The sequence below is a fragment of the Carcharhinus amblyrhynchos genome, chromosome 2, assembly GCF_965287045.1.
Source record: "Carcharhinus amblyrhynchos chromosome 2, sCarAmb.v2.hapA, whole genome shotgun sequence".
In the NCBI taxonomy this organism is placed as follows: Eukaryota; Metazoa; Chordata; class Chondrichthyes; order Carcharhiniformes; family Carcharhinidae; genus Carcharhinus; species Carcharhinus amblyrhynchos.
The window spans coordinates 32,803,380-33,067,049 of NC_137325.1; the positions used below are offsets into that span (position 1 = coordinate 32,803,380).

Consider the following 263,670-nt stretch of genomic DNA (forward strand, 5'->3'; position numbering starts at 1 on the left):
ACGGATCTTTGGGAAACACCAGTCAATACTTCACAATTGACCTGAAACCCCCAAGTAATCATTCTAATTATCTTATGCCTATCTTTCATATCTGTCCCATTTATATAATGTATGGTTCTTGCCTCTTTTCTAACTGCCTTCTTTTTTGAAGAACTGAAATCAATTTTATGATTCTTTTTGTCTGCAGCTAATACTCTTTTTTAACCACTCCCCATTCTGTCTTTCTGATCACCCTTTTAACATTTCTACATAGTCTCTCTCCATCCATTTTATATCTGACTCTTGATTCTCTAAGTCCCAGTTCATATCCAACAGATGTTGAGGAAAGAGTCACACAAAAGTTAAAACCAAATCAGCTAAACATATTTGCAGGATTAGTCTCACTGTGTAACCCCAGTAAATGCAACTAATAGGATTTAGCATAGACAATATTTTCTATGAATCACAACTATTTGCATTGTGCATTATTGTGGTGTTGGTACCGTAATGCATTTATCTATACCAATTGATAGCAAATCAATTTCACAATAAACATTGCAGCTTCACTTGTGGTTAAGCACATTGAGAAGTTTCAATTCATCTGTTGGATAAAATTGGCTGCATCAGATACATGCTTTTGCAACTGGCTATGATACGAGTCTTTAAGCTTTTTGCCCATGAGGGCCACTTAGCTGCGTATTATGCAGATTTCACGAAATTGTGCTGCTGGAAGGAAAAGCTTGTGAGAACCATCGACCTCTATGCCAGAATTATCAAGATGTGCTCCTGGAATGCAAAACTCCACGCAGTGTACATAAATTTGTATAATCTATCATTTAGGGTTTAATGGATGCTGTTATTAATTTCCTATATCTCAAGCTGCGGAGAAACAAAGCATAGAATCATGGAACGTTAAAGCAAAGAAATATCGATGATTTGATCATCAGGTTTGTGCTACTGTTCACCTCTACCTCTTCTCCCCCTATTTCTATGTCCTTTATTTGTTCTAGGTTCGAGGGTGGCACAGAAGGTTTTTTTTCAACTCGACCTTTCTAGTGTCAACCTTCATAAATTCATCAGGTTTCCCTGCAGTTGGTGCTGACTGCGTGTGACTCGCACATTGGAAGTGTGTGGCACTAATGTCACAATAGACATAATGCAAAAGCACTAAATGGTAATACAAGTGTAGTTTATGATCCCCACAGTAGGTTGTCCTGAATTTCATTAGCCTCCCATATAACTGCAGCCACGAAGGTGATGAATCAATTCACCCTATGTGAAGACAAATGTATTGTTTTAATACATTTATCGACAACAGACAGGTTAACACTGCAGCTGGAATTTTACCATCCTGCCTGCCAGGGAAATTGGAACGGGTGAGGGATGTAACATGGAATCAGGTGGGATTTTATGATTTTGGGACGAGTGAGGTCATAAAATGCCACCCTGCATCTTTCCTTAGGGCTTTGGTGCAAAAACGTTTTGCTTCAACTGACCTTGACAACCATGAGCAATGTTGTACAGATATTGTATGCTGTCCAAACATCGTCCAGAAGGAGCTACTGCCGTTCTTTTGGTGGCTACCTAATAAAGATCTTTTGGCACAATTCGACTGGTGTTTCTAGGATAGTAATGTCAGATACTGTGTCGTGGAATGGTGGAATATATAGTACATCTAGATGTCAAATAACATCAACAATAGGAATGTTTTGCTTGACTTTATTCTCCTCTGTGGAGCATTGAATGCTCTTTCTGTGGTTTGTAAAATTAGAATGTAGAAGTTCAGAGTAGCCCAACTTTAAATTAAGACATCACCTTTTGATACTGCAGCACAACAGCAATAGCTATCTGTTCCATGTGAACAATAAAAATGCATCAAAGCAACAACGCAAAATTGTGACAATATGGGAGGTTTTCCAACATACCTGCTGCTCTTCAATTTGCACGAATAACACGTGTTCAAATATCAATTTTGCAGCTAGCAACAAAAACAAATGTTAAATAAATTTCCAACATTGTGAGCCCACTATTGTACATTCAATCCAGCACTGGCTTTAAAGTCAAACAGCAAATGACATTTGCACATTACTAATGTGCACACTTCCATTTAATTTTGCCACATCAACTGTTATTCTGTAGCTGTCGGGGTTGACTATTGGTTTGCTCTCTGGAGAAGGAAGCTGGAAGTTCTGGTCCTAATTCATCACCACACTGAAGGTCTTTATGAAGAACTTCTATTCAACCAAACACAGGCAAAAGTGGGAACACTACTCGCCTGCCAGTTAGAGCATGTTACTATTCCATCAGATGTATCATTATTATAGTTTAACGTTTCAGCCGATTTCACATTGAGAACTCAGAAAGACATCAGGGACAAGTTCCCATGTTCCCAAGTATAGAGGACTATACTTCACTGATGTTCACATATACATGTCCAATTCTGATCATTTTCATCTGTGCTTTTCTTCAGCTTTAGAATATGAACACTTTGCAAGTGTGAGGTGGTCCACTTTGGTAGGAAGAATGGTAGGAAGGACTATTACTTACGTGGCGAAAAACTGCAGCAGGCAACGGTGCAGAGGGACCTCGGGGTCCTTGTGCATGAGTCGCAAAAACCCAGCCTGCAGGTGCAGCAGGTGGTCAGGAAGGCGAATGGGATGCTGGGATTCATAGCGAGGGGGATTGAATATAAAAGTAGGGAGGTCTTGCTGCAGCTGTATAGGGCAGTGGTGAGGCCGCAGCTGGAGTACTGTGTGCAGTTTTGGTCGCCGCACTTACGCAAGGATATTTTGGCCTTGGAGGGAGTGCAGAGGAGGTTTACTAGGCTGATACCGGAGCTGAGGGGGTTGAGCTATGAGGAGAGGCTGAATAAACTAGGCTTGTACTCGTTAGAGTTTAGAAGAATGAGGGGAGATCTCATTGAGACGTATAAGATGATGAATGGGATGGATAGGATAGAGGTGGAGAGACTCTTCCCGCTCAGAAAGGACAGTAGGACTAGGGGGCACAGCCTCAAGATAAAGGGGGGGCGGTTTAGAACGGAGTTGAGGAGGAACTTCTTCACTCAAAGGGTGGTGAATCTCTGGAATTCTCTGCCCGTTGAAGTGGTGGAAGCTGCCTCGCTAAATATTTTTAAGACGCGGGTTGATGGGTTTTTGATAAGAGAGGGGATTAAGGGTTATGGGGAGAGGGCGGGAATGTGGAACTGAGCCAAGACAGATCAGCCATGATCTTATTGAATGGCGGGGCAGGCTCGAAGGGCTAGATGGCCTACTCCTGCTCCTATTTCTTATGTTCTTATGTTCTTTACAATTGCTTTGATTATCGATTCTCAGACTGTATTAAAGTGGCACCAAACTTTTGATTTACTTCTGAAGTCTGTTTTCCCACTTTAAATCTGGTTACTGTCGCTTTCTTTTTAATCCAGAATACTTCATCTGCTTTTCCCTTGAATTCTCCCTTGTTCAGTTTCTTTGTCTCTGTTCCCTTGACTTCAGTCTTCCTGAGACATTCTTCTGTCCCAGTTCCCTGGTTGTATGGACTTTATCTGGGAAGTTTGCCTTCTTGTAGCCCCCTTTCCTGTCCAGTTTTTCTTTAAGCTGGGCTGAAAGATATTTACTCTCCGGCATTCTATCGCCAACTGTAAATGAATTCAGCTAAGAACAAACCTGAAAACTACTCCAACCTTAAAAGGGGCTTCAGCGCTGATAACTTTATGCTTCTGCTGGCTTCGATATCCTCTTTACATTTTAACTTCTCCAAGCACAATAGATGCATAGTTTGGATGGAAACCAAAACCACCACACATAGCACAGCAGTTATCACTGCTGCCTCACAGTGACAGGGACTCAGTTCTATTCTTGGGTGACTCTGTCGAGTTTCCTAAACGCCCTGTTACAGCAACTTAGCTCTTTTTCACTGCACAATGCTAGATTTAAAATAACCTGTTAGCTAGTTGCTCCTCAATATACTGCTCTAGAAAAAAAAACCTGCATACATTCCAAGAATCTGACCTCCATAACATTAGTAATAATAGGTTCATCCAGTTTATATGTAGATTGAAATCCTCATGACTACTGTATTATAAGAACATAAGAACATAAGAAATAGGAGCAGGAGTAGGCCATCTAGCCCTTCGAGCCTGCCCCGCCATTCAATAAGATCATGGCTGATCTGAAGTGGCTCAGTTCCACTTTCCCGCTTTCTCCCCATAACCCTTAATCCCCTTGCCTACCAAAAACCTATCTACCCGCGTCTTAAATATATTTAGTGAGGTAGCCTCCACCACTTCAACGGGCAGAGAATTCCACAGACTCACCACCCTTTGAGTGAAGAAGTTCCTCCTCAACTCCGTTCTAAACTGCTCCCCCTTTATCTTGAGGCTGTGCCCCCTAGTCCTGCTGTCCTTTCTGAGCGGGAAGAACCTCTCCACCTCTATCCTATCCATCCCTTTCATCATCTTATACATCTCAATAAGATCCCCCCTCATCCTTCTAAACTTGAACGAGTACAAGCCCAGTCTATTCAGCCTCTCTTCATAGCTCAACCCCCTCAACTCCGGTATCAGCCTAGTGAACCTCCTCTGTACTCCCTCCAAGGCCAAAATATCCTTGCGCAAGTGTGGTGACCAAAACTGCACACAGTACTCTAGCTGCGGCCTCACCAGTGCCCTGTATAGTTGCAGCAAGACCTCCCTACTTTCATATTCAATCCCCCTCGCTATGAAGGCCAGCATCCCATTCGCCTTCCTGACCACCTGCTGCACCTGCAAGCTGGGTTTTTGCGACTCATGCACAAGGACCCCCAGGTCCCTCTGCACCGTAGCCTGCTGCAGCTTTTCGCCCTGTAAGTAGTAGTCCTTCCTACTATTACTCCTACCAAAGTGGATAACCTCACACTTGCCAACATTGTATTCCATCTGCCAGGTCCTCGCCCACTCGTTCAGCCTATCTAGATCCCTCTGCAGACTTTCCACACCCTCCGCACAATTTGCTGTTCCACTTATCTTTGTGTCATTATCCTTGTTAAAAAATCTCTAATTTCCTGATTTATACTGTGGTTTATATTATCACTGCTGTCTGGTGGCCAATAAAGAACTCTCAGCAATGTTTTCTGCCCCTTGCTGTTTCTTAGCTCCATCCATACTGATTCTACATCTTGATCTTTGGAACCAAGATCATCTCTCATGACAGTATACAAATACCCTCTTTAATTAACAGAGCTACCCTACCACCTTCTCCCAGCATCCTGTCCTTTCTGAATGCCAAATACCTTGGATATTCAGGTCCCAGCTTTGGTTTTCTTGTAGCCACTATACTATTTGAAGTTAAATTCCAATTGTATTCATTTGAAACTTTAACCATACTGGCAACAGGAGACAGTTTGGTGAAGTAACTCAGGACATTTTAATAAAGTGTAAATCAATGCTTATCAAGACAGGGCAGGACTTTACAAGTACACTACTGTTCTTCCTTTCGGGTTTAGCCTTGGATGCAGGTTGACATGTGGTCTCTGTTCTTTCCCTGTAACTTCTGTTTTTCTGTGGTCAGCAGGCTGTGCAATTTCAAACTTGCTGTGCATCTTGGTTAGTGAAGACTGCTGCTTATTAACTCCTTCCAAGCCACAACCCACTGCATGATCAGCAATGTAATGACACTTTGACCAGCTGAAATAAGATGAGGCTATCTCCTTATCGGGCGGCACAGCATCGCTCACAGCGCCAGGGATCCAGGTTCAATTCCAGCCTTGGGTCAATGCCTGTGGAGTTTACACGTTTTTCCCATGTCTGTCTTTGGGTGCTCCTGTTTCCTCTCATAGTCCAAAGTAGTGTGGATTGACCATGCTAAATTGCCCTTTAGTGTCGGGGGACTGGTGGGGTTATAGGGATAGGCTCTGTGGGGATTGTAGTCAGTGCAGGCTTGATGGGCCAACTGGCCTCTTTCTGCACTATAGTGATTCTATGATTCCATAAATGGTCCCTTAGTGTCTCACGATGTATAGGTTGGGGGTTGGTTAGCAGAGAAAATATGTATGGTTACGGGGATACAGTGGGGAGAGTGCCTGGATAAGATACTTTTAGAGAGTCAGTGCAGACTCAATGGGCAGAATAGCTTCTTTCTGCACTGCAGGGATTTTATGGATTAATGGACATAGAAAACACCTTTTCCCAGCAGGAATCAAACTCTAGGTTTACCCTTCCTTTTTGTACACAAAATTACTAAATTAAGCCCACTTAAAACTATAGCCATTTCTTATATTTATTAATACAAATATATATCCCTTAAAACTACCTCTGTTTTCCTGACATGCTGCAGTATTAAGTTTGGATTCTCTATTCCTTCCTGCCACATTTCCTTTGCCCATATTGCTACCCGGCTCTATCATCTTTTCATTTCCCTTCAATTTATCACAACTCTCGTGATCCCCCCCCCGGCCCATTACTTAGCTGAAAGCTCTCTCTATTGCCCCAGTTATACAACAAGAACACTAGGCCCAGCATGGTTCAGGTGAAGATTGTCCCAGTTGTATGGCTCCCCTTTTCCCAGTAATGGTTCATTGCCTACAAAATGAAAACCATTTCTTCCATTTCTCTTTGAGTAACGCGTTCATTTCTCTAATCTTAATTACTCTACGCCAATTTGCTCATGGTTCAGGTAATAATCCAGAGGTTATAAATTTAAAAAACAATCTACAGGATGTGGGCATCACCAGAGCAAGGCCAGAATTTATTGCTCATCCCTAGGTGCCCTTGAGCTGTCTTCTTGAACTGCTATACTCCATGTGTGAGTCAGATTAGTACATGACTTGGAGGGGAACTTACAAATGGAAGTGTTTCCATATATCTGGAACAAAGGGGTGGGATTTTCTGGCCACACTTACAACAAGGCCGGAAAACCCTGCCCGGGGTCAACAAACCTTTCCACGGTCTGTGTCCCACCCTTGGCAGGTGGGATGGGAAAATTCTGCTCAAAATAAGCAGGTAACTTTTGCCCTCTCTGATGCATCACCATGTCTGTAACTCATCCTCTAGGTCACTGACTCTGAGCTGAAGCTCCTTGAACTACAAGCACTTACTGCAGTTGTGGTTGCCATGGATCACATTGCTGTCCACTATTCCCACATACTACAGCCACAACACATTACCTTCCCTCCTTTCCTTGTATAATTTGTTTTACTGAATTAATCTATCATTAACAAATACTATTCCAAAAAAAAGGTTTACCACTGGTAGTAAGCCTTATTATTAATAAAATCTTCCTAATAAATTACCTGAGTTTCAAATGATACCTATTTTAGTATTTCAATTCATGTTATATTGACCCTGATTAAAATGTCTTGGTTTAGATAATGGAAAAGGATTTCTTTTTCTCTGAACAGAACAATTAGTTGGAATCCTTCCCAGGACTTTAAGATACAAACAAAACTGAATAGCGTGCATAAAAGAACTGGATTAATCCTTTCATCACCATGGCCACTTTATGGCAAGTGTTGATGCCAAATTTACTTACAGACATCGAGTATTGGTTCTGCTGAGCATTTTCATGTCACATCTGATTTTGGTGCTTCAACAATGTCAAAGTTTACAGTTAAACCTTTCCATTGGTTGGGAAATTGACCTTCAAAATTTGTCTTGAGATAAAATAGAGCTGAATAAAATAAAGCTGCCTCCACCTCCCTACTATGATTATAGAGGTTGGAAGCCAGAGAAAGAAAAGTCAGTGAAAAAGTTGAAGGTTGAAATAAATAGTTAAAAAAGCATTGCTGTATGCAGAGTATTTATATTTCAATATAAAATAATCATTTGGATGTGGAATTTAAAGAAGGACTTAAATTATATACCTTTAACAACCTCACAAAGCATTTTACAGCCAGTTAAATATTTTCGCAGTGTAATCTTAATGTCATTTCAGCCACACTGCTGCCTGTAGGTCATAACTGTAGACAATGAAATGTTGACCAAACAAATATTTTTAGCAGTATGCATAGATCATAGAATCCCTATAGTGTAGAAAGAGACCACTCAGCTTATCGTGTCTGCACTAATTACATGCAGGCCCTTATCCTGTAAACCCACATATTTACCCTACTAATCCCCTGACACCAGGATCAATTTAGCATACCCATATGTGGTTAACCTGCACATCGTTGGACCATAGGAGGAAACTAGAGCACCTGGAGGAAACCAAAGCAGATAGGGAGGGAATGTGCAAACTCCACACAAACAGTGACCGGAGGCCATAATTGAACCTGGATCCCCAGTGCTGAGGCAGCACTGCTAACTATTTGCCACAGTGCCGCCCGATTCTTTGCAAAGCAAAAACATTTGTTTTCTCTTCATTCATAGTTTGTGGGCAACACTGATCGGCCAGTCCTAACTGCCCTTGAACTGAGTGGCTCATTCAAATATTTCAGAATCAACCACATCACTGTGGATTCGGAATTACTTGCAGGACTTGCTGGCAAGGTGGATAAAGAACTGGGTCGATCAAAGAAGAAAGAAGGTAGCAGTGGAAGGGTGCGTTTCTGAATGGAGGGCTGTGACAAGTGGTGTTGCTCAGGGATCAGTGCTGGGACATTTGCTGTTTGTAATATATATAAATGATTTGGAGGAAAATGTAACTGGATTGATTAGTAAGTTTGTGGACGACACAAAGGTTGGTGGATTTGTGGAGCGATGAGGACCATTAGAGGATACAGAATAATATAGATCAGTTGGAAATATGGGTGGAGAGATGGCAGATGGAGTTTAATCTGGACAAATGTGAGGTAATGCATTTTGGAAGGTCTAATACGGATAGGAAATATACAGTAAATGGCAGAACCCTGAGGAGTATTGATAGGCAAAGGGATCTGAGTGTACAGGTACACAGGTCACTGAAAGTGGCAATACAAGAAGGTAATCAAGAAGGCATACGGCATGCTTGCCTTCATCAGCCGGGGTATTGCATTTAAAAATTGGCAAGTCATGTTGCAGCTTTATAGAACCTTAGTTAGGCCGCACTTGAGATATAGTGTTCAATTCTGGTTGCCACACTACCAGAAGGATGTGGAGGCTTTGGAGACAGTACAAAAAAGATTTACCAGGAAGGTCCTGGTATGGAGGGCATTAGCTATGAGGAGAGGTTGGAGAAACTTGGTTTGTTCTCACTGGAGTGACGGAGGTTGAGGGGAAACCAGATAGAAGTCTACAAGATTATGAGAGGCATGGACAGAGTGGATAGTCAGAAGCTTTTTCCCAGGGTGGAAGAGTCAATTACTAGGGGGGATAGGTTTAAGGTACGAGGGGCAAGGTTTAAAAGAGATGTATGAGGCAGATTTTTTTACACAGAGTGGTGGGCGCCTGGAACTCCAGGGGAGGTAGTGGAAGAGGATACGATAGTGATTTTTAAGGGGCATTTTGACAAGTATATGAATGAGATGGAAATGGAGGGATATGGTCCCCAGAAGGCTAAGGGGTTTTAGTTAAATTGGGCAGCACGGTCAATGCAGGCTTGGAGGGCCAAAGGGCCTGTTCCTGTGCTTAATTTTCTTTGTACTTTGATTGACCAGACAAGGACAGCAGGTTTCTATCTCTAAAGGACATTAGCAAACCAGATGATTTTTTTAATGACAATTGTTTCATGGTTATCATAGGACTTCTTTAAATTCCAGTTGTTTATTGAATTCAATTTTGCCATAGTGGGATTTGAACACAAGCCTCCAGAGTATTACCATGCATCTCTGGATTACCAGTCCAGTGACAATACCACCACACCACTGCCACTGCCATCTGGGAAGGCAGATACTGCCTTAGAACAAAGAGCAAAGAACAAAAACAGCCCGGGAAACAGGCCCTTGGGCCCAATGAGCCCGTGCCGTCATCCCAATGCCACCAGTCCCCCCCTCCACCCATGACCCTTGTCTAATGTTTTATGGCCATCCACATTGAGGGAAACTAATTTAGGGACAATTTATTCCTGCCAATTAGCCTAACAGCACATCTTTGGGGTGTGGGAGGAAACCAGAGCACCTGGAGAAAACCCACGCAAGCACGGGGAGAATGCGCAAACTCCCACAGACACCGGCCCAAATCCATGTGTCTGCACAGCAATCAGCGATAGTCACTGAGCTGTCGTCTTGCCCAGTATCTGGTCCAGTTTAGGCACACACTAACGACATGAAGCACTAGGCCAATCTGGAACAACCAAGAGCAGCCCAAGTACGGCCCATTGCGTGTATGCCCCTCGTTGGACACAAGGTGGACCGACTTAAAACCTATGAATGAAAAAGAGAAAAAAAAATTATTATTGTACCATATCCATTTGCCTTACCAGGGACGCCCCAATGCAAATGACCCTTATTTAAAACAATCTCCTATATCCACCCATCTCCAACCCAGTCATGTGCCTGTCTAAGTTACTCTTAAATGACTCTAGCGTGTTTGCCTCCACCACCTTACTTGGCAGAGCATTCCATACCCCCACTACCCTCTGTGTGAAAAACCTCCCTCTAATATCTGTGTTATACCTCTCCCCCCTCACCTTAAGTCCATGGCCCCTTGTCCTATGTGTCTCTATCATAGGAAATAGCTTACCTCTGTTTACTCTATCTATACCCTTCATAATCTTATATACCCCTATTAGATCCCCCCTCAGTCGCCGTCTTTCAAGGGAAAAGAGCCCCAATTTATTCAATCTTTCCTCATACCCCAGTCCTTCCATACCAGGCAACATCCTGGTAAACCTCCTCTGCACTCTCTCCAGAGTTTCCACGTCCTTCTGGTAGTAAGGCGACCAGAACTGTTCTGTACAACTGCAACATTAGACTCCAGCTCTTATGTTCTATACCCCTTCCTATAAAGGCTAACAAACCATAGGCTTTCTTCACCACACTCTCCACTTGCACTGCCACCTTCAAAGACTTGTGCACTTGCACCCCCAGGTCTCGCTGCGATTCTATACTCCTTATGGGTTTACCCTTTATCATATAACTCCCCTCTACATTATTCCGGCCAAAATGCATCACCTCACATTTATCCGGATTAAACTCCATTTGCCATGTATCTGCCCAATATACCAGCCTATCAATATCCCGTTGTATTGCCAGACACTGCTCCTCACTGCCCGCCAATCCGGCCATCTTGGTGTCATCAGCAAATTTGCTGATCACACCACCTACTCCCTCTTCCAAGTCATTTATATACACTACAAAAAGAGGTCCCAGTACTGAGCCCTGCAGCACACCACTAGTGACAGACCTCCAGCTAGAAAAGGACCCCTCCACTACTACTCTCTGACTCCTCTTTGCAAGCCAGTTCTCCACCCATCTAGATACCTGGCCACGTATCCCATGAGCTTTAATCTTCTCTATCAACCTACCATGAGGGACTTTGTCAAACGCCTTACTGAAATCCATATAGACGACATCAACGGCTCGTCCTTCGTCAACCGTTTTTGTCACCTCCTCAAAAATTTCTACCAGATTCGTAAGGCAAGACTTCCCCTTTACAAAGCTTAGTCTTATAAATGAGAATCAAGTACAAAATGAGCTGCAGTTGACAATTTAGAGGTACTGCTATATTTCAGTAGCATGATTTCCTCTATTATGAATTAAGCATGGACTTGCGTTTGGTGTGTGAAAGTGCTTCCAATACAATTAATTACTTTGAAATACACATAATTAAGTAGGCAAATACAGCAGTTGTTTTCTTGCACAGCAATTTTCCATTAAACGATATCTTGGTGGTGTTTGATTTAGAAAAGAACATTAGCCAGGAGTCTGGGGTAACTGCCTGTTCTTTGGATTGCATTATTATATCAAATCACAAATATTTTAACAACAAGAGTTGAGTGCACTATCAACTGAATCAGGCTGCCACTTGGTTGAGCTGAGGAAGAGCATAATGACTGCAGTCCCAATGTCAGATTTCAGACAAGGTTCCACAGATGCCAGTAATATACAACAAAAGCTCTGGCAGATGTTTCCTATGTAACTAAAAACAAGCACGTGGCAAAAGTGATTTTCTCATGTCCTGTTGCTGCAAACCAATAGTAGAAAATTCTGCTTCCAATTGGAGAACTTCAATGTGCATCCCAGTTTAAATAATGGGAATGCTTAATCCAGTGCAAGAAATTTACAAACAATAAGACACTCAACAACTGAGAACGATTTGATTTTTGCTGCCTATATTTTTAACATTAAAGGTACTTTAATCAAACATGAAAATGTTTACTTTATCCTCATTTGTTTTTTGATAGGCAATGCTATGGAAGAGTTCATGATTGAATTTTAATGATACACATATTACTTTCAGCATGGAGTTTGTGTGTTTCATTGCTAATTGTTCAAGATATTGTAGGAATAAAGTGCATACAGCCCCGAGAGGAGATCTAGCATCTATGCTCTCTTCAAATACCAGTATAAAAGTTCCCTGATACTCTAAAAACAATTAATCTTCCTTACATTCCATTATCTTATCAATAGTTTTCATTTTCCTTGTTTTCCCCTGATCTTTCCAAAGTCACTCTGAGGTACAGTCCACAATGTCACTCACCTTCAGGCACTCCAGCCAAGTGGTTAGTCATCATTCATGAGTGTTGGCCAAATAGCAAAATGCTTGCCTCTTGAATCAGAAGATTGGGACTCAGCAACTCACTCCAAAACTTTAATTCAGGTTGATGCTCTCAGTGCAGTCCTGAGGGACCATCAGCACTAAAGGATGTGCTGTTTTCTCAGATGAATGTAAAAGATCCCATGTACCAAGTGGAAGCATAGGAAAAATTATCATAGAATCCCTACAGTGCAAAAGGAGGCCATTTGGCCCATTGAGCCTGCACTGACAACAATCCCACCCAGGCCTTATGCCTGTAACCCTACATATTTACCCTACTCATCTCCTTGCCATTAAGGGGCAATTTAGCTTGGCCAATTCACCTAACCAGCAAATCTTTGGAGTGTGGGAGGAAACCCATGTAGACAATATACAGACTCTGCACATACAGTGACCCAAGGAGGGGAGGTTTCCCTGGTGGGACAATACCTGGCCAATATTTATCCTCAACTAATAAAACAAATATAAGCAGATAATCTGGTCATCATCTGATATGTGAGGAAGCTTGCTGTTGTACAATTTGGCTGCCATGTTTCCTGCACTGCCACAATGACTACAATTAAAAAAGTACTCAACTGGCTGTGATGTGTTTTGGGATGTCCTTTGTGGAATGAGTTATTTAAGTGCAATTCCTTTGCTTTCTTTATATAAGTATCCAATGTGCACGGTCAGGCACACAAAGTTATCTGTATTTGTACTGTTGAATACTATATGACGATATTATGCCTTTGAGAAATATCTTTTTCATCATGTATCTTGTGCATTATTTGTTTTAGCAATCAGTCCTATTCACTGGTGCCACTTTGGCTGTAGCCAACAGCCCCTGTTGATACAGCAGAAGCATAATTGTTCCTAATTGCTGGAATGTTTGTTTTAGTCTGGGTTAATGCTGTTGGTCATTTTAGTTTTTCACCTGAGGTTTTTCAGAGTAGGGCTTGATTAGGTTGACCGACAGAAAAAAAATCATGTGATTGGGCAGGATGAGACTTACACAGAGAAATCAAGTCAGCTGCTGCTTGGATCTTCAGAAAGAGGTAGCTTTCTCTGTCTTGAACATAAAACATTACAGCGCAGTACAGGCCCTTCGGTCCTCGATGTTGCACCAACCAGTGGAACCAATCTAATGACCCTCTAGCCTAAACTATTTCAATATTATCCATATGCCTATCCAATGACCATTTGAATGCCCTTAAAGTTGGCGAGTCCACAACTGCTGCAGGCAGGGCACTCCACAACCTTACTACTCTACTTTCTCCTACTCTCTCTGGATTTGGATCCTGGGACTGCCAGGAAATATGTCATTTTCTCTGGAAGCTGCTGTATGGAAATCAGGAGACAGGTGTCTTTCTCTTACTCTAAAAGGCTGGAAACCCCTGTGAGCTTATTTGTTCCTTGTGCTAACTGATTCTGAAGAAGGATGTTTGTTTGTGGGGCTAATGCTTACATCGAAACTATAGAGATAGCTAACTGTTAAGGATTATACCTTGTTATGATTAAAATATTTCAATTGGTAAAAGTTATGATAATTTTTTTGGTTATGTTTTAACTGTGTTGTTAAATTTTGTTTTAATTAACAGCTAGTTAAATAGAGAAATGAAGAAAAGCTTTCAAAAAGTTAAGTTAAAAGAACAAAGAGAAACTGCCTTTTTGAAGCAGAATACTGCTCAGGGAAGTCAAAGTCTTCTTGGTTCTTCAGTTGGAGACTGAGTATCTGAGTTTGTTTAGAAATTCAGATGCATTTTGCAATTCAAGATAAAGGAAGCCTGAGAGGTGGAAAACTTGGTGCTGGATTTCTTGTTAAAAGTGGAGTGGAAAGCTTTGTTCAAAAAGATGGTTAAAAAACCTGGAATGGATTCTTAATGCAAACAGCTAATGGAAAGTATTAACATAAGAACATAAGAAATAGGAGCAGGAGTAGGCCATCTGGCCCTTCGAGCCTGCCCCGCCATTCAATAAGATCATGGCTGATCTGTCGTGGCTCAGTTCCACTTTCCCGCCCTCTCCCCATAACCCTTAATCCCCTCTCTTATCAAAAACCCATCAACCCGCTTCTTAAAAATATTTAGCGAGGCAGCCTCCACCACTTCAATGGGCAGAGAATTCCAGAGATTCACCACCCTTTGAGTGAAGAAGTTCCTCCTCAACTCCGTTCTGAACTGCCCCCCCTTTATCTTGAGGCTGTGCCCCCTAGTCCTACTGTCTTTTTTGAGCGGGAAGAGTCTTTCCACCTCTATCCTATCCATCCCATTCATCATCTTATACGTCTCAATGAGATCTCCCCTCATTCTTCTAAACTCTAACGAGTACAAGCCTAGTTTATTCAGCCTCTCCTCATAGCTCAACCCCCTCAACTCCGGTATCAGCCTAGTAAACCTCCTCTGCACTCCCTCCAAGGCCAAAATATCCTTGCGCAGGTGCGGCGCCCAAAACTGCACACAGTACTCCAGCTGCGGCCTCACCAATGCCCTATACAGCTGCAGCAAGACCTCCCTACTTTTATATTCAATCCCCCTCGCTATGAAGGCCAGCATCCCATTCGCCTTCCTGACCACCTGCTGCACCTGCAGGCTGGGTTTTTGCGACTCATGCACAAGGACCCCGAGGTCCCTCTGCACCGTCGCCTGCTGCAGTTTTTCGCCACGTAAGTAATAGTCCTTCCTACCATTCTTCCTACCAAAGTGGACCACCTCACACTTGCCAACATTAAATTCCATTTGCCATTTCCTGGCCCATTCGCCCAGCCTATCTAGATCCTTCTGCAGACTCTCCACACCCTCCGCACAATTTGCCTTTCCCCCAATCTTGGTGTCATCAGCAAATTTCGACACCCTACACTCGGTTCCCTCCTCCAGATCATCTATATAAATGGTAAATAGCTGAGGCTATTTTTTGAAAGAAGATATTAAATTATCTCTTCTTGGGAGTGGAGTTTGGAAACACTCATGTGACAATCATCTAAGGGGATTGTGAGAAGAAATCCACAGAAGATTGGCTTCAAAGTGGGGTATTACCATTGAAAACAGTACATATTTGTGAAGCTAAAGGAGATTAATGGAGCGTTGTATCATAATCAAACATATTTCATGTTCAAAAACTTTTCTTGTTGCTAAAACCAATTAGTGGTCCCATGGCTCAGTTCCACCGTGTTTTCTAAAAAAATAAAAGTTATGATCCTTTGAGTCAGGGTTTCATTCTGGACCATCCAGTATCAGCACTTGGATAATATTAGCATATGTAAAGCACCCAATGTTACATTATCAACCAGTGTACGTATGTGTATAACAGAAATAGACAAGAAGACTACATGTGCCAATTTGAGCTCTATAAATTAATAGAATATTAACTACTTAAAATTTATTAGTATCACAAGTAGGCTTACATTGACACTGCAATGAAATTTCTGTGAGAATCCCCGAGTTGGAACACTCTGGCACCTGGTCGGGTACATAAGAACATAAGAAATAGGAGCAGGAGTAGGCCATCTAGCCCTTCGAGCCTGCCCCGCCATTCAATAAGATCATGGCTGATCTGTCGTGGCTTAGTTCCACATTCCCGCCCTCTCCCCATAACCCTTAATCCCCTCTCTTATCAAAAACCCATCAACCTGCGTCTTAAAAATATTTAGCAAGGCAGCTGTGCCCCCTAGTCCTACTGTCCTTTCTGAGCAGGAAGAGTCTCTCCACCTCTATCCTATCCATCCCATTCATCATCTTATATGTCTCAATGAGATCTCCCCTCATTCTTCTAAACTCTAACGAGTACAGTGTTTTTCGCCACGTAAGTAATAGTCCTTCCTACCATTATTCCTACCAAAGTGGACCACCTCGCACTTGCCAACATTAAATTCCATTTGCCAGTTCCTGACCCATTCGCCCAGCCTATCTAGATCCTTCTGCAGACTCTCCACACCCTCCGCGCAATTTGCCGTTCCACCAATCTTGGTGTCATCAGCAAATTTCGACACCATACACTCGGTTCCCTCCTCCAGATCATCTATATAAATGGTAAATAACTGAGGCCCCAGCACCGACCCCTGGGGCACTCCACTAGTCACCAACCGCCAATCCGAATAGCACCCATTAACCCCCACTCTCTGCCTCCTATTTGACAACCAATCCTCTATCCACGCTAACACCCTACCCCCAACTCCATGCCTCCTTACCTTCTGCAATAACCTCTTGTGAGGTCCCTTGTCAAACGCCTTCTGAAAATCAAGAAAGACCACATCCACCGGCTCTCCTCTATCCACCGCCCAAGGCACATCCTCATAGAACTCCAATAAATTTGTGAGACACGACTTCCCCTTAACGAAACCGTGCTGCGTCTGCTCTATCAAGCAATTCCCCTCAAGATGCCTCGCTATTTCCTCCTTGATGACGGATTCTAACATTTTACCTACAACAGATGTTAAACTAACCGGCCTATAATTCCCTGCCTTTTGCCTACCACCCTTCTTAAACAACGGCGTAACATTAGCCGTTTTCCAATCTTCTGGCACTTTCCCGGAATCCAGCGACGTTTGGAAAATAACCACCAAGGCATCCACTATCACCTCCGCCATTTCTTTCAGAACCCTCGGATGCATTCCATCCGGTCCTGGGGACTTGTCCACAATCAGCCCCTCCAGTCTGTCGAGCACCGCCTCTCTAGTAACAATAATGTCATTGAGACCCTCCAGACCCTCGGGGTCCTTGTGCATGAGTTGCAAAAACCCAGCTTGCAGGTGCAGCATGTGGTCAGGAAGGCGAATGGGATGCTGGCCTTCATAGCGAGGGGGATTGAATATAAAAGTAAGGAGGTCTTGCTGCAGCTGTATAGGGCATTGGTGAGGCCGCAGCTGGACTACTGTGTGCAGTTTTGGGCGCCGCACCTGCGCAAAGATATTTTGGCCTTGGAGGGAGTGCAGAGGAGGTTTACTAGGCTGATACCGGAGTTGAGGGGGTTGAGCTATGAGGAGAGGCTGAATAAACTAGGCTTGTACTCGTTAGAGTTTAGAAGAATGAGGGGAGATCTCATTGAGACGTATAAGATGATGAATGGGATGGATAGGATAGAGGTGGAGAGACTCTTCCCGCTCAAAAAAGACAGTAGGACTAGGGGGCACAGCCTCAAGATAAAGGGGGGGGCGGTTTAGAACGGAGTTGAGGAGGAACTTCAGGGTTATGGGGAGAGGGCGGGAAAGTGGAACTGAGCCACGACAGATCAGCCATGATCTTATTGAATGGCAGGGCAGGCTCGAAGGGCTAGATGGCCTACTCCTGCTCCTATTTCTTATGTTCTTATGTCCTACCACCTTTCCATCGTTAACACCCGGCAAATTATTCACGTTCTCCTCTGTGAAGACCGAAACAAAAAAGTTATTCAAGGCCTCAGCCATTTCCCCATCCCCTACCACTAAGTCCCGCCTCTCATCCTCTAAGGGTCCAACGTTCACCCTAGCCAGCCTCTTCCTTTTTATATATTTATAAAAACTCTTGCTATCCTTTTTTATATTAAGCGCTAGCCCAGCTTCATAGTTTCTCCTACCCTTCTTTATCAACCTTTGTTGACATTTAAACCTCTCCCAATCCTCTTCTTGCCCACTACTCTTAGCTACTCTAAGCGCCTCCGCTTTTAATTTAACACTTTCCTTCACCTCCTTCATTATCCACGGCTTATTACCTCTCCTCCTACGGTCCTTTTTAACCATCGGAATAAATTTCCGCTGAGCACCAAGAAAGATCTCCTTAAAGATCCTCCACTGCTCCTCAGCAGACCTACCTTCCAACGCGCTCCCCCAGTCCACATTCGCCAATTCTTCTCTCATCCTATCGTACTCCCCTCTGTTCAAACAAAGGACGCGTGTCCGGGAACCCACTTTCTCCTCCTCCATCTGCACCAGAAACTCCACCATACAATGATCACTCTCCCCAAGAGGATCCCTCACCACAAGGTCCCTAATTCTACCTGCCTCATTACATAACACCAGATCCAAGATAGCTCGCTCCCTCGTCGGCTCCAACACACACTGTTCAAGGAAACTATCCACTGAGGGAGAATTTAGCACAGCCAATGCACCTAACCAGCACGTCATTTAGACTGTTGGAGGAAACTGGAGCACCTGGAAGAAATCCCACAGACATGTGGAGAAGGTGCAAACTCCGCATAGCCAGTGAGCCAAGCTGGATCCCTGATGCTGTGAGGCAGCAGTGCTAACCATTGTGCTACTGAGCCACCCCAACTTTTGGGGGGTGGGGGGAGGGGCTTGGGGAGAGAATTGAGAATGGCAACAACTTAAAAGGACGAGATAAACCCATGTAACCAACAAAGAATTATTTTAAAATACCATGCTATTGTGCCTCCCCTCCAATTCGATTTTCAAGTTTGCTGACGACACTACTGTAATGGGTTGGACCTCAAACAATGATGAGACAGAATACAGGAATGAGATAGAGTATCTGGTGAACTAGTGCAGCAACAATAATCTCTCCCTCAATGTCAACAAAATGAAGGAGATTGTCATCGGCTTCAGGAAAGGTAAAAGGAGAACATGCCCGTTTATATTGTTAGCGCGAGTGGGCGAAATGACCACTACGGACTCAGGGTGAAGTTCAATAATGGCACAGCTTTATTTTCTTTTTAACGTCGATGGAGAAGCACAGTCAGGACATACCATCGGACTGTCCCGAAAGCGCTCTAAAGACTCCCCCACAACAGGCTACAGTTATCCCTGAACTTCACGTTTCAAATGCTAATCCTTTATTTATAGTATTTGACTTCAGCCATCCTGTTTCGATGTTTGACTGTTGGAGCAATTGTTTTAAGTGTGTTAATTGTTTTTGTCTGGTTGGTTATCAACGGTCTAGAATCTGGGGTTTGAACTATAGGTGTGTCATTGATCTCAAAGAGGCTTGAGGCACCAGTGACGTTTCCTTAACTATGTTAATTTTAGGTGTCACCATGGGTTGTTTGACTGGTTTAACAGTGCTGATTTTGATGGGGTGGGGATGTGTTCTTTAATTTAGTGCCTGTAGGTTGCACCCTATCCAATTTCCCTTATGTGCTAGCCCTTTTCTAAAAGTACGCTCTTGCCTACTGATTGGTGTCTGTTAACTTTGTGATTTTAGTGGAGGGCTCGGAGGATAGCTTTAGTTTGCTTCCATTTTGCGTGCCCAATTTCATAAAATTTGTGGTCTAATAACAATATCAACAGGGTTGAGGTTGAAAGGGTTGAGAGCTTTTAGGTGTCCAGATCACCAACAACCTGTCCTGATCCCTCCCCATGCCGACACTATAGTTAAGAAAGCCCACCAATGCCTCTACTTTCTCAGAAGACTAAGGAAATTTAGCATGTCAGCTACAACTCTCACCAACTTTTACAGATGCATGTAGAAAGCATTCCCTCTGGTTGAATCACAGCTTGATATGGCTCCTGCTCTGCCCAAGACCACAAGGAACTACAAAAGGGTGTGGATATAACCCAATCCATCACGCAAACCAGCCTCCCATCCATTGACTCTGTCTACACTTCCTGCTGCCTCAGCAAAGCAGCCAGTATAATTAAGGACCCCGGACATTCTCTCTTCCACCTTCTTCCGTCGGGAAAAAGATACAAAAATCTGAGATCGCATACCAATCAACTCAAAAACAGCTTCTTCCCTGCTGTTGTCTGACTTTTGAATGGACTTGCTTTGCATTAAGTTGATCTTTCTCTAGACCTTAGCTATGACTGTAACTCTCGTTTCCTTCTCTATGAAAGTTATGTTTTGTTTATAGTGCTCAAGAAATAATACTTTTCACTGTATGTTAATACATACGACATTACAAATCAAATGTAGTAAATCTAAAGTAGAAGCCATGTTAAAAGAAACTCAAGTTTCAATAATTTGTATTATTGTTAAAACATTTATTGTACAAGTGCAATGTGGACAAGATATCCGGAGATGTAGAGAATACAGAGTAAAAATAAGCAAATTTAATTTAGAGTATCATCAGTATTTTCCCTGACAGTGTCCAAACCAAAACTGTTCAATAATCCATGTCGTACATTAATACAAAGGATTCCATCTAGTTAATTAGCAGCAGTTGTTCAGTGCAGCACAATAACTCAAGCAAATTAGATACACATTGACTGATACAATCAGTAATGTTTTGAAAGAATGTGCTTTAAATGAGGTGTTTGAATAATGTTGCCCAAGCCAACAAGAACTGAAGGAAAGCTCAGGTACATTTTCTCAATCTTTGGAAAGTTTAGATACTGAATTGAAGTCTCTAAATAATATGAGTGTTCAGGTTCTCAAGGAAAGATGAAAATTGAGGCCTTGAAAAAGACAACTTTTGATTAAAAGGTAAAGAACAAAATGATTTAGAAAGTATTTAAATATCACACATGACAAAAGTGAACATTCTTGTTTTTTTGTAAATTTAAAGCTACTTGGGATTGCTGATTGTGACCAGCATACTTCTCCCTTCAACATTTCCTTTTACCTTAAAATGACTATTGTAGCCTTGAGTTACATCTGTCCACCAAACATCACTTCTTCTTGCAGCAAAATCTGGTGAAATGTTCCTAATGCAAGGCTGAAATAATTACCTTTCCTGTTTTGCATTCAATTACACAATCTGGTAATTATCTGCAGGAGGCTAGAAGTCCACCTGGTGATATTTCAATATGCCTATTGGGAAAGCCAGGTTTGTGTTTAACATCAGCAGTAACTAAGACAAGCTGAACCAGACTGTTCTTAATCTTATCACACTCATTCATTTCCCAACTGAGCTTCCAACCAATCTTCTTATTACCTGCCTCTATCTCAATACATCTTCCGTCAACATCCTCAGCCAGGACTCTGCAAACTCCAAACTCAGACATGCTTCAGAATTCAGGAGGAGCTCTCATACTTGACTCAAAATGTTAACTGTTCCTCTCATCACAGAAGCTGTCGGATCTGCTGGCCGGAATTTTACCGCCCTGCCTGCCTTGGGAATTTTAGCGGGTGAGGGGCGGACCATGGGAAGATCCGTTGACCATGGGCAGGATTTTATGGTTTACGGACGAGCGAGGCTGTAAAATTCCACCTACTGAGCATTTCCAGCATTTTCTGTTTTTACTTAACAGCAAACTGTTGTTACAGGCAAAGAATTGGTTTATTTAAACACTCACACTGCTGTTCTGGGACTAACTCTAGAAAGTGTTGATTTAATGAAAAGATTCCACTTGGAATTCTGGGTTTTTCCTTAATAGTTGTGAAGTAAATCCACACAGCTATATTAGATACAGTAGGTATACCGCTACACGTACACACTGTTCAGTGTTTTTATTTTCTCATTATCATACATTATTTTCCAGCTTATGTAAAATTTGTGGATTCCAATAATACAAATTTTCAATGATAAAAATTTTGCCTCATGTCAGTCTTGAACAACTGGAGTAATTTCCCTCATGCAGTAAGAGCAACATGGTGGTACAGTCATTAGCACTGCTGCCTCACGCACTTAATTAGTCTCGGGTGACTGCCTGTGTGTTGTTTGCAAATTCTCCCCATGTCTCTGAGTTTCCTCCCACACTCCAAAGATGTGCAGGTTATGTTGATTGTCAATGGTAAATAGCCCCTTAGTGTCAGGGAGATTAGCAGTGTGGAGTTACAGGGATAGGGCTTGGGTGGGATTTTTGTTGGTGCAGGCCTGATGGGCTGAATGGCCTCCTCCTGCATTGTGGGGATTCTACGATGGAATACTAATACTAATAATGCTACTGGTAATCAATAATATTTTGAATGTGTGTGTTTCAAAAGATAAATAACATTCGAATGTATTCACTTTTAAAATCCTCTGATAGCTCTGTTGGGGGAGATGGGAGAGTTTATTTTTATAGCTGAGAATACCATCTGTAAAATGCCCTGATCTTTATGGAGCCTGTTACTGCCTCTAGCAGTCCTCACCCCACCACAGTGACGGTGTAAAACGCTTCCATTCATTTCGCTTCCTTTTAAAGAGGCTAAAAATTTGGAGAGAAAACTGGTCTGTGCAATCTGAGAGATATACGCGTTTTCTGGCACAGTCAAATTCTGGTAAGATCACCCCCAAAGTCTCCACTTTGAGCTTGCATTATTTATAGCACAATAGCAAAACAAATGATATTTGGGTCAGGGTCAGAGCTCAGTTGGCTCCCAGAAGTTTCTTTGTAGCACTGGCCAAGGAACTAGGAAATGCAATACTTAAATCCTATTGCATCATCAATGGGAAGGTATCATTAAACAGTGTAATATTTTCAACCAGGCATTTCATTCTCAATGTAGGCATTGGAATTGATGAAAAAGGTTTGCGCAGGAAGCATGCATAGTTACATGATTATGTTCAACGATTTATGATCATGAGTAAAAAGCACATCACTGACATTACAAAGTACAATAATATCATGATCCCCAACATTTCCACAATAACATACTGAACAATTAATAAACTGTTTTAAGCTATTCATTAGTGTCACAAGTAGGCTTACATTAACACTGAATGAAGTTACTGTGAAAATCCCCTAATCGCTTCACTCTGGCACTTGTTTGGGTACACCGAGAGAATTTAGTATGGCCAATACACCTAACCAGCTGGACTGTGGGAGGAAACTACAGTACCCAGAGGTGGACTATGCAGTTCCTGTACAGACAGTGACCCAAGCTGGGCATCAAACCCAGGTCCCAGATCACTGTGCCACCATGCCACCCTAACAGTCACATTCACAATGTGCAGTTAATTACTTTTATTTTGTCAACTTGCTGCACAGATTGAGGATGCTGCTTTAAACATAATGTCACTGACCTTCCCTTTGTATTCAAGCTACATAGTGCAGCTGACACGATCATGGTCAGCATTGCTTGACCAGTCTTCTCTCAGCTATGGGCTACATTCCTGCTATGGAAAACTGTGGGTTATATTCTTGACTTTGGTTAATCTAATCATTTTTTATTTTGCAATCAAGTGAAAATAGAAAGGTGTTGAGGATAGCCCACGGTCAGTAACTCGACAAAGGATCATCCAGGCTCAAAATGTTGGCTCTAGTCTTTCTCCACTGAGGCTGTCATACCTGCTTTGATTTTCCAATAATTACTGTGTTTGTTTGATTCCAGCAACTTTTTGCCTTCATCATTTCAACCCACACCTATTCAAATATTCCACTGTTCTTATGCAGTGAAGATGACACTTGGAATAGTTTGAGCACTTCCCATGCCTTGGCAGCCACCTGTCTCAACAGACCACCATTGACGAGGCGATCCAACACTGGATCAGCTGTACCCATTCATCCTTCTACAAACTATAGCAGCAAGTGTTTGACGTCAAAGTTGACAAAAGTCTTGTATACAGAACGGTTATTGTCACGCTCTCTTGTACTACAGTGAGAACTAGACTGTGTACTGGTGACGCATCGGAGAAATTCCATCTGCAATGCCTCTAATGCATCTTCCAGCTTTGATGGGAGGACTGTCAAACAAATGTGAGCATCCTTATTGAAACCAGGCAGAATGCTTGCAAAATCAACTACAATGGATCAGCATTCCAGGGGAGGACAAATAAAACACTTCAAAGATAGTCTGAAGCTTCTCTTGAAGCACAGCGGCATTGATAAAATTATAGAAAAAGTTTGAAATGTCCCCTACTTGGCACTTCATGCTGATCTATTCTGCCCATCCAAAAGGACAACTCCCACACACAACTTCAACACAAATTCCACCTGGACAAATGAATGGGAATCACTGGACAGAATAAACAAGTACCTGGTCTCAAACCCAACAGCTGTCTGGTTTCAACTTTCCAAGGAAAAAGTAGTCCATCCTCAACAGGCTCAGGAATGGCCACTGCCCCCTGCTTGGCCAACCTCCAGAGATGGGGCATTAGTGTCATTCCCCCTATGTGCCTGTGGGAGAGAACTAACAATGCACCACATCATTGAAGAGTGTCCAATCCACAGCCTCAGCAAAAGCCAGTCCACACTCAGCACAGCAAGACCAGAAAAAACTGTGTGGCTTAGGGATTTCACATTTGCTAAATAAATTACCATTAATGTTTGGGAGGAACTTGTTACCAATCATTAAAAATGATGACAACTTGTCCAGCAAGCTTTCTTACAAATTAGGAGGAGTAGGCCATTTGGCCCCTTAAGCTATTCAATAAAATGAAGCTGCATCAAGCTTCAAGTCCAAACGTCACGATGATGGCTGGCAGCAAAGGAGAAATCCCATTTCTTCCCTCCCCCACATGTTGAAAGATGTGCAGTTGAGAATCAACAAGTTCAGTTACATGAAGCCCCAGGAACTTGTGACCCTGCATAGAGGTCAACCTCAAATCGAGGAACTGTCAACGGCAATGACAGTTTAGGTAAACTTACAGCTCTGTCAGGGAGGCAGTTCTAGGATTCTGACCCAGTTACAATGAAAGAACAGCAATATATTTTTGAGTTAGGATGAGGTGTGATTTGGAGGGGTGCTTGCAAGGGATGACAGTTCCTTGTGCCTGCATCCCTGCTCCTTCTAGGCAGTAGAGGTAGTCAGTTTAGAATGTGCCTTTTGCTGCCACTGTGGATCAGTGGTGGAAGGATTGAATGTTTAAGGCAGTGGATGGGGTGCCAATCAAACAGGCAACTTTGAGCTTTTTAAATGTTGTCAAAATTATACTCATTCCAGCAAATGAAGAGCATTCCATTTTAAAACTTTACTTCCTTACTTTCATACTTGATGACTGGCTTAGAAAACCTTGGATCCTGTTTTGCTTTTTTAAAAGCTGCCTTCTCAGTTTCTTCTCCCATCTGAAAATCCTGTGTACACCCTCAATTGTAACATCACCATTATTCCCAAAGAAACTGGTGCATTAATCCAGTGCTTTATACTGCTGAGCCACACTATCACACAGCCTCTCAACATTCTACACAACACGTGTAAACTGTATCTTCAGTTGCAGTCAAATATTCACAATTCTATATTTTCATGTCCCTAAGAAAGCAGAAAATGGATTCCAGGGATGAAAGAATGTTCCAGCACAATAATTTCTGAATATCCTCTGTAATCACATACATACTGTGGAAATGAAGACAATTTCTAAAATGAACGAAAATTCCAGTGCAGTCTGAATTGTTCACCACTAACAATTATACAAATAAAATGGTTTCTAACAACCTAATGACTGACAGATGGAAAATATAACACTAGTAACAATCCATTATGAATGCCAGGAAGTCTTAAATGAAAACAATTATTTTATGAAGTACATTTAACAAGTGATTGATATCTATATTGAGACTAAAATACAGTCACAAGTTATTACGGCACAGAAGACACCCATTCAGCCCATTAAATCCACGCAGAGTGGAGTTTAAAGGGAATGTTTTGGTTAATCAACATATTTTCCAATCAATGTTTATTCAACCACTGGTTGCCAGTACAGTCCTATTTAAAATATACTGAATTAACGCTGGAGGCAAAATAGGTCAATCAGAAATTCTGGGTTCCTATGTTTAATCCTTATGTAAGTTACACCCAATTTGTGGAATTGCCCATTTCATGAACTGGGCACTGAAAGGGCAACGAAATAGGCCGCTTGATTGTTTGTTTCATTAAGTGGCCAGTGCATGAGTCTGAAAATCTTATTTGTGGAATTGTTGCTCAAGGTTGTTGCAGTATGCAAGCTTAACATCATGCACCAAGCGACTCAATAATAGAATGAATAATATAAATTTGGGAAAGAAAGTTTATTGCCAAACTGGTGGTTGGTGGAAGGTGTAAGATTTCATGCAAATTTCAAAAGGATCAGTTTATCGCTCTATTATACATGGATGAAAATATGACAGCATTCACACCCCTGTAGAATAAGTCTAAAAGCACAGAGATCTATACTAACTTAACTCCAACAAACACTGAAGCTGGGTGATTGCATTAAGAGCTGTTGTTTTGTGGTCTGCTGAATATGAACAGAAGGTTATTATTATCCTTAAGTGTGGGAAAACTGGACTGAAACGCTCAAGAATATCACATCCAGAAAACTATCATGCTTACACGTCTATGCAACAAGCCCACACTGAAACTGGCCATGGTGGTAAAAAGACTTACAAGAAACTTTCTGAAAAATATGCAAACATTCCATGATCCCTGATAGGGCAGTACATTTGTTACTGATAGAGATGCACCTAAAAGCATTGCAGGCAGGAGACAACAGCTGGGGTGGTTGTGAGACTCTGTTTGTCAACAACTTGAATGAATGTGGACAATCAGGCCTGGTTGACATGCAGACCTATGAAGGGCAAGGCAGAAGCTACTGTTTAATACTGCACTGCATGGAACACCTAACCAAATTCCTCAAAGGTGGCACTGTGGCACAGTGGTTAGCACAGTTGCTTCACAGCACCAAGGACCCAAATTTGATTCCAGTCTTGGGTGAACGTCTGTGGGGAATTTGTATGTTCTCCCCGTATCTGCATAGGTTTCTTCTGTGTGCTCTGGTTTCCTCCCACAGTGCTAAGATGTGTAGGTTAGGTGGATTAACCATGCTAAATTACCCCTTAGTGCCTCAAGATGTGTAAGTTAGGGGAATTAGACATTGTAAATATGTGGGGTTACGAAGATAGGGTGGGGAGAGGGCCTAGGTAAGATACTCTGTCAGGAGAGTTGATGCAGAATAGTCTCCTTCTGATTCTATGATCTTCTATGACTAGCCATTTCATGAAATGGGCAGTTTCACAAATTGGGTGTAACATATAGATTATCTATATCCAAAGAGTAGATCAAAAGCATAAGGTGTAACATCCAGTCAATCACCAATCTGCTGATCAAGATCATACTTTGGGGCAACTAGTATTGTTGAAAAGCAATATAATAGTAAACAATATAATATATATAATATTGTTTATTATATTACTTTTCAACAATACTAGTTGAACTAACCAATATCTATAGGATAGATATTGCTATCTCTATCCTAGCCTACACAATGTCCGATTCATTTGTTACCTCTGTCCTTCATAATCTATTCTGTAATCAGCTGGTTACTCAATAAATCCATAAATATATTCCCTTGAATGTGAATATAAATTTGACGCAAGCGTTAACATGTTTAAAATAAATCACCCAGCACCTGCGATATAATGGCAGATAGAGGAACATAAAACTAATCATCAACGGTACTAATTTCTAGACTCAGAACAGTATAGTGGTACAAGAAGCAACTACATTGTTTTGTTAATAGTTTAGCACAGTGTAAATGATTAACAAGTTAATTTTCTGTCCACCTCAGTGGGATATATTCTCCCATGAGTGTTATGCTCCCATGTGAATTATATGCCCACCAGAATATTAAAATAAATACATTTCTCTACTACAAAATATGGAAAATATACAAAATAAAGCATTAATTACATTTTTTAAAAGGTGGGACATGTGCCCAGATCCCTGGTGAGCAATCCCTATACAGTGTTCAGTATGTCCAATTTTACAACCAGTAATACAACACTGCTTAAGACCTTTACTTTTGCCTCTACACAAATATCTTCTTATCTGCTTACACAATCCCCAAACATAATTAAAATATAATTACATTGCAACAGTAGCACACAGATCCAGAGTGTGACAAGAGAAGTTTTTGGGGTGAAACAAGGGTCAGGGCCCAAGCTGACTCCAGCAGTTCACTCAGAAATCAGATCAAGATTTACAAGACAAATTTGGAATTGGTACAGAAGAACACTATTTAACACCGATACTAGACATGCAATGTAAATGTAATTTGGTTCATCTTTTCTCCAATTAGAATAGAATTAGCTCCCTTTGGCTCTCCTTAGACCTGATATCATTTTTATTCCCTTTCTTTGATTTTCCTTTCAATGTATCAGTCACATTGCAATTACTGATCAAAAATAGATAATAATACTTTATGTTGTGTTTCACCAATGAGTAATAGATTGTGACAAACCTTTCCTTGAATTTATATTTGTTCCATGAATTGAATTATAGATTCTAAAATATACAAAATATTTCTGCAATTTCTACCCTTTAATGACTTTTCTTTCAACATTAGATTAATTATTACACTCATTTTTGTATCAAATAAACTTCAGCTTATCTAAAACTCTGCTATCTCTATCCTAGCCAAATGTCCGATTCATTTGTTACCTCTGTCCTTCATAATCTATTCTGGATTCCAGTAACAAAATGCAAAGTTTTTCCCTTGCATTTAAAATCTATTCATGTGTCCTTTGAACTTCTAGCTTATTACCATCCCACATTCCCCTCCCCCACCTAGGCAGCTGTGCCTTAAACCAACAAGGCTTTAACTCTGGAATTCCCTCAATAAATCTATTTGCTTCTTTATATTAAGACGCGCCTTAAGCCCATCTATTTGATTAATCTTTTTACCATCCTCTGTAATACCTCATTCTTTGTCTGGCATTCACTTTTATTTTACTACGATTCTGTAAAATGCCTTTTGGAGGCAGTGGCAGCGTTCCTGACTCTAAAGCAGAAGGTTGAGGTTCAAGTCCCATTGCAGGACTTGATGGCAAAGGTAGGCACAATCAGAAGATTGAGTGTCAACCTGCAAATCTTTCCAACATATGTCAACGACAGGTAGTAACAGGAGGAGACATCCCTGGTCAGCCACGAACTTTGGATCCTCTACCATCACTATCCATAGCTCCAGACTACAATGTGCATATAAAAGTGCATGCTGCCGCAGCAACTCGGATTCCCTGAGTGAACTGTAACACACCACCACCAAAGTGCCTTTGGGTTTGTATCTACAGTAAAGTACAAGATTATTTTCTCTATATTCCTCACCAGCAGTTATTTTGTCAGTATTCAATGCTGTTACATTTTCAATATCAACAGTGATTTTTCTGTTCAATTCCTACTTACAATACTTGGGAGTATTTTCATCATTGTCATAATTAACTGGCACAGTAATGCCTCCAAGGCTAGATTCCTTTTGGGCTCGAATGGCCTATGAGAACTAAAACAAAGTATCCTCTGTTTCCTATTAATAATAAAATCAACACAGTATTCCCCTTTACATGAATCTTAACATCTTTGGCTTTCATTGTAGCTGTAAATCTCAAGTGGTCAACCTTTATACCAAATGCTTTCTGAAAGTTATATAATGTCCAGTTTCCTAACCTCACTAATTAACTGTTCCATCCTCAAATGCCAATAAAATTTGTTAAACATTAGTTTCCATTCATTGGCATATTAACTTGGATTAAGTTGCTGTCTTAATAAAACAGTGTTTGCCCACCATAGTTACCACATTAACAGTTGATCATTTCTAGGATTTTGCACAAGATTTTTAAAAAACTCAATTTTCTCCTCACACTGCCCTGTGTCTGATCTGCTTCTTAAATATTTTTTAAATGCATTCCGCTGTGGTTTGGTGCTTTTTGATCAAGCAGCTCAGAGTTCCTAAATTAATATTCACTTGGTGGCCTCTATTTTCTGCATGAAATTGGATGCATCCTGTTGCTTTGTTGCCTGCTTGAGAATACTGCCAATACTGTGTAGAAACTAATTTGTAGTTCCATCATATTGACAGCCTTCCTGTTGCATCCTTCGGATGGGGTACCAATGAAGGAGGCACTGAGCAGGCGGAAGAGAGAGAAAAGAAAATAGAGGTTGCTCTTCCACATCTTCTAGCCGGTGATTGCCCAACATTATTGACAGGGAGTGTTGGCCATCCATTCCTTCACTTCACTCACAAATGCTGCTCAGCACACAAATCAAGAAGTTAAACATGAGAAAAAACCTCTCAATGAGATACAAATTGGAGGACAAGGGAAGCAGCTAACTTTTAAAAAATAAGATGAGAAAACATTGTTCAATCTAACCACTGACAGTTTCCTTTCAGAATAGAAAAAAAAGAAATGTGGGACCATGGAAATTCTTTCTTTTCCTGGCCTCTTGTACATTTGGACCTCCTATCATTTCAAAGGAATGCTGCACTCATTGTTTTCAATGTCAAAGAAACACTTGTTATTCTTAATGTGCCATTCTGGCTGAATAGGTACTTCAGACTGAGACAAAGTCCTCGGTCTTAACCACCGCTCCATGCACTGGGCCACCAATGGATGACTGTTGACCTCAAATTTGTTAGCAAATAAACTGTCCCTTTGGGCAAGCCATTCCAGATCTCCCAGTCCATACACACAAATGCTGCGAACGTAGTGACCTGAAGGAAACAAAACAGATGAAAAAGGCAATTTATGTACAGTGATAGTTTTAAGTTCTATATTACAATTTTACAGTCACAATTCAAAAATTAAACTGCATTTGTCTCTGACCTAGAAGATGAAGGACAATTACTGTCAATGTTAATCAACAAGAACAAGACTGAGGTACGAGAATTCAGCAAAAAAAAAATCGAGGTCAGTCGTTTTGGGAAGGCACAGTGATAACACAAGGAAAAGCCTGCTCACACTGTTTAAACTGCCTGCCAACCACCTGACAATATAAGGTACAAAGAACAAAAATGTCCAGCACAGGACCAGGTCCTTACCTTCTGCCCTTCAAGTCTGCACCAATCATGATGTCTGCCTAAAACCGTATGCACTTATGGAGTCTGCATCCTTTCATTCCCATCCTATTCATTTATTCATCTAGTTGCCCCTTAAATGCCGCTATCATACCTGCTCCGACCGCCTCCCCAGGCAGTGCATTCCAGAAATTCATCACCCTCTATGTAAAAAACTGGCCTCGCATATCTCCTCTAACCTTTTCCCCGTGCACCTTAAACCTATGTTCCTTAATACTTTACTTTTCTACCTTAGGAAAGAACATCTGACTATCCACGCTGTCCATGCCACTCATAATCTTGTAGACCTCTATCAGGTCACCCCTCAACCTCCATCATTCCAGTGAGAACAAACCGAGTTTATCCAATCTCTCCTCATAGCTAGTACCCTCCCGACCAGGCAACATCCTGATAAACCTCCTCTGTACCCGCTCTAAAGCATCCACATCCTTCTGGTAGTGTGTCGACCAGAATCATACACAATAGTCTAAATGAGGCCTACTAAGGTTCTGTACAGCTGCAGCATGACCCAATTTTTATACTCAATGCCCCGACCAATGAAGGCAAGCATGCCATCTGCTTTCTTGACCACCTCATCCATCTGCATTGCCACTTTCAGTGATTGGTGGACATGTATGCCCAGATCTCGCCACCTGTCAATACTCCTAAGGATTCTACCATTTACTGTATAATTCCTACATGCATTGGACCTTCCAAAATGCATTATCTCACACTTGGATGGAGAAATGGCAAATGGAGTTTAATCCAGACAAATCTCCAACTGGTTTATATCTTGTTGTATTCTCTGACAATCCTCTTCACTATCCACAACACCAATTTGTGTGTCATCTATGAATTTACTGATCAGATCAGCTACATTTTCCTCCAAATCATTTACACATACTACAAACAACAAAGATCCCATTCAGAAAAGCACTCCTCTACTGCTACCTTCTATGGCTAAGCCAGTTCTATATCTATCTTGCCAGCTCTCGTCTGATCCCGTATGACTTCACCTTTCATACCAGTCTACCATGAGGTACCTTGTCAAAGACTTTACTGAAGTCCATGTATACAACATCCACTGCCTTTCCCTCATCTATCATCTTCGTCACTTCCTCGAAAAACTCGATCAAGTTAGTGAGGCACGATCTCCTCTTCACAAAACCATGCTGTCTATCACTAATAAGTCCATTTGTTTCCAAACATGAGTAAATCTTGTCCCTAAGAATGCTTTCCAATAATTTCCCTACCACCAATGTAAAGCTCACCGGCCTATAATTTCCTAGATCATCCCTGCTGCTCTTCTTAAACAGAGGAACAACATTGGCTATCCTCCAGTCCTCTGGAACTTCACCTGTAGCCAATGAGGATACAAAGATTTCTGTCAAGGTTCCAGCAATTTCTACCCTTTGCTTCCCTCAGTATTCTGGGTTAGATCCCATCAGGCCCTGGAGACTTACCTATTTTAATGCTTTTTAAGACACCCAATACCACCTCCTTTTTGATATCGTCATGACCCAGAATATCTACACACCGTACCCTAAGCTCCTCATCTATCAATTCCCTCTTTTTGGTGAATATTGAGGCAAAATGATCATTTAGTATCCCGCCCATTTCCTCTGGTTCCATGCATAGATTCCCTCCATTATCCTTGAGTGGACCAACCCTTTCCGCGGCTACCTTCTCGCTCTTTACATACATATTAATAGTAGGTTACTGTTTTCAATTTAGCTTGACATGTCTAAAGATTATGTGACAGAGGCTACATAAGAATAAACATACATCGAGATTAGAGAGAGCAAACAGGCCAACGGATATAGTGGATGTGCTGGATACTCCTTACACAATGCTGCAAAGTTGTTAGTTGTACATTTATAGTGCTTAATCATAAGAACATAAGAAATAGGAGCAGGAGTAGGCCATCTAGCCCTTCGAGCCTGCCCCGCCATTCAATAAGATCATGGCTGATCTGTTGTGGCTCAGTTCCACTTTCCCGCCCTCTCCCCATAACCCTTAATCCCCTCTCTTATCAAGAACCCATCAACCCGCTTCTTAAAAATATTTAGCGAGGCAGCCTCCACCACTTCAACGGGCAGAGAATTCCAGAGATTCACCACCCTTTGAGTGAAGAAGTTCCTCCTCAACTCCGTTCTAAACCGCCTCCCCTTTATCTTGAGGCTGTGCCCCCTAGTCCTACTGTCTTTTTTGAGCGGGAAGAGTCTCTCCACCTCTATCCTATCCATCCCATTCATCATCTTATACGTCTCAATGAGATCTCCCTTCATTCTTCTAAACTCTAACGAGTACAAGCCTAGTTTATTCAGCCTCTCCTCATAGCTCAACCCCCTCAACTCCGGTATCAGCCTAGTAAACCTCCTCTGCACTCCCTCCAGGGCCAAAATATCCTTGCGCAGGTGCGGCGCCCAAAACTGCACACAGTACTCCAGCTGCGGCCTCACCAATGCCCTATACAGCTGCAGCAAGACCTCCCTACTTTTATATTCAATCCCCCTCGCTATGAAGGCCAGCATCCCATTCGCCTTCCTGACCACCTGCTGCACCTGCAAGCTGGGTTTTTGCGACTCATGCACAAGGACCCCGAGGTCCCTCTGCACCGTCGCCTGCTGCAGTTTTTCGCCACGTAAGTAATAGTCCTTCCTACCATTCTTCCTACCAAAGTGGACCACCTCACACTTGCCAACATTAAATTCCATTTGCCATTTCCTGGCCCATTCGCCCAGCCTATCTAGATCCTTCTGCAGACTCTCCACACCCTCCGCACAATTTGCCTTTCCCCCAATCTTGGTGTCATCAGCAAATTTCGACACCCTGCACTCGGTTCCCTCCTCCAGATCATCTATGTAAATGGTAAATAGCTGAGGCCCCAGCACCGACCCCTGGGGCACCCCACTAGTCACCAACCGCCAATCCGAATAGCACCCATTGACCCCCACTCTCTGCCTCCTATTTGACAACCAATCCTCTATCCACGCTAACACCCTACCCCCAACTCCATGTCCCCTGACCTTCTGCAATAACCTCTTGTGAGGTACCTTGTCAAACGCCTTCTGAAAATCCAGAAAGACCACATCCACCGGCTCTCCTCTATCCACTGCCCTAGACACATCCTCATAGAACTCCAGTAAATTTGTCAGACACGACTTCCCTTTAATGAAACCGTGTTGCGTCCGCCCTATCAAGCAATTCCCTTCAAGATGCCTCGCAATTTCCTGCTTAATGACGGAGTCTAACATTTTACCTACCACAGACGTTAAACTAACCGGCCTATAATTCCCCGCCTTTTGCCTGGCACCCTTCTTAAACAACGGCGTAACATTAGCCGTTTTCCAATCTTCCGGCACTTCCCCAGAATCCAGCGACGTCTGGAAAATAACCACCAAGGCATCCACTATCACCTCCGCCATTTCTTTCAGAACCCTCGGATGCATTCCATCCGGTCCTGGGGACTTGTCCACAATCAGCCCCTCCAGTCTGTCGAGCACCACCTCTCTAGTAACAGTAATGTCATTAAGACCCTCCATTCCTACCACCTTTCCATCGCTAACACCCGGCAAATTATTCACGTCCTCCTCTGTGAAGACAGAAACAAAAAAGTTATTCAAGACCTTAGCCATATCCCCATCCCCTACCACTAGCTCCCCTTTCTCATCCTCTAAAGGACCAACGTTCACCCTAGCCAGCCTCTTCCTTTTTATATATTTATAAAAACTCTTGCTATCCTTTTTTATATTAAGTGCTAGCCCAGCCTCATAGCTTCTCCTACCCTCCTTTATCAACTTCTTTGTCAATCTTTGTTGACATTTAAACCTTTCCCAATCCTCTTCTCGCCCACTGCTCTTAGCTACTCTAAATTCCTCCGCTTTTAATTTAACACTTTCCTTCACCTCCTTCGTTATCCACGGCTTATTACCTCTCTTCCTACTGTCCTTTTTAACCATCGGAATAAATTTCTGCTGAGCACCAAGAAAGATCTCCTTAAAGATCCTCCACTGCTCCTCAGCAGACCTACCTTCCAACGCACTCCCCCAGTCCACATTCGCCAATTCTTCTCTCATCCTACCATACTCCCCTCTATTCAAACAAAGGACGCGTGTCCGGGAACCCACTTTCTCCTCCTCCATCTGCACCAGAAACTCCACCATACAATGATCACTCTCTCCAAGAGGATCCTTCACCGCAAGGTCCCTAATTCTACCCGCCTCATTACATAGCACCAGATCCAAGATAGCTCGCTCCCTCGTCGGCTCCAACACACACTGTTCAAGGAAATTATCCCGGTAGCATTCCAGGAACTCCTCCTCGAGCCCACCTCGTCCAACATGGGTCGACCAATCAATATGCAGATTGAAATCTCCCATAACTACTGCCGTCCCATTCCTGCACGCCGCACTTATTTGCGTGCTAACAGCCCGCCCCACCTCCAGATCATTATTCGGGGGCCTATAGATGACACCCACCAGCGTCTTCCTCCCTTTGCTGTTCCTAATCTCCACCCACAACGATTCCACGTTCTGCTCTTTGGCTCCGATATCATCCCTTGCTACCACCTTGATACTATCCTTAATCAGCAGAGCTACGCCACCCCCTCTTTCCTCCTGCCTATCCTTCCTAAACACTTGATAGCCCTGTACATTCATCTCCCAGTCCCTGTCACCTTGCAGCCACGTCTCTGTAATGGCCACCAGATCGTATCCATTTGTGTCGATCTGCGCCACCAGCTCATCCACTTTATTCCGAATGCTTCGTGCATTCAGATAAAGTGCTTTCATCCCAGCCTTCACCTGGACCCTATTTGCCGTAACGCCACCAATTGGGACATCCTCGGCCTCTTCCCTTACCTGTACCCTATCCTTAACTTTGGACCTCGTAGCGTCACCTACCCTCGCACCCTCCCCCCCCTAATTAGTTTAAAGCCCTGTCTACAGTCCTCTTTACTCGATTCGCCAACACTCTGGTCCCAGCACGATTCAGACCAACCCCATCCCGCCCGAACAAGTCCCACCTACCCCAATACTGGTGCCAATGCCCCATAAATTCGAACCCATTCCTCCCACACCAATCCCTGAGCCACCCATTCACTTCCTTTATCCTGTCAATCCTACGCCCGTCTGCACTCAGTTCAGGCAGTAGCCCAGAGACGACCACCTTGTCGGTTCTACTTTTTAATTCCATTCCCAGCTTCTCATACTCCCTCCCCAGATCCTCAGTCCGCACTTTGCCTACGTCGCCGGCACCCACATGTACTACAACGACCGGGTTCTCACCCTCCCACTCCAGGTTCCTCTGCAGCCCAGCTGCGACATCCTGTACCCGAGCACCAGGCAGACAACACACCCTTCTGTGCACTTTGTCATTGTGACAAAGGACAGTGTCAATACTCTTCACCCCACTATCTCCAATCACTACTACGTTCCTTTTCCCCTTCTCTTTGCCTATGTCCTGCTGCATCACTGTACCGTGTGCAGTTTGCTCACCAACCTCACCTGCCTCGTCCTCTTCCAGAGTGGAAGCAAGAACCTCAAACCTGTTATGCAGATTAAGAGGCTGAGGCCTCCGCTCCTCACCCCCCTTCCTCCTCCTCCCAGCAGTCCCCTTTTGTCCCTGACCCTTAGATTTAGCCAGTCTAGGGGCACCCTCTCTCCCCTTGATGAGCCTCAGTGTCTGTAGCTCAGAGGCCAGCTCATCCACCTTGAGCTGGAGCTCCTCCAGCAACCTGCACTTACTACAGACATGGCCACTGGGAAGGACCCTGGGGTCTGCCAGTTCCCACATCATACAGAAACCACACATCACATGCCCCTCCATTATTCACTGTAATTTTTTATGGGGAAAAAATTTTTTTCCTTGTTTCTTGCTGTAGTAGTTTTGAAAAAAATTTTTTTTCCTTGTTTTTTTTCAAACAAACTCACCTGGCCTTTTTTCCTCCAAGCCCTTTTTGATATTAAGCCCTATTAACTCACTCTGCTTCCCCCTCACTCCGCTGCCCGCTCAGACGCTGCCCGCTGTCTACACCAGGCCTCCTTTTAAATCTGGCGCTGATTTAAAGCAGGCTGGTCCACAAATGCCTTTTCACCACACCCTCAGAATTCTTAAAGCAGTAAATACAATAAATAAATGCTTTAAACAGTTCTACAAAGAGTAAAGTGCTTTAAACTTATTTTAAACAGGTTTTTAACAGGTAAAATCTTAGCTCTCTCTCAGCTCCAGCAAACAATGGAAGGCTTCACCGTGTGGCCAGATGCAGGTGGTGGATATTAACTAAGAGTTAATTTGGATTCCTATAAATAGGAACAGATTGAAACTGGGGTGAGAGTTTAGGAAGTGTTTACAATTTAGTCTGTAAAGTGTACTGTGAATGAAAAGTATCCAAAGATTGGCTTCTGTTTTATCATTCACCACTGGACTTTTTGAATTTTAACATGGCTATAATGGAGAGCTGATGCAAGAGCATGGTTGGAAACTAAACAATAAATTTTCCAGACAGAAACTAAAATCCTAGTGGTCATTGTAAACGGTAGAAAGAAAGTACACATGGCTGGGTTACTCTGTAATGTTCTCAAAACCTGAACCACAGCACTAGTAGAAGAATGAAAGGGACATGCAGACACAGGTGGCATTGCCACCAAAGAAAAAAGCAAGGTATGTCCTCCGTCTTGTCACTTTACACAAATAATATTTAGTGAAATGGATGTCAATTCATTGGATCGTGATGAAGACTTGACTTTCTGTTTGGAAGCTCTTGGATAAAGTTGTAGGAAAGTTATATTGAAAGATCTGTTAAATACCTATGAGACATGGTCAGAATTTGATAAAGAGTTCAGAAAACAGCAATAAGAACAGAAAATGCTGGATAAACTCAGCAGGTCCAGGAATATCTGCTGAGGAAGTAACAGTATTAACATTTCAAACATTAACACATATCTTCCTGGTTCCCCAGTGTTGCACTTGGAGGGTATCCCAAAGATGTGCCGAGGAACCCCTCTGGGAAGTTCCCATCTAAGTATTTACCCAGCAATTGTCCAGAAGGGCTAACTTCCCCTGGACAATTGTGTTGGGCTGGGAACCATCAACAAAGCAATTTAAGTCATTAACTTTGGATGGTTGCACTAGTTTTACATTTACTGTTACTCTGATGGGTTAGAAGGGGGAAAAAAAACACTTCAAATTTTAGAGTAAGTTTATTAAACATCCAGACTGAACCCTGCCACCCACAACCCCCTCCTCCCTCCACGCACACCTCAACGTCCAGGGAAACCCCCAACTGGGCACCCCACTGATCACGTTATTTCCACCATCTCTCCCCCACCCCACCAATCCCCAAACTGAATGACTTTCGAATATGCCACTGGCAATTGATCTTAACTGGGAATAAATGTCCGAGGAGTTGTATTACATGTCTGCTGTCGCAAATATAATTCCTGGGGCAAAAGTAGTTTCCTTTAAATATGAAATTTTAGATTCAATAGTATGCATGATTGGTTAAATAGTTATCTTGTTTCACTAAATAGTGAGGGTTGGCACAAGGTCAAGCATTGTAAAAGTAATACTTGTTTCAGGTTTGCTGGTGACAATACATTGAGGTTAGAGAGTTGGTTTACTCCAGCCATTTTATATGGAACTCTCTTTTATAACTGTATACATAGCAATGCTGTTGAGTGAATGATGCACGAGCAAGGTACAAAGGAAACTTGAAACAGAGAATGATAAGACAATTAATTTTGGAAAGTTGGTGATCTACAGCTTATCCAGTCAGGGTGTTATCAAAACCTGTTGTTTCTCAGCCGGTTGGACATGTAACAGCACTGGGTGATGAGGTAAAAAAAAATTGTCTGAAATTACATAGGCATTTTTGCTTCATCTTGTCAAAAGCTCTCATCTTGAACACGTTCAATTACTGACCCCTACAGCCATCTGGGACAGAGAATTCCAAAGACTTGCCACCCTTTGAGTGAAGAACTTTCTCTTCTTCTCAGCCCTAAATGACTTGCCCCTTATTGAGACCATAAACCTGGTTCCAGACACTTCCAGCCAGAGGAAACATCCTTCCTGGACTTGACCTGGTTGAGCCCATACTCCAGAGAATAAAGGTCTAGTCTATTTAATCTGTCCTCAGAGGACAACCCCTCCATTCTAGGAATTAGTTTGGTGACTCTTTATTGCATTCTATTGCAAACATATATCTTTCCTTAGATAAGGAGACCAAAACACACAATATGCCAGGTGTGATTTCACTAAGGATCTATATAATTACATCTTTACGTCAATACTCAAATCCTCTTGTAACAAAGGCCATCATACATTTGTTTTAACTGCTTGCTGTACCTGAATGTTAGGTTTCAGTGATTCATGAAAAAGGATACGCAAGTCCCTTTGAAAATCAACATTTCCCAGCCTCTTAATAAATACTCTGCGTTTGTTTTTCCTATCGAAGTGGATAATCTCACATTTCTCCACATTGTATTCCGTTTGTTAAATTTTTGTCCATTCACTTAGCCTCTCCAAATCTCTGAAGCCAGTTTGCATCCTCCTCACAATTCTACCTCATATCACTTGCAAACTTGGAATTATTAAGTTTAAGGTTTTAAAGTTTATTTATTAGTGTTACAAGTAGGCTTACATTAAAACTACAATGAAGATATTGTGAAAGTCCCTTAGTTGCCATACTCTGCCACCTGTTTGGGTACACTGAAGGAGAATTTAGCATGGCCAACGTACCTAACCAGCACATCTTTTGGACTGTGGGGGGAACCCACACAGACGTGGGGAGAATGTGCAGACTACACACAGACAGTGACCCAAGCCAGGAATCGAACACAGGTCCCTGGCGCTGAAAGGCAGCAGTGCTAACCACTGTGTCACCAATTATTACATTTAATCACCTCATTCTAAGTCATTGATACAGACCGTGAATAGCTGAGGCTCAAGCACTGGTCTTTGTGGTCACTGCCCGTGAACCTGAAAATGGCCCATTTACTTCTACTTTGTTTTCTGTCCATTAATCAAATTCTCAATCCATGCCAGTATACGTCACCAACCCCCCACCATCCCACGTGCTCTAACTTGGTTTACTAACCTCGAGTGTAGAGCCTCATCAAAAGTTTCTGAAAATCTAAATATATCACATCCACTGATTTCCCTCATCTAGTCTGCCAGTTACTACATTCACAAAAATATCAAAACCAAGAGTGTTAAACATGATTTCCCTTTCAGAAATTCATTAATTCTGCCCAATCCTTGCATTATTTTTTAAGTGTCCTGTTATCACGTCCTTATTTTAGCATTTTTGCGATGACAGTGTTTTTGTGAGAAACTATATATTAGTTCTTTAAAATGTTAGCCATTGCCTATTCACTGCCATATCTTTCAACATAGTTTCCTAATCCACCACACTAATTTTCCCCTCACACCTTCATAGTTTCATTTGTTTAGCTTTATGACCCTATTTTTTGATTCAATTACATCACTTTCAAACTTAATGTGAAATTGTTTCATATTATGGTCATGCTTTCCTAAAGGCTCCTTTACAACAACTTAGCTCTTTTTCATTGCACAATGCTAGATTTAAAATAACCTGAGACCAGTTGGTTCCTCAATGTACTTCTCTAGGAAAAATACCTTGCACATATTCCAAGAATTTGACCTCCATAACATTAGTACTAATTAGGTTCACCCAGTCTATACTTGGATTGAAATTCCCATGATTACTGCACTATCCTTGTTACAAAGACTTTTGATTTCCTGATTTATACTGTGCTTTATATTACCACTGCTGACTAGTGGCCAATAAAGGACTTTCAGCAAATGTTTTCTGCTCCTTGCTGTTTCTTAGTTCCATCCAAACTGATTTCACATCTTGGGGGAGCCAATAGTCTAGTAATATTATCGCTAGACTATTAATCCAGAAACTCAGCTAATGTTCTGGGGACGCGGGTTCAAATCATGCTATGGCAAATGGTGGAATTTGAATTCAATAAAAATACCTGGAATTAAAAATCTGCTAGCGACCATGAAACCATTGTCGACTGTTGGAAAAACCCATCTGGCTCATTAATGCCCTTGAGGGAAGGAAATCTGCCATTCTTACCAGGTCTGGCCTACATGAAACTCCAGACCCACAGCAATGTGGTTGACTCTCAAGTATCTCGGGCAATTAGGGACAAGCAGTAAATGTTGGCCAGCCAACAATACCTATGTCCCATGAATGAGTAAAAAAAATCTTTGGAATTAAGGTCATCTCTCACTACAGTATACTATAGAACATAGAATATTACAGCGCAGTATAGGCCCTTCGGTCCTCGATGTTGTGCTGACAGTGGAACCAATCTAATGAGCCTCTAACCTAAACTATTCCAATATTATCCATATGCCTATCCAGTGACCATTTGAATGCCCTTAAAGTTGATGAGCCCACTACTGCTGCAAAATACCCTACTAATACCCTCTTTAATTGACAGAGCTAAATAACATCCTTTTCCCAGCATTCTGTCCCTTCTGAATGTTAGGCACTCTTGGATATTCAGGTCCCAGCTTTGGTTTTCTTGTAGCCACTATACTATTTGAAGTTAAGTTCCAATTGTATTCATTTGAGACTTTAACCATACTGGCAACAGGAGATATTTGGTGAAGTAACTCAGGAAATTTTAAAAAGTTGTAATCCCCATTACTTCTGCTTCTTGTGGTCAGCAGGCTCTGCAAGCTTCATTTCAAGCTTGCTACGCACCCTTGTCAATTAAAGCTGCTCCTTATTAACTGCTTCCTACTCACAACCCACTGCTGCCTCACAGCACCAAGGACCAAGATTCAATTCCAGCCTGGATGATGTCTGTGTGGAGTTTGCACATTCTCCCTGTATCTGTTTGTTTCCTCCCACACTCCAAAGTGTGAGATTAGGTGGATTGGCCAAGCTAAATTGCCCCTTAGTGTCCCAAGATGTGTAGGTTAGGGGATTAGCGTATCCTGCTAATAAGTGGGCCAGGGTAAGATAAGTGTATTGGACAGTCAGTGTAGACTCGATGGACTGAATGTCCTCCTTCTGCACTCCTTCCAGAACAATGTGCCCAGGTCATTTTCCCTTCTGGACATGTTGCAATGTCTGTAGATTAGCCTCCAGTTTGTTAACACTGATTCAGAGTTCCTTAAGCCACAGGCACTTACTGCAGATATGGTTTCCATGGATTGCAGTGGCATCCAGGGGCTTCCACATGCTGAAATCATGATCCATCACTTGTCTGGCTATGCTTACTGTGTTAATCAAATTTGTTTTTCGTAATTGTAATTCCCTTCTTCACCAAATCCCCTCACTCACCAAATCCCCAGCTACACACAGTGCGCACTCAGGCAGCACTCAGTGCAGACAAGAAGCACTCAGAGACCCTGTGGGGATAAATCATTTAGAATGGCGATGAGGAGAAATTTCTTCATTTACAATGTGGTGAACCGATGAAATTATACTAGAAGCCAAATTACTAAATGTGTTTAATGAGGAAATAGCTTTCTAGACTCCAAACGTGTCAAGAGGTATGGGGAGAGCACTGGAGTATGGCGTTGTGATCGAGGATCAATCACAATCATGTTGAATGGTCCACCCCTGCTCTTATTTTCTATGTTTCTATGTTCACACTGAAAAATAATGAGTCAGCTCTGCCACAGCTCAAAATCCAGTTTAAGATAGCTACCTACCTAGCTGGAATTGAAAATCTGTTTTAAAAAAAAAGTTCCAAATTATGCTGTCTGCTCCATTCTCTAGGGTGAGATTTGAGAGGCTGGCTAGGGTGAACGTTGGACCATTAGAGGATGAGAGGGGGGACTTGGCGGTAGGGGATGGGGAAATGGCAGAGGCCTTGAATAACTTTTTTGTTTCGGTCTTCACGGAGGAGGACGTGAATAATTTGCCGGGTGTTAGCGATGGAAAGGTGGTAGGACTGGAGGGTCTCAATGACATTATTGTTACTAGAGAGGCGGTGCTCGACAGACTGGAGGGACTGATTGTGGACAAGTCCCCAGGACCAGATGGAATGCATCCAAGGGTTCTGAAAGAAATGGTGGAGGTGACAGTGGATGCCTTGGTGGTTATTTTCCAAATGTCGCTGGATTCCGGGGAAGTGCCGGAAGATTGGAAAACGGCTAATGTTACGCCGTTGTTTAAGAAGGGTGGCAGGCAAAAGGCAGGGAATTATAGGCCGGTTAGTTTAATGTCTGTTGTAGGTAAAATGTTAGAATCCATCATCAAGGAGGAAATAGCGAGGCATCTTGAGGGGAATTGCTTGATAGAGCAGACGCAGCACGGTTTCGTTAAGGGGAAGTCGTGTCTGACAAATTTATTGGAGTTCTATGAGGATGTGTCTAGGGCGGTGGATAGAGGAGAGCTGGTGGATGTGGTCTTTCTTGATTTTCAGAAGGCGTTTGACAAGGTACCTCACAAGAGGTTACTGCAGAAGGTAAGGGGGCATGGAGTTGGGGGTAGGGTGTTAGCGTGGATAGAGGATTGGTTGTCAAATAGGAGGCAGAGAGTGGGGGTTAATGGGTGCTATTCGGATTGGCGGTTGGTGACTAGTGGAGTGCCCCAGGGGTCGGTGCTGGGGCCTCAGCTATTTACCAATTATATAGATGATCTGGAGGAGGGAACCGAGTGTACGGTGTCGAAATTTGCTGATGACACCAAGATTGGTGGAACGGCAAATTACGTGGAGGGTGTGGAGAGTCTGCAGAAGGATCTAGATGGGCTGGGTGAATGGGCCAGGAACTGGCAAATGGAATTTAATGTTGGCAAGTGCGAGGTGGTCCACTTTGGTAGGAATAATGGTAGGAAGGACTATTACTTATGGGACGAAAAACTGCAGCAGGCGGCGGTGCAGAGGGACCTCGGGGTCCTTGTGCATGAGTCGCAAAAACCCAGCCTGCAGGTGCAGCAGGTGGTCAGGAAGGCTAATGGGCTGCTGGCCTTCATAGCGAGGGGGATTGAATATAAAAGTAGGGAGGTCTTGCTGCGGCTGTATAGGGCATTGGTGAGGCCGCAGCTGGAGTACTGTGTGCAGTTTTGGTCGCCGCACTTACGCAAGGATATTTTGGCCTTGGAGGAAGTGCAGAGGAGGTTTACTAGGCTGATACCGGAGTTGAGGGGGTTGAGCTATGAGGAGAGGCTGAATAAACTAGGCTTGTACTCGTTAGAGTTTAGAAGAATGAGGGGAGATCTCATTGAGACATATAAGACGATGAATGGGATGGATAGGATAGAGGTGGAGAGACTCTTCCCGCTCAGAAAGGACAGTAGGACTAGGGGGCACAGTCTCAAGATAAAGGGGGGGGCGGTTTAGAACGGAGTTGAGGAGGAACTTCTTCACTCAAAGGGTGGTGAATCTCTGGAATTCTCTGCCCGTTGAGGTGGTGGAGGCTACCTCGCTAAATATTTTTAAGACGCAGGTTGATGGGTTTTTGATAAGCGAGGGGATTAAGGGTTATGGGGAGAGGGCGGGAATGTGGAACTGAGCCACGACAGATCAGCCATGATCTTATTGAATGGCGGGGCAGGCTCGAAGGGCTAGATGGCCTACTCCTGCTCCTATTTCTTATGTTCTTATGAAACCACAACCATCTGCCATAGAGTCATGTGTGCTACCAACTAAACCCTGGCTGGCACTTACACAATTGAAGGTGTAGTTTCTGCAAAGTGGTGACTGACATACTTGGCGGATCTATCTATAAGTATTGTAAACTTCTGATGATTCATTCGAATCTCTTTAACCTCCTGCTCCCTTCGCAAAAATATTTCAAAATCTTCACAACATTGCTGCACTGGAGAAGGTTTGGGGCGTGACTGTGGGAGAAGGGAAACAACAATGATTAAGATTTATAGAGAAGGTAAGGGAGGGGGAAGAGTATCACCAGTTACAAGAATTATGAATTGGAGTTAGTCAGCTGCAATGCTAACATAAAATGATAAAAACATTTCCAAATCTGACAGTGTGAACAATCTGCGAAAACGAACACATCCAACAGTTTTGGTGAGGCATATAGTTTTGCATCCACCCAAAGCTGGTTGTGAAGATTAGTGCTTCCAGAAACAGCCCACCTTCACTTAAGTATCACACAAAATTAAACCAATCTCTTCAAATTTTTAAACACAACAAAAGTAATAAGATCTCTGCTTCATGTAGATAATGTTAAAAGACAAATACCAGCTTTAAAAGTTAGAGTCAGTAGAATTCATATTCAACTTGACGCCCTCGTTTATTTGGGTCCAGGTTAAGAGGAACAGTCAGTCACTTTTTATTATTGTTCTTTAGGTTTCGAATATGACCAAAGCTCTGTGGCTATGCAATAACCAAAAGTTCCTGAGAAAGCTGTGCACAGGGACCTTTGGTTATTGCATAGCCGCACAGAGTTGTCATGGGCTTAGATAGAGCAAATTAAATAAATACAATTCTAAAAACAAAAATAGGTACAGTACATGGGGAACCTAGAAAGCAGGGCACAGTTTAAAAATAAAGTCTCTCATTTAAGAGGGAGATGAGGGTCATTAATCTTTAGAATCCACTTCCACAAAGAGCAATGGAAGCTGGGTCACTGAATACATTCACTGCTGAGTTAGAAAGGTTTTTGATTTACAATTCAGGCAAGGGGATTATGGAAGAGCAGCAAAGTAGAGTTAAGGACACAATCAGATCAGTCATTATTTTATTGAATACTGGAGCAGGCACGATGGGCTGAATGGCCTACCTCTGCTCCTATTTCTGATGTTCTTATGTATGGTGCACATGAACATTCATTGCACAGTGGCACGCACAGCTGCCTCACAGCGCCAGCGACCTGGGTGTGACTCCCAGCTTGGGTCACTACCTGTGCGGAGTCTGCATGTCTACCACACCAACCCCACCCCCCACCCATGTGGGTTTCCCCCGGGTGCTCCGGTTTCCTCCCACAGTCTAAAAGACGTTCTGGTTAGGTGCATTGGCCATGCTAGATTCTCCCTCTGTACCCGAACAGGCGCCGAAGTGTGGCAACCATGAGATTTTCACAGTAGCTTCACTGCAGTGTAAACCTGCTTGGGACACTAATAAATAAACTTAAAACCTGAAACTTACACAGGATATTTTCTTCCATTTACACTTCACCTTGAATGTGGAGCATGAATGAGTTCAGTAAAATCATCTAGAAGATGCACCAGTTCACATTAAGCTTCCCCACCTCCATTCAGTTTCGGTACAAATTACCCCAGTTCAGTTGAGAAGCCTATTGGTTCAGATGTGAACAGTATCGACTTTCTGACTCGGTATGATTTTGTATCTTTGTTGAAGAGGAGCTCCACCTTGTGATAGAGTTGGGAGAAAAAAGTCCTGCCTGACTATTTGACATAAAGAGAGATCAACTTTCTGTTGCGCAGCTGAGAATGTCAGGAGTGTTTTCAGCTACTAATTTAGGTAGGCCTGCTAGAGAAATCACAGGAAGTGGTTTGCCTGGGCTTTCGTCATACTTGAAATGAATAGAAAATACAACACTTTCAACAAATGCCTACGTTTTAAAGGTGAACATTATACTGGGGAGAAGTGCTTGCTTTTGGTGGATTTGGATTTTCCTGCACTTCAAAAATCATAACCAACATTCCAAGGCTTCTGCCAAGCATCTAACCCTGTGATCGCAATGGAACTCACCACTTAAGGCACCTATTACAGGGTCAATATGAGTGACTCCACTAACAATCATACTTAAAAGGTAATCTTCTTGAAGCAGATAAGATCCAGAGGGGACTTTGATAGAGCGGATACTGGGAGGATGTTTCCACTTGTGGGAGTGTCTTGAAATAAGAACAAAGTTTAAGAATAAGAGGCTTCCCTTTTAAGGTGGAGATGAGGGGAAATTCTTGCTCTGACAGGGCCATTAGTCTGTGGAATTCTCTTCAGAAACTAATGGAAGCTGGATCATTGAATTTATTCAGGGACTGGAGGGGGGCAGAATGGAGTCGAGACCACAACAAAATCAGCCATGATCTTATTAAATGGCAGAGCAGGTTCAAAGGGCTGAATGGCCTTCTCTGAGTTCTACGTTCCAATGTTCTATTACTATGTTACTAATCCAAAATGTCACATCTACCAAGAGGCTACTCTGGTCGGGAGAAAATACCCGAAATTTTGACTTCTAAACTAAATTAGTGCCATACTTTTCAAGTAAAGAATTTCTCCTTAAAGTAATGTTTCCTATCTCTGGACAATTTTGTCCCCTTTACCTCTGACAGGCTGTAAACTGTAGTAATTCCATAGCTGACAGTCAATAATATCTCACCCAAGAAAGATGTTTTTGTCCCATCCTTGCCTCTCCAACATGTTTTTGACTCCTTGTCACAAGATGTGACTTGTGGAATGCCAGTTACCCTCCTACATCATGCCCACGTGGTCATTCTCCATGTCAGTCTTGACAAGCATGGCATAGCTATACACAAATGGGGCAGCACTCCAGGTACATCCCATGTTAATACATGGGAATTTCCTACAGTGGACCCTGGGTTGATTTTCTGGGGAGAGAATTAGGCATACTTACCAATGCCCCAGTTTAAAATCAAAAGATCATCTGGTAGAAACAGAGTGTAAGACAGCACATCTATCCTTCTGTTCCCTTCTCTTTCCACCATCACAGTATTCAACTAGCCCTGAAATAATCAGAGATTTTCCTTACACTGCCATGTGTCTGTATCACATGTTGATCAAACCTTGTGTGAAAGATTTCCTTACACAAGTCCAAAATTTGTCTTTTCCTGCTCTGCTCCCTTGTCAGCTTGTTGTGGTTTCAGTTTAGGATTTATAAGCACCATATTCTCAGGAACTCTGTTCAGCAATGTTGACATTGGCACCAGGTCAGAAAATGATCTGGCAAAGTCTATTTGGCTAGTCTATTATATTTTCAAATTTTATAGGAAAAAGTAGATTTCCCATTTTGGGTGCAGTTTAATCTTGAATGATTCAACTGAAATTGAAAGCACATACAATGAAGTAAAAAGTGCCATTCATATGCAATTTTCCATCCACAGCTAACCATCATGATTATGTGTGGCTCCAGGTATGTGAAGAAAGTGGATGCATGGTGAAAGCAGCAACCCTATACCAAAAAAAAATCTAAGGGATATATCAGAATAGGGGATGAAAAACCATTCCAGCCTTAGTAAAGATTCAAAGGCACTACAACCTATAAGCTGCATTCAGCAAGACTAAAGGGGACAGCAGTAGACCAAGACCTAATTCCCTATTTAACATGGAGATGCTGCTGCTTTGGACGATTGTAGGGACTGTGGCACTGTTTTGCAATAAAAGTTCCACCCCCATTTTTCTCAGTTCTGCCACCTCTGGACATGATTTCTCTAATGCCCACCATGCTGCCTGCCCAGTCCCCATAAATACTTCGGGCAAAACATCTGCTCCCCTGAGTCAGGAAAATTCCCAACTCCACAAATCCAAATTGGGAAAAAGTGCTCGGACAGTTGGATTTTCATTGGGGGTTCAAATGGGAGTTGGACCCACCATTGCTAGAAACAATGCAGAAAACAGGCTGTCTGAGACTCCCATCTTGGTTTTGTCCCAGCTGGAAAGATGAACAGCTCTCTAGCCCTCACACCTCACCCCCCACATACTCCTCAACCATTCTAACTCATGCCTCCTCATGTTCCCCCATACACTGCCCTTGGCCTCTCATACTTTCCATGCCAACCTGTGGACCCTACTCACCAGCCATGGCCCTTAATAGCCCCTATGCTAACTTAGTGTCAGGACGCATTTTGGACATCCCTTTAATGAAAACTATATCTGTTGAAGGCAGCTGCACTTTTACACATGCAGCTGCTTCTGTTCCTCCCTTTCCCCAGCAAAAGTTAATGAGCGTAGGGTTTGAGGGTGGGGCTTCTGGAATTTGGGCACTGGCACAATTTTGGCTAAGGTGTAGAGCCCTTCCATTCCTGTGAAAGTTGATGTCCTAGTCCCGAACCTAGCTAGCCATACCCTGTCCCTGGGTTAAATCCAGATCTGAAGAATTCAATAGTTCAATCATACATTTTTTCACCTATAGTCCACTGGGGCTGGGCACTGTACAGTAAGCAGAAATTTTGATGGATTTTCCAATATTATACTTAATATAGTGCAAAAGCAAACCATTTGACCCACATGGTCTATGGTACTGTTATGCAGGAGCCTCCTCCCACCCTCTTCCTCTTTGTCAGATTAACCTTCTATTCCTTTCTTCTTAAAGTTTATCTAGCTTCCCCTAGCATAAATAATATTATGAAGACAGGAGTACACGGTCAGTTCCTTGAGCCTGTTCTGCCATTCGATGGGATCATGGCTGATCTGTATCCTATCTGCTTTAGCTTTGTGTTCCTGTGTACATGTGATTAGCAGAAATCAACCAATCTCAGATCAAAATTATCAATTGAGCCAGTATCTAAAGTGTTTTTGTGACTGCGTCCCACATTTCTACCACTCTTTGGCTGAAGAAGTGTTTCCTGACTTCTCAGTCAAACAACCTAGCTTTAATTTTAATGTTCTCTTCTCACCTTAGATTCCCCATCAGCAGAAAAAGTGTCTCTTTATCTTCCCTGTCAATTTCTTTCAAAATCCTACAAAAAGAATTCATTTGCCTTTTTGCTTATATTTTTGTATCTGACTTGTACTTTATCTGATCAATGCACATGGAGTCTTAATGGACCTTCATGCTTCCTAACTTTTTCTCAGTTAATTAAAATTCAGATCTATCCTTTTTTGGTTCAAAATGGATAACTTCACACTTAGTTGCATTAACATCCATCTACAACAAATTTGACCATTCTCTTATCAATGATTCCTTGTAATTTTATCAATCTCATCTATATTATTTACTACATAAGTAATTTTTGAGCTGTCACCAAACTTGGATATATGGCTCTCTAAAGTGTTATCCAAGACATTCATAATTTAATGAATAGTTAAGGCAGATCCTTGTGGGACACCACTTGGGGTGGGATTTTCAGCCCTGCAGTGTGTTTCATCCCACTGGTGGACTTCCAAGCCCACCGCTGTCAATGGGATTTGCCATTCTTCAACCCTCTGCTGCTGGGGAATCCGTTTCAGGGGATCGCTGTCAGCAAGACAGGAAGATCCTGCCGGTGGAAATGGCTAGAAAATCCCACCATTGCAGTCTGAAAGGAAGAAAGCAACAAACCTATTATCTCTATGATCTGTTCTTCTACAATCAGTCTGTGTGCGTTTCTTCCGGGTGCTCTGATTTCCTGCCAGTCAGAAAAACGTGCTAGTTAAGTGCATTGGTCATGCTAAATTCTTCCTGTGTACCCAAACAGGCATTGGACAGTGGCGACTAGGGGATTTTCACAGTAACTTCATTGCAGCGCAATGTGAGCCTACTTTTACTGTTTTAAATAAGGATCAAGAGCCTTGGGGCGTCTCTGGGAATCAATTGATTCCTATGGACCTTCTAACATATTTTCTGGCTCACTTGTTTTACTTGTGAGCTTCTGGGGATTCCCTTAAATGTTTGCATAAGATGTGCACGTTATTGAAGTTTTTCTCTTTTAATCACAGGTGCTTTGGTCCGCCTTGTTGTCCAACCAGGGGCATACACGCGGTGGGTTGTGCGAGGGCTGCTCTTAGATGTTCGAGAGTAGCCTAGTGCTTCACATCAGTAGTGTACACTTAAACTGGACCAGTCGACAGCTCAGTGACTATCACTGTTTGCTGTGCAGATACATGGATTTGGGCCAGTGTCTGTGGGAGTTTGCGCATTCTCGCCGTGCTTGCATGGGTTTTCTCCGGGTGCTCTGGTTTCCTCCCACACCCCAAAGATGTGCTCTTAGGCTGATTGGTGTAACAAATTGTCCCTAAACGAGTCTCCCCTCAATCTGGTTTCCAATGTGGAGTGCCACAAGCATAAACAAGGGTCATGGGTGGAAGAGGGGACTCACAATGTTGAAATGGCGGCGTGGGCTCATTGGGCCTGTTTCCCATGCTGTGTTGTTCTTTGTTCTACTTGAGACACTAATAAAAAAAACCTATCCAATTCCCTAAACAGGTGAATAATTTGCTTTCAATTTCATGACTGTTACTCTTAGCGAACAATCTATTATGTTGAATCTTATTAAATACCTTCCGGAAGTCCTTTTTAAATTACACCCATAAACATTTTCATCTACCACTTTGGCTGCTTCCTCAATAAAATAATCAATTTGTTAGACGTGACCTACCTTTTACAAGTTTGTCTTGGTTCTATCTGACCAACTTCAATTTCTCTACATGCACACTTTTAACTCCAGATTTCAAATAAACTGCCCATATCAGATATTAGATTAACAGATTTATAATCATCTCATTTTTTTGCTCAACTTTTTAAAATAATGATGTTACATTTTCAATCTAAAAGAACAATTTGTAAATCAACAACAGCTTTTGGAGATAATGACTAGAAACACTGACTACTTCCTCACCTGCTTCTTTAGAAATTCTGGGCAGTCCCTTGTTTTTGTCATCAGAATTTGTTACTGGCATTACTTTCCTGAATACTCTTTCTTTACTTTAACTTTCGTGAGTTCAATTCCTTGATTCACTGTTTGCTTTCCTGGAATGTCAGGCACATTATCCTCTTTCTGAAGACTGACACGAAAGCAAGCATTCAACAAGTCTGTCTCTTGCTTTTTACATCTGCAACATTAGACACATTTGTTTTTAAAAGAGCTGATATTAACGTTGATTTTTTTTTCTTTGTATTCTTATATAACTATTGAAAATATTTTGTATTAATTTTGATATCCAAGTTTCCTTTTGCAGTTCTTACAATCTTTTCTGTTGTTCTTTATATGCCCCCCCATCCACTTCTGGGTCTATACTATTATTTGAGCTTTTATTTGTTCCCTATTTTAGTTTTATGGTACCACTCACCCATTTTGTTGACCATGGCAGTTTTGTGCAATCCACATAACCTGTGGAACGTGGGAGTAAACAACACCATCTGGAGAGAACATGCAAACTCCACAGAGTGACCCAAGGCTGGAATTGAACCCAGGTCCCTGGCGCTGTGAGGCAGCAGTGGTAACCTCTGTTCCACCGTGCCGCTCATCGAGGGGTACATACTGGTGCTGTATCATTATTCTGAAATGGCCTTGATGATTCACTCCAGTTATGCCTTAACTGGTGTGACAGTTTAGGTGGAATTTTCCCATCCCACCCGCAACAGTGGGCGGGACAGAACCGTGCAAAGGTCTGTTGATATTGGGCAGATTTTCTGGTCTTGGGGCGAGCACGGCTGGAAATCCTGCCCTTAGTGTTTCAGAACCAAGGCATTGTAATAGGGTCCAGGAGAAAAGTGACTTGCACCTCAAACTATGTAAATGCTGCAATACATTATGAGACAGCAGGACATGACCAAGGCTGCAGTACTGTGTTTACAGCAATGCAATCCCCAACACATGTACATTGTTTCTGTACTGCACACAATCATTTGGGTCTATGTTAGCATCCTGTTTCACATGAGCCACCTCCTTATGATAGCGTGCTCCACATTCTTACCATAGGCTTGGGTAAGGATGTTTCTCCTGAATTTCCCAGTGGATTGAATAGTGACCATCTTATATTTATGACCTCTAGCTTCAGGCTACTCCACAAGTAGAAGCAATTCTTTTAAGTCTACCTTGTTGAACTCTTTCATTATCTTGAAGACTTCTTCCAGATCACCCCTCAGTCTTTCCTTTTCTGGAGGATGCACCTTAAGCTGTTCAGTCTTTCTTGAGTTCAGGCCTGGTATAATTCTTACAATCTTTCCGTATCTTCTGTAAGGCCATTATTCAGATAGTATGCAGCCTCCTTTTTTTCCTACCAGATGCACCACTTTCTTATCTATATTGATGCCAATTACACACCTGTTCTCTTTTTTTTAAATGGTTCTCATTAAAAGTATACTTCCTCTGTATACCTCCCAATTTGGTGCCTCTGCAAATTGTACTTCCCACTCCTGAGCTCAAATCATGAATGTAAACTGTGAGCATCACTGGTTCCAACACCAATCCCTGTTGAACACCATCTCCCACCTTTTTCAATGACTATCCCTGCTCTCCGTTTTCTGTTTTGTAGTCAAGTTGCCATCCGTTCTGCTTCTTGTCAATATGCTCTGACTGTGGATTTAAGTCTATTATGCAATACCTTACCAAAGGCCTTTTGCAAATCTAGATCTATTACATCTATTGCAATACTCTTTTCTACATTTTCTGTCACTTCTTCAATATGGCCTTCCCTTTTGAGATCCATGCTGGCCACTCATTTTTTTATTACATATTTTGAGTAAAGATTCCACTATCTTTCCTACCATTCAACTAAAAGTTTTATAATTCCATGGACTTGTTCTAATTCCTTTTTTCAACCTAGGAATAATAATAGTTGTCTGCCAGTCAAAGACTCCATTTTCCTTTCTAGTGAATTTGAATTCACTAAGGTACAGCAAAAAATTCCAAAGCTTCCTGGCTGAAGAGGGAGAAATTCAGATAAGGAAGAAACAGTGTAACACATGTCAGGTAGAAAATACAATTGAGAACCAAGCAAAATACAGAAGGGAGGTGAAAAAGAAAATAAGAGGGATAAGACTGGCAGCCAACATAAAGGGGGATTCCAAAGTCTTCTCTAGGGATATAAATAATAAGTAGACAGTAAAAGGAATATTGGAGCTGATTAAAGACCAGAAAGATAATTTACACATGGGAGCAGAGGACCTCATGTTAAATGAATACTTTGCATCTGTCTTCATCAAGGAAGCAGTTGCTACTCAGGTCATGGTGATAGAGATGGAAACTCTGTCACTAGAATGGTTCAAAATTGATAAGGAGGCGGCACTGGATAAACCGTCGCACTTAAAATTGACAAGGCACCGGGATTGGATAAGATGCTGCCAAGGATATTGAAGGAAGAGAGAGTGGAAATTGCAAAGGCACTGGCCACAACCTTCCAGTCTTCTCTAGGCTCAAGAGAGATGCCAGATGACTGGAGAACTGCAGATGGTATACCCTTTCCAAAAAAGATTGCAAGAATAAGACCAGAAATTACAGAGCAGTCAGTTTAACTTCACTGGTGGAGAAGCTTCGAGGAACAATTATTCTGGACTGAATTAATTATCACATGGAAAAACATGGGTTGATTCGGAGAAGCCAGCATGGATTTCTAAAAGGAAAATTGTGTCTAACGAACTTGGAGTTTTTTTGAGGAAGTATCAGAAAGCGTTGATGAGGGTAATGCTGCTGTGCGAATGGACTTTCGAAAGGAATAGTTCCACACAACAGATTTGTGAACAAAGTTATAGGTGGAATAAAAGGGCAGTAACAACTGGAATCAGAAACAGTGGAGTAATAGGAAACAATGCATAATGGTTAATGATTATTTTTCAAACTGGAGGATGATTTGTATCGGGGTTGGCATAGGGATCCTTGCTTTTCCTAATGTTAGAGCTTGGTGTGCAGGGGACAATTACAAAGTTTGTGGATTATACAAAACTTGGAAGTATTGTGAACTATGAGAAGAGGAACCTGGGTGTACAGGTATATAAGTCGTTAAAGGTGGTAGGTCAAATGAAGAGAGCAGTTAATGAAGCAGGTTTAAATATCAACAAAGAATGACAAAGAAGTTGATAAAGAAGGGTAGGATAAACTATGAAGCTGGGCTTGCACTTAATATAAAAAAGGATAGTAAGAGTTTTTATAAATATATAAAAAGGAAGAGGCTGACTAGGGTGAACGTTGGACCCTTAGAGGATGAGAGGGGGGACTTAGTGGTAGGGGGTGGGGAAATGGCAGAGGCCTTGAATAACTTTTTTGTTTCGGTCTTCACGGAGGAGGACGTGAATAATTTGCCGGGTGTTAGCGATGGAAAGATGGTAGGAGTGGAGGCCCTGAATGACATTATTGTTACTAGAGAGGCAGTCCTCAAAAGACTGGAGTGGCTGATTGTGGACAAGTCCCCAGGACCGGATGGAATGCACCCAAGGGTTCTGAAAGAAATGGCGGAGTTGATAGTGGATGCCTTGGTGATTGTGGATGCCTTGGTGATTATTTTCCAAACGTCGCTGGATTCCGGGGAAGTGCTGGAAGATTGGAAAACTGCTAATGTTACGCCATTGTTTAAGAAGGGTGACAGGCAAAAGGCAGGGAATTATAGGCCGGTTAGTTTAACGTCTGTTGTAGGTAAAATGTTAGAATCTGTGATCAAGGAGAAAATAGCGAGGCATCTTGAAGAGAATTGTTTGATAGAGCAGACGCAGCACGGTTTTGTTAAGGGGAAGTTGTGACGAATTTATTGGAGTTTTATGAGGATGCGTCTAGGGCGGTGGATAGAGGAGAGCCGGTGGATGTGGTGTTTCTTGATTTTCAGAAGGCGTTTGATAAGGTGCCGCACAAGAGGTTATTACAGAAGGTAAGGGGGCATGGAGTTGGGGGTAGGGTGTTAGCGTGGATAGGGGATTGGCTGTCAAATAGGAGGCAGAGAGTGGGGGTCAATGGGTGCTATTCAGATTGGTGGTTGGTGACTAGTGGAGTGCCCCAGGGGTCGGTGCTGGGGCCTCAGCTATTTACCATTTATATAGATGATCTGGAGAAGGGAACTGAGTGTATGGTGTCAAAATTTGCTGATGACACCGAGATTGGTAGAACGGCAAATTGTGCGGAAGGTGTGGAAAGTCTGCAGAAGGATCTAGATAGGCTGGACGAATGGGCCAGGAACTGGCAAATGGAATTTAACGTTGGCAAGTGTGAAGTTGTCCACTTTGGTAGGAAGGACTATTAGTTACATGGCGGCAAACTGCAGCATGCAACGGTGCAGAGGGACCTCGGGGTCCTTGTGCATGAGTCGCAAAAACCCAGCCTGCAGGTGCAGCAGGTGGTCAGAAAGGCGAATGGGATGCTGGCCTTCATAGCAAGGGGGATTGAATATAAAAGTAGGGAGGTCTTGCTGCAACTGTACAGGGCACTGGTGAGGCCGCAGCTGGAGTACTGTGTGCAGTTTTGGTCGCCGCAGTTACGCAAGGATATTTTAGCCTTGGAGGGAGTGCAGAGGAGGTTTACTAGGCTGATACCGGAGTTGAGGGGGTTGAACTATGAGGAGAGGCTGAATAACTAGGCTTGCCTTGTTAGAGTTTAGAAGAATGAGGGGAGATTTCATTGAGACATATAAGATGATGAATGGGATGGATAGGATAGAGGTGGAGAGACTCTTCCCACTCAGAAAGGACAGTAGGACTAGAGGGCACAGCCTCAAGATAAAGGGGGGGGGGGGGGGGGGGCGGTTTAGAACGGAGTTGAGGAGGAACTTCTTCACTCAAAGGGTGGTGAATCTCTGGAATTCTCTGCCTGTTGAAGTGGTGGAGGCTGCCTCGCTAAATATATTTAAGACGCAGGTTGATGGGTTTTTGATAAGCGAGGGGATTAAGGGTTATGGGGAGAGGGCGGGAAAGTGGAACTGAGCCACGACAGATCAGCCATGATCTTATTGAATGGCGGGGCAGGCTCGAAGGGCTAGATGGCCTACTCCTGCTCCTATTTCTTATGTTCTAAGGCCAACAAATGAACACTGTCTGGAAGCAGAGGTAGTTTTAAATTATCTTTGTATTGTTGTATATTAAAAATAAGGTAGAGATTCAAGTGAATTTATTTTAAGTGTTTCTGTGCAGGATAGAGTAAAACTCTAGTTAGATTCATATTAAACAAAGGTGTTTGCATTGTTGGAATACTGAAAGAAGGGTTGAAAATCCTGGAAGAGGATCCTTGCTGAAAACAATGACAGAAGGTTTTGTTTGAAAGAGGATTCTAAGGTGTCTTTTATAGAGTGGAGTTTGGAAACTTGTGTGGAAGCTGGAGTCACGTAAGACCAGTTGGCTCACAGTGTAATCATCATATTGGGGCATTTGAGAATGCAACAGAAGTTCAATTAGGGTGGCACCTGGTTTTAGAGAGGAGTGTGTTTGAGTACCGTTAGTCTGTTAGTTTACAGGGACTGTACATTTACTGAGGACATTATACAATAAGATATAATTTGTAACTGTTTTCCTTAAAATCTGCATACATTTGTGAAAATAGGTGGGAGTGAAGGAGTATTGTACTGCAGTCAAACTTTTCATGTTTCATATTTTTTCTATTGTTAAAAGCTAATTGGCAGTCCTCTGACTCTGTTCACCATGTTTTCTTAACGAAAGTAAAAGTTACGGTCTTTTGAGCCAACCTTCCCATCCAGTAGTAACATCAACAGGGATCATAACTAAATCTTCCAGACAAAACTGCCTGGTAGCTGTTTAATGATAAAAATTCAGTAATATTACTCAAAGCAAGACTGCTGTCACTTTACTAAAAGTACGCACACAACTTCTAAAACCCAATTTCATTCTCCTGTGGAAATCCATGAAACTCAGAAACAAGACAGCTTTCTGAAGCCCAAGACTTCTTTGACTTGACTGGATAGCTGATTCAAACATCACACCTTCTTCCAACACAGAACCAGGCTGTCTTGCCCACAGCCAGCATGACCCTGATCAATATCTTTTAAGTATCCTTTATCCCTTCCTTATCAGATTCCATTGTCCTCAGTCCCCTTTGAACTTAACTTTTCCAAAATATAAACATTTTTCACGTCTTTCCTGTTGCCCCCACATTTGAATCAAATAAAATTTAATAACCTTCCTTTGTTTACTTATGAAACTTCTATAAGATGTAAAAGCTTTTTATTCCCCTTTGAAATTTAACAGCTGAAAAAAATAAGACCCTCTCTATCTCGTATGCAAATTTCTAAACTTTACTCAAGTCCATTTGACCCTCGCTTCATTACAAATGCATGCATTTATCACTTCCACTCCTTTTCATCTCTTGGGACAAGCTGTCTCTAATAACCTTTTTCCCAACTTAATTTTTTAAATAGACTTCTTTACAGAATAAGACAATATTCCCTGAAAAATATTTTTTAAAATAACATCCATTCTTGCATTGTGACAGTCTGACCTGCCAATTTCAGCCTTCATGAAGCACTGAAAAGTCATAAAACTAACCCTCTGTTTTGTGTTTCCAGTAATCTGTCATGCCTCCTGTGACTTTAACCCCTCTTCTGTGCACTTGCTGATCCCACAATGGCACTGCCGTGGATGAAAATGAACTTTCTCATCTGCTGTACTGTCAAATTCACTGTATACCACCCATTCTCAATTTGTCGCTTTAAAAGGCTCCAAAGTTTTGAAAACGATACTTAGTCCCTCTACCACAGTCATTCCTGAGGGTTATAATTCCAGCAAAGGTTCCTTGGAGATCATGAAATCATCTTGTGAAGCAGAAGCGCGATTGCCTGCGGTTCAGTTGGGCATTTAAACTTATTAGTGTCCCATCTGATTAAAGGTCACGATAGCAGCTGCTACCTTGAATATCTGCCAGTGTATGCATGTACAGTGTTTTTCAACCATGCAGGATTTCAAATGGATGAGAGTAGGAGGTATTGGGGATTCGTTCAACAACGTTTAGAAGTGAAGGGTCAAATCAGGACTTTTCAGATGAAGAGGGACATTGGGGCTCATTGTTCATCTTTGGATGAGGGGAATGTAGTTTCCGTTTTAAAGCTTATTTATTAGTGTCACAAATAGGCTTACATGAGCATTGGGATGAAGTTACTGTAAAAATCCCCTAGTTGCTACGCTCCGGTGCCCATTTGGATATGCTAAGGGAGAATTTAGCATGGCCAAAGCACCTAACCTGCACATCTTTTGGATTGTGGGAGGAAACCGGAGCAGCTGCAGGAAACCCACACAGACACAGGGAGAACGTGTAGACTCCACATACAGAGTGACCCAAGCTGGAATCGAACCCAGGTCCTTGGCACTGTGAGGCAGCAGTGCAAACCATTGTGCCACTATGCTGCCTGTAGAGGAGGAAGAGCAGAAGGTTGGAGATGATCACCCATTGCTAGACCCCACCATGTTGTGGAAGTGTTTCCATCGCAAAGTTTTATCCTGTGTGAAATATTACAAATTAAATCCGGAGGTCCACACCCACTGACCATCACTCCCCCTCTCTATGCACTTAACAGTCCTTCCACATCCATTGCACATATGCTAACATTCAGTGTGAAACAAGAAAAAGGACAGTCTGGCACTTAGTGTGGAGTAATGGACAAGACATGGAAATAGTGCTGAACAATAAATGTATTCTGGTATTATCAAAATGCCCATATACCCTCACTGAATTACAATTTCTTCAACTTCTGCTTCTTACTATTGCTAAATGCCATGTCCCACGTGACATCAGCAAAGAGACAGGCTGCTCAGATCCCTGCCTTGATTACGGAGATATTTTTGACCTACACTAGGGGTCTACAATCTGCAACTCCAAAGCTGCAAGTGGCCCTTTAACATCTCACTTGGGGCTCGCAATTTTTTTTCAGTTGGATCACAATGTGGGGGGTAGGATTAGTAAGTTTATGGATGACACAAAGATTGGGCGGGTGATTAACAGTGAGGCAGAGTATCTTGGCTACAAGAAGATATAGACCGAATAGTCAAATAGGCAGAGAAGTGGCAGATGGAATTTAACCCTGAAAAGTGCGAGGCGATACACTTTGGAACAAGTAATTTGACAAGGAAGTATTCAGTGAACGGCATGACACTAGGATGTTCTGTGGAACAAAGGAAGCTTGGCCTGTGTGTCCATAGATCTCTGAAGGCAGCAAGGTATTTTAGTGGGCTGGTGAAAAAGGCATATGAGACACTTGCCTTTATCAACCAAGGCATAGATTGCAAATGCAAGGAAGTTATGCTGGAGTTGTATAGAACTTTAGTGAGGCCACAGCTGGAGTACCAAGTGCAGTTCTGGTTGCCACATTATAGGAAGGATGTGATTGCACCAGAAGGGGTGCAGAGGAAATTCACCAGGATGTTGCTTGGGCTGGAATATTTATATTATGAAGAGGGGTTGGATAGAAGTGGATTGATTTTGTTGGAGCAGACAGGGGGTGGGGCACAAGATTATGAGGGGCATGGACAGTGTGGATAAGAAGCAGTTGTTCCCCTTAGTTGAAGGATCAGTGATGAGGGTGAACAAGTTCAAAGTGAGGGGCAGGCGGTGTGTGTGTGTGTGTGTGTGTGTGTGTGTGTGTGGAAAGAGAGAGAGAGAGAGAGAAGATATAAGGAAATACTTTTCTACCCAGAAGGTGGTGACAGTCTGGAATGCACTGCTTGGGAAGGTGGTGGGGGTAGACTTGCCTCACGTCCTTACTTCCTTTAAAAAGTACCTGGCATGTCATAATATTCAAGAGTAAGTGTTGGTAATGGGATTAGGTGAAAGGTCCGATGTTTCTCACGTGTCACTGCAGACTCGATGGGCCAAAGGGCCTCTTCTGCATTGGGTGATTCTATGAGAAAAGCCTAAAACCAAATCAGGAAAAGTAAGAGATATGTTTTTACTGTGGAGTTAAAAAGCTAATCTTTATGCTGCATTTCAAAGTTTCAAGTGATTATCTTATCATGGTGCTCTAGATAAACCTGTGCAACTGGCACTGCTACACCAAGATTGCTTCATTGAACAGCTTTTATGATTGTGATCATTACTGCTTCCAATGTAGCAGACCCAAGAAGTTATTCTGAATCTACTCTTACATTAGGTCTGTTTTAATTTTTTTTTTCTTCTGAATTATAGAATCCTTACAATGCAGAAGGAGCCATTTAGTCCATCAAGTCTGCACTGACCACAATCCCACCCAGGTTCTAATTCCATAACTCCACACATTTACCCCGCTAATAACTCTCACACATGGGTCAATTTAGCATGGTCAATCAACCTAACCCACACATCTTTGGACTGAGATACTGCTGGATAAATGAGATAGATAAATTTTATTATATGTGTAAATGGTACACTCTGCCAGAGGCACATCATGATTTGCCAAGTCTTCAGTTTAGAATGTTGACCTTTTGATTTGCAATTTCCAACAGCTTCTATTTTAAGCAATTTGTTTGAAACAAAAACTCTTCAAGTTAAAAATAAAGAAGGTTGTCAACTCTTGGTCTCCACCCTCTGCGTTTTAAAGTCCTAAGGAGCCTCACAGCAAACTGCTTCACCTTCATGTACGCAGGACAGGTTATACTGTGTATATTGAGATGAAAGCATGTCAGGTGTTGGTGAAACATTTAAATGATGAAGAGAGGTTGGATAAAATTGGGTTGATTTTGTTGGAGGGGCATGGGGTGGAATAGTGTTCCCAATTCCATATGTTCCTGTGCCATTATTCAGCTGATTTTGTTGGCAGGGCATGGGGTGGAGGAGAGTTCCCAGTTTCATTGGTTCCTGTGCCATTATCCCTACCCTGGATCACTGCCATATCATTCTTGCTGCTCTGCTGCAGACCAGGTGGTGAGGATCTGTGACAAGTTCCAAGGCCATGGATAAGGAATGTGCTCCTGTTTCAGGTAGACAAGGTGATATCCAAAAATATGCACAGCTGTGACTAATTTAGTAACTTGTTTAAAGCAATTCCATTTTATAACCCGCTCACTGGATTTCCCACGCAATTCCTTCCCACTCACCCTTCCAGCATGGAAACTGCCTTCAGATTAATATAGAAGCCAAATTTAAATGCAAGTAAAGTTTGATATAACTAGATATCTAACATTTCAAAAAGGTATTAACTGCTGCAATAAACACTTACCGCTTGTGCTAATCGAGGTCAGAACAGGCTCGAGGGGCTAATTGGTCTACTCCTGTTCGCTACTAATCTTCCAACTTTAGCAAGGAGGTTACTCACAGGGCAGGCGTTCAAAGGAGAGAGGGGGCTTAGCAGTATAAAAAATTGGTAGCTGACAGAAGCTGAAACAGACCTAAGCCAATAGCAGAATCAAATGTATTATTTAACTGACGTAGGTTGAAGTCCAGTACATAAATAAAGAATGGACAAATTTACTATAGGAAGAGCAAAGACAGAGGTTATCAATGAGCACTCCACATAGAGCTCCCAGTAAATGAACACAAGAACAAAGCTGATTTTAGCAAAATCCTCCACTTTAAAACCAACACAGCACCTGGCTGTTTACTATCAATAACAGACCAAACTGGTATTTCATCCAAGTCTTGCACACCTCAAAATGTTCTCTCCTGGAAAAAATCCAAGTTTTGGATTTATAATCAGTACATTTTATTCAAACCCTCATGATAACCACTACATGGAATTATCAAGAGGTCCAGATACTGTGATCAGCATTTCCACAATTATCCACCATCATTATTGTAACTTCTGGCAAAAAAAAAGCACCAGTAATGCTGGAGTAATATGCTATGAGCATTAATGTTGCTGCAATTGTATGTGAGTTTACCTTTACAACCATTGTGGGTCACTTGAGCCTGGTCCAGCCATTTAATTGACCTTACATTGCCTTCCCACTCTGCATTGGGATCAGCTCCTGGTGCATCTGTTAAAAGGAAAAGCACAACTTTGTTAATTTGAAGTAAATATGTTTCCCAATCATGAAGATGCCACTTCTGCAGATTTTTCAAATAAATCCTATTCGGTCATGTCTTGGTAGATTGGAAGTGTATCACTGTAATTCCCAGGCTTGGTCTGCCATTATAAATCAAAGTACATAGCAACACTGTACAATTGGAGATTGATTGTTGTGCATGCTCTGACAACATGCACTTTGAAAAACAAACAAAATACTGTAGATGCTGGAATCTGAAACAATAACAGAAAATGCTAGACAATCTAAACAGGTCTGACAGAACCTGTGGAGAGAGAATACAGCCAATGTTCTGAGTCAGGATGATATCCTGGACACTAATATAATAGGCACTGACACTGCATGTGCAGGGAGTACACCCTTTGTATTTGCAGTATCTACAAATACAACCTATCTTAATTGGAACATGAGATAAAACATCAAACTTCCAATGTGTGTGCAGAAACCCTGAGTTATCAATTCTGTTCATGTTGCTAATTCATCACAGTGAAAAAGTAGCAGTGCCAAGTAAATTGCATATCTCAAAAACAGAAAATGCTGGAAAATCTCAGCAGGTCTGACAGTATCTGTGGAAAGAGAATAGAACAATATTTCGAGTCAGGATGACCCTCCGTCACAGCTGAAGATGAGGAACATTTACACTGTAAGGGGGGTGCTGTAAGGATTCCGATCTCTTAATGGATATTTGTAGCATCATTCTCAGCCTTTATCATCATCATTTACATTCCCTTTGTCATCTTGTCTATGCCATTCCTAACAATTACAGCACCTCCCCCCCCAATATTGGAAACAGATTCTCTTTACCAACTCTCTCAAAAGCATCCTAAGTGAACCACCTCAGCTTCTCCAATGTTTCTCTTGCTTCCCTTTAGCAAGGCCTCTGACAAGGTACTGCAGGTTGTTGCATAAAGTTAAATATCACAGGATCCAGGATAAGATATCTAAATGGATACAAAATTAGCTTCTTGACAGAAACACGAGGGTGGTTTCAAACTGGAGGCCTGTGACCAGCGGTGTGCCTCAGGGATCAGTGCTGGGCCCATTGTTATTTGTCATTTATATTAATGATTTGGATAAGAATATAGGGGGCATGGTTACTAAGTTTGCAGATAACACTAAGATTGATGGCACAGTGGACAGTGAAGAAAGTTATCTCCAACTGCAACGGGATCTTGATCAATTGGGCCAGTGGGTGACAAATTGCAGTTGGAGTTTAATTTAGACAATTGTGAAGTGATGCACTTTGGTAGGCTGAACCAGAGCAGGACTTACTCAGTTAATGGTAGGGTGTTAGGGAGAGTTACAGAACAAAGAGATCTCGGGGTACATGTTCATAGCTCCCTGAAAGTGGAGGTGGACAGAATAGTGAAGGCGGCATTCGGCATACTTGGTTTCATCAGTCAGAACACTGAATACAGGAGTTGGGACATCTTGAGGTTGTACAAGACATTGGTAAGGCCATAGTTGGAATACTGTGCGCAATTCTGGTCACCCTATTACAGAAAAGATATTGTTAAAACTAGAAAGAGTACAGAAAACATTTACTAGGATGCTACCAGACCTTGATGGATTGAGTTATAAAGGAGAGACTGGATAGACTAGGACTTTTTTCTCTGGAGCGTAGGAGGCTGAGGGATGACCTTATAAAGGTCTATAAAATAATGAGGGGCACAGACAAGATAGATAGTCAATATCTTTTCCCAAAGGTAGGGGAGTCTGAAACTAGAAGGCATAGGTTTAAGGTGAGTGGGAAAAGATAAAAAAGTGTCCAGAGGGGCAATTTTTTCCACACAGAGGGTGGTGAGTGTCTGGAACAAGCTGCCAGAGGTAATAGTAGAGGCGGGTACAATCTTATCGTTTAAAAAGCATTTAGATAGTTACATGGGTATGATGGGTATAGAGGGATATGGGCCAAATGTGGGCAAGTGGGATTAGCTTGGGGGTTTTAAAAAAACAAGGGCGGCATGACAAGTTGGGCCGAAGGGCTTGTTTCCACGCTATAAACCTCTATGACTCTAAGTATTGGACGTGACCTTGAGATGAGCTTCTGACCACATACTGTAAGATTTAAGAGTTATTTCTGAGAGTGCAAGAAAGGTAGAATTTTATTTCAGAATCACATCTCTCACAATTGTGTTGACATTTCAGAACAAGGTTGTGACCTCAGAAACAGAGCAGCCAATACCTTAGTCTATCTGTCAATTAAGCAGTTCAATATTCACCTGACCAGAGTCATTGAATTCTAAATTTCAAATCCTTTCACTGTACAACCCTAGCAACACTGACCAATATCTGTAACCTTCTCCAGTCCCACAACCCGCAAAGATCTCTGCATTCATCTGATTACACTCTCTAGAGCATCCCAAAATGTATTTGCTCCACCACTGATCCTGATTAGCTGCCTAGGCCCTGAATTCTAAAATTCCCATCCTAAACTTTGCGGCCTTGCCTATCTTTCGTTTAACATTCCTTAAAAACCTACCTCTTTGATCAAGCTGTTGCTTGATTGTTTTAATGCCCTATGTGGCTTGGTGTCAAATTTTGCTTTATAACGTTCCTGTGAAATGCCTTTTACTATGTTAATGGCATTAAATAAAGGCAAACCGTTGTTAATATAACTTTGTTGCCTTTGCACTGTGCTCAGCCAATAATAAAGCTAAAGATCCCATTTATTAAAAAGTCCTCAATATGCTTGGTTAAATTCAAAAATTTGTGTATTACCCCCACAGTCTCTGCATTCTCATCAAAACTATACCATTCTGCACACAACTAACTTCAATTTTGCTGTAACAACAGCAAGATCAATAGCACTCAGTTATTAATGGGTAAACCTGACAGCATATACTGCCAATCTGCACATGCCAAGTTAAAAGTGAAAATTAATTATCAGAGAAGTTCTGCTCCAAAGCAGGGTGTGCTGTTACAGTCCTTGCCCATAGATAGAGCACTGAAATCACTGAATGCTGTGAAATTTAGGCTACTTATCAAGGGCACTGATTGAAAAAATTAGGGCTATTAAATTAAACAGTAAATTAATTCTTATAAAGTATAGTGAGCAATAATTACTGAAGTACCTTGCTGGCCCTGAAAACATATGGAGAGACTCATTATCTAGGAAGAAAAATAATGTTGTCAATTGTTGAAAGATATAACCTGTTGTCATTTTATTTTTCTGTCTCCTCTAGCATGCTACCTTAATCACATTTCAATTTCTGAACTGTAATTTTTCTTCCTGAAAATAATTTAAATGTTACATTTCCTGATTTTTTTTTAGTAACTGCTTAATACCTTGTATGGTTCATTGAGTTTCTGCAATCTGATTGGAGTTCTATTGTTGCTAGTCCTGGTCACATACCACAGATCCTCTGTAGGGGGCACTGCTGTGAAGCACACGCCAGATTAGTAGAAGTCGGTTGAAAAACATTCGCATGATATCTGAGAGAAGGGAATGGTGAAAGCTGTTCCCTCACCACAAAGCTAAAATCTAAGCGATTATCTCCATCTCCATTTTCAGGTTTGCTGATGACGCCACCGTGGTGGATTGGATCTCAAACAATGACGAGTTGGAGTACAGGAAGGAGATGGAGAATCTGGTGAAATAGTGCAACGACAATAATCTCTCCCTCAATGTCAGTAAAATGAAGAAGATGGTCATCAACTTCAGGAAATGTAGTGGAGGAAAAGCCCTTGTCTACACCAACGGGGATGAAGCAATTTACCATTTATATAGATGATCTGGAGGAGGGAACCGAGTGTAGGGTGTCGAAATTTGCTGACGGCACCAAGATTGGTGGAAAGGCAAAATGTGCGGAGGGTGTGGAGAGTCTACAGAAGGATCTAGATAGGCTGGGCGAATGGGCCAGGAAATGGCAAATGGAATTTAATGTTGGCAAGTGCGAGGTGGTCCACTTTGGTAGGAATAATGGTAGGAAGGATTATTACTTATGTGGCGAAAAACTGCAGCAGGCGACGGTGCAGAGGGACCTTGGGGTCCTTGTGCATGAGTCGCAAAAACCCAGCTTGCAGGTGGTCAGGAAGGCGAATGGGATGCTGGCCTTCATAGCGAGGGGGATTGAATATAAAAGTAGGGAGGTCTTGCTGCGGCTGTATAGGGCATTGGTGAGGCTGCAGCTGGAGTACTGTGTGCAGTTTTGGACACCGTACTTACGCAAGGATATTTTGGCCTTGGAGGGAGTGCAGAGGAGGTTTACTAGGCTGATGCCGGAGTTGAGGGGGTTGAGCTATGAGGAGAGGCTGAATAAACTAGGCTTGTACTCGTTAGAGTTTAGAAGAATGAGGGGAGATCTCATTGAGACATATAAGATGATGAATGGGATGGATAGGATAGAGGTGAAGAGACTCTTCCCGCTCAGAAAGGATAGTAGGACTAGAGGGCACAGCCTCAAGATAAAGGGGGGGCGGTTTAGAACGGAGTTGAGGAGGAACTTCTTCACTCAAAGGGTGGTGAATCTCTGGAATTCTCTGCCCGTTGAAGTGGTGGAGGCTGCCTCGCTAAATATTTTTAAGACATGGGTTGATGGGTTTTTGATAAGAGAGGGGATTAAGGGTTATGGGGAGAGGGCGGGAATGTGGACTGAGCCACGACAGATCAGCCATGATCTTATTGAATGGCGGGGCAGGCTCGAAGGGCTAGATGGCCTACTCCTGCTCCTATTTCTTATGTTCTTATGTTTAAGTGGAAACGATCAAGAGCTTCAGGTTTCTAGGTGTTCAGATCACCAGCAACCTGTTCTAAGAACATCAGAAATAGGAGCAGGAGTAGGCCATCTAGCCCTTCGAGCCTGCCCCGCCATTCAATAAGATCATGGCTGATCTGTCGTGGCTCAGTTCCACATTCCCGCCCTCTCCCCATAACCCTTAATCCCCTCGCTTATCAAAAACCCATCAATCTGCGGCTTAAAAATATTTAGCGAGGTAGCCTCCACCACTTCAATGGGCAGAGAATTCCAGAGATTCACCACCCTTTGAGTGAAGAAGTTCCTCCTCAACTCCGTTCTAAACCTCCCCCCCTTTATCTTGAGGCAGTGCCCCCTAGTCCTGCTATCCTTTCTGAGCGGGAAGAGTCTCTCCACCTCTATCCTATCCATCCCATTCATCATCTTATACGTCTCAATGAGATCTCCCCTCATTCTTCTAAACTCTAACGAGTACAAGCCTAGTTTATTCAGCCTCTCCTCATAGCTCAACCCCCTCAACTCCGGCATCAGCCTAGTAAACCTCCTCTGCACTCCCTCCAAGGCCAAAATATCCTTGCGTAAGTACGGCGCCCAAAACTGCACATAGTACTCCAGCTGCGGCCTCACCAATGTCCTATACAGCCGCAGCAAGACCACCCTACTTTTATATTCAATCCCCCTCGCTATGAAGGCCAGCATCCCATTCGCCTTCCTGACCACCTGCTGCACCTGCAAGCTGGGTTTTTGCGACTCATGCACAAGGACCCTGAGGTCCCTCTGCACCGTCGCCTGCTGCATTTTTTCGCCACATAAGTAATAATCCTTCCTACCATTATTCCTACCAAAGTGGACCACCTCGCACTTGCCAACATTAAATTCCATTTGCCATTTCCTGGCCCATTCACCCAGCCTATCTAGATCCTTCTGTAGACTCTCCACACCCTCCGCACAATTTGCCTTTCCTCCAATCTTGGTGTCATCAGCAAATTTCGACACCATACACTCGGTTCCCTCCTCCAGATCAATATAAATGGTAAATAGCTGAGGCCCCAGCACCGACCCCTGAGGCACTCCACTAGTCACCATCCGCCAATCCGAATAGCACCCATTGACCCCCACTCTCTGCCTCCTATTTGACAACCAATCCTCTATCCACGCTAACACCCTACCCCCAACTCCATGTCCCCTGACCTTCTGCAATAACCTCTTGTGAGGTACCTTGTCAAACGCCTTCTGAAAATCCAGAAAGACCACATCCACCGGCTCTCCTCTATCCACCACCCTAGACACATCCTCATAGAACTCCAGTAAATTTGTCAGACACGACTTCCCCTTAACGAAACCGTGCTGCGTCTACTCTATCAAGCAATTCCCCTCAAGATGCCTCGCTATTTCCTCCTTGATGACGGATTCTAACATTTTACCTACAACAGATGTTAAACTAACCAGCCTATAATTCCCTGCCTTTTGCCTGGCACCCTTCTTAAACAATGGCATAACATTAGCCGCTTTCCAATCTTCCGGCACTTCCCCGGAATCCAGCGACATCTGGAAAATAACCACCAAGGCATCCACTATCACCTCCGCCATTTCTTTCAGAACCCTCGGATGCATTCCATCCGGTCCTGGCGACTTGTCCACAATCAGCCCCTCCAGTCTGTCGAGCACCTCCTCTCTAGTAACAGTAATGTCATTAAGACCCTCCAGTCTACCAGCTTTCCATCTCTAACACCCGGCAAATTATTCACGTCCTCCTCTGTGAAGACAGAAACAAAAAAGTTATTCAAGACCTCAGCCATATCCCCATCCCCTACCACTAAGTCCCCCTTCTCATCCTCTAAGGGACCAACGTTCACCCTAGCCAGCCTCTTCCTTTTTATATATTTATAAAAACTCTTGCTATCCTTTTTTATATTAAGCGCAAGCCCAGCTTCATAGTTTCTCCTACCCTTATCAACTTCTTTGTCAATCTTTGTTGACATTTAAACCTCTCCCAATCCTCTTCTCGCCCACTACTCTTAGCTACTCTAAACGCCTCCGCTTTTAATTTAACACTTTCCTTCACCTCCTTCGTTATCCACGGCTTATTACCTCTCCTCCTACGGTCCTTTTTGACCATCGGAATAAATTTCTGCTGAGCACCAAGAAAGATCTCCTTAAAGATCCTCCACTGCTCCTCAGCAGACCTACCTTCCAATGCGCTCCCCCAGTCAACATTCCCCAATTCTTCTCTCATCCTACCATACTCCCCTCTGTTCAAACAAAGGACACGCATCCAGGAACCCACTTTCTCCTCCTCCATCTGCACCAGAAATTCCACCATACAGTGATCACTCTCCCCAAGAGGTTCGTTCACCGCAAGGTCCCTAATTCTACCTGCCTCATTACATAACACCAGATCCAACATAGCTCGCTCCCTCGTCGGCTCCAACACACACTGTTCCAGGAAACTATCCCGGCAGCATTCCAAGAACTCCTCCTCGAGCCCACCGCGTCCAACATGGGTCAACCAATCTATATGTAGATTGAAATCCCCCATAACTACGGCCGTCCCATTCCTGCACGCTGCACTTATTTGCGCGTTAACAGCCCGCCCCACCTCCAGATCATTATTTGGGGGCCTATAGACAACACCCACCAGCGTCTTCCTCCCTTTGCTGTTCCTAATCTCCACCCACAACGATTCCACTTTCTGCTCCTTGGCTCCAATATCATCCCTTGCTACCACCCTGATGCTATCCTTAATCAGCAGAGCTACACCCCCCCCCCTTTTCCCTCCTGCCTATCCTTCCTAAACACTTGATACCCCTGGACATTCAGCTCCCAGTCCCTGTCACCTTGCAGCCACGTCTCTGTAATGGCCACCAGATCATATCCATTTGTGCCGATCTGCTCCACCAGCTCATCCACTTTATTCCGAATGCTTCGTGCATTCAGGTAAAGTGCCTTCATCCCAGCCTTCACCTGGACCCTATTTGCCGTAACGCCACCAACCATACTCACGCCCCCTACTCCCTCTATTATTGGGACATCCTCGGCCTCTTCCCTTACCTGTACCCTCTCCTCAACTTTAGACCCCATAATGTCACCTACCCTTGCACCCTCCCCCCCCTAATTAGTTTAAAGCCCTGTCTACAGTTCTCTTTACTCTATTCGCCAGCACTCTGGTCCCAGCACAGTTCAGGTCTCTCCAAGCTGATGCTATTGTTAAGAAAGCCCACCAATGCCTCTACTTTCTCAGAAGGCTAAGGAAATTTGGTATATCCAGTATCACTCTTACCAATTTTTACAGATGCACCACAGAAAGCATCCTCTCTGGATATAGATATTCAGAAGTACTGATGTGATATAAATAGTTTAAGTGAGTGGGCAAGGGTCTGGCAGATGGCGTATAATGTTGGTAAATGTGAGGTCATCCATTTTGATAGGAGTAACAGCAAAATGGAGTATTATTCAAATTGTGAAAAATTGAAGCATGCTGCTGTGCAGATGGTCCTGGGTGTCCTTGTGCATGAATCACAAAAAGTTGGTTTGCAGGTGCAGCAGGTAATTAAGGTGGCAGAGATGGAGTTTAAAAACAGGAAGATTATGTTGCAGCTGTATAAGTGTGATGAGGCCACAGCTGGAGTACTGTGTTCAGTTTTGGTCTCCTTACTTGAGAAAGGATATACTGGCATTGGAAGTGCAGAGGAGATTCACTAGGTTGATTCCGGAGTTGAGAGATTGGCTTATGAGGAAAGACTAAGTAGACTGGGACAATGCTCATTGGAATTTAGGAGAATGAGGGGACATCTTATAGAAACATATAAAATTATGAAGGGAAAGATAAGGTAGAAGCAGGAAGCTTGTTTCCACTGGCAGATGAAACCAGAACTAGAGGTCATAGCCTCAAAATAAGGGAGAGCAGATTTAGAACTGAGTTGACGAGAAACGTCTTCACCCAAAGGATTGTGAATCTGTGGAATTCTTTGCCCAATGAAGCAGTGGAGGCTACTTCATTGAATATTTTAAAGGCAAAGATTGATAGATTTTTGAACAGTAATTCAGGATTATGATGAGTGCCAGGTAAGTGAAGCTGAGTTCATGAAAAGATCAGCATGATCTTATTGAATGGTGGAGCAGGTTTGAGGGGCCAAATGGCTACCTCTTGCTCCTACTTCTCATGTTCTTATGTTTCACAGATTGGTATGGCTCCCTCTCTGACCTAGACTGCAAGAAACTACAAAAAGTTGTGAACATAGCCCAGCCTATCACACAAAGCAGCCTTCCATCCATTGACTCCATCGACACTTCCTGCTGCCTCGGAAAAGCAACTAGCATAATCAAGGACCCCATGCACCCCGGAGATACTCTCCGTCACCTTCTTCCATCGGGAGGATACATCAGTCCGAAAACACGTACCAATCAACTCAAAAACGGCTTCTTCCACGCTGCCATCAGACCTTTGAGTGGTCCTATCAAGTATCAAGGTGATCATTCTCTTCACCCCATTGGTACCTGCAATACTATATTCTGCACCCTCTCCTTTCCTTCTCTCCAATGTACTCTAGGAACAGTATGTTTTTTCTGTATAGTTTGCAAGAAACAGTAATTTTCAGTGTATCCCAATACATGTGACAATAATAAATCAACTTAATTCATTCATTTTCAATATATAAAAAGGTAACGATGAGGTAAAAATAGCCATTGGGTCACAGGAAAATGAGGCTGGTGAAGTAATAATAGGAAACAAAGCAACGGCAGAGGAAACTGAATAGTTACTTTGCATCAGTCTTCATGGTGGAAGACACCAGTGGGATGCCAGAGCTCCAGGAGACTCAGGGGGCACAGCTGAGTGTAATGGCTGTCACTAAGGAGGTGGTTTTGGGGCAACTGAAAGGTCTGAAGGTGGATAAGTCACCTGGACCGAATGGACTACAGTCCTGGGTTCTAAAAGAGATAGCTGAGGAAATTGTGGAGGCATTGGTGGTACTAGAAGACTGGAAAGTAGTTAATGTAATACTGCTGTTTAAGAAGACAGGGAGACAGCAGACGGGAAATTATAGGCCAGTTAGCCTGACTTTGGTCATTGACAAGATTTTAGAGTCCGTTATTAAAGATGAGGTTGCAGAGTACTTGGAAGTGCTTGATAAAGTAGGAACGAGTCAGCACGGCTTTGACAAGGGGAGGTCACATCTAACAAATCTGTTAGAGTTCTTTGAGGAGGTAACAAGGAAGTTAGGTAAAGGAGAACCAGTGGATGTGATGTATTTAGATTTCCAGAAGGCTTTTGACAAGATGCTGCATAGGAGACTGTTAAATAAGTGTCCATGATGTTCAGGGTAAGATCCTGGCATGGAGAGTGGATTGGCAGACTGGCAGAAGGCAGAGTGTGGGGATAAAGGTGTCTTTTTCAGGATGGCAGCTGGTGATTAGTGGTGTGTGCCTCAAAGGTCAGTGCGGGGACCACAACTTTTCACTATATACATTAATAATTTGGAGGAAGGAACTGAAAGTTGCTAAGTGTGCAAATGATACAAAGATATGTAGAGGGATAGTATTGAGGAAGCCGGAGGGGCTGCAGAGGACTTGGACAAATTAGGAGAGTCAGCAAAAAAGTGGCAGATACATTACAATGTGGAAGTGTGAGGTTATGCACTTTGGAAGGAGGATTGGAGGCATAGACTATTTTCTAAATGTGAAAATGCTTAGGAAATCAGACACACAAAGGGACTTGGGAGTCATTGTTCAAGACTCTCTTAAGGTTAACATGAAGGTTCAGTTGGCAAGCAAATGCAATGTTAGCATTCATGTCAAGAGGTAGAATACAAGAGCAGGGATGTATTTCTGAGGCTGTATAAGGCTCTGGTCATGTGGAATATTGTGAGCAATTTTCGGCTCCCTATTTAAGGAAAAATGTGCTGACCTTGGAAATGTTCCAGAGGAGGTTCACAAAAATGATCCCTGGAATGAAGAACTTGTTGTATGAGGAACAGTTGAGGACTCTGGATCTGTACTCATTGGAGTTTAGAATCTCTAAACTGTCTGTGCTTTATATGCTCTGTCTGAGGCCAGAACTCTCCATTCACCTGACGAAGGGGCTAACCTCGAAAGCTTGTGAGTATATTATCAAATAAATAGGTTGGACTAAAACCTGGTGTTGTCAGACTTTTTACTGTGTTTACGCCAGTCCAACGCCATCATACCCACATCATTAAATTTTATCTGTCATGGTCTACCCACTTCACCACTCTCTGACCCCCTGAAGTCTGTGCCTTTCCATATAATCCCCAACAAATTGAAATTTGTCGTTTATCCAAATCCCACTCATTAATATATATTGAAAGTCCCAAAAATCAATCCCTAAGGAACACCACTGTTTCCTTTCTTCAAATCTGTAACTGCATTAACCGCTATTTTCTAACCTTTTAACCAATTTTGTCTCCACACTGCCACTGTTCTTTTCATGAGCTTTATTTTTGCTAACACATTTATTATGTGATACTTTGTCAAACACATTTTGAAAGTCTATAAACACAGCAGCACTATCAGGTTTAATTTTTCTAACCTTTTCTTGAAAAATAACAGGGGTATAATGTTTGGAATCCTCCAGTTTTCTCGCATGACCTTCACATCCAAGGAGAATGGGTGGAATATGGCCAGAACCTCTTTAATTTCCATCTTTACTGTCCTCACCAACCGAACATGTATCCCTTCTGAACCAGCCGACATTTATATTTGAAAACTGCCATCCCATTTCTACCCATTTTTATCGTACCCAATATTGCTGTAGTACATTACATCTGTCTTCAATGAAGAATAGGATGTTGCCAATTTTTTTAGCAAATCAAATAGACTAAATAAAACAAACTGAAGGACAAAATAAAAGGAGTGGCCCCTTAAAGGGGGGGGGAACCGCGCAAAAGGAAAATGCGTAAAGGAAACTTAAAACATCAAAGTAAAATGTGATTAACAGGGTCAATAACACACTCCAGTCCCTGCAGTGCCAAACATGGAAGGCCTCAACTGCACCTGCGGACACCGCATGCTCCCTTCTAAAGGCATCTAGCTGTGAACGTAGCTGTGGTAGAGAGGCAAACAATAGGATGTTGCCAAAGTGTTCATTTATTAACCCAGCCCTCTGGCTTCAAATGAAGCTTGCCATTATCTTCCCTATCTAGCCCCAACCTTACTTTTTGCTACAAATGTGCTTGCAAGACAACCTTTAGGGTCCCTTTAATGAAACCCTATCTACCAACAAATTTCTATAGACCCACATAAGGTCACATTTCCATCATCAGATCAGGTCACAATTGCTGAACACGTCATTTGCTACAGAGTCCTATTATTTCACAACAATTGAGCAGTATGAAAAAACATGCAAGTCTGCATTTGACACAGAATTGCATCTTAAGAACTGGGTGGTATAGTGGGCTGAAAAAATTCTTTTAGCTTGGGAGCCTGAGATAAAGTTCAGTCAATCTTACAGCTGCTTTAAAGTGTTTATACCCTACAGGTGCTTAATTAGGAAAGATTCGACTTGGACGCCAGTAAGGGCAGGTACAGCAAAAACCGACTACCATAACTGATCAGGGTACAAGAATTGCTAATATGGGAAATCGAAAACAAAAATTACAATGGGGGTGGACCTTCTTGGGCATTGTAAAGAGAAGCACATTGTTGGAGCAAAGCGTAGGTCTCACCAGATGTGGGAGTACATCATTAACCGGCATTTGAATCATCTGATGAGCAAAGAATTTCCTCAAAAAATTTTAAATAATAAATTGTAATCCAATACTTATAGTCTATGTCACCGATACATTAGAAAGGAAAGGATAATAATCTGTGCGTGTTTATATTCTTGAGAATATTGACTGAAGGCATTTGCATTGATATTATGTTGTCACTGTATCATTTGCTCGTATTATACTGATATACAAATAGTCTGTTTTGTATTTGTAATACAAAGAACACAATCCTCTGAGGGCCTAACAAAAGCTCTCAATTTACTCTTGATGGAGTTGTTTGAATTGTTCTAGGAGTTGTGTGTCAAAAGTGGAATCATTTTGCTACATGTGGTCTTGGAATGATATACACAATAGAATCATGCTGCACTGAAATCATTTTTGCCACATCAAAATTTCTACCTCTTTCCATCTCAGATTTTCTCCTTATTTCTCTTGAATTACATCACGCTGCAGTATGCCTCTGTGGACCAGAACTTCTCATCTTTCCCATTATGTTGACCAGTCTGTCTTTTCCCATTAGTGCTAAGGACAACCTTCCCGGGCAATAATCACTGGCTAATGAGAGTCAGCAAGGTGAATAGAGAAAACACGACTTCCCCTAGAGAGCTCACCTGATGAATGAGCAGCGCTCCGAAACCTCGTGCTATCAAATAAACATGTTTGACTTTAACCTAGTGTTGTGAGACTTCTTACTGTTCCCCTAGAGAGGGAGTAAAGTGTGCTTTCAGTAGAGAGGTGACAAATAAAGTTCCATCTGCTTCAACTGAAAGCAGAAAATGAGAATTTAGTTCCCATTGATCAATAAGGAGCACAAAATAAACCACTGGCATTTAGATTTTCATTACATACAGGAAATAATTTAACTGCAGGAGTGTCATTGAATGGGGCAAAGAACATTCCTTTTTGTTCACATAGTTATACTTAACATAATTATTTTTGACAAACTGATGTAGAATACGTGGTCAGGAATCAAACTGCTGCCAATTCCATTCAAATTTCCCAAAATGAAACACAAACTTAAAACAAAATGCTGAAATAAAACACAAGCTCCAAACCTTTTCCGTCCCACCCGCCACAGGAATCGTAGTGGTCTGGATAGGACAGTGCAGGGGTTTATTGACCTCGGACAGGATTTTCCAGTCTTGGGGCGAGCATAGCCAGAAAATCCCACCCAGTGTTAAAAGCAAAATGCCATTCCAGCTTTACATCATTGCTTAATCTCCAAATGGCTTTGGCCCATCCTACTGTTTTGATCATCTTTAACCCCCATATTCTATTTTGGTTTTTTTTTGCTCTTCTATCTTCAACTTACACTGCACTGTTCTCTCTGTTCTACCTTTAGTGAATCAGAAAAATACTTTCTCCAGGATCTTCTGCAGAATAGTTCTTTTAGATTCAAATATGTTAATATCCGCAATATATTGAACTTTACTACATAGGACATAATATCCCCTGTTGTAACTTTATATTTATGGGATCATGACATGAAACCAGTAGTTGACTTTGTGCCTGATGAGGGATGTAAGGGAGCTTTGGGTAGAACTTGGCTTCAGAAATGTCAAAATGAGTTGCATTATCGGCACAAAATCAAAATTTAAATTTATTTACTAGTGTCACAAGTAGACTTACATTAACACTTCAATGAAGTTACTGTGAAAATCCCTGGTCGCCATAGTCTGGCGCCTGTTTGAGTACACCAAGGGAGAATTTAGCGTGGCCAATGCACCTGACCAGCCCATCTTTTTAGACTGTGGGAGGAAACCGGAGCACCCAAGAGAAACTCACACAGACACAGGGAGAATGTGCAGACTCCACACAGTCACCCAAACCGGGAATTGAACTTGGGTCCCTGGCGCCGTGAGGCTGCAGTCCTAACCACTATGCCACCATGCCACGCCATCAGATTCAAGTTCTAATATTTAATGTACACAAAAATGACTTAAAAGTATAGAAAATTAAATTTCTCCATGCAAGACTGTACAGCATAAGTATCCCACAAGGTCATTTAAGCCATGATGTGGAATGGGACGGGCACAGTGAGAAGTCTCACAACACCAGGTTAAAGTCAACTGGTTTATTTGGAATCAAAGCTTTTGGAGCACTGCTCTTTCATCAGGTGAGCCACTCATGATTTCAAATAAACCTGCTGGACTCTAACCCGGAGTTGTGAGGCTTCTTACGAAGGTCATTTAAAATCAATCACCTCAAAACTTTAATCATTAGCAGGTTGCATCTAATTTTAAATTTCTTCTATAACTACTAAATAAATGTTTTGGAACAAGCCTCCTGGTTTGGATAGCAAAGATCAATTCGAATATAATTACTTAATCTTCAGTCATCATGCCCTTCCACTCTGAAATTCTTTTCCTAAATCCTTCTTTTTTAATGCATATCTGTCATTAAAAACATCCTCTTGAAAACTTTTCTCTTCAACCTCTCTTCCCCCCCTCTAATCCCCTGCGCAGAATCTGTTTCCCCCTTTTAATGTGCCATCAATGACTCAGTGGTTAGCACTTTCACTTCTGGGTCAAAAGGTTGTGGGTTCAAGTTCCACTTCAGGGCTTGAGCACAAAAATCAAGGCTAACACACAAGTGCCACGCTGCGGAAGTGCTGTGCTGTTGAAGACGTCACCTTACGGATGTGACATTAAACTGAGGCCCTGCCTGCCCTCTCAGACGGATGTAAAAAAATTCCATGGTATGAATTCAAAGAGCAACAGCAGAGTTATCCCGAATGCTCTGGCCAATATTTATCCCTCAATGAACAGCACAAGACCAGATTAAGGCAAAATACCATGGATGCTGGAATCTGAAACAAAAACAGAAAATGCCGGAAATTCTCAGCAGGTCGGACAGTATCTGTGGGAATCAGATTTATCTAGCCATTATTATACTGTTGCTTGTGGGAGTTAGCTGAGTGGAAATTGGCTATTGTGTTTCCTACATTACAGGAGTGGCTACAGTTCAAAAGTACTTAATTGGCTAAAAATTACTTTGGGATGTCCAATGGGTATTAAAGGATTTATATTAAAAAGACAGACTTGTTTTACTTTTCACTTTGGGAGCATCTCATTAAGGTGAACATCCTGGATAAATGCAATTTAGCAGAAAACACTTGGGAAACTGTTACAATACAGAAAATCTCAGCAGGTCTGAAAGCATCTGTGGTTACAGAACAGAGCCAATGTTTTGAGTCTGGATAACCCTTCTCAGAGCAATAGAATGCTCAGTCTACTTCTGCACTCACTAGGCTACTGTGTCAACAGCTATCAGATCACAGCCAAAGCATTGGAGTTTGCAGAAAGTGAGTTCTGCTATATTGCTCCCATCTCAAGCTTCGGCAATATGTTTCTGAAATACAGAACATTTGGCTGTGACAAGCATCCCAGAGATACAATTGAAGTTGGCCCTTTGTTGGAAATTTGCTCAATGAAAGTACCATTAGATCAGTGGAAACAAGCTGCTCCAGGTTGTACACAATCAGTAAAATGGGTAAGAGTTGAAAACAGCAGATCTCTAGTTACCCGGATGCGCACAGGGCTGAAAATGACTGACATAAAAATCACAATTGAACATAAACACATGGTCACACACTAACTGATTCATGCATTGCATTCTGACAAATACAACTATGGTTGCTAATTAGGAATGATGTGGAGATGCTGGCGTTGGACTGGGGTAAACACAGTAAGAAGTCTCACAACACCAGGTTATTGTCTGGAGACAACACACATCTGTTTAACCTGTGCTTGATGCTTTCTCCACTCACACTGTCTGTACCTTTAAGACTTGATTATCTGTAAAGGCTCGCATTCCAATCAAATTGAGTTTGTGCCTTTATATGCCCTGTTCGTGAACAGAACTCCCACTCACCTGACAAAGGAGCAGCCAGTTCCAAAAGCTTGTGGCTTTTGCTTCCAAATAAACCTGTTGGACTTTAACCTGGTGTTCTAAGACTTCTTACTGAGCTAGTTAGGAAGCCAGGGAGAAGTTCTAAAAAAAACTTCAATTTTCCTCATTTTCCAATCCCTGTCTCATGGTCAGATGGTGTTTCACTTCATGCTTTTATATAAATCAAGGCAGAATCATTGAATGGTTGACAGCACAGACGGCCACTCGCCTGTCGTCTCCACACCAGCAATTCCAGAACAGCATCTCAGCTAACACCTTTATTAAATAATGAATAAAGCAACTCAAAATTGCAACTTTGCTTTGACAGTATTACTATCAAATTAAAATAGGATAAAAATTTAAAGCAAAACAAATTAAAGGCTGAATTAGATTTCATTCAGGAGAGGACTGTAGGAATGGGGAATTCTGTTACAAGTTGCTATTGAAGCAGATGCCATGAATTATTTTAGAGCCAGAGTTTTGCAGTATGGAAAGAGGCTCTTCAGCCCATCTTGTTTGCACCAGCCATCAAGCAAATATTTATTCCAATCCCATTTTGGAGCACTTGGTACGTAGCCTTGTATGCTGTGGCATTTCAGGGGTTCATCTAAATACTGAAGTATTGTCAGAGTTCCCACATCTACCATCCTTTCAGGCAGCAAGTTCTAGATTCCCACCACACTCCGGGCGAAGGAGTGTTTCTGCACAACTCCTATAAACCTCTTGCCCCTTTACTTCCATCTATGCCTCCTGGTTATTGATCTCCTTCTTAGTGGAGCAAGTTCCTTCCTATTTACCCTATTGATGCTCTTCATAATCTTATACACTTTAATCAGGTCCCCCCTCAGTTTTCTCTGTTCCAAGGAAAACAGCCTATTCAGTCTCTCTTCATAACTGAAACACTGCAACCCAGGCAACATTCTGGTGAAATTTAAAAGGAAAATTAACTAGTTCCTGACGAAAAATGTATTTGAGTGGGGTGGGTTTCGATGATTTCACTCTAAATATTATTCCAAATTCAAACAACACTCATTTTGGTTGGGACACCAAGAGGTTTCTCTCTCTGCAGCATGGTTAAATCAGGAGCGCTCCTGTATCTCCTTAGTCTGGCTGCACCAGAGTGGCAAGGGGGTCTGGCAGTGGCAGCGGGGGTCAGGACGCAGCAGGGTGGGGTGGGGGGTTTCGGATGCACCAGGATGGGTTGGGGAGGGTCTGGATATGCTAGGGTGAGATGGGGGAAGGGGATCTGGGCAGGATGAATGGGGGGGAACAGACCGACGTACGTGCCAAGGTGGGGCGGAGAGATTGGCACACGCCAGAGTGGGGGGAGGAGTGGAATCTGGACATGGCAGGGTTGGGGGGGGGGCTCCCGACATGTCAGGGTGACGAGGGAGTGTGTTCTGGACATGCCAGAGTGACGGGGAGGGTCCGGCAGCGCCAGAATGGTGGCCGGGGGGGGGGTGTGTGTGTGTGTGTCCGAGAAGCGCCTGTGTGGGTGGGAGGTCCACATGTACCAGGGCGGTGGTCCAGACATGCCAGGGTGACAGAGGGGGCTCTGGATGCGCCAGGTAGGCAGGGCAGTCTGGAAGCACCAGGGAGATGGGGGCAGGGGGTTCTGGATGCACCAGGGTGGGGTGGGGTTGTAGTCCAGAAGCGCCAGGATGGGGTGGTCTGGACATGCCAGGGTGAGGTGGGGTGGGGTCGGGTCTGGATGCACCAGCGTGCTGGAGAGGGGGGTGTCCAGACACACCAGGGTGGCGGGGAGGGAGGCCGGGACACGGCAGGCTGGCAGGAAGGGGTCCTGACCTGCCAGGCTGCCGGGGGGGCTGTCCAGATGAGTCAGGGTGGAGTGGGGGGGCCCAGATGGCGGTGAGGGGGGGTCCATACACGCCAGGGTGGGGCGCAGCGGTCCGGATGCCCCAGAACGGCGAGAGGAGTCCGGGCGTGCCAGGGTGGTGGGGAGGGCAGGTCTGGGCACCACATGGTGGGGGGTCCGCCTGCCGGGGTGGCCCACGCTTGCCAGGAGGGTTTGCACGTGCCAGGGTGGTGGGAGATCCACACACACTGGGACAGTGGGTGTGGGTGTCCGCACCCACCAGAGCGGCGACAAGGGTGGTCCACACTCGCCGGGGTAGCCGGCGGGGGGGTTTGCACGTGCCCCAATGGCAAGGGGTCTGTACACGCCAGGGCGGTTGGGCCGGGGGGGGGGGGGGGGGGGGCACCTGTTGGGGTGGTGACAAGGGTGGTCCGCACCCCAGGGTGCTGAGGGAGGTCCGCATATGCCAGGGTGGAGGGGGTGTCTGCACACACCAGGTTGCCAGGGGAGTCCACAGGTGACGAGAGTGGCAGAGGAATCCACTGGTGCCAGTGTGGCGGGGGGGGGGGGGGGGGGTCTGCACATGCCAGGTTGGGAGGGGGGGTCTGCATGCGCCAGGGTGGGAGGGGAGTTAGTGCACGCCAGGATAGGCGGGAGGTGCAGACACGACAGGGTGGGAGAGGAGTCCGGACTTGCCATTCCGAGTGTGCCATGAGGGGGGGAAGGGGATCCGGACACACCTGCGTGAGGTAGATGTCTGGATGCACCGGGGAGGGGTGGGATGGGGGTCCTGATGTGCTAGAGGAGTGGCATCCTAACACATCCTGATGGACGGGCTGGCGCTGTCAGGGTGCCGGGCTGGCTGGCGCTGGCAGGGTGCCGGGCTGGCTGGCGCTGGCAGGGTGCCGGGCTGGCTGGCGCTGGCAGGGTGCCGGGCTGGCTGGCGCTGGCAGGGTGCCGGGCTGGCTGGCGCTGGCAGGGTGCCGGGCTGGCTGGCGCTGGCAGGGTGCCGGGCTGGCTGGCGCTGGCAGGGTGCCGGGCTGGCTGGCGCTGGCAGGGTTAGGGGTTTTACCTGCGATGCGGTTCAAGGTGACCCAGTAATGCTCGTCCGGGCTGTACGTGTCCCGGGACCACTGCAGCAAGTCCTGGGCCCGCGGGTCGCTCAGCACGAAGTTGACGAACTCCCGGGTCAGGGCGTAGTACGCGGAGCCGAAGTAGAGGGTGAGACCGTGCGGCACCCCGGCCGCCTTCCTGCGGTGGGTCTTGATGACATACGAGTGCCCGGGGGAGATGTACTCGCGGTGGACGTGGCTGGTCCTGGGCTTCATGTGCTGGGGCTGCAGGATGCCGGGGGTGATGTTCTTGCCCTTCCAGCGGCCCTGCAGGAAGCGCACCAGCTCCCGGTTGGTTTTGAGCGGGTAGTCCTGGCCGCACAGGTTCAGCACGTACTTCCAGCGGAGGCGGCCGCCCGCCAGCTCCCGCATACAGTTAATGTCGGCCTGCAGGCGGGAGAAGCCGCCGTACACCACACTCTCGCTGCGGGCCGCCACGAAGACGTTGTGGAAGCAGGAGGCGAGCTGCTGGACCCCGCGGCGGAAGGCCGCTGAGGTCTTGTTGTCCACGTGGATGCAGTAGATGTTGTGCGGGGCGTAGATGGCCCTGAAGAGCCACTCGAGCGTATCCAGGTCCTTGTGCACGGCCAGGATGAAGGCCAGCGGGAAGTCCGCCTCCTCCCGGGACAGCGTCCGGGTGATGTACGAGTGCGAGGCCCGCAGCCGCGAGCAGTTGAGCGGCCGGCCGGCCCGCAGCTGGCTCTCGATCCCGGCCTCGGCCTCGGCCCCGGCCCGGTGGAGCTGCTCGCACTGGGCCCCCAGCAGCAGCGCCGCCGCCTTGCCCTGGAAGAGGGCGGCGCACAGCTCGTCCGGGTAGTCCCCGCAGCCGGCACAGTCCAGGCCCCAGGCCCGGGGCTCGGGCCGCCGCACTCGGCCTGTCAGGTAGATGCACAGGCAGACGGCGGCGCTGACGGTGGCGCACAGCAGGAAGCTCCACTTGGCCGCGTTCATCTGCCTCCCCTCAGCGGCCCGCTCTCAGCCGCTGCCTCCCCTCGGCTCGGCCCATCCATCAGCCGCCAGCCCGCCGCCTCTGGGCGCTCCGGCCCCTTGCCTGTCAGCCCTGTAATGGCTGTGCCCACACTGACAACACCCCCCACCCACACAGACACACTGCCCCACCCCCCCAGACAGACACACTGCCCCACCCCCCCACCCACACAGACACACTGCCCCACCCCCACCCACACAGACACACTGCCCCACCCCCCCAGACAGACACACTGCCCCACCCCCACCCACACAGACACACTGCCCCACCCCCCCAGACAGACACACTGCCCCACCCCCACCCACACAGACACACTGCCCCACCCCCCCACCCACACAGACACACTGCCCCACCCCCACCCACACAGACACACTGCCCCACCCCCACCCACACAGACACACTGCCCCACCCCCCCAGACAGACACACTGCCCCACCCCCACCCACACAGACACACTGCCCCAACCAGACACACTGCCCCACCCCCCCACCCACACAGACACACTGCCCCACCCCCCCAGACAGACACACTGCCCCACCCCCACCCACCCACCCACACAGACACCCTGCCCCACCCCTCCCGACACCCTGCCCCACCCCCCCACCCAGACACCCTGCCCCACCCCTCACCCACACCCTGCCCCACCCCCCCACCCAGACACCCTGCCCCACCCCTCACCCACACAGACACACTGCCCCACCCCTCACCCACACTGACACACTGCCCCACCCCTCACCCACACTGACACACTGCCCCACCCCCCCACCCACACTGCCCCACCCACACAGACACACTGCCCCACCCACACAGACACACTGCCCCACCCACACAGACACACTGCCCCACCCCTCACCCACACAGACACACTGCCCCACCCCTCACCCACACAGACACACACACACACACTGCCCCACCCCTCACATAGACACACCTCTCACCCACAGACACAGCCCCACATTGACACACGCCCACACGTATACATTGACACACCTCCCTTCACGGACACATCCACCCAAGATGCAGAGATGCCGGCGTTGGATTGGGCTAAACACAGAAAGAAGTCTCACAACACCAGGTTAAAGTCCAAATCAAATAAACTGGTTGGACTTTAACCTGGTGTTGTGAGACTTCTGACGACGTCCACCCAAGCCGCACACCCTCCAACTCCCCCTCCCACACAAACTGATACACACACTCCCAGCTGGACACATCCCCCACATGCGCACATACACACCACCCATTCAAAGCTCCGCCACCACCCACCACCCATTTACTGCTCTGCCCCGCCCCCACCCATTTACTGCTCTGCCCCGCCCCCACCCATTTACTGCTCCGCCCCGCCCCGTCCCGCCCACCCATTTACTGCTCCGCCCTGACCTGACCCGCTCCCCCACCCATTTACTGCTCCGCCCCGAACCGCCCCCCCCACCCATTTACTGCTCTGCCCCGAACCGCCCCACCCACACATTTACTGCTCCGCCCCGACCCAACGCACCCCCCCACCCATTTACTGCTCCGCCCCGACCCGACCCAACCCACCCCCCACCCATTTACTGCTCCGCCCCGACACGACCCGACCCACCCCCCCACCCATTTACTGCTCCGCCCCGACCCGACCCACCCCCCCACCCATTTACTGCTCCGCCCCGACCCGACCCACCCCCCCACCCATTTACTGCTCCGCCCCGACCCGACCCACCCCCCCACCCATTTACTGTTCCGCCCCGACCCGACCCACCCCCCCACCCATTTACTGCTCCGCCCCGACCCGACCCACCCCCCCACCCATTTACTGCTCTGCCCCGACCCGACCCAACCCACCCCCCCACCCATTTACTGCTCCGCCCCGACCCAACCCACCCCCCCACCCATTTACTGCTCCGCCCCGACCCGACCCAACCCACCCCCCCACCCATTTACTGCTCCGCCCCGACCCAACCCACCCCCCCACCCATTTACTGCTCCGCCCCGACCCGACCCAACCCACCCCCCCACCCATTTACTGCTCCGCCCCGACCCAACCCACCCCCCCACCCATTTACTGCTCCGCCCCGACCCGACCCAACCCACCCCCCCACCCATTTACTGCTCCGCCCCGACCCACCCCCCCCACCCATTTACTGCTCCGCCCCGCCCCGCCCCGACCCACCTCCCCACCCATTTACTGCTCCGCCCCGCCCCACCCCCCCACCCGTTTACTGCTCCGCCCCGACCCACCCCCCCACCCATTTACTTCTCCGCCCCGCCCCGACCCACCTCCCCACCCATTTACTGCTCCGCCCCGCCCCGACCCACCTCCCTACCCATTTACTGCTCCGCCCCGCCCCGACCCACCCCCCCCACCCATTTACTGCTCCGCCCCGACCCGACCCACCCCCCCACCCATTTACTGCTCCGCCCCGACCCGACCCACCCCCCCCACCCATTTACTGCTCCGCCCCGACCCGACCCACCCCCCCACCCATTTACTGCTCCTCCCCGACCCATTTACTGCTCCGCCCCGAACCGCCCCCCCCACCCATTTACTGCTCCGCCCTGACCTGACCCGCCCCCCCCACCCATTTACTGCTCCGCCCGACCCACCCCCCCACCCATTTACTGCTCCGCCCCGACCCAACCCAACCCACCCATTTACTGCTCCGTCCCGACCCGCCCCCCCACCCATTTACTGCTCCGCCCCGACCCCCCACCCATTTACTGCTCCGCCCTGACCCGACCCACCCCCTCACCCATTTACTGCTCCGCCCCGACCCGACCCACCCCCTCACCCATTTACTGCTCCGCCCTGACCCGACCCACCCCCCCACCCATTTACTGCTCCGCCCCGACCCGACCGCCCCCCCCACCCATTTCCTGCTCCGCCCTGACCCGACCCGCCCCCCCCACCCATTTACTGCTCCGTCCCGACCCGCCCCCCCACCCATTTACTGCTCCGCCCCGACCCGACCCACCCCCCCTGCCATTTACTGCTCCGCCCCGACCCACCCCCCCACCCATTTACTGCTCCGACCCGACCCGACCCACCCCCCCACCCATTTACTGCTCCGCCCCGACCCACCCCCCCACCCATTTACTGCTCCGCCCCGACCCGACCCGACCCACCCCCCCACCCATTTACTGCTCCGCCCCGACCCGACCCACCCCCCCACCCATTTACTGCTCCGACCCGACCCACCCCCCCACCCATTTACTGCTCCGCCCGGACCCGACCCGACCCACCCCCCCACCCATTTACTGCTCCGCCCCGACCCGACCCACCCCCCCACCCATTTACTGCTCCGCCCGGACCCGACCCGACCCGACCCACCCCCCCACCCATTTACTGCTCCGCCCCGACCCGACCCACCCCCCCACCAATTTACTGCCCCGACCCGACCCGACCCACCCCCCCACCCATTTACTGCTCCGCCCCGACCCGACCCACCCCCCCACCAATTTACTGGCCCGACCCGACCCGACCCGACCCACCCCCCCACCCATTTACTGCACCGCGCCACCCCCCCACCCATTTACTGCTCCGCCCCGACCCATCCCCCCACCCATTTACTGCAACGCCCCGCCCCCCACCCATTTACTGCTCCACTTCAACCCAACCCACCCCCCCACCCATTTACTGCTCCTCCCCAACCCCCCCACCCATTTACTGCTCCTCCCCAACCCCACCCACCCCCCCACCCATTTACTGCTCCTCCCCAACCCCCCCCCACCCTCCCACCCATTTACTGCTCCACCCCCCCCACCCCACCCCCGACCCATTTACTGCTCCTTCCCAACCCAACCCACGCCCCACCCCATTCACTGCTCCACCCCTACCCACCCACCCCATTCACTGCTCCACCCCTACCCACCCACCCACCCCATTCACTGCTCCACCCCTACCCACCCACCCACCCCATTCACTGCTCCACCCCTACCCACCCACCCACCCACCCATTCACTGCACCATCCACCCACCCATTCACCCATATCCAGATAGGATGCTTTCTATGGTGCATCTGTAAATATTGATGACAGTTATAGCAGACATGCTGAATTTCTTTAGCCTTTGGAAAAAGTAGAGGCATGGTGGGCTTTCACAACTATAGCATCGTTGTAGAGGAACCAGGACAAGTTGTTGCTGATTTGAATACCTAAAATTTGAAGCTCTTGACCATTTCCACTCCATCCCCATTGATACAGACAGGGGTATGTCCTCCCGTACATTTCCTGAAACTGATGACTATCTCCTTTGTTTTGACATTGAGGGAGAGATTATTGTCGTTGCACCATTTCACCAGATTCTCTAAATCTTTCCTATACTTCATCTCATCATTGTTTGAGATCTGACTCACTATGTAACCAGAAAATATGAAGAACTTGGTTGAAATATAAAATAACATTGTTTCAAAGCATTTTAAAAACATGAAATAAAATATAAAAATTTGAAAGAAATCATTTGTTATCTACAATATGTGAAATTTAATAATTATGTGCTGTATTGCTTTGTTGCTGTTTTGTTTTTACTGGCATTACAATTTTCAAGAGTTTTTTAAAGTATATTTGTTCATGGGATGTGAGCATCACGGACAAGGCCAGCATTTTTTGTCTATTAGTAATTGATCTTGAGAAGGTGATGGTGAGTTAACATGGGATCATGTCCGAAAATAGTTTATGAACCATTGATGTAGTCCTTTGCATCGCTTTGCATGTACATAATCCAGCAAGGTCATGTTGTGTTGTTAGTTTAGATATCATCCTGTGTTACATGCACTAACTGCATTGAATGATGAGGTCACCTTTTTCTGATTTGATGCAAATACATTGGTCCGATGGTAAGAGAAGATAAACAGAGAGAAGATAAATGTTTCTACCCACTTGAAATTCAATAATTCCACCCAGTTTGAAATGGCATGAAAGTATTTGCACTTTACTAGGGATCATAAAAAATACTTTCACACACGATTCCTTGTCAGAGAAAAAAAATCAGATTTTGGTTTGTCTTAGAATTACAGAATCCCTACAGTGTAGAAGGAGGCCATTCAGCCCATCAAATCTGCACCAACTCTCTTGACAGAATATTTTAACCAGGCCTACCACCCTGTCCCATCCCATGGCTCGTCCATCTAACATACATATTTTGGGGAGCTAAGGGGCAATTTATCATGGCCAATCAACCTAACCTGCACATCTTTGGACTGTGGGAGGAAACCAGAGCACCAGGTGGAAACCCACACAGACACAATGCGAATGTGCAAACTCCACACAGACAGTTAGCCAAGGTCAGAATTGAACTGGTGCTATGCTAACCCTGTACCACCATGCCACTCAGTGGTCACTGAGTTTCAGACCTTTTTTTCTTTGGCTCCTCTTACCCCTGCTTAAGGCCAAACCAGTGTTTTACCAATTTATCCATCGCCTTTTGAATTTCTAGACCAGGCTTTTTCAAAGTGGGGGTTGCAACCCACAGGTGGGTCGCAGGATGTTGAAAATGGGTTGCTGAATAAATTCTCACTGTCCTTTAAACCGATCCTGTTTAAAAAAAAACAATGTTCTGTTTATAATGCACATTTTGTATAAGGCATTTGACAATGAGGAGTTCTCAGATGATGACAAAAGTTTAGTATTGCCTGATACAATTCAAGTTATGTGCACTTTTTGGAAGGAAAAGGTAAGAATTAGGAGAGAGGTGTATTTTTAAATGTTTTTTTTAAATCCTGTTTAGATTGCGACTAGCAGCAATACCAAAGATTGCCTGGTCAGTGGACTTTGCTTGGATGTTGAATTTTCTGCTGTGAAGGCAGGCTATAACTTCAGAGTTTTACAAGCATAGTCATTATCTCACAATCTTCGTCATTGGGGGCGATCTTCCCAAAAAAATTCTAAGTGTCATAAAAGTCTGAAAATGGGAGTGTTCCACACAAGTTCAGCACTGCAATCTTCCCACAACTGCAAGCTTTTCACCGGTGGGAAGTGGGGGCAGAACCCAAGTAAACCGGCGCCCCAAAATCCCAATGAACTGGGAGAACCCCTACCCCCCCATCCCCTATCTTAACCACAGGCACACCTTTGGTGCTAATCAGGCACTGCCAGGGTGCCACAGTTTTCTGGGTACTGCCTCACCAGGCCCCTGACTAGCTGGGGGCTTCAAAGCCCTCTGATTCCTCCCCAGATTGGCCATGCCGCCTAATCTCCGCTGGTGGAAACCAGTACTGATTCTTGCTGGCGTGTAATGGACACTCAAGTATGATGGAGTTTGTGTAACTTGATAAGAGTTCTAAGATTACTGTTACACTAGCCCTAAAGCCGGCACTGTTGGTGGGTCACTGGATAGTTACGGTGACGATAATGTGAGGCATACATTTTCTACCAGTTTCCTTTATGTTGCCAAATTGCTTATATGGGAAACTGCAGTGCAATGATGAAGGTAAAAGTTAGTCTAATTAATTTTGCTGCATTGGACATGGCCAAAGGCTCCAAATTTCCCTGTGATTTCTCCCCTGTGGCCCATTTTCACTGCATCATCACATTCTGGCCCTATTCCTGCCTATCTCAGAGTGGCCATCACATTCCCTGAAATGTTTGTTCTCCCCATCTCAAGGCTTAATTCCAGGTCTTTTCCTCTTTGTCCATCTGCTGCTCGATAAGCAATGTTACCCATAAACAAGGGGTGAATTCCCATATCTATGCAGACAACATCCAATTCCGTCTCCCCATCATCACCCTCAACACTAACTTCTCTGTGAGATGCAGGTCAGCCATAAACCTCTCCAACTGAATATCAGGAAAATCTCTTTGACCTGAATTTTTTTGGATGGCAGGGTTTCCTATTCCACCTGTGCATCTAATGACTGCAGATGGGACTTCCAGCTGCAGTCCCTCTCTGGTGAGCTGACAACCTATCTAATTGGCAGCAACTCTCTAGTCTCTGCAGAGACCAGAGCTTCAGTGGACAGAAGAGCAACTTCAGGAAGAAGGCTGAGTGTAAGTCTCGGGACCGGAGGACAAGGTAAGTTTAAGGGATCTCAGGATGGGGGGACCACAAGGCCGGTGGTCAGAGATGAGGCTGGCAGGGGAAGGGAAGTCCTGCGTTCACGGGACCTAAAAGGGTGCTTGAATTCAGAAGGGGGCTTCTGATGGAGGTGCCCGAGAGCTAAGCCAGTTCATTTTTGGGCAATCCCCAAACCAAGTCAAGCCTCCTGCCAGCCTAAAATAGATGGGGAACAACCTTTAAGTGGCCAATTATGGATCACTCAAGGGCAAGGGTCTCAACTGGAGGAAGAGTGACCATCCTGTCCTTTCCTCCCCATCTGCCTGCCCCTACTCCCAAAAAGAAAACCTGCTAGTAAGGGAGTTGAAATTCAGTCACCTGTCATAAAACTTGCCCCCTATGGTCTCATTGCACCCTCCCTCCGACCCCACTACCCTCCTCCCTGCTTGCTCACACACTGCACCTGAGTGAATCCTCAACGCTTTGTTTCAGACATTAGATACCTAACCTAACCCACTGTGCTTCTTCCAAGTGGATTCCCTGTGGAGAAATTCAGCACGCTGTTGCTGCAGGACTCCACTGACAACCTACTGGGATTCTGATTCTCTCATGCTTTCCTTTTCTGGTGTCTTTATCTCCAGTGTAAGGATAGGTGTTTGATGGCCAGTGCAGACACGATGGGCTGAAGAGCCTCTTGCTGTGCTGTACAACTCTATGACACTTAATTGACCCTAATGTGGCTTGAAAGCCAGTTCCCTAATCTGTAACTTTTCTGGGCATTGATTGCTGCTGGATTCTCCATCAACTTGTTCAATGTTCTGTGAACCTATTGAACTTTGAACGGCTTTGTAAGTCTACAAATCCCTTTTTTGGTATCGTTTTCATGTGATATCCCAGCATGTTCAAGGTAGAGTTGATTCTGAAGAGCCCCATTTACCCAGCCTATAGTTGTGGCATAGGGATCTTCTATAGATCCCATTAGTCACTCCCATTCACTGCAAAGTAGCTACTACTTAGCTATTACTTTGCAGATCATGGCAGTGGATTCTTTGCCAATATAGCATTTTGTATGAATACATACAACTCATGGACAGTACATCACAAACAAAATTTACGATCATTGGTAGGCCCTGTAAGATCCAAACCCATAGACTGTGCAAAGGGGGCAAGAGCCAGACAGTTTCCTTTCTTATTCATCAGAAATTAGTCATTGTGGGGAAGGTCAGTGTTTTTTGCCCAGTTTTAGTTACCCTTTAGAAGGTAGGAATAAGCCATCTTCTTGAACTGCTGACTTGGGGCTGAGGACAACTTGGTGATATACTAAGTCATTTCGGAGTGAAACTAAAAGTCAACCACATTTCATGGGTCTAGAATTACACAGGTCAGGCCAGGTAAGAATGGCAGATTTTATTTCCATGAAGGATATTTATAAAGCTGATGGGCTTTTACAACAATCTAGCAGATTGATGAAATCGCCATTGTCGATCCTAGCTTTTTATTGCAAATTTAATCCCACGGTGGATTTGAACTCATTCCAGAGTCCTGGCTCTAGATCACTAGCATAACACATTCACATTGCTACCATTATCTACTATACTACCATATCTGTACCCATGACCAGTAGGTGCTACGATATATAAGCAAATATCACATTCTTCATCACAATGGATGGAAAATTACAAGAAATGTGCTGCCAGCAATTAAATAATAATGTGTTGTAACTGCTAAGTCTGCACAATAGGCTGCTGTGTTAAAATGCATTGAGATTTGAGGTCATTATGTAATACGAGAAGCAGTATAGAATGTGCTCAGTATCTCTTTACGGACAGCAATCTGTAGCCAGTCCCAGGTATACATTTTTCTTTCAAGTGCATCAACTGAGAATTAAAATTAACCAAAAAAAATTGTAGAGTGACACTTCATATGTCAAAATGGAGTGTAATTTGTATAACTGGTAGAAATTCCAGGGATATTTAAATTATTAATTTAGCCAGATCTTACCATATTTATTCAACATCCTAGCAGACATGGTGATGAGAGAGAGAGACACCTGTTGGATACAAAGATGGGATACTGGTTGGTGGGCAGTGAGTTTGACATCTTTGATGTGTTAATGACATTATTCTGCTCTCACACTGAGTGAAGGAGTTGGAGTTGGTGCATCATTTGATCATGTCTCCTGGTCAATGCTGACATTTATAGTATCACAAGTAGGCTTACACTGCAATGAAATTGCTGTGAAAATCCCCTAGTCGCCACACTCCGGCACCTGAGGGAGAACTTAGCACGACCAATGCACTTAACCAGCACATCTTTTGGATTGTGGGAGGAAAGTGGAGCATCTGGAGGAAACCCATGCAGACACAGGGAGAACGTGCAGATTCCGCACAGTGACCCAACCAGGAAATTGAACCTGGGTCTCTGAAGCTGTGAGGCAGCAGTGTTAACCATTGTGCCACAGTTGGTAATGGAGATGGATGTCAAGACCTGCAAGATTTTGATTAACAGAGTTCAACTTGAACAGGTTAATATCTTTGTCAAGAATCACAGTTACTTGCTAACAATCCCTCTGACTTTTGAATTCCATTGAGTTTCAGCTGTGAATTGAGACAAAATCCTCTGTCACAACTCCTCTTCTAATGTGGCTTCAGTCTGTCCTTTTATTCTTCTTTTGAATCAGATGATGCATTGACAACATTATTGACTTTCAAACAATGTCTGAGGACCATTTTGTTCAGGGTTTAATCCCAGACCCACTTTCTCTTTCATGGCTGTGTTTTCTTTTACTGCCAGGTCAACAAAGAAAGTTTCAGCCAACTAAATCATTCTCCGCCTGTTTAAATGCAGGAGTACAATTCTCCTCTGCTGTTTTAAGAACCTCCTCAAGGTCACATCAACAATAAATCAAAAACTCCCAGTACTTTCTTCTGGCTACTTCACTAATTATTTAATATTCTTGTCCCCAATCAGCACAAATTTTGTTCACCTCCTCTCACAAGAGAAACGGTTTCTAAAAGTTTACTCATTAGTGTCACAAACAGGCCACATTTAACACTGCAACGAACAGGTTCATCATTCTGAAGTTTTTACTTACTTCCATTACTCAAATTCTTTTCATTGTTCCACAGTATCAGCATGAGTTACAGCCTAGTCATTCTGTTTTAAAGCACTATTCTTCCTTTGTTTCTCCATCAGCATAGAATGCGGCTGCAGTGTTCTGCTTTGACATGTGTAACTCAGTGTCAGCTTGCAGGTCTAATTCAGACATTTTCAATTTATTTCTACCTGTTTGCACATTTTTGTTGTCAGTCTAAGGTTTCAATGTTTCTTTAACTTCAACAGTCTGGGTTTCTGACTCTTTGAACACATCTTTCATTGGAACTGTAATTTTCATAGTAAGAATGCAGCTTTCTATATGTTATTTGATGTATTTGATACATTTCCAACTTTTATCATTTCACAGACTTAACATCATTGGAGATGGCTGGACTTTATCTCTAGTGAGATCATTCCCTAATATGAAGTCAACTTCGGCACAATTCCCACAATTGCAACACCTCAAATTCAATCATATTTTAAATTAACTTGTCCGACAGCGTGGTTAATACCCTTAATTCATTTGTAAATAGCATACCTCCCAGAGGTAGTTTGGCATCACCTACCACAATCAACAATTGAGCTGATCCTGTAACTTTTACAATATTTATTTGTTTGCCTGCTGCTCATAAATATAAAATCCTAGTAATCTTCTATGTTTTAATTTTTATCAATAATAAATACATACAAAGCTATTGATTTGCCACTAGCATTATGCATGCTCACTAACGTTACAGTTGTGGATTTTGACTTCCAGCAGCTATACTTCACATGGTTTATCTTATTGCAAAAAATAAAACATTAAGCCCTCTGACCGTATCTATTTTCCATACCATCTTTTTACTGCTCTGAGGAGACTTCGGGCAGGATTTTACACTGCTCCCAAGGTGGGTTTTGAGGTGGGGGAGGGGAGAGGGCGAAATTGCATGGACGGGATTCCCCCTGGGATCCCAACCCAGGTGCAATTTCACATTTGAGGTGGGCAGGGCTTTGGGTAGCAAACTCGCCCTTCCACCTATGAAGGCCTCAAGTGGCCACCACTTAAGGGACTTTTCCTGCCCAGCCTCAGTTTTTAGGCTGGCAGGAGTAGGTGCAAGTAGGGCTCCAAACAGAGCACTGCAGCATCTCTTCTGGCCACTGCCATAAGCTCGCCATCCTTAGATGGTAGATTCACCAGAATGTTGTCTGGACTGGAATGTTTCAGCTATAAAAAGAGGCTGATTAGGCAGAGGTTGTTTAGGCTGAGGGGGAACCTGATTGAGGTATACAAAATTATGAGGGACATAGATAGGAATAAACTTTTCCCTTTAGTAAAGAAGTCAATAACCAGGTGGCATAGATTTAAAATAAGGAGCAGAAGATTTAGAAAGAATTTGAGGAGAAACATCTTCACCCAGAGGGTGGTGGGAATCTGCCTGAAAGGGAGGTAGAGGTGGGAACCCTCACAAACATTTAAGAAGCATTTAGAGAAGCACTTGAAACAGCAGAGCATACAAGGCTATGGACAAAGTGCTGGAAAATGGGATTAGAATAGATAGGTGTTTGATGGCTGGCATGGACATGATGGGCCGAAGAGCGCCTTTCTGTGTTGTAAAATTCTATGGGTGGAATTTTCCCATCTCACCTGCCACTGATGGGACAGGTCCATGCAAAGGTCTGTTGACCTTGGGCGTTATTTTTTGTTCTTAGGGTGAGCATGGACTTTGCTTCTCTCAGTTGTGCTCCTTTAATGGCCAAACTAACTGAATGATGCAGCCAGAACCAACTCTGCTCTGTGCTGCCATCTCCTTCCATGCAGACTGTTTAGAATTGGCTGACAATAAACTCAATTGGCCAATAATCTAACTGGTTACTGAGTCCCCACTTTAGTCCTTCTGACACCGACAGTCAGAACAGTGACAACAAACTGGCACAATCGATGGCAGCATGAAATTATGCACTGTCTTTGCCCCTGTATCAAAGCAAAAAATCTTCCTTACACATCAATTGTACTTCATTAGCTGAAAAATGCTTTGGGCCATTCTGAGTTAATGAAACGCATTGCGTAAATGCTAGTTTTCTTACTCAGGAGTCCTATTGTTCAATGATTAAGGAGCTGTTCACTAATCATTGTTATCTTTTAACGCCAAACTGCGCAAGTGTGACGTTTAATTTCTCACATCAGTTACCCTTGTTAATTTCATGAGTGAGTGAACAGATCTATTGTTAATTAATGCAGTACTGGCTTGACAGCAAGAAAAAAGACATTCATTGTCTTTTTTCCTCTACTTCCGGTTCTCGGGGCTTGTTAGAGTGTAGTTTACTTCCGTACCGGAAGTTAGGCCAGGGGATAGTCGTTAAGGGGGAGCGGGGGGTATAAAAAAGGGGTAGCAGCATAGAGCGGGCAGCGTCGGGAGCGGGCAGTGGAGTGAGTGGGAACTGAGTGAGAAGGGCTTTGGCTCGCTGGGCTTAGGGGAGAGTAGGCTTAGAGAAGGTGAGTGACAGATTTCTGCCTTGGGCACTTACAGGAGGTTGGGACATGGTAGGGAATATAGGGAGGAATGTAAGTTGCGTCCGGTGCCACATGTGGGAGTTCCTGGTGGTGTCACGTGTCCCCAAGGTCCACATCTGCAGTAAATGTTTAGAACTGCAGCGATTGAGGGCCCGGGTCAGGCAACTCGAGGGGCGGCTGGAAGATGCGTTTCTAGTCAGGGAGAACGAGGAGATAATGGCTGGGAACCATGAGCAGGAGGAGGTCTCAAGGGCTGAAGAGAAGGGAGGATGGACGACTGTTAGGAGGGGAAAGAGGAAGAAGAAGAGTAGTCAGGGTCCCCCGGTCTCCCCGGAGGCCCCCCAAGGTTCGTCGGCAGGGGCACAGAAAAATAGGAAGGAAGGGGAGACTGACTTAGAGGGACAGAAGGGGGCTGGTAAGGTGATAGTGGTAGGGGATGGGAGGGTCCGAGGGATTGATAGGAGGTTCTGTGGGCAGGGGTGCGACTCCAGGATGGTGGTCTGCCTCCCTGGAGCAGGGGTAAAGGATATAATGGAAAGGGTAGAAGGAATTTTGAAAGGGGAGGGGACCCAGGCAGAGGTCATAGTACACGTAGGGGAGGGGGACATAGGAAGGAGGAGTAGGGGAGAGGTCCGTAGGCAATTTAGGGAGTTGGGGGCCAAACTAAACAGCAGGACCTCCAGGGTGGCACTGTCTGGGTTGCTGCCCAGTACGAGCAGGGCTAAGAATGACGAGATCATGCAGTTGAATGCATGGTTGAGGGACTGGTGTAGGGTAGAGGGGTTTACTTTTGTGGATCACTGGGAGGTGTTTAGGAGAGAAAGGCAATTGTACAGGAGGGGTGGGGAGGATTTGAACGGGAGGGGGACTAGTGTATTAGCGGGGAGGTTAGCTGGGGTGTTCAGGAATGATTTAAACTAACAGGGAGGGGGGGTGGGGAGGTGGCTGGGAGAGAGTCGGGTGAAAGGAAAATTATAAGGGAGAAGGTGGTTCCGAGGGACACTTGTGGGTTGAACTGTGTCTGTTTCAATGCTAGGAGTGTGGCAGGGAAAACGGATGAGCTTAGGGCCTTGATGTTTGTGAGGCAGTTGGATGTGGTGGCTGTAACGGAGACGTGGTTACGGGAAGGGCAGGACTGGCAGCTGAATGTTCCTGGGTACAAGTGTTTTAGGTGTGACAGAGGAGGGTTGAAGAGAGGTGGAGGGGTGGCACTGTTAGTCAAGGAAAACATCACAGTAGTGCAGACGGAGGACGATATGGAATAGATAGGGATTGAGTCAGTGTGGGTGGAGTTGAGGAATAAAAAGGGAGAGATCACATTGCTAGGGGTGTACTATAGGCCACCCAACAGCCCAAATTCAGTGGAGGAAGGCATTTGCAGGGGCATTTTGGACAGGTGCAGGAAGAATAGAGTGGTTGTAGTGGGTGATTTTAATTTTCCCGGAGTGAATTGGAGGGGGCCTAGAGCTGGGGGTACGGAGGGAGAGGAGTTTGTGAAATGTGTTATGGAAGGGTCGCTAGAACAGTATGTAACTAGCCCGACTAGGGAAGGGGCTATACTGGATTTAGTGTTGGGTAATGAGCCGGGGCAGGTGGTTGAGGTTGAGGTAGGCGAACATGTGGCGAACAGTGACCACAAGTCCGTCTACTTTAGGATAAAAATGGAAAGGGACGAGTGCTGTCCGAACGGGAGTGTGCTGAACTGGGGAAAGGCGAGCTATGGCAGGATCAGGAGGGAGCTGCAGCAAACTGATTGGGAGGGACTGTTAGCTGGCAAGTCCACGGTTGGCAAGTGGGAGGCTTTTAGGGACAAAATGAAATGGTTGCAGGGAAGGTATGTTCCAGTTAAGCGAAAGGATGGGAAAGGTAGGATTAGAGAGCCGTGGATTACGGGGGGTATTGAAGACTTGGTCAGGAAGAAGAGGGAGGCGTATGTTAGGTCAAAACAAATGGGTACGGAGAGTGCGCTGGAGGAATATAGAGAGAGTAGGAGGGAGCTAAAAAGGGGAATTAGAAGGGCGAAGAGAGGGCATGAGATGGCTTTGGCTGGTAGGATTAAGGAAAATCCAAAGGCATTTTATTCCTATATTAGAGGCAAGAGAGTAGTTAGAGGGAAAATTGGTCCTCTTAGGGACAAGAGTGGAGAGTTGTGTATTGAGTCGGAGGGAATGGGGGGGCTCCTGAATGAATACTTTGCGTCGGTATTCATGAAGGAGAGGGGTTCGGAATCGTGCGGTCTCTTGGAGGGAGTGGAGGTTCAGTTGCAGGATATAGTTATTACGAGAGAGGAAGTGCTAGGGCTTTTAGGTAGCGTAAGGACGGATAAAGCTCCGGGGCCTGATGGTATTTATCCCAGGCTGCTTAGGGAGGCGAAAGATGAAATTGCTGGGCCTCTGGCGCACATCTTTGTCTCTTCTTTGGACACAGGTGAGGTCCCAGAAGACTGGAGGGTAGCAAATGTGGTCCCGTTGTTCAAAAAAGGTAGTAGGGATAACCCTAGGAATTATAGACCGGTGAGTTTGACGTCGGTGGTAGGGAAGTTAATGGAAAAAATACTTAGGGGTAGGATGTATGAGCATTTGGAGCGTTGCGATCTGATTAGGGATATGCAACATGTTAGAGGGAGGTCTTGCCTTACGAATCTGGTGGAATTCTTTGAGGAGGTGACAAAAACGGTTGACGATGGGAGAGCCGTTGATGTCATCTATATGGATTTCAGTAAGGCGTTTGACAAAGTCCCTCACGGTAGGCTGGTAGAAAAGGTTAAGGCGCATGGGATACGAGGCCAGGTAGCTAGGTGGATTGAGAACTGGCTGGGAAATAGGAGACAGAGGGTAGTTGTGGAGGGGACCTTGTCGGGCTGGAGGCCAGTGACCAGTGGTGTGCCGCAGGGCTCGGTACTGGGACCTCTCCTCTTTGTAGTCTACATAAATGACTTGGAAGAGGGCGTAGGTGGTGTGATCAGCAAGTTTGCTGATGACACCAAGGTGGCAGGGTTGGCGGTTACGGAACTGGATTGTCAGGTGATACAACAGGATATAGATAGGTTGGTGCAGTGGGCAGATAGGTGGCAGATGGCATTTAATCCTGACAAATGCGAGGTGATGCATTTTGGACGGAATAATGCAGAGAGGAGCTATGTGATAAAAGGTAGGCCGATTAGGAGTATAGACATACAGAGGGACCTGGGAGTGCAGGTTCACAAATCCATGAAGGTTGCGTCACAAGTGGAGAAGGTTGTTAGGAAGGCTTATGGGATGTTAGCCTTTATAGGAAGGGGCATAGAGTATAAAAGCTGCCGTCTAATGCTTCAGTTGTACAGAACGTTGGTTAGACTGCATTTGGAGTACTGCGTCCAGTTCTGGTCACCTTACTACCGGAAGGACGTGGAGTCTCTGGAAAGGGTGCAGAGGAGGTTTACCAGGATGTTGCCTGGCATGGGGGGACTGGGTTACGAGGAGAGATTGAAGAAACTGGGACTATTCTCCTTGGAAAGAGGGAGATTGAGAGGGGACATGATAGAAGTATATAAGATACTGAAGGGAATAGATAGAGTTAATAGTGAGAGACTGCTCCCTAGACTGGGTACGAACACGAGAGGTCATCATTTAAGGGTGAGGGGGGAGAGGTATAATTTGGAGGTGAGAAGAAGGTTCTTTACGCAGAGAGTTGTGGGGGTCTGGAACGCGCTACCGAGTAGGGTGGTGGAGGCAGGAACGTTGGACTCGTTTAAGATGCAGTTAGATAGGCACATGAGTGAAACGAGAATGGAGGGATATGGTAGGGGCTATTAAATAGGGTTAAACCTCGGGAGACACCGGAAGGGCAGGCTGTAAGATTAATATTTTTGTCTTTATTCCACAGGTGGAGGTCCACCTCGTGTCAAACGAGGGGCATGCACACGGCGGGTCGTGCGTGGGCTGCTCTTGGAAGTTCCAGGAGTGGCCTAGTACTTCATGTCGGTGTGTGTGCTTGATCCTGGACCGGTAGACGTGCGCCGCAACAGCTCAGTGACTAGCACTGCTGGCTGTGCAGATACATGGATTTGGGTCTGTGTCTGTGGGAGTTTGCGCATTCTCCCTGTGGTTGCGTGGGTTTCCTCCGGGCGCTCCGGTTTCCTCCCACACCCCAAAGATGTGCTCTTAGGCTAATCGGTTTTTACCAAATTGACACTATTTCTTCCCTGAATCTGACTGAGTAGGGTTCCATTCGTAGACATGCAGGGTAGAATAGGTGTAGGGTGATGCGGCGGCGCGGGCTCGTTGGGCCGAAGGGCCTGTTTCCCGTGCTGGGTTGTTCTTTGTTCCATTAATTATTGCAAGTACATTTGTCCACCACAAGCAAACAAGAGGGAGAAGGGGATAGAGGGATTTGCGAAGAGGTCATTAGTGTGGGATGAGGTTATCATGGAGAATAAAACACCAGCATAGACCATTGCACTGAGTGGGAGGCTAGGGAGGAAATTGCGGGTTCCCTAGCCAAGATATTTGAATCATCATTAGTAATGGGTGAGGTGCCTGAAGATTGGAAAGTGGCAAATGTGCCTTTGTTTAAAAAGGGCTGCAGGGAAAAGCCTGGGAACTACAGGCCAGTTAGCCACACATTTGTGGTGGGTAAATTGTTGCAAGTATTTTGAGAGGCGGGATCTACAGGCATTTAGAGATGAAAGGACTGATTAGCATGGCTTTGTGAGTTGAAAATCATGTCTCACAAATTTATTGAGTTTTTTGAAAGGGTAATCAAGAAGGTAGATGTGGGTAGTGCAGTTGATGTTGTCTACATGGACTTTAGCAAAGCCTTTGACAAGGTACCGCATGGCAGGTTGTTGCATAAAGTTAAATTTCACGGGGTCCAGGGTGAGTTATCTAAATGGATACAAAATTGGCTTCTGGGATGGATATAGGGAATTATTTTTCAAACTGGAGGCCTATGACCAGCAGTGTGCCTCAGGGATCAGTGTTGGGCCCACTGTTATTTGTCTTTATGTAATGATTTGGATGAGAATATAGGGGGCATGGTTAGTAAGTTTGCAAATGACACCAAGATTGGTAGCATGGTGGACAGTGAGGAAGGTTATCTCCAATTGCAGCGGGATCTTGATCAATCGGGCTAGTGGGCTGACGAATGGCAGATGAAGTTTAATTTAGGCAAATTAAAGATCATGCAAATGCAAGATCATGCATTTTGGTAGATTGAACCAGGGCAGGACTTACTCAGTTAATGGTAGGGCATTGAGGACAGTTACAGAACAAAGAGATCTAGGGGTACATGTTCATAGCTCTTTGAAAGTGGAGTCATAGGTGGACAGAGTGGTGAAGAAGGCATTCGGCATGCTTGGTTTCATCAGTCAGAATACTGCATACAGGAGTTGTGACGTCTTGTTGAAGTGGTACAAGACATTGGTGAGGCCACATCTTTTGGTGAGAAAAGATTTACTAGGATGCTACTGAGACTTGATGGATTGAATTATAAGGAGAGGCTGAATTGACTGGGACTTTTTTCTCTGAAGCGTAGGAGGCTGAGGGGAGACCTTATTGAGGTCTATAAGATAATGAGGGGCATAGACAAGGTAGATAGTCAATATCTTTTCCCAAAGGTAGGGGAGTCTAAAACTAGAGGGCATAGGTTTAAGATGAGAGGGGAGAGACACAAAAGTGTCCACAGGGGCAATTTTTTCACAGAGGGTGGTGAGTGTCAGGAACAAGCTGCCAGAGGTAGTAGTAGAGGCGGGTACAATTTTATCTTTTAAAAAGCATTTAGATAGTTACATGGGATATGGGCCAAATGTGGGCAATTGGGATTAGTTTAGGGTTTTTTAAAAGAAAAATGGCAGCATAGACAAGTTGGGCTGAAGGGCCTGTTTCCATACTGTAAACCTCTATGACTCTATGAGTGACCTGTTATTGTAGATTTTGTATGCATTGTATTTTGGGCAGTTTTGTCATCTACACCATTTACACATTTTGGGGAAAGTCTAGTAAATACATTGCATATACATCACTCCCTTACATTGGCTTAAGGTGAGCTAAATACAGGGTTACGTCACATTCCCAAATACCCACACATCGGCATAACTGATACTGAAGAGTTGGAGAGATTCATACTCACTCTCATTGAACAGTCCTTTAGCTGTGTGAGGAATATATTAAGTTTTGCTTTTCATAGGCATGATGCAACAAGTGGTTCATAGATCATATTGTCAGTTTTGTAATGTTTCATGTGATGTGACAATGGGTTCAATTCAACAAATGTATTATATAGCTGCAATTACAAATATATGAGTGCCATACTTTTATTCTACAATTACAGTCAACTCAATCACTTAATTTCAGTAGTTAATTAAAACAGTCAGACCTGTAATTTATCACAAGCAAAACATTAACTCGAACCTAGATTTCTCAAATTACAATGAATAGCATGAAGAAAATCTTGTAGCATCTTCATGCACTCTGGATGTCCCGAAGTGTTTAACAATGATATATATTTTTAATTTAAAGCTCTATTCTCTGTTGAGATGTAGCTGAATCCTCCAGCCAAATTGCAAACAATAAGATCACACAAGCTGCAATGTGATAAATGACTAAATGATCTGTTTTGGTTCTGTTGATGGGAAATGAGTGTTGCTTAGGACACCAATGTATCTTTTGCATCTACCTCATCTGAAGGCAGGCAGTCTGACAGCACTGCACTCCCTCACTAATGAATTAAGCTATCTGCCTGAATTATATGTTCATGTCCTTGGAATGGGGCTCGATCCCATATGTTCTACTTCCAAGATTTAAGTGTTAGTCCAAAGCCAAGGCTGACATTCACTCCTATTATGGAAAGAGATTGTTCTACTACCACACTTCAGGTTGGGTTGGCTGCAGTATTAAATTTCACAAATATTCAGTAACTGTCATATCAAGTGCGCTCAAGGAACCTTCTAGTCATTGATATTTTGTCGTGAAGGATCCGGAGATAGAATGCTTAGCCTAGATTGGAGTGTACCATCGGTACAAGCTCAGGTAGTTTCATTGGCCACAGCACACAAAGCAACAATTGACAGTGGCATCAAATAAGAGATGTAATTGGCTCTAAATTTTCCATATTTAAAATAAAATTCCCCAGGGTAATACTTCTGGGGTGACAATTATGTGTTTGTTCTTGTATTTTTCTTACTTCCAGAACTTACCTGGGAGATAATAATTTGTTTACACACAGGATTATGAATCTTCTCGTAAAGTGCATCAGTATCATTCGCTTTTGATTTGGAATTGAGATGTTTCCCACGAATACCCCTTGTAATCATCCAAGTATCAGGCCACCAAATTTCTAACGGTGACTATTATCTGTATTCAAGATTGCTGACGTTATATTTATTCATTGTACTCCTGTACTTTTATGTTCAATACAATGTTGCTAATATTGCCAGTTTATAACATGGGTACCTGGCATTCCAACTATAGTCCTGCAATATTTTACCAGCTCAGAACCACAGTGGTTTGATATACCTAAAGATCACAACCCCCACTTGGCTTCAATCACCTGAAACATGCACTTGCAAATCTTTGGTGGGCTCAAACCAATTCTGCTATAATGTCAAATTCCTGCAACTCTTGACCTAACAGTAGTTTGGGGTACATTCACTATACATGCAGCAGTTGAAGAATAAACTGGCCACATGTGTAATGCTCACATTCCAATAATTAATTTTTAAGAATGTTATCACCACTTCCTGGATTGGCCTTATGTAAGAACTGGTGTAAACACTTAAAACGAACACTGAGTGAGATTTTATGACCTCACTTGGGCAAGGCTCGTAAAATCCCGCTGAGGCCAACAGAGAATTGTACTCTGCGAGCCTCGTCAGCCCCCATTCCAGGCAGACGGGACAGTAAAATTCCAGTCTTCCCTTTTGTAAACTATAGTTATCTGAATAACCCAGTGATCCGACTGGCAATATCTAATCAGCTGTCAGAGAATCTTACACTCAATAACTAAGTTTTAATATAAGCCTATTTATGACACTAATAAATAAAGTTTAAACATTAAAAACTTTAAACTTTATTTATTCTGCCAGCTGAACTGAAACTCATGTGTGAAATGGTTCACTGGACTCTAACTCTGGACTTTTGAAATTATGTGAATGTTCATTAACGTGGTTCTTGTAATTTTTCTATCTTGTTCTTCAGTGTGCGTGTGTGGGCCAGGCTTTCAACATCAAATTAACTAACATTAGCAGGCTTTTTCCACTGAGGCTAGGGGAGAAAAAAACCAGAGGGCATGAGTTAAGAGTGAAAGGAGAAAAGTTTAAAGGGAGTATGGGGGGGGGGGGCTTCTTCATGCAGAGAGTGGTGGGAGTGTGGAATGAGCTGCTGGATAAAATGGTAAATGCTTAACATTTAAGCATTTTAGTAACTTTTAACATTTAAGAAAAACTTGGACGGGTTCATGGATGAGAGGGGTGTGGAGGGATATGGTTCAAGTGCAGGTCAGTGGGACTAGGCAAAAAAATGGTTTGGCACAGACAAGAAGGGCCAAAAGGGCCAAAAGGCCTGTTTCTGAGCTGTAATTTTCTATGGTTCTAAGGGTTCAACAGTCAAATTATGTTCTCCACTGGTAAAGGATGTGAAATTGAGTAAAATATTGATGTCCTATCCTCAATATACAATTTAGGCTGAAGCCCATATATCCAACAATCCCATTATCATAGAAAAAAGATTGAATTGCACATTCATGCAATTTTAGTTACAATAATATTTTAATTCCCATTAAACTCTTCTATTTCATTCTTTTGTCCAAAAATATACTTTATTCATAAAGTTCATTACAAACCATTTCAAATTAAATATTACAAAAATTGCAACTAAATTCAATGTTTGTCTTTACAGCATGTTCCATTCAGACAGTGCCTCAACACAATTATAATTGTTGGGTTCCAGCAACATAAAAAGAAATCCAACCCCCATAGGTTCAAAACTCTTCTTATATTTTTCATGGATTTGAAGACTGACTGGAGTTGTAGAATTCACAATATGGTTGATGATATGACAAAAATAAATAGGCATCCAGACACTGGATTGGTTCTGTAAGTAATGATAAGAAATTTTCCAGCAGAGGCAGGCTCAAGGAATACATTTTTGTTCTATTTGGAGGTTCATCAGTTGGATGTTAAACAGCAGACTGCTTGTGAGGCAAAAGACATAATGTGAAAACTGTCCAAAAAGACCAGTTTGGGTCATGTGACATGTCGTAACAATCAGTTTATGTGCTTCTGGCCAGAATTCCATTATTCCTCTTTAGGACAGAGACAAAGTATTGATAACATCTGTTCAAGTATGAGTTTTAATCTCTCTCTGGTGATGATTCTGTTTGGGGGAGCCAGTTCATCCGCACTTCCCCTGCTTTTGTTGATTACAAAGGGTCTGTACGAGAAGGTGTGAGTTTCTGAAGGCTGAGTGAAGAATTATTTTGTTCCCATAACTCCTGATGGTAGCTCCCAGAACAGATCAACCCTTTGTCATGTGACTTGTAGAAGCCATCCTTTTAGGATGTTAGGGGATTTTTACAGTAACTTCATTGCAGTGTTAGTGAGTCTATTTGTGACACTAATAAATAAAGTTTAAACTTTAAAAACTTTAAACTTTTTTTATTCTGCCAGCTGAACTGAAACTTGTGTGAAATCGTTCACTGGACTCTAACTCTGGACTTTTGAAATTGTGTGAATGTTCATTCATGTGATTCTTGTACTTTTTCTATCCTGTTCTTCAGTGTGCATGTGTGGGCCAGGCTTTCAACATCAAATTAACTGACATTGCAAGTTAATCAATCATAATGAGAGTTTGCTCTGGATTATTAATAAATTGGATCACACAAACTGAGGATTAGTTTTAAAAATAAGTCAAAACACCTCTGCTTATGGACAGGTGGTGAGAAGAAATAAGTACCTTTGCCTGTCTCTCTCCTGTCTGTCACACAACATTTCATCGTTACAATATACATCCCATGTCAGACATACAGCCTACGGGCAAATCATTTTAAATTGAATATTACAGAAAGTGCAATAGAATTCAATTTTTCTCCAAACATAATGTCCCAATCTGAGGTGCCACAATACAATTTCAATTTTTTTGGGACTGGATTTGAGAGCTCTCTGCTGGGTATGATTTCAGTCAAATATAATTGGGTGGTCAACCTACCTCCTTTGCACCCACCATTAACCCATTCCCCAGAAGACAAGGGGTGGGTAATATGTCCACTAGGTTATTAGCCCTTAGGCCTATTGAGACCCTTAACTGCCCAATTATATGGTAATTAAAGGCTCAACCTGCCTCCCCTACCTCAGGTGCCCGATCCCTCCCTGCCCTAAAGGTTAGCTATGGCTGAAAGGCCTTAAGATAACAACCTTTCCCCACTGTGCCTTCGGGATGGCTGCCCCAAGCTTTAGTGCGTCTCTTAGCACATAGCTCTGGAATTTGCAATGCCCCTCGCCTGGTCAAGGATGAATCCTTGCACTAGAAGATCAGCAAGTTTCAGGCAGACTAAAGAACATGTTTCACCAAGTTGATGGTCCTCCAGCAGCAGATAATGTTTATCTTGGTTGTGTCCCTGGGAACAACAGCAGAACACAGTTGTATCGCAGAGCTGCTTGGGATGAACCTCTAGCAAAAACCTTTTACTCTCTGTCCGGACTTCTTTGCATGGGCACATTTCAGCAGGAGGAGGACAGCAGTTTCTTCCTACTGCAGCCTCAGAAGGCAGTGTGTGGAGGAGGCATGTAGGAAAAGCCTCTCTCACTACCAGCCAAGCTAAGTCTTGGTGCTTATTTGAAAATTCTGGTGTTGAGGCATTCTAAAAAATGACTGCTGGCCTGCTCAAGGAATCATCCAATAGGATCCAATAACTCCTTTTCCCACAGGGCCTCTGTTATGTGCAGACAACTGCCTGGTGGAATAACATTTTTGACCATAAGTCTGCATAAACATTTCAGTGAGGGAGAGATGGTAAGGCACTTTCCAACTGCTTGGAGTATTCCATAACAACATGGCCAGACCCACATTTCGCAATACCAGAGGCAGATAGAATTTCAGCATGTAGCGGCACTTGGACCAGAACTTTCCAGCCGTTCATACCTGTGGGATCTTCTGGTCCCACCAAAGGTGTACCCCGCTGCAGGTTCCCAACAGCATCAGGTGGATTCAGTGGGAAATCCCAATGACAGTGGCTTAAGATCGTGCTGTAACTGAATGGTATGTGGCCTCTAGTCACAATAAACACGCACACCAAGGTTCTATGCATAGCTTGATGCAAGGTAGACATCAGAATGAGGTCGATGTTGGATAGGCTTTTCCTTCCTTTATCGAAGGGTTTGTATACAGAGTCCCTATGAACACCATGATTTAACTAAAATCTTCTACTCAATCAAAATTATCCCCAAGCTGTAGATAAGGTTTACCTTCTACAGAGAACCATCAAAGATGCCAAGAGACAGTAAACTCCCATTTCCAATGCTCTTACCAATGCCAGTGTTTCAGCAGTTCATGTGCTTTTAATTATTCATTTTACTTTCTTGGCCTCCCAATCTCAGTGCAAGTCAATCCCTAATGTTGTGGGGTAGAAATATTTGTTGCCCAGAAGGGATATTGCAGGACAAGATATTTGCAGCGTAAGGAAATCCCTTTAGTAAAAGTAAGCATGGAGAATAGCTTGAAGACGGAGGTAGTAGTGGTTAGTGTGGTCGAAACTCAACCCATTGCAGGCATTCAATTCATTCTAGGGAATGGTACAGCAGGATCACTGATGGTCACGATGTAGTTGTTCAGCTAGTAAAAAATCCAGCCACAGAGAGAAATTACAAACAGACCATCCTGGGGCTTTCAGATTATGTAGTGATGTAATTGCAGGCTCATCAGCTAAGACAAAATAGGGACGAGTTGTGAGCCCAGGGTGAGGCAAGTGAGATCAGATTATCTGATACTATCTTTAGCAGGTTAACTGAGGATGAGACAGACGTAGAGAGCAAGACTGATGTGTTCACTACAAAGAGGCTAATTGAATTACAGCAGAATGACTCAAGATTAAAGCAACCCTATTAGACCACAGACCCAGCACTCGAAATTCAATACATTCCCAAGTGTGATTATGTGCAGGAGAACAAGCTTGAGGTCTTGTTAGACACAAAAGCGGGGGAAGATGAGAAGAAATTATGACAGTGACTTTCCCAAAATTCACTTGGGAAATAAGGAAGCACGGAGAAATTTTAACCAGTTGTTAAGTCATCTCCCAGTAAGAGCCGAAGTTACTTCAGGTCTATCAATGCATTTGTGGGGATAAACCAAATAAAATGGGGGTTAGCATTGCATGACATATATGTGGGCGACATTGCTCCAATGGAACAACATCCCTAGAGGTTAAGTCCAATTAAGTTATCACAGGTACAAAAGGAAATTAAGTATATGTTCCAGAATGATCTCATTGAATTAAGTTCTAGTGACTTGGGGGCAGGGGGTGGGGGCTGGGGGGTGGGGAGGCGGGGGGGGGGGGGCATACGGTTGCACAGTGGTTAGCACTGCTGCTTCACAGAGCCTTGGACCTGGGTTCAGTTCTGGTCTTGGGTCACTGTCTGTATGCGGTTTGCACGTTTTCCTTGGGCCTGCATGGATTTCCTCTGGGTGCTCCTGTTTCTTCCCACAATTCAAATGTGGGAGTTAGGTTGATTGGCCACACTAAATTGTCCCTTGGTGTCAGGGTTTAGGGTAAATAAGGGGGGATAGGGTCTGGGTGGGATTGTGGTCAATGCAGACTCAATGGGCCAAATGGCCTCCTTCTGCACTCTAGAGATTCCATGATTGGAGCTCTCCTGCCATCTTAGTGCCCAAGTTCGGATTAAACCCAGAAACTTAGCTATGACTGAAACACTACATTCTGCACCTTCTCCTTCCTTTTGTATGCACAGTATGCTTTGTCTATGCCTTGTAGAGCATGCAAGAAACAATACTTTTCACTGTATACTAATACATGTGACAATAATAAATCAAATCAAAACAAAAAAGTGTGAATGCCATAGCCAAGAGGAACTTGAATCCTATTCCACATTTGAAACACTGCATTGAAAGCATTGGATGATCGAAATTCATCATTTAAATATACTTGCTAAAGGGTTATTGGCATCTACCTTTGACTGAAAGAGAAAAGGAAATCACCACGTTTGTGACAGCACAGGGATTTTTATCAAGTTAATGCCATAGAGGATGAGGAACACCCTTGTGATTTTTCAGTGGCTCATGAACAAGGCATGGCGGCACAATGGTTAGCACTGCTGCCTCATAGCACCAGGGACCCCGGTTCAATTCCTGGCTTGGGTCACTGTCTGTGTGGAGTCTGCATGTTCTCCATGTGTCTTCATGGGTTTCCTCCGGGTGCTCCAATTTCCTCCCACAGTCCAAAAGATGTGCTGGTTAGATGCATTAGCTATGCTAAATTCTCCCTCAGTGTACCAGAACAGGCGGTGGAGTGTGGCAATGAGGGGATTTTCACAGTAACTTCATTGCAGCGTAAGCCTACTTGTGACACTAATAAATAAACTAAAGTTAAAGGTGATTTGAGGATTGAGATGTTATGCAGCATACATCAGTGACTTGCTGGTGTTCAGCAGGAGTTGGGAAGACGATTTGCGCCACCTAAAGGATTTGTTTAACGACTTCAAAGAAGCCAATCTCATGATGAACCAAGCAAAAAGCAAATTTGCTCAGGCCCAAATTTCATACCTGGGACACAAAGTGGAACATGACCAAATGGCCCCATGCGATGCAAAAGTTCAGGCTTTTTGGAGTTTTCTGGAACCCACAAATCGAAAAGAAATTCTATGATTTCTAAGCATGAGCAGATATTATCACAATTTTGTTCCAAATTTTAGCAATGTGGTATCACCACTCACAGAGCTCTTGAAGAAAATGGAGGATTGCCAAATGGCATTCAACCATTTAAAAACTGCTGATGGCAAACTCAGTATTAGCAGCACCCAGCTATGACAAACAGTTCAAACTAGCAGTGGATGCAAGCAATATTGGGGTAGGAGCTGTGTTATTGCAAGAAGACAAGCATGGCTTTGAGAAACCGGTGGGATACTTTTCTAGAAAATTAAATTGGCACCAAGAGAAATATTCAACTATTGAGAAAGTGACTTGTAAGCCTGGTATTGGCAATACAATATTTCAAGATTTATGTTGCCAGCAACCTAGCAGAAACCATTTTATATGCAGACTACAATCCTTTAAAGGTTCTGGAAAAATTCTGAGACCATAACACTAGATTATTCCAAATGGAATTTGCTATTGCCACCATTCAACTTAAAAATCTTTCATGTGGCTGGCAGAGAAAATGTAATTGAGGACACATTATCCTGAGTGTAATAGAAACTCTTGGGGAAAGAGTGTAAATGTATGGGGTATCCTTAATGTTAATGCATGCTTTTGAATGTTGTAATGTTTAGTAAGAAAGCACAAATAGGAAAAGGATTCAGAAATGAACATCTTTCAGATTAAGAAATTTCATTTTTAAAAAGGGGGGGGACTTGTCATGAATGTGCCAGCAGGTTAAAAGGTACCAGCATTTCATTAGATATACCACAGGATTTGAATTACAATAATGAGGTTAGCAGTGTAGACAGACCAGAAGAATAAATCATTCTGCAAAAAGGAAACACCTTGGATAGACATTTTCACCAAGCAGGTTATGTTGACCTTTTAGAACTAATAGAAACTGGGTGGACAGACAGCAAATACACAGAGAGAATCAAAGGGAAAAAATTGGCAGCTTTTCACAGAAGCAATGAGGCAATTCCTATCCAGCAGCCGAAGGGGCAGATTCCCTTTTGCAGCCTGTAAGCCAGTTCTGGCTAGCAGACCAGAAGTAAGAGTGCAGAAATCTCTGTGGAGGCTTAATTATATATAGTGTGTTTACTGTACGCTGGCCTTTTCTTATAAATCTATTGAATTGGTTGTTGTTTAGGAAGCGGGAAGTCCTGAAAGAGTTCAGATCTCAAACATACTTTGAAACAAAAAGGTAATTGCTATATAACCTGTGTGGATGTGTTCAATAGTTCTTATACATAACTGTTTTAGATTATTACAGTCCCGTTTGTGTGCATGTGTCTTTCTTTAATGTAAAAAATAGTGAAGAAAAGTGTTATAATACAAGTGGGCTGGTTGCTGTTCTCACTGTGTCTCACACTTGTGTATATATGTCTTTCTTTAATGTAATAAATAGTGTATAATAAGTGTTCAACTGGGCTAGTGGCTGTTCTCACTGCGACTCCTCACCATTCCTGTAAACAAAGCTATACACCACCGTGAACTAGTGTCCCAAGATGGGGCACTCTCGCAGATAACATTAGCCAGGTTTGTGATAATATCTTCTGGCTCACCCACGGCTGACATCTTGAGTAAGCACTTTTCCAAAAATAACTTTTTTACTGTTTTATATGCCCCATAATTTCCTCAACTGAAGCATGTTTCATCATGGTACTTAGCTCTAATACACAGAGCTAACATCAGGTCTAGTCTGAGTACTTAAACAGTTCAACTCCCCAGTCAAACTTCTCAGTTATTCTATTTGTTCCTTGGTAGCTGGATCCTCTTTTCGTGAGGATCTAGCCCAAATTTTCGGGATATGATTAACATTTTCTAGGTAAGACTGTTGATTTAGTGTCACTCCTAACTTGTTTTGCTCAATGTCCAAACTTATATTAAAGGCCCTTGAAGCCTGACTTCCTACTTTGAATTCCTTCTTTATCATCTCAGTTACCCCTTGCTCAAATTCAATAAAGCCACCCCACAAGAAATCATCAACATGCATGATGAAAATTCCAGCTTGTTTCTCCTTATGCTACCAGTAGAACATTGCAGGGAATGCCTTCAATGAACCAATCTGTTTCCAACAGGAAAGACTGCGTGGGAAAATATATTCTTGATACATCACTCAATCCATAAACACAATTGTTCAATTTCTATAGTTTTCCGAGCTTCTCTGTGCAGTTTCAAAAAGCTTCTCTTTGAAATTCTCCCCTTGTAAAAATGCAGCCTTTATGTCAATAGATTTGCATTCCCAGGAATACGATTGCCTAAATAGTCAAAAATATCTTTAAACTTACTCTCTGTGCAGAAAGTGAATCCACCCTGATATACTGATCCCCAATCTCAGGCTACTAATCTTGTGTGAGCCTTGTATGTGCCATTCTGGAGCACCTTTTCTGTACAAATCCACTGGTGAGATAAAGCTGGCTGTCACTTGTCAGGTACTTCACTACATACACCAAATTCCTTCCAACTTTCAAACTTTTTCTGTTTGGCTTCCTTTATTGGCTTATTTTCCAGTGTATTGGCAACTACTAAAATCTCTTGGTCATGAGGACTTATACTTCTACTGAGTTCTAGCTTGCTCCCCAGGTCTCATTTTCATTCAACTACGGTGTCTACTTACATTTCTGTCGTTTTCTTACTACTATGCGATTGTTCTCCCATATGAGCAGAACCTTGTTCATAAGCTTGTGATATTTTTTCTGGTGTTATGGCCACCTGCTGGTTCAGTGTGAACTGATACTACACTTTTTGGGTTTCCACATCTTCATGTTGTTTTGCAAATCTATAGAACTTGTCTTTTATCCTTCCTCCTGCACATTCAACCAGAGGTTTTTCCTACTCTCCCTATTATGGTGCCATCCTTCCACACACTAGTCCCTTTTGGCCTGTATGTTATCTTTGAGCCCACTTTGATTGCCATGTTGTACAATTACTACTTTCCCATTACACCCTTTATCTTGCCAAGCCCTTTCCACTCTTTTTGGCCTTCTCTTTCATAATATACCATGTCTCCTTGCTGGCATTTGCAGTGCTGCAAGGCTTGCCAAATTCTCTTTGAAACCTCAGCTTTAATGCGAGCTTTTCTGCCAGCATGCAAGGCATTCAAATGAGCAGAAAAAGTAGAACTAATGCTAGTCCCTTATAGAGAAGGGAGAAGCATCCGATAGCATGGAAGGCAATTTTAGATTTCTTCCATACACAACTGGTAAGGCCTTTTGCAATTTACAATCTAGTTATCAGCCAATATTTTATGTAGCATGTCATCTAATACTGCATGGTTTCTTTCACAAAGGCCATTACTAAACAGGTTCTCCGCTGCAGTGTGCATAACTACAATGATTAGATTTTCACACATATCTTGAATTTCATTAGTAAATTCCCTGCCATTATCTGTTAAGGGCTCCGCTGGTGTTCCTAATCCTGTTTCTACCCATTTCTCCATGACCTCATCAATAGTGGTCCTTTTGTCTTTACTATGGTTAGGCTAAATCTGGCTGCCATATCTATGAATTGTACGGTATAAATGCTCCCATCCTTGTTTCAAACTCCCAAATCCATTGCGACTGTGTCATTAAACTCCTGGCTAGTGGCAAGCTTACAACAGGATGCAGTGGAGTCTTGCGATATTTAATGCAGATTTCACATTGAGGAGTGATTTTTTTCAATAAGGTCATTGTATCCTTTATCAAGCACTTCGGCATGTCGAAGTAGCGTCTTCAGTTTCCGTGGTGCAGGATCTGCAAGCGGTCTGATAATTTCCAAATCATCTTCTTTTTGTTCACCAAATTCTTATTCTCAGTGGTTAACAAAATTTCATGCTTTCTTTTGATGAGAAATCTCTGGCTTTCTTACTGGAAGCCGCAATTGCCTGATTGAATAAAATGCAGATCCACACATTTCCCAAACACGATAGCTTGATTATTCTTCATATTGAGCTTCATTTGAGCCTTTTCATTTCAGATCGACTGAACAATAGTGGTATCTCGCTCGGCACCACATCAGATCAACAGATTGATCCCTGTCATCTCCTAACCTGGGAGTGGAGTTTTCATACTCCCGGACCTTCCACCGGTTTGTCTCATTGAGAGACCCCAGACAAAAGTTAAGCCAGTCCACACCACACACTGTAGAAATGCAACCACTGTCCAAAACTGCATGGTTGAAGGAATCAACCACCACTGAATTCAAACTCACAGCGACCAGTAGAACTCCATCATAGCAGTCATCATTTCCATCTTAGTTACAGATAAACCCATCTTGTGGATTATTTCAAAAACACAGTTCCTGTCCTATTGATTATTCAGAAACCCACCAGGGGCTGTCATGATTAATTATTAGATTAATCCATTGATCCTTGGGTTAAATTGAAAGAGTATAAAGAGAGAGAGGGGGCAGCGATGGAGAAGGTCCCCTTCATAAGCCTGCTCCAGGTCCGGTCAAGGTGGCCATCAACAGTCCAGGCAGTGGGTGTCAAGGGGAGTTGTCCGACAGACTGTCTGCTTCTCTATGGCAGTTATATTCGCAGCTGGGTGGATTTGGAGAGGAAATACGTAGTGACCATTGGTTTGCTGCAAGACTTCCATAGAACCATAGAAACTAGGAGCAGGAGAAGGTTATTTGGTCCTTCCAGTTTACTCCACTACTCAATATAATCATGGCAGATCCTCTATCTCAATGTCATCATCCCTGAAAATTACGTTTTAATTTGATTTTGTAAGATTTGTTTGATATTTTGTTTTAGTTACAGTGCCCCATCAGAAGCTGTCACACCTCCATTGTTTTGTTTCACTGGTCATTTGTTTTCTGATTATTGTTCTTCAAAAGAGCAGATAAAAAGAGACTTGGGAGATGGTGGCGAAGTGGCAATGTCACTTGACTAATAGTTCAGAAGACCAGGTTAATTCTCTGGGCTTATGAGTTCACATTCCAACAAATGATGTAATTTATATTTTCTAAACCCTTCTGCCTTCACCGAGGAACTCATTGATCATTGAAATACGTACTACGTAATCTACATTGTTTGATTATTGAGTCACAGTTATCTACTCCTCCCAGGCTTTATTCTGTAACAGGATAACACAATGGCTCCTCTTCCATGGCTACATTCACACTCTAGAGGTGTCTGTGGAGAAGGAGCATGTGGTGTCCACCAATGAGTTTGAGGCCTTCCTTGACCGGTGAGTGTCACTGGCTCTCAAGTGCATCAGCAGCTCCGGAAACAACAATATAATGTGATATATTAAGTTTCCTCTAAAGTTTTGACTTCTGTTACAGCAGCCCCTTAAGGTGTTGTTTTGTTAGTTTGTACATTAGTTTCTTCAAAGAAAATAAAGACTTTGTAGCTGCATGGCCTACTGAATATGGAGTCTGACTTCAGAGTGAATCATGATGTTACCGCAGGTGTTGAGGATTCGAGTCCAGCTATTGCTGTTCATGGGGGTTGGTTAACTTAGTTGGCTAGCTGGCCAGCATGCAGTTCCGATTAGTGTCAACAGGGTTCAATTCTTGTACCAACTGAGGAAGACTGGGGACCTTTCTCCTCACCCTGTCCTGAGAGTGGTATACAAGGGCAAACCGACAAAGAACACTGCCAAGAAAAACAGCCCAGGGTGAAGCATCAACAGAAAATGAGCCAAGAACCCGTCTTAAAGGACAGCACAAATAGAGTGGACTGACAGAAAGAGAAGCATCTGGGTTAATGTGTGTTGGTTAGGAAGGAAGCAAACATGCAAAGTATTGCATTCTGTAAATAATTATGGTATTAAGTAAACAACTGGCATTTGATTTCCTACTTCACTGACAAGGTTCAGGATGAATTAACAGGAACCACTTTTTACACATTGGCAGAACAGACTGCCATCCAGTATAGCAGGTGTTCCCAAATTGGGTCCTACAATCATTCCAGCTGGGGCTGGGGAAAAGCTGGGGTCAAGGGGTGGGGGAGAATGGGGGAGGGTGCTGGAAGAACCAGGGCGGGGGAACAAGAGAAGGCTGAAACTGTACTTTAAACATATAGAGAATATTGATATTTGGTATGTCAGACTAGAATTAGGTCGTACCAGCTGTGTCACCTTCCAGCTGCATTTTGCAGCATAAGCTACTGAAGGCTGTTTTGGCTCAGACCCAATTCATGTTTACACAGTATTTCTCAGGATCATGGTAACACCTGGAGCTTTAATAAATCACGTGACTGTAACTGGGGAGTAAGTTTCTCTCGCTGATTGAGATTTTCAGGGAGACTTTTATCCTTTATATTGACAGGAATTGAATCCTGGATCCTAATCAAGTCATAATCACAGTCATAGAAGTTTACAGCATGAAAACAAGCCCTTCGGCCCAACTTGTCCATTCTATCTTTTTTTAAAAACCCATAAGCAAGTCCCAATTGCCTGCATTTGGCTCACATCCCTCTATACCCATCTTACCCATGTAACTGTCTACAAGCCTTTTAAAAGACAAAATTGTACCCGTCTCTACTACTACCTCTGGCAGCTTGTTCCAGACACTCACCACCCTCTGTGTGAAAAAATTGCCCTCTAGATACTTTTGTATCTCTCCCCTTTCACCTTAAACCTATGCCCTCCCCTACCTTTGGGAAAAGATATTGACCATCTAGCTGATCTATGCCCCTCATTATTTTATAGACCTCTATATGATCACCCCTCAGTCTTCTAAGCCCCAGAGAAAAAAAGTCCCAGTCTATCCAGCTTCTCCTTATAACTCCAACTATCAAGTCCCAGTAGCATTCTAGAAAGTCTTTTCTGCACTCTTTCTAGTTTAATAATATCCTTTCTATAATAGGGTGACCAGAATTGTACATTGTATTCCAAGTGTGACCTTACAAATGTCTTATACAACTTCAAGAAGACTTCCCAACTCCTGTATTCAATGAAACGAAGCATGCTGAATGCCTTCTTCACAACTCTGTCCACCTCTGATTCCACTTTCAAGGAGCTATCCTAGATTTCTTTGTTCTGTAACTCTCCCAACACCCTCCCATTAACTGAATAAGTACTGCCCTGATTCAGTCTACCAAAATGCATCACCTCGCATTTATCTAAATTAAACCCTTCTGCCATTCGTCAGCCCACTGGCCCAATTGACCAAAATCCCGTTGCAATCTGAGATAACTTTCTACACTATCCACAATGCCATCAATCTTGGTGTCATCTGCAAACTTACTGAGCATGCCTCCTATATTCTCATACAAATCATTAATGTAAATGACAACTAACAGTGGGCCCAGCACTGATCCCTGAGGCACACCACTGGTCATAGGCCTCCAGTTTAAAAAACAACCCTCTGTAACCACCCTCTGGCTTCTGTCATCCAGCCAATTTTGTACCCATTTAGTTACCTCATCCTGGATCTCATGAGATTTAATCTTATGCAACAACCTACAATGTGGTACCTTGTCAAAGGCCTTGCTAAAATCCATGTAAACAACATCAACTGCATTGCTCTCATCTACCTCTTGGTTACCTTTTCAAAAAAACTCAAATTTGTGAGACATGATTTTCCACTCACAATGTCATGCTGACTCTCCCTAATCAGTCCTTGTGTCTCTAAATGCCTGTAGATCCTGTCTCAAAATACCTAACAACTTACCCATCACAGATGTGAGGCTCACTGGCCTGTGTTTCCCTGCAGCTCTTTGTAAACAAAGGCACAACATTTGCCATCCTCCAATTTTTAGGCACCTCACCTGTGACTATCGATGATTCAAATATCTCTGCTAGGGAACACACAATTTTCTCCCTAGCTTCCCACAATGTGCTGGGATACACTTCATCAGGACCTGGGGATTTATCTACCTTGACGCGCTTTAAGATTTCCAGCACTTCCTTCTCCGCAGGACATCATTATTTATTTCCCCACATTCCCTAATATTCATGCTTTACTCAACAGTAAATACTGATGAGAAATATTCATTTAGGATCTCACCCACCTTTTGTGGATTTGCACATCGATGACCTTGTTGATCTTTAAGAGGCCCTACTCTCTCCCTTGTTACTATTTTGCCCTTTATATATTTGTAGAAGCTCTTTGGATTCTCCTTTGCCTTATCTACCAAACCAATCTTGTGTCCCCTTTTTGCCCTCTTGATTTCTCTCTTAACTCTACTCCTACACCTGCTATATTCTTCAAGGGATTCACTTGATCCCAGATGCCTATGCATGTCATTAGTCTCCAGGGTCTCAATACCCTGAGTTATCCAAGGTTCCCTACCTCTGCCAGCCTTGCCCTTCACTCTAAGAGGAACATGCTTATCCTGAACCCTGTATGCAGAAGCGTCGTCTGTAGCAAGATTTGATGAGCGCTGGCTGCTCAGGTAAGAAACTATGTTGTCGTAAATTCATGGATTGAATTCAGAGAGATTTTTAAAAATAGCAATGCAACTGTTTCTTAGTTATAGATAACTGAGGCCTCAAAAATCTGCATAATTCCCCTTTCTTCTGCTGAAAGACTCCACCTTACTCAAATGCGGCCATTGTCAAATGGAAGGCCTCAGGCTTTTGGTAGGACCTGGCCTATGTGTGTTGAATGTGTGCCTTGCCAAAAATGTAAAAGAAGAGCTGAATTTACTTTTTAGCAGAGTTCCCTCCTCTGGGGACACCTTAAAATTGTTTCTTAAAGATGCAGTAAGTGTACTAGATGGTGCAGATGCTGCTAAAGGAATGCAAATTAGGGATCCTCTCACTGAATCCTGTGTATCCACTGGGATGATTGGTAAAAGCTCTTGGTGGGAGTGTCTTGGCCTGGCATTTACACTTGCCACACGTGCAAATTACAGCCTGTATCTGATCATGTAAATTTGAGGTGGACTGAAGCCAATATGAACTTCTCCATAGTTAGCTAAAAAATGGGTGTGAAAAGCTCCATTCCCCTTGCTCTTTAGGTGGCACACAATGCAGATTCATAGATAGCTCCACCAGGGAGCCTGAGATGGGTCGTTCTACATTCCAACAAATAATCGAGCTCCGACGGTGGGAAAGCCTGAGTGAACCTGTTGTAAACCTATGGCAAGTGGAGTGGTTAATAATATGTAAATATATTAAAGTCAGGTTCACACTCACTGTGGGCAAGGGGTAGCGAAATTCGAATATCGCAATCTTGCCAGCAAGTTCAAGACTACAAGTTTCATTGGAACTTGATCCCCTGCTGCCATTCCCACAGACGGAAAGTGCAGGTTCAAGATCACCCCCAATCTGGGGTTGTTTGCAGTCCCAACCCTGTTCACTGCAGCTGTGTAACTTTTTTAGCTGGTGAGTCAACGTGGATTTATAAAGGGTTGGGTACACCTGATGACTTTGAATTCTTTGAAGTGAAGTGGTGACAAAGACAGTGGAATGGGGAATGTCCATGGTTGTTATTTATATGGATATTCAGAAGGCATTTCATAAAGCCCTTCTTAGCCCTGTTAGCTAAAGTTAAAAATCATTGAATTGAAGGTAAGTTATTGACCTGCTCAGTACATTTGTTGAGCAACAGGAGACAGAGAATGTGACAACTAATGCACTTCAAGGATCTGTACAAGGTCCTTAACTATTCATGGTATTGATTAATGACTTAGATGACACAATAAGAATCTACATATCCAAGTCGTCAATGACACAAAGATAAGGCAGTATTGTTATCAACATAAATGGAAGTATAAATCTATTTGGACTGTAGTGTCCAAATAGATTTGGGTGTCCAGATAATTAAAAGTTCTGGTATAAAAATTATCATAAAAGCTAATTGATTGTTGGCCTTTATCTCTAGAAGACTGGAATTCAAGGGGATAGAAGTCACACCACGTCTATACAAAGTCTCAGTTAGACCACACCTGAAGTATTGTGAACTGTTCTGGGCATCACAGTTTGGAAAGATATTACGTCTTGGGGGAAAAATGCAATGAAGATTTATCAGAATTATACCAGGACACCAAGGATTCAATTATGACGATGCCAAAATCTATAGGGCTACTTGGGTTGTACTCTGTGGAACTTAAAAAGTAAAGGGGTGATTTCAGCAAATTTTCAAGAATTGAAGGAGAGCAGATAGGTTAGATAGCTGGTTCAGAATCAAAGATAGGTGGCAATCTAAAAATAAGAACCAGATCATTCAGGAATGAAATCAGGAAACATACACGCAAAAACCGGTAGAAATTTGTAACATTAATTGTTGCTTTTCTAAATGAAAAACTAGAACATTCGTAGGTCATTTGATCTATTCTGTTTTGTCAGCCAAAAAGGAGCTACCCAGTCTAATCTCACTTTTCAGCTCCTCGCCTGCAGCCCTGTAGATTATAGCATTCCAAGAGCATATCAAAGGATCCTTTTTAATGCAATGAGGGTTTCTGCCTCTATCACCCTTTCAGACAGTGAATTACATAACTCCACCTTTCTGAGTAAAAAACATTCTTTCCAATTGGTGTCATTCTACCAATTAGTTTAAATCTTCCTGCTGGCTGTTGACATTTCTGCAAAGGGAAATGGGTCCTTCTAATCCAAAGTACCCTGGCCCTTCATCATTTTATGCACATTAATAAAATCTCCCTTCAGCCTCCTCTGTTCCAAAGTAAACAGTCCTGGCCTATGCAATATTTCTTTGTAGCTAAAATTCTCCATTCCTGGCAATGTCTTTGTAAATCTCATATATACCTTCTCTAACATGATTAAATCCTTCCTATAATGTAGTGAACAGATATATGTGCAGTCCTCTAGCTGGGTTAAACTAGTGTTTTACACAGTATAACCTCCCTGCTCTTGTTTTCAATGCTTTGGCCTACAAGAAAATATCCTGTGTGCCTTCTTAACTTATCTGCTATCTTCAGGGATCTGTAGTTGTACAGTGCTAAATCTCTCTGCTCTTCCACCCTTCTCATCATATTCCCATATTCTCTTATTATGTTCCAAAATAATTACCTCACACTTCTCCAGACTGAATTCAAGTTGCCGCTTTTCTGCCCACCTGACGAGCCCATCAAGATCTATCTGCAGTCAACAGCTTTCTTCCTCACTATCAACCACACAGCCAATTTTCATATCATCTGCAGAGTTCTTAGTTATGGGCCCTACTTTACAACCTAAATCATTGATAAATACCTTAAAAAGCAAGGAATCCAGAATTGAGCTCTGCAGAAACTGACTGTAAATCTCTGCCAGTCACAATAAAATCATCGACTACAATCCATATTCCTGCCTTTGAGCCAATTTTGAAATCAAGGTTGGTAGCGTTCTTTCAAATAGGGCCCAGGTGAAGGCTGGGGTGAAGACACTTTATCTGAATGCACGAAGCATTCGGAACAAAGTGAATGAGCTGGTGGCGCAGATCAGCACAAATGGATATGATCTGGTGGCCATTACAGAGACGTGGTTGTAAGGTGACAGGGACTGGGAGCTGAATGTCCAGGGGTATCAAGTGTTTAGGAAGGATAGACGGGAGGAGAAAGGGGGGGGTGGGGTAGCTCTGCTGATTAAGGATAGTATCAGGGTGGTAGGAAGGGAAGATATAGGCACCAAAGAGCAGAATGTGGAATCATTGTGGGTGGAGATTAGGAACAGCAAGGGGAGGAAGACGCTGGTGGGTGTCGTCTATAGGCCCCCGAATAATGACCTGGAGGTGGGGCAGGCTATAAACGCGCAAATAAATGCGGCGTGCTGGAATGGAACAGCAATAATTATGGCGGATTTCAATCTCCATATTGATTGGTCGACCCATGTTGGACGCAGTGGGCTTGAGGAAGAGTTCTTGGAATGCTGCCGGGATAGTTTCCTTGAACAGTGTGTGTTGGAGCCGACGAGGGAGCGAGCGATCTTAGATCTGGTGTTATGTAATGAGGCAGGTAGAATTAGGGACCTTGTGGTGAAGGATCCTCTTGGGAAGAGTGATCATTGTATGGTGGAGTTTCTGATGCAGATGGAGGAGGAGAAAGTAGGATCCTGGGCCTGTGTCCTTTGTTTGAACAGGGGGGAGTACGATAAGATGAGAGGAATTGGCGAATGTTGATTGGGGGAGCAGATTGGAAGGTAGGTCTGCTGAGGAACAGTGGAGGATCTTTAAAGAGATCTCTCTTGGTGCTCAGCAGAAATTTATTCCGATGGTAAAAAAGGATCGTACGAGGAGAGATAATCAGCCATGGATAACGAAGGAGGTAAAGGAGAGTATTAATTCAAAAGCTGATGTGTTTAGAGTGGCTAAGAGTAGTGGGCAAGAAGAGGATTGGGAGAGGTTTAAATATCAACAAAGAATGATAAAGAAGTTGATAAAGAAGGGTAGGATAAACTATGAAGCTGGGTTGGCGCTTAATATAAAAAAAGGATACTAAGAGTTTTTATAAATATATAATAAGGAGAAGGCTGGCTCGGATGAATGTTGGACCCTTAGAGGATGAGAGGGGGGATTTAGTGGTGGGTGATGAGGAAATGGCTGAGGCCTTGAATAACTTTTTTGCTTCGGTCTTCACGGAGGAGGACACGAATAGTTTGCCGGGTGTTAACGATGGAAAGATGGTAGGAGTGGAGGGCCTGAATGAGATCATTGTTGCTAGAGAGGCAGTGCTCGACAGACTAGAGGGACTGATGGTGGACAAGTCCCCAGGTCTGGATGGAATGCATCCAAGGGTTCTGAAGGAAATGGCAGAGGTGATAGTGGATGCCTTGGTGATTATTTTCCAAACCTTGCTGGATTCCGGGGAAGTGCCGGAAGATTGGAAAATGGCTAATGTTACGCCACTGTTTAAAAAGGGTAGCAAGGAAAAATGCTTGAATCCGTAATCAAGGAGAAAATAGCGAGGCATCTTGAGGAGAATTGTTTGATAGAGCAGATGCAGCACGGTTTCGTTAAGGGGAAGTCGTGTGTGACGAATTTATTGGAATTCTATGAGGAGGTGTCTAGTGCAGTGGATAGAGGGGAACCGGTGGATGTGGTGTTTCTCGATTTTCAGAAGGCGTTTGATGAGGTGCCGCACAAACGGTTGTTACAGAAGGTTAGGGGGCATGGAGTTGGGGGTAGGGTGTTAGCGTGGATAGAGGATTGGCTGTCAAATAGGAGGCAGAGAGTGGGTGTCAATGGGTGCTATTCGGATTGGTGGTTGGTGACTAGTGGCGTGCCCCAGGGATCGGTGCTGGGGCCTCAGCTATTTACCATTTATATAGATACAAAGAACAAAGAACAACCCAGCACGGGAAACAGGCCCTTCGGCCCAACGAGCCCGCGCTGCCGCATCACCCTACACCTATTCTACCCTGCAGGTCTACGAATGGGACCCTACTCAGTCAGATTCAGGGAAGAAATAGTGTCAATTTGGTGGAAACCGATTAGCCTAAGAGCACATCTTTGGGGTGTGGGAGGAAACTGGAGCGCCCGGAGGAAACCCACGCAACCACAGGGAGAATGCGCAAACTCCCACAGACACAGGCCAAAATCCATGTATCTGCACAGCTAGCAGTGCTAGTCACTGAGCTGTTGTGGCGCCCGTCTATCGGTCCAGGATCAAGCACACACACCGACATGAAGTACTAGGCCACTCCTGGACTTCCAAGAGCAGCCCACGCACGACCCGCCGTGTGCATGCCCCTCGCTTGACACGAGGTGGACATCCACCTGTGGAATAAAGACAAAAAATATTAATCATACAGCCTGCCCTTCCGGTGTCTCCCGAGGTTTAACCCTATTTAATAGCCCCTACCATATCCCTCCATTCTCGTTTCACTCATGTGCCTATCTAACTGCATCTTAAACGAGTCCAACGTTCCTGCCTCCACCACCCTACTCGGTAGCGCATTCCAGACCCCCACAACTCTCTGCGTAAAGAACCTTCCTCTTACCTCCAAATTATACCTCCCCCCCCTCACCCTGAAGTGATGACCTCTTGTGTTCGTACCCAGTCTAGGGAGCAGTCTCTCACTATTAACTCTATCTATTCCCTTCAGTATCTTATATACTCTATCATGTCCCCTCTCAATCTCCGTCTTTCCAAGGAGAATAGCCCCAGTCTCTTCAATCTCTCCTCGTAACCCAGTCCCCCCATGCCAGGCAACATCCTGGTAAACCTCCTCTGCACCCTTTCCAGAGACTCCACGTCCTTCCGGTAATAAGGTGACCAGAACAGGACGCAGTACTCCAAATGCGGTCTAACCAACGTTCTGTATAACTGAAGCATTAGACGGCAGCTTTTATACTCTAAGCCCCTTCCTATAAAGGCTAACATCCCATAAGCCTTCCTAACAACGTTCTCCACTTGTGACGCAACCTTCATGGATTTGTGAACCTGCACTCCCAGGTCCCTCTGTACATCTATACTCCTAATCGGCCTACCTTTTATCACATAGCTCCTCTCTGCATTATTCCGTCCAAAATGCATCACCTCGCATTTGTCAGGATTAAATGCCATCTGCCACCTATCTGCCCACTGCACCAACCTATCTATATCCTGTTGTATCACCTGACAATCCAGTTCCGTACCCACCAACCCTGCCATCTTGGTGTCATCAGCAAACTTGCTGATCACACCACCTACGCCCTCTTCCAAGTCATTTATGTAGACTACAAAGAGGAGAGGTCCCAGTACCGAGCCCTGCGGCACACCACTGGTCACTGGCCTCCAGCCCGACAAGGTACCCTCCACAACTACCCTCTGTCTCCTATTTCCCAGCCAGTTCTCAATCCACCTAGCTACCTGGCCTCGTATCCCATGCGCCTTAACCTTTTCTACCAGCCTACCGTGAGGGACTTTGTCAAACGCCTTACTGAAATCCATATAGATGACATCAACGGCTCTCCCATCGTCAACCGTTTTTGTCACCTCCTCAAAAAATTCCACCAGATTCGTAAGGCAAGACCTCCCTCTAACAAAGCCATGTTGCGTATCCCTAATCAGATCGCAACGCTCCAAATGCTCATACATCCTACCCGTAAGTATTTTTTCCATTAACTTCCCTACCACCGACGTCAAACTCACCGGCCTATAATTCCCAGGGTTATCCCTACTACCTTTTTTGAACAACGGGACCACATTTGCTACCCTCCAGTCTTCTGGGACCTCACCTGTGTCCAAAGAAGAGACAAAGATGTGCGCCAGAGGCCCAGCAATTTCATCTTTCGCCTCCCTAAGCAGCCTGGGATAAATACCATCAGGCCCCGGAGCTTTATCCGTCCTTACGCTACCCAAAAGCCCTAGCACTTCCTCTCTTGTAATAACTATATCCTGCAACTGAACCTCCGCTCCCTCCAAGAGACCGCACGATTCCGAACCCCTCTCCTTCGTGAATACCGACGCAAAGTATTCATTCAGGAGCTCCCCCATTCCCTCCGACTCAATACACAACTCTCCACTCTTGTCCCTAAGAGGACCAATTTTCCCTCTAACTACTCTCTTGCCTCTAATATAGGAATAAAATGCCTTAGGATTATCCTTAATCCTACCAGCCAAAGCCATCTCATGCCCTCTCTTCGCCCTTCTAATTCCCCTTTTTAGCTCCCTCCTACTCTCTCTATATTCCTCCAGCGCACTCTCCGTACCCATTTGTTTTGACCTAACATACGCCTCCCTCTTCTTCCTGACCAAGTCTTCAATATCCCCCGTAATCCACGGATCTCTAATCCTACCTTTCCCATCCTTTCGCTTAACCGGAACATACCTCCCCTGCAACCATTTCATTTTGTCCCTAAAAGCCTCCCACTTGCCAACCGTGGACTTGCCAGCTAACAGTCCCTCCCAGTCAGTTTGCTGCAGCTCCCTCCTAATCCTGCCATAGCTCGCCTTTCCCCAGTTCAGCACATTCCCGTTTGGACGGCACTCGTCCCTTTCCATTTTTATCCTAAAGTAGACGGACTTGTGGTCACTGTTCGCCACATGTTCGCCTACCTCTACCTCACCCACCTGCCCCGGCTCGTTTCCCAACACTAAATCCAGTATAGCCCCTCCCCTAGTCGGGCAAGTTACATACTGTTCTAGCGACCCTTCCATAACACATTTCACAAACTCCTCTCCCTCCGTACCCCCAGCTATAGGCCCCCTCCAATTCACTCCGGGAAAATTAAAATCACCCACTACAACCACTCTATTCTTCCTGCACCTGTCCAAAATGCCCCTGCAAATTCCCTCCTCCACTGACTTTGGGCTGTTGGGTGGCCTATAGTACACCCCTAGCAATGTGATCTCTCCCTTTTTATTCCTCAACTCCACCCACAGCGACTCAATCCCTATCTCTTCCATATCGCCCTCCCTCTGCACTACTGTGATGTTTTCCTTGACTAACAGTGCCACCCCTCCACCTCTCTTCAACCCTCCTCTGTCACACCTAAAACACCTGTACCCAGGAACATTCAGCTGCCAGTCCTGCCCTTCCCGTAACCACGTCTCCGTTACAGCCACCACATCCAACTGCCTCACAAACATCAAGGCCCTAAGCTCATCCGTTTTCCCTGCCACACTCCTAGCATTGAAACAGACACAGTTCAACCCACAAGCGTCCCTTGGAACCACCTTCTCCCTTATAATTTTCCTTTCACCCGTCTCTCTCCCAGCCACCTCCCCACCCCCCCTCCCTATTAGTTTAAATCATTCCTGAACACCCCAGCTAACCTCCCTGCTAAGACACTAGTCCCCCTCCCGTTCAAATCCTCCCCACCCCTCCTGTACAGTTGCCTTTCTCTCCTAAACACCTCCCAGTGATCCACATAAGTAAACCCCTCTACCCTACACCAGTCCCTCAACCATGCATTCAACTGCATGATCTCGTCATTCTTAGCCCTGCTCATACTGGGCAGCAACCCAGACAGTGCCACCCGAGAGGTCCTGCTCTTTAGTTTGGCCCCCAACTCCCTAAATTGCCTACAGACCTCTCCCCTACTCCTCCTTCCTATATCCCCCTCCCCTACGTGTACTATGACCTCTGCCTGGGTCCCCTCCCCTTTCAAAATTCCCTCTACCCTTTCCATTATATCTTTTACCCCTGCTCCAGGGAGGCAGACCACCATCCCGGAGTCGCGCCCTTGCCCACAGAACCTCCTATCAATCCCTCGGACCCTCCCATCCCCTACCACTATCACCTTACCAGCCCCCTTCCGTCCCTCTAAGTCAGTCTCCCCTTCCTTCCTATTTTTCTGTGCCCCTGCCGACGAACCTTGGGGGGCCTCCGGGGAGGCCGGGGGACCCTGACTACTCTTCTTCTTCCTCTTTCCCCTCCTAACAGTCGTCCATCCTCCCTTCTCTTCAGCCCTTGAGACCTCCTTCTGCTCATGGTTCCCAGCCATTATCTCCTCGTTCTCCCTGACTAGAAACGCATCTTCCAGTCGCCCCTCGAGTTGCCTGACCCGGGCCCTCAATCGCTGCAGTTCTAAACATTTACTGCAGATGTGGACCTTGGGGACACGTGACACCACCAGGAACTCCCACATGTGGCACCGGACGCAACTTACATTCCTCCCTATATTCCCTACCATGTCCCAACCTCCTGTAAGTGCCCAAGGCAGAAATCTGTCACTCACCTTCTCCAAGCCTACTCTCCCCTAAGCCCAGCGAGCCAAAGCCCTTCTCACTCAGTTCCCACTCACTCCACTGCCCGCTCCCGACGCTGCCCGCTCTATGCTGCTACCCCTATTTTATACCCCCCGCTCCCCCTTAACGACAATCCCCTGGCCTAACTTCCGGTACGGAAGTAAACTACACTCTAACAAGCCCCGAGAACCGGAAGTAGAGGAAAAAAGCGGTTTTTACTTTAAATCAGTCACTCACCACAGCCACAGCCACCAGGTTCAATGCTCCGGAGAACAATGAGAACATAGATGATCTGGAGGAGGGAGCCGAGTGTTAGGTGTCGATGACACAAAGATTGGTGGAACGGCAAATTGTGTGGAGGGTGTGGAAAGTCTGCAGAAGGATCTAGATAGGCTGAGCGAGTGGGCGAGGACCTGGCAGATGGAATACAATGTTGGCAAGTGTGAGGTTATCCACTTTGGTAGGAATAATGGTAGGAAGGACTACTTACCGGGCGAAAAGCTGCAGCATGCTATGGTGCAGAGGGACCTGGGGGTCCTTGTGCATGAGTCGCAAAAACTCAGCCTACAGGTGCAGCAGGTGGTCAGGAAGGCTAATGGGATGCTGGCCTTCATAGCGAGGGGGATTGAATATAAAAGTAGGGAGGTCTTGCTGCAACTATACAGGGCACTGGTGAGGCCGCAGCTGGAGTACTGAGTGCAGTTTTGGTCGCCGCACTTGCGCAAGGATATTTTGGCCTTGGAGGGAGTGCAGAGGAGGTTCACTAGGCTGATGCCGGAGTTGAGCTATGAGGAGAGGCTGAATCAACTGGGCTTGTACTTGTTACAGTTTAGAAGGATGAGGGGAGATCTCACTGAGACGTATAAGATGATGAAAGGGATGGATAGGGTAGAGGTGGAGAGGTTCTTCCCGCTCAGAAAGGACAGCAGGACTAGAGGGCACAGCCTCAAGATAAGGGGGGGCAGTTTAGAACAGAAGTGAGGAGGAACTTCTTCACTCAAAGGGTGGTGAATCTCTGGAATTCTCTGCCCGTTGAAGTGGTTGAGGCTACCTCACTAAATATATTTAAGATGTGGGTAAATAGGTTTTTGGTAGGCAAGGGGATTAAGGGTTATGGGGAGAAAGCGGGAAAGTGGAACTGAGCCACTTCATCAGCCATGATCTTGTTGAATGGTGGGGCAGGCTCGAGGGGCTAGATGGCCTACTCCTACTCCTGCTCCTATTTCTTATGTTCTTATGTTCAAGTAGCCACTTTCCCTTGGATCCCAACTTTCACTTTTGTGAGCTGTCTGTCCCAAGGGACCATTTCAAAGGCCTTGTTAAAATCCATGTAGACTACATTAAATGCACTACCTTCATCAACACGTCTGGTCACCTTCCCATAATAGATCCTTAGAATCTCTATAGTGCAGAAAGAGACCATTCAGCCTATTGAGCCTGCACCGACAATCCCATCCAGGCCTTATTGCCGTAACTCACTGTTTACCCTGCTAAATCAGTGTAGTTCTTTACACAAGACTTCACTTAACAAATCATTGCTGTTTGTCCTTAATTAATCTGTTTCTAAACGATGATTTATACCGTCCCTCAGAATTTCTCCAACAATTTGTCCACCATCAGGTTTAGGTTTAATTACCTAGACTAGCTCCCTTTCTGAACAATGGTAAAATGTGAGCTCTCCTCCAGTCCTCTGTCACCATATCTGTAGCCCGAGTGTTTGGGAAAATGTGTGCTCAGAGTCTCCACAATTTCTTCCCTTCCTTATTTCAGCACCCTGTCCTACAATTCTTGCAAGTCTAGAGATTTATCCACTTTCAAGGATGCTAACCCTCTTAATGGTTCCTTCCTCATTATGTTAATACCATCCAATACTCCACACTCCTCCTTAATTACATGGTCTCTTTAACTAGAAAATTTTCCTCTTTTGTATCCATCATCCTGCCCACCCTCTCTAACTGACCAGGTTGAGATGCTAATACCTTTACTTTGATGTACTCCAGTGTGTCTGCAAAAGATTTAAATTCCAGTAGAAGTTGATCACAATCTTTTTTTTCAATTTTCATTGCTTTAAAATCTGTGATACAAAAGAGTTGGAGTTCATCAAATATATTTACAATGAATATATTGACTAAAAATACAAGTGCATCTCATTTAATAAATATACAGCATGAAATCTCTTCTGCTTTGGGGAATCATGAAGTGAGTTACTCGGTAGAGAAAACGCACCTTCTGCCCTCATAAAGATGCTCAAATCATAGCGTGACGCTTTAATAATCTGGTGGCCAGTTTGGAACGAGAGATAAACATTAACTATTAGAGAAGAGCAAAGATGGGTATGTAGAAATAATCAGGAGACAGACCTTCAAGAAAAATAAGATTGGATCCATCGCCGCCATAGAGTGAAAACCTCCCTAAGTAGCCCCTACCAAGGCGGAGACACGAAAGAGAGGACTTTGTACATCTGTTAGACGTTTTTCACATTAAGAACATTTATTCCCAGTTGATGTACGGCTTGTGTCCCGAAGGCTCCCCGTTGACACTCCGCTGACTGAAGGACCCCTAACACGGTGAGTTCACGTTGCAGAGCCCCCGCTTCAAATGCAATCCAACAACAGATCGGGGGTGCGTGTGGGTGATGTACTCATTGGCCGGTACGGAACACTGTCCCTTCTCTCCTGTGTTGTCGGCTGGAATGGAAGAGACATCCCAGCACATGGAGAGCATGGGTTGTGGATCTGGGTCAGTTTCAGACCGATCGCTTTGACAAGGGGTTTTCTGGTGAATGTTGACACACTGTTAAAAACTGGGAACGCCAAGCAGAGAACAGTGGCGTTTTTGCAGTATATCTGTGTACAACTGGCGCAGCAAGATCCTGCCCAGTTTCTCAACAAATCCAGAAACCCGTCACTTGGACAGTGATCCTGTGGGTCTCTGAACAGGTCGGAGAATTCCATCCCCAACTTGAATACTTCCGATTTTTGGATAATCCTCATTGAACAATGATTTTTGAAAAGTAGAATACTAAGTATTTGCATAATTGACTGGTTGAAAGCAGGGACTTGTGTGGGAGAAAAAGTTGTTTGCTCAGTCTCAAACTCTGAGTTTATAATACAGAATGTAAACATAATTCTATTAATATGTTGTGCTTTTAAAAAGTTTTTTTAGTTGGCTAATACGAAGTTAGTTACGGTAGGCGGCTCCGACGGAGGTTCCAAAAGGCCAACAGCAAGGTACAAAGCAAAATTGTGCGAACACTGGAATCTGAAATAAAAACAGAAAATGGCCGAAACCGCTCAGAATTGTTGGAGCGAGGGTTTACTTTGCAGGTCAATCAGAACTAGAAAAAGTTAGAAATGTAAACGATTTTAAACAGGAAATGGGGAAGGAAGGGCAACATCAAAAGGGAAAGTCTGTGATAGGGTGAGAGGCAGGAGTGCCTACTGAGTGAAAGGAAGGAGAGAGAAAGACAAAAGAGATTGGCAATGTAACAAGAAAATAAATAAAATGTGGGTCTGGAGGAGGCGCAAATCATAGAATCCCTTTAAAACAGAAGGAGGCCATTTGTCCATCGAGCCTGCACCAACTCTTACTCAGGCTTAGAATCATAGAATCCTTACAATGCAATAAGAGACCATTTGGCCCGTCAAACCAGCACCAACAACAATCCCTATCCCTGTTACCCCATGCATTTATTCTGCTAATCTCCTTGACACTAACGGACAATTTAGAATGGCCAATCAACCTAACCCACACATCTTTGGACTGTGGGAGGAAACCAGAGCACCTGAAGGAAACTCACGCATCCACAGGGAGGACATGCGAACTCCACACAAACAGTGAATGAAGTCAGGAATCAAACCCAGATTCCTGGCATCATGAGGCAGCAGTGCGAACCACTGTGCCACCATGCCACCCCAGGCTTACCCCATTATTCCACATATTTATCCTGCTAATCCTATATCTCCAGGGACACTAAGGGCCAATTTAGCATGGCCAATCAACCTAATCTCACATCTTTGGACTGTGGGAGGAAACCCACGCAGACACAGGGAGAATATGCAAACTCCACACAGTCACGCAAGGCTGGAATTAAATCTAGCTCCCTGATTCTGTGAGGCAGCAGTGCTAATCACTGTGCCAGAGTGAGAGGATAGCAAAATTATCCTTGTCTGGTGTTCAAAAAAATGAGAATTGTGGTGATGATCTGAAATCGTTGAACTCAATACTAAGACCAAAAGGCTATTAAAGTGTATAATTGAAAGATGAGAGAATAGATAGAGGGGAACCTATAGATATAGTGTATTTAGATTACCAAAGTGCATTTGACAAGGTACCACATAAGAGGCTGCTGCATAAAGTAAAAGCCCATGGAATTTTTAAAAATGCATTCGTGGGATGTGGGCATCGCTGGCTTATCAGCATTTACTACCCATCTCAAGTTGCCTGAGGATCATCGCCTCCCCTAATTGCAGGAAGTGTGTTAGCATGAATTGAAAACTGGCTGTCAGATAGAAAACTGAGTTTTTAGAGTGGAAAGATGTTACTAGAGGAATACTGCAGTTTTTGGCCTGCAGTTGTTCACTATTTACATGAATAACCTGAAGGAAGGAACAGAAGGTAAGGTTTTCAAATTTGCCAATGATATGATATGCGGAAAAGTGTGAGATGATTCACTTTGGAAGGAGTAACAGGATTACAGAGTATTGGGCTAATGGAAAGACTCTTGGTAGCGTGGATGAGCAGAGATCTTGGTGTACATGTGCATAGATCCCTGAAAGTTGGCACCCAGGTTGATAGGGTTGTTAAGAGGGCGTACAGTGTGTTAGCTTTTATTGGTAGAGGGATTGAGTTTCAGAGCCGTGAGATCATGTTGCAGCTGTACAAAACTCTGGTGTGGCCGCACTTGGAGTATTGCATACAGTTCTGGTCGCCGCATTATAAGAAAGATGTGGAAGCATTGGAAAGGGTGCAGAGGAGATTTACCAGGATGTTGCCTGGTATGGTGGGAAGGTCTTATGAGGAAAGGCTGAGGAACTGGAGGTTGTTCTCGTTAGAGAGAAGAAGGTTAAGAGGTGACTTAATTGAGGCATACAAGATGATCAGAGGATTAGATAGGGTGGACAGCGAGAGCCTTTTCCCTCGGATGGTGATGGCTAACATAAGGGGACATAGCTTTAAATTGAGGGGTGATAAATATGGGACAGATGTCAGAGACAGGTTCTTTACTCAGAGGATAGTAAGGGCGTGGAATGCCCCGCCTGCAGCAGTAGTGGATTCGCCAACTTTAAGGGCATTCAAATGGTCATTGGATAGACATATGGATAATATTGGAATAGTTAAGGTTAGAGGGTCATTAGATTGATTCCACTGATTGGCGCAACATCAAGGGCCGAAGGGCCTGTACTACGCTGTAATGTTCTATGTTCTATCTATGAAGATAGATGGAAGGGCAGGTTAAGATGAGGATATTGAGATTCTGCAACAAGATATAGATAAATTGGGTGATTGGGTGAAAACCCAGCAAACAGAGTTTAACAGGGATGTGTGAGATCATGCACTTTGGTAGGAGCAATCAAAAGGCAAATTATTATCTAAATGGAGAGAGACTGCAGGCGAGTGAAGTACAGAAGGACCTAGCTGTTCTAGTGCATTAATCACAAAAAGTCTAGAAGGCAGGTCTAACAAGTAGTTAAGAAGGTAAATGACATTTTGACCCTTATTGTAAAAGGATTGGAGTTTAAAAGTAGGGAGATTTTATTGCAATTGTACAGAGTATAGGTGAGGCCTCATCTGAAATATTGGGCACACTTTTGGTCCACTTACTTTAGAAAGGATATGGTAACATTGGAGACAATCCAAAAGAGATTCACCGGGCTAATTCTTGGGATGAGAGAGTTGGCCAATCAAAAGAGACTAAATAGTCCAGGTCTGCATCCCTTGGTGTTAAGAAGAGTGAAGGGTGACCTTATTCAACATATGAAATCCTGAAGGAGCTTGACAGGTGGTTGGTGAGATGTTTTCATTAGTGGGAGAGTCTCGAAAAAGGGAACTGGAGGTTGTTCTACAAGATAAAGAGCTACAAGATAAAGAGCTGGTCATTTAAAACTGAGGTGTGTAGAAATCTCCTCAGAGGGTGCTGAATCTCTGAAATTCTCTGTCTCAAAGGGTAATGGAGGCTGGATGATTAGAAGTATTTAAAGTGGAGGTACATAAATATTTGACAGATCAAGGAGTAGAGGGCTATGGAGAAATGGCACAGCAAAGGAGCTGAGGTCGGTGTAAATCAGCCATGATCGTATTGAATGGTGGGGCAGACTGGAAGTTCTTATGTACTGTTCCTCCAGCTTTTGAGGAGCTTCATTGTCAAGCAGGTCACTTAGTTCTGATCTCTCTGTCTTCAGCTTCAATTCTGTCGTAATGAAGCTCAGTCATTACCGAAAAAATTCTCAGAAGTCAAATACAGGACTGTTAAAAGGCAACGTATTTCTCCCGTTAAAAATTAATATAGTTGGAACTAATGTCCCCATTTGTCCTCTAGGAAAACTACCATAATAATATGTAAACTAAGGCAAAGTACCACATCAAATACTTTAACAAAATTGAGGCTCATGGAAAGGAGTGTCAGTGTCAGCTTGGATAAAAATAGCTTAAGGACAAAAAATTGAATCATAGTAAATGGTTGTTTTTCAGACTGGAGGATGGGAGATAATGATGTTTTTCAAGATTCAGTGCTGGGACAACTGCTTCTTTCGATATGTATGAAAGACTTGGCCCATGGAATAAAATTTCAAAACTTGCTAATGATACTAAACTTGGATGTCTGACAGACAGTGAGGATGATACCAATCAACTCCAACAGGATATATAGAAAGGGTAGATGCATGAAAAGATATGTGGCAGAATGGAATTTCACACACAAAAATGTGAGATAATGTATTTTGGTGAAACAATGTAGACTTAATGACACAAACCTAAAGAGTCTGCAAAGACAGAAGGACCTGACGGTTCATGTGAACAGATTATTCAAAGTGGCAGAACATATTGAGAGTAATTTGGAAAGCATAAAGGATTTTAGATTTTATGAATAGAGTTATTGAATACTGAAGCAGGGAAAGCTCTGGGTAAGCCCCAACTGGAGTATTGCATTCATTTCTGGTCACCACACTTTAGGAATGATGTGGGGCTCCTTGAGAGAGTGCAGAGGAGATTTAGGGTTGGGGAATTGGAGGTTGGAGAGGCTGGGATTGTTGTCCATGGAGCAAAGGAGTTTGAGGGGAGATTTAATAAAGTTGTACAAGATTATGATAGATTTAGGTACGGTGGACTAGGAAAAGCTGTTTTCCCTCAGCTGAATGTGCAAGGACTAGGAAATATGGATTTAAAATTTTGCAGAGGAAATGCAGAGGCATGTGAGGAAGAACCTTTTGCACAGTGAGTGGTAATGACTTGGAACTTACTGCCTGCAAGCGTGATGGAAGTGAAGACAATCAATGATTTGAAAATGAAATTAATTGGGCATTTAAAGTAAATAAAGCTGCTGGCTGCAGGGATGAATCAGGGGAATGAAACTGACTGTATAACTCTACACAGAGAGAGTCGAATGGCCTCCTGTGCTGTAATGACAGGACAAGTAGGATTTTCTCTGCAGGCTTCAGGACCCCACTGTTAGGCTCAAATCAGGATCAGGAGTTCTTATTAAGTGGGGAATAGTTATCTGGCTGTGATTTTCCCCAGATTAGCCAATTAACAGCTAGAGTGTGGGCTGCTTTTTCATGTTAGAGAGAGTGCTGCAAAATGGAGGCACCCTCACTCTAACTTCTTAAAACCAGAAAAATCCTTTGAGTCCAGGTGACCTTTAAGCCTGTCTAGAGTGGGTGTTGGCCTGCCACCAGGAGACTGCTCCACTGGGGGCAACTGTTCCCTAATGCCTCAGAGGTCTGGAAACTGACTAAAGTTCTCCAGTTGGCCTCTGACAATAAAGTCCATTAACTAGCTGGCAGGTAGACCTCCACCTCCCAGATATTCAATTCAATGCCCCTGCATCATCAGACCCCAGTTTGCACAAGTAAGCTGATCACATACAAAATTAAAAGATTTCAAATCGTTCGCGAGATTCAGAAACCATGTCTCATGCAGTTAATTTTGTTAGTAGGGATAGGACAAGGAGTGGTACAGTACTTTGTTGCACTATGAGTGACTAATCTTTCAAAGCACTTCATTATGAAGTGCTTTGAAGGTAGTCATAGTGCAAATCAATTCCACCCTCCCAGACTGCCTGGATCATCTTCAGTTTGCCAATCGCACAACAGGTCCACAGCAGACACCATTTCAATGGCCTTGCACTCAACCCTGGAATACCTAGATAACAAAGATATCTCTGTCAGACTCCTGTTTATCGATCACAGCTCAGCCTTCAGCACTATTATTCCTACAAAGCACATCTCCAAACTCCTTGGCCTGGGGCTTGGTTTCTCACGCTGTGACTGGATCCTGAACTTTCTAACCCACAGACCGTACTCAGTAAGAATAAGTAACAACACCCCCTCTACAATCATCCTCAACACCAGTACCCCACAAGGCTGTGTTCTCAGCCCTTTACTGTACTCCTTGTATACCTATGACTATGTGGCCAAATTCTCCTCCAACTCAAGTTTGCTGATGACACCACTGTACTGTGTCCGATCTCAAACAATGACAAGACGAAATATAGCAAAGAGATAGAGAATCTGGTGAACTAGTACGACATCAATAATCTCTCCCTCAATGTCAACAAAATGAAGCAGATAGTCATCGACTTCAGGAAGAGTAGTGGAGGATATGCCCCTGTTTACATCAACGGGAATGAAGTAGAAATGGTTGAAAGCTTCAAGATTTTAGGTTTCCAGATCATCAACAACCTGAACTGGTCTCTCCATGCCAACGCAATGGTTAAGAAAGCCCACCAACGTCTCTACTTGCTCACAAGACTAAGGAAATTTGGCATGTCCGCGATGACTTTCACTGACTTTTACAGATGCACCATAAAAGGGGATATCCTTTGTGGCCTAGCAGCCACCCCTTAAAGCTGGTTCCAGGTCTAAATATTTTGAGAATGTGGGATCACTATAATGTGTAAGTACAGTGAGAGTTCCAAAAGAACAGTGAACAGACCTGCACAGATCTTTTACAGTGGTTGCACACAAGGTGAACATTGATGGAATAACACCTCCTTATCATTAACAAGTGCTCGTGGTTGATGTGTGGGTGTTTGAATGGCCTCATGTATGCAGTCAATGACATCCTACACATGCTAAAATCAAGAGAATACAGTTATTAATTTAAGTCACCAAAAGTGGTGACTGTTTTTAGCTGATTAATATGGTGCCGTTTGAAATTCTTTTAATGCTTTTTACTAAACAGTAAGTCTTGTCTTACTCATGTGAAAATATCTTTTCCATCTGGACACAAAAATATCCAATTTAGTTCCATAATCTAGCACCAATACAGTGTTCCTTATATTGTAATCAAAGATTTGACTTTGTTGTTGAAGTATTTCTTCATAAGCTTTTCTTGAGTTTCCCAGGTTTTGAGCCAGAATTTGGAAAGTTGGTTGAGTTATGTTAACTTGAAGTAAGTTTGCTTGTATGTGATCGATCTTCTCTGCTAACTATATCTTTCTTACCTGCAAGACAGGTGGTTTAGAAACTGTGGGCTTAGCTGATAACCTGAGGTATTTATTAATCATTTTATAATCTGGTGTGGAAAAACCTTGGTGATGAAATGAGGTGTAGGTTGAATAGCAATTCAGCACATCTATAATGTTACTAACTCAGTAAGATTTTCTGCAGAAAACCTTTTTACTGTGGTTTGCAAAGTTCTGCTAGTGTTTTCAACAATGTTGTATAATTGTGGGTGATTTGCAATGTGCAGTTTTTGCAGCCGGCAATCCAGGGGACCATGTCAACCGATTGGAGATTAGCATATGCCCAATGGCTCCATGAGCACTCTGCTCCTGGCCTCTTGAACAGGATTAGGTCCCATTCCACCACCACCACCCCCCGCATCCCCGTCCCCGTCCCCATCCCCACTACTGTGAATCGCCTTACGGCCTCTGTAGTACATCTCCTGTCGGGCACAAATGTTTTTGGGAAAATCGTGCCAATTGTGTTTGACTTTGTGCCATCAAGCACCTGTTTAATTTTATCATCGGTAGAAGACAATGAGTAATGGCTAATGACTGAGTGTGAGTGGAACAACTGTAAGGAACCATCAAGTGGTGATATTAGGAGCATAAAATTGTCCCTCGTTCTAGATAATGAGGATTGGAGTTGAATCAGTATTTTTGTAGTAGGATTTAATAAAGGGTGATCCAATAGGTGCCCCTAATGACGACTTCATTTGGCAGTTGGGCTTGTGGTTGGTTAACAGTTAAGTGATTAAGCATAGTGCCGACTGTAGAGACAGCTGGAAATGAAGGATCCCTGGCAGTATTATCACATGCAGCCTTCTTAGCTTCCGTGTTCATTGTGGAAATGGAAATTGAATGGAGAGTATTTTTAGAACAAGCTTTGACTTTCCTGATATAGCAAGAACCCTTATTCTGTAATGCAGCCCACAATGCTCCTAGGAAGGTGGAGGGAACTAAGGCTTAGCATTTATGAAACACCAGTGGTTCTTATTTCATAAAGGTAACATCCATTAACTATTACTCTCTGTCAGATTAAGTATTATATGGGTAGGTACTGGTTAAAACTGCCATTGTGTATAATACTTCTAACTTGGTTTGCTGGAGCATATTAATGGGTTGTCAGAGTTAAATTGATCAGGTGGACGCACAGTAAACATGCAACATTGATCACGGCATGGTTAATCATCTATATGGATCCCCATAGCAACCCCCCTCCCACTTTGTCATTAGAATGTACAAAGCTATTGCTAAATCAAGGGTGGGAGTCAACTTCAATGAGGTTCTCCAAAATATGTTAAATGGTCTGGAAGCAGGTATGGTTAGAGGTCATGTCGAAGCATTTGCCCAAAGTGAAGAGCTGTGAAATGAGTTAAGGGTAGCTGCAATACTGCAATGTCAGTCAAATGCTTGATTGTTCAAAAGTATCTGTTGTTCATGGGAGTTGCAAGTCTTTCAGCACCAATGACGTGATGCATAGGCAACAGGTTGATTTCAGCACTGAATCTTGGCCTGACATTGCATCAAGGCTTTGGTCAGTGCAGACACTTCCAAGTGGAATGACATGTCTGTGGAGCTTGCGTTACCCTTATTTTCAGTTGTTATACTGTTTCTGTTGTTGACTGAAAGGAAGTTTTCTGTAATCTATGATTCCAGTCTTCTTGATTTGAAAGGTTTCGTTATTGATCACACTGGGGAATTTGTCATGAACTTTCTCCTGAGGGGTGCATTGTAATAACATGGACTTCAATTATTCTACGAATAATAATAACTAATAATAACTTGGATAAAAATAATGTAAATGGCAGAGGGGTCAGAGTTTTTGAAGTCTGTAGCCATTCTATGGGAGATCATGTGGTGCAGCGGATGGGGTGGTTCCCAGCCTCTGAGCCAGAAGAACTGGGTTCAAGTCCTGCCCCAGAATTTGATGACAAATGAAGATGTGGTCATAGCGCGATCAAACAGATTAACTATGAATCTGCAAATCCTTCCAACAAGTGTCAGTGGCAGATGGGAAGAAAGGAAAGATTCTGAGTGATGGAAAGAAAGTTGGAATTTCTACCATCATTATCCAAAGCTCCAGGCTACAATATGTATGTAAAATTGCACATTAGCACAGCAACTTGGACCCCATGAGCCATAACACACCACCAGCAACAACTCTATGGGTCTGTCATTTCCAAATCCTCTCCTTTCTTGCCCATCTGGATTGAACTGCCCTTGGCTGGCTCCTATCTAACCAGTAAGTCAAAACCAGAGAACTGCCAACAATGGTTTCTCTTCCTGCACTGTTACCTTTGAAAGATCTATTCTTGGCCCCACCAATCTTCTTTTCAGACCAGGCCTTGCAGCTGCCTTTCTCTAATCTCTTCCAGCCCTAAAATTTTTTGCGACCTCTGTGTTCCTCCATTCTGCTCTCTTGCAGAATAGTCTTGATTTTATTCACTGTAAATTCGTCCCTATGCCTCCTTGCATCTCTGCAATCCTTTCAATCTTGACTGATATTTTTCTCATCCCCATTCTCCTGCCTTTTCCCCATAAACCTGATCCCCTTATCAATCAAGAACATATCTAGCTCTGTCTTAAAGACATTCAATAACTTGGCCTCCTTAGCCTTCTGTGGCAAAGGGTTCCACAGATTCACCACTCTCTGGCTGAAGAAATTCCTCCTCATCTCTGTCTTAAAGGATCATCCCTTTGGCCTGAGGTTGTGCCCTCTGGTTCTAGTTTTTCCGACTAGTGGAAACACCTTCTCCATGTCCACTCTATCCAAGCCTCACAGTGCCCTATAAGTTTCAGTAAGATCCCCCCTCATCCTTCTAAACACCAATGAGTACAGATCCAGCATCCTCAACTGTTCCTCACACAACCGGCAGCGTCATTTAAGAGGCAACTATACACATACATGAACAGGATGGGATTGGAAGGATACAGACTCTAAGTGATACGATTTTAGTTTAGGCAGGCATCCTGATTGGTGCAGGCTTGGAGGGCCGATGTGCCTGTTCCTGAGCTGGACTTTTCTTTGTTCTTTGTTATTATTCTATGCCACTGGATTATTCACTCATTAACATAACAACTATCCTTCCAAAGTGTCTAGTACACTTGTCCCTTTTCTGAATGGGGATGTCACTGAGACTTGTATCAACATAATCATGATTCAATTTGTACAAATCTACATTTTGTTCTAGATTCTGCACCTACAATCACCTCTTACATATCCTAGTTGCAATCTGTATTAACACCTCCTCCTGGTTTTGTGAATCATTTTCTTCTTTCTTCCCCCACCTTGTATTAAGTTATAAAGGAGAAAACATAAATACACCAAACAGAAATACAAATGAAGTAACAAAGCAGGGAAATAAAGGGTAAGATAAAGATGAAAGTAAAGGTAGTTTTATTTTGCAGGTTAGTTAGTTAAATCTGATACTAGCCAAGCAGCTAGTATGGGAAAGATTTGTTTGAGCACGAGGAAGGATTACTCCTTAATTGACACACATTCCATAGGTCATATATTCAGCAGGTTGGCTACAGAGTGACATATTTTGGCAGAACCTAATGTCCTTTGTAAAGTTTCATCATGTGGAGACCATTTCTTTGTCCCAGTCCTGTATGGGTCAGAAGTAGACTGAAAATTGGAATCTTCCATGAGGTAGCCAAATCAGAGCCATTTTCACATTCACCTTCCAATTAAGGACAGGTTCCTCGGGTGGGAAACCCAATAGGATCACCATATAGCACACTACAAACTCAAGCCCCACCAGCAGAGGTGGGGGGTGGCTGAGGCAAGTAAAGAGTAGGAGGGTGCCTTGAAGTGGAGGCGCTTTCACAAACCTGAATAATAGTTGAAAAATTACAAGATCTGCAGCTCTTAGGGCCATAAAAATGACAGAACAGCCCTACCCCCAAAAAACAGGAAGAGTTATGGCCAAGGTTGTATTCTTAGTGTTGCATTCATGGGACAAGTGAGGGGAGACCTTGATGGTCCTCCAGTCTGCCATCTCAGTGGGTGAGGGTGAGAGTGGGGGTTCTGACTGCTATAGTGTTCAGCAGCCTGCTCACATCGATCCTTTAATTGGCTACCTAATTGACTACCTGCCATTCCCAGGTGGATATCATCTGTGATATTGACCCTGCCTCTGACAATAATCCTTGGAGGTGTGGGAATATGTTGGGCAGCCAACTAAATGTTCAAGTTTAAAATTTTGCTCCTTGTCCTGAGGCCAGAGGGTTTCTGCATGATAAATGAGTCAAGCCTGGCGGTGTATGCGTGATAGGAAAAAGGAGAGAAGAATATTTAGTAACATAATATACAAACCATTTACAGAATATTGTTGTCTGTCTTTTCCCCTCCCCCACAGACAATGAGTGAATAGACTCATGTTTTAGTCTCTGTAATTAGTGAAACAGAAGGTATCCTCGAAAGCTATGCAGAAATCATCAAGAAGTATTTCAACGCCACCTGCTATGAAGAATTCCTGAGTAACAAAAAGGCACTTGCTAATAAAATCCAGGTTTTAATTCAATGGAAACATTTTCCCACAATAGATGAAAAGCTTCTAAAATCTCTACTTCGGTTGAAGATTGTTGTAAACCATGGAGTTGGTGTGGATCATTTCAATCTACCTTTGATCTATAGTTTGAGTGAAGGTGGCCAACACTCCACATGTGGTGGACAATGCTATGGCTGAAATGGGCATGGCTTTAATGTTGGCATCTGCCAGGAATATACTGGAAGGTAAGGTGGGCATTGTTGTGAAGTTGAGTAGAGTAATTGTAGATTGGTGTTTGTAAAATGCTGGAGAAAAAGTATTGCATGCTCTCTTTAAAAGGTTGTGCTTCTTCTGTGCTTAGAGTTTTAAAAAATGCAAGTATATATAGAGCCTCAGACTGAAACACTTGTATTGAAAGGCCAAGGAGCGTTGTTACCAAAGCAACAGGCTTTTGAATTTTTTGAATTCAGCCAATCAATTTGAATTAGACACTCAAATACCAGGAACCTATTAAATTTAAATCTGTTGTTCTGGCAACCTAAGACCAATCCTATTGTGGGGGATAGTGACATGTCATCACAGGTATAAAATGAAGAGGGCAGTGGGACAAAAGGCGACTGCCACCAGCCACAGCCCTTAGCTTTTCAGCCAAAACCTTATCTAGATAGCAAAGGTATCAAAGAAGAATCAACAGAAAACGCCCAGAATATTCCAGAAGATACAAAACCTGATTGTAATTAAGAGAATGACTACAATTCTATTTTTTTTGTTAATGAGTGGGAAATGTATTTATTGGAACAGCATGCCATTAGAATTGTGTTTTATTTATAGTTAACTTGTTCACTTTAGTGAGATAAATAAATTGTTACTTGTTGATTTTAGACAGCGTGTCAAGGAGTTCTTTTAACTTAACTGCAAGAAGTTGCTGAAGAGCAGATCATACCATTTCACACTTACTTTTATGGATTATGGGGCGAGATACTCCCTATTGAGTGGTTAGGTGTTAGTTCTCGGGGGGATCAACTTCTGTTTTATAACAGGATGTAAAACGAAAATGTGCAAAACGGATAACAGCTGACTTTCTGAATACTACTTTTGTGGTTTAATACCAAGATTAGGGCATGATTTAGTAAATATAAAACATGCAGGCTGGAATCATGGAATCGTACAGCATAGAAATAGGTTATTCACATAGACTAATCACATTCCCTGGCTTTTCTAAAGCTCTTTTTGAAAAGAATTGATAGATTCTCCTTCATGAACACCATGGGTGGTGTTTAATGCCCTCTTTAGGGGACAGGTTCTGAGACAGGTAGGCCAATTGATTGGGCATGAAGATTTTCACCTTTTTTCAACTTCAGCAAATCATTTTGCTAAAAGGTTGAAACAGTTTGCTTTCTAAATTTTAGGTCATAAGATTGCAACTTCCTCGGATACTAAAAGTTATCAGTTGAACTGGTTTGGAGTAGAAGTGACTGGGGCCACTCTTGGAATCATTGGAATGGGACGGCTTGGATACAAAGTTGCTCAAACAGCCAAAGGATTTGATATGAAAATTCTGTATCATAACAGGAACAGGAGGTAACGTTTGTGGGAGATTCCATGAAAGGAACAGTTCCTCACAATGTGTTGAGGAACATAGACAAAATGTGGTAACAGAGTGTATTGAGGCACACATTGGCATAATGGCACAATTTTGGTCCCTGCACTCAGCACTTCACCTGCACCCTGGGCAGGAGAGGGTTGAATGCTTGACACTGTGGTTAATTTCAGAATTTGTTGGCTTTTTCCTCTGGAAGACATCTTGTTGGAGGCAATGGTCTTTTGGTCAAAAACATTTCATTGCATGCTAACTATTTACAAAGGTTAAATAAGACCAAGACATAGCTGGAGCTACTCTCTGACTGCTTCATATTCATTTCCTCTCAGTGAATAACATCAGTGTGGTATAGCTGTTTATGCACATGCTCAATACTTATCAATAGAGTTACCCTTTACCCTTACTTAACTAGAGTTACCCCCACCCTCTGCCACCAAATCTTTATTTCCATAATAATAAACATACAAGGAGAAGAGGTGATGAGAGAGTGGTATTGTCACTGGACTAGTAATCCAGAGACTGAGTGTAATGCCCTTTTCACCTGGGTTCAAACCCCACCACGGCAGATGATGAAATTTGAATTCAATAAAAGTCTGGAATTAAAAGTCTAAGCATGACCATGAAAACATTGCCTATTGTCATAAAATAGGAGTAGGCCTTTTAACTCTTTGAGCCTGCAATATCATGGCTGATCCTTTATCTCAATAACATATACTCGCAGGCTCTCCCCATATCCCTTGACACCTCCAGAGCCAAGAAATCTATCTATTTCCTTCTTAAATATATTCAGTAACTTGGCCTCCACAGCCTTCTGTGTTAGAGAATTCCAAAGATTCACCACACTCAGATTGGAGCAATTGCTCCTCATTTTGGTCTTAATGGTCTACTCCATTATCTTGTGATTGTGACCCATAGTTGTAGAGCCCCCCACCAACCCCACCCCAGAGGAAACAACATCCCTACATTCAGTCTGTCCAGCTATCACAATTTTATATGTTTCAATTAGATCGTTTCTCATTCTTCTAAATTCCACTTTTCCTGAGTACAATCCCAGTTGACACAATCTATCCTCATAATACAATCCTGCCATCCCAGGAATCAGTCTGGTGAACTTTTGCTGCACTTCCTTACGGCAAGTATTTCCTTTCTTACAGAGGGAGACCAAAATTGCATACAGTACTCCAAGTGTGGTCTCACCAAGGTCCTGTACAGCTGCTAAGATATTGGTACCCCTTGTTGCCTTCCCAACAGCTTGCTACACCTGCATGCTTGCTTTGCAGAACACCTTCAATCCATCCACAAGCAGGACCCAGATCTTCTAGTCACATGGCATTCCAACACATCATTCTGCTTTCATGACCACATGTCCGTCCTTGGCCTGCTGCAATGTTCCAGTGAAACCCGACACAAACTGGAGGAACAGCACCTCATCTTCTAATTAGGCCTTCTGGACTTAACATTGAGTTCAACAAGTTCAGACTGTGAACTCTCTCTTCCACATTCCCCCTATTTTTAAATTTTCTATCCATTTATTGTCATTTCTTCCATTGATCCATTTTTTCATTGCTTTTTTTGATCTGGCTTTCAATCTTTTTTTCCCTTACCACTGTCTCTCCACCCCTCCCCCTACCCCACCAGGGCCATCTGTTATCTGTTCAATGTTGTCCTTTGTCACGCTGTTTATCTCTGTTCTACCATAAACACATTCTGATTTCTTAATGTGCCACTATCTTCTTAGCCATGATCACCACTATTTACATTCCCTTTGTAGTTCTGTCAATGACATCTTGTCAGTCTTTCCCTCGCCTCCACCTGTCACTGGACCTCTATTGAGCCCTTATTGCTCCACCATTAAGTTTTGTGTCTTCAGCAAACTTGGAAATATTACATTTGGTTCCCTCATCCAATTCATTGATGTATGTTGTGAATAGTTGGGGCCCAAGCATTGATCCCTGCAGGACCCCACTATCATCCTTCGCCACTTCAAAAAGGACCCATTTATTCCTACTCTTTGTTTCTTCTTTGGAAATAATTCTCAATCCATGCCAAGCAATTACTCCCAATCCCATGTGCTTTAATATTGCATGCTAACCTCTTATGTGGGACTTTATCAAAAACTTTCTGAAAATCAAAATACACCACTACTTTACTACTTACTTATCCCACTTGAATTATCCCATGGTACCATGGTCAGCTTGCTCATTCATATTGCAGACCCCGTCTTATCCATACAAGGGCCTTAATGTTCGTGAGGAATTTAGATGTGGTGGCAGTGACGGAGATGTGTTAAAGGAAGGGCAGGACTGGCAGCTAAATATTCCTGGGTATAAGTGTTTTAGGTGTGACAGGAGGGTTGAAGAGAGGTGGTGGGGTGGCATTGTTAGTTAAGGAGCACATCACAGCGGTGCAGAGGGAGGATAATATGGAGGAGTTAGGGATTGAGTCGCTGTGGGTGGAGTTGAGGAATAGGAAGGGAGCGATTACTATGCTAGGGGTGTACTATAGGCCACCCAACAGCCCACGGGCAGTGGAAGAAGGCATATGTAAAGACATTTTGGATAGGTGCAGAAAGAATAGGGTGGTTGTAGTGGGAGATTTTAATCTTCCTGGAGTGGATTGGAAGGTGCATAGAGCTGGGGGTTCAGATGGGGAGGAATTTGTAAAATGTGTGCTGGAAGGGTCCTTGGAGCAGTACGTAACTAGCCTGACTAGGGACGGGGCTATACTGGATTTAGTTTTGGATAATGAGCTGGGGCAGGTGGTTGAGGTTGCAGTAGGCGAACATGTGGCTAACAGTGACCACAGGTCTGTCTACTTCAGGATAAAAATGGAAAAAGATGAGTGCCGTCTGAAGGGGAGGGTGCTGAACTGGGGGAAGGCAAGCTATAGCCGGATTAGGCAGGAGCTGATGGATACTGATTGGGAGGGGTTGTTTGCGGGTAAGTCCACGGTCGGCAAGTGAGAGGCTTTCAAGGGCAAACTGAAAAGGTTGCAGGAAAGACATGTGCCGGTAAAGAGGAAGGATGGGAAAGGCAGGATTAGAGAGCCTTGGATCACAGGGGATATTGAGGATTTGGTCAGGAAGAAGAGAGAGGCATATGTTAGGACTAAGCAACTGGGAACGGAGAGAGCACTGGAGGAATATAGAGAGAGTAGGAGGGAGCTCATAAGGGGAGTTAGAAGGGCGAAAAGGGGGCATGAAATGGCTTTGGCGGATAGGATTAAGGAAAATCCAAAGGCATTTTACTCTTATATTAGGAACAAAAGGGTGGTTAGAGGGAAAATCGGTCCTCTTAGGGACAAAGGAGGGGAACTGTGCATTGAGTCTGAGGGAATGGGGGAGATCCTGAATGAATACTTTGTGTCAGTGTTCACAAAGGAGAGGGGCTTGGTGTCTTGTAATGTCCTGGAGGGAGCTGAGGACCAGTTGAAGGAAATATGCATTACGAGGGAGGAAGTGTTAGGGTTTTTAGGCAGCATAAAAACTGATAAAGCTCTGGAGCCTGATGGCATTTATCCCAGGCTGCTTAGGGAGGTGAGAGATGAAATTGCTGGGCCTCTAACGCAAATCTTTGTCTCTTCTTTGGACACAGGTGAGGTCCCAGAGGACTGGAGGATAGCTAATGTGGTACCGCTGTTTAAAAAGGGCAGTAGGGATAACCCTGGTAATTATAGGCCGGTGAGTTTGACGTCAGTGGAAGGAAAGTTGTTGGAAAAAATTCTTCGGGATAGGATGTATATGCATTTGCAGCGTTGCAATCTGATTAGGGATACGCAACATGGCTTTGTTCAGGGTAGGTCTTGCCTTACGAATCTGGTAGAATTTTTTGAGGAGGTGACAAAAACGGTTGACGATGGACGAGCCATTGATGTCATCTATATGGATTTCAGTAAGGCGTTTGACAAAGTCCCTCATGGTAGGCTGGTAGAAAAGGTTAAGGCTCATGGGATACAGGGACAGGTATCTAGATGGATTGAAAACTGGCTGGGCAACAGGAGACAGAGAGTTGTAGTGGAAGGGTCCTTTTCTAGCTGGAGGTCTGTCACCAGTGGTGTGCCGCAGGGCTCAGTACTGGGACCTCTTCTATTCATATTATATATAAATGACTTGGAAGAGGGCATACGTGGTGTGATCAGCAAGTTTGAAGATGACACAAAGATGGCAGGATTGGCGGATAGCGAGGAGGAAAGTCAGGTGACACAGCAGGATACAGATAGGCTGGTATATTGGGCAGATAAATGGCAGATGGAATTTAATCCTGATAAATGCGAGGTGATGCATTTTGGAAGGAATAATGTAGAGGGGAGCTACATGATAAAGGATAGACCTATTAAGAGTATAGAAATGCAGAGGGACCTGGGAGTGCAAGTGCACAAGTCTCTGAAGGTGGCAACACAGGTGAAGAAGGTTGCAAAGAAAACTGTGGTATGCTAGCCTTTATAGGAAGGGGTATAGAGTACAAGAGCTGGCGTCTAATGCTACAGTTGTACAGAACGTTGGTTAGACTGCATTTGGAGTACTGCGTCCAGTTCTGGTCACCTTACTACCGGAAGGAGGTGGAGACCCTGGAGAGAGTGCAGAGGAGGTTTACCAGGATGCTGCCTGGTATGGAAGGACTGGGTTATGAGGAAATATTGGGTAAACTGGGGCTCTTCTCCTTAGAAAGACGGAGATTAAGGGTGGATCTGATAGAGGTGTATAAAATAATGAAGGATATAGATAGAGCAAACAGTGGCAGGCTTTTTCCTAGATTGGAGACAAATATCACGAGGGGCCTCGAGCTTAGGGTGAGGGGGGAGAGGTATAATTTGGATGCGAGAGGGAGGTTATTTACACAGAGGGTTGTGGGGGTATGGAATGCACTGCCAAGTAAGGTGGTGGAGGCAGGCACGCTGGACTTGTTTAAGGTTTACTTAGATAGGCACATGAGCGAAACAGCAATGGAGGATTATAGGAGACTGTTTTAAATAAGGATCAGAGCCTCAGGACGTTCCTGGAAATCTAATGTAACATGTGTTGATGTTTTTCCTCTTTTACTCCGCAGGTGCGTCGGTCCACCTTGTTGTCTAACGAGGGGCATGCAACGGTGGGTCGTGCGTGGGCTGTTCTTGGATGTTTCAAGAGTGGCCTAGTACTTCGCGTCGTTTGTGTATGCTTAAAACTGGACCAGCAGATGGGCACCACAACAGCTCAGTGACTATCACTGCTAGCTGTGCAGATACATGGATTTGGGCCTGTGTCTGTGGGAGTTTGCACATTCTCCCTGTGGTTGCATGGGTTTCCTCCGGGTGCTCCAGTTTCCTCCCACACCCCAAAGATGTGCTCTTAGGCTGACAGGTGTAACAAATTGTCCCTAAGTTATTCTCCCCTTAATCTGGTTTCCAATGGGGGTATCATAAGCATAGCCATGGGTCAAAGGTGGAGGAGGAAAAACACATTGATAAGATGGCGGAGCGGGTTCGTTGGGCCGAAGGGCCTGTTTCCTGTGCTGGGTTGCTCTTTGTTCTTTGTCTTTGTTATCCATTGACTCTGTCTACACCTCCCGCTGCTTTGGCAAAGCAGCCAACATAATTAAGAACCCCACGCACCCAAGACATTCTCTCTTCCACCTTCTTCCATGGGGAATAAAATACCAAAGTCTAGGTCACCAACTCAAGAACAGCTTCTTTCCTGCTGCTGTCAGACTTTTGAATGGACCTACCTTGCATTAAGTTGATTTTTCTCTACATTCTAACTATGACTGTAACACAACTTCTGCACTGTCTCATTTCCTTCTCTATAAATGGTGTGCTTTAGCTATATAAGCACACAAGAAACAATACTTTGTATGTTAATACATGTGACAATAATAAATTAAATCAAATCAAAAGAAGGATATGGATACTTTGGAGAAGATACAGAAGAGGTTTACCAGGATGTTGCATTGTTTGGAGAGTTTCAACTATGAGGAGATGTTGAATAAACTTGGTTGTTCTCACAGGAACAACTGAGGTTGGGGGGGGTGACCTGATAGAGGTCTACAACATTGAGTGGCATGGAGAGAGTGGATAGTCAGATGCTGTTTCCTCGGGTAGAAAAGTCAAGTACTAGGGGACATAGATTTAAGGTACATGGGGAAAAGTTTAGAGGAGATGTGCAAGGCAAGTTTCTTACACAGAGGGTACACAGTATGTGTGGAAGGCACTGCCTGGGGAGGTGGTGGGAGCAGGTACAATTGCGGCATTTAAGGGGCAACTAGATGAATACATGAACAGGATGGGATTGGAAGGATACAGACTCTAAGTGATATGATTTTAGTTTAGGCAGGCATCCTGATTGGTGCAGGCTTGGAGGGCCGATGTGCCTGTTCCTGAGCTGGACTTTTCTTTGTTCTTTGTTATTATTCTATGCCACTGGATTATTCACCCATTAACATAACAACTATCCTTCCAAAGTGTCTAGTACACTTGTCCCTTTTCTGAATGGGGATGTCACTGAGACTTACATCAACATAATCATGATTCAATTTGTACAATCTACATTTCGTTCTAGATTCTGCACCTACAGTCACCTCTTACATATCCTAGTTGCAATCTGTATTAACACCTCCTCCTGGTTTGTGAATCATTTCTTCTTTCTTCCCCCACCTTGTATTAAGTTATAAAGGAGTAAACATAAGTACACCAAACAGAAATACAAATGAAGTAACAAAGCAGTGAAATAAAGGATAAAATAAAGATGAAAGTAAAAGTAGTATTACTTTGCAGGTTTAGTTAACTAAATCTGATACCAGCCAAGCAACACATCATGGGAAAGATTTGTTTGAGCACAAGGAAGGATTGCCCCTTAATTGACACACATTCAGCAGGCTGGTCACAAAGTGACACATTTTGGCAGAACCTTATGCCCTTTGTAAAGTTTAAATGTGTGGAGACCATTTCTTTGTCCCAATCCTGCATGGGTCAGAAGTAGACTGAAAATTGGAATCTTCCATGAGGCAGCCAAATCAGAGCCATCTTCATATTCGCCATCCAATTAAGGACAGGTTCCTCGGGTGGGAAACCCAATAGCATCACCTACAGAACACTACAAACTCAAGCCCCACCAGCAGAGGTGTGTGCGGCTGAGGCAGGTAAAGTGTAGGAGGGTGCCTTGAAGTGGAGGCGCTTATACAAACCTAAATAATAGTTGACAATTTATAAGATATGCAGCTCTTAGGGCCATAAAAAGGACAGAATCCCCTCACCCCAAAAAAAATCTAGGAGAGATATGACCGAGGCTGTGTTCTTAGTGATGCATTCAAGGGACCAGTGAGGAGAGACCCTGATGGTCCTCCAGCCTGCCATCTTGGTGGGTGAGGGTGGGAGTGGGGGTGCTGACAGCTATAGTGTTCAGCAATCTGCCCGCATTGGTCCCTTAATTGGCCTAATCAACTATCTGCCACTGCAAACTGTTCAAGTTTCTAACTGTGCTCCTTGTCCTGTCTCCAAACCCACATTCCTGAGGTCAGGAAGTTTCTGCATGTTGGGTGAATCAAGCCTGGTGGTGTATACGTGATGCATCAGAAGTGATAGGAGAAAGGAGAGAAGAATATCTAGCGACATAATATACAAACCATTTACAGAATACTGTTGTCTGTCTTTTCCTCTCTCCGTAAAAAGTCTGACAACACCAGGTTTTAGTCCAACCTATTTATTTGATAATATTCTCACTTGTGAGAATATTATCAAATAAATAGGTTGGACTAAAACCTGGTGTTGTCAGACTTTTTACTGTGTTTACGCCAGTCCAACGCCGGCATACCCACATCTTTTCCTCTCTCCCACAGAGAATGAGTGAACAGGCTCATGTTTTAGTCTCTGCAATTGGTGAAAAAGGTATCCCAGAAAGCTTTGCAGAAATCATCAAGGAACATTTCAACATCATCTGCTGTGAAGAATTCCTGAAAGACGAAAAGGAGCTTGCTAATAAAATCCAGGCTTTAATTCAATGGCAATGTTTTCCCAAAATAGATGAAAAGCTTCTAAAATCTCTACCTCAGTTGAAGATTGTTGTAAACCATGGAGTTGGTGTGGACCACTTGAATCTACCCTTGATCTATAGTTTTGGAGTGAAGGTGGCCAACACTCCCCATGTGGTGGACAATGCTACAGCTGAAATGGGCATGGCTTTAATGTTGGTATCGGCCAGGAATATACTGGAAGGTAAGATGGGGATTGTTGTGAAGTTGAGTAGAGTAATTGTAGATTGATGTTTGTAAAATGTTAGGGAGAAAGCACTGCATGATCCCTTTAAAAGGTGGTGCTTTTTCTATGCTTAGGGTTACAAAAAAATGCAAGTAAGTATAAAGCCCCAGGCCGAAATGTTTGTATTGAAAGGCCAAGCAGCATTGTTACCAAGGCAACAGGCTTTCAGGCTTTTGATTTTTTTAAAAATTCAGCCAATCAATTTGAATTAGACACTTAAATACCAGGAACCTTTTAAATTTAAATCTGATGGTTTTGGCAACCAAGGACCAATCCTATTGTGGGGGATATTGATATGTCATCACAGGTATAAAATGAAGAGGGCAGTGAGACAAAAGGCAGAGAGTGACTGCTGCCTGCCATAGCTCTTAGGTCAAAGCCTCATCTAGATAGCAAAGGTGCCAAAGAAGAATCAACAGAGAAGGCTCAAAATATTTCAGACGATGCAAAACCTGGTTGTAATTAAGAGAATGACTACAATTCTTTTTTTTCGTTAATGAGTGGGAAATGTATTTATTGGAACAGCATGCCATTAGAATCGTGTTTTATTCAGTTTGTTAATAGTTTAGGGAACTTGTTCACTCTTAGTGAGATAAATAAATTATTAATTGTTGATTTTAGAGAGCATGTCAGGGAGTTATTTTGAGTTAACAGCTAGAAGTTGCTGAAGAGCAGATCATACTATTTCACACTCACTTTTACAGATTATAGGGCGAGATACTCCCTATTGAGTGGTTAGGTGTTAGTTCTCGGGGGGCATCAACCTCTGTTTTATAACAGGATGTAAAATGAAAATGTGCAAAACGGATAACAGCTAACTTTCAGAATACTACTTTTGTGGTTTAATACCAAGGTTAGGACATGATTTAATAAATATAAAATGTGCAGGTTAGAATCATGGAATCGTACAGCATAGAAATAGGTTATTCACATAGGCTAATCACATTCCCTGGCTTTTCTAAAGCTCTTTCTAGCTCTTTTTGAAAAGAATTGATAGACTGTGCTTCATGAACACTATGGGTTGAACTTAATGCCCCCTTTAGGGGGCAGGTTCTGAGACAGGCAGGCCAACTGATTGGGCATGAAGATTTTCACCTTGATTCAACTTCAGCAAATCATTTTGCTAAAAGGTTGAAACAGTTTGCTTTTTAAATTTTAGGTCATAAGATTGCAACTTCCCCGGATACTAGAAGTTATCAATTGAACTGCTTTGGAGTAGAAGTGACTGGGGCCACTCTTGGAATCATTGGAATGGGACGGATTGGATACAAAGTTGCTCAAAGAGCCAAAGGATTTGATATGAAAATTCTGTATCATAACAGGAACAGGAGGTAACGTTTGTGGGAGATTCCATGAAAGGAGTAGTTTCTCACATTTGAGGAACATAGACAAAATGTGGTAACAGAGTGTATTGAGGCACACATTGGTATAATGGCACAATTTTAGTCCCTGCACTCAGCACTTCACCTGCACCCTGGGCAGAAGAGGGTTGAATGTTTGTCACTGTGGGTTTATCTCAGGATTTGTTGTCTTCTTTCTTGAAGACATCTTGTTGGAGGCAATGGTCTTTCATTCTAAAACGTTTAGTTGCATGCTAACTATTTACAAAGGTTAAATAAGACCAAGACATCACTGGACTATTGTCTGACTGCTTCATATTCATCTCCTCTCAGTAAGTAACATCAATGTGGTATAACTGCTTATGTATATGCTCAGTACCAATCATTAGAGTCTTTATTTCCATAGTATTAAACATACATGGAGAAGAGGTGATGAAATAGTGATATTATCATTGGGCTAGTAACCCAGAGACTGATGGTAATGCCCTGGTCGCCTAGGTTCAAATCCCACCATGGCAGATAATGAAATGTGAATTTAATAATAATCTAGAATTAAAAGTTTAAGGATGACCATGAAAACATTGCCTATTGTCATAAAATAGGAGTAGGCCTTTTAACTGTTTGAGCCTGCACCATAATCATAGCTGATCCTCTATCTCAGTAACATACTCCCGTGCTCTCCCCATATGCCTTGACACCTCTAGAGCCAAGAAGTCTATTTCCTTCTTAAATATATTCAGTAATTTGTCTCCACAGCCTTCTGTGTTAGAGAATTCCACAGGTTCGCCACACTCTGATTGGAGCATTTCTCCTCATTTCAGTCCTAATGGTCTACCCCATATCCTGCGATTGTGACCCATAGTTCGAGAACCACCCCAACCAGAGGAAACAACATCCCTACATTCAGTCTGTCCAGCTGTCAGAATTTTATACGTGTTAATTAGATCCTTTCTCATTCTTCTAAACTCCACTTTTCCTGAGTATAATCCCAGTTGACACAATCTATCCTCATAAGACAATCCTGCCATCCCAGGAATCAGCCTGGTGAACTTATGCTGCACTTCAAGTATGGCAAGCATTTCCTTTCTACAGAGGAAGACCAAAATTGCATACAGTAATCCAAGTGTGGTCTCACCAAGGTCCTATACAGCTGCAGTAAGATATCCTTGCTCCTATCCTTCTTGCAATACAGGCCAACATAGCATTTGCCTTCCCAACTGCTTGCTATACCTGCATGCTTGCTTTGCAGAACATCACCAGTTCATCCACATGCAGGATCCGGATCTTCCAATCACTTGTCATCCCAACACACTATTCTGCTCTCATGTCCATATGTCTATCTTTGGCCTGCTGCAATGTTCCGTAAAGCCCGATGCAAACTGGAAGGACAGCACCTCATCTTTCAATTAGGCAGATTACAGCCTTCCAGACTTAACATTGAGTTCAACAACTTCAGACTGTGAATCTCCTTCACCTTCAGCCTATTTTTAAAATTTCTATCCATTTATTTTCATTTCTTGATCCATTTTTCCATCACTTTTTTTAGTCCGGGCTTCAATCTTTATTTCCCTTATCACTGTTTCTCCTCCCCTTTCCCCTATCCCACTGGGGCCATCTGTTATCTGTTCAGTATTGTCCTTTGTCATACTGTTCATCTCTGTTCTACCATCAACATATTCTAATTTCTTAATGTGCCACAATCTTTTTGACCATGATCACCACTATTTACATTGTCTTTGCGTTTCTGTCTATAACATTTTTGCCAATGTTTCTTCCACCTATCACTGGCCCTCTATTTAGCCCTTACTACTCCATCATCATGTTTTGTGTCTTCAGCAAACCTGGAAGTATTACAATTGGTTCCCTCATCCAATTCATTGATATACATTGTGAATAGCTGGGGCCCAAGCACTGATCTTTATGGGACCCCACCAACACTGTCTGATACTTCAAAAAATTCATTCATTCCTACTCTTTGTTTCCTGTTGCTAACCAATTCTCATTCCATGCCATGTGCTTAATATTGCCCACTAACCTCTTGTGCAGGACTTTATCGAAAGCTTTCTAAAAATCCAAATACATCCGTACTTTCCTATTTACTCATCCTACTTGAATAATACTATGGTGTCATGGTCAGCTTGCTTATTCACCTTGCAGATCCCCTCTTATCCATACAAACTGCAAGGACCATGAACCTGTTGGAAAATTGCAGGGAAGGAGGCTCTTCCACTTCTTACCTGCCTAACCGCAGTCAAACCCTCCTGTACCTGACCATGAACTAAATCAGATGACCCTAGTCTAAGGGGCATGATTGCCCCCCTATAGTAAAGGTAACGTTCTCCCTCCCTGATCCTTCACAGTGACCATAGCTCAGCCTTGAACTCATCAGCTCCGAGTTGAAATTCCTCAAGTTGCAGGCACTGACTGCAGATTTGGTTGCCATGAATCACACTGGTGTCCATCAGCTCCCTCATAGTACAGTTGAAAAACAACCTTATAGTGTTTTAATTAAAGTATTTATTTTAATTAAGGCCACGACTCACCAACCACTGATGTTACCAATTTAAATCTTAAGTAATACTAATAAACTTTACCAAATTAATACGTATGAGTGGGAAATCAAAACATAGGATGAGATGTTCCTCCCCCTCTGTGTTCTGCAGAGGCTAAGGCAGCACACCAGTGGCTGGCAGCAGGATCTTCTGGTCCCATCGTTGTCAACAGGGTTTCCCGTTGGATGTACCCCTTGCCGCTGCAAAACCCGCATCAGGCATGCAACGTATACGGGACCATAATATCCTGCCAGCGTGAACAGGCAGAAAATCCTGCTCGTAAAATCAGTTTAGAAAACAAGTACAGTTTGATTGCTATTCACAGCCAGATTGACAATTATATAAAAGCGGAAATACTAACCCATAATCTATGGACTGCTAGTGTAGCATCATAATATCTACATTACCATAACTATTGTGTTGTTGTACTTTCTGCTGCGCTAACTTATCTATTTCATTTTAATGACTGACTCTCTTTGTTCAGTTTGTTTTATGTTGGAAAGAGTGATACCTTTGATAGTTGCATTGAAGAGATGATTTCCAAAGGATGGAGACTCTTGACAATTTTCCATAAGTTGTTCAAGTTGCTTTTCACAATATCCAACTTCTAAAATAGATGTCAACAAGACAATAACTATAACAGATCACAACAAAATAAAATGGCGACAGCCTAATTCAGATATTTTTGGGTCACTGGGCCAGCGGAATTCACTGGGGATGGGTGTTTAAATAATCAATATGCAGATGAAGATTATTTGCATTTATATAACGCTTCATTGCATCCTCAGGCCATTCTAAATGTATTATAGCTGTTGAATTACAATAAAAATAGTTGATGTTTTTATTGAAACAACTATGTTTAATGCATATATGAACTGCACAGCAAAGTCCCACGGACAACAAATTAAATAAATGATGTTGATTTGATTTTGATTTAATTTATTATTGTCACATGTAATAGCATACAGTGAAAAGTATTGTTTCTTGCATGCTATATAGACAAAACATACTGTTCATAGAGAAGGAAACAAGAGAGTGCAGAATGTAGTGTCACAGACAGAGCTAGGTTGTAGAGAAAGATCAACTTAATGCAAGTTAAGTCCATTCAAAAGTCTGGCAGCAGCAGGGAAGAAGCTGTTCTTGAGTTGGTTGATGGTATGTGACCTCAGAATTCTGTATCTTTTTCCCCTGCTCCTATTTCTTATGTTCTTATGTTATGAATAAGGTGGAAGAAAGAGTGTCCGGGGTATGTGGGGTCCTTAATTATGCTGGCATCAGGAAGTGTAAACAGAGTCAATGGATGGGAGGCTGGTTTTTGTGATGGATTGGGCTACATTCACGACCTTTTGTAGTTTCTTGTGGTCTTGGGCAGAGCAAGAGCCATAGAAGCTGTGATGCAACCAGAAAGAATGCTTTCTATGGTGCATCTGTAAAAGTTGGTGAGAGTCATAGGTGACTTGCCAAATTTCCTTTGTCTTCTGAGAACATAGGGGCTGGAACATATAACCTTCTGAGTGGGGCTGGAGCACAACCTTATGAATCAGAGTCGCTGAACCAGGATGACATAGATTGTCACTTAGCTGAAGTAGTGCAACAAGCTAAGCAGCAGTAAGTTTTAGTGGATAAATATGAAACATCAGCACAAGGCTTGACCTTTCTCAGACCAATTAATTTAGTACTTTGTTGGTTGAGGGAGCAATGCTGGCCAGGGCATCAACAGTCTGTTCTTCAAACTGTGCTAGGAGCTTTTGCACCATCTGAACAGGGAGATCTAATGGTTTCATATGTCAGTATGAAACACAGCATCTGCCAACAAAGCATAAGGTTACAACTGCACAGATGTATAGAGTGGGGCTCAAACTCAATCTTCTGAATCAGAGTCACTGAGCCAAGATGACATGGATTATCATTTGGCTGAAGTGGTGCAACAAGCTAAGCAGCAAAGAGTTTTAGTGGATGAATATGAAACATCAGCATAAGGCTTGACCTCAGTGAAGACAAGATTGCAGTGCCAGAGGGATAAAATACAAATTAAAAGATCTATTGAAAAATGTCAAAAGCTGTTCAACCTAAAAATTGTTCAGTTCCAACTTCATCACTAATACTATATTTAATTGTACAAGGAACGTGAACTTACTTCACCTTTTTAAAACATTCCTTAAATGATTCCATTTTAAATGAGAGAAATTAGTACTTCATTTTCCTCAGTACATTATTATTCAAATTAAAAAACTGCAAGTGTCTATTTTACTTCTCTGTGGCAATTCCTGGTTAGTTGTTTTTTTTTCAAGAGGCTGATATCTTTAAAGGCAACTTGTAGAATTATACTGCACAAAAAGAAGACATGTAGCACATCCAGCTCTTCGAAGGAATTACCAAATTAGGCCCAGTTCTTTCCTCATAGCATTTAAATTCTTTCCCTTCTAATATCTATTCATTTCCCTTTTGAAAGTTACTGTAGAATCTGTTTCTACTACCCTTTTAGGCAGTGCATTAGCGATCACAACATCTCACTGCGTATTTTTTTCTTTCACCTCTAATTTGTTTGCCAATCACCTCTGATCTTTGTCCACTTCATTACTCACCTTTCTGCCACTGAACAGAACATAAGAACATAAGAAATAGGAGCAGGAGTAGGCCATCTAGCTCTTCGAGCCTGCCCCGCCATTCAATAAGATCATGGCTGATCTGAAGTGGATCAGTTCCACTTTCCCGCTTTCTCCCCATAACCCTGAATTCTCCTGTCTATCAGAAACCTATCTACCCGTGACTTAAATATATTCAGCGAGGTAGCCTCCACCACTTCAACGGGCAGAGAATTCCAGAGATTCACCACCCTTTGAGTGAAGAAGTTCCTCCTCAACTCCGATCTGAACTGCCCCCCGCACTTATTTTGAGGCTGTGCCCTCTAGTCCTGCTATCCTTTCTAAGCGGGAAGAATCTCTCTACCTCTACCCTATCTATCCCCTTCATTAACTTGTATGTCTCTATAAGATCCCCCCTCAGCCTTCTAAACTCCAACGAGTACAGACCCAGTCTATTCAATCTCTCTTCATAGGCTAGCCCCCTCATCTCCGGTATCAGCCTAGTGAACCATCTCTGCACTCCCTCCAAGGCCAATATGTCCTTCCGCAAGTGCGGAGACCAAAACTGCACACAGTACTCCAGCTGCGGCCTCACCAGTACTCTGTGCAGTTGCAGCAAGACCTCCCTGCTTTTATACTCTATCCCCCTCACTATAAAGGCCAACATTCCAGTCGCCTTCTTGATCACCTGCTGCACCTGCAGACTGGGTTTTTGCGATTCGTGCACAAGGACCCCCCAGGTCCCTCTGCACCATAGCATTCTGCAGCTTTTCACCTTTTAAATAAAAATCCCTCCTACTATTATTTCTACCAAAGTGGATAACCTCACAGTTGTTAACATTATACTCCACGTGCCAGGTCCTCGCTCACTCAGCCTATCCAGATCTCTCTGCAGACTGTCCACACCCTCCACGCAATTTGCTTTTCCACTCATCTTCGTGTCATCAGCAAATTTCGTTACACTCAACCCCCTCCTCCAGATCATCTATGTAAATGGTAAACAGTTGAGGCCCCAGCACCGATCCCTGCGGCACTCCACTAGTCACCAACTGCCAACCAGAATATCACCCATTGATTCCAACTCTCTGCTTCCTATTAGACAGCCAATCCTCTATCCACGCTATCACCTTATCCCCAACTCCGTGCACCCTAACCTTTTGCAGCAAACTCCGTGCACCCTAACCTTTTGCAGCAATTTCTCCTTTTGCAACAGTTTCTCCTAATGTATCAAAACCCTCCACAATTTTGAGCACATTTATCAAATCACAATTTAACCTTCTCTTCGAAGCAGAACAAACTCAGTTTCTCCAGTCTCTTCACAATACTGAAGTTGGTATTGCATTCTAGTAAATCCTTTCTGCACCTTGTTTATGGTCTAAACTGTGGTGCCCAGAATTGAACACTAGTTCCCAGTGGAGGTCTAAGGTTTTTGTAAGTGTTTAACACAACATCTTGTTTTTGTACTTAGTGCCTCTAATGAAAAAACTGAGAATCTCAGGCATTTTCAACAACCTTCTCAATTTTTCCTGCCACCTTCGATGGTTTGAATATATACCCTCAGGTCTCTGTTCTTGCATCTTCTTTAAAATTATACCACATCATACAATTAGAATCAAACATAATAACGAGCTATTCTTCCCAGATGGCCCATGCCAGTGGTTATACTTCACATGAGACTCCTCAAAATGTAATTATTTCCTTGCACAATAGCATATCTCTGCATTCCTTCCTGCTCATTTATACATCAATCATCCCCTTTAAATTGTCAGTGGTATCTGCTCAACCACTGTGACAGTGAGTTCCACTTGGCCTTTGCATGAAGAATTCATCCTAAATTCTTTATTTGATCTATTAATACATGCTTTATATTTACACATTCTTGTTCTGGACTCACCTACAAGTGAAAACCCTTTCTGCACATCCATTGCATTCCTAATTCTAAAGACCCTTATCATATCTCCTTTCGAAATAGTTGAACCTCTGAATCCTATCATAAATTGTATCCTCTCATTTCTTGCTGTCTGGATTTAGATATCTTTACTGCATTTCCTCCATTGTCTCAATATCATTTTGTAATATAGTGACCACAGCTGTATACAGTTACCCCAAATATATTCAATTTGACATTACTCTACTCCAATGATTTTGTATGTTGATGAAGGGACAAGGGAAATTGTCAATAAGCAACAGATGATCCAAAGGCATTTTACTCTTATATTAGGAGCAAGAGAGTGGTTAGAGGGAAAATTGGTCCTTTTAGGGACAAAGGAGGGGAGCTATGCATCGAGTCTGAGGGAATGGGGGAGATCCTGAATGAATACTTTGCATCGGTATTCACAAAGGAGAGGGGTTTGGTGTCGTGTAATGTCTTGGAGGGAACTGTAGATCAGTTGAAGGAAATATCCATTATGAGGGAGGAAGTGCTAGGGTTTTTAGGTAGCATAAAAACGGATAAAGCTCCGGGGCCTGATGGTATTTATCCCAGGCTGCTTAGGGAGGTGAACGATGAAATTGCTGGGCCTCTGACGCAAATCTTTGTCTCTTCTTTGGACACAGGTGAGGTCCCAGAGGACTGGAGGGTAGCTAATGCGGTACCGCTGTTTAAAAAGGGTAGTAGGGATAACCCTGGTAATTATAGGCAAGTGAGTTTGACATCGGTGGTAGGAAAATTATTGGAAAAAATTCTTAGGGATAGGATGTATAAGCATTTAGAGCGTTGCGATCTGATTAGGGATACGCAACATGGCTTTGTTCAGGAGAGGTCTTGCCTTACGAATCTTGTAGAATTTTTTGAGGAGGTGACAAAACGGTTGACGATGGGCGAGCCATTGATGTCATCTATATGGATTTCAGTAAGGCGTTTGACAAAGTCCCTCACGGTAGGCTGGTAGAAAAGGTTAAGGCACATGGGATACAAGGACAGGTAGCTAGGTGGATCGAAAACTGGCTGGGCAATAGGAGACAGAGAGTAGTAGTGGAAGGGTCCTTTTCTGGCTGGAGGTCAGTCACCAGTCGTGTGCCGCAGGGCTCAGTACTGGGACCTCTCCTCTTTGTAATATATATAAACGACTTGGAAGAGGGCGTACGTGGTGTGATCAGCAAGTTTGCAGATGACACCAAGATGGCAGGATTGGCGGATACTGAGACAGATTGTCAGGTGACACAGCAGGACATAGATCGGTTGGTATATTGGGCAGATAGATGGCAGATGGAATTTAATCCTGACAAATGCGAGGTGATGCATTTTGGAAGGAATAATGCAGGGAGGAGTTACATGATAAAAGGTAGACCGATTAAGAGTATAGAAATACAGAGGGACCTGGGAGTGCAGGTGCACAAGTCTCTGAAGGTGTCAACACAGAAGGTTGTGAAGAAAGCTTACGGAATGCTAGCCTTTATAGGAAGGGGTATAGAGTATAAGAGCTGGCGTCTAATGCTTCAGTTGTACAGAACATTGGTTAGACCGCATTTGGAGTACTGCATCCAGTTCTGGTCACCTTACTACCGGAAGGACGTGGAGACCCTGGAGAGGGTGCAGAGGAGGTTTACCAGGATGCTCCCTGGTATGGAAGGACTGAGTTACGAGGAAAGATTGGAAAAACTGGGGCTCTTCGCCTTAGAAAGACGGAGATTAAGGGTGGATCTGATAGAGATGTATAAAAAAATGAAGGGAATAGATAGAGTCAAAAGTGGTAGGCTTTTCCCTAAATTGGGGAAAACTATTACGAGATGTCATGATCTAAGGGTGAGGGGGGAGAAGTATAATTTGGATACTAGAGGAAGGTTTTTCACACAGAGGGTTGTGGGGGTATGGAACGCACTACCAAGTAAGGTGGTGGAGGCAGGCACGTTGGACTTGTTTAAGGTTTACTTAGGTAGACACATGAGCAAAACAGGGATGGAGGGTTATAGTAGACGGTATTAAAAAGGGTCAGAGCCTCGGGACCACACTGGAAATGTAATATTACATGTTAATATTTTGTCTGTTTTAATCCACAGGTGTCGGTCCACCTTGTTGTCAAACGAGGGGCATGCACACAGTGGGTCATGCGTGGGCTGCTCTTGGAGGTTTCGAGAGTGGCCTAGTACTTTGTGTCGTTGTGTGTGCTTAATCCTGGACCAGCAGACAGGCACCACAACAGCTCAGTGACTATCACTGCTAGCTGTGCAGACACATGGATTTGGGCCTGTGTCTGTGAGAGTTTGCGCATTCTCCCTGTGGTTACATGGGTTTCCTCCGGGTGCTCCGGTTTCCTTCCACACCCCAAAGATGTGCTCTTAGGCTGATTGGTGTACCAAATTGACCCTACACTATTCTCCCCTGAATCTTGCTACATTAGGGGTACCATTCACATACACATGGGGCGGGGTAGGTGTAGGAAAATGCTTTGTTAAAATGGTGGCGCGGGCTCGTTGGGCCGAAGGGCCTGTTTCCTGTGCTGGGTTGTTCATTGTTCTTTGTTCTTTGATCTGAATTTGGAGGTAACTTCAACTTAGTGTCCATTAGAAATCCACCCCCCACCACATTGAGCAAAGCTGGACAGTGAGAGGATTAACCAAAAGGACAGAGGAGATTTTTCTGAGGTCTATTGTCATTAAAAAAATAACCAAAATGTCTAGGAGGTACTCAAAATTCAGTTCCTTTATATTAATTACCACACTTGCCTGATCTGTCTTTAGGGCTGAGGAAGAGGAGAGACTGGTCGGAGCCTGTTACTGTGCGAAGATTGATGATCTCCTCCAGCATTCAGACTTTGTGATGTTGGTCTTAAATCTGACGCCACAAACCTACAAACTGATTGGGGAAAGAGAGCTTAGTCTAATGAAACCCAATGCCACAGTCATCAATATCGCCCGAGGTAGGAAAACAGCATGTTAACACTTACTTCAAACATTAGTTGTCTGCAAAACTGTTTACACAGTTTACCTCTATATTACGGTGACGTTCCTTTATTGTCATTATTTCTTTTATTTTAGATGATTATGCAACTATACTAACTCTTATGTGACGGATTTCTAATTACAATCATCAAAGGTGAATTATTTTGGACCTGTTCGCAGGATTCCATGTTTTATTCTCCTCTTCACTGGAACAGGGTTGGATCCCAGTGATAGATGCTTTCACTGGCCTCCTGAGAGCATCCAAAACCATAGTCTCTACTGCTCAAGCATTTATGCAAATACTTAATCTAAACCTGCTGAGCCTGTTTCCTTTCGCAGAACCTTTCCTTTCACAGAAATAATAGAGACAAAGAAGGCGCCAAGATGTGTGATCAAAATCTTGATTAATGAAGTAAGTTTTAAGTAGATGGGCCTTATAGGAGGTGAGGGAATTGTAGGGATTTCAAAAGCAAATTCTAGTGATTGGTTCTGGACAGCTAATGACAGATTTTGAGATATAGGAAGATGAAGGGGGCCAATACAGGGTTGTAGGATGTCATAAAAATAAAAAAGGGCAAAGCCATGAAAGGGTGGCATAGTGATTAGCACTGTTGCCTCACAGTGCCAGGGATCCAGGTTCAATTCTGGCCTCAGGTCACTGTCTGTGTATAGTTTGCACATTCTTCCCTTGCCTGGTACCCAACATTTATGCAATTACTGAGGCTGAGCCTGTTTTCTTTCACAGAACCTCCTTTTCTTGATCAGTAAGGGTCAAGAGATAGAGACACCGGCATTGGACTGGTAAAAAGTCTCAACACCAGGTTAAAGTCCAACAGATTTATTTGGTAGCACAACCTTTCAGAGTGTCATTCCTTCTTCTGGTGAGTCATTTGAAGAAGGAACAACACTCCAAAGGTTTATGCTACCAAATAAATCTGTTGGAATTTAACCTGGTGTTGTGAGACTCTTTACAGTAAGGGTCAACCAGGGCTGGGCTCAGCACCTCATACATGACAATGGGACAAGTTACGTGCAACAGCCTCTCCAGATGACAAGGCTAATTCTTGCCTAAGAGAATGGACTAACCATTGGCAAAGGGAAGTTAACAATAGTGCAGTATTGCTGGTATATGAAACATATGGAATTAAAAGCAATGGCATTGAGCTGGCATCTTGCATGTAGAAAAAGCAAAATGAGACAGAAATAATGTGGAGACAAAGAAGGTGCCAAGGGGTGTGATCAAAATCTTGATTAATGAAGTAGGTTTTAAGTGGATGGCCCTTACAGGAGCTGAGGGAATTGGAGGAGTTACAAAAGCAAATCCCGGTTGTTGGGTCTGGACAGCTGATGGCAAATTCTGAGGTACAGCAAGATGAGAAGGCCAATGCAGGGTTGTAGGATGTCATAAAGATAAAGGGCAAAGCCATGAAAGGGCGGCACGGTGGCACAGTGATTAGCACTGCTGCTTTATAGTGCTGGGATCCAGGTTCAATTCTTGCCTTGGGTCACTGTCTGTGTAGAGTTTGCACATTCTCCCCTTGCCTGATACTCTTGAGGGGACCAACACAGGGTTGTAGGATGTCATAAAGATAAAGAAGGATAAAAATCTGAAGTATTATGGATCGGGAGCCAATGTAAGATAGCAAGGATAGGGATGATGGGTGAGTAGGACTTGGTTCAGGATAGAAAAGACTGCAGTGTTTTAGATGAAGTTTAAGGAGAGTGGAGAATTGGAAGTCATCCACAAAACATTGGAATAGTTGAGTCTAGAAGCAACAAAGATCTGCGTAAGTGTTTTCAGCAGAAGATGGGCTGAGGTAGAGGCAGGCGAAGATACAAAGTGGAAAATGGATAGGATATGGAATCAGGAACTCAGGACAGGATCAAATAGGCTGGAAATGTTGTGAACAGTCTAGTTCAAACAGATATCGTGGTGGAATCACTGGCACAAATATGGAATTTACGGTTGGTGCTGAAGGCAATGGTTTCAATCTTCGCATGGTTGAAAAGGAGGAAATTGTCACTTATCCAAGTCTAAATATAGGACAACCAATGGCAGTGGATAATATGGAGGAATTAAGAAAAATAATGGAGAGGTATGACTGGATATAGTCAGCGTATGTGTGGAAGCTGACCCCATGCATACACATGCATGGTAGTTAGCACTGCTGCCTCACAGCACCAGGAACTCGGGTTTGATTTTTGGCTTGGGTCACTGTGCGGAGTCTGCATGTTCTCCATGTGTCTGTGTAGGTCTCCGGCGGGTGCTCATTTCCTCCCACAGTCCTAAAGACCGTTAGGTGCATTGGCCCAGCTGAATTCTCCCCATTGTACCCAAACAGATGCCAGGCGAATAGGGGATTTTCATAGTAACTTCATTGCAGTGTTAATGTAAGCCTACTTGTGACACTAATAAATAAATGTCAAACTATAAAATCTGTGACCTTTCATGATTTTAAAGTCTTGAGTTGTTATAGTTTTGAAATTTTATTGGATTAGTTCATGCTTTTCCTCAAATGTTCTGCCACAATAAAAGTTACAATTCTAAGTACAGACATTTGTTGTTCAATGTCCTTAAGATAAGTATCACGAGCTCTAACCTGGAGCTTCCAGTTGTTTTTACTGTATTTCTCCACAATCAAATGTATCCGTTCCAAAGATAGAAGGCTGGTGAGGTCAGCTGAAAGGGTTAAAAAATCACATGTTTAAAAATCATATCAGCTGCAAGCTGAACTTCAGTCACACAAGGAAATCTATGTGCAAATGACACATTTTGGTTAAAGTAAACCCAGAGAAGGCTGAAGGACTATCTAATCAAATGATGTGCAACTGCACTTCATGTCTGCCCATTAGAACAAGGAACAATGGAAAGGGAGATTGAGATACCATTGGTCAGAGATATAGCTATCATTTCTTGATGATATAAGTTTTAACTGGATGCATGATGTAACCATGATTGGAAAGCAATAACTCCTATTCTGTTATTGGGTATATGCTACTTACTTGTAATCAAAGCTAAGTCTTTAGTTGCCTTTGTATTTCTGAATTTTTCACTCTGAATGCCCTGATTGGACATTCAGAGTCCTGCAGCTAGCTATAGTAAAGATGCTCTTGACGTCACTCTGTTACTTTGTTTGGCTACTTGAGGGGAACAATAGTTTTTAAATACAACAAGAAAACCATCATAACAGCCCCTAACATAAGGTTTAGGAATCAACTTGATTAAGTTAGAATGACCAAGGAGCATTGCCTAAAGAACATAAGAAATAGGAGCAGGAGCAGGCCATCTAGCCCCTCGAGCCTGCCCCGCCATTCAATAAGATCATGGCTGATCTGTCGTGGCTCAGTTCCACTTTCCCGCCCTCTCCCCATAACCCTTAATCCCCTCTCTTATCAAAAACTCATCAACCCGCTTCTTAAAAATATTTAGCGAGGCAGCCTCCACCACTTCAACGGGCAGAGAATTCCAGAGATTCACCACCCTTTGAGTGAATAAGTTCCTCCTCAACTCTGTTCTAAACCGCCTCCCCTTTATCTTGAGGCTGTGCCCCCTAGTCCTACTGTCTTTTTTGAGCGGGAAGAGTCTCTCCACCTCTATCCTATCCATCCCATTCATCATCTTATACGTCTCAATGAGATCTCCCCTCATTCTTGTAAACTCTAACGAGTACAAGCCTAGTTTATTCAGCCTCTCCTCATAGCTCAACCCCCTCAACTCCGGTATCAGCCTAGTAAACCTCCTCTGCACTCCCTCCAAGGCCAAAATATCCTTGCGCAGGTGCGGCGCCCAAAACTGCACACAGTACTCCAGCTGCGGCCTCACCAATGCCCTATACAGCTGCAGCAAGACCTCCCTACTTTTATATTCAATCCCCCTCGCTATGAAGGCCAGCATCCCATTCGCCTTCCTGACCACCTGCTGCACCTGCAAGCTGGGTTTTTGCGACTCATGCACAAGGACCCCGAGGTCCCTCTGCACTGTCGCCTGCTGCAGTTTTTCGCCACGTAAGTAATAGTCCTTCCTACCATTCTTCCTACCAAAGTGGACCACCTCACACTTGCCAACATTAAATTCCATTTGCCATTTCCTGGCCCATTCGCCCAGCCTATCTAGGTCCTTCTGCAGACTCTCCACACCCTCCGCACAATTTGCCTTTCCCCCAATCTTGGTGTCATCAGCAAAGTGCTGCACAAAAGTGATATGGAGTGATAATAAATGTTTTGCATAAAATGCAGCCAATCATTGTGTGTAATGGTGTCATGTACTTCACAAAGATAAAAATAACAGATCTGAATTGGATTATGTGGTGAGACCAAAGGAGTAGAATAAAGAACAAAAGAACAAAGAACAAAGAATAGTACAGCACAGGAAACAAGCCCTTTGGCTCTCCAAGCCTGTGCTGCTCATTGGTCCAACAAGACCATTTGTTTGTATCCCTCCATTCCCAGTCTGCTCATGTGACTATCCAGGTAATCTTAAACGATGCAAGCGTGTCTGCCTCCGCCATCCTACATGGCAGCGCATTCCAGGCCCCCACCACCCTCTGCTAAAAAAAGTCCCTCTGATATGAGTTATACCTTGCCCCTCTCACCTTGAGCCCGTGACCCCTCGTGATCGTCACCTCCGACCTGGGAAAAAGCTTCCCACTGTTCACCCTATCTATACCCTTTATAATTCTGTACACCTCTATTAGGTCTCCCCTCATTCTCCGTCTTTCCAGGAAGAACAACCCCAGTCTACCAAGTAGCTCATAGAAAAGTTTGTGGAAAATATTTGAAAGCAACTAAGGCAAATTTGGTAAAGGTAAAGAAAATCATGATGGATCTGGACAGGGTAGATAGGGATAAAATGTTCCCACTCATGAAAGAATTGACAATGAGAGGGCACCAATTTAAAGTAATAAGTAAAGCCAGAAATAGTAAAAAGACCTTTTCATGCAGCCAGTGGCGAAGATCAGGAATGCTTTGTCTGTGGGTGTGGTAGAGGCAGGCTCAGTTGAAGCAGTCAAGAGAATTAGACTTTTATCTGAAAAAGAAAAATGTACAGGGTTATGGGGGAAGGTGGTGGAATGGAACGAAGTGAACTTCTCATTCGAAGAGCCTGTGCAGACATGCTGGGTCGAATAGCCTCCTTTTGCACTGTAACAGTTCTGTGACTCTGAACTTTGGAGAGTGTTCCAGGGAAATGGCATGGCACCTGAAAGAGCATTTTGACCATGAAGGGACAAGGAATAGAGAAATACTAGAGGAGCAAAAAAGTTCAAGTAGAGACAGGGATGAAGAGGGTTTAGTGATAAGGATGTAATTTTTTTTGCAATAAGAGTAAGGATTTTGAAATTGATTCAAAGAAGCAAGGCAGAACGTGGTAAGAAGTGGGCTTATGTCACAAGTAGGCTTATATTAACACTGCAATGAAGTTACTGTGAAAATCCCCGAGTCTGGTGCCCATTTCAGTACACAGAAGGAGAATTTAGTATAATCAATGCACCCAACCAGCACTTCTTTCAGACTATGGGAGGAAACCAGAGCACCCGGAGGAAACGCATGCAGACACTGGGAGAAATTACAAACTCCACAGACAGTGACCCAAGCCAGAGATCGAACCTGGGTCTCTGGTGCTGTGAAGCAGCAGTGCTCACCACTGTACCAACTGACTAAGGATGCTGATTGTTTCAGTATTCTTCATGAGTTATAATTTAAAGAAGATGGAAGGCTATGGATATAATTTGACTGTTTTAATAAGAAAACTCCTATTTTTTTACAAACAAAATGAAGATGTGGATAGATTGGACATAATTTGATTGTTTTAATAAGAAAATTCCTATTTCTTATAGAAATAGACAATTCTATTTCTAGACAATTAAAATTCAAATTATGTGGTGGTAAAGGCATGGACTAGAGGCAAAACAGTGGAGATGAAAGTGAAGAAGTGAACTTGTTGAGAGAAAAAATGTAAAGAATCTGAGCTCACAATTACAATTCTGTACTACATAAATTAGCCTGAAGAGCAATCAGGAACTTCAATGAACTTAAGAGAAGAGACACATACATTAACATGAACCAAAGCAAATGAATTCAGTTTCAGCTAAATTGAGTTGTAAGGACTTTTGATTCATCCAAGAATTCATGTAGAACAATCATTTGAAGAAGTAAGTAATAACTTGGGAATCAAAAGATAAATTGAATATCATCAGCATTTCTGATCTAATGATTTCACCACTTGGCAGCATATTGTTGACAAAGCGAGCCGGGAAGAATAAAACACATTATAATTATACATTATGTGGGAAGGCAAGACCAAACCATTGGAATATATAAAAGTTGTAAGTTCAAGTCAGACATGAAGACTTGGGTCTAGGTGCCATGTTTCATGTAAGATATTAAATCAGTCTGCTGTGTCAAGTATAAAAAGGTATCATGGACAGTAATGCAAGAAGATCTCAGGAGATCGTGGTTACCTGGATTTAAAAGGTTTTTGAGCTGTAGCATCCTTGAAGAAATTTGACATGATGTGAACGAGATGCAAGACATTTTCCCAATCAACAGACATCTATTTCATGATACATCTTCATGACTGTAGTTGGATTAGTACAACTACAGAACAGTTTTTATTCAAAGATATATAACTACCAGTTTGTGGGTAAGGTTTAACAGATTTACAGCCTATGTTCTACCTTCAGTAGAACGTAGAGTCCAAACTAATTAAGAATGTGTTTTATTCATATCCCAAGGTGGAGTAATTGATCAGGATGCTTTGGTGAAAGCTCTTCAGAACGGGGTTATTAGTGCAGCAGCTCTGGATGTAACTGATCCAGAACCACTTCCAAGGTATGTTGTCATATTCGCTACTTCAAATTGCCAGAAATGATCATCTGAAAAGTTAACAGAATTATAGAAACCCAGCAGATATTTGGTGATAAACTTCATGTGCTTTTTTAAAGGGACCATCCTTTACTGCACTTACCAAATGTCATCCTAACTCCCCATGCTGCAACGTCTACTGCTAAAACCAATAATAAAATTCAGGAGAAAATGATTAAAAATGCGTTGGCTGGTGTTCGTGGGCTTCCAATTCCTGATGAAGTGTTGCCATCATGATGGATATAAACTATACAGATTTAGTACATTGTGGTAATGTGCTGACCTCCTCAACATCAGTTTATTCAAAAGAATGGTAACAGTGAAAAAAAATAAGGTTTTATGTCCCCTCTTCACACAAAACATAAATATTTCATACAAAGGGTTTGCATTGGGATTTTGCTTTACCCTCTTTCTATTACAAAGTCTGTAAAACTCCAGGCCAACTCTCACAACAAGTACCAAGGTCTCACGCAGAGATTATAAGATGAACAGATATACTGGCTTAATGAGAAACAATGGGCTGGATTTTCATCATGGGCCCAAGTCCAACAAAATTGTGGAAGGTCTGAAATGACCATGAATGTAATGTCAGGATGCCTGCATATGGGCTCTCGATGTGCATCTTATTCTGCGCTGCTGTATGTGGCCGCTGCCAGGAATCCTGAACTCACATTTAAAGCAATTTTTAAGGCTGATGAACGCACTTTGCCCAATCAGGATGGAAAATCCAGCGCACAGTTTCAATTATGTCATGTGGCCCAGGGTGAACTTATTATCAGAAGTTGGCCAGTGGTAACTCGTTTGTGAGCAGCTGCCACAGGTTTACTCCATGAATTGGGAAGAAAGCATATTCAAGAGATTTATGAAGACCAATGGCAGCACACTAAGGTCTAAAAAAAACTTGAATCCACAAACTCAACTGGTTGGCAAGATTTTGTTCCCCAAGTCAATTTTATCCTGGAAATCAGTAAAAGCAAGAGATCACATGAACAGAATACATTACAACCACCTTTCCTAAGCAACCTGTTAAGTAAACTTGATAGAAATTACATTTTATTGATTATATTACATAATTGATTAATGAACTTTGCATTTTGGGTGTTGAATTTTTGTGGAGCTGTTGTATTCAATTGCTTTAGAATAATGGTATCGCAGAAAGGTACCATTACATATTTTCATTAAAATTATGGTGTGCAAAATTAAACTGTGATTAAGATGCCTTATTTAAATAAGAACAAAAGCAATTTGCATTCATAAAGTACATGAGGTACAGATTCACCAAACAGCTTCATTATCTAGGATGATCTGCCCATGCTGCCGACTCCCCTCTCTTGCCTCACCACAGATCTCCTCCTCCTGACTGCCATCCTAACCCACTCATCTGTGTCCAGAAATCCAGCTGCACTCCTTGGTGGAATGCCTTGGAGCATTCATGGCAACAGCCACCTCTTCTGGTTACATTACTCATCCTCTGGTTAGGTACCATTCCTGCTGGGAGACCAGGTGAATGGCAGATACAGACAATGTTAGTGCAGAGAGTGATAATCGCAGATCAAGGTGTGAATTGTCTCAAGCCAGGACAGTTAGTAGGATTTTGCAAGCCCAGGCCAAATGGTGGGGGTTGCATGTAGTGTGATATGAACCCAAGATCCCAGTTGAAACTGTCATTGTGTGCAGAATTTGGCTATCAGTTTCTGCTCAGCGATTCTGCATTGTTATGTGTCTTGAAGGCTACCATGGAGAATGGTTACCCGAAGAGCAGAGGCTGAATGCCCTTGACTGCCAAAGTGTTCCCTGACTGTAAGAAAACACTCCTGCCTGGCAGAAAACACTCCTGCCTGGCAATTGTCGCGCAGAGTCCGTTCTTCAGTTGTCATAGCGTCTGCATGGTCTTGCGGATGTACCACGCCTCAGGACATCCTTACCTGCAGCAATGACATCAACAAGTTCCAACCCACAATCAGACTAACCATGGACTACTCTACAGTATTGGTTGCATTCTTGGAAACATGCATCTCCATCAAGGATGGTCACACCAGCGCTTCATTCTACCGCAAGCCCACAGATAATCTCTACTTCTCCAGCTTCCACCCAAAACATGTTAAAGAAGCCATCCCCTACGGACAAGCCCTCCGTATGCACAGGATCTGCTGAGCAAGGAGGAACGCAACAGACATCCACAGATGCTGAAAGACACTGTCATAAGAACGGGATATGATGCTCGACCCTTCAACTGACAGTTCTAACACACCACAGCGAAAAACCACACCAACCTCCTCAGAAGACAAACTCGGGACATGACCAACAGAGTACCCTTCGTCATCCAGTACTTCCTCAGAACAGAGAAACTACAACATCTTCTTCGGAGCCCTCAACATGTCATCAATGAAAACAAACATCTCGCCAAGGCTATCCCTACTACTTGCCTGTGCAAACTCAAACAAACCATTGTTCACAGCAAACTACCCAGTCTTCAGGAGAACAGCAACCATGACACCACACAACCCTGCCACGGCAACGTCTGCAAGACGTGCCAGATCATTCACATGGCTACCACTGTCACAAGTGAGAACACTACCCCCCAGGTACATGGTACATACTCATGTGACTTGGCCAACTTTATCTACCTCATAGGCTGCAGAAAAGAATGTCCTGAGATGTGGTACATTGGCAAGACTGTGCAGAGGCTACATCAGATGAATGGACACAAAGCAACAATTGCCAGGCAGGAGTGTTCCTTCCAGTTGGGAACATTCAAGGGCATTCAGCCTCCGATCTTCAGGTAAGTGTTCTCCAAGGCGGCCTTCGAGACACATGACAATGCACAATTGCCAAGCAGAAACTGATAGGAAAGTTCCGCGCGCATGTGGACGGCCTCAACCAGGATCTTTGGTTCATGTTACACTACATGCAACCCTCACCATTAGGCCTGGTCTTGCAAAATCCTACTTAACTGTCCTAGCTTGAGACAATTCACACCTCTTTAACCTGTGATTATCCCTCTCTCCATTCACACTGTCTATCCCTGTAAAGACTTGATTAGCTGAAAAGACTTGCATTCCAACTATTATCTTGCAATTGTGTCTCTGTCTATATATGCTGTGTTTGTGAAACCTACCTCTCCATTCACCTGATGAAAGAACAGTGCTGTGAAAGTTTGTGATTTCAAATAAGCCTTCCGGACTTTAAACTGATGTAATGAGGCTTCTTACAATGACATTCAAATTAGTGGGTTTGCATAATTATTTGGTTGCCACCCGCTCTGGGAGGGAACCTGATCAGGGCTTGTGGGTGAGGTGGGGTGGGTCAGGTGATTTCCACAAGCTCTCTCGCCCTTTGGGAATCCTGATTTTTTTCAGCCAATGCCCCATTCACCAGGGAAATCGGGATTGTCATCACCATATGAAGAGGTTGGAGAATTGTCCCCTTAGTCATTTTTTTGGGGAAATCCCATCTATTTTTCTGGTGCAAGACATCAAACAGACATATTGAGCTCAAGTTCTGACCCTATGGAGAAGAGGTTGGAGTTCAGTGTGGGAGAGAAAGGCCAGGATAAAAGGGAAGAGACATGCCAGGATGACTCCTTGAAAACATCTCACTTCTGTGGGTTGTTCCCCTGGCTGGGAACAATTTAGACTGCCCACTCCACATAGGCAGGGAGTGAATTAGGACAATTAACGCCCTACCTTGAAAACATTTTGTATTGGCTATGGTAGCTTCCCACCATCAGAGCAGACCCCAATGAGCGAGGAGCCAAATGACAAGAGTTGGAAAGTCCTTGCTGCAATGGTTGTAGGTATGAAACCTCATTTAAAAATCAATCCTGTGAAGGGGTTTTCCTTCATTTCCAATGGTTCTAGCAGCTATGGCATCTTTATTTGTTGATCTCTCCAGAGGCCCAAGGGTGCCTCCATGTTGACATGCTCTTGCAATTGCGTATCTGCTTCAACAGCTCTCCCGATGGGGTACTGACCATCTGGTGCTGCAGGCCCTTAATAAAATAGTAAAAGTGGAGGTGGCTAATTAGGAAAGCATTTCCTGAATATTTGTGCTCGCAGGTGCACAGGCAACATGAGGGAGCTCAAGACCCCAAATGGGCCCAACATCAGGGTTCTGACACCCACAAGGTTCAATCTATTGAATTCAATAACTGCATTTATATAATGTAGTTTGAAGTTTATAAAGACATGGATGAGAATTTCAGCACTGGGTGGACTGATATGGGGATCATTATGGAAATATACAGTCTTTGTGATTGAGCCGCTTTCAGGTTAGATGCTTGTTAGAATGTAACCAATGATAACATTGGATCTGTTGTAGTTCGACTAATGGTAAGAAGCTATAAGGGTCAGCTGACCCAGTAAACCATCTAACCAATGACAAAATGATATGATGATCAGCTGACTCAGTATAAATAAGAACCTGTTGGGAATTATGGAAAGCTTGGAATGGTCCAGGGTGAGGCCTCAAGTGTTGGAATAATGAAGTTTCTTTATTAAATCTTTCTCTTTGATTAATAAGTTGCAGTAAGTTTTGTCATATTTTATTGCCTACACCTGAAGTTCCTTCTGAAGGATTAACAATGCTGAGTGCAAGATTGCTGGAATTACTAATAGAAATAGTTATCCTGAGACAGTCACCAGAAATAGAATTGATTATATGCCAACCATAGCTCAGTAGCAGAACTCTCACCTCCCAATTAATTAGTTATGGATTCAAGTAGGCCCATGCAGCATTGAGGCAATGCTGCATCGTCAGAAGTGCAACCTCTTAAATGAGATTTTAAACCGACGCCCCCATCTGCCTTCTTAGTCAAATTGTTAGCAATATTGTTCAGAAAGCAGAGTACTGAATTCTGCTTTTATTATGCACACTGTAATCCTGCCACCAACCAGAAAGCCACCAGAAAGTTGCACATGTGCAATGCAAACTTCAGTGCATGCGTAACTGGTCCTGATGCCTTTCCAGTCAACAGTTGGAGAGTCAAAAACAGAAAATGCTGGAAAATCATAGCAGGTCTGACAGCACCTGTGGAGAGAAAATAGAGCCAATGTTTCGAGTCAAGATGATCCTTCGTCATATCAGATCAAAACTTAACTCTATTCTTTCTCCACAAATGCTGTCAGACCTGCTGAGATTTTTCAGCATTTTCTGTTTTAGTTTCATAAGAACATAAGAACTAGGTGCAGGAGTATGGCATCTGGCCCCTTGAGCCAGCTCCACCATTCAATAAGATCATGGCTGATCTCTTCATGGATTCAGCTTTACTTATCAGCCTGCTCACCATAACCCTAAATTCCTTTACTGTTCAAAAATGTATCTATCCTTGCCTTAAAAACATTCAATGAAGTAACCTCAACTGCTTCACTGGGCAGGGAATTCCACAGATTCACAACCCTTTGTGTGAAGAAGTTTCTCCTCAACTCAGTCCTACCAAGGAGAGGGGCCATGTTTTTGAGAATGACAGTGTGATACAGGCTGACAGGCTGGATGAGGTAGATGTTCTGAAGGAAGGTGTATTAGCAATTTTGAAAAACCTGAGGATCAATAAGTCCCCTGGGCCAGATAGGATACATCCTAGGATACTTTGGGAGGCAAGGAATGATATTGCAGAGCCTTTGGCTTTGTTCTTTGGGTCCTCACTGTCCACGGGGATAGTGCCAGAGGACTGGAGAGTGGCGAATGTTGTTCCTCTGTTCAAGAAAGGAAATAGGGATGACCCTGGTAATTATAGGCCAGTTAGTCTTATTTCAGTGGTCGGTAAGTTAATGGAAAAGGTCCTGAGGGTTAGGATTTAAGACCACTTGGAAAGATGCAGCTTAATCCGGGATAGTCAGCACTGATTCGTGAAGGGTAAGTCTTGCCTCACAAATTTGATTGAATTCTTTGAGGAAGTAACTAAGAGTCTAGATGAAGGTAGAGCAGTTACTGTCATATACATGGATTTTAGTAAGGCGTTTGATAAGGTTCCCCATGGTAGGCTAATGAAGAAAGTAAGGAGGTGTCAGATAGAGGGAAATTTGGCCGATTGGGTAAGTAACTGGCTATCTCATAGAAGACAGAGGGTGGTGGTGAATGGAGGATTTTCAAACTGGAGACCAGTTACCAGCAGTGTACCACAGGGATCAGTGCTGGGTCCTCTGTTATTGTGATTTTTATCAATGACTTGGAGGAAGGTGTTGAAGAGTGGGTCAGTAAATTTGCTGACGACACCAAGATTGGTGGAGTAGTGGATGAGGTGGAGGGCTCTTGTATGCTGCAAAGAGACATTGATAGGATGCAAAGCTGGGCCAAAAAGTGGCAGATGGAGTTTAACCCTGATAAGTGCGAGGTGATTCATTTTGGTAGGACAAATATGAATGCTGATTTTTGGATCAATGGCAGGGTTCTGAGGAATGTGGAGGAATAGAGAGATCTTGGGGTTCATATCCACAGATCTCTGAAGGTTGCCACTCAAGTGGATAGAGCCATGAAGAAGGCCCACAGTGTGTTAGCGTTTATTAACAGGGGATTTGAGTTTAAAAGCCGTGGGATTATGCTGCAACTGTACAGGACCTTGGTGAGACCATGTTTGGAATATCGTGTTCAGTTCTGGTCATCTCACTATAAGAAGGATGTGGAAGCATTGGACCGAGTGCAGAGGAGATTTACCAGGATGCTGCCTGGTTTGGAGGTAGGTCTTATGAGGAAAGGTTGAGGCAGCTAGGGCTTTTCTCTTTAGAGCAGAGGAGGATGAGAGGCGACTTAATAGAGGTTTATAAGACGATGAGGGGGAGAGATAGAGTGGATGCTCTGAGACAATTTCCTCAGGTGGATGTAGCTGTTACCAGGGGGCATAACTATAAGGTTCATGGTGGGAGATATAGGAGGGATGTCCGAGGTAGGTTCTGTACTCAGAGAGTGGTTGGGGTGTGGAATGGACTGCCTGCTGTGATAGTGGAGTCGGACACTTTAGGAACTTTCAAGCAGTTATTGGATAGGCACATGGAGCACACCAGAATGATATGGAGTGGGATAGCTTAATCTTGGTTTCGGATAAAGCTCAGCACAACATCGAGGGCCAAAGGGCCTGTATTGTTCCGTGTTCTAAATCTGCTCCCCTTATTTTGAGGCTATGCCCCCTAGTTCTAGTTTCCCTGCTTCTATTTTATCAATTCCCTTCATAATATGTTTCTATAAGATCTCCCCTCATTCTTCTGAATTCCAATGAATATAGCCCCAGTTTACTCAGTCTCTCCTCATAAGCCAAACCTCCCACTCCAGAATCAACTAGCAAATCTTCTCTGCACCCCCTCCAGTGCCAGTATACCCTTTCTCAAGTAAGATCAAAACTGTACACAGTTATCCAGGTGTAGCCTCACCAGCACCTTATAGAGCTGCAACATAACCTCACTGTTTTTAATCTCCATCCCTCTAGCAATGAAGGACAAAATTCCATTTGCCTTTTTAATTACCTGCTGCACCTGCAAACCAACTCCTTGAGATTCTTGCACAAGGACACCCAGGTCCCTCTGCGCAGCAGCATGCTGCAATTTTTTACCATTTAAATAATAGTCCATTTTGCTATTATTCCTACCAAAACGGATGACCTCACATTTACCAGCATTATACTTCATCTGCCAGACCCTTGTCCGCTCACTTAGACTATCTATATCCCTTTGCAGACTTTCAACATCCTCTGCACATTGCTCTGCCATTCGTCTTAGTGTCATCTGTGAATTTTGAGACACTACGGTGATTTGCAACTCCAAATCATCTATGTAAATCATAAACAACGCACACCATTAGTCACTGATCGCCAAGCAGAAAAAACATCCATTTACTCCCACTCTTTGCTTTCTGTTAGTTAACCAATCCTCTATCTATGGTAATACATTACCTGTAACACCATGCACCTTTATCATATGCAGCAATCTTTGGTGCGGCACCTTGTCAAATGCCTTCTGGAAATCCCGTACACCACATCCACACAGTCCCCATTGTCCACTGCACATGTAATGTTCTCAAAGAATTCCACCAAATTAATCAAACATGACCTGCCCTTCGTGAACCTATGCTGCATCTTACCAATGGGACAATTTATATCCAGGTGTCTGGTTATTTCTTCCGTGATGATAGATCCAAGCAGCTTCCCTACTACAGAAGTTAAGCTAACCGGCCTATAGGAATCCACAGCCTTTTGTCTGCCTCCATTTTTAAACAGTGGTGTCACATTTGCTGTTTTCCAATCTGCAGGTACCATCCCAGAGTCCAGTGAATTTTGGTAAATTACCACTAATGCATTTGCTATTTCCTCCACCATCTCTTAGTACCCTGGGATGCATTCCATCAGGGCCAGGAGACTTGTCTACCTTTAGCCCCCATTAGCTTGCCCAACCCAACACTACTTCTTTTGTGATAATGATAGTTTCTAGGTCTTCACCTGCCATAGCCTTCCTGTCATCAATTTTTGGCATGTTGTTTGTGTCTTCCACCGTGAAGACTGACACAAAATACCTGTTCAATGTCTCAGCCATTTTCTCATTTCCAATTATTACTTCCCCTTCTCATCCTCTAAAGGACCAATGTTTAATTTGGCCACTCTTTTTCGTTTTATATATTTGTAGAAATTTTTGCTATCGGTTCTGAGCAAGTTTACTTTCATAATCCATCTTACTTTTCTTTATAGCTTTTCTTGTGGCTTTCTATTGAGCTTTAAAGATTTCTGAATCCTCTAGTTTCCCACTAATCTTTGCCACTTTGCATGCATTTTCTTTCAATTCGATACCCTCCTTTATTTCCTTAGATATCCATGGTTGATTACTGTTGATTATAGGTGGCATGGTAGCTCCACGGTCCTGGGTTCGATTCCCAGCTTGGGTCACTGTCTGTGTGGAGTTTGCACATTCTCCTTGTGTCTGCGTGGGTTTCCTCTGGGTACTCTGGTTTCCTCCCACAGTCCAAAGATGTGCGGGTTAGTTTGATAACCAAACTTTCTTCAACTTCCATATTCTCATAACTGATGCCCTCCATACCAGACAACATCCCGGTAAATCTTTTCTACACCCTCTCCAAAGCGTAACATCCTTTTGGTAGTGTTGTGACCAGGATTGAACACTATATTCCAAATGCGGCCTAGCTAGGATTTGATAAACCTACAACATGACTTGCCAATTTTTGAACTCAATGCCCCGGCCGATGAAGGCAAGCATGCCGTATGCCTTCTTGACTACCTTCTCCACTGCATTGCCTCTGAGAGGCTGAGGGATTTGGGGTTGTTTTCGCTGGAAAGAAGGCGGCTAAGAGGGGATCTTATTGAAACATATAAGATGATTAGAGGTTTAGATAGGGTGGATAGTGATAGCCTTTTTCCTCTGATGGAGAAATCTAGCACGAGGGGGCATGGCTTTAAATTAAGGGGGGGTAGTTATAGGACGGATGTCAGGGGTAGGTTCTTTACCCAGAGGGTGGTGAGGGATTGGAATGCCCTGCCTGCTGCAGTTGTAAATGCGCCTAGTTTGGGGGCGTTTAAGAGATCCGTGGATAGGTTTATGGACGAAAAGGGATTGGTTTAGGTTAGTGGGTCATTGTTTTTTAACTGGTCGGCGCAACATCGTGGGCCGAAGGGCCTGTTCTGCGCTGTAATGTTCTATGTTCTATTACCCCTTAGCGTCCAGGGATGTGTACATTAGAGGGATTAATGGGTGGGATATGGGGGTAGGGACTGGGTGGGATTGTGTTTGGTGCAGACTCGAAGGGCCTCTTTCTGCACTGTAGGGTTCTATGATTATCTTTTTGTCGGTAAGAAGTCTGACAACACCAGGTTTAAGTCCAACCGATTTATTTGATAGTAAACTCGCAAGCTTCAGGGTTTGCTCCTTCATCAGGTGAAGGGGCACATCTATATTTTAAATTCAACTATCCATCTATATTTTAAATTCAACCATACTGTGATCATTTCTTCTGAAAGGATTCCTAATTGTAAGATCATTAATTATTCTGTCTCCTTTTTTTTGTTTGTTTTTATTCCAATTCAATCCGATCAAGTCCAATTCAGAATCTCAACAAGTTGAGACATTCCCGATCCAAGCTGACAAGACAAGTCTTTCACCTCCTGTCTTGGGCGTGATCTACATGATCCAAGCTGATTGGAGTAGGTATAGCTCCTCTTCCAAGGCTTGATCTCATTTGCATCTTAGCCAAAACGCCGAGATGCCGCTTTAAAAAATTGCTTCAAATGAAGCTGAAATGTAACCCAATGACTTCAACCAAGCGCAGCATGTTGATACTACACTTGGTCTTAGCCATAACTTGCTTTCTCATAAGTACCATTAAATACTGTTCAAGGAAGCTATCGTGGATACATTCTATGAACTCCTTCTCAAGGCTGCCTTAACCTTGGTTTTACCAATTGATATATAGCTTAAAATCCCCCATGATAATTGCTGTACCATTTTTACATGCATCAGTTATTTCTTTGTTTATTTCTCACTCCATCATGATGTTATTATTTGGTGGCCTAAAAACTATGCCTATCAGTGACTTTTTCTCACAGAATCATAGAAACCCTACAGTGCAGAAAGAGGCCATTCGGCTCATCGAGTTTGCACCGACCACAATCCCACCCAGGCCCTACCCCCATATCCCTACATATTTTACCCACTAATCACTCTAACCTACGCATCTCAGGGCACTAAAGGGCAATTTTTAGCATGGCCAATCAACCTAACCCGCACATCTTTGGATTGTGGGAGGAAACCAGAGCACCCGGAGGAAACCCACCTACTTACTCTTTCTAATTTCCACTCAAATGGGTTCAACCGTTTTTTCCATAGAACCAATATCATCTCTTAGTACTGCCCTGATGTCATCCTTAAATATCAGAGCTACACCACGTCCCTTGCCTGCCTGACTCTTCCTCTGAACAGTCTGATGCCCTTGGATATTTAACCAGATTCCAGATTCGGATTCCAGCATCCACAGAATTTTGCTTTTAACAATAAAAGAGTGTTATGCAAGTCCCAATTCCTGCACAACTCAGCTAGTTCATTTGGGCTCTTAATCCTTGAGGCATAATTTTGAGCCCACAAGGGGTGGTGATTTTTAATTCATTATTTTTTTTTTATTCAAGACATTGCACAATTGTGGTGAATAAAGGCCTTTGTCACAGGTTGGTGAATTATAAAGAGTGAACAGGGAGTGCCCAACTCCCAAAGAATACATTCAATTGTAGAAAACTGTAAACATTAGTTTGCAGCTCTAAATTTAAGTTTTGCAAATGATAAATTAAGCACAGCTGGCATAAGACACCAGCTGTGCTTAAAAGCATCTCTCATTTCCTGCAACTGATACAGCCTCAGCACATAGGGTGCTCCCCTACTGTTGCAGAATGGCAGCCTTTCATGAATCTTGCGCATCACCTGGCCTTGAATTCTAGATCACAACCTTCCTTTGCTTTTCCGTGGTGGTAGAGTTGGATGGCTCCAAAGGTGATAATTTGATGTTCATTAACACATTCTGCTAGTTTTTTCTCCAATTTAAGCCATTTGCTCAATCTTCCTCTGCCAATGCATTTATGCTTTAGCATTTTTTCCAGTTAATTAGATATCTTTCTCCAGTTTCTAATACTTTCTCAAAAATGTAATTGTGCAACAGCAAGAGGATTTAGTTTTCTTGGCAAATGCTACAAATTTTGTTTTAAATTGAGTCGCATACTTGTTATTCATTTTTGAAGGCATCAAGATAGATGACATGGAGATGATAGAACACAATCTTGTTGAATGGCAGGAAGGTTGCTCCTAAAATTGGTCTAAAGCTTCCTGCATGTATCTTCAATGAGCCTTGATAATTAATAATCTCAAATTCTACTCTTCCTTGATTCATTTCATGCAGCAAAATTCGTCCAGTTTTTCTCATAATAATGGACAAAGTGCAGGTCTGAAATTTCTCACCATGAAGAGTTTTGCATTTGGATATATCTGTCAGCTTTAATTTTGCGCCAAGCAACATGCAAAGTGGAAGCACTGAGAATCATGTATTCTCACAGCCAGTCATCTTTACAAGTGCTGTTTCTTCGCCAGTTTTTGCACCGGTCTTTTTTTGCTGACATGTCAAAGTTCACTGGTGCTTTATCCATATTTCTAATGCAGGCTGATTGACACAAATTCTGAAAATCTAGGGTTTATTTTTGTACGTGGTATATGAAAGACTCTTTTTTTTTTGGCCAAAAGTCATGGAGTTGATTTTTACACGATTGACTTTTATGTGAATATATATGGTAAAGGTACATTCCTAACTTGCTCTGAAACTCTCATTAACACTATATACTGTATCAATAATAATAATTCAGTGCAAAAATACATGGTCATAAGAATACTAAACGCTTTTTAAAAATCAGTTAAATGCATGCTGCAAATTTATATGCCAGACCTCCACAAACCCTATCAGGTCCCCACTAATGTTCCATTTAAAATTTAGTTGTGTCTGACAAGTTTTTCAGTGCCTTGGCACCTTTAATTATTTCTGTGCAGCACAAAATGTTCCTGCTTAGTATTTTCCAGGCTAATTTGCTTTGTGGGAACATTGATCCCCAGCCTCTTGCTGATTTGCATGGTGTATAAAAATGGCTACTGTCCTAAAATCTTTATTTACATATGACATTAGAGGTCACATAACCATGGCAAGCGTCGACATACTAATCTAGTTATCCAAATAGCCCCCTTTTCAGACAAAAAAATCCCAGAAATATTGGTGTAGAAGATTATATCATCAGAACACATGTGACAGAGACAGAGGCACTGGGAGAATGGAACGGAGTCCTTACTGGAAATAGAGTGTGAGGAAATGTAGTCACGATAGTTGTGAACGTCAGTGAGCTTATAGGGAATACAAGTTGACAGCTGATCACTAGAGAAACCAATGAAAGAAAGATAAGAGTGTGAGGTGGACTGATGCCCATTAGAAAACTTCTTCAACTTTGCTTCCAACTTCCAGCCTTCTTTCAGTTTTACAAAGTTGAAGAAGTTTTCCAATTCAGGGCATCAAACAGTCATCTAGAAAACCAGCTGAGGGAGGGGACCTGAGTATGACTGGAACAAGGAATTCTCAAAATGTCTCATAAAAAGACAGGCATATCTAGCACTTATAGTAACCCTTTTTGGAGGAAGTAATTTGAATTAAAAGAGAAATTGTTCACTGAAAAAAAAGTTCAACCAGGTGTGTGTGTGTGTCTGTGTGTGTGTGTGTGCAGGGTGGCGGGCAGTGAAATCTGGTTGGGTGTCCGTTCAAGAAAGAAGCGGGGAACCCTCAGACCATGTTGGTTGATGAAAAAGAGACAATAGGGCCAAGAAATTGGAAGCTTTTAAAGTGACCAAGGACATCAGAAGAACATGGATATAAATTTTATCCAAGGGGTGAAAAAATGGAGTCGAGGAAGGAAGAAATCCTGCTTATGAATCTTGAGAAGGAGGTAAAAACTATTTCCGTGGCGTTGAGGAACTATGAGTTGAGAAGCAGTCCAGACAAGGTTACCACAGGAGATGATACAGAAACTATTCTGGGAACAAAAACTTGAAACTCGGTGGTGGAGTCATGGATCAAGGGAGGTAAGGGGAAGGGTCAGAGTTGACTAGAAACTGAGCTGGACCAGGCATTTAAACACTGTGGCTATAAGAACAGGTCAGAGGCTGGGAGTTGCAGCGAGTAATTCACCTCCTGACTCACCAGAGTCTGTCCACTGTCTACAAGGCACAAGGGAGGGAATGAATCAGAGAAAGGTAAAAGTTTGAAAAAGGGGGAAAGGGGAAGCAAAGGGGAAGAAAAGAAATGGAAAATTGTGTGGATGAGTGCAGGTCCAACAACATTCAAGAAGCTCAACATGATCTAGGACAAAGCTACTTGCTTGATTGGCACCCCAGCCATTACTTTCAACATCAACTCCCTTCACCACTGATGCACAATGTCTGCAGTGTGTATATCTACAAGGTTTCTTCGACAATAACATCCAAACCTGTAACCTCTACCACCTAGAAGGACAAGAGCAGCAGATGCATAGGAATGTCACAACTTGCAAGTTCCTCTCTAAACCACAGACCATCCTGACTTTAAATATATTGCCATTCCTTCACTGTTACTGCATCAAAATCCAGGAATTCCTTCGTAGCAGCACCTATACCAATGGACTACAAAGGTTCAAGACAGTTTACCAATACCTATTCAAGGGCAATTAGGGATGGGCAATAAATATTGGCCTAGCCAGCAACACCCATATCTCATGAAAGATCTTTTAAAGGCATTCAGAATCTGCAAGAAAGGTCACTTGACAACATCAGCACCCACCACTCCTCCCCCCACAAACTTTCAACAGGTTTAATAAGAATGTCAGATGTCAGGATACAATGCAGCAAGTTCAGAGCAAGACTGCACTGAATGAAGGGAACAAAAACATTGAGATGGCTCATACTACTCCAGTTGTTTTCACTAGAAAGGTCAAGGTAGGCTGAGAGGCCAGAGGGAGAGGTCCCTAGGTGAAGGGAGAACACTGGGGATGGGTGAAAGAATCTACTGAGCCACAGAAATGGGCATGGAAGCAAAGAGCTCAATATCATGGCAATGCTAAAATTCATTAAGGCACGCTCTCCTTTTCATTGGGGAGGCCAAATGTAGTTAATTGAACCCAGGTCCCTGGTGCTGTGAGGCATAGTGTTCACCACTTTGCCACCCTGAGGTTCAACAATTTTAGATCATAAACTCTTGTTTCCTATTTTGTTTCCTTTTCCTCATATTGCCACGTTCAGACAGTGGGATAACTGCTCCTGCCACGTCTTTTGTTTCTTTTCTTACCCTATCAACTATCCCTTTTGGCCCAAGAAAACTAACTTTTCTGTCATTCAATCACTCCTGCCTTCCACCTTCTTTTTGTCCTTAATAAAAGCAAATTACTGTCGATGCTGGAATCTGAAACCAAAAGAGAAAATGCTGGAAAATCTCAGCAGGTTTGACAGCATCTGTAAGGAGAGATAAGAACTGGTGTTTCAAGTCCAGATGACCCTTTGTCAAAGCTAAAAGGCTTTTTGTCTGAAAAGGGGGATATTTGGATAATTAGATTAGTATGTCGACGCTTGCCATGGTTACGTGACCTCTAATGTCATATGTAAATAAAGATTTTAGGACAGTAGCCATTTTTATACACCATGCAAATCAGCAAGAGGCTGGGGATCAATGTTCCCACAAAGCAAATTAGCCTGGAAAATACTAAGAAGGAACATTTTGTGCTGCACAGAAATAATTAAAGGTGCCAAGGCACTGAAAAACTTGTCAGACACAACTAAATTTTAAATGGAACATTAGTGGGGACCTGATAGGGTTTGTGGAGATCTGGCATATAAATTTGCAGCGTGCATTTAACTGATTTTTAAAAAGCGTTTAGTGTTCTTATGACCATGTATTTTTGCACTGAATTATTATTGATACTGATTTAAACTGCAGGTGAGGAAATGAAAGATGAGTCATAGCCACAGAAACCAGAGAAAAAGGCTGCTAAAGGCTGTCCTTACAGAGAATACAGGGCATGAATAGCCAAATGGCAGCGAAGCTGAAATCAGAGAGTAAGCTGTGACAGATGAAGATGTGGGGGGAGGGGGTGGGAATGGGCCAGAGAGAGGTAAAATTTTGAAAAAGGGGGAAAGGGGAAGCAAAGGGAGAAAAGGTAAGGGAGATAAAGTAGGGAGAAACAGTAGGGAGGGAAAAAAATGAAGAAAGACAATAAAGAAATAAAAAGTAGAGAACAGTAAAACAATAAATAAAATGAAAACAAAGGAGTCAAAGTGGGATACAGCTGATCGTCTGAAGTTGTTGAACTCAATGTTGAGACCGAAAGGCTGTAAAATGCCTAGCCAGAAGATGAGATGCTGTTCCTCCAGTTTATGTTGAGCTTCGCTGGAACATTGCAGCAGGCCAAGAATAGACATATGGGCATGGCAGCAGAATTGTGAGTTAAAATGGCAAGCAACAGGAAGGTCAGGGTCCTGATTGCGCACAGAGCAAAGGTGCTCAGCAAAGTGATCATTCAGTCTACGCTTGGTCTCTCCAACATAGAGGAGACCACATTGGGATCAGTGAATGCAATACACCAAATTGAAACGGGAGCAAGTGAAATGCCGCTTAACCTGGAATGTGTGTTTTGGACATTGGATAATAAACATTGAAGAGGTAAAGGGAAGGTGCTATGAGTGACGGGAAAGGTGTTGGATATAGTGGAAGAGTGGACTAGGTTATCCCGGAGCAAATGGTCTCTGTGGAATGCTGACAGAGAGAGTGAAGGAAAGATGAGTTTGATGGTGGCATCATGCTGGAGTTGGCTAAAGCGGCTGAGGATTGTGCTTTGCATGCGAAGGCTGGTGAGGTGAAATGTGAGGACAAGGGACACTCTATCCTTGTTCTGGGAGGGAGAGGAGGTGGTGAGGGTCGTGGCATGGGAGATAGACCGCACTCTGTTCAGGGCCCTGTCAACAACTGTAGATGGGAATCCACAGTTGAGGAAAAAGGAGCACACATTAGAAGCACCACTTTGGAAAGTGGCATTATCAGAACAAATGCAGTGGAGGTGAAGGAGCTGAGAGAAAGGATGGATTCATACAGGATGTAGGGTGCAAAAAGCTGTAGTCCAGATAGCCGTGGGATTCAGTGGGCTTGTAATGGATATTGGTGGATAGTCTATTGTTGGAAATGGAGACAGCCCACTGACTCCCACATTATCTGGACATACCTCTTCGCACTTTACAAGCCCACTGACTCCCATAGCTATATGGACTACAGCTCTTCACACCCTACAAGCCCACTGGCTCCCACAGCTATCTGGACTCTTCGCACCCTACATCTTTCTGTCTCTATTTCCGGCAATAGACTATCTACCAATATCCATTACAAGCCCACTGACTCCCACAGCTATCTGGATTACAACTCTTTGCACCCTACATCCGGTAGGAATCCATCCCTTTCTCTCAGCTCCTTCACCTCCACTGCATTCGTTCCGATGATGTCACTTTCCAAAGTGGTGCTTCTAATATGTGCTCCTTTTTCCTTAACCATGGATTCCCATCTACAGTTGTTGATAGGGCCCTCAACAGCGTTCAGTCCATCTCCCATGCCACCACCTTCACCATCTCCCCTTCCCCCAGAACAAGGAGAGTCGCCCTTGCTCTTACATTTCACCCCACCACCCTCCGCGTGCAAAGCATTATCCTCCACCATTTTCATAACTCCAGCGTGATGCCAACATCAAACACATCTTCCCTTCACTCCCTCTCTCAGCATTCCACAGAGACTGTTCCCTCTGGGATAACCTTGTCCCCTCCTCCACTATACCTAACACGTCTCCTGTCACTCATGACACCTTCCCATACAATCGCAGGTGTAAGACCTGCCTCTTTACCTCTTCCATGCTCACCATCCAAGGTCCAAAACACTCATTCCAGGTTAAGCAGCATCTCACTTGCACCTCTTTTAATTTGGTGTATTGCATTTGCTACTCCCAATTTGGTCTCCTCTATATTGGAGAAACCATGCGTAGACTGGGCGATCACTTAGTTGAGCACCATTGCTCTGTGTGCAATCAGGACCCTGACCTTCCTGTTGCTTGCCATTTTAACACACGATCCTGCTCCCATGCCCATATGTCTATTCTTGGCATGCTGCAATATTCTGGTGAAGCTCAATGTAAACTGAAGGAACAGCATCTCATCTTTCGGCTAGGTACTTTACAAAACCCTTCCGGTGTCAACATCAAATTCAACAACTTCAGATGATCAGCTCTAACCCACGGTGACCCTTCTGTTTTCATTTTATTGACCATTCTCCACCTTTTATTTCTTTGTTGTCTTTCTTCCTCCCATTCTTTCCACCTACTTTATTCCCTTTCTTTACCTTTTCTCTCTTCTGCTTCCCCTTTCAAAATTTTACCTCCCTCCCCAATTTTCATTTGTCACAGCTTACCCTCTGATTTCAGCTTCTCTGCCATTTGGCCAATCACACCTTGTGTTCTCTATGGATTGCCATTAGCAGCCTTTTCCCCTGGCTATGACTCATCTTCCAATCCTTCCCCCTGCAGTATAAATATCTCCCACTTTCTATGCCTTTTAGCTTTGACAAAGGGTCATCTCGACTCAAAATGTCAGCTCTTTTCTCTCCTTACAGATGCTTCCAGCATTTTCTCTTTCGGTTTCTTTTGTCTTTGTCCCACTCGGCCCTTGATCAATACCTGTTATAACTCTTACCAGTTCTGACAAAAGATCAACGAGCCTGAAATATTACCTCTATTTTCCTCTCTCCACAGCTGCTGCCAGCCCTGATGGATATTTTCAACATGTTCTATTTTTATTTCGGGTTTTCAGCATCTGCATTATTTTATTTTTACACAAATTAAGTATCTCGGGGACACCAGGGTGAAGCTTGTGTGAAGTAACAACACTACAATAAGTGCAAGCTTCAAATGCAACGCTATGTGCAAAATGGCGCGAAGGGCCGCCACTATGACGACAACAGATCATCTGCAGGCCAAACCGCCCATGCGCTGCAATGAGAACCCGTACCTAACGGTACTGCACATGCGCAACGATGAGAGCCCTACCTCACGAGATTGCGAGTGTGCGCGGTGATGACACGCATGCGCAGCGTCGGGCTGAGCTGCTGTGTTGGTTTCGGGACGTTGAAGGGGGAAAGTGTGTTTCCCCCGCTCCCCCCGCGTATAAGGGGAGTTCCGAGTAGAAGTAAGCTTCCTTTCCAACCGCCCTACTGAAGTACTCTTTCTGAGGCAGCCAGGGAGAAGCGGGCCTGATTGTAAGCGGCACGGCCTTCTTTCACTGCCCCCGCCGCCCGGTCCAATTCCTCCCGAATGGCAGCTGTCGGAGTGCTGAGCGCACTGCGCAAATGTGCAGCGCGTGCCGACTGCTGCAAATTGCGGAGCCTGCTGGTGAGTGGCAGTCAGAGCAGGAATGTTCAGACAACTTGCTGTCTGTCTGCAAAGAGAACCTTACTAAAGAAATTTCTGTCCAAAACAAAGTGAGTGTTTTTGTACATTACCTGATTGTGTTCCTTTTGGTGGCGATAGAACGAAATTATGAATTGTTTAAAAATCCCTGCTTCCACTGTGATAACATGTGAATGTTGTATGTGTCTTTTAAATTGATGTTGCCATTATATTCGATGTTTTAAGCAGAATATTTATTTAAATTTTGTATAGCATCGATGCGTTTTATTACCAACAGCCAATACAAGACTTTCGTGGCTCAAAGAATTAAGGGAAAAATGAATAACTAATCTATTCTGATCTCAGAGTTTACGTTCTGGTGAAAAGAACAGCTACGTATGAATTGAATTTTGTTGCTCCACGTTGCTGGAGATTTGAATTGGCAATACATTGTGCAAAGTTAATTATTTAAAATTATAATATCAAATATAACTACTTCTGAAACTAAAAGAGAAAATGCTGGAAAATCTCAGGTCTGGCAACATCTGTAAGGAGAGAAAAGAGCAGAGTCCAGATGACCCTTTATCAAAGCTGAAAGAGATAGAAAGTGGGAGATATTCTGCAGGGTGAGAGAATGAAAGATGAGATACCTCATCTCAACCATATCTGCTGACATTCTCTTTTGGTTTCAGATTCCAGCATCTGCAGTAATTTGCTTTTATAACTACTTCTTTATACCTCTGCCATGCCTTGTTAATATTATGACAGTAACTCAGCTCTTCCTTGAGGTATTTTTGTGCCTAACTCAGGTCTTGAGGCTATTTACTTCCTGCCAACTCAGCTCTTCCTTGAGGTTATTTCCCGTCTAACTACAATGTCGGTGATAGGCATGATCTGGAGATGCCAGTGTTGGACTGGGATGGGAACAGTAAGAAGTGTCTCAATACCAGGTTAAAGCCCAACAGGTTTATTTGGTATTGTGAGCTTTCGGAGCGTTGCTCCTTCATCAAGTGATTCACCTGATGCAAGAGTAGCGTTCCGAAAGCTCGTGACTCACCTGATGAAGGAGTAGCACTCTCAAAGCTCGTGATACCAAATAAACCTGTTGGACTTTAACCAAGTGTTGTGAGACTTTTTACTATAACTACAAAGGCAGAGAAAGATGTTTTTTAAGAGCTTTGTACTCACTGAGGGAGCTGATCCAAATCCAACAATCTGCACACGTTTTGATAGCTGTGACAAATTTCACGACAGCAGTTAAGGCAATCCAAAATAATCAACAGCATTTTAACTAAAAACAGCCCATATAATTTTAGAACATAAGAAAAAGGAGCAGGAGTAGGCCATCTAGCACCTCGAGCCTGCCCCACCATTCAATAAAATCATGGCTGATCTGTTGTGGCTCAGTTCCACATTCCCGCACTCTCCCCATAACCCTTAATCCCCTTGCCTATCAAAAACCTATCAACCCGCGTCTTAAAAATATTGAGCGAGGCAGCCTCCACCACTTCAACAGGCAGAGAATTCCAGAGATTCACCACCCTTTGAGTGAAGAAGTTCCTCCTCAACTCCGTTTTAAGAGGAAAATGTGAATTTGCCCTATATTCCAATGTTAATAGGTGGCTTTAGGAAAAAAAATCAACAGTCTGAATCTGCACCATTCGCAATAGTCAACATTCAGCAGCCCAGGCAGCATCTGTGGTGTGAGAAACGGAGTTAACTTTCAGCTCTATCCTTTCATCAGAACTATTCTATTGAATATATAAATACAAATTGTTGTTCAGTAGCTTCCTATACTTGCATAGTGTTCAAATAATCTGATTTTTCACCTGTTCCTCATTGAATGATTTTAAGAGATGTGAAACAAGCTGTGAAATTGACACAGTTGTAATCTCTGCTTTATTACGATTATGATATAGTATGCTGTGTGGTTTGTTAGGAAATTATGAAATATATCTTGTGGATTTTTAGGAAAAATCTAATGTAACTCTTAAAGCTGGCCATTTAATTGCCATTTAGGAATGTTGCAAAAGATTTCTGTGGCATTTATAAGTACAGCAGTTATCATAACTGATTTGAGTGCAAATTTAAGTTCAATTTACTACTGATGGAATAAAAACATAGATTTTAGAGAGCTGCACTGGTATTGGGAATTTCTAGTTGATTTGAAATGAATCCTAAACTATTACAGCCAACTTTCATTGAAATTATAGGACTTGAGTTCAGTTTATCACCACCATGCGCATTCCTGTCTGCAGTACAAAACATTCAGAATTTTCCATGGGCGAACTCTGCATGTATGTGAGCTTGTTTGGTAGGATTGTAATGCACAACTGCAATTATGTAATTCAAAGTGCTAAAACTGTTCCTTTAAGTATTTGTATGCTGACCTTACTGTTTTCTGACCACGAATACAGGAAGAAGTTTTGGTATGAAAGCCCTACACTGGGATCACAACTGGTAAGAACATTTCAGTAAATAAGCAAATTCAATTTACAGTTGTAAAGACTGGCTTAATTTGTCTCACCAAGATAAAATAATTCCAGTCTGAGTAAGGCAATACATTTTTAGTTGGTATGATGGAACATAAGAAATAGGAGCAGGAGTAGGCCATCTAGCCCTTCGAGCCTGCCCCGCCATTCAGTAAGATCATGGCTGATCTGTCGTGGCTCAGTTCCACATTCCCGCCCTCTCCCCATAACCCTTAATCCCCTCGCTTATCAAAAACCCATCAACCCGCGTCTTAAAAATATTTAGCGAGGTAGCCTCCACCACTTCAACGGGCAGAGAATTCCAGAGATTCACCACCCTTTGAGTGAAGAAGTTCTTCCTCAACTCCGTTCTAAACCGCCCCCCCCTTTATCTTGAGGCTGTGCCCCCTAGTCCTACTGTCCTTTCTGAGCGGGAAGAGTCTCTCCACCTCTATCCTATCCATCCCATTCATCATCTTATATGTCTCAATGAGATCTCCCCTCATTCTTCTAAACTCCAACGAGTACAAGCCTAGTTTATTCAGCCTCTCCTCATAGCTCAACCCCCTCAACTCCGGCATCAGCCTAGTAAACCTCCTCTGCACTCCCTCCAAGGCCAAAATATCTTTGCGCAGATGCGGCGCCCAAAACTGCACACAGTACTCCAGCTGTGGCCTCACCAATGCCCTATACAGCCGCAGCAAGACCTTCCTACTATTATATTCAATCCCCCTCGCTATGAAGGCCAGCATCCCGTTAGCCTTCCTGACCACCTGCAAGCTGGGTTTTTGCGACTCATGCACAAGGACCCCGAGGTCCCTCTGCACCGTCACCTGCTGCAGTTTTTCGCCACGTAAGTAATAATCCTTCCTACCATTATTCCTACCTAAGTGGACCACCTCGCACTTGCCAACATTAAATTCCATTTGCCATTTCCTGGCCCATTCGCCCAGCCTATCTAGATCCTTCTGCAGACTCTCCACACCCTCTGCGCAATTTGCCATTCCACCAATCTTGGTGTCATCAGCAAATTTTGACACCATACACTCGGTTCCCTCCTCCAGATCATCTATATAAATGGTAAATAGCTGAGGCCCTAGCACCGACCCCTGGGGCACTCCACTAGTCACCAACCGCCAATCCGAATAGCACCCATTGACCCCCACTCTCTGCCTCCTATTTGACAACCAATCCTCTATCCATGCTAACAGCCTACCCCCAACTCCATGCCCCCCTACCTTCTGCAATAACCTCTTGTGAGGTACGTTGTCAAACGCCTTCTGAAAATCCAGAAAGACCACATCCACCAGCTCTCCTCTATCCACTGCCCTAGACACATCCTCGTAGAACTCCAATAAATTCGTCAGACACGACTTCCCTTTAACGAAACCGTGCTGCGTCTGCTCTATCAAGCAATTCCCCTCAAGATGCCTTGCTATTTCCTCCTTGATGACGGATTCTAACATTTTACCTACAACAGACGTTAAACTAACCAGCCTATAATTCCCTGCCTTTTGCCTGGCACCCTTCTTAAACAACGGCGTAACATTAGCCGTTTTCCAATCTTCTGGCACTTCCCCGGAATCCAGCGACGTTTGGAAAATAACCACCAAGGCATCCACTGTCACCTCCGCCATTTCTTTCAGAACCCTCGGATGCATTCCATCCGGTCCTGGGGACTTGTCCACAATCAGTTCCTCCAGTCTATGGAGCGCATCTGTGTTGTGAAGAGCTTCAACAGTACTCATTGAGCCTCAAGACATAAAATGATCTATTTTGCCTCGAGTCGTGGCAAAGGCCAAGAATGATACCCATCAATCGTGAAGTTCATAACAATTCAAAAATGGGCAGTTTGTGACAACTTTGAATGAAAGCCAAATTAACGCTCAATTTTTCTTTACCATTTTTCTTCCCTTTGCAATCTAGGATGCATCCCATCTAGGTGACTTTTCTACTTTAAGAACTATTAACCTATTAAGGACATTTTAAAATTTATTTTGATCCTATGCAATTCCTCCTTTACTGTGACATTAGCAGCATCCTCTTTCTGTCATAAAAAATATGGAAAGTACTCATTTAGTAACTCAGCCATGCCCTTTGCTACCTTTTGATGTAGAGGTGAGAGCATTATTGGTCCAAGTGGAAGCAGTAAAGATGAAGTGAAATTGAACTCACCAGATTTGGCCCAGTTTGGGTCTACCTGAATGCGACGTGTGCAAAAAGTAGGATTTATCTTGACAGTTCACAGTTGTATGGTTTCATTTACTGTCTTTGTATAGCTTTACAAACCCTCCAATTTTGAGAATGTATTGAAACCGCAACGCAAAATGCAGAAGGAGGACAGTATCCGAATGAGAACGCTGAATAACGTTCTTTATAAAGCGATCACAGAGCTGTTGAACAGTAATGAAGTCAGCCCAGAAGTATATGACCACAAAGTTGAGATATCCAAAGTACGTGGAACTTTATTATCGCCTCAATTTATTGTTCTATCTAGTTTGTTTATTAGTCACAAGTAAGGCTTACATTAATAGTGCAATAGTTACTGTGAAATTCTTCTAGTCGCCACATTCTGGGCTCTTGGGTCAATGCACCTAACCAGCATATCTTTCAGAATATAGGAGGAAACTGGAGCACCTGGAGGAAACCCACGCAGACATGGGGAGAACATGCAAACTCCACACAGATGGTGACCCAAGCCGAGAATCGAACCTAGGTCCCTGCTGCTGTGAAGCAGCAGTACTAACCACTGTGCTACCATGCCGCACTAAAGGTAGAGGGCAGGAGAAAGAACCAACAAGAACAATTTGAATATCAAAAGAATCAATTTACTGAGAATTCAGTAGTGAAAGGTCATCTGTGTGCAATGTCCTCACAAACACTGGTATTGAAGTGGATTCTTTAACAAGCAACATTGTATGTAAACATGCAGACCATTGAACCACCTAGCTTTCCTTCCGAACCTTTATTGTGTTTGTTATTTGTTGCAGAATAAAAACTCTTGGAAATTCATCCATTCTTTTGTTTTAAAATCTACTTTGTTCTGTTTCAATACTCCCCCACCTCACTCCCCACTACCATCTGTGAAAATCTGTTCCAAAGTATCCTGTTATAATACAAAATGTTGACATTTCTCACTTGTTCTTTCACATCCATCATTTTATATGGTATTTCCTTGGTCTTCTGGGTGAATTTCACAGTAACTTCATTGCAGTGTTAATGTAAACCTCATTTATGACTAATAAACTTTAAAGAAGAACTTCCCTAAATTCAGATTTTATACATTCTATAAAATGCTTCCCTGTTTGAATTTGATTTGATTATTATTGCATGTATTAGTATACAGTGAAAAGTATTGTTTCTTGCATGTTATACAGACAAAGCATACCGTACATGGAGAGGATACAGAATCTAATCTTACAGTGTTGAAAAAGATCAACTTAATGTATGGTAGGTCCATTTAAAAGCAGCAGGGAAGAAACTGTTCTTGAGTTAGTTGGTACGTGACTTCAGACTTTACCTGGGTTCGATTCCTGGCTCGGGTCACTGTCTGTGTGGAGCTTGCACATTCTCCTCGTGTCTGCGTGGGTTTCCTCCCACAGTCCAAAGATGTGCGGGTTAGGTTGATTGGCCATGCTAAGAAATTGCCCCTTAATGTCCAGAGATACGTAGGTTAGAGGGGTTAATGGGTATAATATGTAGGGATAACGGGGGTAGGGCCTGGGTGGGATTGTATTCGGTGCAGACTCGATGGGCCAAACGGCCTCTTTCTGCACTGTAGCATTCTATGATCTATGGTACCTTTTTCCTGATGGAAGAAGGTGGAAGAGAGTATGTCCAGGGAGCGTGGGATCCTTGATTATGCTGGCGGCTTTTCCGAGGCAGCTGGAAATGTCGACAGAGTCAATGGATGGGAGGCTTGTTTGCATAATGGTTGGTCTTTGTTCATGAACCTCTTGTAGTTTCTTGTGGCCTTGGACAGAGTAGCAGCCATACCAACCTGTGATACAACCTGTACCACGTGCCACATCATCATCATCTCTGCAGAGAAGTACAAGGTGACTTAGTAATTCTACTATACCCTGTCTTCAGAGACCACCTTCTGTGCAAAAATGCATTCAGGACTGCACATTTTGAATTGGGTCTCTATGCAAACTGATTAGAATATTTGCTTCCTGGCTTTTTCAACACCTTGACCAAATTTCAGTCTTGTCTTAACACCCCCAAATATAATTTATCCCCATTTATGTGGAAGCAAAGGTATTTTTGGGTCTTTCCCATTATGAAATTATAGTATAGTGAATATAACTTGGCTTCCTCAACGTCTTGACCAAATTTCAGTCTCATTTTAACAGTCCCATATGTAACTTAATTCTCATTTTTTTAAAAAAAGGAGATTGATTTTGCTACAAATCATTTTCAGTTGTCTTATAATAAAAATGTAAGATAAGGAACAAAATTTGTGGTATGGTTAATTTTATTCAGAAAATGCTGGGGAAAAAACTTCATATTTAATAAAAAATCAAAACCAAGGGATGGAATATTTAATCCAGAGGATAGAACTTTATTGTCTATATTAAGCTTTGAATCTTTTGGTTTCCTTGAGGCAAATGAGATGCTGTTTTATATGAAGTTGGCAAAATTATTTGTGATGGTATAAATAATACTGGATGATTACCCGGTTACGAAGATAGTCCAGGTAATCTGCTAATCAAGATTGAATCCACAACTGTACAAAGTTCAGAGCTTCATTGATATTGGGATTGGGTGTTGGTGTTACAGGTTCTTTTGGCTGTGAATTTTTCGGCATGTCGAGCTTACTGGGTGACAAGTGGCTCCAAGGAAAAAGATGATTGCATTCAGCAAGTCTTAGAAAAGTATTCCCCACGTGTAAGGTAAGTGCCCTCATCACTCATTTTTTATTAAATTATGCTTTGATAATTACACTGGCGTTGGATGTTAACTAAACCACATTGAGTATTGTTGAGAAAAGAGACATGTTGATGCTTCCCATTTTGCCCACATCAGGACAAATCTCCAGAATATCAATAGTAAAGGAAACAATTTATACTGCATGAAAAGGGAGTGCTGATTGGTTGGTAAATAGCTTCTGATTGGGAGAAGTATTGCCACAGAGAATGCACCAGCGATCAATTAATTTACAGACTTTATTCAAATTCAAAACAGGCATGTGAACACTGCTCAAGATGTTGTCATAAGGAATGAACAAGGGAATGGCTGTCCCCCAAGTTTTTGTTTAGTTGAAAAAGATACAATACACGGTCATGCTTCTTCTGTGTACAAAGAACGGGGCACTGTGTGAGAACGTATATAACTTATAACATGAATAAGAGAGCCTGGCTGATGATCTTAAATCGAATGTCAGTGTGACTGTTCGCACAATCAGAAGTTTTTTGTAATTGTGGAATCATATAAGAACATAAGAAATAGGAGCAGGAGTAGGCCATCTAGCCCTTCGAGCCTGCCCCGCCATTCAATATGATCATGGCTGATCTGTCGTGGCTCAGTTCCACTTTCCCGCCCTCTCCCCATAACCCTTAATCCCCTCTCTTATCAAAAACCCATCAACCCACGTCTTAAAAATATTTAGCGAGGTAGCCTCCACCACTTCAACGGGCAGAGAATTCCAGAGATTCACCACCCTTTGAGTGAAGAAATTCTTCCTCAACTCCGTTCTAAACCGCCCCCCCTTTATCTTGAGGCTGTGCCCCCTAGTCCTACTGTCTTTTTTGAGCGGGAAGAGTCTCTCCACCTCTATCCTATCCATCCCATTCATCATCTTATACGTCTCAATGAGATCTCCCCCCATTCTTCTAAACTCTAACGAGTACAAGCCTAGTTTATTCAGCCTCTCCTCATAGTTCAACCCCCTCAACTCCGGTATCAGCCTAGTAAACCTCCTCTGCACTCCCTCCAAGGCCAAAATATCTTTGCGCAGGTGCGGCGCCCAAAACTGCACACAGTACTCCCGCTGCGGCCTCACCAATGCCCTATACAGCTGCAGCAAGACCTCCCTACTTTTATATTCAATCCCCCTCGCTATGAAGGCCAGCATCCCATTCGCCTTCCTGATCACCTGCTGCACCTGCAGGCTGGGTTTTTGCGACTCGTGCACAAGGACCCCGAGGTTCCTCTGCACCATCGCCTGCTGCAGTTTTTCGCCACGTAAGTAATAGTCCTTCCTACCATTATTCCTACCAAAGTGGACCACCTCACACTTGCCAACCTTAAATGCCATTTGCCATTTCCTGGCCCATTCACCCAGCCTATCTAGATCCTTCTGCAGACTCTCCACACCCTCCGCACAATTTGCCGTTCCCCCAATCTTGGTGTCATCAGCAAATTTCGACACCCTACACTCGGTTCCCTCCTCCAGATCATCTATATAAATGGTAAAAAGCTGAGGCCCCAGCACCGACCCCTGGGGCACTCCACTAGTCACCATCCGCCAATCCGAATAGCACCCGTTGACCCCCACTTTCTGCCTCCTATTTGACAACCAATCCTCTATCCACGCTAACACCCTACCCCCAACTCCATGTCCCTCGACCTTCTGCAATAACCTCTTGTGAGGTACTTTGTCAAACGCCTTCTGAAAATCCAGAAAGACCACATCCACCGGCTCTCCTCTATCCACCGCCCTAGACCCATCCTCATAGAACTCCAGTAAATTTGTCAGACACGACTTCCCTTTAATGAAACCGTGCTGCATCTGCTCTATCAAGCAATTCCCTTCAAGATGCCTCGCAATTTCCTCCTTAATGACGGATTCTAACATTTTACCTACCACAGACGTTAAACTAACCGGCCTATAATTCCCCACCTTTTGCCTCGCACCCTTCTTAAACAACGGCGTAACATTAGCCGTTTTCCAATCTTCCGGCACTTCCCCGGAATCCAGCAACGTCTGGAAAATAACCACCAAGGCATCCACTATCACCTCCGCCATTTCTTTCAGAACCCTCGGATGCATTCCATCCAGTCCTGGTGACTTGTCCACAATCAGCCCCTCCAGTCTGTTGAGCACCGCCTCTCTAGTAACAGTAATGTCATTAAGACCCTCCAGTCCTACCACCTTTCCATCGCTAACACCCGGCAAATTATTCACGTCCTCCTCCGTGAAGACAGAAACAAAAAAGTTATTCGATACCTTAACCATATCCCCATCCCCTACCACTAGGTCCCCTTTCTCATCCTCTAAAGGACCAACATTCACCCTAGCCAGCCTCTTCCTTTTTATATATTTAATGCTAATGTTGGACTCTTTGAGTTTTGCAGTCATGATGTGGAGATGCTGGCACTGGACTGGGGTAAACACAGTAAGAAGTCTCAACACCAGGTTAAAGTCCTACAAGTTTATTTGTAGCAAACGCCCCTAACTTTCAGAACCGGCTGTTCCTTCATCAGGTGGAGAACTCCCACTCACCTGACAAAGTAACTGCCAGTTCTGAAAGCTGGTGGCATTTGCTACAAATAAACGTGTTGGACTTTAACCTGGTGTTGTGAGACTTCTTACTGAGTTTTGCAGGCACAGATTGGTTAGGTAGGATGTGCACTTTGCTTTTTGTGAACATAAGAACATAAGAAATAGGAGCAGGAGTAGGCCATCTAGCCCTTCGAGCCTGCCCCGCCATTCAATAAGATCATGGCTGATCTGTCGTGGCTTAGTTCCACATTCCCGCCCTCTCCCCATAACCCTTAATCCCCTCTCTTATCAAAAACCCATCAACCCGCGTCTTAAAAATATTTAGCGAGGTAGCCTCCACCACTTCAACGGGCAGAGAATTCCAGAGATTCACCACCCTTTGAGTGAAGAAGTTCTTCCTCACTCCGTTCTAAACCGCCCCCCCTTTATCTTGAGGCTGTGTCCCCTAGTCCTATTATCCTTTCTGAGCGGGAAGAGTCTCCCCACCTCTATCCTATCCATCCCACTCATCATCTTATACGTCTCAATGAGATCTCCCCTCATTCTTCTAAACTCTAACGAGTACAAGCCTAGTTTATTCAGCCTCTCCTCATAGGTAAACCCCCTCAACTCCGGCATCAGCCTAGTAAACCTCCTCTGCACTCCCTCCAAGGCCAAAATATCCTTGCGTAAGTACAGCGCCCAAAACTGCACACAGTACTCCAGCTGCGGCCTCACCAATGCCCTATACAGCCGCAGCATGACCTCCCTACTTTTATATTCAATCCCCCTCGCTATGAAGGCCAGCATCCCATTCGCCTTCCTGACCACCTGCTGCACCTGCAAGCTGGGTTTTTGCGACTCATGCACAAGGACCCCAAGGTCCCTCTGCACCGTCGCCTGCTGCAGTTTTTCGCCACGTAAGTGATAATCCTTCCTACCATTATTCCTACCAAAGTGGACCACCTCGCACTTGCCAACATTAAATTCCATTTGCCATTTCCTGGCCCATTCGCCCAGCCTATCTAGATCCTTCTGTAGACTCTCCACACCCTCCGCACAATTTGCCTATCCTCCAATCTTGGTGTCATCAGCAAATTTCGACACCCTACTCTCGGTTCCCTCCTCCAGATCATCTATATAAACGGTAAATAGCTGAGGCCCCAGCACCGACCCCTGAGGCACTCCACTAGTCACCATCCGCCAATCCGAATAGCACCCATTGACCCCCACTTTCTGCCTCCTATTTGACAACCAATCCTCTATCCACGCTAACACCCTACCCCCAACTCCATGTCCCCTGACCTTCTGCAATAACCTCCTGTGAGGTACCTTGTCAAACGCCTTCTGAAAATCCAGAAAGACCACATCCACCGGCTCTCCTCTATCCACCGCCCTAGACACGTCCTCATAGAACTCCAGTAAATTTGTCAGACACGACTTCCCTTTAACAAAACTGTGCTGCGTCTGCTCTATCAAGCAATTCCTCTCAAGATGCCTCGCTATTTCCTCCTTGATGATGGATTCTATCATTTTACCTACAACAGACGTTAAACTAACCGGCCTATAATTCCCTGCCTTTTGCCTGGCACTCTTCTTAAACAACGGCGTAACATTAGCTGCTTTCCAATCTTCTGGCACTTCCCCGGAATCCAGCGACGTTTGGAAAATAACCACCAAGGCATCCACTATCACCTCCGCCATTTCTTTCAGAACCCTCGGATGCATTCCATCCGGTCCTGGTGACTTATCCACAATCAGTCCCTCCAGTCTGTCAAGCACCTCCTCTCTAGCAACAGTAATGTCATTAAGACCCTCCAATCCTACCACCTTTCCATCTCTAACACCCGGCAAATTATTCACGTCCTCCTCCGTGAAGACAGAAACAAAAAAGTTATTCAGGACCTCAGCCATATCCCCATCCCCTACCACTAAGTCCCCCTTCTCATCCTCTAAGGGACCAACGTTCACCCTAGCCAGCCTCTTCCTTTTTATATATTTATAAAAACTCTTGTTATCCTTTTTTATATTAAGCGCAAGCCCAGCTTCATAGTTTCTCCTACCCTTCTTTATCATCTTCTTTGTCAATCTTTGTTGACATTTAAACCTCTCCCAATCCTCTTCTCGCCCACTACTCTTTGCTACTCTAAACGCCTCCGCTTTTAATTTAACACTTTCCTTCACCTCCTTCGTTATCCACGGCTTATTACCTCTCCTCCTACTGTCCCTTTTGACCATCGGAATAAATTTCTGCTGAGCACCAAGAAAGATCTCCTTAAAGATTCTCCACTGCTCCTCAGCAGACCTACCTTCCAACGTGCTCCCCCAGTCCACAGCTGGAGAGACGTGATACGATCTGTCAGCATTGAAATTCATATACCACATTATTCATTAATGCAATAAGCAGAACTGAACTTCTTTTATGCTTGATGGCAGCATCCTGTTAGTGGAACATTGGACTCCATGTTGCAACTGCATTGATACAGCTTGAAATAGCTTACTTCACCTGTTGGTCAAATTTTTGACACACTTTGTTCTTTAGGGTAACTGAAAGTTGACCTTGCACTTCTCAGGGCCAAAAGTGGTGACTTTAGGCCCATTCGTAAGTTTGCTTAATGTATACAGTGAGCGATGTTCAGAGAGGTCATTTTTCCCAGGGTGGCTTGGGTGTGCCCTACTTCAGCATCAAGCTTGCACAGTGAACACTAGTTCACTAGGCTGATACCGGAGATGAGGGGATGGACAATGAAGAGAGGCTGAATAGACTGGGTCTGTACTCGTTGGAGTTTAGAAGGATGAGGGGGGATCTTATAGAGACGTATAAGATAATGAAGGGGATGGATAGGGTAGAGGTAGAGAGATTCTTCCCGCTCAAAGGGTAGCAGGACTAGAGGGCACAGCCTCAAGATATGGGGGGAGCAGTTTAGAACAGAGTTGAGGAGGAACTTCTTCACTCAAAGGGTGGTGAATCTCTGGCATTCTCTGCCTGTTGAATGGTGGAGGCTACCTCGCTAAATATATTTAAGACATGGGTAGATAGGTTTTTGGTAGGCAAGGGAATTGAGGGTTATGGGGAGAAAGCGGGAAAGTGGAACTGAGCCACTTCAGATCAGCCATGATCTTATTGAATGGCGGGGCAGGCTCGAAGGGCTAGATGGCCTACTCCTGCTCCTATTTCTTATATTCTTACATTCTTAAAAGGCCTATTTATGAGGTTGCCAGTAAAATCAATCTGGTGGTGTGTGGAACCTGTAGTATTCACAATGCATATATTGCCCAGTCAAGAACTACTCCATTTCAGTGGTGAATTTAAGCATGTATTAAGGTGTGTAATGAAGTTCTTGCTTGCGGCTGTGGATTCAAATGTAGCAGATGTATTGGAAGTGTGCAAGGGGTAGGAGGTTGGTTATCATTCCATCTAAGATGTCTTTCTCATGGAACCCAGTGAAAATATATGCAAGAGCTGGGCAGCACCATTTATTGGAGCATACGTTGTACCATGAAAACAATACTCTAGATGAGTTGCTGAGTTCACATGTGCAAAGAATGGTGCACTCTAGTGACAATGCCTCTACCAACCAGTCGACTTGACAACCAATCAGTACTTTCTTCTCATGTAGTATAAACTTGTTCCTTTTACTATTGATATTCTTGCTAACTGTCCTGATTGAGTGCAAGATGAAAAGCTTTGGTAGTATGTCTCTTTTTCAACAATACTCAAGTTCTCAGCTGTCAAACGACTATTTATAAACTATATTTACTGTAGCTATAGTTTTCAATGAAACATTCATTGATACAGGATAGTGAAGATGCAGTGGGAGCGTGGGGTACAAATTCCAGTCAATCAAATTGTATTTTTTAAAATTTCTAGACACCTTCTTATTACCCAGCAAGTGATGGGCAATGTTCCTCCAGTGGTCTTTGTTAAAGACCAACAACAAACAGCAATAGCTGAGGTGGGTAATCATCACATTAAATTTCTGGGATGAAATTATTTGCGAATAGAAAAGCTGAACATCAGCAAATAATGCTTCTTGTATCATTTACCTTTTTCGCTTGTTCTGAACACAGTGATATACTTAAGCTTAAGAAGAACATGATGAATTAGTAGTAGACAATTTGACAAGATCATATAAAGATAAAATATTTAATGTATATAATTTATTTTTAATATGCAGACTTTAAAGCACACAGTATTAAAATAAATTTTACTTGCTAATACAGGTAGAAAGATTGTTAGAAATTGCTGATTATGGTCCTGAAGAAGAGAGCGCAAATGCTGGGCAGGTTTGGAACCTAAAGCCTTTTAGGTGAATACCATTCATAATGTTATTTTAAAGAAGTTGTTTTAACCCTCCAAATTTGAAATTTTTATGATCTTGTAAAAAAAATCAAAGAAAGATCATGATGTTAGTAACTAATGCCACGTGTTTCTGTTATACGTGCAATGTTAACTCATATTTGCACCAATGATTTTTGACAGATTCAATAGGTGTACCTACAGTGAATGTCAGCATGTGACAACTTATTTTTTTTCAAGCACAATATTTGCAAGAATTAAAACTCAACCAGTGTTGCACTGTGCTGATAGATGAAGATCACTGGAATTGCCCCATTTAATTCTTGGAGAAATGGAAAAACGCATGAGAGCTCCCCAAAGCACCCATTTTCAAGGGTGACCAGAGCAGTCTTAATTTATTTTTCTTTGTGCCATGGGCATCTGATAAGGATGCATATATTGCCGATCCCTGGTTGTCCCAAATGTTTTTACAAGTCACTGGCTTGCCAGTACCGTATCTGCTATAATCTAAGGCTATCCTCCTCACTATTTATCATCCCACCAATTTTTGTAACATCTGCAAACTTGCTGCTCAACCCTCCTATATACCAGTCTAAATCATTTATGTAAACACAAGCAGCAAGGGCTCCAACACTGATCCCTGCAGGATCCCAATATACTTAACCTTCTGGAAAACCAAATTTCCTTGGGTCTCATGGGTTCTTACCTTCTCTATTAGTCTCCCAAGTAGGACTTTGTCACATACCAATTGACTCAAGAACAGTTTCTTCCCTGCTGCCATCAGCCTTTTGAATATACCTATCTCATATTAAGTTGATCTTTCTCTACACTCTAGCTATGACTGTATAACACTATATTCTGCACCCTTTCCTTCTCTGTGAACAGTATGGTTTGTCTCTGTAGCGTACAAGAAACAATACTTTTCACTGTCCTGATACATTTGACAAATCAAAAAAGTCTGGCTGAAAACAAAATAGACTACATTAACTACATTGCCCTCATCTACACACCTGGTCATCTTTGATCAAGTTAGTCAGATTTAAGTCTAAATCTGTGTTGGAACAGTGGGACGTAATTGAGATAGGAAATAGGCAGAGTACAAGGCCAATATGTTCCAATAAAGGAAAAAGGGAGGCCCCAACAAATCCAGTGAATCCTGGACATTGAGAGGTATACACCATTTGATAAAGAGAAAAAGGGGAAGGGCTCAAAACAGCAGAAACCCCAGAGGCATTACCCTTAACAAAACCATGCTGCCTGCTCTTGATTAATTCCTGCCTCCAAACTCGGATTAATTATGTTTCTTAGAATTGCTTCCAATAGTTTTCCCACTGCTAAGGTTAGACTGACTGGCCTGTAGTTTCCTGGTTTTTACCTTCCTCCCTTCTTGAATAATAGTACCACATTGACTTCTCTAGTCCCTGGGCACCCCCCCTGTGGCCAGAGAGGAATTGAAAATTATTCTACTTCCCTCAAATTATTAGGGGAATTATAGAGCATTCCCACTCTTTAGAAAAGATCAATTGCTCCTTTTGGTTTTTAAGTTCTACCCATATGGCTTCATTAGAAGAGCTTTCTAAAATGTTATCCCTCCTTACTGCTGTAATTGATTCCCTGATCAAAATTGTGACACTGCCTCCTCTTTTACTCCTTCCTTGTCTTGCCTAAAGATGTTGTACTGCCATCTTGCCCTTCTCTCAACCATATCTCAGAGTAATAACATCATACCTCCATGTTTTAACTTGTGCCTCATCTGCCTTGTTCATCAGACACTTTGCATTAAAATAAATACAATCCAATCTTGTCAAATTTTCTTGTGCCATAACTGATCTATAACTTCTGTGCCTTCCCCATTCACTTGCTATCGCTTCTAATTTTGGCTGTTCATGGTTGGTTGTTCTGCTGAAACTTCTTTCACAATCCCATGTCCCTGGCAAATTAATTTAAACCCTCTTCAACAGCACTAGCAAACCACCCTGCAAGAATGCTAGTCCAATTTTGGTTTTGGTGCAACCAATCCACTGCCATTACACTCTCACTACCACTCCAATTTCTCACTGCATGTTCATGGATTTTCCTGTGATGTCACTTTTTTCCCCCCCAAGAAGAATTGACTGCAAGGACACTTCCCAGACTCCCAATACCATCGTTATTATTATATCATGTGACTGAGGATGGTGGAAGGTGAATTAGATGGGCCTTGTTTTTTTTTATCTAGCAATTGCCATGTACAGGAATACTTAATTGTTCAATTTTTTAATATCGCCTTGTCAGAATTTTATTTTTTACATTGCAGAGAAGAACTTGCGTCTCGAGAATCTAACCCAGTCTCATCTGACCTGCCTCCAACATCGCCTGAAGTGGACCTTTTTGGTATTGATCATGACTGTTTGAACAGACAAATATTGGCATACAAAAAGAAAAATAATGAAAAATTATTGGAAACAAATAATTTTATGGTATCTGAACAGCACCAGGAGCAACTAGCTCATCTTAAAAAACTAAAGAGAATAAATAAGAAAAAGTCAAAGTTCAAGTTTGATGATATCACACCTGCGATGTACTTGACAGAAAAGTATAACATGGACTCTGCAATGGCTGACAGATTGTCAGAGAGAGAAGAAGAAATGAATGAGGAAGTGAACGAACTTGATGTAGAGGAAGATGATCCAAAAATTCACTTGAAATCTCTAAAGGACATATAGTTATTAAAGTATGTATTTGAGCTATATCTCTCTCAATCTTTTCAATTTGTAATTAAATTTCTGTTCTTTAGTACTGAGTCACTATGTTATATTTTAATTTAAGAAAACAAATAGCCCTTCACTCCACCTCACCTCCCCTTAGTTCCATTTTTTATGAAAGACTGCATGTGACATCTTTTCACATGTGAATTATTCTCTGGTTCAAATCACCAAAAACTATGTCTGACTCCCCCAGGAAAGTGCTCAAGAAGTGCATTGATGTTCCATCTTTTGCAGCAGTAGGTCACAAGAGTTTTGCAGCACAGAATGAGACCCTTCGGCCTATCATGTCTGTGCCACTTTTCAAGCACCTATGTATTGTGATCCATGCATTTAGTCTGTAGCCTTGTGTGCTATTGTGTTTCAAGTGTTCGTCTGAAAATAATCAATGTTGTGAGGCTTCTTGCCTCTACCATCCTATCAGGCAGTTCCAGATTCCCACCAACTTCCTCGTGAAAATGTTTTTCCTTGAATCCCCTCTAAAATCTCTTGCCCCTTAATTTAAAACTATGCCTGCTAGTTATTGACCACTTTACTAAGGGGAAAAGAGTCGATAGGAAGAAGCTATCTATGTCCCTCATAATTTTGTACACTTCAATCACATGCCCCCTCAGCTGCCTTTTTGCTAAGGAAAGCAATCTCAGCCTAACCAACCTCTCTTAACTGAAACACTCTCAGCCCAGGTGTGATGAACGAGTTGCTGTGCATTTAACTGGTTCCAAAGTTCAAAGGGTCGCATTCTTCCTAATGTGAGTTCCTGACTCCAGTGGGTGACATTAAGATCTATTTGAACACAGTATTCCAAGATTCGTGTATTTGATTTACCCACCCACTTAAGATTTTTTTATTTCATTTACTATAATTATTGGGGAAATAATTCCAATATTATTTGGAACTAAATATATTCCAAGGGTAATATAATACACTTGGTGCTGCAAGTGCCATTTTTATTGATGTATTTTTTTGAGATTATGACTGCTTCAAATTTGGATTTCATAGTAAATTATATTTCCACTGTTACAGCACCAGATTGTCTAATGTTCTACAGTTTTTAGTTCTGTGCTTTTTAGAAAAGGGTCTTAGGTTGCCATGGAAGTTGAAGGAGAAAAAACTCCAGTAGAAATCCATTGAGCTGTTGAACTGAAGTTTATAGGCATCTCTAACTGGAACTTGCAGAACAGAGGAAAAGCTGCTACTGAGAAGCAGTTAGAAAAGAATTAGGACTCCCCTGGGGCCAGATCTTCTTACTGTCAGAAATGATGGTTAACAAAACTCTGTGGGAAGCAGTGAGGTTACAGATAAAATAGAATCCATTATTTGTTGTGTGAAATAATTATACTAAAAAATATCATTATCAGGCAGAAGAAAGATGTCCACTAAAAAGACCTTTCTAGATTATCTGAGTTACAAGTACTGAATCCTTCCCCCAAATATGCAGGAGTGGTGTCCATGACAGAGAACCTTTCTTATTTTAAAATGGCACCTTGGTCTCTTGAATGCTGATGTTGCTGGTGGGGCAGACTCTGGGACTCATGGAGAAGCCAATAGGCCACGCAGTGCTTTTTTGGCTTGAGTTGACACTTAGTAAAAATATCACCCAATGTATGGCTTGAGGCATGGTGCAGGAGGGGAGGGCTTCAGATGCTTGGGACGTTAGGACCAGTTCTGGGGTAAGGATACCAAATGGGACAGCTTGCACCTCAACATCGTTAAAACTAAAGTGCTCATGGAGAGGTTCACTAGTGGGGGCTGGAGGGGTTAAACTAAATTAGCTGAGGGATGAGCAATACTGTATAAACATAGGAAAAAGGCAACGTGCATTAAAAAAAGTGTTGGATTGTGCTAGAGGGGGAAGTAGTACTATGTTAGAAAGAAGCAAAGTAAGAAGGACATATAAAGGCATGAGGCATACAAACACAGATTTAAAATAAAGGCAAAATACTACGGATGCCAGAATCGGAAACAGAAAATGCTGGAAAATCTCAGCAGATCTGTGGCGAGAGAATAGAGCCAATGTTTCAAGTCTGGTTGACTCTGAGACAGTAATAGTACCGAAGACCTGTGCTTCAGACTTGTGCACCCCTTGCCAAGCCATTCCAGTATACTTGCAACACTGGCATTTACCCAGCAATGTGCAAAATTGCCCTAGTGCATCCAGTACGCAAAAGCAGGACAAACCCAACCTGGCAGTTACTGCCTCAACAGTATACTCCTTTAGTAAAATGATGAAAAGGATCATCAACAATGTAATCAAGAGGCGCTGCTTAGCAACAACCTACTCAGTGATGCTCAGTGTGGATTCTGCCAGGACCACTCAGTTCCTGGCCTCAGTACAGCCTTTGTCCAGACATGGGCAAAAGACCTGAACTCCACATTGAGCTGAGAGTGATGGCCATTGAATATCAAGGTAGCATTTGTGTGGCATCAAGGAGCCCTACAAAAAACGAAATCATTTTGGATCAGGTGAAAATCCATCCACTGTTTGGAGTTAAATCTAGCACAAAAGAATATAGTTGTTGTTGGACATCAGTCATCAAAGCTCTAGGACACCACTGCAGGAGTTCCTCAGGAATGTCCTAGGCCCAACTATCTTCAGCTCCTTCATTAATGACCTTTCTTGGATCATAAACTCAGAAGTGGGCATATTCAGCACCATTTGTAACCCCTCAGCTATTGTAGTAGTCCATGTCCAAATGCAGCAAGATCTGGACAATATCCAAGATTGCGCTGACGAGTAACATTCTCACCACACAAGTGCAAGGCAATGACTATCTCCAATAAGAGATAATCTAACCATCACCCCTTGACATGCAATGGCATTAGCATCGCTGAATCTCCCACTACCAACATCCTGGGGAATTATTGACCAGAAGCTGAATTGGAGTACTTATATAAATAATGTAGCTACAAAACAGGTCAGACACTTGGTATCCTGCAATGAGATGCTCACCTCCTAACTCCCCCAAAGCCTGTCCACCTCCTACAAGGTGCATGTCAGGAGTGTGATGGAATACTATCCCCTTGCCTGGATAAGTACTGCTCCAATAACACTGAAGAAGCTCAACACCGTTCAAGATAAAGCAGCCTGCTTAATTAGCACATATTCATTTTCCCCACCATTGACACACAGTGGCAGCAATGTGCACCATCTACAAGATGCACTGCAGGAACTTACAAAGGCTCCTTTTATTGCCTTTTTCTAACCTACAAGTACAATTATCTAGAAGGACAAAAACAGCAGATACATGGGAGCACCACCACATATAAGTTTTGCTCCAAGTCACTCACCATTCTGATCTGGAATTGTTTGTTCTCAGATACTGCACTCCCACACCACCAACTACCACACCACCACCCCGCCCCACCTTGCCTTTCAAATCTGTCATTATCACAAATCTCTCAAAAAAACCTTGACCTTGCAAACTACTGCCCAATCCCAACCTCCATTTCCCCTCTAATATCCAGGTTCCTGTTGTCGGATAAAATGTATAGGATATGACAGTTTTAGAGAGGGCACAGAAAAGGATTATGAGGATGATTACAGAGGTGAAGGATTTCAGTTAGGCAGACAGATTTGAGAAGTTGCACTATTCTCCTTAGAGAAGGTTGAAATGAGATTGGAGAGAGGTGCTCAAGATCATTTGAGGTCTGTATAGAATAGAGAGAGAAAAAGTGTTCCCATTAGCAGAAAGGTCGAGAATCAGAAGACACCAATTTAAAGTGAATGACAATAGAACAAATGGAAACATGGAGAAAAGATTTTAATGCAGTGTTTAAGATCTGGAATACACAAACTGTGAGCATGGTGGAGGTAGATTCAATCATGGCTTTCAAAAAGGAATCGGGTAAACACCTGGGAGAGAGGATTTGCAGGGTTCAGAGAGAAGTGGATTGTTCCTGCTGAAAGCTGGAATGAATACGGCAGTCTGAATAGGTCCGTCTGTGCAGTAACTATTCCACCATTCTTTGAATCATGACCATTTTTCTTTTTCGAATTATTCAGTGCATAAGAGGACCTTCGGCCCATCGAGTCTGCACTGACACATTAACTGAGATGAATGGGGCCTGGAGCTCAATTAAAGCAGCCAAAAGATGAGTCAAAATAGAGCCTTCCTCAGCCCTAATTACTTTCGGGTTTTCAGAGAGTTTAAAACATTAAACAAAAATTAGAAGCATTACTGTTAAATGTTGAACAATAAGACAAGTAGCGGGCCCTGGGGCGGAGCTCCGTCCCCGGGCCCTGGTCTCTGGGCGGAGCTCCGTCCCGGGGCCCTGGTCCCTGGTCCCTGCTGGCGTTGATTGCAGCGCGCAGTACGAAAGGTGCAGCGTGTAGCGCTTGGAGCCGGGTGCGGAGTGGCTGCTGAGTTTTCGAAGACACGAGGTGGGGGGAAAGAGCTCCACGGTAAAACAGTGTCTGCTGGGGTAAAACTTTTGTCTTGTGCTTGGTGCATATCCCACTCCTTTATTATCAGTGACTTTCGAGCCTTGTGTAAGATGCAACAGTTGCATGTGAACCTGGCGTCGTACTATTTTCCAGCACCGCTGCTTTGAGCCTTCTACTTTGTGTGTGGCGCGGATTTAAGTTGAAACTCCTCAGTGGAAAAGCTTTCAGTGCCCAGCTCAATCAGACTTGGTGCATATGTTCGGCGGACTTTTCAAACCTAGTTTCCACATTTGTTTCAAGCACGTTTCATGCCCACTAAGTTATGTTTCCCTTTTTTACAATTACAAATGTTCATGTATGGAAATCACTTGTTTTGGGGGGAAGGTTATTGCTTATCAACAATATGCATCAGTCTTTAGAGTCTCCACGCCACATATTTGCAAGTTTTTAATGTGAAGTAAATCACGGTTTCAAGATTGCTGAGTTGCAGCGGATGCAGTGGTTGACAATTTGCAGCCCATGGTTAGTAATGGGCGCTTGCTCCTTCCTGAGATATCCAGTGGCTGGCTAACCGGCGGGGGGACTGTGCATTCAAGCTGGATGATCAATCCGTGGCACTTTCCTGACAAACCAATGGAATATTAACTTTTTTTAAGGATGCAAGTAATCTTGTAAATATTTGGACTAGTTTCGCCATTACATGCAAAGCTATGATCAAAGTGCTGGAAAAATGGGATCAGGACAGGTGCTAGATAGCTGACGTAGGCAGAATGGGCCGAACAACCGCCTTTTGAGCTGTAAGAGTTTATGATTTGTCGTGCAATCTCTAGGTTCTAATTGGTGTCTTCCTCCTGCCCTCTACTGGTTTTCACTTCAGCCTTGAACACAATTGAAATCCTGTATTTTTGATGTTTTAATCAAGATGAATGTTCTTTTTAAAGATATGCAATGTATTCCTGAGATTCTGCAGTGGTGGGATCTAGGAGGGTTATCTGCAGTTTCTTTAATTGAGGAATAATTTGCATGTGTAAAGTGCCTTTCGCAGCCTCCGAACCAAAATATTACTTAGCCAATGACTTTTTGAAGTACAGTAACTTATTGTTGTAAGAAACTGGACGGCCACTTTGTGCATAGCAAGCTCCCGCAGACAGTAATGTGATCGATAATGATCTAATAATCTGTTTTGGTGATGATTGTTGAGGATTGGGCAGAATATGGAGATATGTTCTCTGTTCTTGAAATTATGCTGCAGAATGTTTTTATTTGCCCTGAGAGGACACTTCTATTTAAAATCTTATCCCAAAAAATAGAATATTTGCCTAAAATACTTGTGTATTGCATGGTGTAGACATACATAAACCTTGTTAACCTAGTGCATGCATATGATGGGATACCCAATGATTTGGCTGAGGTCTGATAGCATTCTGAGACATCAGGGCCAACCCAGATATGCATATCTATAAGCCCAACAAAGGGACTGGAATAGGTATCCTTAACAAGGGTGAATATATCAACAAAATATATATCATTCTTAATGATGGGTCCACTTTCGAATCCACCCACCATTAAGCATGACGACATCTCCCTGCTCTAAAGTAAGTCACAATGTTTGTTGGACTTGAGTAAGGACTGGCCTAGTGGTATACATGAGTGATGTCCTTTTGTGCCTTTATTTATGACTGGTTCTGCACAGCATAATTTGTCCAAATGAGTGAGTTGTAACAACCAGTTTTCCACATAAATGGTGGGAGATTCCTTTCCCATTGCAAAGACCATACAGGACTTGCATATTAATAGCAATGATGTGGTCATGTGTTCATTTGACATTGCTAGCCTATTCACTAATATACTATGTCACTGTCATGGCAATTTAGACTGACCACTATTCTCATACACATTGAACTGATGAATTCAGCAACTCTTGCACTTGAGTTCAGTTTTAAATATATTGTATAGGAGTAGAATTAGGTCATTTGGTCCATCGAGTCTGCTGTGTCATTCATTTGTGGCTGGTATGTTTCTCAACCCCATTCTCCTGCCTTTTCCCTGTAATCTTTGATCCCCTTACCAATTAAGAACCTAGTTATCTCTGTTTTAAATACATTCAATGACTTGACATCCACAGCCTTCTGTGGCAATGAATTTCACAGATTCGTCACCCTCTGGCTGAAGAAATCCCCCCTCATCTCAGTTCTAAAGGGTCGTCCCTTTACTCTGAGGCTTTGCCTTCGGATTCTATTCTCTCCTACTAGTGAAAACGTCTTCGCATCCATTCTATCCAGGCTTTTTAGTATTCTGTAAGTTTCAATGAAATCCCCCTTCATCCTTCTAAACTTCATTGACAACAGACCCAGAGTCCTCAAACACTCCTCTTACATCAAGCCTTTCATTCCCAGGATCGTTCTTGTGAATTTCCTCTGGACCCCCTCCAAAGTACATTCTTCCTTCGATACGGGGCCCTAAATTGCTCCCAACATTCCAAATGTGATCTGACGAGAATCTTTTAAAGTCTCAGCAGTACATCCCTGCTTTTGTATTCTAATCCTCTTGAAGTGAATACTAACATTGTATTTGCCTTTCAAACTACCAACTCATCCTGCAAGTTAATGTTGAGCCAATCCTGAACCAGGACTCCCAAGGTGCTTCTGATTTCTGAATTCTCTCTTCATTTAGAAAATAGTCTACGCCTCTCTTTTTCCTACCAAAATGCATAACCTCACACTTTCCCATGCTGTATTCCATCTGCCACTTGTTTGCCCACTCTCCGAACCTGTCCAAGTCCTTCTGCAGCCTGTCTGCCTCCTCAGTACTACCTGTCCCTTCACTTACCCTTGTGTCGTCTGCAAACTTAGCCATGATGTCCTCTGTTCCTTCATCTAGATCACTGATGTAAGAAGTGAAAAGTTGACCCCTGTGGAACTCCACTGGTCACTGGCTGCCATCCTGAAAAAAAACTCTTTATCCCCACTCTCTGCCTTTTGCCAGTCAGCCAATTTCTATCCATGACACTACCTTGCTTCTAAAACCATGGGCTTGTATCTTATTCAGCAGCCTCTCGTGTGGCACCTTGTCAAAGGCCTTCTGGAAATCCAAATAGTTATCATTCACTGACACCTTTTTTCTAACTTGCTTGTTACCTCCTCAAAGAATTCTTAACAAAATTGTCAGGCATGACCTTCCCTTGACAAAACCATGCTGACTTCACCCTATTTTACCATGCACTTCCAAGTACGCCAAAATCTCATCCCTCTAAAATCTTACCAGTGACCGAAATTAGGCTAACTGCCCTGTAATTTCTCATCTTTTGCCTCCCTCCCTTCTTAAACAGGTTTTCTGTTGACAACTGGAAAATTGTTAGGTACTCTCCCTGACTTCAGTGATTCCTGAAAAATCATCATTAATGTATTCACAATCTTTTCAGAAGTCTGGGGGGTAGTCCATCTGGTTCAGGTGATTTATCTGCCTTCAGACTTTTCAATTTCTGTAGCACCTTCTCTTTACCCGAAAGAACCCCCCCCCCCACCCCCAGCACCTTCATAATAAGACCACCACACTCACCTCTGCACCCTGACTCTCTCTTGATTTTTTTGGTATGTTATTGGTGCCTTCCACCGTGAAGACTGCTGCAAAGTACCTATTCAGTTCCACCGCCATTTCTTTGTTCCCATTACTACTTCTCCAACATCATTTTCCAGCAGTCCAATATTCACTCTTGCCTCTCTTTTACCCTTTATATATCTAAAAAAAACTCTTGCAATCTTCTTTTATATTACTGGCTAGCTTACCCTCATTTCATCTTGTCCCCTTTATTGCTTTTTAGTTGTCCTCTGTTGGTTTTTAGAAGTTCCCCAATCCCCTGACTTCCAACTAATCTTTGCCGCATTGTATGCTTTTCCTTTTGTTTTTATGTTGTCCCTGACTTCCCTCATCAGCCATGACTGCCTCATCTTCCCCTTTGTGAGCTGCTTTTTCCTTGGGATGAAATCCTGCTTTGTCTCCCAAATTACTCCCAGAAACTCCTGCATTGCTGCTCCACTGTCTTTCCTGCTAGGCTCCTCTTCCAGTCAACACTGGCCAGCTCCTCCCTCATTCCTCTGTAGTTGCCTTACTCAATTATAATGCCACATTTGCATCTGATACAACGTCTCCCTCTCAAACTGCAGGGTGAATTCTGCCATATTATGGTCACTGCCTCCTAAGCTCCCGTATCAAGTCTGCCTCATTGCACATCACCAAATCCAGAATTGCCTGCTCCCTAGTGGGCTGTACCATAACGACACCATGTATGCCCAAAAAAGATGATGACATCTATCAGTGAGGTATGACTTATTTTGAGGGTGGTTGGGGGGGAGCGGATTGTGGGGAAACCCTTCAATTATATTTAAATTTATTAACATTTATTGAAATATAGTTCCTGCCCAGATGTTATGTCACTGTCAGGGCATGGAAAATCAGAAAATGTGATCTCGCTGGTGAGATTCTTGTTTTCTGACTCTAGAAAGATTTTGGGCCTGCATCACAGTTTAAGCTCAAGATCATCCCTGTGATGCGGAGAAAACATTTTTTCATAGAACAGGTGGTTTGGGTCTGGAATACACTATCAGGAAGCGTGGTGGAGTCAGGTGGGCATTAGATCAATATCTGAATAGGAACAATGTGCAGGGTTATGGGGAAAAGGCTGGGGGATGTCACTAAATCATAATTTGGAGAGCAGACACAACAGCATTTGTGTCCTCCTGCACTGTAACAATTAACTGCATGGCCCTGTGGAGACTAGTTCATTCCCCATGTCAATGCCTTGACCGATCAGTCAACCTACCTGGTTTGAATTTAAACAAAAACTTAACAGTTAACTATTCCCTGATGCATTCTCCAAGGCAATGCTTCTACGAACCAAAGTCCACTTGCCAAACAACCACCAACAACCTCTTCGCATGCAATATAAATGGCTCCTCCTTTTGAAATATGGTATTCTTGCAATACTGTTCAGATGAGTGTTTTTTTTCAGCAATACTCAAGTTTGAGGCTGTTCCTTCAAAATGTGGCTAATTTTCAAGCAAATATCTGTTGGCAAATCTTGAAGTATTGAGTCACTACTGTATGAGGATCTTAGATTTTCAACTTTCAGCTATTCCTGAAGGTTTTATTGTGTGGTATTTACCAGTTTATTTATATTACTTCCATTCACTCTAGTTGAATTTCTATGGCATAAGCATTTCCAAGATATTAGGCTGTTACTTCTGAGCTCCAGGGCATCGTATGGGTACCCCAAAGATGCATTGGGTGACCCCCCTCTACACCCCCAGGAGTTCCCAGGTAAGGTTTGCATGGTAATTGTCTGGAAAGTGCAAACTTCCCTTGGGCAATTGTCCTCCAGTGGAAACCAACCATTCTTGCTGCAACTGTACAGGGTACTGGTGAGGCCGCAGCTGGAGTACTGTGTGCAGTTTTGGTCGCCGCACGTGCGGAAGGATATATTGGCCTTGGAGGGAGTGCAGAGGAGGTTCACTAGGCTGATACCGGAGATGAGGGGGTTGGACTATGAAGAGAGACTAAATAGACTGGCCTGTACTCATTGGAGTTTAGAAGGATGAGGGGGGATCTTATAGAGACGTATAAGATAAGAGGATGGATAGGGTAGAGGTAGTGAGATGCTTCCTGCTTAGAAAGGATAGCAGGACTAGAGGGCACAGCCTCAAGATGGGGGGGGAGGGAGGGGGGAACAGTTTAGATCGGAGTTGAGGAGGAACTTCTTCACTCAAAGGGTGGTGAATCTCTGGAATTCTCTGCCCGTTGAAGTGGTGGAGGCTACTTCGCTGAATATATTTAAGTCACGGGTAGATAGATTTTTGATAGACAAGGGAATTAAGGGTTATGGGGAGAGAGCGAGAAAGTGGAACTGATCCACTTCAGATCAGCCATGATCTTATTGAATGGTGGGGCAGGCTCGAAGGGCTAGATGGCCTACTCCTGCTTCTTATGTTCTTAAAATAGCGATTAAAAATTGCAAACTTTGGATAGCTCTGACCGTATTATATCTTAGTTGCCCAGAAAATTAGAATTAAAACCACTCCCAGCTTCTATTGGATAGATCGGGCCCGGCATGACTTTACCCGATCCCTGCTCCCTGGCCTGTCTCAACCCCCACCCCCTCAGGCCTGTCTCATCCGACCTTCCAGATTCAGGCAGCGAGGCAAAGTGAAGGAGGACATGCCCCCTTTTTACATCACTAGCTGCTGTAAAGCAGGTGAGTTTAAAGGTCCCATTGAAAGGAAGAAGATGTGAATTGGATGTGGGGGGCTCTGGACTTCAGAGGGCCCCAGATATTGGCAGAAGAGTAGAATTGGACATGTGGAGTGGGGAGTTTGGGCATTGGTGGTGGATGGGTTGGGCCAAGCTGGTATAGGGTCAGGTTGGGGTGCGGAAAACCGTGATGAGTGGAGGGGGATTTGTATCGTGCAAGTCTGTGTTTAAAATAGTTACACTGAAGTTAGAAGTGCTTTTTTTTCCTAACTGTGTAAAACTGGCAAAACCATCCAAAGTTAGTGATTTAAATTGCTCTGTGGGCTGGTTCCCAGCCCAGCGCAGTTGTCCAGACAATTTATGCAGCCATTGTCCAGGAGGGTGTTAGCCCTCCTGGACAATTGCTGCATAAATACTTAACTGGGAACTTCCGAGAGAGATTCCCCAGCTCATCAGTGTGCCCCTAAGTCTGACACTGGGGAGCCAAGAGGTTATGGTTGTATTTACATAGCACCTTTAACAATATGGGACATCCCAGTGGACTTTCCAGTTAATTAGGTACTTTTAAATGTGGTTGCTGTGGTCTTGTTGGGAAATGCAGCAGCAAATGTGCACACTGCAAAGTCTCACATTCAACAAATGAATCTACACATTGAGAGGTGCTACCCTACTTGTAATGCTTTATCTCATTACTACATGCAGGCAACTTTCGTTGTACAATAACCAGTTTCTTAAAATGTTGTAAAGAACAGAACAGAAAATACACCAAGCACTGGGTGGGTGTTTTCAAATAAATCCTAATTGGGTTCTGAATCCTTGCACACATTTAATTGGTACATTTATTCATGACTTGACATAGTGACTGACTTGGAGCAGGGGAATTTTTATGTGCACAGCAGTAGATCAGATTGCATTAGACAGAATGTTTCTTTCTTTCACCTAGAATTATAGGCACAGTAATTTCACTTGCTGGTTGCAGGCTTCATTTGGTCAACGGCCAGAGAGTTGAAACTCTGATTAAAACTTGCAGTTCCCTCCTGAGGGTTGTCCCACTCTGTTTGCCTCATCGGTAATGTCCCAATCAGTTTAATAAGTTGATCCTAGGAAACTGCCAAGTGAAGACAAGACAGTTGTAACTGTGGGGCCTCAACACCAGCAAAGTGGATATGATAGTTGGGGGACGGGTGCAGGAAAGGTACTTCTGTGCACTGCAATAAGCTGCAAGTGCACAGAAGTACTTTGCTGTTGCCGGCAACTGCCCGGGAGGTGGGGTCAGTTTTCCATCCATGGAATCTCCTGGGAGATGCAGAAGGGTTGCCAACTCTAGTGTATTCATGCGGAAGAATGAGTGTCTGCTGATCCATCATACGCTCAATTTAGTTTCTCAGTTGTGTTACTGGAAATCTTCAATGTGGAGTTTGTGCAGCCTTGTCTCGTTTACAATTGCTGGTGGCTGCATTCAGGGCATAATTGACCATGTTGTGAGGATGTAAATTTATGGGTTGTGGATGGTTCATGAGATCTGATTATTGTATTCATTAAATGCATGAAACCTGTCGCTGAAAACACTGTTGAATAGATAATGTTGTGTTGCCAACAGCTTAACGAGTGCATTGTCGTGAAGTTGGGTTACGTTGAAAATAATCTTACTAATATCTCTTTGACAGGACTGAATCGTTCATTATTACGCATCAGAATGGCTGAACACCCATTGTGGGAACAGATTGGTAGAGGTTTTGTGCATCACTATTACCAACAGTTTGATGTGGACCGGACACAGCTTGGGACTCTATATGTAAGTTTGTGCAGATTTGCATTGGGTGTTAAGTTGTGTTTCAGCTGGTTGTATTTTTTTTTTGAGTGGATACAGTTATGTTCGTGTGTTTTAACACACAGGCATTGTGGGTTCTGCTTTAGAAAGCTCCCCAATAACAAAGTACTTGTGCAGTTCGCCAGCTGGAGAACGGGGGTACAATTTACAGTATGACATGATAAAATATTCATAAGAACATAAGAAATAGGAGCAGGAGTAGGCCCCCCCTTTATCTTGAGGCTGTGCCCCCTAGTCCTACTGTCCTTTCTGAGCGGGAAGAGTCTCTCCACCTCTATCCTATCCATCCCATTCATCATCTTATATGTCTCAATGAGATCTCCCCTCATTCTTCTAAACTCTAACGAGTACAAGCCTAGTTTATTCAGCCTCTCCTCATAGCTCAACCCCCTCAACTCCAGCATCAGCCTAGTAAACCTCCTCTGCACTCCCTCCAAGGCCAAGATATCCTTGCGTAAGTACGGTGCCCAAAACTGCATACAGTACTCCAGCTGCAGCCTCACCAATGCCCTATACAGCCGCAGTAAGACCTCCCTACTTTTATATTCAATCCCCCTCGCTATGAAGGCCAGCATCCCGTTAGCCTTCCTGACCACCTGATGCACCTGCAAGCTGGGTTTTTGCGACTCATGCACAAGGACCCCGAGGTCCCTCTGCACCGTCGCCTGCTGCAGTTTTTCGCCACGTAAGTAATAATCCTTCCTACCATTATTCCTACCAAAGTGGACCACCTCGCACTTGCCAACATTAAATTCCATTTGCCATTTCCTGGCCCATTCGCCCAGCCTATCTAGATCCTTCTGTAGACTCTCCACACCCTCCGCACAATTTGCCATTCCACCAACCTTGGTGTCATCAGCAAATTTCGACACCATACACTCAGTTCCCTCCTCCAGATCATCTATATAAATGGTAAATAGCTGAGGCCCCAGCACCGACCCCTGGGGCACTCCACTAGTCACCATCCGCCAATCCAAATAGCACCCATTGACCCCCACTCTCTGCCTCCTATTTGACAACCAATCCTCTATCCACACTGACACCCTACCCCCAACTCCATGTCCCCTGACCTTCTGCAATAACCTCTTGTGAGGTACCTTGTCAAACGCCTTCTGAAAATCAAGAAAGACCACATCCACCGGCTCTCCTCTATCCACCGCCCTAGACACATCCTCATAGAACTCCAGTAAATTTGTCAGACACGACTTCCCTTTAACGAAACCGTGCTGCGTCTGCTCTATCAAGCAATTCCCCTCAAGATGCCTTGCTATTTCCTCCTTGATGACAGATTCTAACATTTTATCTACAACAGACGTTAAACTAACCGGCCTATAATTCCCTGCCTTTTGCCTGGCACCCTTCTTAAACAACGGCGTAACATTAGCTGCTTTCCAATCTTCTGGCACTTCCCCGGAATCCAGCAACGTCTGGAAAATAACCACCAAGGCATCCACTATCACCTCCGCCATTTCTTTCAGAACCCTCGGATGCATTCCATCCGGTCCTGGGGACTTGTCCACAATCAGCCCCTCCAGTCTGTCGAGCACCGCCTCTCTAGTAACAGCAATGTCATTGAGACCCTCCACTCCTACCATCTTTCCATCTCTAACACCTGGCAAATTATTCACGTCGTCCTCCGTGAAGACCGAAACAAAAAAGTTATTCAAGACCTCAGCCATATCCCCATCCCCTACCACTAAGTCCCCCTTCTCATCCTCTAAGGGACCAACGTTCACCCTAGCCAGCCTCTTCCTTTTTATATATTTATAAAAACTCTTGCTATCCTTTTTTATATTAAGCGCTAGCCCAGCTTCATAGTTTCTCCTACCCTTCTTTATCAACTTCTTTGTCAATCTTTGTTGACATTTAAACCTCTCCCAATCCTCTTCTCGCCCACTACTCTTAGCTACTCTAAACGCCTCCGCTTTTAATTTAACACTTTCCTTCACCTCCTTCGTTATCCACGGCTTATTACCTCTCCTCCTACGGTCCTTTTTGACCATCGGAATAAATTTCTGCTGAGCACCAAGAAAGATCTCCTTAAAGATCCTCCACTGCTCCTCAGCAGACCTACCTTCCAACATGCTCCCCCAGTCCACATTCGCCAATTCTTCTCTCATCCTACCGTACTCCCCTCTGTTCAAACAAAGGACGTGTGTCCGGGAACCCACTTTCTCCTCCTCCATCTGCACCAGAAACTCCACCATACAATGATCAGTCTCCCCAAGGGGATCCTTCACCGCAATGTCCGTAATTCTACCCGCCTCATTACATAACACCAGATCCAAGATAGCTCACTCCCTCGTCGGCTCCAACACACACTGTTCAAGGAAACTATCCCGGCAGCATTCCAAGAAGTCCTCCTCGAGCCCACCGTGTCCAACATGGGTCGACCAATCAATATGCAGATTGAAATCCCCCATAATTACGGCCGTCCCATTCCTGCACGCCGCACTTATTTGCACTATTCCTGACATGGAAACCATGCAATAGGAAAAGGAGACTTACTGAACTGGATTTAGAATGAATTATGTTACAGAAAGACTTCACTTGCCCCGTGCTACAGCGTATAAGTTCTAAAGACAAACCGAGCTCTCAACAATTGGGTGAATCTGGAAACCCAGAATGATAGAACAGGAGGAAACCATGTGGCTTACTTTGTCAAAGCTTTTCCCACTACTGATGCACTCTACCCTTCTATTTTGCATATCAAATTTTCCCTTTTTAAAGGTGAATGACATGGTTTCAATACTCACTTAAGGTAAAACATTCCATGTCTTGATTAAAACATATAAAAAAGACAGAATGCTCTGAATAGTTATGAAGAGGGTCTGGGGTAGATGAGGAACACTATAGAGAAATTGAGAGGGGATATCGTGGAATTAGTAGGAAAGGCAGTGCTGGAGGAGTGGAATGTGCGTTAGAAACACGTAGGCCCTTGCCTCCAAAACTAATCCTGAGTTATGTCCCCTAACTTGGAATGCTCCATTGAATTCCACCCCCTTTAAGTGATCTATCAGTGCCACTTGAATATACAAAGGAGGTGACGACCAAAGGGAATATCAAGTGATTAGGAAAAAAGCTTTAAATTGGAAAAGTAATTGGGAACTATGACATTAAATTATTGAGGAATATAAAGAAGTAAAATATTTTACAGACTTAAAAATCATGGTGGGAAAAACAAAAAATGGAGTCACTAAGGGATTCACAAAAAATCTCTTGGCTAATGACAGTGATATGGTAGAAATATTGATTAGCTATTTATGAGGAAACTAACAAGCTGAGCATGACATTAGGACAGATTTTAAAAATGAAAACTTTTAAGGTAGAGAAGGGGAAATAATGGATAAACGAATCAAACCCTTGGATGGATGGATTACATCTGTGGATAATAATGTTAGGGAGGAGAGATTAGAGGTGCTATTTCTCATATATAAGCATTTATTAGATGGGGAATAGTGCCTGAGGTTAGGCAGTCAGTTAATGTGATTTCTATACTTGCAAAGGGAGATAGGTTAAGTGGACTTATTCTAATCGTGGTAGGAATGATAATGGAACCTTTATTCAAAGATGTAATAATATAATAATTGACACAGATTTCAAAGAAGAAAGTTGTTTTGACCAATCTTATCAAAATCTTTGACAAAGTTAATGTAATACATTTGAATTTTCAAAAAGCCTTTGATAAGATACCCCATCAGAGATGAGGGGGCAGGCAGGCAGTAGAGTGGATAACAAAACAAAGTTAGTCAGACTAGCAAAAAATGGAAAATGATGTTTCACACATAGCAGTTGTTCACAATTTACATTAACAATTAGTACTGGAGTCAGAAGTACAGTTCCAAAGTTAGTGGACAATACCAAATTGGGAGCCATAGCTGATAAGAAGAATGAGACAAAATACAGGAGGTCATTAAACTTGCAGAATATGTATAATTGGCAAGTTGATTTCAATATCGATAAGTGAGATGGTGTCTTCTGATAGGAAGGAGGTGTCTGCGTATTGTAATGGAGCAAAAAAGATCTAGGGATGCAGATGCACATCGCAATGTAGCAATGCAGATTTTTTTTAATGATAAAACAAGCAATGGGGTTTATCTGAAGAATAGGATAAGAAAACAGTAGTCGAATTAGATTTGTATTGAAACTTGGTTAGGCCACTTGTCGTGTGCACAATTCTTAGTCCATATTATAAAAATAACTCTGAAGGGAGGGAATATCTGCTCTTCATAACATGTCATTAATTTTGAAACTACTTTTGTTCCAGAGCGACTGTTCCTGCTTAACATGGGAAGGACAACCTTTCCAGGGGAAAGCTGCAATAATGGAAAAAATAGCTGTATGTATGATCATAGTGTCATTGAGTGTAACCCTTATATTAACATGTATTATGATTACCACTGTAATGTGAGTTATCCTATCACAGTATAATATTTAGACGCCTTCTGGATAATGTCTTAGTTTAAATACTTTGTTTTAAAATGTTTGTTCATTAGTGTCACAGGTAGGCTTATGTTAACACTACAATGAAGTTACTTTGAAAATCCTCCAGTTGCCACACTCCGACACCTGTTCGAGTACACTAGTTTCTATTCAAATTCACCTCTGGATTCTGCAGATGCATTTTTCCTGCTTTGCTGTAATGTTATTGAAACCCTGCAAAACTTCGTGCAGTCAAAAATATTTTGAAATGTGTTTGCTGAGAATGTTTAATTCCAGTACATACTTTCCATAGCAATTGGTTGTGTTTGTGTTGTTTTTCTATTTCCATACTTGGGATGAAACAATCTTCCAGACAAATCCCAACATTTTTTTTATTTTAACCTATTATAGTTAATCCATGTTTGTACTTCAGATCATCAGGACTATTAGTCTATCTTATCAGAAATCATGTAGGGTTGAGTCCATAATCCAAATTAAAATATATGTGCAACAGTGAGACAGTGCTGCTTTGTTAGAGGTTCCATCTTTTAGATGAAACATCAAACATATGCCCTGTTTGCCCCCTCAGATGTATGTGAAAGATCTCTCAACATGATTTTGAAGAACAAGGGGAGTTCTTAGTGTCCAAGTCAGTGTTAATCCTTAAAAACACTGGTCATTCTTGCTCAGATATTGTTTCAGTTTAACATGCAATCTCTATCTACAAAAATGGAGTGCTAAGACAGGAGATCTCAAATGAGAAGGATCTAGTAGTTTAGGAATCTTCCAAAAAGTTTGGTCTCTGTGGATTTATGGTTGCATGATGGTTGAAAGGCCTGTAGACCTAGGCAAGGACATAATAAGAACATAATAAGAAATAGGAGCAGGAGTAGGCCATCTAGCCCTTCGAGCCTGCCCCGCCATTCAATAAGATCATGGCTGATCTGTCGTGGCTCAGTTCCACCTTCCCGCCCTCTCCCCATAACCCTTAATCCCCTCTCTTATCAAAAACCCATCAACCCGCGTCTTAAAAATATTTAGCGAGGCAGCCTCCACCACTTCAACGGGCAGAGAATTCCAGAGATTCACCACCCTTTGAGTGAAGGAGTTCCTCCTCAACTCCGTTCTAAACCGCCCCCCCTTTATCTTGAGGCTGTGCCCCCTAGTCCTACTGTCTTTTTTGAGCAGGAAGATTCTCTCCACCTCTATCCTATCCATCCCATTCATCATCTTATACGTCTCAATGAGATCTCCCCTCATTCTTCTAAACTCCAACGAGTACAAGCCTAGTTTATTCAGCCTCTCCTCATAGCTCAACCCCCTCAACTCCGGTATCAGCCTAGTAAACCTCCTCTGCACTCCCTCCAAGGCCAAAATATCTTTGCGCAGGTGCGGCGCCCAAAACTGCACACAGTACTCCAGCTGCGGCCTCACCAATGCCCTATACAGCCGCAGCAAGACCTCCCTACTTTTATATTCAATCCCCCTCGCTATGAAGGCCAGCATCCCATTCGCCTTCCTGACCACCTGCTGCATCTGCAAGCTGGGTTTGTGCGACTCGTGCACAAGGACCCCGAGGTTCCTCTGCACCGTCACCTGCTGCAGTTTTTCTCCACGTAAGTAATAGTCCTTCCTACCATTATTCCTACCAAAGTGGACCACCTCACACTTGCCAACATTAAATTCCATTTGCCATTTCCTGGCCCATTCGCCCAGCCTATCTAGATCCTTCTGCAGACTCTCCACACCCTCCGCACTGGGCCTGTAAATGTGTCTCAGGTTGTTAACTGGGACTTGCTTTTTGGCAGTTGAAGTCTGCATGTTCAGCTAACCTTGTTAGGTCAGAAATGGTGGATCTGGACCTTGAAAGACTGACAGGTCATTGGAAGCTGCAAATCACGGTTCTGGACGATCCTTGATTGTAGGTACCTCACTGAATAACCATATATAACGGTTTTCTAACTGTTCATTACTTCTTTATGATTGATTGATTGAAGTTCTATCCCAGAAATATTCCAAAGGTGATGCAAATCCCCTTTTGAAAACATTAATATCTGCTTGCTTTCAGAAGTTCGCTAATTTTATGGCCTTGATGTCAATTTCAAGATGGTACAGCAGTTATTCATGTACTTATGAGTAGCTTGCTATGTCTTTTAATAAACCTTGGACTCGTAGCCAGCTAAAAGTTGCACTTTGTGTGTATGTTGTTCCCACAATGTGACAGTTGCTAAGTCAGTGACTGTGCTGTCTGCTGGGTTGGTCATACTCAAATCTTTTGTGGTCAGTAATATCCTTTTGTGCGGTTATAGTGTGGCCAAAGGTTTTCCTGCCTCTGTCCAAAGTCCTGAACAAGGTTGAATCTGGAGATCCAGTCAATTAACCAATTCACAAAAATAACTGAAAGGAAAGAGAAGTGTGGCCAAACCACCTGACAGTTTCTAAAATACACAGAAAAGTAAACTTTCATTTAATGCCTTTCGTGACCATAAGACATCCCAATGTGCTTCACAGCCTATGAAATACTTTTTGTTGTGAAACAGGCTAGTTCCCAGATAGCAATAATCCAAATTACCTATTGTGGCTTTGGTTAAATGTTTGCCAGAACACTGAGAAATCCCCTGCTTCCCATTTGAACAGTGCAGCAGATCTTTATGTCCATCTGAGAGCAGACTGAGACATAACAGAACTGTACAGCACAGGAACTGGCCCTTTGGCCCATGACATTATAGACTCATAGAGGTTTACAGCATGGAAACAGGCCCTTTGTCCATGTTGCCTAGTTTTTGCCATTAAGCTAGTCACAATTGCAATGATTTAGCCCATCGCCCTCTTACCCATGTAGTTTCCTTTTTTTTAAAAGACAAAATTATACCTGCATCTACTACTGTCTCTGGCAACTTGCTCCAGACACTTGCCACCCTCTGAGTGAAAATATTGCTTCTCTGGACTCTTTTTTTGTATCTCTCCCCTCTCACCTTAAACCTATGTAAAATTTATTTATTAATAACGAGTGAGGCTTAATTTGCAATGAAGTTACTGTGGAATTCCCCTTGTCTCCACACCCTGGTGCCTGTTCAGATCAATGCATCTAATGAGCACATCTTTCAGACTGTGGGAAGAAACCAGAGCACCTGGAGGAAACCCACACAAACATGGGGAGAACATACAAGTTCCACATAGGGAGTGACCCAAGCTGGGAATTCCACCTCCCCCCACCACAGACACACACACACACACACACACCCCCCCGCCCCCCCCCCCCCCCATTCTCCCAGCCTTCTAGTTTTACACTCCTACCTCTGGAAAAAGATGTTGACTACCGATCTTATCTATGCCCCTCATTATTTTATGACACTCTATAAAAGACCGCTAAGCCTCCTACACTCAGGGAAAAATGTCCTAGTCTATCCAGCCTCTCCTCATAATTCAACCATTAAATCCCAGTAGCATCCTAATAAATCTCTTCTGCACTCTTTCTGGTTTAATAATATCCTTTCTATAATAGGGTGACCAGAACTGTACACAATATTCTAAGTGTGACCTTAATAATGTCTTATACAACTTCAACAAGACGTTCCAACTCCTGTATTCAGTGTTCTGACCAATGAAACCAAGCATGCTGAATGCCTTGTTCAGCACTCTGTCCACCTGTGACTCCACTTTCAAAGAGCCATGAATGTATACTCCTAGATTTCTTTGTTCTATAACTCTCCCCAACGCCCGACCATTAACTGAGTAAGTCCTGCCCCGATTCGATCTACCAAAATAAATCACTTCATGTTTATTTAAATTACACTCCATCTGCCATTTATCGGCCCACAGGCTCAATTGATCAAGATCCCATTGCGTTCTTTGATAACCTTCTTCACTGCCCACGTTGCCACCAATCTTGTGTCATCTGCAAACTTACTAACTATGCCACCTAAATTCTCATCCAAATCATTAATATAAATAACAAATAACAGTGGATCCAGCACCGATCCCTGAGGCACATCAGTTTCTGCCTCCAGTTTGAAAACCAACCCTCTACAACCATCCCTATGTCTTCTGTCACAAAGCCAATTTTGTGTCCAGTTGGCCACCTCACCCTGGATCCCGTGGGATTTAACCTTATGCAACAACTTCCATGTGCCTTTCAAAGGCCTTGCTAAAGTCTGTGGAGACAACATCTGCATTGCCCTCATCTATTTTCTTGGTTACCCCTTCAAAAAAACTCAATCAAATTCGTGAGACATGATTTTCCACTCTCAAAGAGTGTCCCTAATCAGTCCTCACTTCTCAGAATACCTCCTAACAACTTATCCACTGCAGATTAGGCTCACTAGTCTAGTTCCCAGGCTTTTCTCTGCAGGCCTCCTTAAACAAAGGCACAATATTTGCACCTTCCAACCTTCGGGCACCTCGCCTGTGGCTGTCGGTGATTCAAATATCTCTGCTAGGGCACCCACAATTTCTTCCCTAGCCTCTTGCAGTGTCATCAGGTCCTGGGGATTTATCTATCTTGATACATTTTAAGGCTTCCAGCACCACCTCCTAAATATTCCCCTAAACATGACAACAAATTAAACTAATCCCTTCTGCCAGCCCTTGGTCCATAGTCCTCTATTCCTTGCATACTCATGTGCTTATCTATCTTAAATGCCCCTATCGTATCTGCCTACACCACCACCACGCTAGCAGCATGTTCCAGACACTTGCCGCTCTCTGTTTGAAAAAAAACTTGCCCCTCACATCTCCTTTGAGCTTTCCCTCTCTCACCTGAAGTGCATGTTCCCTAATGCTTGACGTTTCAACACTGGGAAAAAGATTCTGGGGGTGATTCTCCCATTCCGACCCACTAATTTTTTTGGTGGATTGGTCTGGATGATTCGTGCGTGCGCTGATTCGCGGGATTCATGTGTGCATTCCCGACGCGCACGCCTCTCCCAGCAAGAGATCCGGTGCGGTCAGGACCATGCAGGAAACTGACAGGAACACCAGGTAATTTTAATACTATTTTACTGCCTTTTAAATGTGATAATCGGGCCTAGGACTTAATTCTCCAGGCCAATAGCATCTCCTCCTCAGCCAGTACAATTCAATTCTGACCGGGTTTAGAGTACCTCCCCACTTTTCAGGGAACTAGCGGGAGACCCTGCTGGAATGAAAGAAGAGCAATGGGGGAGGGGTGGGGACTGCCTCCTGTGGGGGTGTGGCCATCACTGCTGGGGGAGGGGGGGTGCTAGAGATCGGGGCACTCCAGGGCGGGGGTGGAATTGGGGCTGACCCTGGAATGGTCATGGGGGCCACGATTAGAACGTGGGGGAAAGGGGGAGGCAGCACTGTGAGGGTCCCAGTTTGGCCAGTGATCAAGCTGACATTTCCGGGCCATTGCGCATGCGCAGAGGCCTGGAACTCTCAGCCTCTGGCATGAATAGCACCCCCCAGCTTTTAATATTCACGACTGTGAACTCTGCATTGCATAGAGTGTGGGAGATTCTAGTGTGAACTCCCACTGAGAAAGCAATCATGATTTACACCAGTTTTCCTGTAAAATCAGCACTAATAACGTTATTGGGAGAATTGCCCCAAAAATCAGCTGACTCAACCCTATCTATTCCTGTCATATTTTTATAGACTTCTATCAGGTCTCCCCTCAGCCTTTGCTGCTCCAAAGAAAACAACCCTAGTTTGTTCAGCCTCTCCTTGTAGCTACACTCTCTAATCCAGGCAGCATCCTGGTAAATCTCTTCTGCTCCGTCTCAAACGCATCCAGATTCATCCTGTAATGTGGCAACCAGAATTGAACGCAATACTCTAGATGCAGCCTAACCAAAGTTTTATAAAGCTGCAACATGACATCCTAACTCTTGTGTTCAACACCCAGCCAATAAAGGCAAGCATGCCATACGCGTTTTTTTAACCACCTTATCTACTTGTGTAGTTACGGACATGAATTCCAAAATCCTTCTGTACATCAATGCTGTTCAGGGTCTTGCCATTAACTGTATACCTTCCCTTAACATTTGATCTCCCAAAATGCAGCACCTCCCACTTCCCCAGATTAAACTCCATCTGCCATTTCTCTGCTCAAATCTGCAACTGACCTATATCCTTTTACACCATCCATAACTCCACCTATCGTTGTGTCACCTGAAAGCTTACTAACCCACCCATCTATGTTTTCATCGAAGTCATTTATTGTATAAAGCAGCAGAGGTTCCTGTACGAATCCCTGCGGAATACCCCAATCATGGACCTCCAGCCAGAAAAGCACCCTTCTATCGCTACTCTCTGACTTCTATGGGCAAACCAGTTCTGAATCCTAGTGGCCAAGTCACCTTAATCTTGCAAGTCACCATGCATCTTGATCTTCTGGATGAGTCTACTATGAGGAATCTTGTTGAAAGCCTTACTAAAATCCATAAATTTAACTTCTCACAAAAATACAACACCTCCTACAGTGGGACCCGCTCATAACTGCACTGAAATGCCAGTCTAGAATATGCACTCAAGTCATCGGTGTGGGATTTTATCCCAGAATCTTTTGACTGAGTCAACAATGTTATGACTGAGGCAAAATAGGCTAGGCTACTGTGGCAAGTTTCAAAGAGTATTCTCTGATATTGGAATTGGAGTAATGACCTGGAAGAACTTGTTTATGGAGTTGCCTTTCTGAGAGGAGGTAATGAAATTTTGCTTCTACCACGTGTGACTTTCCCCATTAAAAGAAGATATTCTTTTGAGCTCAAATATTTGATTCATATTTTTGTCATGTGTATCAGGTACGTTAACTTCTGAAGGTGCAACAAAAAAGCAGTGGGTTTGGGTTTGTTCCTGAAAACGTGCAGCAGATTATTGCCGGATACAATTTTATGGAATGGTATCAGGCAGGGAAATCCAACTTGCATGTTAATTTTTTCTATAAAGATTTTGACCAAGCGCAGTAGCTATGGGAATATGTGACTGATTTTTTTTTAAAAAAAAAATTGGGAATGAATGCAATATTCCAGCTCGAGGGTCTATGTAAATAATTCTTGCCCATTATACTGGTCTGCCTTGTCACTCTTGCCTATATCCAGTTAATGGTATGTAGGATGATACCAATAAGTAAACATCTCGATGCCTGCCTGAGACCCTTCAGAAAGAAATGGAATATTTTCATTGAATTTGCCAATTACAAAATTTGTCAATCTGGGATCTACTGTACGCTATTTGCCAGGTTGGGCAAAGAATATCTGTGGGTGATTCCATGCATTGCTGTTTCCAGGAGCAGTTTGTCTATAATTTCCTACATGTGTGCTTCCTGCAATGCTGCTTTTCTCATGGTGTGTCTGATTGCAGAGTAACTCATTGATGTACACATTAAAGTGCACATGCTGATGCCAAAAGTGTATAAGCCTAACATGACGGAGAAACATCAACTACTTTTCACTGGCAAACAGACCCTTCAGTCGTGTCAGCCGCATGATAGTTATGCACTGAGTACATTGTTTTGAGGATTTCAATGTAGCTGCACTTTAAGTTTAGGAAACTTTCAAAAATCACAATTTTGGCTTTAAGTCTCCTATTAGTAATGGTTTTGTTATTGATTATTTCACTGAATCTTAAGGATGACACAAAATGTTATTTGCTACATCTCCTTGTTTTTAAACTCTCTAGAGCCTACCATTCCAAAAAATTCAACATAGCATAACTGCGGAAGACCATCAACCAGCACCAGACAGCTGTGTTCTTAGTATGGTAGTAGGACAACTAAAGGTGAGTCGGGAAATTTGCTCGGGAATTTCGGGTCTCTTTCAGTGGAGAATTGCCACGTTAGTGGTGTGGCTCAGTCCACTAACTTGACAAACAGAATCTTGTCTTCAGTTGGGTGTTTTATATTTGGACCTATTAACAATCAGTCAAAATACTCTCTTTTTGTATTTTCTTTTAAGGCAAGAGTTCATTTATTATCAGAGTAAAATTCATGATTGCAGTTTTAAAAAATTAAGGGGCAGTGGAATTGGGGTTGACTATTGAGTCCTTTAGTCCTAGTCCACTACTCAATCAAATCATGACTATCTGTACCTTAAATCAGTTTGCCCACCTTGTCCCATAACCCTTAATCCCTTGCCTAACAGAAAACTATCAATCTCAGTTTTAATTTTCAGTTACCTAGCCACAACAAACTTCCACATTTTCACTTAGATTGCTGAAAAAAGAGACATGTTTAAGCTTTTGTATATATGCAAGAATTGTAAAGGGAGCAACAATTGATTCTGTATGAGAAGAGAATGCTGCCATGGAGAATACACAGAGCAGGTAACTGCCAAGCCTCTGTTTAAATTTAAACCAGGCAGGTCAACTCTGGTCAAGGCATAATTGTGGGGAATGAACCATGGAATGATTGCCTCCCAAGCTTTTTTTGAGTTGAAAAAGGTGCAGTGCATGGACATGCTCCTTCTGTCTGCTAAGGACAGGATCCTTTGTAAAAATATGTAGTTTTTAAACATATATGTGCCACACTGTGAGCCCAAATGATGAACTTAAATTGTTGTTAGTGTAATTCTTAGCACAATTAGGACTGTTTAGATATGATTCAATGATTGGACAGCACTTGCTAATGTGAACAACCTTACAAATAGGACCTGAGCCATTTGCTCACTGTGATGTCAAAATAGGGCACATCATAGTCACCCTGTGAATAATGGCTACCCTGATCAAATCATTTTGCGCTGCATATTGTACAACTCTTCAATGAGCAAAAGGCTGCCTCTCTTGGCCCTAGAAAGTACCCAGTCTACCTCAGATTACCCTGGAAGGGTAAGATGTCGCAAAGATTTGAGCAACAAGTGAAGCTAGCTGTTCTATGCTGCTAGTATGCAGTAGCAATTCAACTGATATTCTCCACCAGCGTGATGCTGTCATCAAAGCAAAATGTTCTGCCTATCACATAATGAGTATTGTGGTATATGAATATCAGTGCCGGTGTCTTGCCAGGCATGTAGGCTGCACATCCCAACAATTAACAGATCCTATCAAACAGCATGTTCTTTCAGCCACAACTGGCAAAGTACTGACCATACTGGACCAGCCCATGCTTGTAAAACTCAATGATACTGTGATTGAACATAAGAACATAACATAAGAAATAGGAGCAGGAGTAGGCCATCCAGCCCTTCGAGCCTGCCCCGCCATTCAGTAAGATCATGGCTGATCTGTCGTGTCTCAGTTCCACATTCCCGCCCTCTCCCCATAACCCTTAATCCCTTCGCTTATCAAAAACCCATCAACCCGCGTCTTAAAAATATTTAGCGAGGCAGCCTCCACCACCTCAACGGGCAGAGAATTCCAGAGATTCACCACCCTTTGAGTGAAGAAGTTCCTCCTCAACTCTGTTCTAAACCGTCCCCCCTTTATCTTGAGGCTGTGCCCCCTAGTCCTACTGTCCTTTATGAGCGGGAAGAGCCTCTCCACCTCTATCCTATCCATCCCATTCATCATCTTATACGTCTCAATGAGATCTCCCCTCATTCTTCTAAACTCTAACGAGTACAAGCCTAGTTTATTCAGCCTCTCCTCATAGCTCAACCCCCTCAACTCTGGTATCAGCCTAGTAAACCTCCTCTGCACTCCCTCCAAGGCCAAAATATCCTTGTGTATGTACGGCGACCAAAACTGCACATAGTACTCCAGCTGTGGCCTCACCAATGCCCTATACAGCCGCAGCAAGACCTCCCTACTTTTATATTCAATCCCCCTCGCTATGAAGGCCAGCATCCCATTCGCCTTCCTGACCACCTGCTGCACCTGCAGGCTGGGTTTTTGCGACTCATGCACAAGGACCCCGAGGTCCCTCTGCACCGTCGCCTGCTGCAGTTTTTCGCCCCGTAAATAATAGTCCTTCCTACCATTATTCCTACCAAAGTGGACCACCTCGCACTTGCCAACATTAAATTCCATTTGCCATTTCCTGGCCTATTCGCCCAGCCTATCTAGATCCTTCTGCAGACTCTCCACACCCTCCGCGCAATTTGCCGTTCCACCAATCTTGGTGTCATCAGCAAATTTCGACACCATACACTCGGTTCCCTCCTCCAGATCATCTATATAAATGGTAAATAGCTGAGGCCCCAGCACCGACTGTGCTAAGAATATCACTGGCAATCAAATTAAGGTGATCAGTCAGGCTTGCAGTATACTTACACGTGCTGGAAGCTACATATATTTACACACATGGCCTTGTCCTTTGAACATAAGAACATAAGAAATAGGAGCAGGAATAGGCCATCTGGCCCTTCGAGCCTGCCCCGCCATTCAATAAGATCATGGCTGATCTGTCGTGGCTCAGTTCCACATTCCCGCCCTCTCCCCATAACCCTTAATCCCCTCTCTTATCATAAACCCGTCAACCCGCGTCTTAAAAATATTTAGCGAGGTAGCCTCCACCACTTCAACGGGCAGAGAATTCCAGAGATTCACCACCCTTTGAGTGAAGAAATTCTTCCTCAACTCCGTTCTAAACCGCCCCCCCTTTATCTTGAGGCTGTGCCCCCTAGTCCTACTGTCCTTTCTGAGCGGGAAGAGTCTCTCCACCTCTATCCTATCCATCCCATTCATCATCTTATATGTCTCAATGAGATCTCCCCTCATTCTTCTAAACTCTAACGAGTACAAGCCTAGTTGATTCAGCCTCTCCTCATAGTTCAACCCCCTCAACTCCAGCATCAGCCTAGTAAACCTCCTCTGCACTCCCTCCAAGGCCAAAATATCCTTGCGTAAGTACAGCGCCCAAAACTGCACACAGTACTCCAGCTGCGGCCTCACCAATGCCCTATATAGCCACAGCAAGACCTCCCTACTTTTATATTCAATCCCCCTCGCTATGAAGGCCAGCATCCCATTCGCCTTCCTGACCACCTGCTGCACCTGCAAGCTGGGTTTTTGCGACTCATGCACAAGGACCCCGAGGTCCCTCTGCACCGTCGCCTGCTGCAGTTTTTCTCCACGTAAGTAATAATCCTTCCTACCATTATTCCTACCAAAGTGGACCACCTCGCGCTTGCCAACATTAAATTCCATTTGCCATTTCCTGGCCCATTCGCCCAGCCTATCTAGATCCTTCTGCAGACTCTCCACACCCTCCGCGCAATTTGCTGTTCCCCCAATCTTGGTGTCATCAGCAAATTTCGACACCATACACTCGGTTCCCTCCTCCAGATCATCTATATAAATGGTAAATAGCTGAGGCCCCAGCACCGACCCCTGGGGCACTCCACTAGTCACCAACCGCCAATCCGAATAGCACCCATTGACCCCCACTCTCTGCCTCCTATTTGACAACCAGTCCTCTATCCATGCTAACACCCTACCCCCAACTCCATGCCCCCTGACCTTCTGCAATAACCTCTTGTGAGGTACCTTGTCAAATGCCTTCTGAAAATCAAGAAAGACCACATCCACCGGCTCTCCTCTATCCACCGCCCTAGACACATCCTCATAGAACTCCAGTAAATTTGTCAGACACGACTTCCCCTTAACGAAACCGTGCTGCGTCTGCTCTATCAAGCAATTCCCCTCAAGATGCCTCGCTATTTCCTCCTTGATGACGGATTCTAACATTTTACCTACAGCAGACGTTAAACTAACCTACCTACTTTGCAGACTGTAGGAACATATCTTTGCATCACATCTTTTTTAATTAAACAAAATCTTTTTTGTTTCATTCCCTATGCCAATATCTTGACCAATCAGTTGACCTGCCAGGTTTGGCTTTAAACAAAAGCCTGATGGATATGTGTCCTTTGTGCATTCTCCATGGCAACATCTCTACCAATCAGAGACCACTTGTTTAAAATATCAGCAGTGTTTTATCATGCTATAAAAAATGTTCCCTTTTGAGATTTGGTATTCTTGCCTTTCTTTTCTGATGGTTTCAGGACAAAATGCTTCAACAGCATGTCTCTCTTCTTCAGCATTACTCAACTTCTATATTTGCACTTTCTGTAAAGTCCTTGACTTCACCCTTTAATTGACTGGTTCTAATTAAGATTCTGTGTGTGTGTCACCAGAGAAAGTAGTTTTCTCTTGTAAATGCAACAAAATCCTTCAACCATCTTAAAACACTTCAATAGGTCATTCCTTAATCTTTTCTGCTCAAAAGAAAGACAAGCCCAAATTATGGAGCCTGTCCTTTTGTCATAGCTGTAATATCACGCTTGTGAATTTACAGCGCAACCCCTCAGGGCCAATGAATCCGTTGTAATTTAAAGGCAGTTGTGCAATTTTGCATCTGTGTTTGCCAGGGACGCGTACGGTGATGTGGACACAAAATCTCGCAGGACCTGGAAAATGAAAAACTTGCAGGCAGCAGGCAAGATCTTGTTTTCCAATTCTCCCCACTCTCTTAAACTAAATTAAATAAATAAACTTTATTAGTCACTAGTAAGGCTTACATTAACACTGCAATGAAGTTACTGTGAAATTCCCCTAGTTGTCACATTCCAGCGCCTGTTCAGGTCAATGCACCTAATCAGGATGTCTTTCAGACTGTGGGAGGAAACTGAGCACCCTGAGGAAACCCACGCAGACGGGGATAATGTGCAACCTCCGCACAGACAGTGACCCAGGAATGAAACCTGGGTCCCTGGTGCTGTGAGGCAGCAGTGCTAACCATTGTGCCACCATGTCGCCCCCACTCCCTCACCTGTAATGTACCAAGGCTCCCCCCACCCTCTGCCCTGGAAGTTTGGGAATCTCATTTCAATAAATTTTAATATAATTAGTAGGCTCCCCCACCTTATTGTTTCCCCCACCTTATTGTTTCCCCCACATTTGGAATTCCCAGTCACGTTGGCGAGATTTACAGTCGCTTTTCAAAAGCGGGAACCGGGCGAAGGGAACCTGCAAGTATAGTCTGCCTGGGGAGAGCGTGTTATGGCTGGGCAGTATCCTGGCACTACCCTTGTCTGGTAGGGTGGGGGTGGTGGGTACCCTTGTGCGTGTGGGGAGGGTTGCCCTTGTGCTGGTTGGCGGGGGAAGGGGTGTTCCTCTTATCCACGGGGCGGGAGGGTAATGTTTATTTATTGCAGATTGAGGACAGCCTGGTCTTCCTATAGTTGCCGGCTCTATTAGGCCCAGCCCTGCCAGTATGGGGCCACACCAGGAGATTTCTTCTGCACCAAATGCTGCAGAACGTGGTGAGAAAGGCCTGTGAGCTGCAGGCTGGCTTTCTCCCCTTAGCCAGCCCTCTGCGCAAATATCAGAAAATTCCACCCATTGTTTCACATCATTCTTGAAAATATGTTAACGATTTCCACTGTGCAGAAATTAAAATGTCAGGTTAAGAATTGATTCAGCTACTGAATTGGAGTTAATTCAGTGACTGAAAAGCTGAATTCTGCTTATGCATATTTATTCAATGTGGCTTTTGCAGAAATACTTAATGGTTCAGTGCTGCCTTAGGTGTGACTGGTGGTTAGGAACACTTCTCTGAGGCTAAGTAACATCTCCTTAGCTAGCAGTGAGCTTTTAAGTTCTATTGCATTAGTCACACTAGCAAATTAATCAACTGAGCAACTGTCAATTGAATGGTAAATATTGAAGTCTTCATGTATTGCACAACTGTATAATTTCATTATACGGAAATACAAAATGCCAAAACTTGGATGTTTAAATCGTTACATGTATAAAACTGGCCTAAAGTAAGCAAGAAATGTAAAAAATTATTTAACAATTAACCAGAAAATTAATACAATTTTTAAACTTGAATTGTAATTAATCCTTTTGTTTCTGAATTCAAAACTGAGGTTGATTATACAAAGTAGATACCTCGTTCTAATTCCATGAATTTTGTCATTGAATTATACTAGTTTATTGTCGGTGTATCATGGGAAAGGTGTTTTTTTTTATATATATGCAAATCTTTATTGGCTGCAGTCTGGTAAAATTTTAAATGTGGAAGAAGTGGTCTCCAAAGTAAACTCTTGTGGTCAGTCGAGTTTATTGCAATTTAAAATAAAACATTCTGTTCCAGATTCACTTTTTGTGCCCAAAAAATCTACTGTTAATTTAATTAGCAACTTTAAATTAAGAGGAACAGACAATATCTGGTTATAAAGGAGTACTTTAATAATTCAGTGTATTCAGCAGTTTCTTCAAACTTCCTCCTCTGATTTTATTCTGAACTTCGCATAAATCAATGTTTTTGGGTATATATTCCCTGGCTCATGAGCAAAGGACACACCTAAATTAACAAGCATTTTCATCTGATCCTTGCAATGGAATTAATGAAACATGAATAAAATCAAATTACTGCGGATGCTGGAATCTGAAACCGAGAATTTCAGTGAAGCTCAACAGAAACTGGAGGAATAGCATCTCATCTTCCGGTTAGGCACGTTACAGCCTTCCAGTCTCAACATCGAATTCAGCAACTTCAGATGATTAGCTGTACCCCACCTTGACCCCTTTTGTTTTCATTTTATTCAATTTTCTACCTTTTCTTTCTTTCTTGTCTTTCTTTATTTTTCTTTCCCCAACCTTCCACCTATTTTATCCCCCCTTTCTTGCCTTTTCTCCCTCTTTCTGCCCCTCTGCTTCCCCTTTTCTTCCTCCTTCTCAATTTTATCTCTCTCCACCCATCTCCCTGTCCCCCCACATCTTCATCTGTCACAGCTTACCCTCTGCCATTTGGCCATTCACACCTTCTATTTCCTCAATGGACTGCCATTAGCACTTATTAACCATTTCTCTTGTTTCTCACCCTACAGTTTAAATATCTCCACTTTCTATGCCTTTTAGCTTTGACAAAAGGTCATCTGGACTCGCATGTCAGTTCTTTTCTCCCTTTACAGATGCTGCCAGACCTGCTGAGATTTTCCAGCATTTTCTCTTTTGGTTAATGAAACACGCAATTTTTCCCAAAAAAAGCTTGTTTAAAGACTTCCTCTGGATATTTATATTTTTGCTAAAATTCCAAATATAAAAATATATATCCAAAAATTCCAAAACACTTTTCAAATATAAGTCTCTCATAGCAAGAGGAGTAGACCACCTTTCTAGCGTACTTGATTTGTACTTTTAAAAAATATATAATCAGTTTACAGTAACAACTTGCACCTGTTGCTTTTGATAGTGTCCTAGATTTCAATCCAATCCAGATCGATTGTGTTGATCCTGTTGTCCTTCACCTAATAAAACCAGTGATAGATTAACAGGCCATCCTAAAATGGAAAGCTTTACATTCAAATATAGAGTACCTGTATTTTCATGCCACTCAGGAAAACTGCTTTATCATTCTGCAGTCTTTTTTTCTGTCCAGCTGCCATAAAAGGAAAAGAACATATTTAAGGTATTGTATGTCTTGGCCACAAAGCATCCCAAAGCACCTTATAATCTTTCGGGCATTAAATGAAGATTGACATCTGGCAGCTCCGCTGCTCTTCAAATGGTGCCATGGCATCTTTTATATTCTACTGAGCAGGCAGATGGGGCCTCAACTTAATGTCATCTTTAAAAGACAGCACCCCATGGCAGTGCAGCTGGAGTATTAGCTTAGATTTGGTCTTCTGGAGCAGGATTTGAACCTACAGTTGTTTGACTCCGAGGCTAGTCGGTGCTAAATATGTTACTTAAATTGAGTGCCTAGTAAAACATTTTTTTTGTTCCACTATGTAACCTCGGCTGATTCAAATCTTTTGTTTCTCCCACAGGTGGATAATGATCCTGTGATGGGTTTTCATCAGTTATTCCTTCTGAAAAATGATAGTGACAAGTGGATCTGCACAAATGACATATTCAGATTGGCTCTACATAACTTTTGCTAGATCTGTTTTGTAGTCTTGGTTGTACTTGAATCAGCCGTGTTATTCAGTCCTAAATTGTAGTGAAGCAATGTATTCACAAGTGCACTGTCATGGTACAGGACCGTCATAATGAACTGAATTTCTTAATGAAAATTATTGCAGTATTTGCCTGTTAGATTTTCAATCTGTTCAGCATTTAAAGTTCAGATGCAAGATCACAGTGTTTGCTCAACCAGTGACTGAAAATGCTTGCGTTTGAAGTTATCTGTAAATGGTTTCCTTCAGTGTCTTTATTTTGCTCATGAAATATATTTGAGCAGCAGTTGAAAACTTCTGGATAGGACCTTTTTTATTCATGAAGAGTATTTTCCAAAAATCAATTCAGAAGTTTATCATCTGTACTTGTCAGCTTCTTGTAAAATGCTCACAGAGGACACTTGCATGTTTTCAGAATGTGATTTTGAATAAAAGTATCATTAGTAAATGAATCTATGGGATCTAGAAATATTTGCACAAATAACTTGGATAGAAGTGATGACCCCATAAGCTGCAGCCAAGTCAGTTCTGTAAAGGCTGGTGTTTGATTGCTGGCTATAAATTATCACTTGATTACAGTAAACAAGGAACTAATATAATGAAGGGTCAAGACTATGTATAAAAAAAATTTATGGTATTTTTAAATACCGACAGTAACGGGAAAGGTCTAGCAAATCTGGAATTAGAATAGCAGTGATTGTTCTCATTGATTCATTTCAGATGTGAAAAGTATTTTTTCTTGCGAGCTATGCAGAAAAACCATACTGTTCATAGAGTACTTAGGGGACAAGGAAAGGAGTGGGTCCAAAATACAGTGTTGCAATTATTGATAGGGTGAAGAGAAATATCACCTTAACATGCAATAGGACCATTCAAAAGTTTGATGGCAGCAGGGAAGAAGTTGTTCTTGCATCGATTGGTACATGTCTTCTGACTTTGTATCTTTCTTGCAACAGAAGAAGATGGAAGAGAGCATGTCCATGTTGCGTGGAGTCCTTGATTATCCTGGCTGCTTTCCAGAGGTAGCGGGAAGTGTAGATGGCGTCGGTGGATGGGAGGCTGGTTTCACTATCTAGCAGTATTGATTTTTAAACTGGAAGAAAGTGAGACTGATAGATTGTGGGCTAAAGTTGAGGGCTATCAGATACTTACTGAATAGAGGATGATGGAGTTGTAGACCTGAGCTTGGAATCCTTGAATTAATGAATGAGAACAGTTACAGATTTGAGAAATTAGATAGCCACAAACAGCTTTATCATGGACTATTATGATGACACTTGAAAATATGTCCAAGACAACAAAGCGTGAAGTACAGGTGAGATTACCACTGGAATTGGCATATCAAACAACAGGGAACTAGAGATCATATGAAACATTGCATTGTTCGAGGCAATGGTTAAGGCAAATGCTTCTGGTTTGAAGGACAAAAAAGATTTGAAAATAAGATAAACTTCCAAGAGAAAAGCAGAGATTAAAGAAATAATTATAAATCAGAGAGCATGGATCTTGTAGGCAATGGCAGTAATCCAACAAGAGCAGAGAATGTGACAGTCCAGAGACCAAATTTTGGCGGGTATAACATTTGCTATTGCTCAAAGATTGAGCAGAATGGGATATGAGAAAAGTGAGTTTTTTAAAAAAAACTTTCTCTAAGTCCTTGTTGGGTAGCCCGCTGTAGACTGCTTCATTTGCGGTGGTGGAAAAGAGATGGGTGAGCAACAATCCGTGGGTTATTTAGTTTATTAGTGTCACAAGTTGGCTTACATTAACACTGCAATGAAGTTACTGTGAAAATCCCCTTGTCACACTCTGAAGTTTGTTTGGGTACATTTAGCATGGGAGAATTTAGCATGGACATGGTGGCACAGTCGTTAACACTGCTGCCTTACTGTGCTAGGGTCCTGGGTTCAGTTCCCAGCTTGGGTCACCATCTGTGTGGAGTCTGTATGTTCTCATCTGTGTGTATTTCCTCTGGGTGCTCCGGTTTCCATTCACAGTCCAAAAGACGTGCTGGTTAGGTGCATTGGCCATGCTAAATTCTCCGAGTGTACTTGAACAAGTGCCAGCAAGCAGCATAATAAAAATTGGCTTCCTTTTACAATAAAATTACTGTACAGATTGAAAATTGGAATTTCATGAAAAAGACCACTATACTGCATGCAATTGATCAAAGTCAACTTTTGGGCTAGACTATTGGATTCTTGTGATAAATAAAACATTACTTCATTGTGTACTTGATATCAATATAAGCTATTTTAACTGCTCAACATTGACATTTTTCCTTTCCATTAAGCAGTAGGTGGAGGGCAAATGTTGACTAGTTTAATGTGCACATGTAATCAGTCATTCAGTGCTTTGGTTCATTCTGCTATAATTAGAATGATCACATTTAATCTAGTCCTAAACGGGATTTGAGGATGAGGATTTATAGAGTTTATATATTTTCTTTTAATTGGTTGTTTCTCAGCATGATGATGATAACTGCCAGCTGAACACAAACAACTATCAGTTTTGGGGCTGTCGAGCTTTAGACTCATTGAAACATGATGAGGGCAGTCTTGCTTGTGTATGTGTTGAGTGTTTGGTTGATGGAATTAAAATACTGTGGCTGTGTGGTTTTTCATTAAACTTGTTGGGTTGTGGTAAACCGTGTGAGTGGCCACCCTGTCCCTGTCCTTTATCTTGAGTAGCACAAAATGCAAGTTTGGAATACTGAGATCTGTTCCAGCTTCTTTTTCTGCAAACCTTTTCCACATGAGAATAACTTGCATATAGTTTCTGTGTTTTTACGATTTGAAGCCAATACTGGCTTCCATGCTGAGTCAGTGTAGTTCTCTTCTAGAAACTGGCCTTGATTTTGGTAACCTGCTTATGGGACTCTTTGTTTGCCACTATACCTGTCAATTTAACCAAGAAAAACAATACAGTACAGACTAAAATATTCCAATTTACAAATAAATAAGTGCAAATAGAAATTGGATACTGCACTCCATCAAATTTACAGAGGATTTTATCTCTTCCAGTTCCCACCTTGGAAAAAGAGGATTTGATACATGAGCACTAATTTATGGAATTCTATCCATTGTCAAACAACATGTGAAAAAGCCAAGAGGCTCCTGAATTCTCAAAATGCTATTCCTATGAAGTTTAAGACATCTGTTTTAAAAGACACCTTTAGTTAGTAGACAACCTTTAATAGATGCACATTCTTTCACTATTTTCTACCACAGTTGTCTTCAATGCCCATAGCCTGAAAAGCAACATCTGCAACCAACTCGAGCAAAATACTGCAGATGCTGGAAACCTGAAATAAAAATGTGCTGGAAATACACAGCATTTGTGGAGAGAAACAGTCAGGAGGATATTCAACCAGAAATATTAACTATTTCTCTCTACAGATGCTGCTTGACTTGTTGAATATTTGCAGCATTTCTTTTTGAGTCTATTAACATTGCTTAGTTCAAGAATAATAACTTGTTAGTGTCAAAAGGTGAACAGGAAGATTATTGAAATGAATCACAGAATCCCTACAGTACAGAAAGAGGCCATTTAGCCCATCAAGTCTGTACTGACCACAATTCCAGTCAGGCCCCATTCCCATAACACCACATATTTACCCTGCTAAACTCCCTGACATTATGATCAATTTAGCACAGCCAATCTACCTAACCCACACATCTTTGGACTGTGGGAGGAAACTGGAGGACACGGGGAGAACGTGCAAACTTGATACAGTCACCCAAGGTCGGAATTGAACCCGGGTCCCTGGCGCTGTGAGGCAGTAGCGCTGGCCATTGTGCCACTATACCCTCCACAATGGCAGAATGTTATGTTGTGTGCTTCCAATTTACATTAGACCTTCCTGCATTACCTAAAATAGTAGGTCCAGGTGGACATGGATTGGAGATAGTTGCTGGCATATTGTACATTGAAAATCAGTAGCTTTTTGATAATGCACCAAAATATTCACCTGCCTCTTTTGAAAGTGCATGTTGCACAGTATTTGGAATGACATAAATCAGATTTTGGATTGGAATATTATTATAAGGTATTTGCTTGGTAGAGACTAAGTGGGGACCAGTTTCATTAGTTAAGTAGGGAAAAATTGTTGTTGAGTCAAGCAGGTTATCAGGACCACTTTTTTAATAGCTGGCCTTGGGCTATTCCAGCTAGCCAAGGTTAGGACACATAACAGGGGTAGGGATGATTATTTCCTTCCCAAAATTTTAATTCTTAATTTTCCTTTGTCTGAAACATGGCATTTATAAATATTGCTGAAAAAAGAGACATGCTGTCAAAGTGTTGCATTTTACACTCAAGATATACAAAAATACTCAACTTTAAAGCAAACAACAGTTTCTACCGCATAAGGAAAAGTGCTTATTGGTTAGCAAGGTAACCTAATTGGTTGAAGTGTTGCCACGGCGAATGCTCCAGGGGACTACTGCTCCCCCTCATGTTTTTGTTTAACTCGAGGAAGGTGCAATGCCTGGGCATGTTTCTTTGGTCTGCAGAGAACAGATCCCTGTACGTGAATGTATATATAGCTTCTAGCAAGCACAATGAGCCACAAATTTCAAACTCACTGAACTTAAATTCAATATTATTGTAATTCATGGCACATGCAGGATTATTCAGAAAGTGCTGTCCAATCATGGAATCACATCTAATGCTAGTCAATATAGAATCCCTACAGTGCAGATAGGAGGTCACCTGGCCCATCGGCAACAATCCCACCCAAGCCCTATCCCCATTCTCCACTAACCCCATGACACTAAGGGGCAATTTAGATAAAAATTGCACATTTTTGGACTGTGGGAGGAAACCCATGCAGACAATGCTGACCACTGCTGCTCCCACTGCTGTTTTGAGGTTCATGAGTATGAGCTGATTGAGAACAATAAGTACTCTGTCTACTGTGAACATTCATAAGAATTAGAAATAGGAGTGGGCCATTTGGCCCCTCAAACGTGCTCTGCCATTTAATAAAGTCACGGTTGATCTGATTATGGTCTCTGCTTCCCTGTCTATTCCCTATACCTTTTGGATTCCCTTGTTAATCAAGAATCTAACAACTTTTAAAATGTTCAACAAACCTGCCTCCACTGCTCTCTGGGGAAGAGGATTCATCCCTAAGGAAAAAAATTCTCCTTTCCATCTTAATTGGGAGAACCTATATTTTTAAACTATCCTCTGGTTCCGGTGTCCCCCCCAGGAGAAAACATCCTCTTGGCATCCATCTTGTAAAGTCCTCTCAGGATCTTGTATATTTCAACAAGGCCACTTAATCCTGCATTCATTGCAGTTTAGAAGATTAACCTGTCCAATGATTCCATCTGAGGAATCAGCTGAGTGAACCTTCTCTGAACTGCTTCTAATGCAATAAGATCCTTTAAGGAGGGAGACTAAAACTGTACACAGTACTCCAAATATAATTAAGGGATTTATTGTTTAGCACAATCTGCTGGTTTTTGGGATTTATGCTCTATGAACCTGATGTCAACCAGTACTGAAATTCATATACCATGTTACTCACTCTGTGATAGATGGAACATCCTTTTGGCTTGACAGCAGCATGCTGTTGGTGGAAAATACAACTACTGCATAGTAACAATGTTGAAACCACTAACTTCACCTGTTGCTCAAATTTTTGAGTTGCCTTTCCTTTTCAGTGCAACTTGAAGTAAATTGGTCATTTTTCAGGACTGAAAGCATTTGCTGAATAATCCCAAGTGTGCTAAGAATTCTAGGCCTTGTGGTGGAGTGATTGTGTTGCTGCCTCTGAGCCAGCAGCTCTGGGTTTAAATCCCACTGAAACAGCTATATGATGACATCAACAAATTCCATCCCCCCCATCAGACTCACCATGGACTCCTCTCCGCAATCAGTTGCATTCTTGGACACACGCATCTGCATCAAGGATGGTTGCCTCAGCACTTCACTGTACCACAAGCCCACGGATAACCTCACGATGCTCCACTTCTCCAGCTTCCAGCCTGAACACATTAAAGAAGCCATCCACTACAGACAAGCCCTCTGTATACACAGGGTCTGCTCAGATGAGGAGGATCGCAACAGACACCTCCAGATGCTGAAGGATGCCCTCATAAGAATAGGATATAGCGCTAGACTCATTGTTCAACAGTTACGATGCGCCACAGTGAAAAACCACACTGACCTCCTCAGAACACGAACTCAGGACATGGCGGACAGAGTACCCTTCATCATCAGTGCTTCCCCGGAGCAGAGAAGCTATGACATCTTCTCCGGAGCCTTCAACATGTCATTGATGAAGACGAACATCTCGTCAAGGCCATCCCCACTTCTTGCCTTCAAACAACCACACAACCTCAAACAGACCATTGTCCGCAGCAAACTACCCAGCCATCAGGAGAACAGTGACCACGCCATCAGACAACCCTGCCACAGCAACCTCTGCCAGATCATCGACATGGATGCCATTATCTCATGTGAGAACACCATCCACCAGTACATACTCTTGCAATTAGGCCAACGTTGACTACCTGATACGCTGCAGGAAAGGATGTCCCGAGGCATGGTACACTGGGGAGACCATGCAGACGCTGCGACAATGGATGAATGAACACTGTTTGACAATCACCAGGCAAGAGTGTTCTCTTCCTGTTGGGGAATACTTCAGCGGTCACGGGCATTTGGCTGTTGATCTGTGGGTAAGCGTTCTCCAAGGTGGCCTTCACGACATACGACAACACAGAGTCGCTGAGGAGGACTGATAGCCAAGTTCCGCACACATGAGGACAGCCTCACCCGGGATCTTGGGTTCAAGTCACACTATCTGTAACCCCCATGACTTACCTGGGCTTGCAAAATCTCACTAACTGTCCTGGCTGGAGACAATACACATCTCTTTAACTTGTGTTCAACCCTCTCTCCACTTACATTGTCTGTACCTTTAAGACTTGATTACCTGTAAAGACTCGCATTCCAACCATTATTTTGTAAATTGAGTTTCTGTCTTTATATGCTCTGTTTGTGAACAGAACTCCATTTACCTGACAAAGGAGCAGTGCTCCAAAAGCTGGTGGCTTTTGTTACCAAATAAACCTGTTGGACTTTAACCTGGTGTTGCAAGACTTCTTACAGTGTTTAAGTCCCACTCCAGGACTAGATGGCCAAGTTCCATCATAATGTAGCCCAACAGGTTCGCTATCAACTTGAAAATCCTTCTAACAAAAGACCAGAGAGTTCCTGGTCACACACGTTCGAAGAAAATGGCCTCGACAGTCACTATTCATGGCTCCAGACTGCATATTCATAAAGGGAGGAGAAGATGTTGGTTGGTTGGATGTGATCCACACATTGATGCCAACAGCACAGAGTTCAATTCCCATTTCTGTTGGGATGGTTTTGGTTGCTGCCTCCTTGCCATAACTGTGATGGAGGTTGTTAGATTCAAGAATTCACTGACACTTAGGAAGTCTTGGACAAGTTTATCTGGAATTCATTCAAGATATACACCAGCTTTTCGAGTCTTGCTCCCCTTTCACTTCAGTCTCACAAGATGTTACAGTCTCTCTTTGTATTATTCTTACACAGTATTATTATTCATTACTCCAGAGAACACCTATTTTTTTCATTGGTTAATTAAACACATCACATAAGATGGTTAACACTGATTAGTCTGGACCTCTGATCATGCATTGTACGCAAGTTCGTGGTCTTGTCAAGGTTAGTTAAATGACACACAGTGAGTACACGAGGAGCAGTGCAGCACATGTAAAACTGTAACATGATAAGCTTTCAGCCGGATTTATCCTGTGTGAAATGTTAAGAAACATATACTGTAAAATATGTAATATTGAAAAAATAAAACAGTGGCTTCCCACAAGTTGTTCATGGCTGTAGTTCAGACCTGCTGTTGGGCAGCAAACTAAATAAGCAAACTGGTGCTAAGAATTACACCAACCATCAATTTAAGATTACTGTCAGTCTCGCAATGTGGTTTACTTGCACTTGCTGGAAGTTATGTATATTCACACACAGGGACTTGTCCTCTGCAGGCAAAAGGAACATGTTCAAGCAGTGTGCCCTTTTTGAATTTAACAGAAACATAAGGTAGCAGTAATTCCCTGGTGCATTATCTGTAGCAATGCCTCAACTAGGGTTAAGTTACCAACTAATCTACCTTTCCTCATGCAATATCAATTGCTGTTCCCTTTCTGTTTTGATGAATGCAAGACAAAAAACTTCAATAGCATGTCTCTTTTTTGAGCAGTAAGATTTTTATGAATGTTTGGGCTATTGTTTTTAAATTTCTTTCCAATAGATCCACTGTAAAGTATCTACATTATTTCTACTCATTAAAATTGGTGAACCTGGACAATTTAGTAGCTTCAGTCAAAAATATCTGAGGTGTATTTTCTTGTCCATTAGGTCATATTTCCTATGCAGAATTATTCGTTTCATTTCAAAGCAGTTAAATAACATGATAGACGATTATATTATTTTGGCCTTTACCTGTCCTGCCTGAACTGACCAATGTTTACTTATAAACAAAGAACAACACAGCACGGGAAACAGGGCCTTCGGCCCAACGAGCCCACGCCGCCGTCCTACTATCTCAGTGACCTATTCATGATTTTAGTCTACGCCTAACGTGCGAGGATCAGGGAGGTCCAATTTAGGGACAATTTTAGTACCCAATCAATCAGCCTAAAAGCACATCTTTGGGGGATGTGGGAGGAAACCGGAGCACCCGGAGGAAACCCACGCAACCACGGGGAGAACGTGCAAACTCCCACAGACACAGGCCTAAATCCATGTGTCCGCACAGCAACAGAGATAGTCTCTGAGCTGTCATGTTGCCCTCGAGATGGTCCAGTTTAAGCACACTAACGACATGAAGCAATAGGCAACTCCCGAAGCAACATCCAAGAGCAGCCCACTACAACCTGCCGCCTGCATGCCCCTTGCTGGACTTAAATGCCTGTGGAGACAAAAAAATTCATTATTAAACAGGCAAAGACTAACATTCCTGAGGCAAAACGTATTCCCAAGCCTACAATGTTCAGTAAGGCCTACTATATCCCCCTATATGTAGCCCGCTCATATGGCTGTCTAAGTGACTCTTAAACAACCCTAGCGTGCCTGCTTCCACCACCTTACTCGGCAGTGCATTCCACACCCCCACTACCCTTTGCGTGAAAAACTGCCCTCTAATATTTGTCTTATACCTAGCCCCCCTCACCCTAAGCCCGTGACCCCTCGTTCTATCCATTTCTTGTAGCGGAAAAAGCTTACCACCATTTACTCTATCTATCCCCTTCATAATCTTATAAACCTCTATTAGATCCCCCCTCAGCCGACGTCTCTCAAGGGAAAACAGCCCAAGTTCATCCAATCTTTCCTCGTAAGACAGCCCTTCCATACCAGGCAACATCCTGGTAAATCTCCTCTGCACTCTCTCCAGGATCTCTACATCCTTCCGGTAGTACGGCGACCAGAACTGGACGCAGTACTCCAAGTGAGGCCTAACCAACGTTCTATACAACTGCAACATCAGACTCCTACTCTTATATTCTATACCTCTTCCTATGAAGGCTAGTATTTCTCTGGTCTCCAGCAGAAATAACTTAATCGCAATTGAACCCAGAAGGATCAATTCTCATCTTATCCTTGGCCTGTCATCAGGGGTTTAAATGAGAAGTTATTTTCAAGTCTCAAAGCTTTATCTGTCACAACTGAAGTAGTAAGTAATTTTTGGGTGTGGCTGTTTCAACTGGGTGGCAGGTGAACTGGCAGTGACTATTATGAGCTTAAAACCCCTGAGCAGCACCCAGTTATTCTCTTGGGATAGATAATGCAGGTGCTATGTAATCGCTAAACTGAAGGTCCGCATAGACAATTTGTTGGCAGCCAGCCTTTGTGGCCAACTTCACTACAAAGTGGTTGATGTAGAGTACAAGGAGTGCTAAGTGCAGAAGTGACAATGTTTTGATTTGATTTATTATTGTCATGTATTAGTATACAGTGAAAAATATTATTTCTTGCATGCTATACAGACAAACCATATCGTACATAGGGAAGGAAATGAGAGAATGCAGAATGTAATGTTACAGCTATAGCTAGAGTGTAGAGAAAAATCAACTTAATGCCAGTAGGTCCATTCAGAAGTCAGATGGCAGAGGGAAGAAGCTGTTTTTGAGTCGGTTGGTAGACGTCCTCAGACTTTGGTATCTTTTTCCCAATGGAAAAAGGTGGATGAGAATATGTTCGGGGTGCATGGGGTCCTCGATTATGCTGGCTGTTTTTCTGAGGCAGCGGGAAGTGTAGACAGTTTCAATGGATGGGAGGTAGGTTTAAATGATGGATTGTTCACGACCCTTTGCAGTTTCTTGCGGTCTTGGACAGAGCAGGAGCTGTACTAAGCTGTGATACAACCGGAAAAAACGTTTTCTCTGATGCATTTGTAGAAGTTGGTGAAAGTTGTAGTGGACATGCCACATTTCCTTGGTCTTCTGAGAAAGTAGATACGTTGATGGATTTTCTTAACTATAGTGTCAGCACAGGGGGACCAGGACAGGTTGTTGGTGATCTGGACACTTAAAAATTTGGAGCTCATGACCATTTCTACTTCATCCTCATTGATGTAGACAGGGGCATGCCACCCACAGCACTTCCTGAAGTCAATGACTATCTCCTTCATTTTGTTGACATTGAGGAAGAGATTATTGTTGTCGCACCCATTCACTGGATTGTCTATCTCTTTCCTGTGCTGTGTTTCATCATTTGAGATCTGACCCACAACGAAGTTCCACAGAGCTATGCACGGTGGCACAGTGGCTAGCACTGCTGCCTCACAGCTGTATGGACCTGGGTTCGATTCCTGGCTGGGGTCACTGTCTGTGTGGAGTTTGCATGTTCTCGCTGTGTCTGCATGGGTTTTCTCTGGGTGCTCTGGTTTCCTCAGTTTGAAATACGTGCTGGTTAGGTGCATTGACCCAAACAGGCACTGGAATGTAGTGATTAGGGGAATTTCACAGTAACTTCATTGCAATGTTAATATAAGCCTTACTTGTGACTAATAAATAAACTTCATTTTTAAAAACTTGTGAAATATTGGGATCTGGAAAGGTCAGGAATTATGGTATGCTGTGGTCATTACCAGTGGTTCTGTGAGGAAGGTGTTGCATTAACATGAGAAACCTTTTCTGCGGAGTGTTAGGTAATGTAATTAATTTTGTCTTTAATGGTATTGCTTGATCTTTATTGATTAAAGGTCATTACTTTATATAATTGTAGCTCTTCATGTCTGCTCTTTATTGACCTTTGTCTTGTTCTCAAAATACATTTCTATTGTCCAGTTTAGTGGGGCTGCCCTGTCTTTGTTTCAGTAATATCAGGTTGGCATTTCTCAGATTGATGTGCTCCAAGTATCAATACACTTCATACGTGAATTATCAGGATTTTGATTGTATTTTCTAAAAACTTGAATATACTTCATTAAGGTTGGAGGCAAATTTGACTGTAAAGTAAAAAGTACAAAGAGAGGTGGGCAGATTAATGACTGAACGTAATGAGAAACAAGAACGGAGAATACAGTTTAAAACGAACAAAGATATTTAAACTCAAGTGTGCAAGTCATTAAAAGCAATCAAAAAGACAAATAGGATGCAAGACATCATAAACCCGAATAGGCTCATGTACCCGAACAGGTGCTGGAGTGTGGCGACTAGGGGATTTTCACAGTAACTTCATTGCAGTGCTAATGTAAGCATACTTGTGACGCTAATAAATAAACTTTTTTTAAAAATGGAAAAGTTAGGAAGTGCTGGAATATATGGAGGACCAGTCATTTAGCATGCTCTTCAGTTTAGGGTGCCCCAGATTAGGAAGGATATACGGGCCATGGAGAACATCCAGTGACACTGCACCAAAATAATATGAGACATGAAGGGACTGAGTGATAATGAGATATGAGATGGGGTGGCTAAGGGATAATTTGACTGAAATGTTTAAGATAATGAAGGGTGTCGTTGGGATAGACAGATAACAATATTTTCCTGTGGTGAGGGAATCCAGAGCAAATGGAACTGGGATTTTCCAATCCCATAATTTCCTGCCTAAAGTCAACAGACCTTTGGCTGGTTTGTCAAATTTATTGTCCCACCCATAACGATTCCCACTGCAGGCAGGGCCGGAAAATCCCAACCATTAATATTTACAATTTGAGTTGAGTAGACCCAGGAAGAAGATTTTTGTTGATAAAGGATTGTTAGAATATGGAACACTAGAGGGTGATTACTCCAAAATAAATAGAGATGTTTAGAAAGAATATAGTACTTTTGAACTAAAGTTTTATTGATGTGAAGAAATGGCACAATAATTGGAGTTAACTTAGAGCTGCCATGGCAAAACTATGAGGCTTATTTTCCTCTAGTATTTCTAAGTTTCATTCTGAAATTTCACACCTTCTCTAAATCCATCTGAATCTTAACATAGAATTACTTAATCGTATCAGCAGGTTTAGAACAGTGTCATTGTATCATACTTTACATGACAGGAGATGTGTGATAGTTCTCACCCTCCCCTGTGAAAACTATCAAAAAAATTTGTGAAATATTTATCTACTTCCTTTTAAAATCCCATCTGGATTTGCCATCAGCATTATTCAGGATAGGAAATTCAACGTCCCAACAGCTCTCTGAATTTAACAGAAACCTCTTAATTTCTTCTGTTAACTTCTTGATGATAATGTTAGATCTATGGAATGCGATCTTACCAGCTGGCTGCACTAATCGATCAGTGTTGCCATCAGCTGGAAAGGCAGTGTGTGAGGGAAAAATCTGATTCTCGCCTGGTGTGAACTGATTTGCCAGCGAGAATGACTTTATACCAGGGAAGGGCATGAAACCTATTAACATAAATTTAAAAGGACTTACCTAATCCGGCACGTCTGCTTCCCCATGTCTTGCCAGGAAGAATCATTAATACTCTGCAGTAGTGGAGACCAAGCACCATGGCCACGTTGGGGGATCGAAGACCATTGAAGCCCCTGGGGGGGGAGCATAGCAAGGCTATGTGGAGGTGAGGCTATGACAATAGGGTACGAACAATGACAGTGGGCTTATGTGCTGGGCATATGTAGGAGGAGGTCTCCCAGCTCAGTAGGAGATTGAAGGACACATGTAATGGCACCCGAGTGCTCTGCAGTTGACCTCCCCAGCGTACTTAGCATAGCTAGGGTGGCATAGCAGCACAGTGGTTCGCACTGTTGCCTCACAGCACCAGTGATGCAGTTTTGATTCCAGGCTTGGGTCATTGTCTTGTGTGGAGTTTGCACATTCTCCCTGTGTCTGTGTGGGTTTCCTCCGGGTGCTCTGGTCTCCTCCCAGGTTAGGTGAATTGGCCACGTGAAATTTTCCCCTAGAGTACCTGAACAGGTGCCAGAAGGTAGCGTCTAGGGGATTTTCACAGTGTGAATATAAGCCTACTTGTGACTAATAAATAAACTTTCCTTTACTTTAGGCAGTGCCTTTCTGGCAGTGGCAGCCTAGCAGTATGCATCTGGCACCTTGGCAATGCCCACCTGGAACCCAGCAGTGACCACCTGGCATCCTGGCAGTGCCCAGTTGGGGCCTGAGTGGAGGAGGGGGGGGTATGACAAGAGGGGTACGAACAATGATGGGGGCTTATTTGGTGGGGAGGATGTAGGAGAAGGTCTCTCAGTTCAGTAGGTGATCGGGGTGTACTATGCAATGGCACCTGACAGCTCTGCAGCCGACTTCGCTAGCATACTTAGGCAGACAGAAAAACAGACAGGGTGCCAGAAGATTGCCATACCAAACTCGCCCAAAAGACTGGTGTGGAACACTCCTGTTTTCACACTTTTATGACATTTAGAATTTTGTGGGGGAAAATTCCATGCAATGACCAACATTAACAAACATTAAAAATGTGGCAATAATAGTCAGGAAGTTAGTTATGGACAGAAAACAGGTTAATGCATGTTTTACAAACTAGGCAAATGTACACAGTAGTGTGGCCAAGAAACCATTGTTGGGAACACTGCTCTTCTCTGGACTTGGGTAGGAAAGCACAAGGTCAAAATTATCTCATCACAAAAACAGGCAGCATGATATAGACAAGCAAATAAATTGTACAGGTGTCAGGTGAAACGTAATGCAGGGAAATGAGAAGGTGCAGTTTGGGGAGGAAGGAAAAAGGAGACTTTCTGTCCATTAAAGTCAAACAGGAAAATATATGTCAGTTGGTTAGCAGGTTGGTTACCAAGACAATGGTGCAATTTTCCTGGCCTGCTATGCTGCTCCAGTAGTGCAGCAGGCTGGGAGGTGTAAATGGGAGGACTGCAACAGGATTCATGACCAGCATTTAGCCAGTCATGACTTTCCCTGGCCATTTTTAATGGTGTAATCAGCGTCACGCTGGGAAACAGCACAAAGCTGATCACAATGTTTAAATCGCCATTTCCATATCATTAGCAAGCCCAGAGTAGTATCATCCAGACTCAGTAATGTTTTCTCCCCCACCAGGGGAGATTCTCACCAATGGGAATTAATGGAGGCCAGGTGTGATGGCCTTACTGGTGGGGGCAAGAGGGTGCTCTTTGGGCATTGCCAGATTGGCAGTGCCAGCCTGACACCCTGGCACTGCTAACCTGACACACTATTGGGTAATGCCAAACGCGGGGCTTGAGGGGGTGAGCCTTCTGGGGCAAACTGATTGGCGATGGCGGGGACCACTGCACACTCCACAGAGTATTGGTTGGGGGGGGGGGGGGGTATGATTGGGCTGGCCATGGGACCTGCTCAGCTTGCTGATGATGGCCTCTCGGGCGGGTTTAGCCCCGCGCCCCCTTACTGGCATGAATCCCAGGTAGACTCTGGAGCACATTGTGCTAGAAATTCACCTAAGTGGTGAAAATCTTCCATTTTCCTGCATGTTGGGCACTTAGCTTTTTAATGGAAAATCACCGCCTATAATTTTTAGATACAAAATCGGTAGAGTTGCGGATTGTGAAGAGGATTATCAGAGGATACAGCAAGTTATAAACTGGTTGGAGACTTGGGCAGAATCCTCAGGAGTATTGACAGGCAGAGAGATCTGGGCATGCATGTCCACTGATCACTGAAAGCAGCAATGCAGGTGAATAAGGTAGTCAAAAAAGCATATAGCATGCTTGCCTTCATTGGTCGGGGCACTGAGTATAAAAATTGGCAGGTCATGCTGCAGCTGTACAGAACCTTACTTAGGCCTCATTTAGAATATTGTGTACAATTCTGGTCGCCACACTATCAGAAAGATGTGGATGCTTTGGAGAGGGTACAGAAAAGGTTTACCAGGATGTTGCCTGGTCTGGAGGGTATTAGCTATGAGGAGAGGTTGGATAAACTTGGTTTGTTCTCACTGGAACACCAGACGTTGAGGGATGACCTGATAGAGGTCTACAAGATTATGGGTGGCATGGACAGAGTAGATAGTCAGGTGCTCTTTCCTAGGATAGGGAAGTCAAGTACTAGGGGACATAGGTTTAAGGTGCCTGGGAAAAGTTTACAGGAGATGTGTGAGGCATATCTTTTTACATGGAGTGGTGAATGTCTGGAATATGCGGTGTGGGGAGATGGTAGGAGCAGATATGATAGCATCATTTAAGGGGTAACTAGATGAATACGTGAACAGAATGGGAATGGAAGGATACAGATTCTGTAAGTGCATTCGGTTTTAGTTTCGGCAGGCAACATATTGGCACAGGCTTGGAGGGCTGAAGGGCCTGTTCCTGTACTGTACTTTGTTCTTATAATCAAAAGAATGACAGGAGAGGTTAGAAGGATTTTTTTTCTATGTAGAGAGCTGTTAGATTGAATTATATAATTGCACAGCACAAAAACAGGCCACTTGACCCAACAGGGTCTTTGCTCTGTGCAGATCTCTTCGTAATATATATCATCACAGCCTATCAGCATTTCTTTTTCACTTCTGTAGCTTCTTCCACTTAAATGCATCTATGCTATTCATCTGAACTACTCAGCTCGTTTCAAGCTCCACGTTTTCACTGTTCTCTAGGTAAAGATTTGTCAGGAGCAGATTTAAGGATTCAAGAAAGGATTGAAACTAGATGACCAGCTTTTCTTCAAACCTCTTCTGAGCCATTCCCTCTATTTTCTATAGACTTTCTTTTATATTCTTACTGCTATTTGTCACACACCTTTTTTAAAGTCTGATTTTAATCTTAAACACTTCACTGAGCCACGTATGCTGCATCATCTGTATTTTTCCAAAATTATACTTTACGCAGAAAATTTGTAAAGGTACATAGTAACTTTAGACATTACATAAAATACAATATAAATTGGCTTTTCTCAACACATGAATTGCCCTGCTATACTTACCATTCCTTCTCCTCCAGGTACCATGCCCGAATAGCATTTCCTTCCTAACAACACTGTAGGTGTTCCTACACCACTTAGACTGAAGCAGTTCTAGGCAATGGCTCACCATCACCTTCTCGTGGGCAATTAGAGATGGGCAATAAATGCAGTCTAGCCAGTGACATCCATACCACACAAACAAATATAAAAAGGATATCGGTAACCATGGACTTCCATTAGATTGGTCCATGATTATGCTTGGTAAAATACGGCAGTAGTTTACTGTTTACCAACATTTATTGTCCATTGCCCTTGACAAGGTGGTGATAAGTCATCTTCTGGAACTTGTGCAGTCAATGTGGTGCACTTGAAGTGCTGTATAGATGGAGTTCTAGGATAGTGAGCCAGTCGCAATGAAGAAATGGTGATAAAGTTCCTTGTCAGAATGGTGTGTGGCATTGAGGGAACTTGCAGCCAGTGTCAAGGGAGCTTTGGCAAGTTGCTGCAGTGCATGTTGTAGACAATAAACACTGGTGGTGGATGAGGCACCAAGCAGGCAACTTTGGATTTAGTTGAGCATCAAGTGTTGTTGGAGCTGCCTCATTCAAGCAGAGTATCATAAGCAAAAGAATGTCAGAGACTGTGAATTATGTACCTAATGACTCTCCAAAGCCTGTCCACTATTTACATGGCACAAGTCAAGGGTGTGATGGAATACTCCATTTTTTGAATCCTTTGCTGGATTCTGAATTTATCCCAATCTTTGGGTCTATCACTAACTTTTGCCTCTTTAAATGCTTTTTTTCTTCAACTTAATATTAACTTTCTTGGTTGGTCATAGTTGGTTTATCCCTCTCTTAGAATCTTTCCTCCTTAGTGGGATTTATTTTTGCTGAGAATCATGAATTACCTCCTTAAGTGTCTGCCACTGCATGCTTACTGTTTCCTGCTAACCTATCCACCTAGTCCATTTTAGCTAACTCTATTCTCGTTTCATTGTAATTCCCATTATTTAAGTTAAACAGTTGTTTCAGATTCAAGTTTCTCACTCTTAAACTGAATATTCTAGCATGTTATGATCACTACTTATTTTTTACTCTGAGGTCATTTATTAAACAACTCATTATTCATTACCAAATCCAAGACAGTCCCATGACAAATTGCTACAAGAAACTATCCCTAATGCACTCTGTGAATTTGTTGTCATAGCTACCTTTTTCAACTTGATTGACCCAATCAGCATGAAGATTAAGATCACCAATAATTATTGCTCAATTCTTTTTACCTGCTCCTATTATTTGCTGATATATACTCTTTCCTGCAGTGTAGCTACTTTTTGGGAGTCTATACACCACTCCCATCAATATCTTCTTTCCCTTGCTGTTTTTACTTCCACCCAAATGGACTTTACATCATCCTAGTCTAGATCGTCTCTCTCAACTGACCTAATTTCATCTCTTATTAACAGTGTCATCCCACCACTTTTGCCTTCCTTCCAGTCTTTCCAAATCATCAAATATCCCTGGATATTAAGTTCTCAATTTTAATTTCCTTTTAACAATGTCTCCACAATGGGTATGATATCGTATCTATTTAGCCTGATTTGCACTGTCAGTTTGTCTACTTTATTCCAAATGCTTTGTACATTAAGATACAAAGTCTTTAGGCTTGCCCTTTTGCCATTTTTAATCATATTAACTTTTCTGTATTGTGGCCCTATTTGCCTCTTGCCCTGGATTACCCTGTCTACCATTTTTGCATTTTAATGTTCTTACTTTCATTAATGTTCTTGTTTCTCTTTCCCTTGTCACCCTGTTAAGGTTTCCATCCCCCTGACATTCTAGTTTAAACCCTTCCCAACTGTACTAGCAAACACTCACCCTACATCAGTCCCAGTTCTGCCAGGTTGTATTGGCCCCACCTCCCCCAGCACTAGTCCCAATGTCCCAGTAATCTGAAACCCTCTCCCATGCACCATCTTTCCATTTCTTTGCAACCTCTTTGTGTTCAAACATTCCCACCTGGCATTGTATCATCAGAAAAATTAGGGATAGAGTGATACAGGGTAATATATAAATACTAATATAGATTATAAATAGCCAAGACCCCAGAACTTATCCTCAGCACTCCACTGGTCACAGCTACCAACTTGAAAATGTCACATTTATCACTACTCTGTTTCCTGCCCATTAATCAATCCTCTACCCAATTCAATATATCACCACCAATTCCATGGGCCTTTATCTTGTGTATTAATCTTTTGTGTGGCACCTTATCCAGTGCCCTTTGGAAATCCAAGTATAGTACATCAACTGGTTCCCCTTTATCTATCATACTAGTTACATCCTCAAGCAACTTCTAAATTTGTCAAACACAATTTCCCTTCTACAAAACTGACTTGTTATAATCATTCCAAGTTCTAAGTGCATTAGGACTTTCTTAGTAATAGGTTACAGCACTTTCCCAATGATTGGTTTCAGGCCCTGTCATTCACCATCTTCTCTTTCCCTCTCTTGAATAGTTTTGTTACATTACCTAATTTTTAAGCCACTGGGACTATTCTAGAATCGAGGGAGTTTTGGGAAATTCCCCATCATCCATAGATAGTGGTTGTGCTGGCAATCCTTTTTAGAACTATGGGATGTAGGGATCAAATGTGGGGATTTGTCAAATCTTAGTCCTTTATGTTTTTCTAGTACTTTTTCCCTGTACACATTAATTACCTTTATTTCCTCAGTCTTAATAGCATCTAGCTTACCCTCTATTTCTGGCATATAACTTGTGTCTTTTACTGTGAAAACAGATAAAATATTTGCTCATAGGCTGATGCCGGAGTTGAGGGGGTTGAGCTATGAGGAGAGGCTGAATAAACTAGGCTTGTACTCGTTAGAGTTTAGAAGAATGAGGGGAGATCTCATTGAGATGTATAAGATGATGAATGGGATGGATAGGATAGAGGTGGAGAGACTCTTCCCGCTCAGAAAGGACAGTAGGACTAGGGGGCACAGCCTCAAGATAAAGGGGGGGCGGTACAGAACGGAGTTGAGGAAGAATTTCTTCACTCAAAGGGTGGTGAATCTCTGGAATTCTCTGCCTGTTGAAGTGGTGGAGGCTACCTCGCTAAATATTTTTAAGAAGCGGGTTGATGGGTTTTTGATAAGAGAGGGGATTAAGGGTTATGGGGAGAGGGCGGGAATGTGGAACTGAGCCACAATAGATCAGCCATGATCTTATCGAATGGCGGGGCAGGCTCGAAGGGCCAGATGGCCTACTCCTGCTCCTATTTCTTATGTTCTTATATCTCTGTCAGTTCCCCATTCCCCTTGCCATCCCTACTTCTAAAGAAATAATTTAATTAAGCTACTCTGTTCCTTTTAATACTTGTGAAAACTCTTTTGATTTGTTTTTGTATTATTGATTAATTTAGTTTCATACTCTGTTTTTCCCTTTTATTAAAATCAACTTTTTGATGTCCATTCTCTAGTTCTTCAAACACTCTCAATAAGCGGGCACCGGATGTGATGACTTCACCAGTAAAATCAGAGGCCGGGGATGGTGCTGCTTGAAAAGTGCCAGCTTGGCATCCTGGCACTACCCATTGGGCACAGCCAAGGGGACATTGCTTGAGGGGAGCAGGGCCTACTGGAGGTGGAGCCACATCAGGAGCTTACTGATCAGTGATGAGGGGGTTGAAACAACTGTGCACTCTGCAATGAAATCTCTGATCTTACTTTATGTCAATTTGCTTGGCTCAAGCAGCAATCCAGAAATTTATTACATTAATTGTCCTGCTTAGGGCAGATGACTAAAAGCTTAGTTAATGAAATAACTTTTAAAGCAGCATCTTGAAAGTAAAGAGAGGCAGAAAGGTTAGGAAAGAAATTTCAGAGGGAAAGTGACTCTTTTCTCACCCAAGTACCTTCATTTTTGACCATTCTTTTCAGTTGATTTATCAAAGCTAATTATGTTGTGATCACTGTTTCCTAGATGTTCCCTAACCTTTACAATGCCTACGTGTTCCACTTAACTTCCTAGAACCAGATCTAGGAACATCTTTTCTAATCCAAAAAAGCAGCCCTGAACACACTGGGGGCAAAATTCAACTTCAGTGCATTGGCTGCCTATCACATGCTTTATCTGATTTTGACTTCATTGGAAAAGAAAACAGAATATGGATTATAAGAGGTGGTAATCCTCCACCACTCAGTAAGCATCGTTTAAGTTGATTATTATTCTCTTGATTTGCAACTTGAATTACTTATACCCCTGTCTCTATTTGCATAATTAAAATTGCTTACTATGAAGAATCTATTTCTGTATGTTTGTCTAATTTGTCTACAGATGTATATGACCCCACCATACAGTAATCTACAGTATACTCTCATGGAGTAGCGGTTATCATTGTATTTCATGTCAGGGGTCATGATGGGAGAGTCAGATTGGAGGTCATGAACCTTTCGGGGAAATTCCACCCTATTTCTAATTTATACCTGATTTCTAACCTGTCGATACCTAACTCATAATTTTCCACATAATTTTCCTTTCACTGGCCTTTAACAAAGCCTTCAACATTCTTTCCAAATAATTGTTTAATGCCATTTTTCATCAGTAACATTTTCATAAGAAAAAAACTGCAAAAAAGTAAAAGTATTATGAATGGCTAAAAATCCATTACTACTTTCTACCTATTTTGTTCTTCCATTTCTTCACGTATTCTATAATTAACATGAGAAGTAAAATAGACTCCTAAAGAGTAACATGGGTGCATTTCGGGGGTCAGTCAGGATACCCATCAGGATGACCCTGATGCCCCAATATGGGCAACCCATGTTAGAGTTGTTGTTAAAAATAAGTCACCATTGAAGTGGGGGGAGGTCTGATGTCCATTGGGGGGGGGGGCACCATGAGATTGGGAATCCTTGTGAAATGGCAGCCGAGCGCTCTGAAGCTGGTTTCACCAGTGTGTTGAGTCTCTGTTCCCACCCCCATCCCTACCCAAGTTCCAAGCTCCCAATTCTCCAAAAAGGAATTACAATGTGGAGCACACTTGAGAGACTGGCACAGATCATTCATATCTTCTCGTTGTTATGACATTTAGAAATTTTGGGGGAAATTCCACCCCATTTCTAATTTATACCTGATTCCTAACCTGTCGATACCTAACTTACACCATCCTGCATGATATTCCTTTCACTGGCCTTTAACAAAGCCTTTAACATTCTTTCCAAGTAATCGCTTAATGCTACTTTCATCAGCAACTTTTTCATTAAAGAACTGCAAAAAGTAAAGCATTATGAGTGGCTGAAAATCCATTACTACTTTCTACCTATTTTGCACTTCTTTTTCTGCATGCATTAACATGAGGAGTAAAATAGCCTCCTAAAGAGTAACTATTGCATTTAGAATTCTTAACCTGTAGAAGATACTAAGATTTTCTTCTGGCCTTCTGAAGGAAAAGTAGATACTGCAAAATGTCTTGGTGTGCTGTTGCACAAATTTCATTCTGAAGTGCATGCATTAATAAAAAATAACTTTTTAAACCAATAACTCTTTATTAAAATTGTGTTGATTGTCTCTTTAAGGACAACGTAGCAGAAGAGGGTCATCTGGCTTGACAGAGCAATTAGGACTAAAATGAGTAATAACCCCAGGGGATGTAGCTCTCTCTTTGGCAGAAGACATCTAAAAGGCATGTAGAAGGACTGGGGCAGCCAGCCTCTGTATAGTTTTTGCTTATTAATAGTTTTCCTTATTAATTTGTGTTCCTGACGAAATCTATGAGCATGCATCATTACATGGGTGATGAAGATAGGTTGGATTATTGATGACACAGCCTGTGGCCCAACACTTGTGAGTATCCTTTATAAATCAATGTTTGAAAAGAAATATTTACCTGAATGCCTGCCCTTGGGCAGACAGACCCATTTGAAATGTAGAGATGTTGCCAGACCCTGAGGGATGAGTGTGGCATGGACCTGAATTGGATGATAGAATCAAAAGTTTGAAAGGGTATAAAAAAATCAAGAAAATAATCTTCAGAAGCAGGAGCTGTGATCTTGAGTTTGAGTAGAGTGGAACTTAAGTTAAACTAAAGACAAAGAGTTGCTGCAACATTTTTTTTAAGAAAAAAGAAAGGATAACACAGAGAGTAGTGAAAAGGGAGAATGCCCCAAGACTCTGCAGCAGGTTCTTAAAAAGCACAGGAAATGAAGAGACTGAGACTCGAGGCTCCCGGTCACAGCAGAGACCTGGGTGGGTAGGGATGGGTCGGGGGAGGGGAGAGGGGGAAGGAATGGTGGGCAGGCAGTACCTGCACAGAGGGACTTTAAGTACTATAAGTTGCAGAGTTCAAACATTTGGGGGAAAAGTTCCCAAAAAAAAGTTAAGAAGTAATAAAGTTCTTATGAGAACATGTTGGACCTCTGATTGAAAATGACAAGTGACACTGGCACATCAGGGAGAGGAGGGGGAACAGACTCTCCAAACAGCCAAAGGGAAAAAAAATCAGCTACAGAGATTTCTAGAAGGGCTTTCTCCAGAAGAGAACTTTTAAAAGTTTTTACAAGATCCAAAAAAAAAGCAGCCAAGATTCCCGTCAAAACTTCAAAACACTGGCAAAGCACATTGAGAGAACTGGCAGCTGTTAATAGTTAAAAAAAAGTTGACAGTCTTAAAGCAGTAATACATTTAATGTGGCGATGCATTTACAGCAGCAACCACAAGAAGAAACAGATGGCAATGGACAGAAAAATTGGAGAAGATCCCAGATGGAGGGCAATTCTCAAAAAAGGTCCATCAGTAACGATGATCCTAAGGAAGAGGCAATGGAAGACTTCAAAGGAGCCAATGAAGATCTCAAGGAAGAGGCAACAGAAGACTTCAGAGGATCAGAAATGCAATAAAAAGACCCTGGAAGGAGGGCACTGAAAGACCCCGGAAGTAGGGCAATGAAAGAAACCAAATGACCAAATCAAGGGCAGCAAGAGAATTGCAGAATGGAAACAAGTCAACACTGCATTGGAGACAGACCTAACTAACTGTGAAGCCAACAATGGTTTAGCTGAGGGTAAAACAAGTAGAAATGAAGATGCTATTTGTAAAATGTATATGTCCAGGAAGGACATGGTGGATTCACCTCAGAAGAAGCACAGAAATTAAAGACTTCAGAAGAAGCTAGGAACAAATGAACATTAAGAGGAATCAACAAAAAGAAGTAAAGCTTTAGAGAAGGCATTAAAATAACAAGATGAAGTGGCTGACAGCAAAACTGGAAAAGAATTGCAAAAATTGACAAAATGAAGTTAAGAAGAATAAGTTAATGAGACAATGGAGAATAAGCTGAATTTAATAAAAAGCAACCAGAAAATAAGAACAAGTGAATAATTGAATTAGGAGAATAAGTGCTTGAAAAAGGAGTCTTGGCAATGAGAAATTAACTGAAGAGGTAAAAACATTGAAATTTTGACAGCAGAATCAGCAATTTAGACAACAGAGAAACTGAGATTATGTGCGAAAACAAGATTGCTGAATTGGTCACTTGACTAGAAAAGCAGCAAGCCTGTGTGGAAGAGATCCACACAACACTATATCTGGAACTGTAAACAATTAAAGCCTACCATTAAAAATGTTTATGTTTGGACACTCAAACTTCATCAACCTAAACTCATATTGACCTCATCAACATAATATGACATGGTGCCATAATATGAAACTTCGGTAGTGGATCCAATTAGATCTCTGGAAGTATTGTCTCTATGACTGAACTCCTGTTGTTCCCAGTAGAAATGGAGAGACAAATTGTTTGTAAACATATCAATAACTTGAGGAATGGATAGATGCTCCAGCAGTCAATATTACCATCAAAAAATGTTTTCGAAACTGCAGGTACTGAATTAACCTGTTAATTGATCTGGCATAACTGATGTTCCCATGGAAGCAAGTTGTAAGAACTGTTTGGGCCAGAGGAGGTGCTCATTATTACAGGTCCTGTGGAAGTATCTCAGACTACAGAGTTACACAGCTCTGCAAGAAACAAAACAAATCCCCTCAAAGGCTTGATTTACAATTTTCCAATTCATTTAGTTAAATTTGGGCCTGAGTAACTTGCTTACTTAAGATTGTATAAAAGAGTTAAAGGGGGAGGGATGTGGTGATTGTCCCTTTAAGGACAACACAGCAGAAGAGGGTCACCTGGCTTGACAGACCAATGAGGAGGAGAATGGGTAATCACCCCAGGGGATAGAGCTCTCTGAGGCAGAAGACATGTAGGGATTGGGGCAGCTGGTAGGCTGCTCCAGGTTAGTTGGCCTCAGTGTAGGTTTTCCTTATTAATAAATACCCTTTGTATTCTTGACTAAGTCTGTGAGCATGCATCATTACCAAAAATGATTTTGCCATATTCTAGTAACATGTGCTACAAACAATCACATTATTTGTTACATTTAACATTTGTTTCTGTATAATTAGTTTTAAAAAGTACTGATCAAAGTAAAATGTACCATACTTCAGTATTGTTTCCAGTGCTTATATAAACCTGACAGTTATCAGAATATCTTCACCAGAAACTTCTAGACATAATTTTTTTTAAAAAGGTTAATTGAAGATAATGTATCTGCATCCTGTGAAAATTACTTACCTTTTTCTGTTCTTTCAATCTGAAAATCTTCAGCTTCCATATTTACATTAGTTTTGTGAATTGGCTCCCTCTGGTATTGAAATTATTCTCACTGGTCCTGATATCTAGGTACATCTCTGATAGAGAACTACATAATTTCACTTGTCTCCACTGAATTGCTCTTATGCTTTCAAAAGGAGAAAGAGTATCACAACATTAAACCACATTTCAGTAACTATGAAGAACATTAATGTGAACAGATACATACCCAGAATAGATTTCAAATATTAATAGTGCACATAGGTGTTTTTTATATATGTATGAAAGCTATTTTTTCAATAACCTCTAGATATGCAGATTTCTTTCTGTAGCTTTTCCATCTATGCATGCTAAACTGACTAAACCTAATGTCAATAGTTAACGCTCATATTGTAGACATTGACTACAGTTCATATTTCCCAGATCATCAAAACTGTGGAATTCTGTCCATCACTCTTTTCTTAAACATTAAAGGCCAAGCGCTGAAGAAGAAAGGGTCATCATCAGGTAACCTTTATTTTTTAATTCACCTCCATTTTTTCAAAAGTAATTGCCAAACTTGCTGGAATTCTGCATTATGGGTTTGGTCTTTCAATGGTCATACATAAAATGCTTGGAATTAGCAACTGAAATTTATCTGACTGTAATGACAAGAAATGGACAAGTGAATCATCGTTAAAGAATAATTTAAGAAATGCAGCAAAACATACACGATCCAAAACTGGTAAAAATCGACTTTACTGTTACAACTTTCCAGGAGCTGTCTAATCATTTTTATTTTACAATTGAATCACTGATTAGCTTATCGAGCTCCAGAAGAGCATGATTCTGCTGAATAGAAATCATGTAAAAAAGAAAAACTCTAAACTAACCCAGTTCCCACATTCTCATGCTTAGCAAAAAAAAAGACAATCTCATAATTCCAAATTATACATACAAAGGAGAACTCAAGACTAGTTGAAATGTTAGGTTCCAGCACATCTGAGTTATAGATACCAACAAACCAAAGGTTTCCTGATTTCAAAATTTAATGGTACTGTAACAGATCCACATATCCAAATCTCAGAAGATAACTAATTAGAAGTACCACTAAAACTGTCCATTCATTTTATTATTGGAATTAATGTCACTCAAAGATGGAGTAGATATACTTTAAAATAGTTGACCAATGTACTTTTGCAAGTTGACTTAAAGAA

At 43.1% G+C, this 263,670-nt stretch overlaps 4 protein-coding genes across 10 annotated transcripts; 3 read left to right on the forward strand and 1 right to left on the reverse strand.

Moving 5' to 3' along the window:
- Window positions 1-25,577: 25,577 nt before the first annotated feature.
- Window positions 25,578-82,873, reverse strand: LOC145353433 (N-acetyllactosaminide beta-1,6-N-acetylglucosaminyl-transferase-like). 5 transcript variants are annotated; one of them, XR_013888701.1, is made up of 6 exons: window positions 81,773-82,873; window positions 62,426-62,521; window positions 61,765-61,933; window positions 51,549-51,762; window positions 44,740-44,912; window positions 30,627-30,733 (listed from the first exon to the last, which is right to left on the reverse strand). XR_013888701.1 is itself a non-coding variant. In XM_080204207.1 (3 exons), exons 1-3 carry the CDS (start codon window positions 82,761-82,763, stop codon window positions 30,486-30,488), a joined length of 1,335 nt encoding a protein of 444 aa, XP_080060333.1. In that variant the 5' UTR covers window positions 82,764-82,873; the 3' UTR covers window positions 25,578-30,485. The 5 variants fall into 5 exon arrangements, 1 of the variants encoding a protein (XP_080060333.1); XR_013888700.1 differs by lacking the exon at window positions 44,740-44,912 and having other exon boundaries at window positions 30,631-30,733; XR_013888702.1 differs by lacking the exons at window positions 51,549-51,762; window positions 61,765-61,933.
- A 16,371-nt stretch (window positions 82,874-99,244) lies between these two features.
- On the forward strand, window positions 99,245-170,049 carry LOC145353449 (putative 2-ketogluconate reductase). 2 transcript variants are annotated; one of them, XM_080204235.1, is made up of 6 exons: window positions 99,245-99,257; window positions 150,248-150,623; window positions 151,825-151,996; window positions 161,823-162,001; window positions 168,755-168,851; window positions 168,965-170,049. In XM_080204235.1, exons 1-6 carry the CDS (start codon window positions 99,249-99,251, stop codon window positions 169,119-169,121), a joined length of 990 nt encoding a protein of 329 aa, XP_080060361.1. In that variant the 5' UTR covers window positions 99,245-99,248; the 3' UTR covers window positions 169,122-170,049. The 2 variants fall into 2 exon arrangements, with proteins under 2 accessions (XP_080060361.1, XP_080060370.1); XM_080204244.1 differs by lacking the exon at window positions 99,245-99,257 and adding an exon at window positions 129,037-129,249.
- A 17,490-nt stretch (window positions 170,050-187,539) lies between these two features.
- rbfa (ribosome binding factor A) lies at window positions 187,540-204,799 on the forward strand. 2 transcript variants are annotated; one of them, XM_080204256.1, is made up of 7 exons: window positions 187,540-187,919; window positions 190,245-190,287; window positions 192,578-192,751; window positions 195,081-195,193; window positions 201,596-201,680; window positions 201,949-202,034; window positions 204,321-204,799. In XM_080204256.1, the coding sequence occupies exons 1-7, from the start codon at window positions 187,753-187,755 to the stop codon at window positions 204,727-204,729; spliced, it is 1,077 nt and encodes a 358-aa protein (XP_080060382.1). In that variant the 5' UTR covers window positions 187,540-187,752; the 3' UTR covers window positions 204,730-204,799. The 2 variants fall into 2 exon arrangements, with proteins under 2 accessions (XP_080060382.1, XP_080060388.1); XM_080204262.1 differs by lacking the exons at window positions 201,596-201,680; window positions 201,949-202,034.
- Window positions 204,800-209,116: 4,317 nt separating this feature from the next.
- LOC145360500 (nuclear transport factor 2-like) lies at window positions 209,117-237,842 on the forward strand. The gene is made up of 5 exons (XM_080215754.1): window positions 209,117-209,190; window positions 217,063-217,190; window positions 221,494-221,565; window positions 229,290-229,388; window positions 237,323-237,842. The coding sequence occupies exons 2-5, from the start codon at window positions 217,092-217,094 to the stop codon at window positions 237,434-237,436; spliced, it is 384 nt and encodes a 127-aa protein (XP_080071880.1). The 5' UTR covers window positions 209,117-209,190; window positions 217,063-217,091; the 3' UTR covers window positions 237,437-237,842.
- The last annotated feature ends 25,828 nt before the right edge of the window (window positions 237,843-263,670 follow it).

Excerpts from the sequence above, each read along its gene's own strand:
- LOC145353449 (XM_080204235.1), top strand. Across the intron at positions 150,624-151,824 it reads GGCCAGGAATATACTGGAAG|GTCATAAGATTGCAACTTCC; the intron begins GTAAGATGGGGA and ends TTTAAATTTTAG. Across the intron at positions 151,997-161,822 it reads TATCATAACAGGAACAGGAG|GGCTGAGGAAGAGGAGAGAC; the intron begins GTAACGTTTGTG and ends ATCTGTCTTTAG.
- rbfa (XM_080204256.1), top strand. The coding sequence starts at position 187,753 with ATGGCAGCTGTCGGAGTGCTGAGCGCACTGCGCAAATGTGCAGCGCGT. Across the intron at positions 192,752-195,080 it reads ACAAAGTTGAGATATCCAAA|GTTCTTTTGGCTGTGAATTT; the intron begins GTACGTGGAACT and ends TTGGTGTTACAG. Across the intron at positions 195,194-201,595 it reads AAGTATTCCCCACGTGTAAG|ACACCTTCTTATTACCCAGC; the intron begins GTAAGTGCCCTC and ends TAAAATTTCTAG.
- LOC145353433 (XM_080204207.1), bottom strand. The coding sequence starts at position 82,763 with ATGAACGCGGCCAAGTGGAGCTTCCTGCTGTGCGCCACCGTCAGCGCC. Across the intron at positions 62,522-81,772 it reads CACCTTGAACCGCATCGCAG|ATGCACCAGGAGCTGATCCC; the intron begins GTAAAACCCCTA and ends TCCTTTTAACAG. Across the intron at positions 30,734-62,425 it reads GACCCACAATGGTTGTAAAG|GTCACTACGTTCGCAGCATT; the intron begins GTAAACTCACAT and ends TGTTTCCTTCAG.
- LOC145360500 (XM_080215754.1), top strand. The coding sequence starts at position 217,092 with ATGGCTGAACACCCATTGTGGGAACAGATTGGTAGAGGTTTTGTGCAT. Across the intron at positions 221,566-229,289 it reads CAATAATGGAAAAAATAGCT|AGCCTACCATTCCAAAAAAT; the intron begins GTATGTATGATC and ends TAAACTCTCTAG. Across the intron at positions 229,389-237,322 it reads TGGTAGTAGGACAACTAAAG|GTGGATAATGATCCTGTGAT; the intron begins GTGAGTCGGGAA and ends TTTCTCCCACAG.